Raw genomic sequence first — 288,358 nt, 5'->3', positions numbered from 1 at the left:
GATCGCAGAGATTGGCTCTTGCAATTCGGGTACGTAGACGCGCGGGCATTTTTCAGAGTGTGTATCGTTCCGATACTTTCGACAACAGTACCCCATTCTGCGCCGACGCCCTTGCGCGTGCATTATTTCGTTATCGCGTATCGTTATCGGAGGTATCGAATGGATCTACTAAAACTTTTTATAGGACAGATTTTCCACCGGTTGCCGTGTGTTTTTTGTGTACATATACTCTGCGGGACTGTTAGCGCAAACAAGCCATCGCCAGTTTTCACTCTCTTTATCTTTTCCTTCTCAATAATGAAGGACTTTCATCGAAACTACTATAGGGAGTATTCACTGGACGCCATAATTAAGGGAGATGGTCAGAGCGCATGCTCAGAACGAGCTCACATGAATAGGCCGCTAAGATCTTCAATCTCGATGGTGTAGAATGCACGTTGCAAAAGAACTGCCGAAGCTCGCCGTCACCACACGCTCAGCAGCCACGCACACAGCTATGGCCGCCAGTGAATACTTCCTCTATACAGGGTGTTTCGCGAAAGGTGGACAAATTCGATATTACGAGAACTACGCATCGTACCAAAACGAAGACTTGTGTCATTTTGGTCCTAGGCCAGGGGAGTGTATTTACGAAAATATTTGAAGTTCGGGATCTTTAGGTTGTTAATTATTTTCGCCTAACTAATTTTTTTTAATATTGAGATTAAGGGCATGGTTTCAATTAGAATCTTGCAGAACATCATCGAACCACACTCAACCAACAAATTCCAGAACGATGGAAGACACACGCGCTATTTTACGGCTTTCTGTAAATCAGCACAGTTTCGACGGGTTTTTAAGTTTCGGTTCGCTATCGGAGCGCATCTCGGCCCCGACGGCACCTCGCCCCGTGGAGAAATAGTGCAACTAACCTCTGCTTCGCTGTCCTCGCTCAATGCAGCAGCAGAGGCTGTGTGCACTATTTCTCCACGGGGCGCGGTGCCGTCAGGAAGCCGTAAAATACCGCGCGTGCCTTCTATCGTTCTGTAATTTGCTGATTGAGTGTTTTTCGATGATGCTCAGCAAAATTCTAATTGAACCCAAGCCCTTAAACTCAATATTGAAAAAAATAATTACGCGAAAGTAATTAACAACTTAATTATCCCGAACTTTAAAATTTTCGTGAATAGGCCCCTGGCCTAGGACCAAAATGACACAAGCTTCTTTTTGCTGCGATGCGTAGTTTTTGTAATATCGAATTTGTCCACCTTTCGTGCAACACCCTGGGTGGAAAGTGGTCAGTTGGGGTATTAATCTAATCGGTAAACGACTGTGCCTGCCAGCATACACTTTCGAAGTAAACTGCGAAAAAGCGCCGAAGTCGTAGTGGCGCTAACACCGGGGACTTTTAGCAAACCGTTATCGTGTTCCGCGTACCGCACTACCGGAGCCTTCGAAGTCATGCTTTTAAGGAAGCGCCTGGTTGATACCGTGACCGTGGGGCGCGCGTTTAAAAGCGTGCCTCATGGGCTCCGGTAGTGCGGTACGCGGAACAGGGTAACGGTTTGCTAAAAGTACCTACTATCGCGCAGTGTTACGTCATTATTTACTTCAAATCTTTCAAGCCTATAAAACGAGCACGTGCACCACCGCGCGTACCTATGTTTCCGGTGCTTTCCTCCGTGCTCGAGCTATTCAGACGAAAGGTCAGAGAAGCCAGGCTATCGACCGTGCTCGTCTCAGACGCTGAGGAACTCGCGTCGTTAGCACGAGCGAACGCGTGTCGCGAAGACTAGTCATTTGCAATTAACGCGTATCGCCGGTCGCAGACGACAAAGATGAGTTCTTCCCAGACCAAGGGATGAGTGTCTCTGAGGCGGCTCGTTTCGCTCGCCTTACTACACCTAACTACTTCAGCGGGACGGTCGTGGCGCAAAAACACGCAAAAGTCAACGTCGTTATCTCGGGCCGGTTCTCTAGCTCGCTACTCCGCTGTTGTTTCTTTTGGTCTCACGGTGATCTCAATAGTATTCATAGCCCCTTACGCCTAAATTGAGGTGGTTACCACGCTTGTTTTTTTTTCAGTTCCGATACATTTGTTTTTGCGCGTAGACGTATGCATTTTGACAAAGTCAGATCGTGAGAATTGCAGAGTCATCCGGAATACGAAGGACTCATTTGCCTGGAGGAGCGCAGGTTTGTCTTCTTCTCTTGGTAGAGTTGCGCTGACATCAGAACGCCGAGCTTTGATTGGCTCTGATTGGCTCTGATTGAAGGATAGTGGGTAGACCTCAAGGCAGCTTGCTTAGAGGTCTACCCACTATCCTTCAATCGGAGCCAAAAATAACCTATGCTCTCCACATAGGTTATTTTTGCGGGTGATGCTATAAGCCAACACCACCTATTAAGACGAGGCTTGTGCATGACTTCATCGTGAATGGATTCCCCAGGCCATCCACGGCGGTAAACACGCCGAAGCTCGGCCAGAGTCGCCGCAAGGCGGCAGACGCGTGCGGCTTGGCGTCGCCGCGCGCGCTAGCGTCCCGCTGATTGGGAGACGCTGCAAGCGGCGCGGCGTCGACGGTGACGCTATAGCTATAGGGGCTCTGCATACATCCACCTGTGATGACGTTTGTGGGAAAGATGTAAGACTCGTCTTCTAGGGTGTAAAGGCTGAGCACGTCTTGGGGCGGAGGCACTTTATTTCAAAGAGTATACAACTAAAGGTTAACGTATTTCCTCACCCCCAATCAACGTGGACCTGCAGCCGAGGCGAAATCAGCACAGCCACTTGAACATGATGGGTTTTTCATATTGTTGGAGAGTGTACTTGGTACTCGATCTTTGACTAAATAATGCAGAAGGCATGTACCGTAATTGCCATACTTAAATGGGGTGCGGGGAGAACGTCTCGGACGGTGTTTTTCCTGCGTCCTCAAAATGGTATCTCGATTTCCGCCTCATGACGTCATAAAAGTGGCATGCTCTTGCCCGCCGCGTTCCATGGCGCTGGCACAGCTGCGGAGGGGCGAGCGGTAGACGCCTGTTCTGCTGTCGCTTGTCAATCAATAGACAGTCAGTAAAACCATAGTCAGGAACGCTTTGGGACGCCGCGACGACAGCGACCTTTGCCTCCACTCGCCTTTTTCGCCAGCATTTCTATTCGCCTCGAGATCGAACCGTGTCGCCACCGTGCGGCCAAAATTGGAAACGCGCGAAAGCGGGGATACCGCCGTGCGTCGTCCGCTACGGGCGCACGCTCAGAAGCATGGATCTCGACGACGCAAGCCCGTTTCAGGCTGAGCTTGACATCCCTTATTAAATGTTTTATGTTTTTGTTGCCGTTTCTTCTTACTAAAGGTTCTGTTGTATCGTTTCCCATGCGTAGAAATTCAGCAAAGCGGTTATTATTAAGTCGGAAGCTTTCATAATCTTAGTGTGTTGGTTTGTATACAATCGTCGGTCCCTCGTATTTTTGTTATCTCGCACAAACCATAGCTTTCATAAAGCATTGAATGTTGAGTGGGTCTGTGGTTTTATTAGAAAATTAACCCGACTTATCGCTATCCTTTAATAAACTAATCAATCAATAAATCCGTATGTTGATTATTCGCCGGTCATATAGCGTGAAAGACGTTAAAACTACACATTTTTTACTGGTTTTGCTATGTCATAAATGGTACATTGCATTCCCATTTTAAACTTCACGTTGTGAGTCCTACATAAATATGAACACGGGAAGCCTTTTAAATGAAGTATTTTGAGTTATTATTTAAACAGCATAATCACCCTCGGTGAAAAGACAAGCACGCTGAAGTGGTTTACCGTGCAAGCCAGTGTCACAAGAGAAATAAAGACGTAAAAAATATATTAAAGCAGGCATTTTTTACTGCTTGTTGACTTTCTCCTGCACAAGACTCCAATTCACCGGCAAAAAAAATTGCAATTAAAGCATTACTTGAATAATCTGAAAGTTAATCGATGAAGTGCCCAGTCCCGATATACGTTAGGGGAGGGCGGAGGGTGATCGAAAAGTCTCGTGAAAGACACTAGCCCTCATCAGTAAAAGAGTATCACTGCGGCCGATGCTGTCGGTGTCGTGGTGCGCGTCGTTTGTTGGAGTTGCAGAGTCTACTGTGCTTCAATACAAGATTATTTAGCCAGAAATGTATAGTATTAGCCTCTTGACATCCGCGGCCCTCACCAAGAAAATTAAAGCGGGTGAACCCACACTACCGAAAAAAGCTTTTAATAACAGGAACAATGCTCCATTGCGCGGTTACACCCGTTTATTACAGTCACGGCAGGTATAATAGGATAGTTTGTTTCGCTTGTTTCAGTTGTTCTGCCAACCGTTCAGTTTGCAGATCTTAAGTAGACACCCTGTCCTCATCGCAGCGCGGTAGATTTGTTCAGACTCCAATAAACTTACCCACACTATGGCACAGTAAAAGGGCAGAGGAACTCAATAGCATGATAATTTCCAATACAGCGCTAACTTATCTTCATTCTAAATATTTATAATACTGCAAAAGCTAGAAGTTAAAAAAGCACAGAAGCGGCGATTTCACAGCCCACAGTACCAGTATTATGTTATCTAGGATAGAATTTATTTTGTTTTTTTAATTGCACGTTGAGGAACCGATACATTCATTTTAAAAGAAAAAAATATTTAACATAAATATTCCAGTTCAGCCGGAGACAGGCATCAGTCGTGGTGATCCATCCTGTCCAACGTCTCCCTAGAGCAGACGACGCACCCACAGAAGCGATTATATAAATTTAGGCCGCACGCTGGCAACATGAATCGGTCTTCACTGAAGCACCGAACAGTACCGCATCCTTTTCCGCAAGAATTGTTTTCTCACCGATTGTATGCGACAAAATAAACGGAAGATTATACGCCGTCTCGCGAGCGAACGTGGAGAGCCTATGGGGCGGCCGTTCTCCTATCCCCGCTTTGATGATGATGATAGCGCGACTGTAGCGCCACCTCTAGGTCGATCTCGAGGCCAATACCAACTGCCAGGATCACGACATCGGAGAGCACGTCACGTTGGCTGCCCTGACGCATTCGTGACCATTACGGGACACTTTCGATGATAGGTGAGACGGGCAGGATAGGCGGAAGATGCAGCATATATGGCAAGATAGGCAGGACGGCCGGAACAGGCGGGACCACTTTCGTTGATGCGTGGATAGGCGGGACTACCCACTTTCGATCATGGGCAGGATAGGCGGGACAACTTTCGATAACAGGCGGTATAGGCAGGCCATGCAGGGTAGGCGGGATTGACGGGACCGTATTCGATGATATAGGTCGGCAAAATAGTGCGGGATAGGACGATAAACACACCGGTTGAAGACGCGTTGCAGACACCGTAACTCCAGCAAATGCTGAGTCTACACTTGGCATTTTACGTATTTATGCATGTTATATGCTGCACGCTTTTTCGATTGTGCCGACTTAAGTTATTTGTGTCTTTATCTCGAATTTTTCCGATGCTATATCTCTGGTTCGCTCTAGCACTCCTTACTGCTGTAATGCGTTAGTTACATTTTTGCTGTATTATGATTCACTCTTCCGTTCTAGATCATTATGGTTGTGACAGTACACATAGAAGACTAACCTTGATTTGTTTCTTTATATTTGAAAGTGCGCGTGCTGAGTGTACAGGTCCCCGGTCGCTTGTTTGTTTGATTGGCTAGGCGTTCGTTTGTGAGTACGTATGTTAACTCGGCTGTTTGCGTTCTTAAGCGTATTTATATAGACATACGAGCGTACAGCGGTCTGTACGCGTGTGTCCGTGCTTGCGTTCGTGTTCCTGCTCCTGCGTGATGCGTATGTGCATGTATGTGTCTCGGCACTCTTCGCCTTTCGAAGTGGATACACTACTCAACAGTTTGCAGTTTGGCATTTTACATCGATAGGATAACGGCGGGGTACCGGCACCAATTTTTTTTGCATCGATTAGGTATCCCGGATTAGAAGTTGCCACGTCACCGTGGTCGCTGACATGATGAGAACGACGCGTACCTGTCCGATGACTAGCCTCCGGCTCGCGCTCTTTGCCTTCCTCCGTGCTTTAGCATCGCTCGCACGCACGCGGCTCGCGGGACGCCGAAGCATGGTCGAAGGTAGAAATCTCGAGATGGAGGGGAGACAACAGACGGACCCCCTTCCGTTCTAATTCTATCATTGGCTATAGAGTACTTCTAATGGTAAATTTTTTTTTAATTCTAAAAAAAAAAGCGATCGCTCTTTGGCGCTAGAACTGCGAAGTTTGGTGTGGAGGTGAACCGTTGATTGGTCGACAACAGGCTCGCATACCTTCAAACTTGACCGAAGCTCAGAGGAAAGCTGCATACATGGAGTCATTTCCTTCACTTTAACTATCATTCTGCATCATCAATCATCTTTGTGCTGGACCGCTATTGTTAATCACAATCAAGTTGTGAGGACGCTCGCTGACTCAGGATCCGCATCGTCGTTTCTGCATAATGTTACGTTGCTAATCCATCTGTGTCTCTGCATTCACTACAGTATCGCCGTGCTTCGACCTCCGGGTGGGGCATAGTGTTCGCTGAGGAGGAACACGCGGTGATTGGAATGTTAATTTTAGTTTGGTCGCGTTGCGTTCTTGTACGTTTATAATAAACCCCTTTGAAAAGTGCGCCTCCCCCCCCCCCCCCCCCCCTCCCCATAGTAGCTTCTGCGTCAATTATTGAAGTCCGCCATTGTTTGGGAGCGGGCTCTGAGCGTGTATCTGACACGAGTGTGGCGCCAGCGTTCGGCGTCCAACCGGTTCGGCTCGTGTTGAAAACGAGTGTTGCGTCAGTGTGCGGCGACGGCTCGGATCCAATCACGGGCCTAGGGCCTAAAAAATGGCGATCACCAGTGTTTCATTATGGGGTTTTCAAAAAGGGTCCATTAACGCGCTGGTTGGTTGCACCGGTTCTTTCTGTCGTGTTAGTTTTTTGTCGAGGGTTGAGAAATGACTACCACCTTTTGTCCAGGCTCCTCTGACTAGAAATGCATCTGCGGTGTTTTTAAGAAGTTCGTTGTCGTTGTTGGGGTGCGGAGGTAGATTACGGTCTTTCCATCTAACGACCTTCAACCGATGAGAACTTTGACCCCTGCCGATCACATCACGGAAATTTTCGGTATGGTTTGAGAGCGTCGGTTCAGCCCTCGCGGGAATCCCTGCGAAAGCTCACCGGAGATAAGCTCACTGGGAAAAAAGTTCGCCAGAGAGAAGCTCACCCACTGTTTGGCGGGTACGGAGAAAAGATCACCCGTCTTTTGATAGTCCCGGAGAAAAGCCCCCCTTGAACTCAATTTCTATGCGTGGTGGTCGTTGAACTTTAGATAACTAGCGCAACCGAACCTGCAGGAGGTACACATCTCAAAGCAGGGCGCTCAACTGCAGGCCTTGTTCCGCTTTCACGCCGACCTTTCCCGCGCGACTGTCGCATATCTAATTCTGACGTAGTCGCAATGAAGGCAACATCAACTTTCCTTATTTTCCAATTATAAATATTCAAAATTGAAAGTATACCTTCTTTGAAAACAAAAAAGGAATTCTGCTTTGGAATTGGAGAAAGACAGCATGCACATATATGGCATCCAAAGATACTTCAGATGAGTGAACATTTTCAGCGGAGCAAACGCTCGATTGGTGAATTGGTCGGGTGAACTTTCCTCCCCACCCGCCGAAAAAGATCTGTGAGCTTTTCTCCGCATTGGATGGTTTTATGGCGAGCTTTTCTCCGGTAAGCTATTCTCGGTGAGCTTCTCTCCGGTGAGCTTTCCTATGTCACCCCCTCCCGGTGCACGAAACTGGAGTCGGGGGTCAATGTCATTGGCCCGCTCTTGTATCCGCCGACCACCTTAGAAACGCGGAGCTTGGCCAAGTGCAGAGCATCTTATCACCGGTCCACCGCCAACGGGATTACAACATTAGCGGATATGAACGTCGAACAACGAATCGTGGAACAAAAACCGTGAACATAATCAGCAGGGGTTCGTGTTTTCGAGTTGTAATTTTCCTAAAAAGTAAGGTTGTATTTTTTTTTTTTTCGGAACATTCGGTATTTTTTGGTGTCAATTTCTCGGTATAGAACAAAAAATCAGGGTCTATTGGGACTGATATTGAAGTAAGTAGGACACGGGGATCGGATTTCTTGACCTCCAAGAAAAAAAGTGCACACGATTACTTGGAAAATGTCCCAATTCCGAGAAGATAAAAGAAAGGAGATGAGATGTGTGAATTTCAGTCTCGTATACATTACTCAAAAAAGAAAAATGCAATTGATTACAATTACAATCACTCTCAGTTAAAAGAATATTAATACAAATTGCGGTGCTTGTATGTTTGGACAGCCTTGAAACGCCTACGTTTCAAAACGACCCGCTTTTCTACCGGTCTGAAAAGTGGCCTTTTGTGCAGTACATTATTGTACTAGAATCAGCAAAATACAAGCTTATTGGCTTCTTAATATACCGATTTTGGTGAAACCTTGTTGCCAACAGAAAGGGGAAGAGAAAATAGTAACTGTTACAACTAATCTTAGTACTTCCAAAAAGTAATAAAATGCACTTGCGAGTACGTTTTTAAAACTCTATTCGAATGATTACGAAATTAATTCTAAAATGTAGTCGATTACAAGTATTTTGATAACTTGTAATGAGTATACCGCATAAGTCTGGGGATTTGAAGCCGAAGAAGTTTCGCACACAGCGCATTGGGGATGTTTTTCGGGTCAACACCAAATAATGCTGTAGACGAAGGTTTTCCTTCCGTTAAGCTTGGGTTTTATTATTCCAGGACAGGTCAAATTCGAGTGCTTTATGTGTTTTCTTTCTTCAGATCTTGTCGGTCTTGATCAAACCGGCTCGAGAGGTAATTTTGGGGCTTATTGGTATTTAGCGAAATTACAGAATCGTAATAATGAGCCGCATCCCGCATTTACTACGACTCCGGTGATAATTGTGGTGATTAGATCAAAAAGAAGAGCGAATAGTGTTTCCGAGGTGATTTGTGAACCGGCCGGTGATCCTTTTCCGGTGACGATCGTAAGGGGTCACTTTGCCAGAGCCCGCGCGTGTTCTGGCAGTTTTAATTACCACGTAACAAACGTACGGAGATCAGAAGTTGCAACAGTCCGTCCTCGTAATGGCAGACACACACACACACACACTCCCAAGCTGCAGGAAGTAAAATAAAGACCAAAATAACGAGCAGGCGAGCGCCGAAAGAGGAAGAGGGGAGGAACAAACGTGACGTCCTGGAAACCGAGTCTGGCTGTGTGTAATGAAAACATCATCAGCAGGACGCCCAGCGGAAGGCTGCGTTCATTAATCAAGCGGGCCAACACAACTCGTTACGCAAGACCCTAACGAACTTGGGACGACGCCGACAAGACGACGACCATGACGATTCTCTGTTCACCCCCCTAAGCTGAGAGTGCGGTGGAAGGTACTACGGACTCGCCGGACCAGTTATACGCCTGTTTTTTTGTCACGTGACCCCGAACCCGGCCGTACTTACGCACAGAGAAAATGCCGGCTCAGGTGATGAAAGAGAAAATGCTCATTTGTCCAGAGGAGGTGAAGCACCCAGCTCGCTGTCAGCTTAGGGGCGAATGAAGCATGTACACCCCGTCAAATCCTCAGCTGACAGTGGGGCGGAAATCATACGCGTTCGCCGGACCAATCAACCGCTTCCTTTTCATCACACTTTTGCATGGGGGTATGGACGGGAGCGTGGTCACGTGGGGAAAGACGGACCGCACGACTGGGTCCGAGGAGGACGTAGCTTTCGCCGCGCTGTTATCTTGGGAGTGTGAGCGTCGTGAAGCGAGGGCACGAATGTGCAAACAAAATACGAGCGCGACAAAAAAGAAAATAATTCTGGACGGTGGAACAAGTAAAAAGAAAGGTCGTGCAAATGGGCCACACATCCTTAATTTTTGTTTCCCTCGACCACGAGATTTCATTATCTTTGAGGAAGTCTTTGGCACCCCTGAAGATAGGTTCTACAAGCGACTGCTAAGTGTTTCGCGGCTGCGGATTTCATTTAGCTCTTCAACGCTCTAGCAATTTTTCTTTTTTTGCATCTCTTACTTCCTACAATCATTTACAACGCCCGAGAAGTCGTCTTTTTTCGAAGTGACGTCCTTTTAAATAATTGACGTGGAAACAGCTTTGTTTGCGGTCAGCCGTTTCGCTCGTTGCCGTGAAATGTTTTCAATTATACCCGAGCAGATGTGGAAAAAGCAGGGGACGGTTGGGAAGGGTATTCGAGTTGAAGCTGGAAGCTGGCTGGTCGAGGCATTTAATATGCCCGATAGCCACGAGTCATTTCGCTCCATGGCGTTTTCCTTCGGTGGTAGGGCAAGTCATTTCTTTATTATTATTAAGGGCAGTTTTAACAGTGGTTGTCGGAGCACCTGTTTATGTTCATTAGGGCAGATGTGTCAGGCATACACGTTCCCATTTGTAACTTTGAGACTGGACGGAAGCTGCGTAAAACCCGAAATTGCTGCATCTACAGTAACGACTCTGCATTTCCGGTCTTTTCGTTCACAACGATCGCTACGTAAGTGAAGACTCTTTACGACAGGCCAATCAGAATGCAAGGTCTGTAATTGATGGAGCTATGATAGAGACACTCGATACCACAGGCCGTCAAAAGGCGCTCCAGGAGTTCAAATACGCCAGCAGTTCCAGTAACCGGGCTAGCGGCGAGACCGGAAACCCCGTGACCGGAAGAAGCAAAACGAAACTTTGTCGCGCATTGGCCAACACGTATCGGGAGGGTCACTAAGAGACGAAACATTTGACCACACCTGTTAACACTAGCACCCACGAGTTTTGCGTGAGTTGCGCACGTCGTGATTTTTGCTGCTCGTAGTACGAACGACAACTCAATTCTAGTAGAAGATTACCGTCAACCTCCACACATCCTCCGCACTCTCATTTGCTTTCGCCTCTTTATCTGAGTCTCTGTGTTCTTACACGAACGAAGTCACAGACGCAACACTTTTCTTCCAGCGGAACCACGACCGAAGCACGCCCCAACTTGGCGGCAATTAACGTTCCCAGTATACCCTCCACTCCCCACCCCAGCCTCTTTGTGTCTTTGTCTGTCTTCATCCGCGGCTCTATATCTCCCTCGCTTTTTTTATACTACATATAACGTGGCGCGAGCGGAGTTTTCGCGGCGCTTTTTTGTACGCACACCGGCGTTGACTGTTTGCAGCAGCGCCGGATTCTTTTGTGCGTGTGTTGCGATGCACCACGTCTCTCTTTTTTTTTCTGCCTTGTTTTGTTTTAGCAGCGTCCACGCCGTTCTCCTGCACAGACGCACAAACTCACACACACACTCACTATAGAGTCGCCGTTGCTAATCTCCGCACGGCCCACGGAGCGAAGACTGCCGCAGCAATTACAAGCAGTTCTGTAGGACCGGCCGCCGTTTGCCCGCGGTGTATACTTGGTCTGACTGCGAGTGTTTGTGCGTACTCTGTGGCCGCAGCGCCGTATCGTGTACGAGTGTGTGTGTGTGTGTGTATAGTAAGAGGTCGGACTTACCGACATTCGTATTTCATTTTTGATTGCACACGAGCGACACGTTTATCGGTGGGCGTTCCGCTCGAGATGGTTTTCGTGGGGGTCGTTGTTGGATTCAGAGCTGCTGCCACCGCTGCCGGCGGGCGCGTAGTGAGATAGTGTGCGTGGTATAGCCTTCTGGGGTTTGTTGCACGCCGTAGAGACTACAATTTTTCTTCGGTGCACGCTTCCGCGGGACTCGAGATGCGTTTTGTTGTATCTTGGTCAACTTAGAAATGGGCTGTTGAGAGGACTTCCCGGATGGATGAGTTGTGTACGCGTACGCTATTACACCAACCCATTGTTGATAAACAGGTTCGTGCCGCTGCACGTTGACTATCTCTGTTTCCTTGTAGGTGTGAGCGAAGAGAAAACTCAAAAAGCGCGAGCACTCTGCCTCGAATTGCTCTCGCGCTGCACGAGCGCTCGTGTTCTCGGCAGGCCTGTTACACAAGTTATACGAAAACGCTCTCTTAGCTTCTGCTATACGCTCAAACGCAACGTTTGCTGCTCTCCGTTAGAACGAAGAGGTCGGAATTCCGGACAGCTGTGTAAATATGAAGAACGGGCGTCTGTTGAATTCGCAGGATAATCGCGGAGCGTCGGTCTCATCCCCCCTATTTTGAGGTAATTATCTCTTTCACACGTTTCTGTCTGGCAGTAGCTTCCTCTCGCGTTGCCCCGAGGAAATGCATCGCTTGAACGCCCCATAATTAGAGCCCGCCGTTGTCCCAAACCGAGAGACATACCCTGAGGCATGCCGAATGGGCCCGGTCGTTTTCGTCCAGCTAGACACCAGACACTCCTAAGATGACAGCACTGTGGAAACTGCCTTTTCGCTGGACCAATCAGACGTCTTTCTTTTACCACGTGATCACGCTTTCGCCATTAAACCGCACCCTCACCGCTCAATCGCCGTACATAAGGCGAGGTGTTTGCTGCGAGCATGATGACATAATTATCTGCGAACACGCCTCATGCTTTTCCTAAGCATGCACGTCTATTTCATACATACATGCACGTACGCTTCGAATATGCCTGCAGTTACTGTTTTATTGATCAATGTTTACAAGGAAGAAACGGACCTCATGCAGGGTGTGCAGACTGTCTTCTGCATGGCGTATTAGCAGTGCAACCGAGGCTTTACTTACGAGCCGAGAGCAGGAATCACGTGATGAAAAGGAGGCTGTTGATTGGTCCGGCGAGTGCGTAGCTCTCAACACACTGTCAATTCACGGGGTGAATGGGGTCTCCAGTTTCCTTGCATGGACTCAATTTCTTTCTGATGTTCCTTTTCTAAGTGCGGCTTTGTCGGGATGGGGGGGTTTTGCGTCGCGCTCGCAGACATTTGAGTCTATCTCACAATTGCTGAGGTCAGGGCGTTAACGACGCCTTCCGCTGACAGTGCTTCGTTCAAAAGGGCCGTGCAAAGTGGTCCTATAAATTTGCGGCGTGTGTGCGCTCGCGGGCAAGAATGAGCTGGGACCCCACAGCTAGAGAGCGCTGGTGCGTGTGTTATGGGGCGTTTAGGGCATAGTGCCCAGCGTATTGGTTCTTCCGCGAAGTGTTAAGGTCGCTTCGATTACGCTCGATTGGTACTTTGTGTACGCACTAAGGTCAATTGTACTGTTTCGGTACTACCCTTACAAAAATGGCATATCTGGACTTATATAAAAAAACACAAATATGGATATATAAAAAATTGGGCAGATCTGGCCATATCAAGCACATCAGTTTATATAAGCCTTATATAGCCAGATCTGCCCAATTTTTTATATATCCATATCTGGGTCTGCTAAATAGGGGTATATCTGCCTCCCATATCAGGGTGTTTTTTTTTTGTTTTTTTTTTATTCTTGCAGAATTGTTTTTAAAAGAAAAGTCATGAAAGCTACACTTATGCGGCTTCTGCGAGTGAGTTATATGCCCAGGGGAACATTACCTGGGCGCTAAGCTTTGCGATTACTCGGCTAATTAATTAAAATTCACTAATGAACTTCTCAATTAGTGAAAATAGACTTGCGGTTCCAATAAGCAGCTAGCGGGGCGTCGTCCAAAATCCCTAAATCAGTCAATTTCAGTATTTCAGCGCGTGAGAAGCGCACTAAAGTTACCAATCGTGGAACAGGTACAAGGCTAGCGGCTTCGGTAAGGCGCCCGCGCAATTTTTCTATTTGTTATCTAGCCCCAGCCTTGTACCTGGTCCACGAGTGGTAACTTTAGCGCACTACTGCGCTTCACACGCGCTCAGTCTTTCTAAAAATTACTGGTTTAGGGGTCTTGGACGACGCTCAGCAAGTTTCTAACTGAAACCATATGTCTATTTTCACTAATTAAAAAGTTAATTAATGAATTTTAATTAATTTGCCGACTAATCACAAAGATTAGCAAACTACATAACGTCCCCCTGGGCGTATCACTCTCGCACAAACGGCATAAGTGTAGCGGTCACGGCTTCTTTTAAAACAAATCGGCAAGAATACAAAAAAAAACGGTATCCACCGTGCTGGTAGTTGACTCTTCGACCCTCCACAGCGGGAGCAATGGTAAGCTGTGCCGCGCTCGGCTGTAGCGATTACCCGGTATCCCGACGATCGTTTCTTCGGCATGAACCGCGAGACATCCGTCAAGTTAGAGAAAGTACGAGCGGGAGGAGAGGGATACGCCCGCGGATGACCGAGTTTGCGGCACGCATCTCATAGTGGCGAGCAACGCCACTTTTCGACCGTTGTTTACATTCGTGCACTCCTTTTCATCGGCTTTTGCCCATTCGTGGAGTAGATGTCCTGTGCCTATCATTACATAACGCCGATAACGGCGATCGGTCGGCGGCGGCTCCGTGTGCGAGCTCGCCGAGACGCCGCCGTCAGGGGATCGGTTTGTGCCATCCGCGAGACGGTAGCCCTTGCAAGGAGCGAAAGTATGTTGGCATGCCGGTTAGGAAACATCATAATATTAAGCTTAGTCAATGAGAGTTTTCCGTTATTTGATTTATCCTCATCTCACGGTTTAGATTATGACGGTAACCTAGCATTGTTTTCCAGTATTTCGGAAAATCATAACAATCTTTCTACAAGCGACTCGTAAAGCCGCTCGTCAAATTTTGGAACACGTAATTAAGAGTCTGTGCTGCTGTTGTTTTTTGGCGACACGTCAAAACTTTGTCGGCAGCATATCGAAACTTTCTGCTTGTAGCGCAATCGCACCAATGCCGAAACATTCTGCACAATGATTCTCCCGCCTGCCAGGAGAGAGACACGGCCTAAATCTAGAGGTAATCTGGAAGAATACATTTAGGAAAAACGATCAATTGTCACGAAATAAGTTGCAGCGCACTTACGTTGACGAGACGCGACTTGAAAGGTGGTATTTGAGGGAGATGTCGACACGGCCACGGCAAAACCACCACTCGAACACAGAAACGCGAAGGTGCCCGTGAAGATTCAACACGATGTAGCACAAGCTGTCGTTTGTAGAACCGAACACTAAACGCATCACAAAACATTCTTGGGCTTCTTTGAAGAAATCGCTTGCAAAAGCGGACATACGCAGCGGCCACAGAGGGAAAATTCACAGGCCAAACTAGGTCCGGCTAAACGCATTTCGAGATCGGCAACGGCTAGTGCGTCATCCGTCAAACCACGTGACCACTTACCCTTTACAACGCTTTCAGCTTAGGGAGAGAGAGAAAAGGATCGAAGGAGAGGCCAAAACGGGGTTTCACGAACAAAAGGCTTATCTTTTGGGGCCACAACAAGGGGCTGTGTCACTTGTAACGAGGGTTGACAGTGCTGTGAATGCTAAGTGTGGCCTTGGGTACCAGGCAGGTGCGATTTCCTGCTTTGTCACCAGATTCTAGACTGTAGTCACGTGACCCTAACCGGAGACACGATTTGCCTAAAACACGCGTAGCATCTACCCTGCTGTCAATACCGAGTGAACATACAGCTCTATTAAGCCCAGCTTTTGAACTCAAAACGATGCCAGTTTCAAGAGACTATGTTTTACGCTGTATAACCGACATTATAATTTGAAATGAAAAAAATAAACCCGACTATCTTTGTGTATGATGTTGACAAATAAATAGATAAATATATATGTATATACATATTTTTACCAATAAATTTAAAATCATGTGTACACTGTTTCCAATTTTTTTTACGAACGAGCTACACATTAAAGACACCACGGACAGCACATCTTCCGACTTTCAACACACGATGAATCGCCGACGCTCGCAAACGAACGGATGCGATGCTGCGCGAACGGTTTTGAAAGAGCTACGTATTGTACTCCGGGCGCAACGGCTTCCGTTCGAAGGGAAAAGGATTCGGGACGGCGAAGTAGCGTCTTGCATCTTCAGTGAGCTAACGGTTCGTGTTTGCCCGCTCAATTTAGCGGGGCAACATAAAAAAATTAGTTTCACTGCCAGATTTCGCGGGAAAATTGACGTCACGTGACATACGTACAAATTCAATTTCTCGCTAAATTTAGCGGGGCGGTTACACCGATGGCGACGCCAACACCGCTTAACTCGGAAACGGGTGCCTTAGAGCTGCGACTAAAATTCATTATTTGATGTAACTCGCGTTCCGATCGCACTTCGTCATATTGTCACACATCAGACATACAACCAAATTTCATTTGTCTTTCAGTCTTCAAATTGCGCAATTGATTAATTGGTCCAAATTCCTGGAATAACTTCACTTTAAGGATGTTGACAATAGTTAACCAATTACATGAGACTCATGCAATATAGATCAATCAACTGGTGTCTTAGCGAGTACATATAACTTGTTGCTTGCACGACTGAAACGGGCCCATATATCATTATCAGGTGTTATATTTGCACGCGTATATGGCGATATATGAACGTATTTACGCACTTATACGGCCAGATCTGGCAGTATTTGCCCACCTATTTGGCGAAATACGGCCGTATTAGCTCCCAGATCTGGCAAAATACAGCCCTATTTGACTGCTTATATTATCATATCTGCCCGTATATAAAATATATCAGGCCCATATCTGACATTTTCGTACGGGTACGGTCAGTAACTGTACCACAGACATTTCGTACTATAATCAATGTACAATACGCTCTCAGAAGTAGGGGGTGTTGTACCTACGCCACTTGTCCCATATGTGACGCCCCCAAAAATGCGATTCGACGCTCAGTCCCCTGACGAAGAACCGATGACTCAAACTTTCACGAGCTGCTTGATAGTGGAGTCATAAACTCATTAAAATATCGAATGTACGCATTAGAGACTACAGGAAAACACTTAAACTTTTGTTGGCCCTGCTACAAAGCCTAGTTCTATTAGGTTGTAGTCGTTGATGCGCATATTAGCTATTGAGTAAGTTATGTCACGCAGCTACCAAGCCGCTCGGAAATGTTGGTATCGTTAGTTTGACGCCAGTGGACTGAGCCTCGAAATGTAGTTTTGGAGTGTTATATGTGGGACAATGGGTGTAAGAACCCCACTTCTTATTCCTAAAAGCTTAATAAACTCATACTATTGGGAATATGTATTGTAGTAGATGTATTATATTCAAATGTACTATAGTCCTTATTGTTACCATGATTGGGAGAAGAGACTATAGACGTCTGCTCAATGGCGGGATTTGAATTCGAACTGGTCACCGCAGGATATGATTAAATTGCAATTAAATGCAAAGGTGCAAGCGAGCTGGACAAGAATGACAAAATATTCCATGGAGAAGGGGAACTTCGGGGACAAAGGACAAACACAAATCTTTAAACACAGCTAGGTGACTGGTGCGCGACCGAAAAAATCCGCCTGTTCTTGGTGTCGAACCAGGGACCTTTCCATTTCCAGTGGAGCGCTCTACCAAGTGAGCTAACCAGGAGATAGACGTCAGTAGAGCAAACGGGTTTTATCAGCTGCCACCAGTCTAACACCAACAAAGGTAAACGGCTTGAATTTTAAGGTTATGATACCAGGAGCAGGGCGAATTTTTGCAGTCGCGCACCAGTCACCTAGCTGTGTTTGGAGATTTGTGTTTGTTCTTTCTTCCCCATGTTCCTCTTCTGCGGGGATTATTTTCGTCGTCGCCGCAGGCACTTGACCGATGGCGTGGCAACGGCACCTGCTACAGCCCTTCATTTTCTTTCTCGTGGCTGGAGGAAGTGCAGGTCATCTCGGCCAACGTGTTTGGTTGCTGGAGAGGAATGAACGATAGTGCCATGGTGTGAAGGGTGGGTGCTATGGCTCCGCGCGAGTGACGTGAAAAATGTACATTGACGTTTCGGTGGAGGTCAAACACGGGCTCCAGAAGTTCGACTTTGTATGGTGGCGCCGGAGATTCGGGAGACGGTAGGGGCACACATAGCGATGAAGCTGCTTGGTTGCATGGCTTTGTTGTCTAGCTGGGACGCCAATCCAAACCAAATCACCAGCTCAATAAGTGGTAGTTTGATGAGTCGCGTTGCATGTTAGGGATTGTCTTCCTTGCGGCGCACGAGTACGCCACCGAGTGAGTTGGCGCGCTTCCAGCGCTCGACACACCATTTCGGTGACACAGGGCGAAATGTGGACGTCGTTTTGTGGGTCAGGAGAGAGTGCGCTCATAGGTGATGTGGGCGAACGGTTATATAGAAGAAAATCGGTGAGTAGTCATGTGTGCCATGAACTGCACTATTGTACACGTATGTGACAAATACGAGTACCGCGTCCTAGCGGCGTCGACCTGCCTCTAAATACACGGAGATTATATCAGCAATCATGCGGTTAGATCTTTCCACAATTTGATTTGTTTGGGGATGGTACGCGGTCGTGGGTGTGTGTACAGTGCCAGAAATAGTCGAAAGGTCCTGGGGAACTCGCGAAAGGAAAGCACGACCACGATCACTGATCAGGTGTCGAGGTGCGCCACGTCGTAAAATGGCATCTGAAGGAAGAAACGTGGCAATCTCAGTCCTTGTTCCTTGAGGCAAGGCACACGTTTCAACGTACCGCGAGAAATGATCGACCGCAATTATCCCCCAATGGTTGCCCGAAAGCGTTAAAGGAAAAGTGTACAAGGAGGTCGATGTCTACTCTCTCAAAGATGAAATGGGGTGGAGGCTGGGCTTGGAGGTGACAAGCCGGCGTTTGGATAGGCTTTTTGCGTCGCTGGCACATTTCGCAGAATGTGACATATTTGAAGACATTACTATACGTAGCTTGCCAGTAAAACAAGTTGCGGACGCGCATGTATGTTTTGAAAACGCCCACGCGGCCAGCCGTGGGGTCGTCACGCAAGGTCAAGAGAATATGCTTCCGGAATTGTTTGGGGACAACGAACAAGAGGTCAGCTCCGCGTGGCTGATATTCACGACGATATAAGATAGTATTTTCGAACGCATACATTTGGATTCCTCGCTTTCCTTTCGGAGATAGGGATGTTTTTGAAGAGTAGTAATGGTATGCTGTAGTTTGGGGTCCTTGAATTGTTCAGCGCTAAAATCCAGGTTGGACGTGAGCGACACGGTGGCAGTGAGAGCCCGGTCGTGTTCGGGGAGGGTATCCACTAAATTTCTGGACAGACAGTCGGGGGCTTCCTGCTTCTTGCCGAAATTGTAGCAGATAGTGACGTTATATTCTTGCATCTTCTGCGCCGAGGGACCTAGTGGTCCGCTGGGATCTTCGAGATTAGCCAACCAACACAAGGCGTGATGGTCGGTAATTGCTCTAAACCGGCGTCTAAATATATAAGGCCAACACTTTGTGATTGCCCAAATTACAGCTAGACATTCTTTTTCTGAGATAGCATAGTTTTGTTCAGCCTTTCATAATGAGCGGCTAGCATAAGCGAGTACGTGCTCTCGACCATGACGTGTTTGAACTAAAATAGCCCGAAACCGCTTGCGTTTAAATGTACCTCGGTATCAGCTGCTGGATCAAAATGCACTAGTACAGTTCTAGTCATTAAAGCTGATTGTAAGGAGACAAAGGCCTTCTCTTGACTTTCACGCCATACAAACGCTACGTCCTTTCTAAGAAGATAGTTGACGGATAATGCGACGGAAATATGAGCATGAGCCAAGAAGGGAGCGCAATGTTTTCGTGTTGGTCGGACGCGAAAAAATTGGAGACGCAACTAGTTTATCGGGGTTTGGCATAATTTCATGCCTATTGACAACCGAGAGTTTGGAGCGCTTGAGTGGCAGACCTGCATTCCTTGGAATTTAACTGCAGCGAAACATTTCGGAAACAGATAAGAGCTGCGCGTAATCGAGATAAATGTTCATCTAAGGAGGCTGAATAAACAACCACGTCGTCCAAATATAGCCTAAACATGTTGTCCATCCGAAGCCGCGCAATAAGGTACCCATCATCCTTTCGAATGTCACGTGTTCGTTGCAAAGCCCGAAGGGCATTACGCAGAATTGGTACAAGCCATCAAGTGTTACGAAGGCTGTTTTTTCCCGATTTTTTTTCTTGTCTACACTTACTTGTCAATATCTTGACCGCATTGACCGATGCTGCTTAGCTGCCAGTATTAAGGGTCTGTGGACTCGTCAAGCTGCAATGCTGTAGCTTTTTTACACAGCTCCTTCATCTTCTTTGTACAAGGGGAAAATAAACTGATTTGACTTGATTTGATGTCGATTAATCAAAAGTATCTGGCGCCGTGTAATGTATCAAAATCATCATCTATACGCGGCAAATGCTTTTTCTTGGGGGGATTCTGTTTAAACATCTGTAGTTAACACAAAATCTCCAGCTACCGTCTTTATTTTTAACTAGTACAACCGGCGAAGACCAAGGACTGGATGACTCCTTGGTTATGTTTAGGTGCAGCTTGTCGTTAACCTGCTTTGGAGTAAAATGTCGTTCAGTTTGGGAAACGCGATAGAAACGACTCAGTACTGGGCGGCGGCCCCCTGTATGGATAGTAAGTAGGCTGCACAGAGTGTGTACCACCTAAAAATTTTGAATTGATGTCAAATATATCCTTAAAGTCAATCCGGAGGTTTAATAAGGAATACGCTTCGAAACTGATAAACGAGAATCATTCATCGCAAGGAGAGCATCGTTTCTGAGCTTGTGTGGTTTTGTATGTGATGAACATGATTAAGATGACGTGTGGCTAATGGTATTTATGTGTTGAATTCTCCGAATATTGACTGTAGCAACACAGGTACCAGCGGGCAGAACTTGGCCGATATTGATAGTGTTGGTTATCTATACGGGAGTTCGTTGGGCATGCGAGGTGGTGAGTGCGACAGGCAAGGCAATGCCTTTTCGAAAAAGAGGTTCCCTGTTAGGCTAAAGTAAGTAGTCCGAGTTGGTTGCGTCTGCATTCGGTTGGATCTGCACGGTGGACAAAGGTGATATGCGATAGTCAATGACTGATCAATAAACGACGGTTTCGCCGAGAACAGAATCAGAAGTGTTTTCATCGTCACCTAAATATGTTTCGTTCATCCCGCAATCAATAAGTGCATGACGTGTAGCTAAAACAACCCATCCGGGAATAACGTCGTGCGTGCAGTTAGGTAATACGACAAAACAGTGCCTATGAGAATCCGTTTACTGGTGATGAATACGGAAACTACGCCAACTGGGTGTATCTGAGATGCGTTAGCAGCACGTAGACAACCTCCTTTCCAAGGTGGCTCGACAAGTTGTAATATCCTTCTAACACTTTTCCTAATAATATATATAGGTACGCCAGTGTCGATTAATAACGTGAATTTCACCTTCTTCGTGATAATATCTAACGAGCTTGATGATGAAATGGACGGTGGGGGATGTTCGTGAGGCGCAGAAGCAGCTGTACCACCTTGAGTTACTGCATTTTGTTTTTTTCCCGTAAATGAAGGATTTGGGAAAGATCTGGTCCGTTCGAAGTGGTGAAGACGACCGATAGTCAGGTGAAGGACTCCTGCTGCGGCGACCACCGTTGGCGGGGGGTGCTGAACGTCGCGGCGAGTTGAATATGGTGGGGTAGCTTGTATCGCGATCGCCGCGATACGATTGTCGTAGCGGTCCTGGTCGAGGTGGTCCAAACCAGTTGGCCGAAAAGCGTATATGGTTCGTGAAGTATCCCACTGGCGATGATGACACTACCATGCAACATGTCTTTGTGTGCCGTAATAAATACACAACTCGGGCGCCAAGCTAGTTGTCGATACTGGTTGTCCCAGCGGCGTTCTCCGTTTTTATTTTGCTGATAAAAAAGGTCAGACTGGATCCCAAGGTTGATGCGAAAAACGGTGATAATTTCGTTCGAGTAAGGTGGCGCAGACAGTTTCTGTATTGGGGAGGAGGTTGATGAATCTTCACAAGTGAGCAGCCGCAAGTTGTCTTTGGTGACGGCTTACTTGTCAGCAGCGACGGGGGAAGGAGGCGATGGCAATAGTAGTGCGAGTTCCTCTTTAATCAGGTCTCTGATGAGGGTCTTGAGCTCGGTCCGGGCAGCAGTAGCCGAGGCGAAGTAGTTTTGTAGCCTGGAGACGGAGGCTTGACCTGCGCTGCGTCGGTCCCCATGTGCTTCCCATCGTCGACACTCCTCTTTTAATTGAGCCACCGTAGTCGAGTTCCGCCCACTGTTTCTGCCCGAGAAGGGAGCGTGTGTTTAGCGTTTTCCTTGCGACTGACTGGACAACCAAACACGTCGGTCAGCTTGGTCTTAAAAGTGTCCCAAGAGCTGATTTGATCTTCGTGGCTGTCAAACCAGACCTTAGCGGTGTGTTTAAAAGAAAAATACGACGTTGGTTTATTTAAACGTGTCGTCGCATATGTTATGGAGGCTCGCCCGTTCGTATGTGCGGAGCCAATCTTCGACGTCGTCTGTTCCGAAGCCGGGAAAGGTGGTGGGGATTCTTGTGGCGGTATAGGATGGACCCTGTGCAAATTTGATGGGCGTCCTGCTCAACTCCTGACATCTAGACCTGTGTTCGTGATAGTTGGCGGCTGCTGCGGAGCAACGTCTTGGCTGCAGAGGGTCGGGAAAAAACCGCACGTCCACCAATATATGTATTATAGTAGATGTATTATAGTCCTTTGTACTATTGTCAGTTTCTACCACGTATACTGAATGTACTAGAGTTAACTCGTACCATAGTAACTATAACTACAAGAGGGCACCACCAAATTATCTTGGCGCTAATAGTCGATGGCAACTTAAGAAAGCAGCGCGTGACGAGTCATAGACATTTAATCATCGTTCAGCAACCAACAAGATAGCTGGATTTGTTGATAAGAGCGTCGAAGAGTCAATCACGAAGCAAGACTCATGAAGATCTCGGAGAGACACCGAAGGGGTATTTATGCTCTCCAAGGCTTTTATTTATGCATAACATAGGAGAGCCCAACTACCCAGAAAGCGATTCGCGGCTCGAAATCTGTTTTCTTTCCGCCCGAAAACCGCCGATCGAGAACTGGCCGGTTGGAGTCGCGTTCACTCTCTTCGCCGTGGTCACGTGCTGTTTTCTACGGTTTAGACAGAACCATCAAATGTAATCAAAGTCCTGGCTCATCGAGGGCATGCACTTAATATTAAAAATAGAAAAGAAATGCGACACCCATTTTTTGTGGCTTCTAAAAAACTGCAAATACGGCGATTGAAAAAACAACAACAACAACAACAACACGAAAACAGTTGCACAGCTATGTGACTTTCGCCAACTCTGTCCTCCTCTATTTTTCATCTTCCTCCCCAGTCCAGTTCCGGTTTATTTTTCCACTATTTGCAATTTTTACTTTATTAAAAAATATACGCGACGCCGTAGCAAAATGCTGATTGTGTAATCTTTGCACACCATATTAAATCATCTAAAAAAAATTAAGGAGGGGGGAGGGGGTGTCAGTGACCCTTTAAGCCACGCCTTTCGATTCTTAAGCTCACAGAAACTATACGGCTCGCAGGGTCGACCGCTCTTTGCACACATCCTGCGTTTGTTTCCCCCAAAACGCACCTGCGTGCTCTTGTTTTCTCTCCCCTGGACCTGAACCAATTTCGGCGGGCGCGCAGAAAAAAAAGCACGAGAGCCCGGAGCACTCACTGTATACGTGATTTGTTTATTCGGGGCTAGCCAATGCAAGCGTTCAATGAGCGCCGTCACACAATACATGTTTGGTGGTGTTTGACCCACTTCATCCGATCGTACTGCTCAGACTTGGTGCGAAACGGAGGTAAGAGATCCGCTAAGAGCAGGCGTAAATTCTCACAATTTTTCTTTTTTTTATCGCCGAGAGCAAGCGCCGTTGCGATGTTACCGTCAGCAGCGGCACACCAAAAACCACGGCATGCTACGTGACCGGTCGATATCGGTTTTCGCTTCGCGGGCGCGGACTCGTTGAAGCGACCGAACTACTCTATCCATTTGTGCGATTAGAAAGCGTCCGTCGTCGCTGCACCGCGCGTTCGTGCACGGCTTCCCGCGCAGCCTTCTGGCCACGCGTTCCTTCTCTCCGCTCTCCAAATAACAATTATACGGAAGCGCACGTTTCCGATGGCCAGATTCGGACTGCGCCGAGTCGTGCGCCGCACGCTTGACTCGCTTATCGGGACAGTTTTACGGACGTGACGATGACTTTGGGGGGGCAGATCCCAACAACTCGCGTGCGAGGCGTGACTCTGTACTCCGTTTTACCTTACGATATGACCCCGACGGACGCTACCAGCCATCCCAGCTAATCCACAGCCGTGAACGTGTCACGTGATTTACCCGACCCGCGCTTTGCCGTGCCTTTTCCGGGGAACACGTGACATTCACGCAGCTTTTGAGTGACTTCGATGGCCCCTGGCGTCCTCTGTGGTCCATGGTAAGGTGTAAAACGAAGGGTAGAGTCTTCTCACCCCTAAGTTGACGGTGAGGTGGAAGCTACGGTCTTCGTTGTACCAATCGTACGTCTATCTTTGACCACGTGATCACGCTCCCTACCCATGGCGACGCGCCGAAAGTAGGGTGAGTTGTAGAGAGGGAAGCGGTTAATTGTTCCGAGGAGCTCGTGGTCCCCAACGCACTGTCAGCTTAGGGACGAACTGGGCGAGCATACTGCAGAATCCGTTCGCCCGTCAGCTGACAGTGTGATGGAAGCTAAGGCACTCGTTGGGCCAATCGTGCGTCTATCTTTAATCACGTGATTACGCTCCCGCCCCGTGTACCCTTGCGCGGAGTGTGGGATCAGGTGATGAAAGGGAAGCGGTTCATTGATCCGGCGAGCGCGTGTAGCTTTTCACCGCACTGCCCGCTTGCGGGTAAACAGAGGAGGATCATTTGTTTCCGCGAGCGTTGTTTGCTCGCTCGTTTTTGGACCCTTCCGTGTTTCACTATCGCTACCCACATCCTTTCCATTTCTGGCTCGGCTGGTTTTCGCTCTTAGTCGTCCGAGGCGTACGCTGCTTTTGGATAACTAATATTTCCTTTTTACTTTACACTCTGTCGCGCAGTAAACGTACACTGTGCGGCACAGTTCGCGCAAACCCGATAACAGAATTTGTTTTCCGGCTTTTTCGCGCAAAAGAGAGTAACGAACGCTGAATGTTATCTCCTGAATTGTTGCCATGCAATCTGGATGAACGTGCTTTGCCGAAGTAGTGCTTTTGATAACTGTTTTTTTTTTTTTTTTTCAGTTATGAGAGTTTAATTCGGTCATGCACTATACTTTTGTCTTTGTTGTTGAACAGTTTTACAAAAATGCGCAACGCTGCTTGCCAGATAATAATTGTACTCTACTGCGAATTCTTAAACTCTGCAACAATTTCACTGCTTTGCTTAACTAATTTGGAAGTTGGTGTCTTGACCTTACTGAAGTAAAGAACAAAAAACCGCTTTTGCCTCCATGTCCTAATTTTTATTTTAAAAAATTGACAAAAATTGAGGTTTTCGGCACCTCTCAGCTCCCTCACTGTCTTCCGAGTCGCGTGCACTGTGACTTGAATGGGGCACGGGCTGGGTTCCGGTGCTTAAAAGCGTAAAACTAATTTCTAAAATTATCAGTTTCCTCTTTCCAGGATAGGTGTGGTCGACTACTTTGAAACTTCCACAAGCAGCTTTATCAAGATGCTACAGCCCATATCACGAATGGATCAGATGCTCTTATGTGTTCTTTTTTTATAATCATACTATAGTTATTCTTCGTATCGGTGCTTCTGTGCGTAATGTGGCGCCTTCTATAGATAACGTTGCGTATTAACAGGTTACGATAAATTCCTCTCTAAATGCCGCCTTCTCTGTATCCCGTTTGAAGCTGTTTGTCAGTATTAGCAAAAATCTATATTTGCTATTAGTAGATATCTATATTTGCTTTAAGTACAAGAAATAATTACGCTTTAGATATAAGTCGAGGTTAGTTAGTCTTTCAATGTACTCACTACAAGTAATCAAACATCTTGATATATTACTTTTTAAGTAATTGCATTTATTAGGAATTAATTGCAAGACTAATCTGATTTCTTTTGAAGTAATAGAATTATCCGTAACTGTTACTATTTTCCTTTGTCCTTTTTAATGGCGCCCTTTTGTTCGTACAAGTTTCCTACAAAGATATCCTTCAACCGAGCCTTTGACAGGAGGATCGTTTACCAAAATGGGTGGATTAAGAAGCAGTTCATAATTCGATGATTCTATTTTCTAATCCAATAATGGGCAGTATACAAAAGACCCGTTTTCAAACCGACCAAACCTCCGTCCTCTTTAAAATCTAAAATAACCGTAGAAGTAACGGTTACTTCTCAATTGACAGCAAATTACTTTTTCATCTCAAGTAATTAAGTAATCTAATTGAATACTTTTCAACCGAAAGTAATTTAATCGATTAGTTTCTGTGTAACATGTACCCTACTGCGTTGTATATTCCGCGACACTGTTATCCCAAACAAGAAATCGCAGGCTTTTTTTTTCCTTACAATTGAAAGGCCATCATCTGCTCTGGCAGAAGGTGCCCTCTGTGGGTCATGAACTTAATCGGCAATGGTTGGTGCCCGCTAATCAATTTTCGAAGTAAAGTGCGAAAAGGCGCCGATGTCACGTCCCCGCCAAAAGTGTCACCCACTGTTAGCTGAAAGTTTTACGATATGCCCCCCCCCCCCCCCCCCACACACACACGCACACACACACATTCTTTGAGTCCCTAAAACAGGTTGGAGTGTCGCAGCGCGCAGGCGCAGCATGATGCCCCAAGCGGCTTGGGGAACCCAAAGAATGGGGGCCCTTATTTTAAAATTCTCTGTTGTCCACCAGTCATTTCACTCTACAGTGAAAACGCGAAGGGAGATTTTTAACCCGATGTAATTAACGTACACCCTTTCCGAAAGTAATACCCGTGCCACTCGGACAACTCAAATGTCATTTACAACGAGTGACGTTCGTGTGATCGACGAATCGGCTCGCGATCTGTCGCGCGTGGAACGCCCCAAGCTCGCAGATTCGACGCACTGATTGGCCGATTGTTCGATTGTCATTCGTTGTAAATGGCATCCGAGTTGCCCGTGTGGCACGGGTATAAGTCTACCAGCCCTGTCCAGAGCCAAACGGACGCTCTATGGCGGCACTACGCAGTTTCTCCACAAAAAAAGAAGAAGAAAAAAAACTCGGAAAACGAACGTTTTTTGAAACCCTAAAGCAGAAAGCGTTATTTTAACGCCACGAAGCCCAGGTTGCTTGATTTAGGTGAGCACAATTTCCTATGACTGCCATTAGCGTGTTAATATACAGAGTACTGAATAGCGGAAATAGCTGTCTGCACAACTGCTGAGCCGTTGCTGACGGCGAGCTTTCATAGAGTTATATAGACCTTCCACGGTCCTTTTGTTACGTGGATTCCACACCATCGACATTGCTGGTCTTAGCAACCTAATCATGTGACCTCGTTCTGAGCACGCGCTGTAAGCAGCGCCCTCAAACATGGCGTCCAGAGAAGGCCCCCTACTTGAGCTTCTGGGGTCTGCCACAAGATGACTATGACTTTTGAAAACGGTCTCTTGCATCATCAGCATAATGGACTCCAATCCAACGTGGTTTCGGAATGGCCAAACAGCCAGCATGTAACGAATAGAGGCCAGAAAGCGAACCGACACGAACGACGCCCGAGCAACAGCAGCAGCGACGGCGCGCTTTGCGCGTGCACGTTCTTTCCAAGGAACCCCTTTGGCGCCAGAAGCAGCGCATAAAGCCCAAATTGCTCGAAAAAACCAGACCGTGCCGAAACGACGGGCCGCAATAAAGGCTCCGACTACAACCCCCAAGAAAGAGACTGCAACTCAAAACACAGACACCCTGGGCACGACCGTACATCTGCTCGAATAAACCCGGCTCAAGCATACCAGCCGCCCCACTCCTTTTTTTATTATTATGTTTAATAATACAAAAAAGGCTTTTATTTCTGAGTTTTTTTTTTCGTTTTTACTTTAAAGTAGCGGTGTTGGAATGGTGGAGCGACGGGGCTTCTGCGAGAGATCACATGTCTGACTTACCGGTTTCCCGGCGCGTGCACGCTTTATGTTTTCATTATTTCTTACCATACGTTATTTGAACTTCCTCTCCCCGCGAGCGCGCGAGTTTCTTTTCGAATTTATGGAGCGTGGGAGGAGGGACTAATTTGTGAGAAGTGATTCTCCGGAAAAGAACATTTTTTCTCTTTCACTTTATTTATTGTTTTTGAAGTGTTTCCAGAACCTCTTTTTTCCCGCAATTTGTTCCTTCACAGGGCTGTGCATGCGTGGATATAAATGTGTGAGCGTGTGCAGTCGCTCATATACACCCGTACTTCACATGCGCGAGATACCCGAAATTGTGCAGGACCTTGTACGCGAGTGTCGTGGGTACGGGAGCGAGCCGTATTTTTCTTGCGTTTAAACCCTCCCATAATCTCGTATGATCCATAGGCCTTTTAATTGTTTCTTTTTCAGGCTCGAGAAATATTATGTATTGTCCGGAGTTCTTACAAATTCTGCTAGAATTTGTTTCGTTTTCTTTGTTTGGAATGCGCATATGGTGGTCATTTGGGCTTGAACACGCCCTATACGAACGTTGGCTCACGTGTGAGCCCTTATTGTTGTTATTATAGACTTTATTAGAAAAAATACAAAGATATCAACGGGTTGGTGTGCTGGTTTGCTTCCCTTGGAAGCCCGTGGTACAACAGAGGATTTCACCTAATTCTAGAGTGCCATATGTTATTCGCGGCCTTTTTTCTTTTTCGTTTTTTTATTGACAATATTGATTTGAATTCAATTTAATTAAATATACTTTATTGAGACAAACATCTCGGACAATAGGGAAAAAGGCGACTAGAGCTGCCTGACAAGGGCCCGTCCACCTGTACAGTCCGGAAGCAAAATATACAGTCGAAACACGAATAAAAAACAATTACACCATTATTCAAACAAACAGTGGCATATACAAAATGTTACCTAATAAAACAAAATCACACCAAACACCAACATAGATTATGTTAGACCTCGAAGAAAACTTCTCAAAGTGGTTTTAAATGTGTACATTGTATTAGAACTTTTAATCAAGGACAGCATTTCATTAAAGGGAGGGAGAACCAAAATATGAATTTAAAAAAAGAAAAACAAAAAAAAACAATGTTAGAGATGTAGGCAGGGCGCTACATTCCCTACAACACTACCAGTAAGGCGGTATCTCAAATGGACGGCTGTATTTTTGAAAAAAGAAGTCGAGATTGAACCAGGCCGACGAGGCGCGTGACGTGAAGATACCTAGTTTCCTCCTCTCTGTGCTTCGCTCCCTCAAGGCCGCGAGGTGGAGAAGACGCGAGGCCGTTCCCTCTCCTCGTAGAAAAATGACGTCAGCATTCCTGCCAAATGCGCCTCTTTTTTTTTTTTTTTTTTAGATACGGTTATTTGTTCGAGATATCGCTGTATGAGTGATGTTTTTGGTGTTTGTAGCATCCCGCTGCACGCTTTTGCTGCGTGTTTTGGGTAATCCAGATTTCGGTTCAGCACCCCTTTAAGGTTATTTAATAATTGTGCGATCTGATGAAGCATCTTTTGTCTACCATAGTTGGTGCGTATTCTCGACTGTAGGTAGTGCGTATGACGGAAAGTGTACGTGGATGCCTTATTGATGTAATTTTCTTGCACGAACTTAGGGTGTAGTTTAATTTAGAGGAACATATGTAAATTGACAATTTCTAAGCGAGGGATTGTTCTACTCTAAGACTCTTATAGTGCCGAAAAGATGTTCCAAGCGCCGGTAGAAGTAGTCAATAATAGGGTTACTCAAGCCATACATAATCCAACGAAAATGCAGACGTTTCTCAACCTACTCAGGCGAGATCCTTAATTCTGGCTACTCCAGCGAAATCAACGCCGCGCTGCGGCAACGTCGAGAAGCACCCCTTCGTCGTCTGCTTTCGCTGCTTGGTTCTCGTAGGCAGCATAGCTGTACGCGCTTGTTTAGTAGTATCAATTCAATAATCGTAGTTCATTCCTGCCCCAACAAAGGTGGGATGAGTGAGAATAATGCTCTAAAATTTACTCTATCCACGATATCAAAAACAACGCCATTACCCATTACCTAAATCATGTTCATGTGTGAAACTTGTAGTAAAACTCACGGACTAACGTAAATTAACAAAAAAAAGTTGCCAAAGCTATTTTCGCAAAACAAAAGCACGAATGAATGCTCCAAGATCGTCTGTTTATATTCGAATTCGAATGTCATAGTACACGATATCAAATTTCGTTACGATGGCGTCTTGATGGATAAAACCCCATTATCCCGCCTGCCAGATACTAACTTGTCCGAAGACGTCATTATTGCGACTCACGTACAGCTCAAAGACTTTTGGTCGAGCTCACAAACCGGGCAAAACATCAATCAGTATTGCACAAACAATATCAAAGATTAGTTCACCATCAGTGCTGAAAGTTTCTCACACTACCCACGTAAGGAGTCTCTTTCACTATTGCGGCGGTTGGGGACGGCCACTACGTAATTCCGCTATCAATGTCCAACGCTCCAAAATGCGTGAAAAAAAAAAAAAAAAAAAAAAAACTGAAAAACAAAATGGGCAGGAAGTCGAGGAGCGTTTGTTGACGCTGCCCGCCGCGCCATCTGGACGGCGCAAAGCACATCCGTTTCGAGAGAAATCGAGACGACATATCGCAGTCACGGAGTCGGACTCGAACGATGCAGCGAATAGATAGGACGAGCCAGGACGAGGTGCAGCGACGACAACGACCATACCAAATCAGTGTAGGGGCGAGCGAAAGGCACACTGTCTTTCACCTTACAGTGAACCGAAGTGGACGCTACGAGCCTCTCGGAGGCAAATCCAGTGCCATGGGACAGTCACGTGATCCTTCGGGTCGCGCGCGTTGACTCGAAGGACGCGTAAGTAACGCGACACATTATCGTGAATTGTCTGGAGTGACTCGTAGCGTCGTGCCCGGTCCATCGTAAGGTGAAAACAGAGCATAAGTAGGGAGTGGAAACGCGTGCAACATATGTGCCCCCCCTTTCCTTATTCCTACAAAAAAAGCGCCAAGCGCGGTTTCGCTATCTCCGCCGAGCGCAAATTAAAAACCGGTCAAGCGCGAAGATGCGACGCAGGCGCCGCCGCGTGGCGGCCGTTATTAAAAGTGGAGCGTTTCGTTGCCGGCTACCCGGCGCGTTCCCTTTGACCGTACGCTGCTTTTCACGGTGAACCGCAGAGAACTCTGCTAAGCGTCGAAGACAATCGGACGCCTTGTGAGAGTGTCACGTGACCGTCGCTAGGGAGCGCAGTAACGCGTGGGTGAGCGGTGGACACGTGACACGTTCGCAAGGAGGGATTGGCTGACACCGCTCGTAACGTTTGCTTCAGTAAGCTGAAACACACGAAATGATAGAGAGAGGAGAACCTTTCTACTTCCCTCTCGCCCTCACGTTGTTTTGAAAAGGGAAAGAGGGGTCAGCGGAAATATGCGGCGTGTGAGATCTGTGGAGGGGGGTTCTCTCGGTGACTCCGTGTGGGCGGAAATAAGGAGTTCGTAGTATTCTGACCCTTGTACGTGGGACCCAGTCCTGTGCATATTACTAAAAAAAAGGGCTTTAATTATAATAACTCTTACTTTTGCTTAAAATGTGTTCATTTAGATTACTGGAATACTAAGTAGGAGAAGTAATTGCCGTTACTTTAAAGGGATACTTCAACGAAATTTGAAATATTCCCGTCGTGTTCAAAAATAGGTTGAATATGATGCGCAATATCCGTAAATGATAATCGCACGTTTTATTTTGAGCCTGGTGGCAGTATTTTTCGCTATAAACGGCCCACTCTGGCAAGCGCTCGGAGAAGGCCCAGTGGAGACCACGTGACATCCAACGCAATTGTAACGTAGGTCATCTCGGGACGAGCAAAGCTACGGCGAGGCTGACGTCGAGAGGATGGCCTAGTCGTTCCAGCCACCGAAGCGGCTGTTTTTGTACAAATTTTGAGTGACGGGTTAATCCTCTATAATCTTGTAGGGGGACAATAAAATAGCGACTTCTGCGACACACAAAAGGCATTCTCGGGAAGAGGGGAGTTCCTCCTTCCCATCTTCTCTCGTCGTGGCCGAAGGCGAGACACTCACCGTCACTAGCTGTCAAGGTTCCTAGACGGGCATCACAAGCGAGGCGTTAGCGACATCCACCAGGTGCTCTTTGCTAATTGTTTCATTAGTTTTAAAATTCCTTTTCGAGACTTTTTTAACAAGATATTGGTATGTTCGATGTGATACTGCTCCTTTGAACACATATAGACCAAAAAATGACCGCCGAGATTTTGTTGTAGTATCCTTTTAAGAAGTAGCCATTACTTTCCCGATTACATTTCTGCCTGTTTGAAAACGGGACTTTGGTACTCTCCGTTTTTTCGATTGGAATCACCGGATTGCAATCAACTCATCTTGTAAATCCACTTATTTTGGTAGGCCACTTCCTGTTTGGAGACTTCGATCGAGGATTCCCTGCCAGGAAGAATATGGAAATGAAGGGCACCACTAGGAAGGGGGGTAGAAGAGTGGGAGGGGAGCTGTAGAAGGGTTTAGACGTAATTTTGTTACTTCCAATGTTAATCAGACTACTGTTGTGATTACTATACCTGATAAAGGTAATCGAATTAAAACAATATTACCCCGAAAAGTACTCCATTACAAGTAATGTGATTGCTTGTAATGGCTACCGTACAAGTCTCGTATGGAGTGAGTAGGGTTAAGTCGTAGTCACGCTGCTCATACATTATACAGAAGACATTCTGTAAACACGAGTCACCGGAATATCCGCACTTCGAACGCCGCGTGCAAAGTTTCCTCCTTGAACTCATTGCCATGCGGGTGACTCGCGTTGGAATCTGTATGCAGATCAGGGTGTAAGATAGACAGGTGGGGAAACGAGAGCCAAATGAGCGACCGGATTGTGTCCCCCTCGGTTCTCTCTTTTTCTGTGGCGCCATCTGTGTAGAGCACCGCGAACTCTCACACGGGGTGGGCAACCTTTGGCGACCGGCTAAACTGACGGAGATGGTTTCTCGTGGATTTTCAATGGAGGACTGTCAAGCTCTCGGTTTATTTTGCGCACTCTCCCACAGAGTTCCAGGCAAATCCGATTCCAATTTTTTTCCTCTCGCCGCAGCGCCATCTGTCGCAAATCGGGGGTACCCGCAAGCAGACGAGTACACAATCCGGTCACGGCGCTACGGTAGGCTTCTATAGGCCGTTTTCCCACCTGTCTATCTTACACCCTGATGCAGACTGTCCTTTGCATGATGTAAAAGCTGTGTGACCCCGGCTTCATGATCCTTGGGTCAGGTGTGTGTGTGTGTGGAGTGTGGACGAAATGACGATTCGCTCACACTGGTGCACGCAATTATACGCGCAAATAAAATACGTCGCATTCGCTATTCCGAATATGCCGGCCGTGTATTCTCGAAAACTCCTGAAGTCGCAATACTCCGTTCAAGGTTAAGAATAGCGAGACAAGCTACTCCAGGTTCTGTCACAAAGCCCTATACTTTTTTCCACTTGAGCATAACTAACACTGCAGAGAGATGGCGGATGGAGGGGAGGAAACTATCAGGAGGGCGAGCAGAGAGCTCTGTGGTTGTTGTTATTTTTAGAACATTCTTTATTGCCCTGTTATCTATCTATCTATCTATCTATCTATCTATCTATCTATCTATCTATCTATCTATCTATCTATCTATCTATCTATCTATCTATCTATATATATATATATATATATATCTATCTATATATATATATATATATATATATATATATATATATATATAGAACCATACACTCATATAATGCACCACTGTCGTCTGCATCGATGCGGGCCTAAGGATCCGCCATTGCCGTCGCGGCGGTCTTGGTGGGTGTTTGTCCCAGCACCTTCGGCTGCTGCAAAGTCGTCCGCCGGGGCCGTCGTCGTCGTAGACAAACTCCGCCAGCTTTGTCCACAGCACGGAGAATATCGTCTTGTCACGACTGGTGGGCAGAATCCAATCGACATACGTCGCCGGATGGATCTCGTAGGGGGTCCCGCTATTCGAAACCTGCAACGTGCCACAAGCGCAGACCGCAGTTACTCGCTACTCGTTCATATAAAAGTTGAGTAAGCTTGCCGGGTTCCCAAAGGAACATTTCACCGCAGCTCACAATCAAAGTGTTACATTTATGATCGACGTTAAACTAGAAAATACAAACGCGTATTTTTTTTTTTCTGTTTTATCGCCGTATGTAGGCTAGATACCGTGGAGGGAATGGGCGGCGAAAAAACAAACTTGACTCGACGGCACGTGCTCGGTGCTACGGCCGATAGTGGTAATCCGTCTCTTGTTCGCGGCCTGTCTGCTCCACGGTTTCTTGCCTTCTGTGTTTCCAGTGTTGACAGTAACCCCGTACTAGTAATGGCGTTACCGATAACGCATTACTTTTTTTTGCTCGCGTCGTGTTACATTTTCTATACATTAGCTGATAACATGCTTACGTTACTTATTTCGAATAACAGGTAAAATAGTTACGTCACTATTGACGTCTCTTTCTCGAGAGCTAAAAAAAAAGCTTATACTTTCTTTTTTTTTACCTGTGTCAGGCGCTAAGTTATATGAATGTTGGCACTCATCACCCATCCCTTTAAAACCATGCTTCTCTTTTGTCCCCGTAAGCGCACCGACTTTATACTCCATCTCAAAAGTTGTGTGCAGCAGAGGCAAAAGCACAGGCGCGAGAGCGTGGCTTTCAGATTTGCTTTCCTTTCACGAGCACTCGCAAAAGAAAGGCAAATCTGAAAGCCACGTGCCCGCGCCCATGCCTTTCCCTTTGCTGCACACAACTCCTGAGATAGAGTATAGATAATCCCTAATGTGTTTACCAAGAAACGAGGTGTATATGTCAGATGCCAACTTCAAAATTCTGCTGTTACTGAAAAATATTGGTATACATTATGATTCGAGTAAAGCGGCTACGTGTTAATGGCAATGATGTTTAATTCTGTATGTTGCGAATACAATGAGATCCAACTCAGGTGGTCATACATTGTGTAGGATTGCGGGAAGCCTGTTCTCCTATTAACTTCCGAGTGAGCCGGTCGTAAATCATCTTTATGTACAGGTACGTTCGCGTTTTTACTCGTAAGGATTTGGGTGGAAGGCTAAAACAAACAAACGAGCTAATTATGTTATAATGTAACGCAAAACTAATCTGCGTTTTTGGTGTTTCTTTATCGATAACGTAACGCTAACGCGTTCCTTTTATTTTGGAGTAACGTAGGTCGGTAAAGCGTTCCTTTTATTTGTATGCAAGGAGTAACGTAGTTCGTTTCTTTTTCCGGTAACACCCACACTACTCCAGTGCGTACGGATTATGATGTCTTCAATTCACGTCAAGTTCAAACATGCTTATCAGAGAGTCGCACGTCACGTTGTGTGCTCTATGATGAATGAAGTTGGCTGTCTACTTTAAATGTCAGGAAGTCGTGTATAAGTTCCGTGTCACTCTCAACCTCCGACTCTTCAATGCCTCCATACATTTGGAATAGTGAAAAAAGTAAAGACAAAAATAAAAAAAAATAAAAAAATAAAACTAAACGTGAAAAATCGTCGCAGGGAGTTTGATAGTATTTTGCGTGCTATCTCCTACTTTTCCGCTCTCATTTTCCTTTTAAACTCTTTTCCTTTTACAATCGCGCTAATATGTTTTCCAAGCTGGGAAACGACCCTTGAGTCGTGATTGATGATCAGTTTCTATACCGGCTGTTCTGCTCTTATGCAGTAAAATTAAAGCTTCATATTGCGGAAAGACGATTGAAACGTACACACATACATTCCCACGCACGCACGCGAACAGGCACAAGCGCTCACGCGCACATGCGCGTGCAAACACAAACACACACACCTAGCTTCTTTTTCATCTCAAAGTGAGGGAATGGGGTGGGACTAACACCTACATGCTACCTGTCAAATAAAAAGTAAATAAAGTTTTGCGCAATATTCGTCCGTGGCGCGACGTAGTTCTTACGCAATTTGGTTATTGAAAGAATAAACGATGCTTTTAGCGGCGGAAAACTACGTCTCGATAAAATAACCTAAAGCTAGTCTAAGTTTAATTCAACGCACGAAGAGGGGAGATTTGTAACGTCCCGCAAAGAGCCGGGCTTTTTCTACTGCTGTTCTTGAGATTAATACGAGTATAGGTAGCACAAAATCACTTTTCCACTTTGTTCCTTTAAGTAATTTGTGTATCGTCGCGGTGTTGAGAAAAAGAATGGCTTTCGGCGAGTACCATAGGGGGGTTTGGTATACGACGATGAGACTTGCTCTGATCAAGATAGAAGAAATGAGGAGGAAAGGATCTCTTGTCTCTGGCCGCATATCCATTCGGACGTGGTGTATTCGCAACTTTCAGCAATGGCGATACCGCGGTGTGAGGGTCACACCTCCAAGCTCTTGACGGTCGGCTTCAGAATGAAGGTGCTAGGGCACACCTTCCTGACGTAGAAGTAGGAGGTAAGGCTCTTATATCGCTTATATTTGACAATATTATATTTAGTTACGCCTCGTAGTTCCAACCTTGTTGTGCTGTTCTACGGCGATCATTCAGATGAACAGTCACTTTGATAGGAAATAGAGCGCCTCTTATAGGCCGTGAAAAGTTTAGAATTATATAGGAAACTCACATTTCCATACAATCGTCGCATACACAGACAAGCGTGACGTAACTAATCAAAACGTAGTGCTTAATTAAAGCGGTGTTTTTATTTCATTAATACAATTACGCCTCATTTAAATAAAATTGGGTAGAGAGAAAGGATCGACAAACTATTCGTACTCTGGCGATTTCAGACGACGGAACTCCTGGCCCTTCTTGCTCATCGATCGAGGTTCTTCGTATGGTTCTCGTGCTTTTTTTATTAACATCCGGTTAGGAATTGTACTTCTGGACATTCGCGAAGAGAAAAACAATATAATAAAGAAAAAAAGGAACAGATTGCTCGCGTGGCGCTACTTCGCATAGCGAAGTATTTTGTCTATGAATCCGTTATGAGAAAAATACACCCAGTGTCGAACTCCCACATAGACATAGACGTATAGCACGTTTCACCACATATAGATCTAAGTTCGACACTCGGCGAGAAAGTTCGCCAGATCACCGACTGCCGCCTTTGGCCATCACCATGGTTGACCTTGGTGCTAGCAAATCGGAGATGTTGGAGGTGGCGCCAACTTTCTCTCCGAGTGTTCAACTTGGAACCCCAGCTGGGGCTGATGAACGAGACAAATTTCACTGACAGTATAATTTACTTTTGCATTTATTAATAAGTATAGATTATGCGAATGTGGATGTCGATATAACTGAGCAAGCACCTGTGGCTGTCAAAAGCCTACAATAACGGAGTTCTATGATGATCAGCGCGGTAACTGATATGACTAACGACGCAAACGTGAAATCATTGAAAATATCAGACCTTTAATCTTTTTTTACTTTTGAACATGTGAAAAAAAAAAAACAGTCGATAAAGGTGCAACAGTTTATGCACTTTTACAATGGAGTTGCACCCCGATTGTTCAAAAATGATCCAGGCGTGGTGATTTCTCAAGCAGACATCACAAACAAGCATCTAATGATATCACGCCTCCAATTTCAGCGCATTTTCCTGCTTCTTCTTTTTGTTTTTTTCTCCACATAATTAAAATCCAGTAGCATATGAATTCTTAGCCTTTAAGGCTGGAACATAAGTGCAAATAACTAACCGAAACTCGGCCTGAAAAGAAACCATGCGAACATAGTTCTACGCTCGTTTCCAAATAAAAAACGCACGTCGGGCACGCAAGTAAAAAAAATCGTGTTTCGTGGTAAAAACTGTTTGCAACTTAAGCGGTTCTGAAGTCGCCAAGAGCAAAGTTGAAGGCGAAAGTTGGCGGAACACGGTGATTAAATTGGAAAACCTTTATTGTTGGCTAGAGTCACAGGGTGGTATGCTGATCTTGCTATTTGGCAAGCGCAATGTCATTGTAGCAATCCTTTAATCGGCGCGCTCCCTAAACACAGGCTCCAACTTAGCGTTCGACGAGTCAACGGCTCCTTCAAATACCCGTGCGCGGGCTTGTGAAATTTTTATTAATCGTTCCTTTTTTTGTGTGTAATTTCTTTACCTTTTTTTTTCTTTTCTTGTACATCGGTTTTAGTTTGTAGAAATTGTGGCATTGGGGGGGGGGGGGGGGGGAGGGGCCCGTTTTTCTTTTCGTACATCTGTTTTAGTTTGTATGGATAGTGGAATGGTCTGTTGCTGCGAGTGGTTTGACAGACACCGCAGCTCGACGCTACGTTTTATAAAAAACAACAAAAAAATCGCACTATATGGCCACATGAACGGTACGACTCTCCACTGCTCTCCCCGAGCTCCATTTATTGAAAGGAGTGGCTCGCGTCTGGTTCCAAGACGCGAACGGTGTTAGACAAAGGGCACGGCTCGAGCGAGCGATCCAAGGCTGCATGCACGTGGTCGTGGCGGCGTCGGCCCCCACCGAATTTCACTCCCAGAAGGGGGCGTGGCCGTTCCGTCTCGAGAGAAGCAGACAGCCCACAGTCAGATCGCGGAACCCCGAAAACCAAAGCCCAAGCCCGAATAGGCGGGCCGACCGCGTATCACTCCGACGACTTGTGCCGCGGCAGTCTTCGCTGGAAACAAAAGGTACGGGAAATGAGTTGAGGTTCTTTCTTCGTTTGTGATTGCTTACTCACTCACCTGTAAAGTGTTCGTGTTGTTCTTTATTTGGGGCGGTGGGGGGGTCAACGTTTTGTTTTCCGAGTTTTGCTGTTGTCTCAAGTCCGGATCCGACTGTGTTTCACGTCCGCCTCGGTCTGTTCAACTCGCAGTGCCCTGATCCGGGTACTGCCCAGACGGCGCATACACCGCAACCATTGCTGCACCTTCTCTTTGAATGACGCGGGAGTGTTCGTGATGTTTGTGTGTTGTTGTTTTTGTCGGCTTTCGTGAGGTTCTTTGAAGAACGAGATCGGTTTTGTTTTGGGCCAGAGTGGTGCCAGCAGGAAGAGAATATCGTGTCGATCATGAAGCAAGCTTACTCCAGGGTCGTGCCACTTGCGTTAATCGAATAGCTTTTTTTTTTTTTTTTTTTTTTTTTTTTACGCGAAACATTTTTTGTTTAGTTTTTCCGGATTTTTTGAAGCCGCATTTCGTAATTTCGTATAGCCGTGTCATGTGCCGTCGCATGGCGTCACAATGACGTTAACGGCATGACGTAACGTGACCTATACATAAAAATAAGATTCCCCGCTATATTTAGCGGAAAATTGACGTCTAATGACGTACACATTAATTCAATGTCACTCGCTATATTTTGAGGGGAAATTGACGTCATATAACGTGATATCACGTGACCGTAAACCAATCTAGTTTCTCCGCTAGATTTAGCGGGAAAATTGACGTCACGTGACCTAGTAACACGTGACCTATACAATAGTTCAGTTTCTCTAATTTTACCGCGAAAAGTAACGTCACGTGACCTAAAGACCCATTCTAGTTGATCTGATAAATCTAGCGGGGAAATTAAGTTGACGTGATCCGATGTTCCGTGATTTACACACCGATTCAACTTCCCCGCTAAATTTATCGGGAAAATTAACGTTAAGCGAACTACAGTCCAATTCAGTTTCCCAGCTATATTTAGCGGGTAAACTGACGTCACGTGACCTGATCCCTTGATGCTAGACCGTTTAACGTATGCAACACAACTGCTTAGCAATTCGGCATACTTTTCTTTTCCTTCTAAACATGCAAAATAAGCCCTCTTCAAAAATGCTCGCCGCGCAAAAAAAAAAGAAAAAAAAAGCGTTGCAAATAACGAGGTCGAGAACACAATTCTCGGTAAAATGCAATCGCAGCATGCAGATAGCACTTCGCGTGAAGACGTTATTTCTTTTCCGTAAGTCGCTGCCGTTTTTCTGCCGATCACGGTGATTCTCTCTCCCCGTGCTCTGCGCGAAAGGACACCCATCGGGCTTTCTTCATAAACAGCGCACCTCTATTACTCGAGCAAATACGGTAGGAAGAAATATACTTTGCTCGTTAGGGATTTCGTAACTAACGAGTACGGTAGTACGTTTCTGAAAACAACTTACCGCGTCACCAGTAAACCCGTTACTTGTAAGGCGTTACTTTTAACACTGCTTTTTTGCTCATGACCTTCAGGATGGGGCACCCGAAATTCGTAGGGGATACTGTAAGTTTTATTGGTTTTCCATTCACCCCTACCTGCTAGCGTGTTAAAACATTTGATCTCTTTAACGCTGCACTTGGGACGACTCCAATGAAATAATATAAAGAACAGCCAAATGTTTTGACCGCGTATAAATGCTATTTAAGATAGCACTTGATTATGTTTACTACGTCAAAGGGACTTACGTCGAGATCTGTCTCCAAGATAACATGGCAAGCGACGTAAGCGGCGATTGCTTTGTGAGGTAAGTCGCAGCCATATACCTTCACGCTAGCGCTCACAACGTAGTCAGACATGAAACATTGCGGTAGGATTTGGTTGTCGAAGGGTCGCGTCCAGCGGGAAGTTACTGCATCGTTATAAAAGGGACCCTATACACTCGTTTTCTAGTTAGGAACCGCCGTAAATGAAAACATGACTATTTTCCCACTCTATGTAGCGAAGTACAATATACGTAGGTGCATTTTAGATTAGATATACTTATCTTATCAAGACATGACAGGTTTCAAACGCCAAAAAACATCGCTTTTTCCTCCGGCAACCAAATCTTGTAGGAACTACATTTCGTGGCGTATAAACAATGCGCATTAAACAAAAATGGTATAGAGGTTGATTATAGCGTAGTTTCATTCCGTATATCTGAATATCAAGTTCACTTTCCCAACAAGATGTAACTAAACGCTAGAAAACACGATACATCTCCGACCGGTCGTTACGCCATAAAAGGATCTTTTGGCCACTACGCGCGTGTCGGCCGAGCGCCGCGCATGCAATCGGAAGCTTGCCAAATATCATCCCTTCCCCAGCACTGGCGCCCATCGTGACATATTTTGCTGTCCTCTTTAAAAATAGTAAGAGTGCGCGTGCACAGCTTTGATAGGCGCTGAAGATGCGTGAGAGCGGAAATTCCTTAAACTCATTTTGTGACGTCACACTCCAGGAATCAAGGAGGGCCTTTAGCGGTACTTTGGAAATTATTTCCTGCATCCTCCACGCACCAAATTAAAAAAAAAAAAAAAAAATTCGATGTTTGAGATCTTTGAGGGTAAATGAGGACGATTTAAGTGTGTTTCCTCAAATATATGACCGATTCAGCTTCCCTTTAAGAAACGCAGAACGTAACCAGCATCTCATTATCGCTCCTCGGCCATTGAGATGGCGGCATTGGTCGCTAAGAACATCGAAGAATCTATCACGAAAAGGAGAAGCATAATTATCGTCGCTCCGCGTTTTTTAGGCCGTCACTGACGACTGTACCATCAGTTACGGAGAGTATTAGAACGGCGGGGGAGTTCTTCCCGTTGTACCTCCTCCAGTGAGAGCTTCCTATAGCCACGAGAAACACTTGGGCGTCGCGTAAACTTCAGGCATGCGCGCGCAGTCAAAGCACGACGGAAGACAAGGAGCGTGTGCTGGAGGCAACCGGGAAAAAGGACAAGCGCTTCTTGTCCTTCACCATAGCCTCCTATATACTCAATTGAATTGTATTTAATTGAAATTATTTCCACCACATTGTGCCGAGGACACCGGACAAAAAGCCTCCATGAGGAGACTGACAAAGCCTGGCAGATCGCCAAGAAAAATGAACGGCAAAATGAAAAAAAAAAAAAAAATGGAGCGGCAGACAACAGATGAGAGGAGAGCCACATGACTGGCGCCCCGCTGCGGCGAGACGCCGAAACACACTTCTCCCGAGCGAGCAAGTGGGTTTCGGGTCCTCGCCGCTGCAAAAGCTGCGCGCTGACGTCCAGGCTCCCCGAGAAATGGCTCTTTGATGCTCTTTGCTCTCAGATCCTAGCGCTCCAAATCTGCGACTGGGCACACTATGGCTCCACCGTCGAACTGCCAGACTTTGTGAGTATAGAGGAGGCTATGCCTTCCTTCACACATATAAAGCACAGCGCCGAACACGGCTCTCGTACAGCTCTGCACCCGACTTACCGTCCATGTGGCGTCGATTGCATCGCTGCATCGGCGCTGCTTCAGTGAGCTTTGTGTCACCACCGCCATACAGCAGCGTAAAGTGGAAAAAGTTCACTTTTTGAAGTATCTGATGCTTCGATGCTAAAAGAAAGAGAAGGTGGCTGAAACATCGCAACCCCGCCCCCCCCCCCCCCCCCCCCTCTAAAAAAAATGAAAGGGTATATTCTCAACCCGTTGTTGCATATACGACACCCAAAAATCCAGTTGGATGTACAGCGAACTGACGTCGAACCGACGCTACCAAATTTCAGGAGCAACTTGATAGACGAGTGGTAAAACTTATTAAAATAGCTAACGTAAGTGTGACTGATTGCGAAAAAAGTTATCTGGGTTTTCTTGACTCAACCGCAAAACCTCTGTGTTTTCTTCTGTAGACTTTTATACGTACTTTAGCTGTTTAATATGTTATATCGCACCATCATCAACCCTCTCCCAAAAGTTGGGGCAGTCAGTTCGACTTTAGCGCGCTGTACGTCGATCTGAAGGTTTGGGGTGTCGTTTACATGTGACAAGGGGTGTACAGTAAGAATATACCCTTTCTTTAGAGTGCACATTATCTTTCACACCCGGCCCAACAGGACAACCAACAACCATTGAACCAGAGGCATAAATAATATTAAAACGGACGTTTTCACCGTCACACATAATCTTTTACGCGCCACCAGTGGTGAGCAGCGACAGAGCGCCGATGCGACGCAGGCTAAACCGACAACTTGGCATGGCATGAGCGCCGCATCGACGTCCATTTCAGAGCCGATTCGGCGCTGAGCTGTATGTGTGAACAGGAACTGACAAACCACGGCTCATCTATCGCAAAAACTGAGCACGAACTTTTTCAGGTGCAAACTTTTTGTTTGCTGTTGGCACTTTCGGCCATTTCTCGTTCACTTTTTCCACTTTACTTTTTTTTTCCCCTCTTCTACCATTTGTAAGGTGGCAAAGCTCGTTCTCGAGGGTTCACGCGGGTTCTCGCAGGTGCGCGTTTGCGTTACCGTCCGGGTTCGGCCGCCCCCTTTCGAGTCTGCCCCCGTGACAACTCTCAATTAGCCTAATGCTAGTGATCGGAGCCACGCACCCCAAAGACAGGCGGGGCTCGAGACTGTACGCGAGATAATCGCAACTCGGAGCCCCTTCGAGACGTCCCACCGATTGTTGGTTCTTCGAGAGCCACGTTGATTGTTTTACGCCGGAGTGTTTGGCACGCGTGCAACGAGCGCGTCGTAAGGTTGCTGCATTTTTTCTGTATATATTATAATGCACTGTTAACGCGGAATTTCCTCGAACCTGTCAAACTGCTTCATGAAATTTCCAATTTTCACTGAAAAGGAAAATTAACACGTTCCGATTGAGAAAATGGAATCCTGTTTTTTGACCCACATAAACTTAGACAAAATATCCCAAAGCTTAAACTCTACATGGATGTGGCCATGCTTGTGGCGATAAAATGCCAACTTTTCTAAACATAAAATATAAAGCAGAAAAAAAAATTATGAGTCGACGTCTACCTAGGTTGAAAAACTGCATTCTAGGCAGATTTGGCATCGATTTCAGTAAAACAAATTGTCAGCAAAAAACTTTATTATTGTTTCTCTTCCAGCTGGAATGTATTTCTTTTTTTTTTTCCCCTTGGAATATAGTATTACAGAGGCCGAGAATGCCATTCTTCGGTTAGATAAATACTAGACCTAGGTGGACGTCGGTTTATCAGGAAAATTTGCTTTTCTGTTTTTATCCAGGTAACACTTCATGTTCTTAAACTCTTTCCTTCTGTTGCCGCCGCTCAATCAATCATGCAGAGTTTAATCGTGCTGCAATGCGGAGTTCATTTTCTCTCGGGTCCCCTGTCTCCTCTGAAGAAACGGATGACTAAAGATATGTACAGACGTATAATTTGGATTAGTTAGTATAGCCAAGTGTCTATGGTTATTTCATCACATTACGAGAACTATGGCGTCGATGGCACAATAGCCATCGGGCACGATTGTTCTCCAGAACACCGCGATGAAAAATGGCTCTCTGTTAATGAAGGAGACCTCCGGCAAAATATTTATGGTAGTGTATTTTGTTTGCAAAGTTCGTTCGACATATTAATAAAGAAAATAGGGCTGAAGTAGTTACTCAAATAATAGATTGAAATAATATTTTGTTGGTTATGCTATGAAATTCTAAAACTTGGTCCTCACCATCTAGTCCTTTTGTTGTTTTTTCAAGCCTAAAGGTTTCATTGGCAACATTGCAAAAATCGCGACAAATATGTAATTGGGAAATATAACTTGTTCGCAACGTAATAAAAAAAGTTTGATGGCATGAAATAAACGCTGTGGAAGCTCTCTTCAGCAGAAAAAAAACGCAAAATGCGGGAGATGTTGTGTTCCTTAAGCCTGACTCACACTGCTCATACATCATACAAAAAAAAAAAAAAAAAAAACAGTCTTCATACTAATTCGGGAGCGAGTCACTCTCGACATCCTTGCCTCGAATACCGCATGGCGTTTCGTGCTTGCAGACTGGCTTTTGTATGATGTGTGATCATCGTGATCCCGGCTTTAGTCTACCTTCTCGACCTGCATGTTTTACAACATGCGGCGCGTGTACGCAACTGAAAAGTGCGGAGAAATTAGTTTGTTTGCTCTATTGCTACCGTCATTTTTGCCATTTTCTCGGTAGTTATTTTGAATTTAGAGACAATAAATAGGCCGTCGAAGAGAGCCTGGGTATTCCAGAAAATGTAGATAGTTTTGCTATGCTGCCTGGAACACGTTTCCGACTGGTGTGTTAACGGCGCCCTCAAACGCTTCCGATTTCCGTGTGATGCTGCTGACTTCTGTAATTCGGGCTAAGGCATGCCTTGGAGTCATGGAGTGGAGGTGTGTGCAACAGACGCATGTTCTGCCGGAGGTCGCTGACCAGCTTCAACAACCCGAGAGCTGAAGCGCCTCGTCGAAAGCGACACACGCGTTCGCTCGGATTTTTCGCCGTGACGTTATTTGTTGTCACTTGGGGTCTATTTTTGACTCGTGGCCGCTAAAGACCGACGATTAATTCGCGCTTTCCACTTTTCCGCCGCTTCCCCCTCTCCTCCTTCTACCCTGTCCACCGTTGTTTGTTTCCTTCTCGCCCATAGTGAGGAGGATCTTCTGCCTTGCAGAACCTCTAGTCTGGTCGTCGACTCTTAAGCTAGGGCCACACTGCTTCTATACCATATAAAAAACAGTCTGCAAACAAATTTGAACGCAAGTCGATCGGCTCGAGAACCGTTCTTCGAATGCAGCATGGCAACGAGTTCAAGGAGAAACAACCGGCATGCGGTATTTGAACCAAGCATATCTCGGTGACTGATATTTGCAGACTGTATTTTGTGTGCTGTAGCAGCAGTGTGACCCCGGCTTTATAGACCAACGAGATGTTTACCAACAAGCCCGAGTTTGCCCACACCAGATGTGTTCACTGCGAGTGCGCACAAATCATATTCGCGTGGAGTGAAGCGTTTGCACACGCGTCGTGCCAACAACAGCACCACCGCAGCAGCGTGACCTCAGAGAGTGAAACTGAGGGAGAGAAGGACATTCGATCGCGCGGGAACGTCAGGACTCTGAGCTCTCATTGGGAGGGTTAGAGGGTAGACGTAAAGGCTAGCTGCCTCCATGCATCGTCTCCCTCATGTCAGAGCGAAGAGCATTGTCTCACCTTCGTGTTGTGTCTCGCGTTCAATCAATCAATCAATCGATACTTTATCTGAACACCGGACGAGGCATTCGGTGTTCAAACGGGTTTGATCACTTCCAATCAGAGCTCGGCGCACTGAAGTCCCTCACGCGGTGTTTTCTCCCCATTTCCCTCGGCGCCTCTCCGGTCGCTATACACAGCAGTCAAATACAATGTGTTCGAGCCCAGTAAGTTCAATGGCTAAAAAAAAAAAACTGCCCAAGCTTTTTTTTTTATCCCCGGAAGACGGCCGATTTGAGGTGGTCAGTTGACCGATCATTCGGGCTGTCAAGTCCGCAACAAGCCGCCGTCCTAGTCGGTCACGCTCGCACGCGCGCGACAGTCCCCGACCAACTCGACTAGAGTCCGGGCCGTCTGTTTGCGTAACGTCACCTGGCCGCTGCCGTTGCCCGTCTTGCGCCGGGGGCAAACACAGCTGTCCGACGAGAACGACCCTCCAGCCCGCGCCGCACTCTCCGCTCCGGTTTTCCGCTGCAGCTGCCGTGCTCCGATAAGAGACTGCGTTGCGCCTCGGAATACAAACTCGGCTTCTTTCCCAAAGTAGGAGATACGAGCCTACAAACACAACATGTTCCGTCGCCCCCCTCCCCTTTCTCCGACCTGCGTCAAAAATATACTCCGTTCACCCTGTAAGCTGACAGTGCTGGGGAAGCTACGTTATCGTTAGACAAGTCAAGCGTCCACCTTTCTCCACGTGATCGCGCTCTCGCCCATAACCACACGCACAGAACGGAGTCACGTGATAAATGGGAGGCTGCTCATTGGTCCGGAAAGTGTGCAGGTCCTACCGCGCTGTTGCTTAGGAGCAAACTGAAGAAAAGTGTCTACGGCGCTCGACAACGCGCAATACGACTTTGTCGTGTCTTTAGGTTTGCGTTCGCACGTCGTCCAAACTCTTGCGTGGGGCTTTTTCTTTTTATTATTTTTTCGTTTCCGTGGAGAGATTGTTTTGAGTCGGTCTTTGGGACTTGCTTGGCAGATGCTACGCTGGTGTTGTTTGATCTTGTTTTCGATTTCGCTCTTCTTCTTTTATTGCAACGCAAGATTTGTTTCTTTGTTGTTTGTGTCTGCGTTCGGCGGATGGAAGGCGTCTTTATTGGTGCAGCTTGTTGGTTTTGGGGATTTGCTGGGTGAGTCGACGCGAGTGCTGTTTGCATTGGTGGAACATGAATGTGTGATCCCGCCTATGGCTGCGAATCAGTTTCGAATAGGCAAAAGAAAATGGGCGAGAAACAATGAGAATTTGGAGAAATGTGGGTTTTTATTAATTTAATATCTTGCTGCACGATGTGGCGCGCGAGATGTGCAGTTCTGAATTGTTATTCCTCTTTTTTAGGTTCGACGTCTCCTCTACTAAGCACTCTCAATGATTTGTGGCATGTTAAACGAGTGTCTACGGTTAAATGTGTACAAAAAGAACAACTTAAGAGTAAACGCCCAGACTGAGTAAGACAATATTTATTGTGAGGCGTATTGGAAGAAAAGAAAAGAATGTTATTTCATACATCCTATGTTTAAATAGATTCCCTCCAGCTACGCAGAAAACTGCTTAGATAGCACACTTAACAGCGAGGAAATTTCAGATTGCGGAAAACTTATACTCAGCATCGTGCGAAATAATCGCGTTCGTCCAAGCACCCCCTGATGAAAAATCCAGTATAACTTTTCCCTATCTGGATTACGGAACTGGAAATCAAACTGGCGTTGTTTCTGGATACCTGAAATATATAGATTGCAGACAAAGAAATCATTTCTGAAAACTTAGAATTCAGATGAAGTCCAGATAGATTTCAAGTTCCATAATCCAGATAGCGTAAAGGTACCCTGGGTTTTTCGGTAGAATCAGTGCCATTCAACGGACCTTTTTAATGTGCCAGCCGCATCATCGCCTTGAAGCTTGCGCGAATCACGCGTGTTGGATCCTGATAAGAAACGAATTTGGATGTCACCATTCATCCCAAGCTAACAAGCATCTGGGGAAGAATTAAACTCGGGAGCAAAAAAACAAAAGTCCAAAAACGACGATACAAGAAAGCACAACGCATAAAGATGAACGTACGGTTGGATCAAAATGACCGGCTCGAGATGACTTCCGCAATTTGCGAACCGGTTGAGTGGACGTTCATGAAGTTCACGGTTTCGTCCATGGTGTGTGATGTCTGTGGCACCCATTACTGTTGCGGAAGGCTAATTCACCCCGTCCGCACTTATTTTCATTTAGCTGGAAGCAGTTAAGCGCTCCGCAGCGACACTCCTGAAAAGGCCTCTTGAGGGCCATACGTATGCCTCTTATCTTTAGTGTGCCTAGATTTCAGAGTTTTTCTAACTCCTCAATCGGGTCACGAGGTATATGGGCCTCGTTTTGCAATACGAGGTGCGAGGATCGGACGAAAAGATCGGTTGTCTGCGAGCGTTTCGGCCTCTTTGCCCGCTTTTCTCCTCTCCAGACGACAACGGAGCGCATGCCTGCTAGCGGCCAGTCCGCCCAGGGAGGCGTCCGCCATTAAGTTGCGAACTCTTTCCCGTGATTTGAGTTGCTCCCTGTCTTACGTCTAGGCTTTCTACTTTTCTCGCTCTTCCCGAAGCCGTATATACAGCCGCAGCTGTAGTCGTAACCATAGCCGGCGGCTCGGTCCGTTTAATACTCGACATACGACGGGTCAGATTGCGAAGGAAGGGGGGGGGGAGGAGGAGGCTCAATTGGATTGTTGGTTGGCCGCGACCGGAGCTTGCGTACGCTTTGTTTGGTGTTCCTTTTTCGTCCCAATTGCACGGGAGTGGAAATTGGTCAAATGTTCGATCTCTTTCTTTTTTGTTGTTGTTGTTGTTCGGTCTGCGGTTGACCCAATAGATAATATTGGTTCCAAGAATAAAATCAATAAGAACAGGGATGAATATCCACAGTTACTCGCTTCAAGCACGCAGTCGATTCAATTCACCCCGTCAACCAGATTTGCAGCAGATTATCTACGAACGCTGTTCTTTCGTCATATTTTGGGCTATCTGTTTGAATTGAATTTACTTTCATCTCGTGTTCTTATAGTTGAATCTTAACTTAAAGGGGCCCTGCAAGCACTTTTTTACTGGTTTTTAATTTGCACCGAACCTAAGCGCACTGAACGTAGTAACTTAGTGAAACTTTTCTTTTCTCGAAATTCGCTTTAATTTAAAAGTTATAGGCAAATTAAAGTTACAAAAACAAGCAAAAAATAACCTCCCTCATGACGTCCTTGGTTGCTTGAGAGGCCGTGAACTAGAGGAGGGGTAGTGCGCTCATCGCGAGCGCTCACGGCTGCCGCACTCCGTGTCGACGGCGCGAGAGGGCGCCACTATAACATGTTCTGGATAGGCTGCATGCAGCAGGCAGCCGGAGTGGCTCTCATTGCATTTGGTGCGCGATTGAACACTAATTCGGCGTGACTCTTCATTGGTCACAAACGAAAGCAAACACGGGGTAAAGATCAGTTCAAAATGGGAGCCACTTCGCGCTGCCATACCGCGAAACCGCCAAACCGCAAGTCCAAGCTTCCCGCCGGAGGTACCGAAGGCCTTCAGAACGCTCGGAGCCGGTCGGATCCTCCTGCTGATACGACCGCAGCGCCGCCGCGTACATACGGGATTTTTCCGTGTCGGCGCCTGATCCCACTACTCTTTTCTAGTATGCACAGCCTTTTCCACCGCTTGGCGGGGGGTATGTCGACTGGTCATTTCTTGTTTCCGTACTTTATAAACTGCATTCGTTTCTTGTCTGATCTAAAAAACTGAACAAAAACTACTTTTATAAGTAATTGAAACGGTTCGCGCCACTTATATTTTGTATTTCGACTAAAAAGAAGCTTTTAGCGGCTCTGACCAGTAGTAAGCCCAGGACCAAAGACGTCACATTTTGCGCGCTTTCGGCAACGCGGGTCGCCCTCGTCGGTGGAAGAGGTTTCCGCGTCGTCCGGTTAAAATATGACGCACTGATAATTAGTTACTTTCTCCGTGCCCGCTCGCTTGCCCGAACCCCAAGAGACGTGGAAACCCCAAAAAAGGTAGACGCTTAAATATGATTGCAGGGCCCCTTTAAGTGCAAATCTTTATTTTTTTAAGATCTACACGGGGATTTACTAGATATTTAAAATTAATATTGCATGTACACGTCACTGCCGGTTGCATTCGTGCATGTCATTCTTAAAGCGGCAATGCAATGATTTTTGTACTTTGCGCAAATATCGCTTAGGACGAGCCCCTGACGTTAATGACCTGTAAAACACGCGTTCGTTTCTCACCACACGCAATCGAAGTCTAAAAAACAATATTAAAGAAAAACGGGCAGCATTGTCCCCCTCAACTCGCAGTCAGAACACGCGACAATGTGACCTGGAGCCGATTATGTGCCGCCAATGTTTATCATAGCCACGCGCTGGAGTTTTCTATAAGCACAGGACACGCGCTGAGTTTCAGACATATCTATGGTTCGGCTATTGTCGTTATTCCAGTGACCGAACACGGGTACTAAATTCGAGTGATCACGAAATGCACGGGTCCAATCTATGAATCGCATTCAAATACCTTCGCGGGAAGGGGGGGGGGGGGGGGGAGGTACTGCGACCCCCCCCCCCCTCCCATATACGTCATTCAGTTTTGTGAGAGAGACTAAAAGAAGACGCTCGCTTTTTTCCTTGAAATTGCACCGCAACAAAGGAGTTTCTTAGTCAGTTTCGTTGCGTGCGGGTACATTTTGGTGCCACTATAGTGCCAATAAGCTCGTGTAAAGTAAAAAAAAAAAAACATTGACGCAAATATTGTTGCATGACCCTTTTTAAATGGAGTGTACATTTCAGTGCAGAGTTTATTGCCCTTTAAGTTCGTACCTTCCACATCTCGCTACCCTTTTCCTCCCATCCACCTCCCTATCGACAGTGAAATGTGCGCCTTGAGCGTAACCAACTTCGACGTCAATTTCTTTCTCATAGTCTAAATAAGTAATATATTGCGTATTATGATTACGCTTCATTGACTCTTTCATGTCTTTAGTGGCATGGAAGTGCATCCCGAGATAGTCTTCTGCCATAAAGGCAGAAGACTCTCTCGGGATGTCCGATCACTGAAATCAGTGGGGAAGAAACTGTTAGTGTAACCTAAGTTTGACATAATTAGCACCTTTTTTATTGATGCAAACCCTGTCACACTAAAACAAAAAAGGCTTGATTTCTTAGCTAGTTGAAAAGCTTTATTTTATTTTTATTTTGCGTTCTGGATTGCTTGCAATAGGATGTTACGTAGCTGACGAAAAAAGTGTATGGAAGAAAGACAGCTAAGCACTCCGATTGGCCCAATAGAGCAAATCGGACTTGTTCGTGTACAACTTGATGTAAATATTTCTAACGTGATTCTTTTTTTTTTATTTGAGTACACACCAAATTTATATAGAAAACATAAAATGATAAACAAACAGCAGAAAAAAAAATATATATATATTCTTTTTTTTTTAATTTTGAGGACATGTGATTCATTGTGGCATGATATTCCGATGGCGCGTACAAGCAGCTTCGCTTCTATATTTTGATATAGTTTATGAAACAAATAGTTTGTTTCACAAGCTCATCTTTAAAAACAAGAGAATGATGTATCGGTGTGTATATAAAGATAAGCTGCGAAGGAAATTATTTACTGAGCTGGTGGTGGTGTGTATCTCCGTTGTTATTATTATTATTTTTTTTTTGTATTGTCTCGGGTTGAAGTAGACGCCATTCACCTACTTTCAGGCGTTTTGACTCTTTCTTTATGTGGAATCCGGACCAACACTGCCCAAAAGTCGAACTTCGTCCAAGTTTTCTAAACATTCGAAGATTCGCCGAGCCAGTCGAAACTCGAGATGTGACGTACGTGTTTCGTTCACTAGGCTCATGAGTAGAAATGTCACGGCGAACGGTTGTCGAACCCTATGTTATGTTTGAAGCCACTCGACCATCAGGTGCGACAAAACATTCACCACGGCATCTTTCTTTCAGAACGAACGGCAAATCTTTTAGCTTTTTTTTTCTTCTTTTTTTTGCAAAGCTCGCCCCGGCCGAACCTTAGGTTCGACTAAAGTTATTCAAGGTTCGAAACAAGTTCGCCGCGGCATCTCCACTCTTGAGCCTAGTGAACGATACACGTTTAGATGGGTGTTTAAATAAAAAAAAAAAGAAAGCACCCGTCGGTTGAGTAGATTTCGAACGCGGCATGAACTCCGAGCGGCACCCCCTCCTACCCTTGTCTCTTTTTGGTTTTCTTTTTTCCTCTCGAGCCGTCGTTGTAATTACAGTGTTTACAGTCGGAGGGGGGTCTCTGGGGCGGTGCCCGCTGATCGTTCTGTTACTTCGGGCGTGTCACGTGTTTAGCCCCAGGGGAGGTTGTGACCCCCCTTCTTCTCGAGGGGGAGGTAACTATACGCGAACGCACCTCGCTGATCCACATTTTTCCGCCGTATGGCTTTTCGCCGAGTTTTTCAGAACGGGCAAGAAAGAATTGTGCCGTAAACTTGAGCACGAAGACACGTTGTTTCTTAATGTTGTGATCAAGTTCTTAATTTAGCGTGGGACATCTACGTCACGTGCTCTATGCACTAATTCAGTTACCCGCTAAATGTAGAGGGAAAATTCACGTCTTGTTACCTAGACACCGATCCAGTTTCCCCAGTGAATTTAGCGGGAGAGATCGACGTCACATGACCTATTCAACCCTTCAGGTTCCCCGCCAAATTTAGCGGGAAGATATACGTCATGTTACGCAGCAATCCCCCCACCTCTTCCGTATCATGCAATTCATGCATTAAAGGACTTTGAAGGTAAAGGTCGCTGCCAATTTTTAAGTTATTGTTATTCCGCAGCCAGCGAGAGTAAGGAATGGGCCTTTACGAACGCCAAATAAAGACGCACGCAGCAAGAGGCCTAACGATAGTAAGCCCCGGGTTTCTTAAGGGCCGATGTACAATTTCGGTTTTCTGCAGGGCAGATAATCCTCTTGGAGCTCCCCTCTCCTAAGCTGCGAGGGGAGTCAAGTTGGGGTCAGGCAAAACGTGGAGAGGATATAAGAAAGGAGGATGCGGTCAAAAGTGGAAAGCGTGAAGTGTAGATCGGCCTTTAAGCTGATGTAAAATTCATCTCATTTTTGCACTGAGAGGAGACGCCGGATATCTATGGTTTCACCTTGTTTTGTGAACTCAAGACTTCGCGAATGCAGCCTACTTTACAAAGTTTAAAATCGTCAGTAGTTGGACGAGTCTGTATGTGCTTTGCAGATTTAATTTATACTTTTTAATCAGAGACATGCGGTTTAGAGAAGCTCGTTTTAGCGAACGCCGTTTTACCGACTCCAGTTTATCGAATCCGATTATAGACAGACCCAGTTTTAGGTACCGTATTTTCAGAACTGTAGTCCGCTGACTATACGTGGTTAAATTGTGAAATTTTACCTAGACTATCTGCTTTGTTTTTTCTTCTAAATCGTTTATTGTCATAAGACGTGAAGGACTTGACGAATAACAGTTTATATTAATGTTGATTTACGTACGATGCAAGCTCCTTCGTGACCTAATACAGCAGGGGTTATGCAAAGTGTGCTTTGTATAATAATTGTTTAGGGGCGAAGCTCCTTAGGGTCCAGCCTTGTCCGTCCGTCCGTGCTCACATAAAAAGAAAAAAAATGTTTGCGCAGTCGATAGGATTCGAACCTGTGGGGGGAGACCCCAATGGATTTCTAGCCCATCGGCCACTCGGCCACGACTGTGGAACGAGTAGGGGGCTCTGAGATGTGGTAGTAACTCAAGAGCTGGGGATGCCATGGATGAAACGTTGCATGTAGCCGCTCAACGTCTATACAGGAGAGGGCGCTGCGGTCAAATGTGTATATAATCGCGTTAAACTTTGCATGCATTGGCTCAACGTTTATAGACGAGAGGGCGCTGCGGTCAACGGCTCAAATGCGTATATAACCACGTTTCATACCACACATTCTCTTTCTGACATGGACCGCTGACCTAAGCGGTGGAGATGCGTTCCCACGGCTTCTAGCGGATCCAAGCTGATCCGCTAGAAGAACCACTGGCTCTGCATTTCACCGACCATAAAGCAGTAATAATGAAGTCGAAACGCAACCCGGAACTCAACACTACCTATGAGCAATAAAAAAAATCAGCACCATCAGCACTACCTATGAACAATAAAATCAGTATCATCAGCACCACCAGAGCTTCGCCCCAATCATCATCATTCACCACGTGGAGATACGGTCATTTTTTACGCTCTTATTAGGCACTGTTCGCCGACAATGCGCTGGGTGCGAAATAGAATCCGGAAAATTCGGTGTACACCGATAAACCCCGAAAACTGACCGCCAAGCCAGTTTTATGAAAATTCGTTAAAAAGGTTAGAGCTTTTCTTGAATAAGAAAATTCTGGCTTTATTTTGTGTCTGCGGCTTTATTTTGCGCTTACCCTGAACCATGGTGTAAGATATAATATATAGCCATGGACACCGCGCGAGTCGCAGCTGCCAGAAAAGGTCCTCTCCTCGCCTTGGTTGCAAGCGGCGCCGCCAATGACTCTTCGATATGCGGCTGACTGCAGCCTATCGCGGGTCCTGTTTCCTATGCTTCTCTATGAGAAAACGCACATTATTTTTTTTTAAGTCGTTTGTGGATGTGTCACGTCATGTGCAACTTGGCACTTCCACTTCGCGTATTTCTTAGACACTTCTTCGTCAGTAACACCATTCCAATCTTTAGAAGTCATCAGCCCAGCGCGCGATCTCCTCCCTCCAGCACGCACATGTTCGTCGCTTAGGAAAGCCAACAAATCACGCGCTGTACGTACGAACACTGAAAATGGAACCGGTCAAAAGCCCCCCCCCCCCCCCCCCCACTTTTTTTTTGTTTTGTTTGAAAGGTCTATGGTTTCGTGCCTCAACGGCGGCAGTAACAATTTTATGAGGGCGTTGAAGCGGAGATCTTTGCTACGCTGTTCAAGCCAGCGTCCGTCAAGGCATCGAGGTCAGGGCACACGCTGTGAGGGACAGCAGAGCGCGCGCCCGAGCGAACACTTTTTATTTTGTTTGTTTGTTTTTTACTCAGTTGCGCTGCACGGGCGACTGAAACGCTGTTGGCTGAGGCTACTCGAGCGCGTACCATGAGGACATTATCTGGTCGATCGCGCCGCAGTGTTCGCCGCGCTGCATGTCCTTCCTCACCTACCTTGCACCATGCCCTGAACACAGCCCGCACTGAACCGTCCGCGAGACTGCTTCTTAGCCTGAAACTACAGCCCTTGTCGCGTTTTATTATTTCATCGGTACCGGGACGGTTTCCCGTAGGGTCCGGTGCATGTTTCCAGGTAGAAGAATCCCTTATACCCATGTCCAGTTTTCTTCGATATAAGCCCCGATAAACACCGACATTTTGCACACCAGTGCAGATTGACATTAAAAGCCACCCAATCTGAGATTAAATAAACCCCAAAACGGAAAACAATGTTTATAATCCATGCGCCGAGAAACTGAGAGAGAGAGAAGGAGAAGAAAGTGCGCGGGGGCGTCCGGACGCCAAGCTCAAATTCGAGCGATTAGTGGGTAGGCCTAAAGATAATGCTGCTCTTGACTCCACTTCACACGTCGAACGCGTTAGAATCCGAGAGCAACTCCGGACGCCCGCGTTCCGCGTTTTAAAGCCTTCAGGGAGTGCAGCGGAGTCAAAAGCTGCTAACTTTACGTCTACCCACTAATCATTCGAACCATGAGCTCGGCGTTCTGACGTCCCTAAGCACTCCATTCTCCTTCTCTCCCTCACTTTCTCGGCGCATAACAAGAAAACGATCCCACAAATGTGTTCAAGAGGGACCGAGCCAAGTCGAGGATGGGTCGACTAGAATCGTATTCCCCTCCGTGGCTGTCCATCTCGGAACTGACGGACGCGAAAGAGACGCGATCTTGGAGGGACACGACCCAGCTCCGACGGTTCGGAACCCGAAGGGGGGTTCCGCATGTCAAGCACGGATCGCTGCGGATCCGGGACTCGATCCGTCGAGGCTCGCGACTCTAACGCCGAGCTCCGAACCCGCGAGACAAATGGGAATATGATTGCGTCCAGAAGAGATCGGAAACGGGCAAGGGAAAGAGCGGGAGAGCGACGTTAAAGAGAGGCGCCATTGTGGAAAGGATGAGAGGGGCAAGGGTAGAGCACATAGAGTGAAGAAAGAAATGAGGGAACTGAGGAAGAGAAAGCGTAACACTTCCTACAGGCCAAGGCTAAGAAGGTTTGATTTTCTACGTCACCGAAAGAAGGCCAACGCGGTGCACGGATTGTTTATTTATGAAACGCCCTGCCGTTTCTTGAGCTGTCCGAGACTATATGGAGTGAAAGTTCGTCTGCTTTTTTCGCAGGGGTTGTGTTGACGTCAGAACGCCGAGCTGTGATCGGCCCTGATTGAAGGATAGTGGGTAGACCTCAAGGTAGCTTGCTTCGAGGTCTACCCACTACCCTTCAGTCAGAGCCAAACAGAGCGCGGCATTCTTACGTCACCAGATCCCCTGCAAAGGAAGCAGACGTACTTGCGATCTGCATAAGGACAACACAGAAAACCTGGCTCTGTGTTGGATAGGCGGATAGGCGGCCTAGGCTGCTCATCCGTCGTCGCGATTGGCCCAGCGCCGGCCCTCGCGCCTTCCGCGAGGAAGTGGAGGGGCGCCTCAATGGAAGTGGGGTTTATGAATTCGGCGGTTAGTGTTGCCTATAGGAGCAAACGCAGGCGATATGCGTTTGGGCTAGCGTAGCGTGCTCCGCGCTGCTCCTTCGCTTCGTCGCCATGCGCCAATCCAAGACACCAGTTTTGGCTCCGCGCATGCGCGACACGCAACGCTAGCGCAAACGCACAGGCCTCGTGTTCGCTCGCATACGCAATACTAAAGCTCAGATTTATCTTCTACGTCCATCTTTCGTTTTTGTACGATAGCGAGTGCTGCGACAGCGTTTGGTTAAAACTCGCCTTTTCATTGATTGAAGCCGAGTCTTAGCCGAACGGGGAAGCACCATACGTGCAGGGTGTGGCCTGCCTCAGGTCGGCCGTCTTTAGCTGACGTTGCAACCTCGACACTACAGCCTCGTAATTTATGTGTTGGAAAGAGACAGTGCGTCAAAGAAAAAGGATATCAAAGAAAGGACAAAAAAAATTGTTGTAAAAAAGTCTGGTTAAAAATTATTCGTTGTTTCTATTTATACCCCGTTTCACGTTAAGACGGATCGATAGCGATGGCTCGTAGCATCCGCTGCTATCCGTCCAAAGGTCAACCGGGGTCTACAAGCCCCGGAAAAGAGAGAATAGAATGCGTTGGAAAGGGGACAAAAACAAATGTAGGGGAGAATAAAAGAGAGTGAGAGAGACTGGTTGGAAGACAGAACGGGAAAAGAACGGGCCGTGATGTCCGAGAGGTGGAATTCGGACGAACGCCACGCAATACGGGCCGATGGTTTTCTGTTCATCGAGAGGCTGGCCAATACGTCAAGCTGGACACGGAGGGGGGAGTGGGGTAGATTGAAAACGCGCACGGAGGCCGACGGGGTTGCGGTGAAGTCGATCGTGGCGAAGATGGAGTCGATTCGTTTTGATTCGCTCGTCTGCTCCCGTCCGATCTGCCTTCCGAGTGTCTTCGTGAGACGTTTCGTGGATCGAGCTTCGTTGGCTTCCTGGGTCGCTTTTTCGCGTCTTTTCTCTTGTGTGTGCGTGGGTGTGTGTGTGTGTGCGAGTGCGCGTGCCTGTGCGTGTGTGCATGTGTGTGTCTGGGGGGGAGGGGGGAAGCCATTTCTGTTCATGTGGCTCTCGTTGTAGGTAGCTTTTTATCTGCACTCATGTTCCCGGAACTCAGAAGGTGTCTCAAATATCCTTCTTCATTTTTTGCGAATGGGGGGCACTCTCAGAGCGAGTTAGCGGCGCCATGGAAGCTTCCTTTGCGCTATGAAAGCTAGAAAATGACGCGAAATTTTGTTTTAAATATTTCCAAGGTTGTTATTTTATTTGAATTTTTTCATTAAACTGCGGAAATCACGTTTTTAGTGCCAATACGATCGTAAGACAAAGTGCCATACAATTGACCCCGTAAGTGACTACGTCACAACATGGCGTCTGGGTTCAAACAAACCGTTGCTAGGGACGTTGCTATGGACTTATGCGTGGAGACTCCACATGAAGCTAGATTTTTGCTTACAATTGAATGCATTTTTTTTTCGTAAGCAACCTAACTTCTTGATATCTAATTATGAAGATGTTCTTGCCGTCACAGTGGGGAATTGCAATGATGAAAGCCATTTCTGAAGTATTACAATCCGTTTTGTTTTGGCAGCAGACGACTCGATAGATTTGCTGGCCTCTGTTGCAGCGGGCGTCATCATTGAATTGCGTCGGTAAACGAGCGACAAAAACAAGTGCATCGGCATGGCCGTAGAGGCCTCCGCAATAAGCGGTCTTTTTCTGTGAAGAACCCAGCGTAGTTCAGAGTAATGAAAATGCCGTAAAATCAAACCACGTCATGCAGATCAGTTATGACGACGACCTGAGGTGCTTTACCGGCGTAGTGCAGGCCAGCATGAGAAACAAATCGTACGCCGTCGAAGTAAGTCGTTTAATATTATTATTATTGAGGCTTGTACTAAATACTAAATTAAAATCTAGTCCGAACAGGAGAACACATGAAGAGCACAATGAAAAATATCATTAAACGTGATGAACATATGAGCATAAACAAAATAACCGGATAACGCATGGACACAGGCATACTTCTCAACGCTGTTTTACCATAGCCGTGTAAGACTACTGGAAGTTTGAGCTGGATTTCACTCTCACTACAACTTGCATGCAACTACTTTATCAATATTATAGTAATAATATATTAATATAGGGAGTATTCACTGGACTCCATATTTGTGGGTGCTGTTTAGAGCGCATGCTCAGAACGAGTTCACTCAATAGGCTGCTAAGACCGGCACTTTTGATGGTGCGGAATGCACGTGGCGAAACAACTGTGGAAGCTCGCCATCAGCGCGCGCTCAGCATTCGCGCACACAGCTATGGCCGCCAGTGAATACTCCCTATTAGCAAAGTGGAAAGTTGAGCCAGTTGGTTCATGGTTCTTTCAATAATTAAAAGCGCCGAAAAAGACAAGGACAAAGAAGTGGAACGACACAAGGCGCACTCGCAACTGTTGTTTATTTCGAAAAGTACATGCATTTATAGGCCCCAGAACCCTGTCAGTCATCAGCGTGTCTTTCGCAACGCTTCTTTTAAATAATTAAACTCACTCTTTGAGTGAGTGAGTTTGATTATTTGAAAGAAGCGTTGCGAGGGACACGCTGATGACTGACAGGGTTCTGGGGCCTGTAAATGCATGTACTTTTCGAAATAAACAACAGTTGCGAGTGCGCCTTGTGTCGTTCCACTTCTTTGTCCTTGTCTTTTTCGGCGCTTTTAATTATATAAAATCCCTATTAGCGCCGAGATGTTTCGGTGGCGCCCTCTTATGGTTTTCCTCCGTGACGTTGCGACTAAAATTTACCTCGCCGTGACGTTACCAGTTGTTATTCTGGCTACTTACTATCGGGTGCGACGACGAGTTCGATGGTGTGTTCAAAAAGCGCAGTAGAAGCTAGGAGCCATCGCAATCCGAAACTAACACCGTCAAAGTTGACAATCTGACAGTGCTCATATGCCCATGATTTGGCCAATCGTGGAAAGCTGACCGCAGCGACGCTTTTGACCGCGCACATAGCGCCGTATTTTAAGACGTTTTTACCGAACATAATGTGGGTTTTACGTGCTCTCGGTTGGTTTTGCCCTTTTTTATATCAATGCAACTGCCCGCCAGTGCTACATGTACTCACCTTATGTTTTCTATGCAGTTCTTTCGCGCTTTGGGGTCTTGCGGAAATCTTTCTTCACGCGATGGTAATGACCAAGTACGAAGCAACCTCCCCTAGCGCGACTCCGCAAACAAAATTTGAGATCTCAACCGATCGTCTGAAGTGCTTTTCTCACGAGTGCAATGGAATATTTTAGCAGACGATCACCTCGATCGACGCCCGGACTTTCGATAAACCATATTTTGCATCGCACCCCACTACGAATACTTTTAGGTGTCTGAAACTCATTATATTTCCATCGAATTCAATATCAAAATATTGTCTTGATTCACACGATTCAAACGACGGCGCCGGCTTCGCCGCCGGCGTGTTGCAGATGGCATACTTCTTGCATTCATCGTCTGCTGCAGGCACCTTGAGGGCAGGAAGTTGCAGTCGTAAATATTTGAGAAACAAGCGATTACCGGCACACTTCTGTCGAAACATATATGACATTCGAGCTTTCTATATATGTCATATTTTAAAGTTTAAATTCTACTCATGGTCTTTGAACGGTCAGGTTTTAGTAGCGAAACCTAGCCACATGTATTTGTCCATAACAGCCACCGTAGCAACGGTTTGTTTGGACCCGTGACGTTACACTTACGCAGTCAATAACGCTTTTAATAGGCGAGCGGCTTTTGCCAACTTCCGGTCCGTTAGACATTTTGGCTTTGGGGATAGTAGATGACGGTGATGAGATGGATGTGCGAGCATGGCACAAGTTTGATAATTCTCCGATCCTACTTTGCTCAAAAGCATGCCCAGCAAAAAGAAAATCCGGAAGTTCGAAAAGACACCGGATTGGCCACAGGCCGCTCACTCATTGACGAATCACGTAAATTTTGTCTCCTGGAGATAGATTCCACGCAAAGTTTGTGTACGCTGCGCACCGTCTTCAATTAGGCACAGCCTTTGAACCACTCGAAAGATAATGTTTTACAAACGTATAGGGGTTCTTTGATTTCCGCACAGTCATACTCGTTCTAAAGCTTGAGTTATCATCAGGCACGTAGCCAGGATTTTGTTTCGGGGGGGGGGGGGGGGGGGGGGGCGATATGGAATGATAACCAGGCGCGTAGCCGGGGGAGGGGGGGGCGCCCATAACAAAATGCTGTATGAGGAGGAGGGGGGAGGTCCCAGCAAAACGGAGATTTCGGGGGGAGGGACCCGGGCCCCATAAGCGCCCCCCCCCCCCCCCCCCCCCGGCTACTTGCCTGGTTATCATTCCATACTTCGTTTCGCCCTAAGCTCATAAGCACCCGACGTAGAAGCTGATGGGACATATCAGGCAGCGTTAAAAGCACACCGTAATGGTATTCATCCTGTTTTTGTGCGCGTTCTTTCATCCCTGAACCAATCATAAACAGGAAAGGCCCAGTAACTAACTCTTATGAAGCTGGTTGAATGATCGAATCAGCTCGTAGCGCCTGCTGCCTCTGGACCTAAGCTGAAACGAAGTGCAGTCCTAGTCGCTCAAGATCGCAGCTACAAATGAAATCGAAGGTGGGAGCTACAAATCTATAGGCATGTTTGTCTCGGATAGGGGGCGCTCGCCCATAACACTAAAGTTCCTGGATAAGAGCCTCCTACAAGTAGCGACATTCTTTGAAGCGCCAATTGCTATATGGTGCATGTTTTAGGAAGTGAATGGGCGGCGCGCAATGGGAGACTGAACTGAATGACGCCTTTTTTGTGCTAACATAATGTGTTTGCCATGAGAATCGGTTGTCGTTACAGGTAAAATGAAGTATCGAGGGGCTTCGCACGGTACAATCCAAGCTTGGGCAGAGTTAGTTTCGGTGTCATCACAGTGAGACCGAGCGCAGAAACAGACTGTAGGCAAGTACTGCGAGAGCGTTCGACTGTTCAGTCCTTTTCAGTTATTGCGTTCAAGGACGCTCGGCAGCGAACCCCAATGTAGAGTTGTCGTCATCCGAGTCCCGAGACCGTGACCACGGGGCGCGCGCTTCAAGGCACGCTTCAAAGGCTCCGGTAGTGCGGTATACGCGGAACCCGGTAACGGTTTGCTAAAGGTCCCTACTGAGCGTGTGGCTACCGGTTCGAGGACAAAGCCCGGCACACGACATTGGAGACACGGATGTTGAGGTGACTCGCGCGTAACGGTGCTGCGTGCGAACCAGCCTTTAGTTTGAAACGTACAGTATAGGCGGTGTTAACTTTGGTGAAAGCTGTAGTGACGCCATCCTTTATGCTCTTGCAGATCTGCCAGCCGCCTGTGGAACGCGGCGTCCCTCATGGGTTCCGGCTCTAGTCCTGCCAACGCCAGGTGAGTCCGACGCTTCCCTCGTTTCTCATTGATTCCCGACTGTTCACAGAGTGTGACGTCACGCGCTCTTTATTTTGAACTGCTTGCACGGGAGTGCGCACCCACTTTCCCAGTACCTATTCACCCTGGCGAGACATGCTGAGTCACTGGCCTGTGAAATCACGCGCGGGGTCTCATTTGGTGCAGAAGAGAGATAACGGTTGCTCCCAAAGTAGAGTAGTAAACTAATAGAGTAGTAAGTACACCAGCAGCAATGTACTCGAAGCATTGTCGAAGGTAGGAAGCTCGTGCTGGAAGTGGCACAACTGATGCCGCTCTTACATTGTCCGCCGTTTCGCCGTTCTTACCTTGTCAGTTACTGTGTAGTAGACATTCGGGGTAGCTTAAAAACAAAAGTACGGTAGTTTTATTTCATCTTGTGACTTGCAAAGAGAAAGCAAAGAGCCATCAACTGACATCAAAACGTATATCTCGCGTCGCTTTGCAACGAGGCGTTCATCCGCGACGTTGGCTTGGTCGTGGCGCAAAAGCGCCTTACTAAAAACAGGTATAACGAGCCAAGCCAAGCCGTGCGGTGGATTTAATTAAAAGAAACCCGTACGAGAGACAGCGGTTTTATGCAGCTGTATGAGCCAAGCATCAAAACGCGGCACGCACACACGAAGACGAATACACGCGCTGAATGAACAGTTATACGAGATAGAAAATAAAACTATATATATATGAGATAGGGACGATTTCCCGCGACTACGCCCTTCGAGGATCGCATGGCGGGACGCCCCGACCGACGCCAGCCAGCAAGCCACCACCAGAACCGACATGTATCCCCCCGGATCACGTGATCCGGGACAGTTGGGGCAGATGCTCTCTCGCCAGCAGACACGGGACACCATCACCGGGCGTATAAACGGCCTCTTTGGTTGTCCGCGCCCGATCGCCGACGCCGTCGCCGACATCGTCGTACATTACGCATTATGCAATATGCACCACCCATCCCCCTCCCCCCTCCTCCTTCCTCCCGACGTGTCCCCATAACCGCAAACTCCGTAACCGACCCCCCCGTCCTCCCTCAGGCCAAGAAGACGATCCGGCGTTGTATCGTCGGGATGAAACTGGGTACGGCAACATGGATTCTATACCGCGGGATTCGGCCGCCATATTTTTTCCCCTTTTGATGCCTCTCTTTCTATTCATGTATATAGATACGTTTGCTATGTGCTTTGTATGTGCGTGCTCCAAGCGTCTACCGTACTATAGCTTGCTTTTCCTTTTCTTTTTTATCGGTCTGCCGCGTTATTATTATCATTCTGATGAGGTGGGTTCACGCAACCCGTGATTCAGAGCTCTGCGCTCTGTCGATTATGGAAAAGTCCAGGTGCATTTGGAGTTGCCCCTCTTGGATTGGTCTGTTGGAGGGGACCAATCGGGATCCGCGCGCGCCGTGTGGTTTGTTTGAGACCGAGGTTTTTGCTTGCGATCGTCCCGTCTACTGATGTGTGTGAAGTTTTGAATGTGTGCGTATGTTTGTATACGTCAGTGTGAGTGCAAGTAGCTGTGTGCGCGCATGTATGCATCTGTGCATGTTTGTGTCTGTTGTGTGGGCAGGCTTGCATGGGGATTTGTACCCTCCCCTCCAAGTGCATGTTTGCATGAGCTTTCGCGTAATTATATAAAGATAGTGATATCTTAGTTCTCTTCTTGCACTGATGTATTCGTGGCTTAATAGACAATACACCCGGGCCTTCGGGTCTGTTTTATGATCTCTCAACCACGTTGGTTCCTTCCCCTGTTCGTTTAATTTGAGAAACAGATTCTCTTTTCTCATTCGTAGAATACTTTTATATCAGAATGCAGGAGGCGAAGTGCGGTAGAATCTAGCCGCACTTTTTCCTACGCTCACCTGGGTAAGCTGCTAGTGGTCCGAGCTCAGACCAAGCATTAAATGAACATTTTCTTTTTCTGGTTTTAGTCTTGCATGCTGGCATTTGTGCTGGTTTCAAGCACCCAGCGAGACGCTATGACTTTGAGAAAAAACATTAAGATTTTAGGGGGCTGTGACGTTTCGCTGTTGACCTCCCTTCTTTGAAATTCATTTCCTCTTCCTCTCTGTTCACAGACAGTCAATTTCCGTTCTTGAAGAAGACCTGCTATTCTTTCCAAAACACTTTTGCCCTTTCCCGCTGTTTCTCTCTATCGCTTCCACTACTGCTCAGGAAAAAGGGTATAATACTTCTAAAGTAACTGGCAGTTAGTTAAAAAATTGGAAGGGGTGCCGATCCCGTGTATCTCATTATCGCCCACAAGCCAATGAGGTTCCGGCATTCTCCGATAAGAACGTCGAAAAACAAACCCCACTGGAACTATTGAACAAAGGTTGTTGCCCTTATTATAAAGATATCTTTAAGAACGCATAAAAATGGGATATATTTGCAGCTAATTCCTTTCGATCGATCTATATGACGCACGAACCACACGAACCACACGAACTTCGAGAGTTCCGCATTTTTCCGGTGCAGCCAAAGCAATATGTTAGCCTCGCTCCACGATAGTGTATGCAGATTACAGTACTCGGGTTTACACATGTTACGTCACAAGCGTCCGGAGTGTGCCTCTTTAATAGTCACAGACCGAAAGACGCAGTCTTGAAACGGGTGAGAAAGTTTACGCACGTAGTTGTCCCTACAACAGAGAGCCTTTTTTTCTCTTTCCGCCCCCGCAACTTTCTGCGCCTCCACTTAACACTGCTTTCTTTTTCTGTGTGTCTCATCTTCGCAACCTCTGCAGCCCATGAGACGTATCCGAGACGCGAGAAATTCTCACGAAGCGCACAGATGGAGGCAACATTGAGCCGGCCGAATAGCCTGCCTGCTCTTGCAGTCGCTCAAAGCGCTTTTAATTGTTTGCGCGCTTTTTGGTTTCCTCACCCGTGAACCGCTCCGTTTTCTCGAGAAGGAACGTGCACATCCGTACGGATACAACGGCCCGGCTAGCCGCCATGTCTGATTTACACCGATGAGCTCGAGTGCGGCTGTTACGCAGAACTCGAAGAGAAGGTGGGGGCCGACGCTGAGAACTTGTGTCGGTTTTGTATTTTGCTTAGTTTCTCTCACGTTTTGTTCTTTCGTCCGCCGTGTTTATTGCGTTAATCTGTCCGCGCCGCTCGAGGCTCTTCTCTTTTGTTTCAAACGCCGCTGAGAGAGGGGAAGGAAAGAGGTAAGAGGGGAAGGTTTCTGTAAATGGGAGAGGAGGCGCTAAAAAGGGCAAGCGGGAAGGGGTTCTCCGGTGTGTAGCGTGATGCAAAGCGTGAGCATGCGCATGACGGAGCATGACTTTCTCCACGCATGCCCGCGCAGATGCGCATGCGACTGACACCACGTGGCCGTAAATCAGGCCGCTTAGCCCCCCCTGATCTGATTCATGCGCGGTTTAGAGGAAGCGTTATTCAGAAATTGCGTTTTTCTTGTCTCGCCGTTTTTGTTCATTCTTTCTTCTTCGTACATTCCTTTCGTTTATCTCAAAACTTTCTTTGAATTCGCACTTATTTTTTTCGCACTCCGAATTGCGTGCGGATGATGCCCGTAACTCTGGTCGCCTTTTAATTGTTTTAGAGTAGAAACGATTCGGTGGAAAGAACCATTTCCGTCAGGGGACTACGGGCCTCTCGCTCGCCGCACCTGTCGCGACCACCTATGCTGCGTCTAGCGAAGTTGTGTGCGAGGCTAACCGAATCACGGCCCCGACAGCGTAGCTCTAAAGGAGCGTTTTTTTTTCGCAGGAGCACTCGCGCATGAAAGGCACTTGGAGTATGGAAAGCTATACGCGTTCGGGCCCCCTGCCTTTTCCAGTGCCGTACAAAACTCGTGAAATAAATTATGCAGCTATAGCAAACTGTTCGCTTACTTCGGTATGCGTTGCAATTCTTCCTGCTTATGCTGCCGTCAGAGTCCTTAGCCGCTCAGATGGCGGTATTCGCTGTTCATCCATTCGTTCGTCGTCATTCGTCGTTCATCGTCATTTTTATTGGCTAATCTCGCAGGCTCATTGGTCGCGGGCGATAATAATATACTCGGCATTCCCCACACCCTATGCGTTGCTGAAGTTGACACTGACCGTAGCTGCTTTCTAAGCCAATCTGCAGACAAAGAACATACGCCGACCCGGAGGGCTGGGTGATATCCTCTTGTTTCTGCTCCTTTCTCACTCTCTCTCTTTTCCCATTTCTCGGTCGTTGATTTCTTACGCTCTCATATATTTCATCGTGAGGTCGTAGTCTCCGCGCAACCATCTGCCGGTGAAACCTTTAAAGCTTCCTGTAACCTTGCCGCGCCATGGATCACGTTGAATTTATACGCCTGCCATGTTCTCGGCGTTCCGGTTGTTCTTCCCTTAATTTATGTTTCTATAATCATTCGCTCGAGCGCCTTGAATGCATGGTTTCGTTAGAAGAGATATACTGCTCATTGGAGTACTTCCATTTTGCTTAACAAAAACTGTAGATGTTCGCGCAGCCGTGGACGCGGAGACACATACACGCGCACGCACACACTTCGACACACTCCCTCAACAAAGATAAACCGAATCGCCCGAAATACACAAATAGACGCGATATTCGTTAGAAATATTTCTACGTATAAAAATACTGATCTACAAATGCGGAACCCTAATTCGTCAAGAACCTGGGGTTGTCCCTGATTTGTCACCGTTCACAACAATAATAATTGGGGTTGTGGCGAAATTTAGACAGCGTGTAGTTGGTCAGCCATTTCGAAGTTGCGTCGAGTCACTCGCTGTAAATGATAAATTTAGCCAGTGCAGTACAACCGCTAACCTAGGGTCTTTAACGTGCACCACGCAGTAGTGATACACAACCGCACGCCGGTACGATGGTCATCCAGATGGGGATTGAACCCAGGATCCCTGGGTTCTGCTGCGAGAGCTTTCGCTCCACGTGCTCCGAGCTGGTGTGTCGCCGTTCACACCGCGGTGGATGTCGTGCTGTTGGAGATGGTTGAGCGAGAGATCGCGCTGCAGAAGCCGTAGATCCCAGGTTTCAATTCCACCCCCTGCCCGTTCCGATCTGGATGAGAATCGTACTGGCGTGCGGTCGTGCTTTACTTTTGCGTTATGCCATAGGTGACGCACGTTAAAGACCTCACAAAAGCAGTCCTACGGCACTGGCTACGCTTCTCTTCGACAGCGGAGACTTCGGGCACCCCTTCGGATCGACAAACTTACCGTTGCTGAACATACGCAGAATTACTTTTTGTTTGGCAGCGTCTACGTTACTAAAATGCTACGTTATCGAGGAAATCCCTGAACATTTTACGCACTGTAAGGGCGTCTACTATGCCGACAAAACGCGGGAGACAGCAAACAAGTACACGGTGTTTCAATAAAACAAAACTGTGCACATAACAAAGGCGATCAAAGCTCGTAAGCAGCACTCGAAAAATAACCGTCCGCTAGCGAATTCTAGGCCGACGTTTCTCCGAGCGCCTTCGCCAGCGCAATACCGCGAGCAGACTGAATCCATCTTGCGATGGACCGCAGCGGACGCTACGATCTATCGAAGCCAATCGGGTGACGTGTGAGGGTCACGTGACATTCGAGAGGAGCGCAGTGAGACGCGGCCAGGGCCTATGGTCACGTGACACGTTCACAGCGCTGGATTGGCTTTCGATGGCTCGTAGCATCCGTTGCGCTCCATTGTAAGGCGGATCGGAGTACAGTCATAGACTCGGAAGTTCACAATGGCTGATAATAAAAATGATTTTGCCCCTAGCTTCGTTTTCTTCTTTAATATTGGTGGTGTCATTTAAAAAAAAGACAAAATAATATATATATATATATTTTTTTTTAGTTTTTAGTCGCATTGTGGACGCTTCGCGACTCCCCTAAACGACATACGGGCCCATTGTTGACCTCACGCAACTGTCACGATTGGCGACAGTTTCGTACAGGCGCGACGTGGTCTGCGTTGGCCCCCTTTCGGGCGGGGAGTAGAGGGAGAGAGAGAATGACTGAGGAGGAGGCACTGGTGGTACGTGTTTGTGTCCCTCAATTTTCCCCAGTCCCCCCCACCTATATTTCCCCCCTTTGAGTTGCTCCCCTCACCGCCGAGAGAGGGCGCCACCTCGCACGGAGGTCCCTCCTTTGTATCGTGGCCCCGTGACGCGACCCAAAGAAGGACTGTCGTCACCTCGTATTTTGGACGCTCCACCGGTTTCCTGACGTCGCCGATTGTTGAGCCCAGTGCGTCCGAGTCTGTCACTTCCCGTTTCTTTTTATTTTATTTAGGAAGCTTTGTCACATTTATTGCGACTGTTGCTGTCGAGGGTTTGCAATTGCGAGTATCAGTTCCCCTCTACTTCGTAAACCATTTTATCTCTTTTATTTATTTTTTTTAGTTTTCGTTTTCAGTGCACCGGTGGTTCGTAATGTTCTCGCTAATAATACCGACCTCGCGATAAAGGTACTACTGGGAGTTGAAGACGCCTTCAAGATGGCGTCTATGGATCTGGGGGGTCTTTTCTGCGTTTGACAGGCTGGTCTCGATTGAATAAACTGAACCAATGAGAGACCGAGATGACTACATAAAAAACACACACACATCAAATATTTAAAAAAAAGAAAACGAAAAGAAGAGGTTAGGAAATGTTTCTCTCTCGCATTGACGTCGAGTTTGACGAAAGAGGCTCGTTGGTTACCCACCCATCTTGGCGAACGAGCTGAAGCGTGTGCGTGCTTTCCTCCGAGTCTTTTGAGGACAGCGTGCCATTGTTCGTAGTCTGGAGTGACTTAACAATCGGGGCGCTGTTCTTGTAAGGGGTATTTAGAGACTGCTTCGCAAGTGTATCATGTGTGCGTCAAGAAAAAAAAAAGAAGTTTTTTGTTGCTTTTTTGTTTGGGAGTTCTGCTAGATTCTGTTCACCCGTAAGCTGAGACTGCAGCCAGAGCTACACGCGCGCGCTTGCCCGCGCTCCTGGCATTGAGACCTGCATTTCTAGGGCGAGCGCTCGTTCTGCGGAAGAACGCTTCAAAGCAGCGACCTCGAGCCCTCCTGCATTTTGCATTCGGTGCAAATAAACGCTTTAAACACGCGCCAGATTAAGCCACCATGCCGATCTTCTCTTGTCTTACCGAGATGCCAGGCCACTGAGGCGGGCGTTGAGGAGCCTTCACAGAGGCATTCGCTGGGGAGAAGGACACAGTAGGACCTAAAGTGGCAATAACCTGTCCTGCTGCGGCAATGATGAAGTGAAGCGAACTGAAAAAGAGGAAACGAAAACTGAAAGTCGGTATATGACGGCGCCCATGGACAGCTGCAGCCTGAAAGCATCCATACGCCTTTTTCCACAAAGGCGGAGCCATCTCGAATGACGTCATCTCTAGTTCGCGGTAAAACATCGTTTTGTCAAATCAACGTCAAAGTCAAATTAGTCTTTAGTTGATTTATACAGCAGGAGGTTAGTCTGCCAGAACATGGCGACGTTGCTACCCACTGTAGATGAGCAACGTATGCCCAGTGCAGTACAACCGCTAGCCTGGGGTCTTTAACGTGCACCACGCAGCAGTGATACACAACCGCACGCCGGTACGATGCTCATCCAAATTGAAACGGGCAGGGGCGGAGATTGAACCCAACATCGTTTTCATCTCATCATAGGAAACAGCGCGAAAAATAGACGAAAACAAAGAAGAACAAACACGGGACGAGCGCTGCGCTCGTCCCCTGTGTTTCCTCTTCGCCTTCATCGGTTTTTCGCGCCGTTTCCTACGATGAATTCCCGCCAACTCGCCCAACTATCCATTCTTCTAAGTTCTGATCTCTCCACGCTGCATTGTTTACGAAAAATGCGCGATTGTCACACATTCTTGTTCTGCCTCACCTAGATTTTCTCGCACATTCCAGGTTGAAATATTTTTTGTTTCTTTTTCGTCCCACGTACCAGATACGAAACCCACGTGACTCCCAACGACAGGAAACAGGGCGTCTTAGAGCATTTAGGTGTATGCGCGGGCCCGCTATGTTTTTTTGTTTTTTTCTTCTTTTTCGATTATGTTTATAAGGCGTCAATATAGGCCGTTTTGAGAGGCGATGCATATTTAGATTGTTTGTTTCGCAGAGCGTGGGAAAAACCGTATCCAGCCTCGAGCTTTTAGCTATGACCGGTGCATTGCGGCCGCAATAGAATCATTTTGAAAGCCCATCGAGCAACACTGTGAGCCGCCATATTTTGGGCATGTCTTCCTGCGCGAAGCGTTTGATTGGGTCCGAGTTTGCGCCGAGCGGTGATGCGTCGCTCGTGTCAAATAGAAATGCACGCGAATACGGCTACCGGGTGGCGCACATAAAAAAAAAAATAAAGAATGGCCCATTCTGGTTCGGTTACATTCTATCTGTGACGCGAGATACCCACCGAATTAAAGCAGAACTGGGTTCCAAGTCGAGACGAGGCCTAACTGCGTTCGGAACATTTTTTTTCGCGTGCTTATCTTTTTAGTTTACGAAGCCGCGGTCACACAGCTAATGGACCTTTTCCGAGAAGCGTTCTGCGCACGCGCGAGCACCCGATGCCAAGCGGTGGAAGTTGGCACGAAAAATCGAGGAAATTCGGAATGAGGCTGTAGATCGACGAGTAGAACACGTGATTGCCGCATATATATAATTGTTTTACACAGAAAAAGAAAGTGGACGGAAAGAAAAACACGACGTTTGGGTGAACGCTACGGATTTCCCTCTTTAAAGTCGCGTTGGGCACGCGACGCAGCTGAGAGAGCGAAGCAACTGGTAGCGTAGCTCCCAGTTTCGATTCGTGGTAGCGCAGGAAGGTCACTTCCTCGATTTTTACTTCTTGCAGCCACCGCCTGGTGCCGTCGGTATGTGGAAAAGGTCCATTCTTCATACAAGCTATACCATGTGCAAACCCTATCTGTGGCGTCAATTAATTGTATGGCAGTTCCGTCACACTGGACACACAAAAAATGTCTGCAAACATGTTTGAACCAGACATATCCGTGAAGCAAACACGCTTGGAATATGCGTGAGGCCTGTCCGCAGATACTCCTGTCGTAATCTCGGCAGCAAACAACGCGAATTTTGCGCGATGTATAATTAGCAGCGTGATTGTGGCTTATGTCGCATCGCTGTATAAGTGTCACCCTTTTGAGGCCACCCGAACCTGAACTGAATCAAATGACCGCGCGAAGAACCGAGCGTCGACGTGTGCCGTTTCTCCTTCCTATGGACATTCATAAATGTCCATACGAGGCCTATACCTTCACATTCGCAGCCGTTTACGGAAGTTTGAAAAATAAGCGCGACCTTTAGACAGCAAAATACTGTATGTAATTAATGGAAATAAAAAAGCAAATCCGCCAAACAGCGGATTATGGTTGCCTGGTGGATTTGTCGTCTGCTGCGTAGAATAACGAATACAGAAGTAATCTCCCGCGCGGATCGAAACAGGAGCAGAGGTTCGCGTTTCTGCGTATATCTCGTAAGTTTCGGTGGTCGGATCAGGGCGGGCGGTAGGGCAGAAGTTCGCCTTTCTGCGTATCCTCGTTACTTTCGGTGGTCGGAGAAGGGCACGCGGTATATAGGCCCCTCGGGGAGGAAAAGTGGCAGAAGTTGGGGACGTACTCGGTGTTTGGGGCCAAAGATAACCATCGAACATTTTTCAGCCGCGAGGCCCACGTCTGCTGCGAGGCGCGGGAATGATATCGGGGACGCTCATTGTAGTCGAAGCTTTTTCCCCGGAGCTGCGGTCTGTCAGTCGTGGTCGCTTCAGGTTACCCGCTTTGAGAGTCACTCCGGATGCGACAGATGCCGCACTCAAGTCGCGTAATGTCCGAGCGTATACGCAGAGGAAATATGCACGCCGCGTGACGCAGCTCTTCCCTCCTTTTTTTTTTTCGCAAAAAAAGACGTTGGCTTTTTTTTTTTTTTTCTTGCACTAATTATGTGGGCGTTTTCGCGAAGGCAACGGCAACACTCAACCACGTTTCTTTTTCTTTTTTCTTTTTCTTTTATTTATTCGCGCTGAACTATAGCTTTAGAGGCCCGTTCACACTCTTGCAACCGAGTACGACCGAGAGAGACCAGACCGGTTTTTAAGCCTTTTGCGACTTCTTAGGACCGGATGCGTTGCAGCGGAGCTGGTCCTAAGACGTCGCAAGAGGCTTAAAAACCGGTCTGGTCTCTCTCGGTCTAACTCAATTGCATATGTGTGAACGGCGCTTTAAGCGCTTGTGTGTTCGACGGTCAAGAAATCGCATCGCTACAAGACGACATTTGCCAGTGCCAGTATTTGACAGAATACACGTGAGAATTCGTTTTCGACTCTCTTGTCCGACTGCTCTGCGCTCGCTGGCGGATCTAGTATAGATAGACTGGGGTTGAGATGATGGCGGCTGTTTTCACTAGCGCAAGGAAGAGATCTGTCATCTCAAGTCCCTAGTCTCACGTACACTTTTGTCTTGCGTTTTTTGTGGTTTCGTTTTTCTCGTTCGTTCTTTACTTTTGGCTGAAATGAATGCTGCAGGCGCCCCACAATGTCAGTTTTTGTTTCGACGATAATAGACTTATGTAAACGTCGATTTATAAAAAAAAAAAACCAAGAAAATCGTATTTTTCTTTGCTATTTTGATCCAGGTAGCTTCATGTTCCCGAACGTTCCTGTCATATCCCAACCGCTATCGTCACGTTCTAACGGAGTTGGCGCTTCCTGGAAAGCTTAGTATATTTTCTCGAGCCGAGAAACAATGCCGTCTTTTCTCACAAACAGCCGGTGTCTGTACAGCGAGATGAAGCCGCGAGCAGAGAAAACTGCGCCGTACCTCGGCCTTTTCCCAACGCTCGATTGCTCCACCTAGACAAGAAGAAAACAAAAACGCAGAGACGCTGCACGTTCGCGGCGCCCGATCATTGGCCAGAAACGTGACCCCAGACCACATTGACACAGCGAGTTCGCGACTTGCGATTGGACAACGAGGCGGACCGTAGCCCCTATTGCTCGTTTCACCACAGCGTTTATCGGCTCCCATACGTACATAGCACCCCCAAAACACAGTGCGGACTCCGCAATCACATCCACGACTTCAACTTATGTATTTATTTTTTTTCTTCTAGAGGCATTGCCCGAAAGCGCATCTCCCGCCCCGAGCGGCTTTTCAAATGACGCTATCACGACTTAACCCGGGACTTACACGGCAGCGCACCATTGGCTCACGGAACTCGAAACGCAGGGGAGGAAGAACGCAGAAATCTAAAGCGTGCGTCTGCTTAATAGCCATGCAGCAGCCATTCGCTTTCTGTTTTAAAGGCTCACGCAGCAGCGGAACGAAGGCCACAGGCACCACAAGGACAGAAACAGGAACAGAGAGGAGCGGGCGGCGGCGAAGAAAACAGGGCCCCGCGAGAGGGGCGCACGATCGGAAACGTGCTCTGGGGGAGGCAACAATCGGCGAAACAATCACACGCGCGTACATGTATGCTGTATTCCGCTTCGTCTCTAAGCTGACAGCGCACTGGAAGCTACGCGCTCGCCAGACTACCAATCGGCCGCCTCCCTTTCGTCACGTGACTCCAGTCTGCGCGTGGGTATGGACGGGAGCCTGATCACGTGACCGAGGATGGTTTGGTCCGCCGAGCTCGTAGCGTCCAGGGGTCAGCTCGCGGGTGAACGGTGTCCACACTCGGTTCTGTTGTAGCGTTGCAAGCAGCGAAGGTTCTGACCCCAACCAGCGAATAAAAGCGTGGGAATAAGACACGTGACTACGTGTCGTTCGGGAGTGCACTCCTTCCGCGAAGAGTGACGTCCTCTCCGATTGGGACAACGGAGCCCCTAGCATTTCTCTATTTGCCGAGTTACGGCGAAGCGGAGGATAGACACCCGCACACGCCCATGAGAAATGGTTGAAGTGAGAGGGGGAGTGAGGGGGAGGAAAAGAGGGGAGGGAGGGGCAATGTGCATGCACATGTCGACCCGAGAAACGTGATGTGTAAGCGGTCGCGTACCCCGTAATTTTCGCCTTCTCTTATACGGAACCATTATGGTAGTACCTCTCGTTTCTCTCTATCTCTCTCCCTCTATCCTTCCCCGTCTCTTTTCGGAGTAGGAATAAAACAACGAGATGTGTGTGTGTGTGTGTGTGACTATTGGGAAACTGGCGAGAGTCATTCCGAAGCTGTCTCGTTTTTATTCGTTTGTGCTTTTACTTTGTATCTTTTTTTTACGTCTTTACTCAGTTTCTATTCCTGTGTTAGTCCCGGGTTTTCGCTCTGTGATTCTCGTTTTTTCTTCGATTTACGCATTTATTTTTCTTATCTGCTTTTTTATGTTTGTATCTCGAAATGTACTTATTGCTCGTGCCGCTGTACATGCGTGCAGCGCCTGCCCTTCGTGCCTGTGTTTTCAACCTTGCATGCTCTGTCCACCTCTAAGCTGACAGTGCGGTGGGAGTTACGTCCTCGCAGGACCAATCACACGCCTCCCTTTCATCACCTGGCCCCATTCCCTGCTCGTGAGTGGTTGGCGGCGGCGTGATCACGTGGCTACAGGAAATCGAATGACTTGTGCAGCGAGCCCTACAGCTTCCACCGCACTGACACTTCAGGGGCGAACAGAGCATAATGCTACCTGCCTCCCTCCTTGCCTCTCTCTTTCTCCCTCTCTGCCCATCGACAAACACAATGCACCTATTTGTCCGAGACGATATGAACGCGATATACTAAATCATCGCTGTCCGTGGAACAATTACGTACCCCACGCAGCGCATACCGCGGAACTGGCCGCGCGCGGTTAGTGAACCTATTGAACTTCCGTGCGTTATCTCGCCGCAATTTGCCTTGATACGTCACGATCGCGAAATCGGCCATCTGCGGTGGACGTCGGCACGGCACAACCCGACAGAACTCGTTGAGACCACGAGTATGCTTTCCGCGTCTAAGTATCCCGCGTCGTATTCAACGATTCGAAATCGCCTGTTGAGCAACTACAAGATCTACGACGTCCAACGGAAGTGTGTTGTTGGTCTGTTTAGCCAGAGGGGTCTGCCTCGAGGGAAGTGTTTTCTTGTCTCCGCTGTAGACGAACAATTTGGCCGGTGCTATGTGGTCCCGGTCAGCTTAAGAAACACAGTTCACACTTCTTGCTTCTTCAGTCAACGTTCTTATCGTCTGATACCGCAATTTCGTTGAGTAAAAAGATGCGGAGACAACTTAAGGAACGCCTTGCGTATCTTAACTTGTCGCTGGTTATAACCTGACGAAACAATTGCTACGCGATTGTGTTGCATATGTGAAACGTCCTAGTATTGAAAACGTTTAGCGATATTCTGAGTTTCCAGACGCTTACATTCACGGTGTTCTTCATCCGATAGTTTAACGCGTACCACGTGTACACTCGGTAGCTGTTCCTAGAATGGAGCGATACTACCGCTAAGCGGGCTGATAAACCTGGCGATCTTCCAGAGCCTTCCATACTCGCGAACTCCCCTCCCTCAGTACGCCCAGGTGGTCAAGCTACTCCTCACCCCGTTAACCAATCAGCGTGAAGCACCTCACTCCTCCTCTCCCACCCGTCAACCAATCAGTGTCATGTCTCGCGTCCACGCTTTTATCCGGACTTCACGAAATGCCGAACACGTAGCCAAAGAACGCTTCACGTTCAAAACAGCGAGAGATACTCTGGCACCACGCGGCAACTGTCCATGTTTTACTATGTGTTCTCGGGACCGGCAGGATAGCGTAGAAAAAGAAATTAAGGTCACGAAGGCTATTCTGCGTTTTCTGAAGTTTGCGTTTTCCATCACACAAAAAAAACAAAAAACACAAAAAACATGATGTTCGCTGCAGGCATGAAAACAGAAGTGTCTGCGCCTCAGGCATTTTCAAATCATGCTTGTTTCAAACATGCTGGGAAGATAACTCCAGACAGTTTTTGTATGACCAACGAGACCGTCGTACAAGGAAAAAGCACGCCTCTGGCGGTGTCGGAAGAGTGTCTTCGCTGATTAAGGATTTACCCACGAACTTGTTCCTCTTAAGTAACAACTTAATTAGTCTCTCCAGCAATCTGTCTGCGAGTTTTCTTTCGTTTATTCTACTTGCAAGGTGTTATGTCTTCTCAGTCTATTTTTCAATTCCCACTGCCTACCTACTCTTCCACCCCGAGTAATGAAAAGAGCAATTACCCCAGACTGGACCTCTCTGTTGTTCCTTTTCCGATGTCTTCTTTCTCTTTCTTTCTTTCTCCCTCTGACAAGCATGCGCCCCTGTGTGTGTTTCTTAGAGCAGCAACAACTTCGCCATCCACCGAGGCATGTGACGGTGCGAGTCCAGGGAAGATGATGACGGTGTGAGTGTATAACAAGAAGTACGAAGTTGGGTCCCAAACTTTTGCCGATGTGCATTGATTGGTCGACGTCTCCATTCGCAACCCACAATTTTTGCGCATCTCTACCTCGAAAGAGGTTTGCTTGGTGAATGTTTGAATGTGTGATGCTTACGTGGATAACGACAACTTTGGTTGTCCCAAACGGAGTGCCTGTACAAATCTATCAAAACTAAATTGCGTATTAGAAAGAAGGAAATGTGAAAGGCGACGCCGTATACTCTATCCCGAAACGTGATTTGTCATACCTGGTGAACGCCGATACTTGTAAAGCGTGGTGCCAGGGCTGGGCAGAGATACTCCAAGAAGTATTCGAGAATGCAGACTGAGATAGATGTATGTATTTTAAGTACCAAAATACAGATACTAAGACACCTTTGTCTTTCATGCTACGGGCTATCCCTAAGATACTTCTAAAAAAACAAAGAAAACAGAAACGTCGAAAATGTGTTTTGGAATACAGGTAGACACTTATAGGAATTCATTTGTTCCCAAACGGTGCTTCGTGGGGAAGGCGCAGTTGCTGAGTTGCTGAACGGTACAGACTATCGGCCATGCTTAACAAAAGACGTTTTCCCAAAATGAGCCCTGTTTTGCCGTGAGGGCGCGTGTCAAACTGTCGTCTTGTATGCTTCTGAGCCACGCAGTGTGTGAGGAGATTTGACAACAAAGCCGTTTACCTTTTCTTCACTCTTATCCTTTACACCGTTCGCTATGCTAAAGTGGAGCTTATTTTGTTATTCTTGCAACGAACGTTTTTTAAACCACGGGCTTTTCTTTATGTTGGTGATTGTGATGGATTATGATATATACGCGGGTTCATGTTATAAATTCTGAAGAAACTTACACTAAACACATGGCTTTATCTTCTAAATTTATCGGAGAAACGGCGACAAATGTATCAAGATACCTAAGTCTGGCAAAGTATTGCGATACAAGCGATACATCTGTCAAATGTATCTCGTTACAGAGACAGATGTACTTTAAAGTATCTCCCAGATACTATCGCAATACATCTATCGCGATACTGCCCAGCCCTGCGTGGTGCACACCAGCAGTGCGCATTAAGCTTCGTTGGAATCAATGATTTAGTCTTTTATTTTCTGTTTGCGAAATTATTATCATCAGCTCAAGAAACGCAGAACGTGGCGTTTTATGTTCACACCACTTCATGATTTTTTTTTTTTTTTTTTGCGTTCCTTTCAGTCATGGTGCAAAATGTACGTATATATAGGCGTGGACACCGCGCACGTCGCAGCTGCCAGATAACGTCCTCTCCTCGCTTTGGTTGCAAGCTGCGTCACCAGATGGCTCTTCGATATGCGGCTAAGCGCAGCCTGTCGCGGGCCCGGTTTTCTATGGGAGACAGGCTAGTTTTAAAAGCACTTTCCTGGGTGCGCCACGTTATGTCATTGGCGATACGGGTGTTGATTAGACACTGCTTTGTTATGAATCCTAGTTGTGTGCCTCAACGGCAGCAATGCCAGTTTTATGAACGTGTTGAAGTGGAGAGATCTCTGGCTCGGTGTTGACGCCAGCGTCCAGCAATGTTAGAGCAGACGCTCCGAGCGGAAAGAGCGCGTACCCTGGTGCCATGGGAACAAGCAGAGGCTATGAATCGAGACACTCTTAACGTTAAACGTTCTTTGACTAGTTTCTCCAGATTTTGTGAAGCCGCTAATCGTGAAGCTGCCTTTCATGAAGCCGTGGCGTGTGGCGTCTCATAATTCAACACGCGCAGGGTTGCATTATGGGACGTCACACACCGACACACCAATTCAGTTTATCCGCTAAATTTAGCGGGGAAGTTGGATTGATGTGTAGGTCTCGTGACATCAGGTCATGGGACGTTAATTTCTCCCCCAAATTTAGCGAGAAAATTAACGTCCCGTGACGTGCACACCGATTCAGTCTCCCTGCTAAATTTAGAAGGGAAATTTACATCCTTTGACCTAACTTCACGCGACCTATAGGGCAATTTAGTTTCTCCTCTTAATTTAGCGGGAAACTTGAACGTCACGTGACCTACAGACCAATTCAGTTTTCACGCTAAATTTAGCCAGGAAATTGAGGTCACGTGACCTGACGTCAAGTGCTGCTAGAACGTTTCACGTCTGCAACACAATTTTTGCAATTTTCGTTTCGTTTTGTTTGTTTCTTTTTTTTTCCTCAGTTGCGCCGTCTGGGTGGGGGGACGCTACCCTGGCGCGCGCCAATAGGACTTTATCTGGTCGATCCGCCTCGCAGCGTTCGCCGTGTGGTGTGTCCTCACCTATATACACATCTTACACCGCTATCGGCTAATACTGCAATTTCATTAGCCGCCGAACGATAATGAGGTGCTCGGAACTCACCATACCCTGCGCTTCTGAAGCTGTATAGCGACTCTACGAGGCTTAGCTGGATATTTGTATGCCGTCTTCAAGAAGACATCGCACACAATTTGGTTGTGTGTGCTGAGGTCACGTGACGAGAGCGCATGGGCGCTGAGGGCCAGGAAACAATCGCGTTTATTACTAGAAATCAGTTTGCGGACGCTGTGGAACTTTTTATGACCTCTTTCTTTTGCTGTTTCGCAGTTTTTCCGTGCGGGAGCCCAAACCGTGAATATGTGTCCTCCAAACAAGCTAAAATAAGAAATAAATTATGCTAAACAAAAAGAGAAAGCGGAAAGAGGATAAGTGTAAGCACAGAAACCACTTTTATGGTGTACTCTTTCGTCGAAATAATATTTTTTTACGACTGCGGTTGTCATCGTCGTCACTGCGCGGTCCCGGTTTTGTCGATTTGGGTTGCGTTTCTAAGGAACGCTTTTTCATTCTCCGTAACGTTTTCAATAGTGTCAAAACGCACGTATGCAGTTTGGTTACGGGGATACTCTGGCGTCATCTTCACAGTCCTCTATTTGCCTGAAAACTTGCCAAACACACAAACAAACATCGCTGAAATGCAAACTCAAATATTAAGCCAATGTTTTTTTGTTTTTTTTCTCACCAAGTTATTGAATTTACATTTTTGTCCTTACCGTGTTTCTCAAAGTGAAAGCCTCTCCTGGCAACAATGAAAAAGCGACGTCAGCGGAGGGCCGAGGTTCCCTCTTTCGACTGTAGACTTTGTTCCCCGACTCATTACAAACAGTTTCATGATATCAAATGAATGCTTTGGAAGCTCGCTTCAGCACCTGCGCAGGAGCACGAAACGGATGCTGGCCATTGCCCATTTTTAGAGAGCCCGCTCGACCTGCAAGCCTGCCTTCCCCTGACCCCGCGGCGCTGAAAAGCGCGAGTATATTTGAATTTTGGCTTCGGTATCATTTTCACTCGCTGATTTCACAACACCTATTTGTTTGAATCTCGCAATACTATAAATAGTATTTGTGATTCCGAAAACATATATAGAGTTCGTTGGGGTAGCTTTAACGAATGACATGTCTGCGTGTGCGCTCTTACGTATACATTAGGGTCAACGACAACTTAGGTAACGTAGGGTGCGGCCCAATATAATCACGCTTCTTGCTTCCCGATTGGTTCTTACGGCGTTCTTATGTGCTGATGCCGGAACCTCATTGGCTGTAGGGGGATAATGAAATGCATGATACTCGCCACACTACGCGTTATTTAAGTTGGCAGTGACCATAGTAGTATGCGAACAGTGGTTCAATACGCCGCTAAGAGAACCGGTTGTTATGACCTTTCCCCTGCACAATGAAGGCCATGGATGATGCGGCACTATTCGATTCGAACCACTATCGGTATATCCCTATGAGGGCAGAAACTGAAGGAGAGGAGCAGAAGAGAGGGGACGTCAGAGCGCCGCGAACTCTGGTTGGAGTGATTAGTGGGTAGAGCTAAAGCTAGCTGCCTTTGTCTTCACCGCACTAGTCGGATGCGCCCGAATGCAAAAGCCGAACGCCCGACGCCGGCGTTCCGCGTTATAACGTGCTTGACGAGCGCAGAGGAGACAAAGGAAGCCAGCTTTAGCTCTACCCACTAATCCCTCCAATCAGAGCTCGCGGCGTTTTGAGGCCCCCCCCCCCCCCCCCCCCCCCCCCAGCTCTCTCGTCTCCTCCTCTCCCTCAATTTCCGCCCGTATACGGGGCTGTGGAACGCGTTCTTGTCTGCCGAATAGGTGCGCGCATTGTCGACAGAAGAGTGACTCTACTCTTCTTGCTTTGGAGATACGCGCTGGACAAAGCCGCGCGCGCATGCGTACTCAAGTGGCCGTCTGCTTCGTGCAAACCGCGTTTCCGAACGCGTTTTTTTACGCTCGCGTTTGTGGGTGCGCACATTGCGCTGCGCTCCCCTCTTTATGCTTGCGAAGCAGGCATTCCAAGAGCAGCCAGCGAAGACGGTTTCGCTTTTTTTCGTGTGTCTGGATTGCGTTCCGTTTGATTTTTATGCGGTTTCTGAGGAGTGTTAATAGTTCCGCTGCGTATATTGCCGAGTTTTATTTGACAAATCGCATATATACGCGTGCGTCTTTCTTGGTCATAAAAACGCGGTTCGTTCGGATCGTCAACTTGGCATGCACGCGGCTCGTCTAGACTTTGTTCGAAGATTTAATGTACCCTGGGTTTATGATCACGCACTCCCGCCGGGCTCTTCTTAAAAAATAAGCGAACGAACAAAGCAGGAAAGAATAAAACACGAGACAATGGGGAGTTTTAAAATAAGGGGCCCCAACGCCTACGGGGCCCCCAGCAACTACACTATAGCTTTCTGATAGAGAGTTTTAGAATAGGAGGCACCAAAAAGATTTAGAAAAGGGGACCCCGAAGCTTTAGAATAGAAGGCCTCCGACGTTTTGCGGCCCTCTATGTTCTAAATCTCTAGAATAGAAATCTTTAAAATAGGGGGCCCCAAACCTTTGGGTCCGCAGAGCAGTTTAGAACATCGCTCAGGGGAGGCGCATTTTTTTTTTGTCTATTTGCTATACATACGTTATTTTTGCGAAATTTAGATAGAAACCAGAAACTACGACTTTTTTGTGTTTTTTTCCGGGTAATAAAACGACTAAAAAACGGTGAGCTTCTTTTTTTTATTTTTGTCATAATTTTTGGGGGAATTTTCGTATTCACCACCATGCCGTTTGTCCACCGCTTCCCATTGCGGCTTTTGAACAAAGGCGTTCTCCACCGCGGCGTCGGCTGTTTTTGGTCTGAGACTCGGTGGTTCTTCAGCTCGCATTGGACCGTATTAGCGGGAACCAGGTGCTCGGTCGTAATGGGCAATAAAAGGCCTGCCGCTCCGACGATATGTACGCGCCATTTAAGCTCGGCAATTAAAAGAGGGAGGGACGGGGACGTACGTATACACCTCGAAGAGATGCGCTTCGGCCAACACGGCGCAGTCGTTAGGCGGTTGCCATTACTTTGTCGTCACGTGCGTCGGCATTCTCAAACTCTCGCCGCTTTTAGGAACGCGCACTGCGATTCAAATATCGATGGTGCAGACTGCGTGGCAGTTAGGAATGATGTGACTTTAGTGCGCCGTTTCTCTCCCGAGTTGAAACGTGGCGCCGCCAGTGTGCAAATGGCCCTTAAACATATCCGGTTCTCAATTGGACGGCGGATTATCTAGCAAATGCGGGATCAAATTTACGTGGCGCTGTCTTCGAGGAATGGACGCTTATAGCGCTGTAAGGCGTAATTCACTCTTACGGTGAAAGAGTTGAGCGTGCAAAGTTATGGGATGTATACGCAAACCGGAAGTGGTGCCCGGGTTGGTCGACAGATGGTGCCACTGAGTTTGGGGCGAAACAAAACAAAGAGGCGAATATTGCGCAGTGTTTCCAACCGCTTGATCTGGGGTCACCTGGTTCATGGGCCGAGTTTGCAATACGAACATGCGACGAGCGGATCGAAAGCATTCGAAAGTTATAAGCGTTACAAGCTCTAGTGGTTCACAAGGAAAGCGTTCCCGTTACATTTCAAAAGCTCGGAACGTGGCGTTATTTTACCATTATAATGCAATTAAATGCGAAGGTGTAAGGGAGCCGGAGAAGAATGGCGAAAATTATCCCTGGAGAAGGGGAACAAGATGGACAAAGGGCAAAGACAAATGTCCAAACACAGCTAAGTGAACCGTTATTCTTGCCTATCTTTATGAAATATGGCACTGGAGAATCCGCGGATCAAAAAAATCAAAACAAAACGAGTAAGTAAAAATATCCACATCGAACTAAGTGTCCTGTAGACACGATCACATATGTTCTAGGTCTTTGTTTATGATTATCTCAAGGACGGTACCCCTTGAAGCCGGAAATTAAAATAGTCAATAATAATTTTAAAAAAACACTAAATATCTTCTGAATTGGGCAAAAATGAATATATATACACACACATACACAAAAAAGAGGAGGGCCGTTCCTCCTGCCGTTCCCCCCAAAACGTAACAAGTTCCCCTTACAGTTCAATCGATGCAAGATGGAACGTACCACACTGATCATCAGTTGCGAAGTTCGCTGCTGGGGTCATTCCATTCGAAGTTGATAGTGGGACATTATTTTTTGTTTCCGTGGATGCAACCAAAATGGATTCGTTTTAAGACTTCAAGTGAGTCAGTGTTTGACCAATTCGTGGGAAGCCGACCAGAGCGACGATTTTGGTTGCGCTCGCCACCAATAGTCTGTTTTACAATAGGGACTTTTAGCGAAGCGTTACTGTGTTCCGCGTACCGGAACCTTTGAAGCATATGCTTTTAAGCGCGCGCCCGGGCGATACCGTGACCACGGGGCGCGCGCTTAAAAGCATGCTTCAAAGGGATCCGCTGGTGCGGTACGCGGAACACGGTAACGGTTCGCTAAAAGTTCCCACTGTGGCGAGCCGCAGCGAACGTATACAAGATATCCCAGCCGATTCAGCACCGTGAAGCTGTAATTTGGCTACCCTACCTGTACGCTACGGCGTACAGGTAGGGTAGCCTAATACCGTGTACCAGGTACGGTACACGGTATTAGATTTGTTTTGGAGACTCGTGGCCCCCTCCGCCATTCATCGTCAGGTCAAAGGAAGTGTACACTCTAAAAAATGCCTGCGCGTCTACTTCTCCGCAAAACGCTCAAAGAGCCAATCTCTACGATCTGCAAAATCAGCTCAGCGAATGATGAGCCGGAACATCCGTTAAACTTAAAAATTAAGTCTGCGCTGCTGCATTACGCAATGCAAGCATGACGCTTTGCATTGCGCAATGACATGAACAGCGCAGACTTCATTTTTAGCTTTAACGGATGTTCCGGCTCATCATTCGCTGAGCTGATTTCGTAGATCGCAGAGATTGGCTCTTTGACTGTTTTGCGGGGAAGTAGACGCGCTGGCATTTTTCAGAGTATATAGATGGAGTGCGCATTTCAGCTGCAGCCTCTCCTCAAATACTAACCAAGATATATTGGCGCATATCTGGCTCGAAATGGTGATAGGTCGGAAGGCGTACTAATTACAAGCGAACATATAACAACACGTCTATTGTTTTCCGTTATTTTTTTGTTCTTTCTACCTGATGCACAATTTTTTTCTTTGTTTTTTTTCGTTTCCGCCTTATTTTAGTGTATAGTCCCCAAATTACAGTTTCGTTAACCATAAAAATCAACTATGCATCGCCGAATGTTCCCCATTCTCCGTCCAAACACAGCGGTATAGTAGCAGTTAAAACTAGATGCCGAAAGTTTCGAAAGTAAACGTCGTCTCGATCGAAAGTGATAACTCCTTTCGTGAAAATTCGAATAAAAAAATTGGACTCGTTTTTCACCATTTTTCCGTAACTGGCACTATTTCGCTCCATGCATACTCGAGAGCTCTCTCAGTCGTCATTTTCCCATTGTAAAAAGATTCAGAAAATCACTTTAAACTTTTTAATAAGTTAATGTTTGGTTCCGAAAGGTTCTCATCTGGTTCGGACCGCTATGGGCGGAGAATGAGCGTTGTGGGACGCGCAGTTTATTTTTTATATAAATACAAATTATGTAAATTTTTGGGGAAACACTTTGTGCGTCTCGTTATAGTCACTGACAAATTTAGGAAACGCAGTGCGTGGACAGCCACGAGTAACTCATTGTCGCGTTACAGCCAATGCATGACTTTGCGGCGTTCGTTAGGCGATCTATCTCAGAGCAAGAGGCGCACGACCAGAATTCGCGAAGCGCTCATCACGACGTCTTGCAACTAAGACTGCTCGATAAAACGTCTTTATTTTTACCATCTCCTGTACGATGAATTCTATAGGGTCCAATCGAGAAAGGTAAACCCGGCTTTTTAGCTCGCATAAATGATCTACGCTTCCCAGAAAGCTGAAACTCCCGTGAGAAAGTTACCCTAGCGGTGGTGATGGAATTCGAAAATTCGAGCGCATTAGATTCTCGGGATCAAGAAATACAAAATAAAAAAATAAAACTCTCCATAAGCCGACGCCCAACTAAGCCTAATTTTTATCGTACGGATATTTGGGCATATCTGCGCCGGTAGCATTTATTTCAATCGAAGAACGTGTCAGTAAAAAAGAAAAGGATATTGTCTTTCTAACTGGAAAAGTTATCTGATCCTCGAAGTAAAGGCTACATGCGTTCGCAAGCTCAAATATCGCTATGATGAAAATTAGGCTGAGGTGGACGTCGGCTCGTAAAGAATTTTTGTTGTTCTTCTGTATTTTTTTGATCCACGGGACGTAACGTGCTCCAAATTTCGCATTTTATTACCACCGCTAGGGTAACTTTCTCGCGGGAGTTTCAGCTTTATGCGAAATGTAGTTTATTTATGTAGGCTGAAAAGCCGGTTTTACATTTTTCGGTCGGACACTTGGCAAGTAGAGGAATGTCAGACATTCGATGTCTACGGTGTTGGTTTAAGGTGGCGATGTCTGCGAGCTTCTACCGTGTATATATATATATATATATATATATATATATATATATATATATATATATATATATATATAACTGAGAAGAAAAAAACCCTTAGTGAAAAACAGCAACAACGGACGATTTCATCTTCGACGTTTCGGCCGGAGTCCGGCCTTCGTCAGGAAGTCTTCCTGACGAAGGCCGGACTCCGGCCGAAACGTCGAAGATTAAATCGTCCGTTGTTGCTGTTTTTCACTAAGGGTTTTTTTCTTCTCAGTTTTATACCCACGCCTTCGGCCTCCCGCCACCATGCCCGTTATATATATATATATATATATATATATATATATATATATATATATATATATATATATATATATATATATTATATATATATATATATTTTTTTTTTAACACACAGATTGTCGAAATTGTTTTTGCCGATCGGTAACCCTGGTCGTAACGACCCGAGATAGGAACCAGAAGAGGGGAGCCATCTTTAAGAGAATCCTCCCTTTTCGAAAAAAAGTTCGCGACATCCCTGTCATCTAGCCTGAATCATGTAATCGCGACAATTCGTTCATGCTCATTGGCGTAAGCTGCGACACAAAGCTCCCCCCCCCCCCCCCACCGCCTCCCCTCTCCCCCCCTCTTTCTCTCCTCCCTCTTTCTCCGACTGTACCCGTCATGTCGATGGAGAGCGTATTATTCGACGCGCGGTTCGAACATGTCGCATCACTGCGCACTCCACCAAATCCGGTCTCCCTTACGGAACGTTTTCCCTCCTCTATTGTTTACTTTATTTATTTTATTTAAACACTGCTTCTTTGAGGGCCTTTTTTTTCCTTCTAAATATCGTTTCCTCTTCATTTCTTTTATAATCTCGATCCCATACAACACATGTTGCGGTTGCGTGTGTGCAACATTGTGCTCTATGATGCCTACTTCAATGAATAGACTGACGTGAAGGAACGGACAAAAAAAAAAAAAACTAGTAATGAGAGGGACGAAAAAAAAAATGATACGTGTGCCCACTCATGCGAAATTGCCAAACACGAATCTTGGTGAATATTTCGAAAGAAAGAGAAACTAAAAGAAAGAATAAGGGTCAAATATATACATATATAAAGAGAGAGAGAGAGGGCTGGAAGGCGGCCATTTTGACGGTTGATCGCATTTTAGGTTTCAGGACTCTGAAGAGAGCAAGTTGTGAGTCTGTTCGTTTCAACGTTTCAACCTTGTCTCATTTTATGTTTGGAGGACTAGGGAAAGGAAATGGTTGGTGGGGGGGGGGGGGGGGGGGGGGTGAACAGAATAAAACATGAACGAAATAAAAGGTAGGCGAAGACGAAAAAAAAAAAGGCTGCAATGGGATTTCGGAAATCGAATAAAACGCTTCGTGAAACGCGATAGATATTTCTGTTTCTTTTTTTGTTTTTTGAGAGTTGAGGTCGGCGATGCACGAGGTGCTTCCAAATCTGATGCCGGTGGTTTTTCCCTCTTGGACACAAAACGAGTCTCCTTCTGGGCTTTTGAGTTTGATGTTTGCGGACGACTGGTTTGAGACGGGGTGCTGTAGGCCAGACGCGTTCCTTCTCTCTCTCTCTTTTTTTTTTTAAGTGCGCCTGTTTTTGCTGCTTGGCGTGGGAGTTTAGACCGCTCTCGTTTTCGACCTTCGTAAAAATCCGGTGTTCCTTGACCCGTGATCGTCACACATAGGGTTTATTTTTTAGTCGTTCCAGATATTTTGTGTTTTAATCCAACTTGCGTTAAGTCGCATTCAGACTGCTAATGCATCATACAAAAGACCATCTGCAGGCCCAGTCTGAGGCGTTCCTTGTATGACGGTCCTCTAACGTTGGTCGCACGAACAATGTCTTGAGACATGAACGAAGCATTCATATTGTCACAAATGAAGCCGAGGAGACGATAAACAGTAAACTAAAAACAAAGGTTAATAGGCGAACTTGTGTCGCCAAACGAAATAAAAGCCGAGCGTCGAGACAGTAGAAAAGCGTGCGGCGATTTGGCGGCGTAACAGCGAGCGAGAGCGAGACTCACTCGACAAGGTCGCGGGCCGCTCCTTTTCAGTTTTGCGTCGGCATCATCAAAATTCGGCAAAGAAGGTTCGAGCATCGAGCGTTCGGGGTAAGAATGAACAGGCACTTTTGAGAACAAGAAAATAGGACGAAACGATAAGGGTTACTCCCCGAAAAAGAAGAAACGCGAGTCTTCTAGAACTCCGTGACCAAGCGTTGCTTGTTCGGCCCTGCACGTGGCAAAATGTAGGAAGAAAACGGCGATTCGAAGATGGGCTTCCACCCTGTCCGCAGATACTTCTGTCATCATGTCTGGAGATCAACTCCGTGTATTTTGTGCGATGGAAGAGAGCAGTGGGACTGTGGCTGTTCGATTCTTTTAGCTTTGCTGTCAAGTTGCTGGCCGTGGCAGACACTAGAAACAAGGCACAATTACTTAATGAGGTTGTTACCTAAACAGTTTTCATCAACTTTTTACATTCTTATTTTTGGGGGTATACGAAGAATGGACGATCGACCCTGATGCGGTCGGTCGTGCCGTGAAAGTTTCAATGAAAACATTGCGGGAGTCTATACGATTCAGCCAATTGTGGCCGATTCAACCTCGTACACGGCTGCGAATCGAAACTATAAGCGGGCAAGGAACGACTCTATCGCGGGCGGCTTTACTTGCGGAGCGGTGGGAGGAGGCGGAGGGATTGACATCTCCGGCGCTCTTTGCCGCTTGGTTGTCCACCGCCGGAAGCCAGTTTTTTGAGCGAAAGTATCGGTTGGTCAACGCAAAGCTTTCGGTAGATATTCTGCGAAGACAGACTTTGCTATCTAGATTTTTTTCGAACGCAGCTTGGACTGCAATAATTCTAATGATGCTTCAAGCACAAAAAAAGAATTCCATTGTGCTTTTCGGTACCGTGTCCCCTTCTCCAAGTTTCTTTTCTTCCCAGCCTATTTTGCAGTAAACGTTCCCTCTTCAGGAAGGTGCAAAACGAAGTTGGATACAAGTGTCGCTTTGGCAGTGACAAACAACCGCGCGCCCTTTTTACGAAGACCCACCCCGCACACGCACATGAAAGTAGAAGAAATCGACTCGAATCGTGTTCTTTCTTAGTCGAAGTTAGTAGGAACCATCCCCCAAAATTTCTCGAAGTTTCGAGTCGTGTCTGCGGTCTCGCCGTACTTTTATACTTTTCTTATATCCCGGCTCTATTGATCTCGATACATTTCTCAAGAGTGCGTCACAGCCCGTGCACGGCGTTGAAACCGCATTCACGCTCCGCTGATTCGTTTTCCTGCACAATAGTTTTGTACCCCAGTATTTTATTACTGGGGTACAATTATTATTTTCGTTTCCTCCGTCTCCTTCGCGACATCGCAGCACGGCTTTTGTCAGAGAGCGCGCGCACGTTGCCAGACCACGCAGGACTCACAAAGCCGACAAGCTCGACTGGCAACCTTGACTCGCGCTTGCGCGCTCACACACACACACATACAGACTTACACGTTTCCTCCCTCGGTGGTCCAATGGCGGCTCCCTACGCGGTCCCATTGGGACTCAAGATGGCGTGAAATCGCTTGTGAACCGCAGCCCCCGATGCACGCATACAACGTGAACCCTACTTTTTCGATCTGAAAGCCCACATTTTTTTTTATTTCTGTTGTACGCGTTCTTACACGCTGCTCATGTGACGAGAGGGGACACGCAGAACGTAGCCGCTGCTGCTTTGGCGACAGTTTCGATTCGTTGCGCAAGCGCAGTGAGGTCAGGTTGGCGATCTCCAATCAACAATGCGCAGGCGAGAACAATCCACAGCAGGGCCGGGGAACTCGATGTCGCTCCATGGAATGAGGACAAGGGCTCTGCGACGTTTGTTGCGGCCGCGCTCGACTGGACGTCAAAGATACGTCGGAGTGGGGACGAAGGGACGACGTTCGCCAAGATGAAGTTTCACGGGGGATGGGGAGAGGAGAGGGCAGAAGAGGATAAAGGGAGAGCCGTAGGGAAGGCTCTCACTTGCCTAATCCCTAATCCCATAGCCCTTGGATTAGAGGGATGTTGGAGCGCTGTGGCCGGTGGGTTTTATAGATCGCCGCCTTTGAATGACCGGCTGCGTGTTGTTGTGCTGGATGTAATGAAGTGCTTGCCTCGTGGCAATAAAGCGCCCACTCTTTTTTTTTTCTTTTTTTTTTTGTGCCCTCGTTGTGAGGTGTCGATTCAATTAAACGCGTATGGTGTACAATCGGTGAGGGGAGGAAGCATTGGTTGCATTTTCTGGGGAGAGCTGTTAACGTTTAGCGACTGAGTTCATATAGTCAAAGCAACGACACACTGACCTTTTTTTTTTTTTTTTTGGTGGGGGGGCACAAGTTTGCTTGCTGTTTTTCTTCTTTTTTATGCATAAAAACAGTCCTGTAGTACGTGAAACTTTTTATGTCTGGTCGTTTAACATAAGCGCGGGCCTTTTCTACGCTGAATGGATAAAACTGCATTACTTACGCTTAAGCATTCCCATAAGAAATTGTTGGAACAAAGGGACACGTTTAACAGACAGCCTCGCGCGCGATGAATGGTGTGGGGTGTAGTTTACAGATTGGGCTGCTGGGCACAACTAGACCTTGAATGGCCATTTTTTGGCCGTGTTTGATATCGGGCTTTGTTATGAATAGCTATAGGCTTCTCTCGGTTGCTCTGAAACGTTGGTACGTGTCTCATGTTTCTAGGGGATACAATACGTTTGCTTAGGTTGACTGCGCTGTCTCACTAGACGCAAATGACCCTCGTTTTCCCTTTGAAAAGTGGATAACAATATGAACAACCATAGCCTCATTTATACTAACAAAACCTGGCAGATCGCCACGAGACACGGCCGCCGAAAGTGAAAGGGTACAGCGGCAGACAACGGATGGGAGGAGGGTCATGTAACGGGCGCCCCGTTGCGGCGAGACGCCGAACACACACTTCTCCCGAGCGATGGATTGGCCGCTCATGCTCCTCGCGTTCCTCGCGCTACCGCTTCTTTTCTCGTCGGGTTCAAAAACCATGTTTCGGGTCCTCGCCGCTGCAAAAGCTGTGCGCTGAATACAAGGTTAACCGAGAAATGCTCGCTGGTACCAGACCCTCGCGCTCTAAATCTGCGACCGGACACCCTATGGCTTCGTCGTCGAACTGCCAGGCTTTGTGAGCATGGAGGAGGCAATGGAGCAACCTAATGATAAAGAATTGGGCAAGTTAGCTATTCAGACTCATCTCAGCTAATAATTCATACGCATCTCAGCCACAAATTATTGAGGCTGATAACATTGTGAAGCTAGACGAAAAATGTGTTAGCAACCCTTTACACTTTACAGCCTTCTCCGAGAAAGTGTAGTTTTACCAAGCAACAAAAAGAAGTATGGTAGACCAACAAACTGCGCGAAAAATATAAGACCGAATAGGACGCTGAGTTGATAGTTCGCGCCGAATGAGTGGCCCCTTTTTACTGGTGTGCGCGTTTCAGTGTGAATTGTTTTTGATCGCTATAAATTATATATATGAACAAAAACATATGAACAAAGTAGCTCTTGAATCGGCCACTGCCCTCCCGATCGCTGTCTCCCTTACTGTTTCTCCTCCTTCCGTTTACCCTACTTTTAGGGGGTATATATAATAATTATACAAAAGAGTTTCGTGCAGTTCTTATAAAACACTGAAGGAAAAATATATTGTGTATGTAGCGCATCCATAGACGCTTTTGCTGTTTACAAACATGAACCGCTGCTTGCGTCCTAAGCGACTTGCGGTCGCTCCGTCTTTGGAAGTCTATCGAACTTGCTTACGTCACGAGTGCTAGAAAGCATAAATGCTACACGTTGATCGCTAAACTTGCTGATTTAACGAGGGTCTTCGGCTGTACAATTTAACGTCTTGAAGGAGGCAAGTTGGTATACAAGAATATTCGAAAACATTTAACAGATTTCGAGCTTCTTCATTTTTTTTTTTTTGGCATTCACCTGGAGAATTGGTGGTTAAACGTTTCATCGACAATTCAAGCAGCGGTGTTAAGGAGCGCTTTGTTCATTCTTTTTATGAACCGGAAGTTATCTGGGACGTCCAAGACTGGAGCACCACCTGGTGGCGTTTGCCATGAATGTCAGCGAGATGTTTTGGTGTCGCCCTCCTATAGGGGGTATTCACTGGACGCCATATTTGAGGGCGATGTTTAGAGCGCATGCTCAGAATGAGCTCACATTAATAGCCTGCTAAGACCGGCAATCTTGATGGTGCGAAATGCACGTTGTAAAAGAACTGTGGAAGCTCGCCGGCAGCACGTGCTCAGCAGTCGCACACGCAGCTATGGCCGCCAGCGAATACTGCCTATGGTTCCCTCTGGTGACCTTGCGAATATTAAGTTCGATGGTGTCCGTAATGAGCATGGTGGAAGCTTGAAATCATTGCGCTTTGATACCAACAATGCGAACACCGTAAAAGTTGAAATTTTTACATTCCTCTCATTTCCGTCGATGAGAGATCCTTTGCTGAGGTCATAGTCAGCATTTGGCCCATCGCAAAAGGCCGACCAAAGCCACGCTTTCGATCGCTCATGTTGGCAATGAAGAGACGCATTTCGAAAGTGTGCCGTCTGCTGGAAGAGATGGAATCCCTGTAGATTAGTTGGTAGACACAAACAACATTACTAATGTTGTTTTGTTTTGCTTTTATTTTGAGTGACTCACCAACAGCTGAACGCCTCTTGAGTGGTGCACTTATCAATGAGTCAATTAGTAGTAAAATATTAAACAGGATAAAAACGAAATGCTAGGACAAAAAACAATAGTCTCAACACACTTTCGAAATTTACGCTCTTCATAAAAAATATCAAGACTAACATTCCCATAAATCCGTTCTGAATGGTTATACGTCCGTTGTAGGCGTGTCATGGGTGCAGCATGGTAAAAATCGGTAGGATAAAACAAAGTATAAAGTCTACTAGACCTACGAGGAACGTGCAAGTAAATGTGACTAAGTAGCTCTGGTGAATCAAATATACCATATACGATCTTATACAGATATGTCAGCCCACGAATTGCTCTCCTGTTGTGCAGCGACTCTAATTACACGAGTTCACAAATCCTCTTATAACTATAAAAATAATTCGGTTGAAAATAACGATCAAACAATACATGAACCAAGTGGAATTGAAGCCCTAAACCTCTATTATTGCCACCTAATTCTTGAAGCTTATGTTTAGAATATCACGTTATATAGTGTTGCGCGCTCAGCAATTGTGCACTGCTTTAGAAATTTTAACACTACGCACGGGACTTTTCAAAGCGTAGATAGTACCTACTTGAGAGTAGATAGTATCTACTTGAGAGTAGATAGTGAGATATTGAGCTCTCCAGCGCATGCAGAGATGCTCGTGGACAAGAAGTCGTAATGAAGGAAAAAGTTTGAGCGTTTTATTTTTGATTGATTGCTTAGAGCCATTAAATAATGTAAGCTTAGAGTACTGGCACCCCAATCGCCGATTGCCTTGTTGGCGCCACCATTTTGGTGCTTAGTAAAGAGCGTGGGGAAATGGTGATTGTTCTGATTAAAAATGTGACTTGATAAGCTCTATGGATAAGAGCTCTGCACGAAGCCGGGCCAACCCGAAAGCCCGGGCCAGGGCCGGGTAGTACGGATTGTTTCCGCTCTCGGACCGGACCCGGCTTGGGTGGCACGGGCTATTTCTGGGTCCGGGCCATGTTTGGTCAATGGCGTAGCAAGCGTTTCCTCTAATTTCAGATAAAGCTGAGATAACTAGCAACAAAGATCTTGAGCACCGAGGTGGCTGCAGTGTCATTTTCTGAAGTGTGGGTTAGAAACTCGAGTTTGATACTCTGACCGAGAGATAGATGCGATAGGGGTTGAGATTGGACAAGTATAATTCGGCTCGGATCCGACAAACATGCAGCGTGTCAGCTGTTTGACATGCCAACTTACACGAAGCTTCTTCTCGCGTCTCACTCGAGAATTATAATCAACGACAGCTTACGAAACACAAGGCGTAGCCTCTTAATGCCGCATTTTCATTAACTGTCGAGAGATAATAAAATATTCGGGACTCGTCACGTCCTGAGTTTGCCGTATTTGCTCGAGTAATAGCCGCTCTCTTAATAAACAACGCCTGCGGGTTTGCTTTCCCGCGGAGCATGGGAACAGCGAATCACCGTGATCGAAAAATGGCAGTGATTTACGGGACAGAGATAACATCTTCACGCGAAAGAGTTACCTGCTCAGATCGCACTTTTAGGGAGAATTGTGTTCTCGACCTCCTTATTTATGGCGTTTTTTGTGCAGAACGCGATGATTGGCTGTATTGTGTTCCGCAGGAAAGTAGATGCAAGGGCCTTGTTCACAAACAAGAAGTGCGTCTATTACTCGAGCGAATACTGTATTTTGCTGTAAGCATGCATGGAGGTAGGAATCTTCTGCAGGCGACATGAGGGCCACCAGAGGTGAAGCCAGAAGTGTGGAAGGTGACCAAAACCACAGCCGTTTGGTCACCCTCGGGTGCCCGAACAACGAAGCGACAAGCAATGAAACAATAAGCACCACCCTGCTTACGTTGTCAGTGTCACAATAATCATTCGTCGGCGTGAAAAAGAAAAAGAAAAGAGAAAAGTTGTCAATGATTGTTAGAAAGTTCGGGACTATTTAAAGTAAAAAAAGTTCGACAAAAATGTGGAGACAAAGATAGGGGCAGTCTGAAGCGTTTCACTTGCAGAGTCAGATCCGGGTCATAAAGCCGGTCGGTTTTTTGGGGGGTTTATCATGAAGAGTTTTATAGCGTTTGCGAAAACGTAAAAGGAAGAAAAAGAAACAGCCGAAAAGAAATCCGCGAATCCAACAGCAACAGGACGTTTGGAAGCCGTCATAACTCAGTTAAGAACCGAGAGTCGAGAAGAAGCTTTAAACGAGTAATGTTTACGAACTTAGAGGGCGCGCTCGATCGTGCCTGCTCTAGTAAGAAAATAATAATAATAAAAATATATTGGCTGGTATGTAGACTACGACGAACTTCCATTTTCTGCTGCTTTATTTTACCCTCGGACGAATAACAAGTCGGTTTAATAGACGGCGCCTTTTGTTTGTTCGTATTTCTGAGCAAACTAAATGTAAGACTCGCTGTAAACGCGACAGGGAGACGGAAGAAAATAATATTTCGGCTAAGCACGAAGACGAAGATGTGCAAAGAGGGAAAGAAACTATGCGTGTGTGTGTGTGTGTGTGTGCGCGCGCGCGCCTGTGCGTGTGTGTGTTTGCGTGTGTGTGTGTTTGTGTCTGCCTGTGTATGTGCGTGTGAGAGAGAGGAAGAGAGAGAGGGAGGTTGGGGTTGAGAAAGAGACGGTTGTATCCGGGTCGGCCATTTACAACGGTTGTGTGCGCGACCCAGGCGACCGTACAGAGAGAGGCTTTAAGAGCAAACAACGCACCGGGAAAAAAAACCCTATAAAACAGAAAGCTTCATTTTACGACTTCAGTCATGCAACGCGCAGAAGACGAAGCACATCTCGTGTCTGTACATCCGTCGGTTTTCACGAAGGGCTTAGTTGAGACGGGATCGTGCGATACTTTACGAATGAAGGCCGCTCAATCTAAGGGTGTAAGAAAATAAAGCGAGACCCGGTCCACTGACTTGAGAGTCTAATCTAAAGCTCGGTCTCAAGTGAAAACCTCAACCTTTAACGACGCCGGTACGAAATGAAAGAGCGGTATTACCCTTTTACTATGCGGTGGGTGAATGTCCGGCGTTTGGAGGGACGATCGATACCTGGTTTGATAACGGCCTGGACAAAGTTTTCAAGCACGCGTAGGCCGGTGTCAGTGTACAGCTACTGAATGACGCCCAGATTGGTGAATGAACGCGGTCACCCTAAGACCCTTGAATGAGAAATGAGCAACATTCGCTTCTCCTCCGGCGCGCACGCTCTTCTCTAATTTTTTTTGTTCTCTTTCTTGTTTTCTCGCAGTCGCCGTCATCGTGGTTGTCCCAGGATAGTAGGGGGGAATTATATAGACTCGGTTTAATCGCAAGTCAGAGCGCAGTGGTCATCAGATCGCAGCCCACGCTACGATCGGGTGCAAACAATCCAACAGCGCCAAGAGCGTGTATCATCAGCGTGGCACTCGTCGGCTTCCTTCGCTAGCCATCACTCCCGAAAACAATTGCCCACAGTGAATAAGCCGTGATCCAGCGCTTTTAACACAAACCGTGTATTATCAGCCGATTTTCGTAATTTTTTGTGACGTTTGATTGCAACATTCGGCTAAAACGGCCGGCTGTAACGAAAAACCGACACCGAAAAGCTTTACGCCCATTAGAAGCCATACATATATACATATATATATATATATATATATATATATATATATAAAATCTTTTTGGGTGTTTTGGCTGCATTCGAACTCACCACCTTAAAAATGTCGGTGCTTGGTAGTCCGCAAAAACAAACCCATTGGCGCGGCGCGCGAACTCGCTGTCGAGCGCTTCGCGGCCTTTCATGTTACGCTGCGCCATCTCACGGCGTGGGTCGGAAACGGGAGTGAATCTTCGGTGGGCGGTGCCGTTCGGACGCCCTTTTCGTCTACCCTGGAAGGCCCCTCACGCATTATGCGCTTACCAGTCTTTGTCCGCATGGTCAAGCTTGTATGTTTTTTTTAGTGATCGGTATAATCTGTGACGAAATATAAATAAAAAACGCTCAGAAGTCCGTGTCAAACGTTGACGCAGCACTTGTTCTCGGTATACGGTCGAAGCCAAGTTCACGCCGGACACTGACGCACCTTTCCTGCCCAATTCGTGCCCAGAGGGCGTGCGCACCCGAACAATGGTGGATTCGAATATTCGGCGGAGCAGCTACTTGATAGCACGCACTTTTAAAAACGTATCTATTAGCATTCATTCACTCGAGAGTTTACAGTTGTTACCGAAACAAGCAGCGTAGACTGATCGCCCTGGAACACATTCAAAAATGTAAAATTGCGCTATTTACATTAGAATGCAATAACTCGTTATATTTTTTTTATACGTACAATAATTTAGTTGTTTGTTTTTCTTCCGGTTTAAGCTCGTTGTAAAATTACGTGCACTGCAGCTGCCATAGCTTCTTTTATAATCCGTATTTCTTTTGTGTTTTCGCAACTTAGAAAAAACTGTACAGTTGTAATTGAATCGAGGTACAACATAAAATCTCTCGATCCGTTCCCCGCTCGCGCAGGCTGCTAGTTGTCGCAGCAACCCGCACAATACTTACTACCTTCGGAATGGACGCGGCACTGTTGAACTGAACGGAGATAGAATGGGACATTAAGCATCCCCCGGTCCGCTTACCGTCGTTAACCCTAGTCTTCTCCCCTCGGCGTATATACGAGAGGGGCTCGTAGCTCTCTCGCGTCGACGTACCCGAGTTTACAACGCCATTCCCAAGGTTTAAGGACGAGGGTCCGACAGCGGGGGGAGCATGCGTCTTCGTTTCCATTGGTCCGTAATCAACATTCGGTCGCCAATTAAACGTGTCGCTGGGGCGAGGCTCTTTTATGGCGTCGCCACGGGACGTACGGACCGGCAATTAGCGGTGACGCTAACGCTAATATTTAGGTTCTAGCACAAGCATTACCGTGAAGGCTGTTTCACGAATGTGCGTTTGAATGTGGCCGAGTGCGTGTTAAAGCAAAACGCTTTTTATCGGAACCCCTCCAATGCCAAAGTTTTGTCTGTCCATTCGTCCGTCCGTCCACGCATTTCCATCTACATTTAGGTCCCATGATTTCAATTGACGTGAAGGGACGTGACGTCACCTGACCTGACATGACGTTACCTGATGACGCATGACCTATACGCGAATTCGATTTCCCCGCTAAAGTTAGCGGAACAATTGACGGAACGAGACTTGACGTCGTGACCTCTACCGATTCCGCATTTGGCGGGGACATTGATGTCACGTGACCTGGACACCTTCCGTTTCCCCGCATAATTTAGCGGCGAAAGTGACGTCACGCGACCTGACGACTGTGACACATCAATACAGTTTCCCCATTAAATGTAGCAAGAACATTGACGTCACATGATCTATACACCAATATAGTTTCGCCGCTAAATATAGCGGGAACATTGATGCCACTTGTCCTGTGCGTCCAGTGTCTCCCTCAATGCACCGGCGTAATTAATAAAAAAAAAAATGAAGGCTTTGCTCGCTCTCCTAAAGGACGATTTATTGTCTTCTAAATAATTTGAGGCGATCGCACCTTAAGTGCTGCATTTCAAGCATTATAGGAATTCGGAGATAAAGGTCACTGCCACTTTTTCAACTGCCCCGCATCGCTTGCGGCAAAAGAACTCTCTGAAACACAGGCTCCATCAAAAGAGCTGTTCAATCAGGACACAGCAGATGTCGGGCACGCAAAGAAAAACCCGTGCGCTTCTCGAAGTGTGAAATTTGCGTCGCGCGCTTACATTTCTAGCTTTCACAGAAAGTCGCGCAAACAACACGGCTTTCCTTCTTGCCTCTTCCCCCACCCCCTTTTTTCTTTGTTTTTGTTTTTGTTTTCGGGAGACTGTGGATCTAAATGTGAATCGACAACAAGCAGCGGTGGCCTTCACGACAGCCAGCCATCAGAGCGCGTGAGTGGCTGTCCGGACCCAAGTGACGAGCACGCTCCAAGATTCTTGCCAAAGGGGACCGAAACCAGAGAACGAAACCTCCGCTTTCGGTACAGCAAATGCTGCGACTGCAGAAATAACATCGTGTTTTGGATAGCCCTTAACAGGTAGCCCCGGTACACTCGATCATCGTCATCGTCATCATCTATTTATTTCTGTTCCCATAGACAACAACTGTCTGTAATGGTGCACAACGTAACAGAATGTAGAACGTGCTGAAAGAAAGAAAATGTACATCCGATCTGGGTATCATGACTGAAGGTTTTGAGCTAAATGGTCGCGCATGGCATTGTCAAAACCATTTCAAAGCCGCGATAATAAAATGACGAGTAAGAAAAAAAATAAAAAAGAAAGAAAAATACGCAGAAGGAGAGTGTTTTAGAGCACTCGATAAATGGCGCCAGTGTGCTCTTTCGTCGTGAGGTTGCAACACACAGGCTGACACTCAAACGCAAATGTGTCGAACCAGCCTCGGAGGCGTAGTCAGAAAGACGCTTTACACACGCGGCAGACTAAAGGCCTGTTCACACATGTAGCGGAGCGCTACAAGTGTAGCGCTGACCTCGCGCTAAGCGCGTGCTGACGGGAGCGTTCACCAGCTTTGTGTCGCACCGTCAATTCTGTTGTTCATGGCAGACAATAAGTAGCAGACGACACGTGAGAAGCGCTACATTAGCGCTTCGCTGCATGCGTGAACCGGCCTTAAAGCTGCCATTGCCGACCTTCTCTTGTCTTGCCAAGATACAGAGCCACTGAAGCGGGCGTTAACGAGCCTCCACAAAGGCCAATGCTGAGGAGAAGGACGCAATAAAATAAAAAAAAATGGCAATCACCTGACCTGCAATGGTAATGACGAAGTTTAATAAACGCAATAAGAGGAAACAAAAACTGAAAGTCGGTTATGGCGACACCCATGCACAGCTGATGCAAAGCGTCCCTAGTCCGTTTTACCTTATGCTGTTCCGCAGCGAAAGCTAGAAGCTCGAGTTTTTCTGCCGCGGAGATGTGCCCTGGAGCAAACTGTCTCAGCCCTGGTTTTTTTCCCTTTGACAATCCTCTCATATGAATAATTTAAGAAAGAAGAAAGGCTGTCTGTAGGCATCATTGAAATATGTATGAAGCTAGCGTGCTTCGAGCATGCTGAGGCGGGTCCGCAGGTAATTCTCACCCCGTCTGCAGCGAGCACTATCTCTTTTGCATGATCTATAGGAGTAGTGTTCCTGTTAATACCGTTCACGCCATATCGGAATCCGTTCTTGAATGTATCTCAAACGCAACGCGGTTAATGACCATCAGAATCACCTTCACTATCTTTTTTTTGTAATGCTAAATCATTAATTGGTGTTTTGTGGAGCGAAGCCAGCCGTGTCTGTAACCGTCTGTAGCAGCGAAACGGCAGTTAAATTCACATTCGACAGAAGCACAGCAACGCAGATGCTTCGCCACGCAAGCCGGTGGTGCGCTCGAGGTGAAAGCGAACGCGCCTCAGAAATAAAACACAAAGCAAAGCAGAGCAACGCAGATACATCGCCGCGAATGCCGTGGAGCCGGCGGGGTTCGCCGCGCCTGCGCAGTGGGGGGAGCGTGATGTCACCACCGGTGCGCCGTGGGCGTCAGAAAGACGTGGCGCTCTGCTTGTAGGAAAGCGCTGCGTGTAGGAATGCTTTCGCATTCCTACACGTAAGCAGTCTTAAGTGTCCTGCTGTATTTTTGTTTTCTTCCAGCGCAATGTGAGATCGCAGTTGGCTGAAACATTTCGTTCTCGGTGTACTCCTGATCCGATTCCAGCTTGCCACTGGCGGTAACAAAATGCAGCTTTAGGCCGCACTCACACTTCTTGTGCATTTTACGAAAGGCACGCTGTCAACGACGGAATGACCCATTTAAAACTTCTGCGCCATCCGGTGACTCAAAAATCAGTTTCGCTTTCAACAAACTAATGGTGTTCATGGAACCTTTCACAAGGTACCGTCACTTTTGCGCGTCAGTGGTAGATGAGAATTCACTAAAAAAAGGGCGTATTGTTACACCCTTTGTCCCAGATAATACGCCCCAAAACTTCAGTTCGACGCACAGCGGACTGACGTCGATCTGACGGTACTAACTTTTACGAGGGGCTCGATAGCTGTGTGGTACAACAGATTAAAACAGTTAATGTACGTGTTACTTACTAAAAAAAAAATAATAATAATTGTGGTTTTCTTGGCTCTAGAGCCAAACCTCAGTCTTTTGTTTCTGTGTTCTTGATACATACTTTAGCTATCTAGTAAATTATATCGCACCGTCATCAAGGCCCTCGTAATATTTGGGGCCGTCTGTTCGACTATAGGGCGCTGTACATCGAAATGAAGTTTTGGGGTGTATTATATGGGACAAAAGGGTGTAAGCTGATACCCTTCTTTTTAGAGTGTTGGTTCTTCGATCCTCCTTATAATAAGCCGATCTGAATAATCGTTCGACGCCAGTCTGACGGTGCCATAACGCTCACATAACTATAGTTCTGCGAGAGATAGCTCGTTGTCTACAGGCTCAAATCTGCAGCTTTAGGTTGTTGCACGCGCGGAAAGACTGAAGTTACCTCGACGCATTGCGGAAAGGACGGTGTAGCCGAACTGGCTGGTGAGATCAGACTTCGTTGACGCGAACGTAAGAACTGACCAGTACGGAGCTGTGGGCCGTAATAAATTATTGACGCAAATAGAAAGTTGGGCTAGTTGCTGATCCATATTCAAAAAGCGCAATGAGACACGGACAAGGAGGACAGAAAGAGACACAGCGTTATGTCTGTGAGACATAGCGCTGTGCCTCTTTCTATCTGTGACAAGATCGTGTGACAAGACCATCGTACTAGAGAGAAAACACACCTCAGGCCGTGTCTGCATATACAGTATTTCGTACGATGCATTCGCGGTGTGAATGCGGCCTTAGTGAATCGTTCCGACATCCCCGTCAATCATACCTGATAACGAAATAATGCACGCGTAAAGGCGTCGGCGGAGAATCGGGTATCGTCATCGGAGTAGTCATCGCAACGATCTACTAAAACTCCCATGAGGAAGTTTTTGTTTTTGGGCGCGCGTTGTTAGCCCTTGCTACCTGTAGTTCTATACTGTTAATCAGGTACGAGTTACACTTCTAAGCAAATAACTTTGATAGGCGTATAGTTGCACGTGCTTGCTCGCGCGAGTAATGCAGTACTCGAGCTTGAATAAATAAACGCGATCTTAACTTCAAACCCGTTTTTTATTCGTTTCTTTTTCTTTTTATTCCCGCGCATTCGCTAAGCGCGACGGACGAAAACCAACTACCAAAAAACACGGAAGACTGGCTCCCATACTCGCCTCGATATTAATTAACAAAAAAAGAAAAAGAAAGGCGAAAGACCCGTCGGACACATCAGTCGTCATTGAGAAGCGCCGTCGCGGTTAACGTTCGTCGGGCCCCGCGTAGCCGCGCCCACGGGCCACAATCTCGAGAGTGTCGAAATGTCCCGCCTCCGGCCGGGCCTGACAGCTGCGACGGCTCCTCGACATTTGACGCGCTCGTTTGAACGTAATGAGAAACCGCATTTACGGCGAGAGAGAGGGAGAGAGCCGAGCAATCGACGCCGCCAAACCACGCCATCGCCACAAGATGTATTCCGTTTTACCTAACGATGGACCAGAGAGGACACTACGAGTCATCCATCTATTACCGAGTGACCTCCGGCGTGGAACGCAGCGACATGCGTGTGCGTATTCACGTCATACGTATACGGAATTGCACTGGCTAGAGGATGACCGGTAGCCTCTGCTGCGCTCCATCGGAGGGTGCAGCGGGGTGTAGCAAACATCAAACCGACAACAACAGCAACACAAAAAAAGAACGTAAGAAGTAAATGCCGATGTTAACAGAAAGGAGCCCATCCTACCGGCGTCCGACAACGAGTGTTCGCCAGCCAAAAAGCTAACGGCGACAGAAGCGCGCGCGCGCCAACGCACTTCTTTTAAACGTCAGGGCGGGGAACAGATCCAAAACCCCAATTTAGAAGCGTGTCATCTTTGTGCGCTGCGGTTAGAAAACAACCTGTCTGTCTGACGAGCAACAGCCAACAGAGCCGAAATCAAAAGAAGGAAAAAGAAAGATACCGAGAAACCGACGTCTTTTTCTTTTCTTTTTTTTCTTCCGTTCGATTCCGAAAACCTTTTTTTACTCCTGGAACTGAGCGAGAAAAATGGGAGATGGGGCGGGCAGGCACTCGGCCGAAATGCGGAGTCAATTTCATGCCGGTGGTCTTTGCGGCCCACCGCTGTCGGTCTAGTTCGCAGGGCGAACGCGAGATGGCGCCACACCCTGCTCAGTTCTATAGGGGCCTTATCCAGTTCGCTCCAGGATTGCTTTGAATACGATATGGACGCTTTTGAAGCGATGGCTGTGCATGGGAACCTGGCACGTACCTTGTTTGCTCGTGTTGATGTTGACCGCACCGTTGTAGCGAAGAACCGCGGCTCTCGGTTTGACGTCATAGCTCGTCTGACCAATGGCGTTGCGCCGCGCGGAGGTTGGGGAGGGGCTCGGTCGGACTCACGCAAGCCTGTGAATCGCCTTAAAAGTTCGTTCACACTTTTACGTTAGTCTGACTGAGTGCGACTGCAACGGCTTGCGACGTTAATCCTTTTACGGGTTGCTACGGTAACAGCTGCGTCGGCTCCAACAAAACTGGGTAAAAACCGGAGCACTTTACGCCACACTAGGATTTACACTAGGAGTTCTGATGGCAGTTTCCTTTGCTTATCTAACAGTGAATGAGAAAAAAAAATTGCGGTGGCCTATTCGTATTAACAGCCTCGAGCGGTGTGCGTCTGACGAGGGCCTAGGCACGTGAGATCAATTTTATTCTTTTTATTTCTGATAAAATTCGACACTTCCTGTCTACCTCGTTTTCTTTTTTTCTTTTTTTTTTTTTTTTTGATGCGCCATATTTTCGAATGTTCTAAAGACTGGATTAGACAGATGCGTTTGACTGCGTTTGACTGCGTTTCGCCTTCGAGAAACCATGACATATCTGCTGCTTATATCGCGTGCCAAGAGGATTCCTTGAACTGGGTTCCACGCTTCATACGAAGCACAGATATGCCGGTGACGTGCTTTCGGTTCTCGACGCAACGCAGTCAAACGCACTCAAACGCAAGTGTCTAAATCGACATTAACGGCTGTCCTTGCGTATGTCGTTTGACTATCCCTTTAGTTTCTCCGTGTTTTTAGTGAACACGTTTTGCTCAAAGTGTCGCTGTCTTTCGTCAAGTCTTGGAGGCTGCTGGTGCGACCTGACCTCGCTTGTCGACGACCAATTTTTTTTCGACCTTCCACTTTTCATTTTGTCGCCATCAATTCAGCGGTCAAAACAGAAAGGTGTCAGGTAAACTTCTGGGGATGCGACCTTCAGTACTACAGATATTGGAATAAGGAAATAAAAAACACAAAAAAAATATTTATGTCCAGTCGATATGCTTCGCGTCAAAACGTTTGCGCAGCGCCGTGAGAGGTACGAGTGTGATGCGCGTGACCTTGAAAGCCGGTTCACGCATCAAGCGTAGCACTAAATCAATGCCAAAAGCAGCGCTGGCACCGCGCTGCTCCTGACATATACCTTGCCTTTCAACGCTGCCTTGAACGTAACTTAGCACTAGCGCTGTTGCAGCGCTCTATCACTAATATAGCTCTGTTATATATCCGTGTTATATCCAGCGCTGATTAATAGTGCTAAGGTAGCGCTGTGGAGCATGTGTGAACCGGCATTTACAACTGCACCCACCTTCTGCGAGAGCTCGGGAGAACAAAGCATTGGTTCTCACGCGCACTCCAGAGGGAGGCAGACAGAAATCGGTGCCCTTACTGATACGACGCGAGTGTGTTTCCACGTGATGTGTTTCCGCAAAGTGTAATAAACTCTAATGGAAGGGAAGGCGACGGGGAAACAAGTTCTCAACGGAAGATCAGAGCCTGAATCTTTTGCAATGCAGAACATCTTCGCCTCTTAATTATAGACTTGAGCGTGTTGGTAATCTACATTGAACTAAAACGAAAGAAACACACAAGAGGACGAAACAGACGTCTGTTTCGTCCTCTTGTGTGTTTCTTTCGTTTTAATTCAATCTTCGCCTCGTTTCCTCCTCTCTAGCAGTGCGAGTACGGTGCTGGAACTCGAGTTCGACTGGTGTAATTAGCGTCCTATGCCACCTATTCATCGGAAATGGTCCCAAAATGGCAAACAATGACGTCACAGAAGCCTGAGTGCCATGCTCTCGGATGGCGCGATCCTGGCGGTTGGGTGCGGAAGTTTTGTGAAAAAAGCGCGAGAGAACGCGCGTGTCGCTGTTGTCGCGGCGTCCCAACCCCTAGCTGCCGAAGCGTCCGCATCCTATCGAGCTGTTGAGCTTCCTGCAGCAGAACAGACGTCTGCCACGTACGCCACAGCCACTGTGATGCCGGGAAGATCGTGGCCGGCGACGACATGAAACTTTTATGACGTTATGAGGCGGAAATGGAGGGACCACTTTTGATGACGCTGTTTGACACACCGGTCGGAGACGTATTCCATGCACCGTATGGTGCAAGCATAGCGAAGGAGAAGAAGGAGGTATACATAGAGAAGGTCCGCTAGAATCTCCTTAAATAACGAGGCCTCAGTGCAGATCGTCTGACGTCACCAATAGAAGGCCAAACAGGGAGCATGCGGGACACGAGTGCAACGTCAGCTCTCGGCTTAGACTCGTGTTCAATCAGCGAGGACACGAATCTCAGCCGAACGATGACGCACTGTTCGTGTCCAATCAGTGTCTATGCTCGACGTCACTGCAATGGCGTACGAGTGCTAGTGCACGCGCTCGGATTACACTAGGTGACACTCGTCTAACATGTGCTTCGCGTTGGCATTCTGTAAAGGCGACATCCAAAAAGCAGCACTACGGCTAATGATGATGATGAGAATGAGGGTGTATCAGCAGGTACACTGCTCGTTCGTATAAAAGACAACATGTTGGCAGCAGACAGTCTTTTGTATAACCAATGTGACTGTCGTACAAGGCAAGTACATTCCGCTAGTAGTGTGTGCCGACAGTCTTGGGATGATGCGGTAGTAGTGCGACCACAGCTAGGTCAGGGCTTACTTATTCCCACGCTGTCATTCGGAGAAGAGGAAAGATTTGTGAGGAGAGCGAGAAAGAGGAACGCTCAGTTGGGAAAACATTTTAGGGAAGCCGAGAAATTGGCAGTGGAAACCGAAAAGTATACGTTGAGCTTCGAGACACGCGCAAGAAAGTTGGGGGTCTACGTCGGAAACAAGCATAAATATCGAACATTTCTTGTTGAACCAAACCGGACCATTCGCCCCAAAAGAGGCAAATTATCCGCGCTCTTTTTTTTTAATGTATTTTAACAGCGTGTCAGTTCGAAGAAACGGAAAAGCAAAAAGAAGCCCGAATCCCATTTGCGGTTGTTGGCCCCAGGCACTGCCTTCTCTGTGATTGACACCTCTTTCCTGTAGAGCCTCTTCTCCTCAAGTCGGTCCGTCCCCTTCCAAACTTCCACCACCTAACATTCGAAGCTGCCCGTTTAAAATATTTCGAGACAAAGAAACAAAACAAAAAAATTACTCTGTCCGGTCTACGGTAGCCGCCAGAGCAACGGGAGCAAGTTCCTGATTGCCAGTTGATCGACATCTGGTCGAACCATCGCCATAATTTTGGAGGATGCGGTCTTCTGCTACCGATGCGGTCGGGAGCTCATGTCTTTCAGCGTCGGTGTTTCGGGTCGGCCCCCCGCGTTTAATTGGGGGATCTGTTTTCCCGTCGATGAGTGGCATCTCTCGAAACCACCGCTGTCAGAAGTCGATCTCGGTGCGGCGAGGTACCTGTTCTAATTTTGTTACACGACAGGCATTGCCCGTCAAACTGGTGCCGTGCATTTTCAGTTTGTGAACAACAACAAACACAACAAAATCTCTTGCTTTCTTTCTCTCTTTTTCTTCGTGTATATATTTAATTGGACTGCAGAATGTTCCGAATCTATGGAAGATGAAAAAATTAAGACTATATATAAATCATCGCCAGAATAGGCTTCTTGTCGGTTCCATTTTCAGCGTTCTCGGGTATGGCGTGTTTTTGCTCGCTTTCCGAATCGACCAACATGCGCGTTCTAGGCTTTGAATATTGCGCGCTTGACTGCGATATTTAAAACATGGAAAGGGTGTATACGTCTAGCGTCGTTATTTTGTCACATTTTGAAAGAGGAACACCTCGTGTCGTCCGGAACTGTCAACCGGTGAGACGAACAACTTGTTCAACTTACTCGTTAACACGTGAAAGCGCACTTGGTACCGGGATCCCACGTGCGAGTATACGCATGGCTTGCAGGTAATGTTATCGCGTCATACTGTTTGTTATTGCAACTTGTTGTTTCCGAGAGAAAACACACTCAATGGTGCGAAACGTGTGCTGCTGAAGGCGATTAGCAGCGACCATTAAGCGCCGCTTACACTTTTGCGGCCGAGTAAGACCGAGAGAGACCGGACCGGTTTTTAAGCCTTTTGCGAGTTCTTAGGACCGGATGCAATGCAGCGGAGCTGGTTCTAAGAGGTCGCAAGAGGCTTAAAAAACAGTCTGGTTTTTCTCGGTCTTACTCGGTCGCAAGAGTGTGAACGGGCCTTTACAATGGCCGCCGATGCGACGTCAATCCAAGTGTCATGTATGCGCCAAAACACTACACTCTCTACGTTGATTATGTTGCAAGGCGTCGTGCGCGATGCCTTTATCGGCTTTGCTGAAAGTTTTTGGCACAGCTGTAAAGTATTACGACGTTTACATTGGTTACAATGGCACACAAATAGAAAGGAACAGAGGAGAGAGAAGAGGCAAGCGCAATTTTAACCATCGTCCTCTCTCCTTTGTTCCTTTCTATTTGTGCACAATTTTCACCAGAATCAATCGTTACAAACTCGTCCAAATAACCGCCTTATGACGTTTGTACACAAGACTATTACAAAGAGAGCCCCAAAAGCCTTGATCTCTTTTGGAGCTCTCTTCGTACATATAAACCTAAGAAGTTTAAAGTCCTCGTGCCCGAACTAACTCAACCGCAGTTGTGGAGATATGACACTTAACAGTGCCTTCGAGTGGGAGTTTGAATTTCACATATTTCTTAAATATATTTGTCTTACCAATGGGCCCTCCACCCTAACGTATCCTCTGTCTTTCGCGCTGCTGTTTCGTACAAGGCACTAGTCTCTAGTTAATTACAAAGCAAACACTGACTTTAATTGATTAAACATAACTCCAAAGGCACGCATCCCAATGAAGCGAATCTTGGATAGCGTATATCCCGAGGGTCGATGTGGGTCATGTCGAATCTTTATCGTGCAACCCAAAATCTAAGGCAATGACTCTTAATCCGCAATCTTATCTGTTCCGTTAGAAGTGAACAATCAAAAATGTATCATATAAATTAAAAAAAGAAAAAAAAAAAAAACACACCCACACACTTATCGATTGATACCAGAGCTTACGATGTACTGCATGCAAATCGCATAACACATTATTGCACCCTAATGTAAATTGTGTAATTGTATACCTTGGATTATGTTGTGAGGTGTCGTGCGCGGTGTTCGGTTTCGGTAACAATTGGGTACTGTCGAGTGAATGACCATTAGAGCCGCTGCCACGCTGATCATGCATATCACACGGCGTTCGCTGAAGATATGATGGCATAATTATTTGCTGATTCACCTCTGGCATGTTCCACGCATGTTTGCTTCATACTTTTGTATTCTTCGAACATCTCTGCAGGCAGTCGGTTTTTACGATGCATGTGACAGCAATGTCGTGCAAAGAAGCAAACAAGCTTCAGACAGTCACCCTCAGACAGTTCTTTGTGCCATGTATTATCAGTGTGAGCGTGGCTTAATGGTTCCCATGTGCAAAGGAATCAACGCACCACTAACGCGGCAGCCAATGTCTCCCTATATCTTCTCAGGTATTAAAGCAAAAGAAAAAGAAGAGATCTCGCCATCTTACAAGTTTGCCCTATTGCTTACAGTATAGTCAAACAGGTTCGTCAAAATCGGTAGACGCTCAGAAAAAGCGGGTGAACGAAGCAAAAACCGCTCCCCATTCTTGATTGATTTCATCGCTTTCCATTTTTTTTTTTTATTTCCCACCTCTTTCACTGTCATGTTTAGTGAGCCTTATTTTTTCTTTTTTTTTTCTTACTCTTCTCTTTTTTACGGTGGCCACTTTACGGCGCCGTATCATTCCGAACCGAAAGCCTGGCAAATCCAGCTGTGTCGACGACGGCTTGTGTGGCTTTTTTGTGTTGCTCTATTACGCAGTGAGCCGTGCCCTTCTCTCCCCCCTCCTCCATTTACCTCGTATTCTTCCGCCCTCTTTTCCCGTTCATTGTTTTCCTCCCCCCAAAGTACAACTCGCTGGCTCCGTTTATTTGCGCGGCTCTAGGTACTCGCCATCTCTTGCTCGTTCGGAGACGTTACGTGTATAAGTCGTAGCGCTTATTTTACGAGGGACTTTGACGGGGCGGAGGCCGTTCTACCGAGCTGCTTCACTCGACAGCGAGAGAGAACAGCGCCCTTTTAGCGCGTACTCTCTGTGGAATTCTACTACTCCGCCAAGCTGCTGCTTTTATGGCGCTCTTTTTTACTTTTTCTTGGCGGCCCGCTCTTTTGGCTGCTAATGGCGTGTTCGATTCCCCGCGCGCACCTCCGGGTTCTTGCGCTGCGGCCGGCGACACTGGGTATCTCTTAAAGCTGCAGTCGCACTGTTCATACGACCTCCAGAAGACGCGGTGTTTTACTGCAAACGTGATGACAGAACGATTAGCAGACTCTCCTCATCAATGTATAGGGAGTATTCAGTGGCGGCCATAGCTGTGTGCGCGAATGCTGAGCGCGTACTGATGGCGAGCTTCCACAGTTCTTTTGCAACGTGCATTCCGCACCATCAAGAGTGCCGGTCTTAGCTGCCTATTAATGTGAGCTTGTTCTGAGCGTGCGCTCTAAACAGCACCCACAAATATGGCGTCCAGTGAATACTCCCTATAGCTAAGCATGTTACTTCTTACATATATATGCTTAGAACATGTATAAAGACATTTGTTTTGTGTGACCAATGTCACCGTCATAAACCGAAGGAACACGCGTGGCAGTGCCTGTAGACTGTTTTTTGTATGATATGTATTAAGCCGACGTCAGACTGCTGACACTATAACATACAACCGACGGTCAGCAGACATTGCTTGAGGCGTCAAAAAAAAAAAACTGTCTACAGACATAATTGAAGCATACCTATGTATGGAGCGAACTATAGGGTGCCTTGAGCGAACATACTCGAACTTGCTTCAGGCATGTCCGGAAATAGTTCTCTCATCGTGTCTACACCGTGTCTTCTTTATAATGTATGGAGTTGCTTTACGGCGACTTCAAGGCGCACTGCACACTTGCGTCTCGGAACAGTCGCGCAACCGTCTGGCGGCTAGGGGACTCTGCCAAGCAGTTTCTTGTACTGGTTTTTCTCCTCTCCCATCTCTTTTTATACCAAAAGGAACGAATAAAATAAAAAATAATTGAATTGAGTTGAATTGAATTGAATTGAATTGAGCTGACTAGCGACCACCCAAGTTCCCACCGCGCGATCGACAAGTGGCGGCAGCCGTGTCACGAATCGGAAGCTCTCGGGAACCGCCGTCGATTCCGTGCTTCCCACGGCAGTACGGGCTTGCGTTTTGCTGGTTGACCATCATTGTTGTCACACCACTGCACACTCTCAGCTGTCGCTGTAAGAAAAAAACACTGGTGTTGTCGCCTGGGTCGTTTGGAACCGTAGAAGAAAAGCACAATCTCTGCGCCAACGTTACGGCACGCAGTTATTCGAGCTTGCTTAGAAGAGCAAGTACCTGTCGAGCTAAACGGGGCGCTGATTGAATGCCAGGCAATGTCCTCGTTATGGACAGATGGGTACCCTTTTGTAGCTTAATAACGTTAATGAGAGTCACTGGCGTCGACTCCTGGACCCACCGATCACCCATGGGACACCAAATGGAATCACATTCCCTTGCCAGTGGGAATTATATTAGCACTTCTAAGCCCTAGCTTCACGCATGAAATCTAGAAGCGTCCATAGAGTTATTTGCTTTGCCTAAGATTAGAGACTCGTCCCTCCTTCAAAGACCCCATTATTGAGGGAGTTATTTCGTCTTGCCTCGAGACGATTTCAGCCCCATAGCAACTGCAGTATTTAGAACCTAACCTCTGGCGATGTGCACGACCATGCATGTTGAACTCAAGGGGCAGTTGGGACGCAGCTCGGGCCAACCGAAGCGATTTCTCGTGCTGCCGATCTCGGAAATCCTAGGTTCAATTCCCACTCGTGACCGTTCCAATGTGAATGAACATCGTACCTTCATGTGGTTGTGTAATCACGACTTCGTGATGCACGTTAAAACTCCAGGGCTAGTGGTCGCACGGCGCTGGTTAAATTTCTCATCTACAGTGGAGACACCAGACGCCCATTGGTGCTGACTAATTGCTTACGTCCGCATGTAACCAACGCTACAAGGTGATAAGACTAATCAGACAGCGTCAAAAGCGTGCATCTCTGGGCCTTCCCTGAATATGATTGGCTTAGCGGTGATAGGTCACGTACAGAAGCATGACGAACACTATGTTGGTGTGTTTCGATGATCTTTGATTGGTTCCATCGGATAGCATCAAACAGGAAAGGTGCATATCGGGCAAACGGGGAGATGCCCGAACATTCGCCTGCGGGAGCGCCGTAATTCGATAACAGGAACCGCGTGCTCGCATTTTGCGTATTGCTGTCGTGACCGCGCGTGTATACCTTTACTAGAAGGTACTGCCATGTTGTATACACAGACCAAAAAGCTCGTGAGATTGTAAAGGCTCACAGAATAAAAAAAATGGTTCAACCTGGGTGAGTCAGGCAATTCTCCCTTACTGTCTTTGGCAGAGAGTAAGGGAGAATTCACCACTTTCATGGTCTATGGGGGGCGCACTGGTGCCTATAAAAATGGCTGTCATCTGGATGATCGTCGCAGAACAGCTGTACAAGTCTGGGTCTGCGACGCGTAAGTAATTCTAGTTTTGCTATATGCGAGCAGAATTAGAGCTTTACGTTATTTTTTTCACGTCAGGAAGGTGTAGGTAAGGCCGTTTATTATGACGCCGATCATCCACGAACTATAGGGAGCGCGATTCTCACACCGCGGTACCACCATCGATTACAGTTGCGAATTGTTAGATCCGGGAATAGTGCCATGGAATTGCATAACTGATAACACTTCATTCTGCGATGTCCAAGCGCCATTTCATCATGATTAAAAAGTCGTGTGTTTTTTTAATGTTTTTTTCGCTGTTTATCAAGAATAAACCCTCAGTTGTTAGTCAGCGCTTGGACCGTCACTTCTTTCCTCCGCCCATACGCGCTGTTTCAAGATGAACCCATACCAACTGCATGCCAGTTATCCTGTTTCTCATCTATGAACATGCGCACAACAGAATTGCGTTAATTCACGTCTACTGCACATTCGTTATGCACTAGACGTGACGCCCACTGCACAGCTCGCTCCGCTCTCGAAAACGCGTGGGTTCCCAGATCGAAACGCCAGTCACTCTTCTTCACTGCAACTCTGCAGTCACACCATAGGGAAGTACTGTGCCAACGTTCTCCCGCGGATGGTTTAAGAGCGATCGTTTAGAGCTAGTCTGGGTACACCCACCTCTGCTCGTAGCGAGAGTATTTTTTGTTGTTTTTTTCCTCCGAGCTTCCCCCTCCCGTCTAGATCCCTGCGGAAATCCGCATTAGCCGGGGATAAATCAAACATCGGCGCGGCTGTTCGCCGGCGTCTCTCTCGTCTTTTCTCTGTGTGTGAGTTTTGCTAGGAAACGAAAAAGACGGCGTTCCCGCTGTCGGGACACATACACCGGTTGTGTGTGGTGCGAGCTTTCCTCGGGAGCGTTTTTTATCGGCCATTCGGCGCGGGCAGCGCACACGTCGGATCCGTCCTTTGTTGCAGTCGGCTGCTTCGCTTTTACGAGCTCATCGAAAGATTGTGTGGACCTGCAGCGTGCCAGCGGTCTTCGGCGTTAAAGTGCCCGTTTTCGATTTGCCCTTCGGTTTCTCCCTCTTCCTTGCGTCCTCTCGCATCTTTGTAGCACACTGCACCCCGCGCCATCTTCTCCTGTGTCCCTTCTCTCTTTTCCGCCTACCTTCCCACTGTGTGTGTGTGTTCTTTTAATACTTTCGCCAACCTTCGCCGGTTTTACAGTCGCATCGCGGAGCTGGCAAGGTTGTAAAAAAGCTTTTGGGACCATTCTACCCGGACAATGGTTTTCTAATGTCTTTTTTATTTCTGCACAATTGAAACCTTTTTGTTTTGAGGAGGAGTTTTAGTGTAACGCTGCGCCTGTGGGGACTTCCAACGGACCGGTAATATTAGAATTGTGTGCGCGGGTCTTTAAACACGGAAGATTCTTCCAAGACAGATACTTTCGGAAAGGGGTCTCCAAACAAACACGCGTCAAGCATCTGCTACGCAAGCACCTGTTCTTTTGAACGACTTAGATGAATGACTATTTTTGGGCCATAGTTAGTTGTTCCCAAACGCTTTATGGTATCTAAGACTTCTGAAAAATTGGCACTTGCTCCTTGAAGCTTCTCCAAGAATTTCCGTGTTTTCTAGCTTCATTTCCTTTTTATGCGTTCGCATTAGTACCCACGTGACAGGGAAAAGCCGACGGCGTCCGTCTGTGGACAAAACAGTGGAAAGGAAAGCGCGCCGCGTAGAGAAGAGGAGAGTAGTGACGTCACAGGGCGGAAACCAATGGGCGCGCGGCGCAGCGAGGCGAGAGGGAGGTGACGTCACGGGGCCGAAACCAATCCGCTCCCGGATACTGGGGCGAGTCTAAACTTGCAAGTGTGGGGAAGGCTTGTGCCTTGGGTTTTGCTACAAAGTAGACGGTGAACAAAGATATTAGCGCTGGGTCAAGTAGGCGGCATAAGAAGACAGATTGCGAACGAAGGAGACGGGATACACAAGATGTAATATGTCCTCCAAAAAAGATACACAGCGTACGTCACCAAACACCCTTCCAAAAGAGGTTTCCAAAAGGAACCCCCAAAGCCGGACAAACTGAAAGATCCATTGGTCAATCCTCAGAGAAGGCGTTAGTGTGACCTTTGGGAAAGGCCGCACACGTCTCTTTTAGGTAAACGCTAACACTGACGCCGTAACGAAGCCAAAAAGAGGAAGCAAAAGACAAAGCTAAAGCAAAAATGTAGAGGGATTGGCATTAGCGTTTCTCACCTGTGAGGCGTTTCCCAAAGGGTCATGATAACGCATTCCCTAAGGATCCACCAATGAATCCTTTTTTCATTTTCTTTTCAAATTTGGATTGTATTTTTCCGAGATTTCTATTTTCCACAGTTTGGTGTTTCTTGATGTCTATTTTTGATAGCGACAGGAACTCGGCGTTTATCGCGGCTTATGATGTAGGGGCAAATGCATACGTGGATAATATTTCTAGAAAACGTCAGCCCGATACCGATAAATAGAGGAAAGAAGAAACGAGCTTATTGACAAGGAAGTCTCGCGGTCAGTTCTGTGTGGACCTTATTCTGTGTCAGCACAAGGTAATGCCGTAGATACCGCATTCTTCGCGCGAAGTTCGAGTTTTAGATGCGGAGCATCTCTTGCTCGGGTCTATGTCCCGCGGCGTCGTAGTCCGCACTCACACTACGCATGCGCAACTCTCCTCGCTGCGCGTGCGTTCTCTCTCTCTCCAACAGCTGCGCGAAGTGCACGCAGCTACCAGCTGCGTCCCTCTCTCCGACAGCTGCGCGTGCGTTCTCTCTCTCTCCAACAGCTGCGCGAAGAGCACGCAGCTACCAGCTGCGTGCACTTCGCGTGCGTTCGCTTCTGCTCACACCGCGCGCGCATGCGCAACTCTCTTCCTCTAGTCTCCTCTCCTTCAAGTGTGAATATAAGCAGCGGTAGCGCGCTGCGCGCGTTCAGTTCACCGCTGTTGACTCACTCCGTTCTTCCGATGAAGTCTGACGGAAGCGTCCACTGCAGACAAAGCTGCGCAGCGAAGAGCACGCGACGCTGAGCGCAAACGCTTGAAGCGAGCGGCAGACCCTGAACTAGTCCCCGCCGCCCCCGCCCGTTTCGATCTGGATGAGTTTCGTGCCGGCACGCGTTCGTGTGATCACTACTGCGTGATGCACGTTAAGAATCCCATGTTAGCGGTAGTACTGCACTGGCTAAATTTCTCATGTACAGCTAAGAGACCGATTACCCGTTGAGGCGCATCTCCATCAAGGCTGTATAAACACAAAGAGCAAACCAATTTCTGCGCGCGTTCAGTTCACCGCTGTTGACTCCACTCCGTTCTTCCGATGAAGTGTGATGGAACGATGCTCCGCATCACCCCATGGTTCCCCTCGGGAAGATGGTGTAATTTTTATATGAAATTGCAATTACAGTATTCCCATAGCTGTGTGACCTTGCGTGTGGTATCGAGCAAGTGGCTCGATAACGTGCCCACTCATTGGGTGAAACTTGGGGGAGGACGAGGTCACAAGTGGCGAGACAAAGGGCGCCGTGATTGGTGGAACATGTTGTAACAGGCCCGTTAACGTCAGAGCGAACCAGCTGCGCGCACAGAAAGCAGGCGCTGTGGCGTGATCTGGAGTATAGGAGACTATAAGCACGCTGCGTGTAGGAGGAGCGTGAAGTAGCCTATAATGCTGACCATCTATGAAAACATTACACTCGATGAATCTCCATCATTTGATTTAGTAAGCAATCGACTTATCGGTTGAGATACAATTTTAACTAATATTTAAAAAAATGGTAAAACTGAACTTTTTTTTCCCTTCACTATTTCTTGCTATGTCATCAACGGCGGGCTGTAGTGCCTCGTTTAAAACAGTACTGTGGCGTGTGCAAACAAAAAAAAAAAAAGGAAACACGCGCAAACAATTTTGAGAATGATTCTTTTTTTTTTTATCAGTTCCATGTGCGCCGCCATGTTTGTTTGGGCTGACGACGTGACACTGTTGAGGGCAGGAGGAAGGGTGCGCTTTTGCAAGACTGTTTTTTTAGATACCTTCGCACATATCCAACTGCAAGATCGTCAGAAGGGCATAGTCACGCAGAACAAAGAACAACCCCGATGCCAAGAGCGCTGTAAAAAGCAAAAATCATGTTATTAATATTATTTCCTCTTTTTACCGCTGTGTGCTAGGATTTCAGACTCGTGTCTATATTTACCCTGGATGACAGTCGTAGGAATATGCTAAAGAGCTTTAACATGAAATTCAACAGTACTGCCAGCTAGAATAGATGAATGCGCCCCAACTATACTTCGTTTCTGCTTAGTTCAGACGCAGCCCACGGTGCGAGGTAAAGAAACAAATCACTCAGCGGCAAAAGCGCAAGTCACTACGCTTATTTTCTTTATGATTGGTTCAGCGATCATATAACACGCACAAAATCAGACATCGCTTTCGACGCTGTCTGATTGGCCCCATCAGCCATACAGCGTCGGCACCCGGACGGCAAGTTCGTCTGCTTTTTGCACATGGCGTTGCGATGACTTCAGAACGCTGAGCCCTAATTGGCTAATTGAAAAAAAAATAGTAGGTAGACCCCGAGGCACCTAAAGATCGAGGCACCTAGCATTCTTTCAACCAAAGCCAATCAGAGATCTTCGTCATTTTGACGTCACCGTAACCCCCGCGCATGAAGCAGACGGCTGGCTTGCTCTCCGCGTATAGCTTTCATTCGGTGCTTAACGTCCGTTAACGTCAGCTTACTACCATAACAGAAACACATACAGCGCTTTTGGTACGGGAAAACTCTCGACGTCATTTTTGACCACCCAGGTAAACTCGCTGACCCATTTTCCAATGAAAAGGCGCCTCCATTCAAGTCGGAGTATTCAAAAGAAGAATTACGACTTGCGGTGGCCGTGTGTACACACACGGGGCGAAACGTAATTGCTGCCTCTCGCCTTTCAGTTCGTCTCTTAAAGCTTCTCTTTTGTACTATCGAGCCTTTGACGTCTTTTTTTTAAAATTCGTTTTATTACTTTTTTTTGTTGTTATCTTTGACACTATCTTTTGTGGGCATAAACGTATGCGTATTCTTCAGAGGCGTCCCCATAACTCGGACGATATCGCATTCGCCGCGTGTACGGCTCGTAATCCAAGGCACACAAAGCTGAGATTAAATATATGTGGGTTTGCGTCTCCGACGCTCGACACCAAAAGACGAAACGCAGACCGAGAGAATCGCACAATATGCAGTACGGAATATAACAATAAACACACACAAAAAAGAATAAACAGAAACACCCACTATCTTAAACGGCCTTCTTATTTATATATATACTCTTTGGACCGCAGCTGGAAATGGACGCGCTCCGGCACTGCGGTCTTTTGTGTAATCTCAAAAAGTCGGGAACTCCCGCGATAAATACTCGCATCCTTCTGTCAAAATGCCTGGCGAAGTATTTACGTGTACGTTTGTGTGGTTCTTTTTTGCTTGAACGGTTGACATTCGTAAATCAAGCGAACCCCTGGTTCGCACACCCAATATATACAAGCTCGGAGGACAAGAAAAAAAAAAACAAAAAAAAAAACAGAACCCAAGCCGAAAGTGTCCCTGTCTTTTCTTAAAGCAGAGTACCCTCCCTCGAACGGACGCCGCCCCAGCCGACGGCTCCCCGCAAAATATTACCTTTATCTCAAACCGCTTCCTCTTTTGCCAAGAAAGAAACCGCAATGTTCTTTTTCTTTTTGTATACTCTTTTTTTAGTAGAGACAGCCTTTGGCTTCACCTTTAAATCAGTCTCTTTCAATCCCTCCTTTTTGTTATTAATAATATCGCGGTTGGAATAAGTGCGTCTCACCTCGAACCTCAACTGCCGTCTTCTCCGCTTAAAGTCGACGCACTTATTCGAAGCCAGTGTTCGGAATAATGGCGAGTTTTAGAATAGCGCACCGTACAACTTTTGCGAACGCCAAGAAATAGAGTCGTTGCGACGCCACTATTTCTTGGAGCACGCAAAGCGTTTAGGTACGGCATTATAAAACCCGCTAATGGCTATGCTGCTCTTGATATACTTAATTTCGGCGCTACTAATTAATCGAACGGCGGAAGTTACTGCGTCAGCGAGCCAGTAACAGTGTGGAAGTGAGGCACGTGATTACCTATACCACACACGCAATCCTGTCGAGCGTTTGCGTGCTCGTCCTTGCGATTGTATTGGTTCACTGGGGCTTGTGACATTAAGCGAGGTGTTAATACGGGGTGTGTTACTATAACTGAGGTTACACTAACCGACCTCTACCGCGTGCTTTTCCGGAAACAAGATGAATTGAAAACGACGCTTTGGAGCATATCTATCTGCTACGGGCCTTGAAATAGATAGCGGAAGGCGGCGGCGGCACATGTCCCCTGCTTTTGTTAATGTTATTCGCATTACTCTTAGTCCTGGGGAGTTTAAGGTTTGGAAACATACTTGGCGGTGGAAACGTCCAATACTCTCTTTCTTTTTTGTTTAATCTTTTTACTTTCTTCTATATCTTCGATACTTTGCAGATCGTTTCGGAACGCCTTTGCGGGTGCAATATTTACGTAGAGGCCCTCTGCTTCTCTATTTTACTCTTTGTGTGCGTTTGTGTGGGTTTGTCTGCATGTGTGTGCGCTTCGTGAATTTCCGAAGCTTTTAAGTTTGTCCCGAGGCATGAGGAATGGGGACGGGAAACAGATAGAATACAGCGGACAAAGTTGCCCGGAGCAAAAAAAAGAAAAGAAGGAACAGGAAAGTATACGGTTGAGGCAAGTCTGCGAAGTCTCCGGCGGATCTTAGCGATGTCGCGTCTCTCTCTAAAGGGACGGAACCCACACCGCTGCCACACCTTATTGATCGAAGGATGAACCTGGTTTTGTTGGTGTCCATTGGCGACATGTCGTGAATTCTTACTCATCAATCCGGGGCATTTTTTCTTAATTTAGATTTTGTTACAGAGAGAGGAGAGGATAACACTGGGAGTAAGAAGACACTGTTAGATGAGAACAAAAAAAAAAAAACGGGGGGGGGGGGGGGGGGGGAGGTTTGCGGAGGTGAAGCGACAAAACATACAAAAGCGAGATGAACGGCCGCCAAGCTCATAGGCACAATAAACACAATAAAACGCTCGCACACGAGCGCAAAATCAAGACACGTACACCGACATCGCGGTAATCTGAAATTATCCAAATCGGGAGTGCCAACTCGCAGCCCAATCAATACCATATAGAAGACATCATAGACGTATCCGGTATGAGCGGCGAAGAAATAATAAAACATTTCAACCTGCAAATACTAAAAAAATTAAAAAAATGAAGGAGTGACAATTGTGACGGTTACGCTCACATTCTAAATGTATTATTTTGGCGAGGCGACTGCAAAACATTGCTTTCGCCCATACTGGAAGCGACAGTGTTTCAAGATAGCGACTCCCTTGTGAAAGGGGCCTAAAGTTGATCCACCCGGGGCTTCCTATCTTACTTCAGCGTATAGCCTCCTCCATACTCACAAAGCCTGCCAGTTCGACGACGGAGCCATAGAGGGCCCAGTCGCAGATTTGGAGCGCGAGGATCTGGTAGGACAGACCATCAAAGAGCCATTTCTCGGAGAACCTGGACGTCAGCGCACAGTTTTTGCAGCGACCAGGACTCGAAACACACTTTTTCGCTCGGGAGAAGTGTGTTTCGGTGTGTCGCCGCACCGGGGCGCCAGTCACGTGGCTCTCATCTTTTCCGTTGTCTGGCGCTCCAACTTTTCCGTTTCGGCGGCCGCTTCCCGTGGTGATCTGCCAGGCTATGGTCAGCGTTGACGTCAGCGCGCCTTGCAGCGTGTCACGACGAACGCGACGCTAGCAGGCGGCGCTGCCAAAACCGACGCGTCTGCCGAGTCGCGGCGTCTTTCGCTGAGCTTCAGCGTTTTGTCGCTTGGGGCGCGTCAGGGAATCCACTAACGATATCTTAATATTCGAACCTTCCCTTCTAGGTCATTTAAACGTGTCTTGACTCTTGACATCACCTATACGTTTGGGTGTTTTATTGAAATATCTCGCCGGATCATCCGTAGATAACATAAAGCGAGCGACGGAAAATGTCCGCTTCGAAATATCTGTCGTGTCTCCACCATCGCATTTGTTCCACTTCTTTGTTTTCAAGTATCTCTCGGCCGCTTCTACAACCCTCGAAGTGAGAAGTTGAAATAGTCGATAATAAAGACAGCCTAAATGCTTTCGGCTGAAAGAGCTAACATATAGACAACAAGAAAAGAAAAAAAGAAAAAGTAAAAAGAAACGCCGTTTGTTGTGCCGTTTCCTCGAAAATGTAAAATGTAACGAATTCCCCTTCCGGTTCCTGAAATGCAAAATGGAATGACAGCGCTTCGTCGTTCCTCCCGAAACGAACGCGTTCCAGGAACGTCACTCCTTGTTACGCCGTTCCGTAAACAACACTGCTGAATAGTGTGCTGAGAAACGTCGTCTGGTATAGACCGTTCAGTTAATCTCCTTCCGCGTGCCGCCACCACCTTTTCTTTAGTGGCCTGTGGAACGCGTTCCGATGCGCAGTAACTCTGTTAGCTGAATGGATGTATGCCTGCACATGGTTGAAATTTTTGAATCGGGCTGCATCTAGCGCCACCTAGCCAGTGTATCTTCGTGTGGGAACAAATGTTCTTAGGACTGTTCATTCCCTGCTCCTGTGGCAGCTTTGTGTCTCCTTCGGAATATTTGGCGTCGCGCATGTGTCCTCAGCCCAGTAACTCGACTTTTCTCACCCGGGTCACACGCGCTGGAAACGTGTATAGAACATAAAAAAATGTACCGCATTTTTCGGTCTAGGCGGAGCGCAAGTTCGTCCGCTTCTTGCGCAGGGTGCGTTGTGATGTTAGAACGCCGAGCTGTGATTGGCTCTGATTGGAAGGATAATGGGTAGACCTCGAGGCAGCCAGCCATGCCGCCAGCATCGATGCCTACCCACTATACTTCCAACCAGAGCCAATCAGAATCCGGCGTTCTGACGTCACCGCAACACCTTGCAAGAAGCGGACGAACTTGCCTTCCGCATAGGCATGTTTCTCTCGGCCAGGGGGGGGGGCACTAAAGCGTCCGCAAGACGCAACCACGGAAGAGGCGCTGTGGCCTCGGCTAGCTTTGCCCGCTTGACGCGACCATTTAATTCTGTCGCACAAGCGACATCCTGGCGTCTCATCATCCATGCCTGTCAGCGTCTCGCCGCATCCGATCCCGCGCGCTAACCTGAGCACGTAAAATAACAAAAAAAATCTTTGACGACCAAAAAAGAGTGCAACTTGTGCCTCCAGCGTCCTACCCAAACTTTATATCGGATTTTTTTTGCCTTTTAGATTTATTTTACACATTTATATTAACGCCGGCTACCGTTGGGAAATAGGCTAAACTTTTATCGCGACCTAAATATACTCGACTTTCTTGCCAGGAGACGAGAGCGGGCGGTGACGTTAGAATGCCGAGCTCTGATTGGACCGATTAGTGGGTAGACCCAAAGCTAGCAGCCTTTCTCTCCCCCACACTCGTCGAACGCGTTCGAATGCGGAACGCCGGCGTCCGGCGTTTGGCTCTCGCATTCGGAAACGTCATTAAACAGAAATATCCGTCAGGCCTTGCGATTCAGGTTCAAGGTCAAGTTCGTTGCTCCCAAGAGCATTCATAGGAATGTATTATATGAGGGGGAGTGCGAAAACACAGAAAGTCTGAAAAACGTTTTGGAGTATACTAAGAAAGTTCAAATATATATATCAACAAAATTTAGGCATTCGGAACAAAGTTAGACAGAGGCATTGGTTGGTCAACTAAGAACAAAGAAACAAGCCAAACAGTGAATGGAAGGAAATCCCGGAAGCAGAGTTGAGCATTTTTCTCAAAATACAGATTCCTGGAAGTCAATTTTAACATTTAGAGCAATGTTCGTACTATATTGTTGAACTATGCTGTTGAGCAATGTTAAACTATATTAAACAGGCAAAAAAAAAAAAACACAAAAAAACCTGACATTGACATTGGTAGCCATTAATAAAGACTAATAGAACAAAGTAGACAGAGAATAAAAAACAATCACAAAAGCAGAGTTAAGCTAGCCATTAATAAAGACAAATAGAACAAAGTAGACAGAGAATAAAAAAAATCACAAAAGCAGAGTTAAGCATTTCTCGCGAAATACAGAAAGATCGCATACGGGAGCAACTTCGTCACTAAGAGAATTCCAGTCATTCATAAAGACTGCGTGAAAACTTGAATTCATTAGCGCGTCCTAATATTGGTTCGGCCTTACTAATGGACCATAATGAAGAATCTTAAAAAACAAATCTTTGTATAATCCGCGCAGCCTCAAATGTCAGCTTTTAGACATGTATTGTCAGCGGAGTATACACCAATCCGCGTTTAAACAAGTTGTGGGCATTGAGCATGCGCTGAAACAAGATTCGCGTGAGGCAAAGTGTTTTGCGCATGCCCAATGCGGATTGTATCGCCACCGCATCGGCGGGATATCACAGTTAAGTTGGTGTGTAGTCCGGAAAGTGCGATGGTTTAAATCTAGGACCGAGCCAAATGATGCGGAAATAAAACAGGCTGAACAAAACGCCCAAACGTTTCCTTTTTCTTTTTTTTTTTTTTCTTCAGTTATAAATGTGGATTTGTATCCAGCTCGCCCTGGCCTCAATGTTTGTCAGAGGGCGCGACGTCATCGGATACGAGCTTAACCGGACAAAAGAAGCTATTGCACAAAACAGGCGCGTGGGGGTACCGGGGCTTGGCGCCCGTTCAGGGAGAATCGCGCTGACACCGCGCCCTTTTGTGCGAATCCGCGCAAGGCGAGCAAATATTTTCCCAATCTGTTTCAGTCTCGGAGGCGTATAAAACTTCGCGCAAACTTTAAAAAAGAACGAAACGAACACATACACGCGCAAGAAAGAAAAAAAAGAGAACACCTCCTTTCCGGCAAACAAGCGCGCGGAAGAATACAACGGAAGAGGGATTCCAAATACAACACCGAACGGCTCGACGTGAGAATTCGCCTAAAGCCGATATATGACCCGCGCGTGTATTGCTCCCCGCCGCCATAAGCGCCTTACCGTCGTCGCTGAACGCTGTACGAAACAGAACCGAACGCGAGAAACCAGATGAATATAATCTTTTCTTTTTTTTTTTGTTCCCCATCGGATGTATGCTGTTTGTGATCATTTGTCGACTGTCCCCGCGTATCCTGACACCTCTGGGTTTCCATAGACGTTCGACGAGCACAAAAAGTCTGTCAGTCAAGTCGGCGCAGCCACCTTTTTCTTTCTACTCTCCCCGCTTTCGGTTCGTGTCCGCGTTAGGGTATGTGTGCTGTGTGTGTCTGTGTTGCATGTGCGATGAGTTCATGTAGGCGTGTGCGGATACGTACGTGCGTGCGCGCAGCCGATCGCCCGTGTGCCCGTCTCTGCATGTGCGAGTGTACGCGCGCACGCGTTTTGGCGTTCATGCTCGTGGTGACCTCTCGCAGTCGTGTTTTAGTGGCGCCGCGGTCCTGAATCTGCCCATGTGTGTTTGCCTGGAATCGATTTGGTTTGCGTCCTTATGTGCGCCAACACGCGCGTGTGCGAGTGTGCTCACGCACACGTGCCTATGTTTCCATGTTTTTAAATGGGTAACGTTCACACTCTGGCACTTTATAGCGCAAGCAAGCAATTGCCGTTCTTTTTCTATCTTGTAATTGGAGGGATGTCACCAAGATTACTAACGGGGTGTAAAGTGACCCTTCACTTTGTAACCCAAATTAAGGGCAGGTTTAAGCCTGTAAAGGGAAACTAACGCGGTTCTGCAATTTAGGGAAAACATTTAAATCGTCTTCACTTGGCCTTCAGGAACACGAATATCGAGATCTTTTTTTTTTTTTTTTTAATTTTATGCACGCATCTTACAGGAAATCGCTTTCAAAGTACCGCCAAAGCAGGTCCTTCTCGGAGCATGATGTCACATCAGTTTCCTGAATCTCCGCTCTCGCGCATCTTCAGCACCTATGACAGCTATGGACGCGCACTTTCGCTATTTTCAAAAAGGTCAGAAACAGACGCCACGACTGGTGTCAGTGCCAAGCTTGCAATTGCACGCGCTGCCCACACTAGTGACACGCGCCTGGCGGCTGAAACATTTCGGTATGACGCTACGACTGGTCGGTAGTTTTTCGTGTTTTTTCTCGTTTAGTTAAGTCTTCGGGGAAAACGAACATGATGTTCAAATTCACGGGAAGAAACTACTCGAGAATCTAGCTCTAACTCATTTTTCTCAAGAACCTCCTCATCTTCCCTTTAAACCCTTATTCTCTTTGCAATAAAGAAAAAAAAAAAAAGATTGAGGGGCAGTTTTTTTTTTTTCATGTTCATACTGTATGTATAAGCGTGAGCGTGTGTATGTGCTAACAACCTAAACTAATATTAACAAACATAGATGCACGTTAACGGGCGCGAGTCCTTGAGACACAGTTATGGGCCGCATATCCCACAACATATTAACGGTCCGAAGAAAAGCGCGTTCTTCGTAATTCGGTACGGTATTAAACAGTATATAATGCACCATAATGCCCATATGCAGGGTAGTGCGCACATGCGCAACAGTGCAAGTGTGCACTAGCTCGCCCGCGCACTCACCGTCTTTTTACGGTAGTCTTTGCACCAGCTTGCCTGCGCACTCAGTCTTTTCAGGGTAGTGCAGGCAGGATATTAGAGAGTTTGGGGGAACCGTGTTTGCACATCCGATGCGGTACGACGGGCCCTCCGGTACGTGTAGGAGCGCATGGCAGCGCACGTGCAGTTCGTATCGTAGGGCTCACCGTACCGTATGAGACGTGCAAAAACGGTTCCCTAAAACTCTCTATTAAGCTGTTACACAGCTCATTGTAGTCAATATCAACGTCAGCGAACGTCCACGCTCTCTCAACTTCGTGGCCTGATACACTAGCGCGAAATTATAGTCTGAAACTATGAGGTCCCCGGTAGAAGGTCAGCCCACAAATTCCCACAGAAAGACGGCCTACTCAAACGGACTATTTTCCCGGTGTCACGCAGTGGGACACCGCGAAAGACCAGGGGCTACAACCATAATGATTTGACTGGAAAGTAACGTGATATATTCTAGAGCATTGTCCCATTGATGATGTCTTCCACGTTGCCACCTGGCAGTCATTTCAGAAGACTGCAACAGGCAGATCACCCTATTTTCGTGTAGGAGGGTTCCTTTGTGTTTAGCTCTTCTCTGGGTCTTATGAAACAAAATACTACCTATAGAAAGTGGCCTACCGTCGCTCCGCACCGTTCGTGGTCCATGGACAATCGAGGAAAATATGACGTTGTCGGAGAAAATAATAGAGGAGCGAGCAGAGTCAAGCTAATAGCGAGCAAAACTGCGTAACGTTTACCAACGACAGTCTTGTTTTTCACGTGGGTATTTAAGGAAGTGAAGTTAAAAAAGAACCCGTAGAACATCATTGGCGTTAATTACATTGAACTTCAAACAACCCTTTAGATAAAAGTGTGAACGCGGCAGCAAATAATGAAAGAAATCAACCTTGTAGCCTATAGTATTTACCTGTGCGTTCATAATCCCTTGACGGCAACAAATAAGCTAAACAGAGGAGGAAAAAAAGGGCGGGGGGGGGGGGGGTGTGATGCATCTGGCGTACGGCAGTTCTTTATAGAATTTTTCAATGGGTAAGCGAACAATGAGCTTACACGATTTGTAGGCTCTTAAGTCCCTAATTCCGGTGCCACCTCTTTTCTTCGAGAATGCACAAACACACACATGCATACAGACAGGCCACAGGCCTCTAGGAGTACTTCCTTCTAGCTTTGGGCCCCCAAAAAATAAAAATAAAGGAATAAAAACCATCAAATATAAACCCGCAAAAACACACAAAATCTCACGAAGTCGTAGCAGAGAACGCAACACGTCACGGCGTAAATGCTCTCACTCCAAAACGTTAAGTCGTATAAATGCTTCTCCGCGCAGGGTCTGGACTCGGCATTGAAAAATCCTGGCGTTTTGCCGAAAAAATACATCGGTGGGTTGGGGGATCCCCGATCTCGCACCCTGCTCCTCCGTTCAACTGTCTTCTTCTTTTCTGCTCGTTGAAGCATGGCCTCCCTTCCCCCTCTCTCATCCTCCCTCCGATTCAGAAACTGGCCCTTAAGCGCTTTATAACAACACAACGTACCGCCCCAAATGCCTTCTCTTTTTGTCATCCATTTCTCTTCTTTTTTTTTTTCTACCCCGGTGGTTTTCGGCACCGTCACTGAAATCTCGACGTTAAAATATATTCCCTCTTTTCCTAGGTGCGCTTATTTCAGTTTCGGGAGGGTTCAGGGAGAGGTTATGCCGTCTGTTTGGTTATGCCAGCCATATTTCTTTTTTTGTGTTTTCAAGCGCCCCCCCCCCCCTTCCCCCCGCCGCCTTTCCCACCAACCTCCTAAAAAAAGTGCATAAAGATCGGAAATGTCATCCTGACAATGGTTTCAAAGTGAGACATGGGAAACCGGAGGCGGTGGGCAGATCCAAGACATAAATGCGTTTTGGGGAAGACACGTCCGACGCGTGTGTGGAATATTTATTTTCAAATATTTCTGATACAGATATATATATGCTTTTTGCAGGTGTTACTGTATATAATGTGTACACCCGTATTTTTACTTTAAGAATTTGTTCCTTCTTTGCATTGTGTAATCTTCAAATGCCCACGGCAGCTTTGAGGGAAGATGATATGCATCTTTCTCTAGTGTTCTGGCCATTTATTTTCGACAAAACTCTGCGATTACGTTCTATGCATGTTTAGACAGCTCCAAATTCGTCGTTTAGTCCCAATGGGCGCCTGGCTTCTTCACCGCAGTTGGGGAATTCAGCCAGTGTAGTACCTCCGCTAGCCCGGGGTATTTAACGTGTACCACGCTGTGGTGATTACACGACCGCACGCCGCACAGATCCAGATCCAAACGCGCGGAGATTGAACACAGAGTCTCTCTACGGGCTGGAGCGGGAGCTTTATCTCCACGTGCTCCGGGCTGCGCTGCGTTAACACCAGAGGTCGGCAGTTTAGGTCGCTTTCACTCACCCTCACCCTCACAGCCACACTCACCTAAGCCCCTCACTCACCCTCACCCTCACAGCTACACTCACCTTCAGCACCTCACTCATCCTCACCCTCACAGTCACACTCACCTTCAGCCCTTCACTCACCCTCACTGAACCTCACGGCCCTCACGCACTCACCGCCCTCACGGCCCTCACCGCCCTCACGGCCCTCACGCCCCTCACTCACTCATGGCCCTCACGCCACTCACCGCCCTCACGCCACTCACCGCCCTCACGGCCTTCAAGCACTCATAGCCCTCACGCCACTCACCGCCCTCACGGCCCTCACCACCCTCACGGCCCTCACGCACTCATAGCCCTCACGCCACTCACCGCCCTCACGGCCCTCACCACCCTCACGGCCCTCACGCACTCATAGCCCTCACGCCACTCACCGCCCTCACCGCCCTCACGGCCCTCACGGCCCTCACGCCACTCACCGCCCTCACGCCACTCACCGCCCTCACCGCCCTCACGTCCCTCACGTCCCTCACGGCCCTCATGGCCCTCACGGCCCTCACGGCCCTCACCGCCCTCACAGCCCTCACGGCCCTCACCGCCCTCATGGGGCGATTTCGCCCAGAAACTTTACGTCGCAACACCAACAACACGGGCCGCCCGCAATCACACGCAGCAACCAATTGCTGCAATTTGCCATCGTCATCATAAAATTTTATTTTTCTTGCACTATTTCGACAAAATTACGCGTTATAAACGTGTTTTTATGCATTTAAATCTCGTTAAGAATACTAATGCACCTTTCTGAAACAGTTTATTTCCAAAAAACGATCGATTTCAAACCAGAACGAAGTCTGTGGGTGTCATCATCACCGGCACGAGGTATCACGTGAAAATTTTGCGTCCCTGATTGGATGCAGCCGCTTCAAACGTATTCGAATTGCTCCGAGTTGCTTGCTTATTTCGAGCCGGACCCGATCTCAGCAATTCGTGTCGATCTAGGGAAAGCTAAAGAACAACCCGCCATTAACACCGAAATTGCTGAGAAAGGTGCTCGATCTGAAGGGCGCCTCACGCACTCACCGCCCTCACGCACTCACCGCCCTCACGCACTCACCGCCCTCACGCACTCACCGCCCTCACGCACTCATGGCCCTCACGGCCCTCACGGCCCTCACCGCCCTCACGGCCCTCACCGCCCTCACAGCCCTCTCCGCCCTCACCGCCCTCACGGCCCTCACGGCCCTCACGGCCCTCACCGCCCTCACCGCCCTCACGGCCCTCACCGCCCTCACGTCCCTCACGCCCTCACGTCCCTCATGGCCCTCACCGCCCTCACCGCCCTCACGGCCCTCACGGCCCTCACAGCCCTCACGGCCCTCACCGCCCTCACCGCCCTCACGGCCCTCACCGCCCTCACGGCCCTCACGGCCCTCACGGCCCTCACCGCCTTCACAGCCCTCAGGGCCCTCACTCACCCTCACTCACCCTCACTCACCCTCACACTCATGAATTTTCCTGGTTCAGAAACTCACTCACCCTCACCTCACCTGTGAAGATGAGGGTGAGTGAGGGTGAGTGAGGGCCCTCATGAGTGAGGTTTGCCGAGGTATGGTTAACACACGTGGCCACTGAACTCCCTTCGACGAACGTCGAAATTCATTAACTTCGTCGGTATTGATTATGCATTTCCCCTTTAATTTTCTAACACCGTGTTGTGAAACCTACTACTGCGATGCCTCGTTAATATGGACACCTCCGTCCTCTCCCAAATGCGTACATAATGTGAGAATTGTCCATATGAACGAGACAAAAAATGCACGTACTTACCCAGTTCGTACCCCGGTAAGTGTTGTCTATACAGCGGAGTGTCAATTTTAACGGGGTCCGTACTAACAAAACAACATGAATGTAGAGCGTGTCCCCAAACAAATTTACACGGTTTTTCTTTTTTTTTTCTTTTTTTTCTTGCAAAAATAAATTACGGGTCGCACAATGCTCATTTTCTTCTCAAATGTAGCTTTAGCCGTTCGAACCAAATGCCACATTTTCAGACCTAACCAAGACCCTGTTTAAAATTTCTGTGATTTTATTAAAAGAATCAATGGGAAAATGGGGTCCATTTTCGCCCGGTTTTGGTAACTGGGGAAATACAGCTCCGTGTATGAGAGAGCTCTTCGGCCGTCATTTCTCCACTGATAATTTCAGAAAATTATTTATAACTTTTAAATAAAAAATATGGTTAGTGCTGAAACTTTTTTTAGTTTTGGGTCGCCCTACAGTAATCACGGCCCGATCGGCATGTGCTTCACTCGTCTCCCAGCGAGTGACAGAACACGACGACAAGACAGCGAATGGGTTTACTCAGATATGTACACGTTACCCCAAAAAAAAGTAACTAAAAACCGTTACTCGTTACCGATTCTCAAAAGGAACGCGTGAGTTACCTCAAAAGTAACGAGTTACTTTTTACGTTACCTTGACGAGTGAATACAAAACCGTTTTTGATTCGCGGATTAGTGTTTTCTTCTTAGTAGTCGTTGCACTTAAGCAGTAGCTGCATCTCGAAGTTTTTACCAGTTATGTTTCCCCGCTTTCTTGCTATTACATCCCTGGCGACGCTGAAGAGTCGTTCTACCGACGCGCTCGAAGGAGCGGCAGTGTTGTGCTTGAGCAAGAGCTGGTGAATCTTATACTGCGCCTTCATGGAGGACAGCGGGTAATGGGTTCTGCGCCTTCCCTAGTTCGCAACCTCCGGGTTTACATTCGGTCCGTACCCGGTTCTGGAAGGTTCAACCAACGAACCTTATTGTGTTCGCTGGGTGGAGGACATTCCCAGCTGTGGAGTTGAGTACAGCAACGTTTATCGCTGGACACGTCTGTCGAACTGTCCGACTGACGTGTTCAGCCATACACGTTGCTGTACTGTCATACTGTTTAGTTGTTTTTCGGGTTACCCACCTACCGTTCTCGCAATAGACGCATACTCAGGTGCGAATAAAAACAAGGCCGTTTAAGCGGTGTTGTACACGATACTCCTGTAAAGTAACGAGATACCGTTACTCGTTTCTTTCATAAAAAGTAACTAAAAGCGTTACTCGTTACCAAAAATAGCAACTAGGTAGAAGTAACCCGTTACTTGTAACGCGTTACGTAAATGTCTGGGTTTAGTGTACTTCCCGGTTGCCCGTCGTTGAGAGCCGGCAGTCCGGGCCCGCCAACCCTGGTTGTCGCCCGTCGTTCAGAACTCGCAGTCGGAGTCCGTGTCCAGGCCTGCGGATCGTCCTTCCCACGCCAGCTCTGCGTAGGCTAGCTGTTCCGGGCTATCATAGCCAATATTTGCAGGCATATGTTTTTTCTTTTATTCGGCAGTGCAGGAAAGTAAGCTTGCGTTGTGCTCGCTCTAGACTGCCTCCTGGTAGAGAGTTTTTTCGTGCCGATTGCTTAGGTTTACTATTTTCCATTTCCTTACCTTTTCCCACAAAAGAGGCTCCAAAAAGGGAGTGTAAATTTCCCTTTACTACGAAAAACATAAAAGAACGCTGAAAAAATGGTACCAAAAATGAAAGTGGAGAAGAAAAAAACCTGCCCGGGCATCAAACATAAAAATCACAACTTACGTTTTCATGTTTTTGTGGCTTTTTATTGTGGGAGGGGGCCGGGCTCGTTGGCAGGTTTTGTGCAAATTTTCTCACTGTTTCTTTTTTTTTTTTTTTATTATATGATAACGTAAACGGAAGTCTACGTGCGGTGTTTTTTTTTTTTGTTTGAATTATTTTTGCGCAGGGCTAAACGCTTCCTTTTTTTAGCGTTCGGGTATTAAGCGCGGTATTTATTCGAAAACGCTGGCGGTTCGAAATAAAAAAACAAGAACTACAAATCGGGAGTAGGGAGTCGGAGGCGTTTTTCTGTCACTGCGCCCAGTCCCATTGTAGTGCCGCGCGACGTGTCGAATGTTATTGCGGACCCGCGATTTTTGTGCTCCCGAAGAAAAGCTACTCGGGGACATTAAACAAACATTAAGGCTCGCGCACGTCATTGAAAAGCAGACCGCCGCCGCCGTCTGTCGCTCCGAGACGCTTTTTTTCTTTTCTTTTTGTTCCCCTCCTAAAAAGGTGCGGCGTGTTTACAGAGATCAGGGATTGCGCGTTGTTATGCTAATATCTGGTCACCGGCCCTGTTTGTTCCTCTGTTGTCAGAATCCGATTTCTTCGTTTATTTCTCTGTGTAGGTATTTGAAGGAGAATGAAATCGGAGCCGAAACCGCGTCGCTATAAAGGTGCGTTTAAGAGGGAAAAGTCTCCGTGCGATTACGAAATCGGAAGCGACTGTCGAACGTCTTTGTTTTTTTTTTTTTTGTTTTTTTTTTGTTATTGTTATGATCTTTGGAAGTTCTGTATTTTGTCTTTGGCTTATAGGTATTTAAAGCATAAACCTGCGGTCACGGTGCTTATAGATCGCACGAAATACTGTCCGCAGACACTGTCTTACGCGTGTTTCTTCCTTGTATGATTGTCCTAACACTGGTCATACAAGAACTCTCTACACAGGTGTTAATAAATGATTATATGTCGTGTATGCTTATACAGCCTTGAAGTAATACCCGTGCCACACGGGCAACTCGAATTCCATTTACAACGAATGACATATTTGTGTGATCGGCGAATCAGCTCGCAATCTGTCGCGCGTGAAATGCGCTCCCGGAGTGTCGCGCGCTGATTGGCCGTCCGCTCAAATGTCATTCGTTGTAGATGGTATTCGAGTTGCCCGTGTGGCACGGGTATTAGTTTGTCTTCTACGAGGGACAGGTCTCTGAGCTGTAGACGAGTAATTTAGCCAGTGCAGTACAAACCGCGCGAGCCTGGGGTCTTTAACGCGCATCACGCGGTATAGTGATACACGACCTCACGCCGCTGTACGGTGCTCGTCCAGACTGAAGCGGGAAGGGGTGGGGATTGAAACCCGGGATCCCTGGGTTCTGCAGCGCGAACTTCTGCTCCTCGCGCTTCAAGCTGTGTTGCGCTGGCACACTCGTCCGCCGTTGGAAGCACACGTACACCCCCTGCAATATGAAAGACCCACTGGAGAATGCATTTTAAGGTGGATCTTCCGAATTCGTTTTGACAATGACCCCCATCTCTAGTACGAAATAATAAATTAACCGTGGCTCTTTCCCTCCCTCAAAAATATATATGTCTGGCATGTCTGGGGGGGGGGGGGGGGGGGGGGGGTTCACACCAACGCATAAATCTGAGTAGGCGAATGGGTCCTTTATATTGCAGGGGACTCTAAGTATAAAACAAAGCTTGTCTCGGACATGTGGGATTCGTGTTCGCTGATAACTCTGTCGTGCGGCGTCTTAAGAAAAAAAAAAAAAAAAAAAAAGGAAGGGGGGAGGGGGGGGGGGGCGTGTCATATCCCTGTAGTTTTACCGTAGGTTGTCCATGTCCGTGGCGTGACGGGAAAATTCGATTGGGTCATACGTCACAGTCACGGGAATTCGAAACAACCCACAACCTACAACGCGCGGAATGAAAATGATGAAAAACAAATCATGACATGTAACGCGAATTTACTCAAAGAAAAATTGAAAAAATTTGAGAAGGGATTCGAGCCGCGACCCTTCGTCAGCGAGCCGGACATGCTACTGACAAGGCCACGTTCGTCGTACTTCCGGCTCACTGGCAGTAAGAGCATGAGAAGTTAATGAGAAGGCGATACGAACGGGGCCCGATTACGCTATCGCTTTCCACCCTTGAAGGCGAAGCTTAAGTGCCCTTCCAAGTTTTATTTGACGATATGGCCATCCCAGTGAATGCACTGTGATAATATGGAGTTTTAGTGGATCGTTCTGATACCACCGATAACGATATCCCACACTCCACCGACGCCGTTGCGTACGCATCGTATCGTTATCGGGTGTCGGGTATCGTGTATCTGGCATTAAAGAGTTTTAGTGCACCGAAATAATGTGCTGAAACTATCTAATAAGATCCTCGGGACTCACCAAACCCCGCGTTTCTTAAATTGTCGTTGACTGTAGTCGTAATTAACGTAGTGAAGCAAGCCCATTTGAACTCAAAGCTGAAAATCGCCCTCTACGTATGACTCAGATTCCAGTATTATCATTTCTCCGCTTTCAATTCAATGTCCTTGTCTGGAGCGAATGTCACCTCTGCTCTATTTATCACAGTTCTAAGTTCATTTCTTCTTTCAGTACCGTTTCAAAAAGTTTAGAACTAATATGTGACTTTGACAATGTTTCAAAATCGAAGTTAGTTCCTAACCATTAAGTCTGCCCACGATTGATGGCCTAAAATATAAAAATAATAAACAAATGACGCGCATATGTCGACTATAGCGAGGTTCGGCTCAATTGGCGTATATAACATTCATGAACTCATCTTGGAATGGGATTGCTATGGGCTTTCATTTTTCTGCCAGAACGATTACACGGGGCTTTTCTGGCCGGTGCCGTACTAATGGCTCGGACGTGAACGGCATATCTTCGCAGGTCGGTTGTAACGCGCTTGCGAGACGAGATCGGATTAACTTCGTAAAAAGTGGAAAGAAAGAAAGACGAAAAAAAAAAAGTTCGGCTCTCAGGAATTCAAGCCGTGCAGCTTCAGCGATTTCTCGGCGACACGGGATTACTCGCCCAAATTGAATCATTTTTCACGCCCTAATGAAGAAAGAATATCGACGGAAACCGCACTTCTTTTTGCTCCTTGTCTCTCTCTCTCTCTCTCTTTAGTTCTCTTAGTGTGGGGTATTTTTCTCGTAGCTTAATTTTTCGAGTATTATCATTAAAAAAACAAAACATGCGCAGCTTTGCAATCAAATTATTGTCGATGAAATCGAAAAGTACAAACAAACGAAAGGAAAATGAAAAGTGATTAGGAGAGGGTAGCAAGGAGTGTTTTTTTTTTTTTTACAGCGAGATTCACGGATACTTCGACATTCTTGTAGTTACCGTACTACACTCCGTTTAACTTTAGGGAGTTTTAGGGAAGCGTTTCCGCACATCCGATACGGAACGATACGCCCTCTGGTACGAAATGCGCATGTGTTACCGCACATGACTCGCACATGCGCAGTTCATACCGTAGGCCCACCGGACGTACTGAATCGGATGTGCAAACACGGTTCCCTAAAACTCCCTTTAAAGTCTGACCGTAACCGACATCCCGATCCGACGGAGCCGATCAGGCAGCGCCAAAAGTGCAGATAGCCGGGACCGCGGTTGTAACGAAGCCAACGGGAATCGGAAATCACTTCGCTGTAGCCGCTATTTCATTATAACCGACTTCGTTATAACCGGTTTCGACAGTAGAAGATTTTATGAGTAAAGTCACATAATACATAGAATGTGGTAATTAAGGAGGGATCGTTTAAGTTTGTTTAGACGACGTCAGATTCACGTAGCGTTAAGTTGTCTGTACTCTGCTGCAGGTGAAGAAGAGCACAACCAGCTTGTCTCACGAAACCTCCACTATTTCTACTTTGGCGAGCGGATGCAGGAGAGGACACCAGTGAGGATGCGAGTCCACTTGTTTCCCTTCCAGCGTAGCTCTGCTTCAGATGAAAAAGTGAAGAGTTTTGCCGGAGGAACTTGTTCCGATTTTCTTCACCTCGAGAGAATATAGTCGTAGTACCACCGTGACGTCACGTGACCCGCCGCCACGTGACGTGCCTTACTCATTGACAAAGTCTCGCGTGACTGACTTGCTGACGCCATTTGACGTGACATCACGTGCTACGGAGGAATCCCTGAAAGCACGGCCGCGCAAGGACGGACAAATCTCTGGGAGTAGAGGCTTCCGGTATAAAGTATTTCATGTCTTAAAAACCAACGTAAAAGAAAACAACAGTCAGGAACTCGACCAGATGCGCATTTGAACGTCACTCTGCGATATTATATACGTTTCTCTAAAAAATACGGAGCCCGTTTCTCCGGTCTCCGACATCTTGCCTCGGAATCGGCTTTCGACGCTCGGTTTTCACCCCCTCCTTCGTATCCCCGTCCATTTTTTTTTTCTCCTTCTTCATCCGCAATTATCGTATCGGTTACCCAACGGAGCGCGAAACGTCGTCGTCGAGGATTTCGGAAGAGGCCCGCTGTCGTGACAAATGTTCCGCGACAAGTTATCCAATTCCCAACATTCGTTTTCGCGCCTCGGGGGACCCTCTGCTTGCCGCGGCCACCGCACGCGCTACAACTCCGTCTCAGGATGAACCGCGTGGGACGCTACTCGTCATCCGAACCAATGAAATGTCGCGTGAGTGTCACGTGGTGTTCGGCAGGGCTTCAGCGACGCGAGGGACGGGTAATCACGCGATACGTTCGGAGTACTGGATTGGCTGAAATGGCACTTAGCGACCGTTGCGGTCCATCGTGTGATGACACGGAGTCTGTCTTCAAGCGACCGCCGCCGCCGCCCCTTCGCGCGTTTCGGCTTCTGAAATCCGGGGAATTAGCGACGACGACGAGGACGACGCGACACGGAGGAAGTCGGGAATGTACGTGTGCGGAGACCTGAGAGAAATGAAGACGCCTACTAAGATAGAGCCAGAGACAGAAGCTACAAATATAGAGAATGATTTGGAGCTCGCTTTTGAGGGAATTATGAAGTACGAGAGAAAGTGACAAACAGAAAGAGACTGAGAGACAGTGGGAAGGGGGGGGGGCTTAAAAAACCGCGATGAATGTGTGCCCGGTTTCGAAAGATTGGCGTTCGTTATCGTTTTTATTTGGGGAAGGAAGGAAGGGAAAAGGGGGGGGGGGGGGGAGAAGAAGTAAGGATTCGCGACAGGACAGGCGTACTGTGGGTGATATAGATGGACTTTGGCGAAAGCTCCAAAGAATTAGAGTGGTTTCTGCACCACTTTCTCGAATCGTTCATCGTCGAGTCCTGCTTTCTCAAGCATATTGCTTCTGTCATTTTTCTTTTCTTTGGTTCTGAATATTATTTTGGCTCGGTTCATTGGGTTTTATATCGCACTGTGTAGTGTGTTCTATATCCGACGTACTACATATATTTTTGTGAGCTCTTTCTTTCTGACTTTCACTGTGTGTGTGTGCGTGTGCGCGTGCGTGTGTGTAAGAAAAAAATAATGAGAAAAATAATGACCTGTTATGGCCATAGTAGGTAGTACTCAAGAAAGCAAAATTTTTCCGCAAAGCTTTTATTGAAATTAAAAAAGTGTACTTTATAAGTTATATATATATATATATATCACGTAGTCATTTTTATAGTCGGTTTCGTATGACTTTATATGACAGGAGCCTACGCCGTCTTTTACAAAGAAAGCGCCACTCGTTGCTAAAAATGCAAAAATATTATTAAATGTGAACGGATCCGTGATCTTTCACCACAGTGTGTGGGTCGCAAATATGTCCAAAAAGGCGCATCTTTTTTTTTTCTACTTCTTTTTTTTTGTGGATTTTATGCAAGGTTAACGTGAGCTCCTGCTAGCGAATTGTACTCGCAATTACACCTCTGTTTTCAAGGTAAAAAAAAAAAAAAACTGAATGCAGCTTTTTTTACTTTGTTAAGGGTAACGCCCGAGTGATGGCCGCTACGTACTGAGTGGTAGCTCCCCCTAGCATGCAGCAAATACAATACTGCGGATGTCCGGTGATGCGGAAGGCACCCTGTCCCTCGCCACGTTAGGTGCTTCCGGAGGTGCTCGATATGTGGCTCTGCCTGTGTCCCGTAGCGACTACACTTCCCGTGTTGCAGCTAAAGGAGTCCTTTATAGTCGCACGCTTTTTATTTGCCTTGCTTCGGAGAGCCGAGTGAAAGCAAACCCGTCTTTTCTGCAGTGGGGTGGATCGACAGCTACCTGACAACTGCAGCTTCGGAGAAGCTACAAGGGTCTACCTCAGTTTCCAGACCCGGTGTGTATTCGAACGTCCAACTCCCGCAGCGCCTCTCTTATTGTATACGCGGACGATGAGCGAACGCTACACACGCACGCTTACCTCATCTGTTTCGCAGGAGATCCCTTAGTGGGCGTCATGTGACATCACGTGGCACTGACGCCCCACCCCGACGTCACATCACGTTAGGACGTGCAATCGTGATGTCGTTGCACATGATAACATTACGTTACCGGGTGCCATGACGTCACGTGACAGCATTATGTCACATGAAACCATGACGTGACATTGTGATATCATGATGCACTACTCCACGTGAAACCATAAAGTCCCGGGGCTTTGTGACGTCACGTTAGAAACCTACAGAACGCTACGTGACACTTTGACGTTATGGAGGCGTCACGGTGCCTCCGTAACGTGACAGTGACGCCAAGTGATACCATGATGTTAGGTGACATCGTGAAGAGATAACCCAACAGCACGGATTTTGGCCAAGCATTGGCCAATGGCCGGTGATGGTCTTTTGGCCAATGGCCAAAGAGTGGCCATTCACTGGCGAATGCTAGGCCGATGGCTGATGGCTAGTGGCCATTGGCCAGTGGCCAAAGAACGGCCAGTCATCGGCCAGTGGCTGGCCACTGTCCTAAAAAAAGGACCATTTTCAGCCATTGGCCAATAATTGGCCAAATCGGTGCTGCGTCGGAATCTAATGTCATGGCAACACTCTGTCATTATGGCGAGTGGTGCCATGAAGTCGCGTGCCATAATGACGTGTGACGTCACGTGATACCGTATCACGTGAGGTCATGGTTACTGGGAAGATAGATTGTGTGCGATCTGCATGCAGCACGGCTTGCAGCGCCTCAGTTCTCGCCGCAGTTCATTTGCATCTCATGGCTAGGAAGCGTGATTTTTTTTTACAGGGATAGCTGTTACGGGTTCTTCCCACCACTCGAAAGGACGTCCATTGTTGATGCAGTAGTAGTAGTTGTTGTTCTAGCAGTTGTCGTTGTTGATGTTGTAGTTGACGATGTAGGACACCCGTCATCGACTTTGCCAAATCCTCGAAACAAATCGCCCGTAGCCCTCTGGAATCGAACCCGGGGCCGCTGCGCGTGAGGCCGGCGCGTTACCACTGAGCCACGCCACAGATTTTTGTTTTCTTCTTTAGTGTGAGCCATGCCAGAGCGCTAATAACCCACTCTATACCTAGGGTTTTTGTAGTACCAGAGCCTCCTCAGTACTCACAAAGCCTGGCAGTTCGACGACGGAGCCATAGAGTGCCCGGTCGCAGATTTGGAGCGCGAGGATCTGGTGGCAGAGAGGATTTCCCGAGGGCCTGTAGTCAGCGCGCAGCTTTTGCAGCGGAGTGTACCCCAAACTTGATTTTTAAAACTGACGAGAAAAGAAGCGGTAGCGCCAGGAACGTAAGGAGCACGGGCGGACATTCCATCGCTCGGGACAAGTGTGTTTCGGCGTCTCGCCGCAGCGGGGCGCCCGTTACATGCCTGTCCTCTCATCCGTTGTCTTCCACTCTACCTTCTCACTTTCAGCTGCCGCGTCTCGTGGCGATCTGCCAGGCTTTGTCAGTATAGACGCTTTGGAGCAGCTGTGCATGGACGCCGCCATAACTGACCTTCAGTTTTTGTTTCCTCTTATTTCGTTTATTTCACTTCATTATTACCATAGCATGCCAGGTTATTACCGCATTAGATTCAACTGGATCCTTTTCTAAAGCATCGGCCTTTGTAGAGGATCGTCAACTACCGTTTCAGTTTCTCGGCATCTCTGTAAGACAAGAGAAGGTCAGCAATGGCGGCTGTAATTTGGCGCGTGAGTAAAGCGTCTATAGAGGAGGCTACGGTTACAGTGTTCTAGAGGGGGTTGTAGTGGCAAGAGCGGCGGCCGCTTTGTGAAGATTTTGCGCGTAGACGACACCATGTCGCTGCTGTTCTGTGCCCTAGGAGCACGCCCCCGTCAGCCCCATCATTAGCGCTGTTCGGCGCTTACTACTGTGGTTTGACTGGAGCTTTTCGCGGTGCGAAACAACTGCTAATGTTGTTCTGTATACTCTGTTTCACCTTATGATGTACCGCAGGAAAGGCTACAAGCGCGAGCTCTTTGCTCTGTGGCACATCTCGGCGGCACACGCTCTCGTGAATTAAGAGCAGCTGCCAACGCTATGAGCTCGCGCTTCTAGCCCTCGCTGTGGTACAACGTAAGGTGAAACGAAGTATAGTCAATTTTAGTTCTGCCTTTGGACTAATGCCTCTAGAGTGTGTGCTACCCTCTACTTGAAATATTCCCGTGTTTTGAGGGAGATTATTTAATTAGTATCGACTCCTCCCCAGTACTGACACATCGTTCAGCAACGCTATCACTTGGGCTGCAGGCTTAATAGCTGCGAAAGAAGTTCTACGGTGCTACATTTCGGAGAAGCGTACCGCGTCACCCTCGTCGTCTTCTTCGTTCATCGCACACGTTTCATTAATTCTCCTAGGGCACAGAACTCCAGCGCCACTCGCGGTATCTACATCGACCGTCTTCACGCGCTTTATTGTAAGCGGGCGCCGCTCTTGCCACTACACCCTCTAGAACACTGTACTACGGTACTACCCAATGCCTACTGCACGCGCTCTCTGAAAAACAAAGAGAAAGAAAAAAGTTGCGAATAAAAATTGTCGTTGCAGCACTGTCAATGGCAAGAGCTCGTGCCCAAGACGCGTTTTCACGCGCTCCGAATAAAAAAGGAAACATAAACAGAATGAAACGAAACAAAAGCGTTCGGAACGATGTTTATTTTGTTCCGAGCGCTTTTTGTCATGCACCCCACGGTCCGTGAACTCGACGCAGAGCGACTTTGCCCTGTCTTGTCACAGGTCCGACTATACTCCGCATAAACACAAAACTGCTAATAAACAACAACAAAAAAAAAAGTTTAGCTATATTTTGTTTTAGCTTAGTTCTGAGCGCGGCCTATGTTATGAGCCGAAAGGCCAATCATACAGTGCGAAAATCGCAGCGTCATGGCGTGCTCTCTGCGCTTCATAGAACTAGCCGGCAGAGGAGCACGCACAGAGAAAACGGCGAATATCGACTGGTCCTATGAACTGCAGAAAGCACGCCATTACGTTGTGCCTCTTTCGCTGTTTGATGGCCCCTTCGGCTCATAACATCGGCCGCGCTCGGACCGAAGCTGAAACGAAGTATCTAGTTAAAAGTTAGCGTGCCTGTTATCCCGCGGTACTGATAATGGTTGCTTCAAACCACAAAAAGACAACTTAGTTTTTGTGTTCTTTTTCTCTTTGTTTCGGCGGACAGACATAAGTGTTTGTCGCTTTAGTGAGACAACAACGACAGGCAGATAAATGAGCACGCGTTCGAAGGCTGACTCGTCGATTCGTGCGAAAACACCGTGGAAACTATATGCCCATCCCAGCACGGACCTCTCGTTCGGATTCCGCGTTGCGCCGAGCGTCTGAACTACACAAACATCGTTTCACTTTAGGTTCGACCGCGAACGCACACTGCGATCCAAAGCAGCAAATCAAAGAAGCATCAAACCTGCATCACCCCGGCGTTCGTCGTTTTTGAGCGCTTGGTATCCCCCGGGCGAAAACAGTCGAGCACAGTGAAGGCGGCCCGAACCTGCGCCGTCTCTTCGCGTATATATGTAATACGCAGCGCAAGTTCGTCCGCTCCTTGCGCAGGAAGGGAAAGGGGAGGGGGAAGGGGGGGTGTTCCGGTGATGTCGGAACGCCGAGCTCCAATCGGCTCTGATTGGAACGATAGTGGGTAGACCTCAAAGCCAGCTGTCTCGAGGTCTACCCAATTATTCTTTAACCAGAGCCAATCGGAGCTCGGCGTTCTAACATAGACGCTGCGATAGCAAACCCAGAAAGACAGAGAGTGGTGTCGTAACGATGCACTTTGTGTGTCGCTCGACTGTCTCCACGTAATCGTTATGCCCGAGTCCCACTAGAGCGGCAAACAGAAACAAACAACAGCGACAAGCCTGAAATCATAGTTTCCTAAATACTGGCAAGGTCTGGTAGATCGCCACGAGAAGCGGCCGCCAAAATGGAAAAGGTGGAGGGGCAGACAACGGATGAGAGGAGAAACACGTGACTTGCGCCCCGCTGCGGCGAGACGACGAAACACACTTCTCCCGAGCGAAAGAGTGTGTTTCGGGTCCTCGCCGCTGCAAAAGCTCTGGGCTGACGTCCAGGTTCCCCGAGGAAGGGCTCTTTGATGCTCTGTGCTATAAAGATCGTCACGCTCCAAATCTGCGACCGGGCACTCTATGGCTCCGTCGTCGAACTCCCAGGCTTTGTGAATACAGAGGAGGCTGTGCTCAAACACATGCATCATGCTCGCGATGGTACCTTTGGCAAGCGTTTATACTTCGTTTGAGCTTCGGTCCAGACGCAGCCAAAGCTACAAGCGCGAGCTCCGGGCTTTCAGCATCCCTGCCAAGCACGCGTGCTCGTGCAGTGCAAGCACTGTTCTGGGCCACATGCTCGCGCTTGTAGCATCGGCTGCGTCTGGACCGAAGCTGAAACGAAGTATAGTCGTTTGGTGCTCGTGAAGTAAGCACGAGAGACTGCGAGCCTGCTAAAGATGCCCTCGCGTGCGTGATGCTCCTGTTTGAGCATAGCCTCCTTAATCTTACAAAGTCTCTCAAATCGCAAAAGATTGGTTTGAGGCTCGTCGCTGTCGTTTGTTCCCGTTCGTCGCTCCATGGGACTCGGGCATAACGTCGCCTGCGATCTACATTAAAGTGAAACGTAGATTTATAGACTCTGACGACAGACTCTAGTGGGATACGCTTAAAAGGCGTGCCAAATTATTTTATCGGCCATAGCGGCGAGCTGCGCTCCTCTAAATGCTGTACGCAACGCAAGGCGCGCTCCAGCCACAGGGAGTGGTCCCTTGCACTTCACTCGAACGTGCCAGCGCACCAGAACTTTTCTTACTGTGCCACGAAGCTGGTTCGAAATCTTAGTGACAGAGGTGCATTGTTCGGTACTTTACTAAAAACTCTAGAATTTTTAAATATTAATACTAAATATAAAGAAAACCCTGTTTTAGCTGGGCATACTTCAAATTCCATGCAGCATTCCTAGAGTATAGGGCTAGTAAGACACAACTAAGCAAACCGCGCTTTTTTGTTTTAACAAAACTTTTTTTTTTTTTTAAGGATGGGCTAGAAGAGGCGAAGATGTATAATTAGTTACCGGCTGCAATTAAAACCGAACGCGAGTGCTCTGTCACTCCCTCGGGTAGGCCTCATGCCCCTTTTTTTTTTTTTTTTTTTTTTTTCACTCTTTGCCACATTTTCTTTTTCTTCCAATGAAAAATTACCGCGTAGATGGTCAGTACCTCGTCGACCAAGAACCAGAACACAAACTTAACACAAAGCCGAGACGTAGAGAAAAAGAAAACAAACAGACAATGAAAACACTACACTACACACTGGACGAGAGTTCGTTTTGGAAGCTAGCGACTCCTAGTGGCTTCACTCTGAAACAATGAACGACGAAGTAAATCACCCGTATTGGAGAAAGGGGCGGGCGCGAAGGGCCATGCATCATGGCGGCGTTCGATCCCACTTCTCCCAAGTTGGGGTGTCCACCCGTGCCCGGCAGAGGTACGGCACGGCGTTCCTTTTGTTGTTTCGAAGAGGTGGCCGATCGTCTGTGGCTCCGCCTACTTGGAAAATGTTTCTCCTAACTCTCGTAATCAAGGAGTGGCTCGGCACAGACGCATCTGCCTGGTAAGGTACGTTTCAGTCGCGGACAAAATGAACTTTGGGAGGAACCTATGGTAAAGATATTTAGGCGGTGGAATTGACCGCGTTGCCATATTGAAAACAGCGAACAATTAGCTGACATAACGTAACCTAAGACACGGGAGGCAGAAACAGGGTGCGGCGTCTGCTCCCTGTGTCTTTTGGGAAAATGGCGCCTCAAGTTGGCATTCATCGGTAACTGGGTCGTCTGCGAACACGCTCGCCATTGAGTTTGGCAGGTTTTTCAATCTCATATATACAAAAAAAAAACACTACGGGTTGAAGTTTTATAAGTCAAAAGCCACCTCCTCAACGCACATTTAGTGAAAATTCCAGGCTTCTACGTGCAGGCATCAACTATTCAGACTCATTTTACAGCGTAACTAACATTGTGGCCTCTCTATACACTAACAGAGTGTTTTTTGCCCACACCAGGTATGGGCACTGCGCGTGCGCAGAAACCAAATTAGGGAGGAGTCTAGCGTTGGCGCACGCGCAGTACCGACAGCAGCGCCACCGCAGTGGTGTGACGCCAGTGAAATAAGTTGGTCTGTAGAAGCACGAAATAGGAGCAGGTGGCGAAACTCAGTGCCTCTCGCAGCATAATTTTAGCACTGTTTATTTTCTGGGGAAGTTTATTTTGACACACGTGTCAATTTCGGCGGGTTGAAAAATAGAAAAGTGGAAGGGGGGGGGGGGGGGGGGGGATTCAGTAGGTATGCATTTTATTACGGGCTTAAGCTGAGCTAGTTGGGGCATTGCTTGTGAATAGGGCCGGCTGAACATGAAAAACACATACAGTAGGAATTATAACATCCGTGAAGAATGAAACAAATCTGATTTAGTGGAAAGAAGAAAAAAAAAAGGAATCAAGTATTTGCAAAAAAAAAAAAAAAAAGGAAAAAGAGGCATTATTAAAAGCTGCTAGTCCAGTGCTGCGAATGTTATTTCTTCTCTTTGCCTTTTTTATCTTCAGCTGTCCCCATTCAAAAGCAATGCATTTTATTTCGATTCGGTCCCCCTTCAGTGATTCATTCTGAACAACTGAGTTCAAGCGACTGAATTCAAGTTGAAAAAGAGAGCAAAGGGAAAACGAAAAATGACAAAAAAAGGAGATAAAAAAGAAAAACTGTTTTTTGAAAAATGCACACACACACACACACAAATTTCTTCAAGCAGCGTCCAGGGTTGTTCTGGGCGATTGGCGTTACAGTGGCCGACAACTCAGTGCCGCGGTCGCGGCTTCGCCTCTTGGCGTCTCCAGATTTTGCCACCGCGGAACCATTGTCGACATTGGTTTTTACTTAGATGTTTATGTTTCATTCTTCCTTCCTTAAGAAATATTGATTACCCACAACAAAACACGCACACACCACGCACACACACACAGACATAAAATAATAGCTTTTTAGCCTCTTGCCATACTCAGGTATACCCATTTTACCTTACGATGTACCGCAATCGATACTACGAGCTACCAGCCCCAATACATAGCTTGTGGCTTGTCACGTGACTTCGCGCTTTCTGCGCTGCACCACCCAACCGGAAGGATACGTAGCACCGTCCAAGGTATCAATTGGTTTCGGTCGCTAGTAGTATGCGTTGAGGTCAATTGCACGGTGAAACGGGATATAGCTAGGAGTGCAGGCTTCCATGTCGACTCGTCGACGCCAAGCCGTGCTGCACATAGACGTGAAATATATTTATTTGTTTCATTATTATTAATCTGTCTCTAAGTCGCTGACGTTTGTTTAGTCAAAACTGCGCTGTTGACGTTACCGTAGCGAATATTAAGTGACTTCACGCCGCCATCCGCGAGAAGGCGCGGCTCACATTTTATTACGCCGATCCACTTTTCTTTTTTAATGAACCAGTAGGTGCCACATGAAAACACGGTTCCGTTTCTTTTCGGGTTCAAAATAAATTGCATGATTTCGGTCACGGCTGCGTTCCGGTTCGGTAAAAAATAACTGTTTTGCTCTGGTTTTCAATTCAGGTTCGGTTCGATACCCCGGTTATATCCTATATCGCATAAATGCATTTGAGCTGCATGTTCAAGGTACTTGAAGCATTTTATATTTCGTACTTAAGGAACATGAAATAATCTATTTTTAGATTGCATTTAAATGCTAAACATTTGGTAGTTTCAGTACTTCAGTGCATAATCATACAATGTGGACATTCTTCTTTGAGACTTGAATCATACGCCAAGAGCATGAACCTTGCCGAGGAGAGAGCGCAATAAATAGAAAGAAAAAAGAATACATGAACAAAATAGATACAGGGTAAGGGTAGAAATATTTTCTTTCTATTGCAATATATCACGTTTTTGTGTCCAACGAGACGTCGCATGTGGTCGCAGTTAAGCTCGAGCTGACCATACATGCCGAAAATGAATTCAAAACACTTTGCGTTGAAAGGTGTAATTGCATTTGTAAATAAATACATGTTGCCTATTTAGTATATGTATTTTCATACATTTCTGCAAGTAATTTTCCCACCTTGGTCGGAGAGTATAGAGCACGCTGCTCGTTACCTTGGAATCTACCAACGTGCCTACACCCTGTTGTCCCACGACAGCCAACGCTGCAATTCCATGGATGAAATGAGGCAACGCTAAAGGTTTTGGAGCAAACATTTGAGACAAACTTTTCTGGGGGGGGGGGGGGGGGGGGGGGGGGAAGGATAAATAAAGAACGACAACGCACCAAAGTCTAAAAATATAGGGATCCTACTCTTCGACGTTGGCTCGGCTCTTCCTCAGGGGTGACAATGGCGATTGTCGTTGAGGCAATAGTCAGAGTTTCCTGGCGTCTTTTGAATCTGCCAGCATTCAATGAAAACTAAATGCCAGGTATTAGTCTCTACGTCAATAATGCCGGCGTTGTTAAAAGCGGTCCGGTGTTCTCTAACGTCGTAGTGCTCAGCGACTGCGCTGCACCTGTGCTCGAATTTGCGGACGTCGTTTTTGTGCTGGCGTATTCTTTCATTGAAGTTCTTTGTTTCGTCAATGTAGGTGGCTGGGCGACCCGCGCGACAAATCCAATAAAACACGGCTTGCGTTTTTTTTTGTTTTTTTTTTCTTCCGCAGGCGATTTTTTGGACGGGGTATGAGCCGTCTAAGCGTAGACATCAACTTGTGGGTCACGTTGATGTCTTATTTGGCTAGCACGCGTGCCAGCGCCTTGCTTGTTCATTTGATGAATGGTACACAGAAGCGGTTGAAGGGTACACAGAAGCGAGGTTGAGCGGGGCTGCTTACATATCTGTAGGTGCTGGTGTCGGAAATCTTGAGCTCGACGACCGGCAACGCGGTGGATGAAGGTGCTCATGGGCCCGTTCTTTTCGAGATCACCACATACGGTCTGTTATTTCGTTCTTCTGTCCATTTCACCCGAGCATATAGTCCTCGTTCTAGACAACAGTGTCCCGACCACCGATACTTAGGGACAGGCCGGAGGATTAGGGTCAAACTGGAGATATCGTCCGGTATACGTTAGTGTCCTATACACAGAAAACTGTAACTCTTCCTGTTCCCTTCTCACGCGCACGCGGAGAAAAAGTAAGGTATCGTCCTTTTTACGTTCCACCTTGAATAAGACGCCGGTTCGATGCAGTTGGGGTGCGAGAGAGCTAGTCCCTTGCGGACTTTCGAAGGATGCCCAGAGGCAGTTATCTCCATATTGCGAAAAGTACCTTGGGTGTTGTGACGAATGACTGCAGGGCCTCTCTCTCAATGGCTTCCATGCACCATGCCCGGGTTGGCCGTGGTGATGGAGATGGATGCGGACATTGCGCTTCCACTGGCTCATTTAAAGTACTTCCCCGTGACGCTAAAATAGGTGCTTCTGGGGCAGAGCTTAAGAAAGCGGCACTTCATTTCCACCCTTGGATCGGCCCTGTCGTTCGGTTCTTTGTCTTTTTTCGGGGGCCTTTCCGGCTGTGGCGACTGCCAGGGAAACTGTCACACTCGCAAAAAAGTGACATGACGTCGAATGACACTTTACTTTCCCCACTGCTCACCTTCAATTTCGATATATCGCTCTTCTCAAAGTCGCTAGACTTGCTCATTTAAGTCCAAGAAGCCCCAGAGGTCGAAAGATACTGCTCCTCAACGGCAATCGCCATCGTCACCCCTAAAGAACAAGCGAGGGGGGGGGGGGGGGGGGGGGGCATCTAGGTTGAACATTTACGGGTTTGTTTTGAAAGATCACAAAAGTGACCTATTGGCGTCTGATTGGTTGGGGACGATTGCCTCCAGCAATCAGACGCCGATACGCCCCTTCCGTGACCTTTTAAAACGTACATTGTAATGTAAATTTTAGCCCTTTAGGGCTCGAGAAGTTTACGGTCCCAATACTTTTAGGACTTGGTTGGTCCTCGTCCTTTCTTTACCGCGAAAGGTACGTCGTCAGTGCACTCGTCGTCTTTGTGGGTTTGGTATCACCGGCTAAACAAATGATGCATAGTGAACACTCCGAGATCCTCCTTCCTCTTTTTTTTTTTTCTTTTTGTCTGTGATTGGTTTAGCTGCTGATAGCAAACGCACAAAAGCGAGAGCTCCGCGACGATGCTCTTATAGCGCTGTTCGATCAGCTTCATCGCATCGTAGCGTCGGCTACAGTCGGATTTAATGGGAAACGAAGTGTAGTCACCGAACTCGACGACCTTGGCCGTTAGGAAGTCGTTATATATAAACGTGCCGACGATGGAAACGTCGAAGTTCCGAGATCCCCGCACGCCCAGTTTAATTAGCGAAAACAAGCAAATACACGATAAAATCAAATTAGCACTCCAGTCATCGCACCTTGTTCCTGACCACTTTCGGCACCGCGGGAAAATCCCCCCCCCCCCTCCCCCCCTTCCTCGAACGTTGTTTCAGAACCATTCGGAGCCAGTTCTCTTCGCTGCATTTCACGATTTCGAGAAAACGCAAGCCGCGTGCGCGCTCTTTTAGGAGAGAGCACATCCTACCCGTTTCGTTGCTCGGAGACGCAAAGTCGTCGGTCCTTCTTTGCAGCACCGGAAACGACGCACAAAACAAAACTTCAACAGCGTAAACGAGAACTACGAGTAAGACCGAGGCAGCGTGCTCTGATCGGAGAAGTAAGGTGTGCCACTCCCGGGGTGTAACCCCACCCCCTTTTCAATTTCAACTCTGCCGCAGTCCGGACGCGCGTTTCTCGCTTTGAGTCGGTCTGACCGCATGCCTCCTTTTGATTGACTCACTGCTCCCTCACGTTTCTTCGGAAGGTTTGGGCTAGTCTCGCTTTCTGTTTTCAGCTGTCGCTGTTTCGTTTCCTAATCTCTTTGCTTTTTTTTCTGTTTAGGGTGAGGCGGGTGTTGGTGTGTGATTTCGGATATTTTACCTCTCTGTCCTGTACTCGCCTGTATTTCCCGCTTGTATATGGCATGTTACGTTTAAAAGCTTTCTAATTTTAACTATTATGGGGTATCGCGATCCAGGAAGGGATGGTAGAAATACTGGTATCGTTAGTCGATATCGTACGAAGTTGCATCAAACAGTTTCAAAACTGATTTTGTAGCATAAGAATAGAGCGGTGCGCACGCAGCAGTTGAAGGGAGGGACCTTCGCGTCCCATTATGCCCAAAGAGCGTCCTTCTTCGAACAGTTAAAGCTGAATTACACGAATTTCTCTCTTTTTTTTTTTACCACATGCACGAGAACAATCACGTTATCATCTTAGACTGCAAGCTAGAGCGAGAGTGATCATCAAATTTGTGTCAAGCTCGGCAAATCTAAAACCCGGACTTTTAAAATGATTCTCCAAAGAGTTCTCCAAAAACTTTGAGAACTCTTAAGCTTCGTCTTTAAGAATAAAACGCGATAGCGTTATCGGGCCCCGTTCCCAAGCCGTGCAATCGTGCGTGCGTGGCCTAGCCAGTAGCGTTACCTGTCACGTGACGTCACATGTCTCGTGACGTCACGTGCCACGTGTGACGTAACACCTGCGATGTCACACGTGAGCTTTCTGGGCTGTTTGAAAATCCCGCTCGACGTCATGTGGTGTGACTTTACACGGGGCTGTGACCTCATGATCCTATCGACCAATCAGGACTTTCCGGTTTCACCGACACGGACGCCGACGTCTTTTTAACGCTTTTGCGCTAAAAGCTGTGAATTGTGCGAAGTTGTTCGAGTGGACCTCGAGCCTCAAAAATGGCAGAATCACCGTGCTGCCCTATTTTTTTACGCTATAAAAAATCAGTCTCGAAACTTCTTGACCGCGCCTCGTATATACAGGTATTGACTACTAATTAAATAAAGAAAAATAACTTCAACAAAAACGTTGCACGCGGTCTCAGAATGATAGCTGACATTGCTCTTGGAGAATCATGACTGACATTTCTCATTGTATGTTCATGTCCATTTCTAGGTTTTCATAAAGCTTGTTTTTTGGTTAATTCGAACAGCGTTTGGGGAACTTTGGGCCAAGTGCACCGCAAGTGAGATAAGATGCCCTAAGGCCCGTTCACACATTTCCGACTCCATAGGACCGTGTGTTTTTAAAAAAAACCTCATAAAATCTATTACGACGAGAGAACACGCTGCCACGCTGGCGCCATTTATGCGGTGACCCTAGAACTGCATTTCAGTAAAGCGAACTTTTCGCGGTATTTGCGAGGTCAAATGTACGTACTACCTATGAAAAATAGTCGTTTATCAAATTAACAGAAGTTTTTCGAGCAAAAAATACAAAGAATGTTGCGCGACGAAAAAAAAATATACTGGACTGCCAAGTTTTCTACGGCTACCCGATAGGTGACGTCAGTGTTTTCTCTTGTCGTAGGAGATTTTAAGAAGTTTCGAGGCACACGGTCCTACGCAGTCGCAGGTGTGTGAATGGGCCTTTATTTGTGTGGTAGCAAAATATACATCTGTGGGAGCTCGCGTATCCGGATTAATTAATACGTGCGTCCCAACCTTACTTGAAGGTAACATCGTTACTGCATTATTAGCATCTGTTGTTCGCTCGCCACTTTTAACTTTTTTTTTTGTACTTTCAGATTTAGGGTTATATCTGGATTGCAACAGTATTTCGCGATGACTCGTTCTAAAAATGACGAAACATAAAGCTGGAATTTTGTGGTCTTCCAACGAGAGCTTTCATCTCGTCATACCGAAGCAGTTTAACTCGAGTAGAAATCGCTTCAGGCTATACCCTACTCGTTCACGAAAGCGCGGAATGCCAAGTGTCCGGGTCCCTTTGGCTCTCCGGAAACTCATCTACACTCTGGTCGCCCGCCCTTCGCGTGCAAGCGGCCATCTGCACTTCGTACACTCTTAAGCTGACAATTCGGTGAAAGCGACATGCTCGTCTGACCAATAATACGTACATTCTTTGTCACGTGATCAAGCTCCTGCCCATACCCACACTCAGAGAGCGGGGAGGTACATAGAAAGACGCAGTTGATTGTCCCGGCAAGCGCGTAGCTCCCACCACACTGCCAGCTCGTCCGCCCCCCCCTTCGGTCTAAGTTTGCTTCCGTTTCTATTAACTAATCTTCTACCTGTGTTCTCCTTTCAAACCGCATTAGTGTGCTCCCGTACCCTTTTACGCAGAAAGAGATCCCCTCTTGTCCACGTTAGGTATTATCAGGTCGCAGGGTGGTTGAACTTGAATCTTGCTCTCGCAGAAGTCAGTCCTCTGTTTCTGTTTGTTATTCGCGACTCCAGCAAAACGGACGCCGCTAAGCGGGAAAACCGGGAACCAGCCGGTCCAGGTCGCTCCGCGCCCCTCCGCGTCTCTGGTGGCTTTCGCGGAGACGTGTTGTCGGCGCGGTGGCGAACAATGTAATTTGACGAAGGTCCGAATATTTCTTAAGTTTGTTTGAGTGATCATTAGTGTAGTGAAGCCTCAGTAGATTGTTTTCTTCTATTACGTGTTTGAAAGCCCGTTTACTCCACAGCACACGGTCGCGTGCTTTCGATTTCTTGAATGGGGAGGAATCACGGAAAAACTTTTTGATTTCTTGTCTGTCTTGAATCACATTCAAAGTGACGACTGCTTGGTAACTGATACTGGAGGGAACATCAATGTTGCAGTCAAGTGAATGGGAAGGTTCGATAGCTGCTTTTCTTGAGTTTGGTTGTGTTCGGTTAGCTTCAAGTTTGAGCAACCCACGCCGGTCGGTGCGTTGGCTATTCATCTTGGCTGCCTTTCACCGAAAAAGCCTCTGGACCACACTGAAGGAGTTGGGCTGATTTCGCAATTACTTGATTCAGGAAAACTTGCTCGCTGCAAATGATGAATGAGGGAAATGATCTGTTTTCAAAGGTGGGAGACAAGTCTCGCAACGTTAGATGCTGTCACGGCATTTTGACCTATCGCGCCTCCAATATTTATATTACGAGGATGTCGAAGCCAGCAGCAATATACGTCTACATTGGTCAGGTTGACCGGCCACAAAAAATACTAATTTTCTCCGTTCAGGATTTGAAGCAAAGTTCAATGCAGAGAGGTTCTGCGTGGATCTTCAGTACACACTCTCTTCAGTTTGTCTCCGTGCTGCCGGCTATAGAACCATTTGTCTAAGTTTAAGTAATATGTCTCCGTCTGTCAAATATACTTTTATTCAGCTGCTCACCTAATAGCTAGTCAACTAAGCTCATATTTCAACCCGAAGGATGTACTAATATCGCTTTAGTGGGACCCCCATAGTACGTAATATAATACATAACCCGCTCGTCAAAATGACGTCTCGATTGCTACTGAAACCTGAATCGAAATACGAGTATCAGCTGCTTAGTGGGGCGCCGGCGGGTTAACACGGTCCTTGGCTCAAGAAGCGGTTGCTTAATTTTCGTAATTTTCCTGCAGCCTGTGTTGTTGGCCGAACAGACGACTGGAGCTGTTTTGTAAACTCGGATACCCACAAAAGCTCGATTTCGCGGACAGATAAGTCGCATGGTCGAGGCATGCGAGTTAGCTGAAAAGTTACTCTCTGTGGAACAATTCTATTGTCATCTCCGCTTTCCTTAGATGATCAAAACTGATTAGGATATTACCGTCTCTCCGGAGCCCATAGTTTCGGTTTTGAACGAAATCTTCGAAACGAAAGTTTGACACGAAAAGAACAAAAAAACACCGGCAAAACAAAACTATGCTTTGCAAGTTTATCTGCACCGGCTACACTTAACCGCCTCAGTTCAAATACCTACAAAATTGGGCATTAAACAAAAGAAAATCAGTTAAATTGAACGCGCCACCTGTTCAGGGGGCCCGGCCGAGCCGCCGCAACCTGGACTCAGCCGCCATGTTTGTTTGGTGGTGGCGCCCCCTATAGGTCGCTGGAGTCGCGAATACGTTTTCAACTGTCTTCCAAAGGGCTACCTCTTTTCCCTGGGCCTGTTTCCCTTCGTTCAGTTTGTGATCTCTGGCCGCGAAGCTTCGCCGTTGGGTTTTTTTGACGAGTAAGATTACAACATTCTCTGTCAGGGATGTCTACAATTCAGCGTCTGTTCTTTTCCTTCATGCTGCGCCATCTTGCCAGAACCGTCAAGAACAAAAAAAGCAAGGATACAACGACTTTCCACGTCTTACATTATTTTACCAGATGTCGTGGCCATGCGGCTGGCATCAATGTTCTATCCCCCCCTCCACCCTTAACCCCACCTTCAAGGCACAATACCAAAAAGGATCGAGCCATAACAGACCTTGAATCCGTATTCGAATGAAGCGCCAGTGCATCCCAAAGTTGGGCAGCAATGGGCGCGACTTCTCAAAGTAAAGTGGAAAAAAAAAAAAAAAAAAAGCTCCTGCTTCTAATCGTTATGCCTAATCGACTCATTGTTGCACCATTCGCCTCGTATAAATGTTGTTGTTAAGGCGTACGTCGCAGTGCAAAGAAGAAAAAGCCGAGCCATTGTTTGGTCGACCACAGCCGCGCCGACTTTTTTCTTGGGTCGGACTCGTGCAGACGGCTGCAGCATGAGTGACTTTGACCCCCCGAGAAGCGTCTTGATTCGCACACGCGCACAATGAGCGCGCCTTTAAGGAGGCGGTGGATTCGTGCAGCTCGTGATGTGATTTTAAGAAGTTGCACAACGTGAACGCCGAGTTTCTGCAGTTTGGTTCCGCTCATGTAAGCACACGCGCCGAGGCGGTTTGCGCTGGGTTTTGGAGAAGAACAATAGAAAATGGTGGATACGTGTCAGATTGTTTTTTTTTCTTCCTTTTCGGCGCGCGCGACGTGCAGTTGTGGGTAAAGGGGGCCAGGTTATTGTTTCGCCTACGTTTATTAGACGTTTTATCTCCTCAAACGCACCGCGCGCGGTTTCTAGGTTGTTACTGGCAGCTGTTTTCTTCTCTTCATTACGTTTACGCTGTCGTTCTCCTCGCTGTGTTATCTATAATCATCGGCTAAGATTTGGCGTGTCTGTCAGTTTACCTTATATTGCGTCATGCTCCTACGTAACGACCAATTTTACGCAGCAAAACCTCGTTTTATTCTTCAGGGATCAAACAACACCTTCGGGAATTAGAAAAAAAAAAAAAAAAAAGAGCATTTTTGCGCTTGGGAAAGTGAGTGTGAGATCTTGGAATTGGCTTAACGATTCACCGAGCCTAAATAAGGAGGGACGGAGTTGCCAGTCAAACTACATACCAGGTTGGAATGATAGGGAAATAAAAGCACGCGGAGAGCGTTTAACATTTGAACACAGGCACAAGGTATGCGAATAGCCAGACTCACCGGCGCATGCCGTTCCTCCCGTCTCCATTGTATAAATACTGCGAGGCTTACGTGTGTCCCCCAGACCGGAATGTATATCCGCCGTCATTCGAGGTTTCTAGCCTTATCTGCGATAGAATGGGGTGCGATAAATCGGCGTTTTTTTTTTTACTAAAACAATACAATGAAAACAATAAAACAATTAAAACAACGTGATCTTCAGCCAACACCACCCAGGTTGAAAGCCTCCTGACTTTTGTATTTCACCTACTGATGACAATTATTGAGCAGGAGTGCCGCGTAAACGTTCGGCAGGGACTGGCTTGTTCTCACTGATGGCACCAGGTTCAGTCGAACGTTGACGTGGAACTCCTGTCCAGTTGGAAGTGCGCGACAAGACAGTGGCGCCACGGTGCGGCTCCTGGCATAAGCATTTCACATAGGCCACGGCCGGACGGACAGAGCCGTATATCGAGAGAGTTTGGCCATTCATTGGGAGATATACGAGGCAAATAAGCAGGCGCCATTGGCCGAGAGCGGGCTGGGCCTGTTCCAGGGCGTCTTCAGAGATTCGAATGTGGCCAGCCAGAAGCCGCGAATATTGCCCTGGCGGTGGTCGCGAGAAACAGATTTAACTGGTACGTCAGAGTAACCCTCGGTGTCTGAAAATGTGCTGCACGAGATTTTTTGATCACGGTCACGCAAAATCAAATTCTAAGAGAACGATCGTCGTGGTTCGTACTCCTGGCGCCGAGGGCCGGAAAAATGCTGTCCGAGCGGTCTAACTCCGACCGAGAAAAAGAGAGTTATGTGGCACATTTGATTCTTACATCTATTTGCAGAGTCGATATATCACGTGCACTATATTTTGAACCATGAAGAGTTACTACATTTAAACCTTACGCTCTTATTAAAATTGCTTCTCGCTGCCACGGCTAGGGGATTATTTTCGGCTTTTGAGTGTCCAAAAGAGGACGTCACGCCTTTTATCTGCATCTCGTCGTGCGCGTCCTGGCTCTGCCCGCTCTCTCTCTCTCTCTTTACAGCTCTGACCAAACTCTCTCTCTGTACGGCTCTGCGGACTGGCACAGCCATCCCGTATAGCAGCCAACCTTTCTAATAAATGTCAGCTTACCCGAGCACAGCGCTTACACAAGACCCGGTAAAAGAGTCCTTTCGAAGATCACGTGACGATTATTAGAAGTTCAGAACTACCGTACAATGGCGAAAAACTGATATCGTGGAACGTGCGAGTCGTTCCTTAAGACATCAAACTTTGGAGAGCGGGAAACTCCGGGAGCCGACGAGTCAATCAAACAGCGTCGAAAGTGCAATGTCACTGGGCTCATCGCCTTTTCCTGTGGGTTTGTTTTGGCCTTCTAATCCAACAAACGTACAAAGTGTGCCGTGAGGTTGAGGTTTCAGTTCGCCATTGTGCAGGGATTTCAGAACTGCCAACAGAGGGCAGTCTTTCAAAAGGGGGATATATGTGCTGTCGAGGAGCACCGTGAGTCATCACAATCCCGGTACGACGACTCGATCTCCCAGCGAGCCAAGAGCAATAACAAGAGGAACGAGAAATACTTGTCACGTAGATTTGATCAATTACCGGCACTGGTAGATGTCGTCCCGTAGTAATTTCCGAAACTGTCGAACACACACATACACACACACGTGCACGCACACGCACAAACAAAGAAACAAAAATAACGCTTCGTGTACGAATCTTCTAGCGCATATAAGCGAAAGACATGTTAATATATGCTGCCGCCGTTGCCGTTCACAACTGCAGGATAAACGATTGAATCCTAGCTCCGATGAACTCCTACGGGTCGATTCGAATGACGCAAAACGCATCCGGGGAAACGCTGGACGCGGGTAGGTTTCGAAAGGTCAAGGTGCCGAAGCTTCACTCCGGAGCACGACGGAGAAACATGGTCCCAGGAAGGCGCAGACGCAAGAGAACACGACAGAGCGGGCGGTGCCTCACTACGCGGAATAACACGGGCTATGTCACTGGTGGCGATGCCAACCAGCCATTAGTAGGAGACGGATACCATCCAGCACTACGACTTTCTACCTATGGTGTTGCTCGAACCAACATCTCTCAGATGGCAAGGCCATATAGTGCCAAGCGTTCTGTGTCATTCACAAGAGGAGAAGGCCGGCGCAGGGCCCCTGCCCACTTTGTAATTCGCGACGGTCCTCAGGAGGTGGCATATACGATCCAGCATTGCCGTCATGCCACATCTAAACGGTGTTACTTTAGCTCGCAAAAGCGGTGTCGACTCTCCGCGAGCCGACCTGAACGCAAACTCGAGCAGATGAAGACGGCGACGAAGACGGAGCGAAGTCTTTCCTTCCGAAGAAGCAAGGAACTCTTACACAGAGACGCCAACGAGAACTTACAAAAAAAGAGAGAGAAGGCGAAAGTTAAGGAGAGGGGGTGCCTGCTGTAAACCTAAGAGGGAAAGAGGAGGGCGGCCTCAACGTGATCCGTCTTGACCGCGCGGGTCTCCAGCTGCGCTATTCACAGGGATCTTGGGGTGGGGGGCTTCCCCACTGCGAACAGATTCCTCGCCGACCACCGCGCCCCGCCGTGGGTAGTCGGGCGTAAGTAGTCGTCGATTCTGCCAGCCGCCGCTGTTTGCAGTCTTCTCCAGGCAGAGCGCCGGAAGCGGGTTTCGTTTTCTGGTGTGGTCGGTCGTCGACGACGACTGGCTGACAGCCGCTGTTTGTTTGAGGGGGCCGAGAAGAACTACGCCGACTTCCGACTTCTTGGAGAGAGCGATCGGGGGGTTCACCTTGAGTCTCGGCGCAGTTGTCCCGTAGACTCGTTATAGAACCTCTCTAACTGTGGCGTGCTCGAACGGGTGAGCCGTGTTGCTCGAAATTTGTCTGATATATATATATATATACTTTAAAGTTAAGTGATGAGGGCACAACTTTTCTTGTGTTTCATGGGTAGCAATGTGCGAGTATTCCTTCATTGCATGCATGCACTACGACTCGAAATTCCAGCTAGTCTAGACTCACTGGCATTGTAGTTTGTGAGTATATTTATGATGTGCTGGTTTTACCGGTGTTGTAGTTTATGAGAATATTACGAAAACACTTAGCCCTATAACATGTAGTAGATAATGCGCCATACCTGTATGAGCGCTCTCCACTGTGATGTGGAGTTGGAGTTAAGGACTTCATTATTTAGATTGTGAACTATCAGAAGTTTAAAAAATATATATATACAAGAATGCGCGATATGCCTTAACAATTTTTCTCTGAGCTTATCTTGAGTCTAGGTCATTTGAACTATGCACTCGTAATTAATACTGAGAGATTTGCTTGATGGGATAAAAACCTTTTGACAAAACAAAACAAAACAAAAAAAAAAAAAAACGCCACAAGACAATGACATAATTTAAGAGACACAGCACAAGCCCTAATTTCAACTGACTTTCAACTGGCAATAGTTTGTGTTATTTCAATTATCAGTCAGTTCAAGAAACGCTCGTGTTGTGTCTCTTACTTTATATCCCTGTCTTGTGGCACTTTTGTCAAAAGGAATTCGTAATTAAAACACTTAATTCATGACTTGCCCGAATGGGTGAGCGATGCTTTTTAACATTTCTGAGGTTTTATCTTCTTTATTTTTTAATGAATGGAGACATCTTTTCGACGTGTTCCATGCGTAGCAATAACCGGGTATTCTCTCCCTCTAGCCTTGTAGTTCGACTCAAAATTCCACTTAGCATACTCACAGGTGTTGTAGTTTATGATAATCTTAAAGTAAAATATTCCAGGCTAGTTATACATACGGTACGTAATACGTCATACCTGTGCGAATGCTTGCACTTTGAGGTGCTCTTTTAACCTACACAACCAAGAAACAAAATTAAGAAGTGCCTATACTTGGAGTTTTGGATTCTATTAGTAACAGGACTAGATTTTATTTCATTTTCTTTATTTGTCTTTCAGGTCCCGAGCATATTAGATAGAGGAGTGGGCTATATAATACACATAAAGGTAACACCAGCGCAGAGGCATAAATGAAAAATAACAACCAAATATTAATAAAAATATTAGTCATTGCATTTTTTTTTTCAGCTAGCAGTGTCAGTAGTTGCGACAATGGCAATGGAAAGGCATTCCGATCAATGGAGTTTTGGGCAAGAAAGAGCCATTATGAGGCGGACGTGCTGCAACGGGGAATCTTAACTATATTCAGTTGTAGGTTAAAAATAGTAGGACAAGCTCCGCCCCAAAAAGCTCTCCACTCTTTCCACTTAAGCACTCCGAATGCTGGAAAGGGGACAAGTCAACTCATTTCCACTCTATTCCAATCAGTACGAATGTTTTGAATGGGAAGGAGTCCTGCTCAGGTTTAAATCACTGCGAATTAGTTGAATCTAAACGTATAATACTTTACAAGAAATAAACGTCGTAATATCAATTTTGGAATCTTGTTTTCCGTGTTACAATATACAATAGCGCACTCAGTGAAGTTTTCAAGATAATTCTCGTTATGCAACTATAATTCAATAACCCTCCCAACAAGAAACCCACGACATGCTGTAAAGCTTTTCTCGCGCATAACGTTGCATTACCATCTTCAAAAAACAATATTTTTATATTGTTTTATTTCATTTATCTTTTTTCCCGCGTTGGGTATTCTTTTTTACAACTCTCTATTTCACCTCACAAAAACAAAGAGTCAGCATATTTCTAAGTACCAGCGAGCACGGAGTGCATTTTTCTAGAAGACTAGCCTAGAACATTCTCCAAAGAGCTTTAGAACCTTGTTTTTAGAACACCTTTTTGGGGGGAACGCCAATTTCGTAAACAACGTCGTTCTCCGCCGTGCTATCTCAAATAGAAATTTGAAGTTTGAAACCACCGCCTCCTGTTTCAACCCACACCACTGTGCAATATGCGCTCTAGCGGATTCATTTTTTTTTTTTTTTTTTGTAAATTTAAGTTTGTGTTTTTGTTTTTATACCTCTATTCTCGACCTCGGCCTACCGTGCATATTATGCATCGCCCCTACGTTAAATGAGATCGGCTGCCTACACAGACACGGTTGTCCTGCGGAGAAGCATCCGCCAAAAAACGAAGGGGGAGAGCGAAGCACAGCGGGAAAGCCCAACTCGGCGGGCTGTCAAATTGAAACAGCCACACCCCGGAGCCTACATTGAAGACCGGAGAACGGAGAGGGGGGATGGGGGGGGGGGGGGGGGGGGGGAAGGTTGCGTGGCGCCGGTGGACACGACGTATCAGAGCGGATACGGACTCGCGGGGGCCCATCTGTTTGGACGGCACAAATTGGATGGAAGACGCCGCCGGTTTAGTGTACCCGCGTGCTCGTCGCCAAAGTGGATTTTTGAGGCTTGATTGCATCGCGGGAGAAAGGGGACCACGAAAACCTGGTTTTGCGGTTGGTTTGCCACGTGCACTTCCCGCGTTCTCTTTTTTTTTTCTATGACGTCGTTTTTTGGGACGTGCTTTCGGGTGGTATGGGGCATGCGGTTGAAGGTGTTGGTGTGTCGCGCCGCTCTATAAAGGCGACGCTGTTGTTTGGCAGGGTAAGACGAGGGGGGGGGGGGGGGTGCTAACAAAAATGCGATGGTGGTGGTTCCGTGTTTGGTTGAGTTCACTTTGGAGAGTGGTATCTTCCCCTTTTTTTCTATTCTTCTAGCACGTAACGCGATCTTTGTGTTCTTGAGTGTCTTTTTTTTATCGCGTTGTCCCGATTTTGGCGCCCAACGTGGGGCAACTTGAAAAGTGGTTTGTGTTTCAGGCGTTGGCGGGGTAAACAACCTTATTCCTGGGTTTATCTCTGGTGGCGATCGTAAAACCTGGGGTTTCTTTCTAGATTCGTGGTTTTATTGTTTTTGTTTTTGTTTGTTTTCTGCCTGACATCTGACGTATGGCGGACGAACGCCCTCTCTTTCCTTAGCTGCATCAATTCAAAATACTCTTAAAAACAAAAAGAGTATAAGAAGCGCGTGGTTTCACTTTTCGGCAGACCAGGCAGGCGGCCAATCACTACGAACCGCAGAAAGCTTCCAGAAAATCACGAAGCTCGGCATTAGATTACAATAGAAAGATGCAATCTACGAATAATAAGAGTGACGTTGCACTCCGTTATTGTCGCGGCGCACAACGAATTTTTCAGTAATTCTGATTGTATTTTGTATTTCGTCAGTTCAAATTGTTACTATTTTTTTAGGAGTGATTTTCGGCCTTTGTGTTAAATCGAAAGCTAAACGCGCAGGCCTTTTATTCTGCATTGTAAGTGAGAGCCTTCTTTTTTTGGTATTGTACAGGGTGATTCAAGGAGAGACCAGGCTCTTGAAATCGACTGCAAAATTCGGTTCCTTAACCTATCGCGCTACGAGTTTGTGCAGCGTTTCCCACAGATGGTGCATTTTTTTTGTTTGGAAAATTTGCAAAGACCGAACTTACCCGTGGAATAAGTACAAAAATAAAAAGACTTAGCTCCTATGGAAACGCAGCGACGCCACCGGTCTTCAAATAACAGGGCGCCGTTTTTCATGGGAGACAAGAGATGGCGCAACGAACACCGCCAACGAACGAGCATACGGCGCCGAGAGCCGGCGTCTTTAGCATGACAACCTTTTTGACTCAAAAGCGGCGCGCGTTCCGCAGGCGGCGACAATCGCAGAAACAAAAACAGGCGCGGTAACAACAAGGAACTGCAGTTCCTTGTCTGCTAAAGACGCCGGCTCTCGGTGTCGTACGCTCGTTCGTTGGCGGCAGTTGGCGCCGCGACCGCTTGCGCCATCTCTTGTCTCCCGTGCGAAACGGCGTCGTGTTGTTTGAAGACCGCAGGTTTCGCTGCGTTTCCATAGAAGCAAAGCCCTTTTCTTTCTTTACTCTTTCCTCAGATAAGTTCGATCTTAAAATATTTTACAAAAAAAAAAAAAACGCCATCTGTGGGCAACGCCGCACAAAGTCGTAGCGCGATAGGCTAAGAAACCGAACTTTGCGGTCGATTTAAAGAGCCTGGCCACTCCTTGAATCACCCTGTAGAACCCACAAATAATACATTTTTTTAAAGACTTAGTTAATTTGTTTCACTGAGGTGTAACGTTTCTTATTTCCTGGGCTCAGTACGTCAAAGGGAATTATGCGATGGAATAAATATAGGAGTTGGCTGTAAAACAAGTCCTAGAAATCGTGCGGTTGCATTTAGAAAGATCCCATTTTCACCAAAGATGTATTTAAGCGGTGCGTGATACGTAATAAAATTTCACGGTTGGTTCATTCCCGTCACAAATGACACCACGACGGGCCCTACCCAGGCAGCACAAAACGTCGTGGAAACGTCGAGAAAAAGTTCCGGACGTCGGTGACGTCCCGCATGACTTTGATCACGTTTTTTCGATGTTGAGGTGACGTCCTTATATAACGTTCTATTAGAGTCCAATCAGTGACGTTGTGACGACGTTGTATTTCAACTCAAACGTCGTCAACGTTCCCACGACGTCGATGCACGACGTTCTCACAACGTCCAACGCTCACGTTTCTTTGACGTTGAACTGAAGTTCATAAATGACGTCCCATTATCGTCCTGTCCGTGACGTGCTGGCGACGTCGCGTTTCAACTTTAACGTCCTCATCGTCGCCACGACGTCAAGACAAGACGTTTTAGCAACGTCGCACACTCACGTGTCTTCAAAGTTAAAATAAGGTCCAGGGTGACGTTACATTATTTCCCCGTCAGTGACGTTTCTGCGACGTCGCGTTCACACCTAAATGTCGTAAACGTCATACAAGACGTGCTGGCAACGTTGACCACTCACGTTTTGTTTGTCGATTTTAGATTTTCCAGCTCAATCTCCAGTCGCAGAATCACTGTGGTCAAGGTGACAGTGCTCAAGAGCCGCAAACAAAACTTCATTTTTGAGAGCTTGAGAAGTTTAATTATTTATACATTAATTTGCGTATTTCAAAAAGCTATTAATTGCACATCGATGACGCTAAAGAGGGTATTTACAAAACTCAATGTACACGGAAAGAAAAAAATAATATGAAAGCATGTTGGGAATATCATTCCTTTTAGATGTGCTTGTTATAATTTTGGTTTGTTTAAAATATTGTTACGGGTTTAATTTGCGAAGCCCATGGCGTCTAGAACGGATCGAATTGTACCATTCTTGCATTTTGCACGCGCGTTGTCGTCTTCAATGGGTCCTGGGCCCTGGCACGCGCCTCAGGGGCGCCGCTCCACTATCCCCTCTCCAGGTGATTTCAGGCCAGCATCCTTTCCTAGGAGCATCCATACTGCTCCGCGACCACCCGAGATTGTTTTAAGGTTCGTCAATTTCTCTTCGTATTTTGTAACCCATGCTCACCTGCGCACAACCAAAAAATTCGCATCAACATCACAGTTCAGTCATAACACCAACTTCCAGCGCCTTAGCGCTTTCGGTAGATCGGGGCGCAAAGTCTTGTCACGTGACTGTCAGTACAGATCTGGCTTTCGTTGCCACTGGTGACGTACCCAAACACAGAGCACAACTTCACTGAACACTTGCGCACTTTTGAAGTTGACTGAAAAAAAGAAAATAAATAAATAAAATGCCCGGCAATGACGAAATCCGGTAGATACTGTCAACGGTTTGTGGAAATTGACATTCATGATGCCAACCCCTGAATGGCCCAGATGACGGTCCAAAAAGCGTTCAAGCCCAGTCCGCACTTACGTGCCGAAAAAAAAAAAAAAAGAAAGAAAAAAAGAAAGAAAAAAAAAAAAAAAAACCAGCCGGCACGGCGCGAGAGGGAGGGGGAAAGGTAGGCAGTGGAGATGGCATCTCCATAGAGCCCCATGCGATGCGTCGGGAAACTCGGCAAGAAGAGGGCGAGAGTGAAAAGTGGGGGAAGATAGCGACGACGAACAATTGACAAGCCTAAGTTCCGGGGGCACGTATTATTTTCCCAGTCGTTCCCAAAATATTTCACTGAATGTTCTGTTCTTCGAATTGGCCCAGAGAGAACAGCTCTGGGACCCGGTCCAGCTTTTTCCGAAAGCCAGTCACTAGCACCGGCCGTCACGTCTACGGGTCCACGAGGCAGGCTGCTATCTCGCCGTGATTTTTTTTGTTCGAGTCTGCATACAGTATAAGTGCTGCGATTGGATGAGTCGTTCAAGTCGCCCCCATGAAGAAGTCGGTGATCGCCAAAAACGCTGTCGTATTCAGTCACGGCTCGAGGACCTTTTTCAAGGCCATAACGCTTCACACGTTGAATCGTACTACTGCTCGGATCAAGGTGCCTGTGAGGATATGAATGACGCCCCCCAGAAAACAAGTGGCAGTGCGCATAACTGCGCGTCAAGTCCAGTCTCCGATCAAGACCCTTCAGACGCCTCCGACGATCCCAATCAAGAACGCCCAGCGGACGGGATCCCCCTTCTGAAACCATTCCCGTGCACGCAGCGAGAGTACCAGCTACGCGCAATGGGACGGCTAAAGCACGCGCGTCAGCGCATTAATCAGAAGCAGAACGAGGTAAGCGTTGGAACATTCCGCGCCCCGTGACATCGTCTCTGGTTAATTTATTTACGTGAATTTGTTTGTTCTTTTATATCTTTGAGGCTGGCACATCCAGGGACGTCTTTTGGAGGCGCTCCGTATTGTATCTCGTGTCTGAACATGTTCAAATAAACAGTTCGTACCAAACCTGTGTTTTAGTTACTTCCTTCGTACTTGCATGATAGCAACTTGCCTTCGGAATAATACTAAAAAAATACTTTTTATATGGAGGGGGGGGGGGGGGGGGGGGGACACCGTTTTCCCACGACGGCTAGAGAACGTAATTTGGAAAGGTTCCTCGACGTCCTGTGAACGTCGTTGGTAGTCCGGATGTCGTATACACACGTATCATAAACGTCGAGGTAGGACGCAACGGCCCACTGAGACGTGCATGTGACGTGCAACAAACGTCATTTGGAACGTCCCCTCGACCTTCTGTGCACCTTTTCTCGCGGACATTTAAAGGTTTCATCGACGTCGAAAGAAGGTAACGTCCGGACCTTCGACGTTTTACGACGTCACGTAACAGACGTCTTCGACGTTCTTTCGACGTTTTCTTCACGTTTATGTGCTGCTTGGGTAATGCAGGCAACCTAGAGACCTTTTTCGCTTACTGTCGTCCCCAACCACTAGGTAGGCATAGCCTGTATTGGCGACGAAAAGTAATAAAACATGTAAACCTGCAAAAAGTAAACAAATGGAGGTGAGACAAAATAAGAATGGGTGATGGTTACGCTTATACCCTATATGTATTCTATTGGAGTGGCGACGGCAAAACAATGTTTTCGCCCATACTGGAAGTGGCGATATTTGAAGATGGCGGCGCCCATGTGAAAAAGGTCTATTTACTATGAGAATCGAGATCGGTGGAGTTTGCTAACAAAAGGTCTCGCGGCCTGATATGAATCAGATTGAAAATGATATTTCAGTAACCTAACTTTTGTGTCAGATTAATAATTTATGAGTATTTTTTATGAGGATCGAAACAAAAATACGTACGTGGCAAACGCGATTGAGCAAACCTGTCACAGACGCTTCGTTAACGCGTGGCGCCACCCCTCGAGAGGAGTTCCAAACACGATTCTTAGCGGTGAACGGCCGTCCGTGTTGGAGTCGGTCGTTGAAGCTGCCGATAATATTAGTACTATTTTCCGCAGAAACGAGTTTTTATTAAAAAAAGTATCACGCGCCGCTAAATTTCACCACTGATGAAAATGCAAGCTCCCTATCCGCCGGTGCTGATTTTTTTGCTCGCTTCGCAGCCATTCGTTCTATTTGTGCCAGATAAATTATAACTCGTAAGAAACTATAAATAGTACTGCTAATCTTCTTAGTCTATTTTCTGGTGCAGTACCCGCGCGTGGTTATGTGCTCGTGTGCTATTTTTAACTAATAAACCAAGGACTCCATGTAAGTCCAAAAATGACGCAACTAATTCATAGTTCAAATTTGTGAACGGCTTTAACGCCGTAAGTTTGTGAAGTAATTTTTGGTACATTTGTGTTTTTCGACCACGGTTAATGTTAACCATAAACCCGACTTCGGTTATACGTTTTTTTTTTTTCTAGGGTTTTTTAAGAACGTCATGGCTGAATTCTATGATGTGCGAGAGTCCACGACACCGGGAAATTTTCATATTTGGTTAGCATTAAACAAACGTACCTAATCTGACAGCTCATTACAGAATGCCATCACCGTTGTGGGCTAATTCATTGAGGTTTTAAAATGTAGATAGTCGATTACTAAGCTAGAACACGAATGGATGAGGTGGTGGACACGACTGGACCCTTCCAATAGGGCGGTGGCTTGCTCCACTTAGCTAGACGTTTATTAATTTAAAATGCTAATAGCTAACTACATGTACATATAATATAATAAACGACTCTGTCGGCGATTTCGCGGGAACCGCCGGCAGGGGTGCCGCATAAACGGCATTAGACAAGTTGTACGACTAATACTGACTCATTGGACTTTGTGTTGTTGTTGTATTTCAGCCAAGCCCGTCCCCCGAAGCGGTCGTCGCTGATGTCCCTGAGTCCCAGCAACGGCAGCCCTCTCGGAATGATGAGCAAGAAGGGGCGCATCGACGACTACCCCGGTTACGAGAACGGTCACCTGGCCGGTACGTCGCCCTCTCTTTGTTGTCACTCAGAAAGCTGGATGACAGACTTGCGTTTGAGTAGAGAGTTTATGCGTTTACGACGAGTAGAGAGTTTAGGTTTAGGAGAGGGAGCCGCTCAAACCACGGCGAGCGTTCGCAATTTAATGGCGAACATTTCCTGCGCAAACTGTTCACTCGTGGGCACGAGCGCACGAGGAACGTTCGTGCACAAAACAACCAGGAAACAACGTTTCCTAGTTGTTTCGCTCAACATTATTTCACGAAGGGTTAGAAATAATTTGGAAAATGTTGTAAGCAACCATTCCTGACAAATAGTGCATAGATTATATGTCGAAACTACTAAAAACAAAAATACTTACGGTCTGGTTATAGAGTTGGGAGCGTGCGACATCTAAAGGAAGCACGCCGCTCTGCCTGTAGGAAGCTGGTCTGCTGCGCCACCAACGACACCGTCCGCGTTGTGTGTCATTAGGGAGTTTTAGCAGGTCGTTCCCACACGAACGGTTCGCCCTCGAACGCATCCGCGACGCCACTGCGCATGCGCGCGCGAGTCGTTCAGGGAGTCGGGAGGCTCTTCTCGTTCGTTTCTCCCATTCTGGCCGCTGGAGTCGTCACCGCAACGCAGCCAGCACCGTTCACGACTCGGGTAAAAAAAAGATGGCGGTCGGTTTGGCGACCGCCTTCGCCGACCCAGGCGAGCGTTAGGCTTAGGACAGCGGGAGGAAATTTGCCGTCCTGTTAGCCTGCTTCATCTGAGAGGTTGAACCAAATCTTTTCGAGGACTGCTCACAATGGTAAGCGATCGTGAATGCTGTAAACGGCGCATGCTAGTAAATTTTTGCGATCAGCGGGTTGACTAGCTGCCGTGGCGACCGCGAGCAGACGAAATGATTTGGTTCGACGGCGCACAACGTGAACGATCGTTCAAGTTCAAGATGACGGAGACACACCACATACCTTTACAGTCGTTCGGACACTTTTTACTCGATCTAGCTTTGCAGTTCTTAAAATTCCGACCGGCAAATGTTACGCTGGTCGTCTTGTTTACATCAGTCGTACGCCGGAAACACGAGCCGCCACGGATTTGCACGTTGCAGAATGTTTCACACGTGTGCTAGAAGATGGCGCCACCGTTAAGCATGATCATCATCATCGTTTACACGGTCGCGGCCCTTTCACGATTCGCTAAAGTATGTCGAATTTGACGTACGGTGTCACAGAACGGACCAGCTGTACCGTTCGTGATTTCGGAACCGTGTGCTTGAAAAACGACTCGCTAAAACTCCCTAATGTGAAGCGCTACCCACTCGGACCTCTACTAATGCACCCGCAGCGTCTTGGCAGCGTCTGAGCCTTCCAGCGGCCAGGTATCTCGATTTCGCTCCGGAGTAAAGGTTTGGCACTTGACGTTCGAAAATCTACCCGAATCCAACGTTTCTCCCCGGATGTGTCTTCCGTCGTTCGACCCGTGGCAGTTTCTCGGAGTTCGGGCTCGATCGTGTGTAGAGGAGGGGTAAGCGGGAAGAACTCTAACACACCGACATGGGTTTTGTTTATCTGCGCTGGAATGTGCCTCTACAAAGCGTGTGTCTGTCTCACGGTGTGGAAATCATTACGGTATAACTTTCGTCAGAGCCAGTTATTTATAAAATACACGTGGGAAGTCTGCTTAGCTTCTCTTAGTATCAGATTGCTCTTCGCTCGCCGGCAGATGGAGTTAGCGTACTGGGGTTTATATCTTCGCAGCGGTTTTCGCCGGCGGCATGGAAGTGGTCTGTGTTCTCAATTTCCTCGTCTCGTGTAAAAAAACGTTAGCTTCGAGTGTGGTCCAAAATGCTTTGGTATAGCGCTGTGCTCGGGGAAGTTGACGTTGAATAAAAACGGATGTTCGGTTCATAGGGTTATTGTAATGAACGCTAGTGGTTTAAGTGGCGCTAGTGTGCCATCACAAATTTAAGCAGACAGACCCCAGTCGAAAGTTGACTTCCGATAATGCACTTCTATTGGAAAAAGCGAGTCAATCTTCTCCCTGCGCTCGATTATAAGCGCGCATATCTCGAATAATTCGTACGTACTAGTCGTAGATTTCTCAGTCAGGCAGACAAAATAATTGGTCAATTACGGCGTTTTTTTTTAATTAATTGCACTCAAAGCGGTGGTATAACGACTTCGTACATGCGTTTATGTGCACTGTCGGACGATGTGAGAACGAACACGATGTCGGTGTTTCTCAGCGTGACGGGCATAGGTGCCAAACGAAAGAAGGACGTCTGGAAAACCAAGAGATAGGGCGAGAACCACGCAGTAACACTGGATCAGTAACTCCCTGTTCATTTACTATCAAACTAAATAAAAGGCCATGTAATATAGTCAGATTTTCAATAAGTAAGTACTGTTTTATTCTTTCTGCTTTGTGCGAAGATGCCTGTTTTACGTTGAAAACATCACCCGCAGGCTCAGACTGTTTGAGAACAAGGGTCTGATAAAAGTTGCCCGTCATAATAAATAACAAAAAGAGGCACCCTTCATATCCCACGTACTTTGTCCTTTATATTTTGAATGTTTTAACCGACCGTAAAGATACAAAGTGTTGGTAGTTATAGTTTGTTTTCGCTTCATTTTACAAACATTTGAATGCCAAACCTTTTTTGATATAGTGACAGGACTGGCATATTAGCAAAATATAAGCGTCACCAGATTTCTGGCGAACCTTGAACGTACTCTATATTCCTTTCGATGGTTATTTTGCTTAGGATCGTCGCTTGTTTTTACACACCAGCTATGGAAAACAGGTTTTGGCCTAAAATATAGCAAATTTAAACATCCTTCACTGATGGAAAAAATCCGCTAACTAAAGCAATTGCACTTTTACCATGTTAATAATGGTGCATGCTATTCGGTGCGACTAAAATAACAAAAGCGCTCCATGTTATTTTCTGGCGAAGCGACAAAATACGCGCGCTTTTTTTCCCTTAGGAATGCACAGGAGCACCGCAGAAGTAGACTGGTTGTTGTCTGCTTCAATTTGCGTCACGGTAGTCGCACAGACACCAGCGCCAGTTGAACCTCTAGCGTACATTGTATTAACTCTATGGTTCGGTCTCCACAGGATATCTATGCCAGTCTGGCCGTGATCAATGCGAAATGCTTCTGCTAGGAGCCGCACCGTGGCGCCACTGTCTTGCCGCACGCTTCCAATAAACAGATCAAAAGGATTTTAGGGCTACCCGATAGATGGCGCCAGTCTGCCAGTGCGTCATCTCCTGGTAAGCGGTCCCAACGCAGTTGACTACACTCAAACGTAAAATGTGGCCTTAACCGTTTACCCTTCTAAGCTTATATAGCCTAGCTCATCTCCAACATTTATCTTACCTTGTGTAACCTGCGTCTCCGCTTGCCTATTGTCTGGTAAGCTTATCTCAGCTGGTATCCATTGCGTCTCGCCGTCTCAAATAAAAACACGTGTCCCAACCAATGTACCAAAATTTTTTTGCCCTATGAAGATATGCACCTTGCTTCACCTTATGCACCTTACTAGACCGGTATATGCACCTTATTTCAGAGCTTCCGAGCATTTCTTTTTTTTCCATTTCTCTTACCGAAAAAGCTAAGTTCCAACATTGTTTGTTTGTTATATATTTAGTGGCGCGATTCAATGTGAGGCCCTCGGTAGAAACTCTAACTTAAAATTCCTTCTTTTTGTTTTTACAAATACAAAATGAAACAGTGGCTTCCCATCCTTAAGTTACAGCGAATGTTATTACCTATGACATTATAATACAATAAAAATGAAACCTTATTTCTCTGGAGTCTTGCGGCCACGCTCGTAATACTTTCCGGATAACTAAAAAAAGTAAATAAAAAAGCCTTAATTTTGGACGGTGTTTGAGCAGGGGCGTCTCTGCTTCAAAGAAATCCGTGCCCACCCGCACCCAGAGAAGAAAAAAAAAACAACAATACTTCTATTTCTCGCTCGGGATAGACATTAAAAAAGATTAACGACCTAAAACGTATCTTTTTTTTTAAATCAAAGCTGTATATTTCACTCATGCACCCGTGGACGTTGCGTCCAAGACAGATTCGCTCCCCCAGAGCTACGTGAGACTAACACCCGCAATCTAAAAGCCGCAAAAAAATTAATAAAAAGAAGCCATATTGCAACAAAACACCGACGAGGACACGCTGCAGAAAAACAAAGCGAATTGCATCAAAGGCTCAAAGCGAATCGTGAAATCAGATCACTCCGCGCCGCTTGAGCAAACTCGGTGGGTGTCGAGCATGTCTCGAAGCCTGCTTTAAAACACAGTCGGCAGAACGCCTCGCAAACACCCATCTCAAGCTCTTATCTACAGTCCGCTTCAACCCTGGGACGGGGTGCAGTGGACGCAACGAGTTCATCCCAGCCAATCCAGTGTCGCAAAATCCTCACGTGACCACACGCCCCACGTTTCATTGCGCCCGAGGTCACCTGACGCCCACGCGCGATATTGGGTAGACTTGGCACTGGACGGCTTGTAGTGCCCAGAGCGGTCCATCGCAACGTGAAAACGAATAGTCTGTTTTCGCCCCACTATATACGCGTCACATAAATATCCCTAGTTCCCAGTTGGTACCTCCCTCTCAAGGAGGACAAAACGAAAAAATGCGCATGCACGTTGGTGGTGTTGCACTTGAAATTCAAATCGAGAAGTTTTGCATTTCTAGCACTTTATCCTCGACAGCCTGTGATGCCTCGACGAAACAACGAGCCCCGAGGAGGATGGCTGGACAGGACGGAAGAATAAACTTGCAAAGAAAACTGCACGCACTTATACTTACGATGGACTGCAGCGGATGCCACGCGCTACATGGGAGCCAACCCTATCGGTTATAACGAAGTCGACGGGAATCGGAAATCGCTTCGCTATATCCGATTGTTCGTTATAACCGACTTCGGTTATAACGAAGTGCAAAAGGAAATAGGAGATCGCTTCGCTGTAGCCGCTATTTTGTTATAACCGACTTCGTTATAACCGGTCTCGAGAGTATGCCGCATGAGTGTGCTCTGAGTGCCCCGCGACGTGCGCAGGGCACTCAGTCACGAGACAGACGCCCGCTGAGCTGGATTGGCTGGGATTGACTGGTAGCGTCCACTGAAGGTGCGTCGTAAGGCGCAAACGAAGTACTACATATATGTTCGCGGGAACGGACGAATATGGAAGGAGGGAGAAAACGACTGTCTTTTATTGTTATTCGCTCGTCAAACTGTGTAAGTTGTTCGCCGTTCGGAGTACTTTCGCGGCGTTTTCCGCCGCGATTTTTATAGGTTCGAAGGGGGTGGTTGGACCGATACCGGAGACTATATAGTTTTACGATTATTCCGCCCTTTTATTAACCGTAGCTGGGACAGTAAACGCGGGCAGCAGAAGAACAGACATCGATGATAAAACGCTCGCGGGCGCTCGTCGGATGAAACAACATCGGGAAAGTGAAAACAGTGTTTTCCTTCTGACGGCGCGCAGTCGTGGGGAAATCGAGAAATTTGAATTCTTTGGAAGAAAAAAAAAGTCGATGTATTCAACGCAACTATAACAAACGAACGAAAAACGCGCGAACAAGTGGAAGACTTGTATGTTTTGCCCTCGTCAAATCTTGTACATTGGTTCCTCAGATTTGTTTTAATTCTTTGCGTGTTCTCTCTAGCTCTCTGTCTCCCTCTTTCATCTTTCCTGTTTTGCGCTTTGCGCATCGGCGCCTATAGTTTGCGCCCCTAAAGGGGCTCTCACTTGGACATGCCTCTTGAAGGCTCAGTTTCAGTTTGACGCGCGTAGAGCCGTTTTATTGACTACAGCGAAGATTTTACCACGCTCCTGGCTGTCCTGTGTTATCTCTCTGTGTTTTTATATTTTATTTCAGTAGTAGACTTAACGGGTAAAAAAAAAAATCCAAATGACAAAAACGGAAGTGGCTTATCTGAGCTACGCGTCACAGTAGTACTAATTCGTTCAGAAAAAAAAAAGAAAAGTGAGGCCATTAAACGGCTGGGTAGCGAAGAGCTCGGTCTCCTTTCAGGGAATCACGACAGCAATTCACATTATAGATGAGTAAATTAGCCAGTGCAACGACGCTGCTTGCTATCTTGGGGTATTTAACTTTCATTATTCGGGGGTGATTACACGATAGCACGTTGATACAGTACATATTTCCAGATTGAAACGGGTAGGAGCGGGAACGATGCAATTGTGTCACGTAATAATGGAAATTGGACCGCGATGCTGGGTGTGCTGGCACACGTGAAGCTTGATGCGCCACATGTTTTTGAGTGCACCTTTGTCTGTGCGTGCGTGCTTGCTTGTTTGTTTGTATGTTTGCATCTGTGTATATATGTGTGTGGGCATACCTGCGCACCTGCTTATGCACCCTTGCATGATGTAAGCAAGCGTTTGAATAATTTGGATGCGCGTGTTTGAACGCCTCCATTTCTTAAGGTCGCAGCCGTTTTCCGCTAATTTGAATGCAGAAATTTCTCTGCTAAACCTTACGCGACGTCATGTTCACGCGCCACGTGACACGCGATGTCATGTGACACTGCGAGGTCACCCCACACTGTGACGTCGCGTGGAACTCTTACTTCAATTCATACAATGACGTCACTTTGTGATATCACAGTACGTGGTACCCTTCGGTCACGTGACAATGCGAATCCAAATGACGTCGTGGTTATTGTGCAGTGTAATTCTCTGCAGCGGAGTGCGCAGCACCTAGGCTGTCGCCAAAGTTCGTTTCCAGCACTCGTCAGGAAACCGAGATTTTTTGTTACTAAACACGAGACAAATTTACGTCCTCTCAACATGGAGAGGACGCACTGAGTAGGGAAAAACCGTGAACTTGCTTGGCCATTTAGGTGCCTGTCCACTTCAGCGAACGCAGATCGATTCCCCAAACGGGAAACACATTCCAACCGAGTTGCGAAGTGAGTACGAAGCACAGCGAGAGAGAGCGAGAGCGGGAAAGAGAGGGCACGAGCACTCTACTCCGTCGACGCATGCAATATTTATGCCTCCGGACCCAGTCTTAAGATAAAGGGAAGCCGGCATACGGAAGGGTATTTTGAGTTAGGGAAACTGGAGGAGAAAAAAAAAAAGGGGGAGCGAGCCAAAGAAGGCACTAGGAATGACAACAAGAGTAAGAAGAAGGAAAAAAAAAAACAAAGCATGGACTGTGGGATGAACAAAAGGAATGATGGAGGGTGGCTGATGGGACGAGAGTGTGGAAGTAGGGAAGTTTTTTGGGGGAGGAAGCTTTCCCTTTTCGTAGGCACGAAGAGACTACGAATGAACTGCAAAAAAACAAACACCCCGAGTGATAATACGGTTGGGGACTCGCTTCCCCAAGTGCGTGCGGGGAGAGTAGAAAACGTACGGAAAAGTAGGGAAAGGGGGACTATGCGGTGGCAGGGGAGAGAAATGGGGGAATAACGGTGCCTGCTCTCTTTCCCTATCTTCTTCCTCCTTCCTTCTTTCTTCATCCTCGTGCCGATATTCAGTTTCTGCGAAATTTACTCGCGAAGCGGGCCCGGGATTCAGAAGAAGGCTTTCTGACAGAGACTGACGACGATCGGAAACCGGAACGCAACGGACGCCACTTTCTTCCTTTATATGTTCTTCTTTTTTCTTTCTGTTTATCTAGGTATATGCCTGTTTTAATGTTAGTGCCTATTTGTGTTTCTAGCACGCCAAAGTTGCTAGCGTGTGTGGGGATGGCTGGGTGGATATGTGGTTTCGGTCGGCGACCCTGCGTCGATTCCACGCTTTGGGGAAGAGAGTTGGAGATATGCATGCATGCGTACCGGCATCATCTGAGGTCCCAAACGTGTCCGCAACTATTTTTTAGTTATTACTTTTTATGTTCATATTGAATGTATGTTTTATGTATGCCTGTACGAAAACATATTTGGTGAAGCAGCGTAAAGAATTGAGATATTGTGTATAAAAACTTGGCTGCATGTTTGGTCATTCTGCCAAACGCGTTTAGATTAGGTAGCTTTATAAGGTGGGTGGTGCCTAGAGCAGGATGACCATCAATCCTCCAGTGCCGTGGGTGGGTTGTACTCTTAGTTCAGGTTGTGCTTAGGGCAGGGTCTTGTATGGCAACAGAGCACGTCACACCACTGTCACTTTGTGACGCTTCGCGGCTTCTCTGGAGTACCACCCGGATACAAAACACCGTGCCGAATTTCCCGCGTCACAAAGAGAGGTAAAGCGCGCTTTCCTCTCTCGTCCACTCCTCCTTGTTCCGCACACTCTTTCTACACCACCTGTTTCTGCTCCTCTCTTTCTTGACCTTTCCACTCCTCTCCGCTCCGTGCGCTTTCTCACGCTACCTGCTTTCGCTCCAAACGTAGCTCAATCAACAGCGCAGTTGGCTACCATGCCGTTGGCTGGGGTTCGATCCCTGGCACCAGTAGCTGTTTTGTGGTTTCTTTTTTTTTTTTTCAATATAGTTTAAAGGTTACTGAATGACCAACCTTCACATTTTGGGCTTACCCGGCTCTTGAGTTGGTTGGCCATATAAAGATACCACTTTAAAAAATAATATTTGTCTCGACCGCTATTCTTGGTTTTGATATGGGGATAAAAGACCTCTTATAAGCTCACTGCTTATAAAATATAAATTTGAAGCTTAGCTCAATCCCATTGCATTTTGAAACGGGTTGAGTTTTCTTTTAGTGACACGTTTAAACGATTTGATTTAGCGGTTTCTCAGCTTGTTTCTCAGATTGCTTAGCTTGCATGGCAAGAACGCAGTATATGAGGCAGGCAGCAGAATACATCTTCACGTGAAATCTTTCTGGCTGCGCTAACAATACACAAAGAAAGACTCCTGACCAAGCCCTGACTCTCAGAGACCCAACTTTTCGAGGCCCACTCGGCCTGAAAAAGTCGGGTTCCGGACAAGTTTTAATTTTTGTTTAATTATAGGAACTGTAATTAGGTCGCAGTCTCAAGTTCCGTAGTACGTTGAAGACGCTGGGTAAACTTGCACACTGAATATAGCGGGCAAGGTCAAACATGAAGCGTAACGTTAGTTTATTTGTGACACGTTCACGGAAAATAAAAGGAAAAGGGGAGGGGGGGGGGGGGAGGCGCAACTCAAGCATGTATTCTACATTAAGCGTACACTGAATTACAGAAACACGCTTCGAGCTCGACGTATATTTTTGTATAACTAAAGAACGATAAGGAGTGTCCAAGTGTATTGTAAGCGAAGAAACATTAGTGTTTAGCGCTGCTTTCCTCACAATTGGACCGATAGACCGATCTCACCAAGCGGTCGACGCATGCGTGAAGCGGTCATAACGTTAGTTCACAGGAGGCAGGCGGAAAATCTCGAGACGTCCATTGCTCTGCAAGCGCAGAGCTCCAGCTAGGTTGTGGCACGTGCATAGATACTGCCCTCGGCGCATTGCGATAGCGGTGGCGTCCCCACCGGCTGGTGAAATCGGTCTACTCACTTCAGGTATTCTCACGCAACACCCAACGTCCACCAGTCACGCAAATGTTAAACCTTGCCTAAGAGCGATTCGATGGAACAAGTTGCTAATGCCACCAACGTATACCGGCGCGATGTTCTGACCCAAATGCGCGGCGTAGGGGAGCGCACGACATTTACGCTACACGTTTCCCCATCTCGCGCTTTTGCGCCGTCCATCGGAAAGATGGCGTAAAAAAAAAAAAGGAGATTCGCGTTTCAACGAGGACGAGAAAGAGGAACCGCCATAAACGAACAAGCGAGGAAGCTATCATTCCGCAAAGTCCGCATGCGCCAGCGCCCACGGTGCAAACCCCCCGTCTCGCCGCTTTGCCCTCTTCGCTTTCTCCGTCGGCGGCTGCATTTTGATCGAGTTCGAACCCAACAAAGTCTGCCACCGAGAGCGCCTGGCTTCCCTCTTCACCCGAACGCGTAGCGAGCAACCCTCTCTTTCGAGTTGAAAAGATAAGCCGCGACAGAATCCCCCTTCTCGGAGTAAAAGGGGGGCAAAAAAACGCTCGCTTTAAGTTCACCTTCTACGCTCCTTTTCACCTTACGATAGAGCACAGGGGAAGCTACGAGCCATCCCAACCAATCAAGCGCTGCGGAACGCATCACGTGACTTCGCGGTTGCCACGTCGCTGCACCGCTCCCCAAGGTCACGTGACACATTCACACAGTATTAGGTTGGCTCCGATGGCTCGTAGCGTTCCCTACGGCTCGTCATAAGATGAAACGGAGTAGCTAGAACCCCGGACGGGAGCGAGACTGAGCAGGACTCTTGGGTTCGGGCCACGCGGATCCTTTCCCTACCACCCTTTCTTCCCCTTCCCAACCCACGGCTTTTCGCGAAAAGGGGAGCCGGCGAGCAATCCGTCAAAACCGTCCCGCCGGTTCTTGTTTACCCTGGATCCCTTTAACTGCTCGTGTCTTTTTGGTGGGTGTGCGTTGTTATTGCTGCGTTTTTGGCTTTCTGCTCTCCCCTTCTCAAGCTCGCCTTTTTTTTTTCTCTCTCGTTCTTTTATTTCTTATTTTTTATTTTTCTTAAGTCGAGGGATGAAGGAGGGTGGGGATGAGGGGCGCCCCTTCATGCGCAATATGGAAATGGCGTCTTTGTCTCTCTGGTGTAGGTTGTAGAAACACGGATTTGGAGAGCGCGACGACAGTGACGGCCGTCGGTGGCGGCGGCCAGACACGCGACTATAGTCACGGACCCAGCACGCAGGAATGGGAGGAGCAGAAGCGGGTGGTGGAAGAAAACGCTCGGAGCGGAGAAGGGTGGAAAGGGCAAGAAGGAGAGGAGTAGGAGCAGTTGGTGATGGAAGAAATCTGCATCAAATGAGATTCCGGCATTGTCGATAAGAACGCCGAAGAAACCTAATCATAAAGCAAGAAACGCGATCGCTGGCAACTAGCTGGCAACTAACTAAATAAATGTTTTACATTTTTTTAGCATTTAAAGGCTTCAGCAGTTCCCACTATCTAAACATACCCACAAATGTGCTCCTATGATCAGGGTAGTGTGCAGAACATTCGTTCAAGCGAGAATGATGGCCGTTCGGTTACAATCAAACAGCGTAAGGCTGCAATAATATTATAAATTTAATCCTCTGTAGCTGCGCCCTCGAAGCCTGGATTTTGGCGCGCAACAATATTTAGAGTAAAACGAAAACTTAGAACACCAAGAAAACTGGCTAATGCAATAAGGTAAACCGTCGAGCGTCAGTTCGAATTTCGCTCGACTCTTTCAAAGTTCGTGACTCGCGAGCGCCGACCGCGGAAACGCGAACGATCGCGACAGGACGATCTCCAGAGAACAAAAACAATAAAACGCACACACACACATACATACACGCATGCAGCCGCGCACGCACAAGCTCCCCCCCACACGTACACACGCACGCACACAACATCTACACAGACACGCGCACTCATACACACAGACATGCACGCACAGACAGACACACGTACGCCCAAAACACCGAGTCCGAGCCTTTGCTAGAAACGCGCTCAGAAACACAATTACTAAAAAAAAAATCGGAGCTACATATTAGAAAAAAAGATATCCCGAACGTCAGATCCCACACCAAGTAAAAGCGGTAGTGGATGCGAGCGACTCCGACAAATAAACGTATATATATATACTACCGGTAGCAGCACCGCGACCATAACGTGAGTGCTTTGCCAGCCCCGTCGGCGCATGCGCGGAGGAGCTGACCCTTTCCTTCGCCTTTTCGATCAGTATTAGAGGAGAATTTTGCTCCGGGAGAGGCTCTATAACTTTGGGAGGAAAAGAAAGGAACTCGGGAAGAAACCTAATTTGCCTGGGCGGCAGGAAAGTAGCGTAGGCGACCTGGCTTCTGGTCTCTTCTGATCGCGTATGCGCGCGTGGCAGCCCCGCCACGCTAATTCCATCTGCCGGTCCAGTTTCTTTCCTCGGCGGGAGGAAGGGTTTCTGACTTTGGGTCATCTTTTGTTACTTTTCAACTCTCGGCTAAGTCCCCCGACAATATTGCGTTAGCGCACTCCTCATTCAGGCAGCTTGTTGTTTTTTTGTTTTTGTATTTTTTCCCCTTCTTGACTTTTTCTGCATTACCTCGATTTTACTTTTCGTACTCAACGTTATTTGTAAATTGTATTTTTTTTTTTTTACAAAGCGAGGACAGCGGAGATGCGTTTCTAAGAAACGCGTTGTGCGGCATTGTTTTTTTTTTTTTTTGCCTGACGGGCATTGTGCAGTTTCTCCTTTTCGACCTTTTCTCGCTCGAATAAGTTTCGTTTCATATTTGTTTTTTGCTCGGAGAGCGTTCTTCTTTCTCTCCTAGCTTTGTTCGGATTTAGAGACGATTATTAGCTCGAGATCGAGGGGATTGAGAAAGGATTGCTCTCTTGCGCTTTCTCCGTGCCCTGCCTAATCCGTTTTAGGCATCTTGATGCGTGTTTTCATTTCATTTTTTACTGAGCGCGAAGTGAGCGCGTTAAGGCAAAAGTGGCCACCTTTCTTTTATCTGTATGTTTTTTTTAAAGGGAAATACTGAAATTAAAGAAACGAAATGTAAAGTTTAAAAAAGCAGGATTTTTTATTTTTTTTATTTTTTTAGAGAGACCGAAGATTTTAAAGTGGTCCCAGTAATGCATTTTCATCTCGTGCATATGCGAGAAAACCGTTCAAGATAAAAAAAAAAAGTTGAAGGAACGACAGAAATAATATAAGGACAATCTAAGCAACAGCCGGAAGTAGTGCACGCTAAAACAAGAGCCGGAGCTTCAGGGTATCTGAAGAGCTCGTGCGCTCGAAAAGGAAAAAAAAAAATGACAACAGGTCGGACAGCATGCTGATAAGGCAAACTTAAAGCGAGAGATCACGTCAGCTTCTACGTTTCGCCAGGGGATTGACAAATACCTTTTTTTCCTTCTGGGATCACGCCTGACGTGAACGTTTGTATGGCTTTTCAAGGTAGCAGTTGGCGATCAACATATTTTGTGCTGCCCGGTAGTAAACAGCATGAGTAACCTTTTATAGTTTTTAATAAATACTAATACTAATTTCAACCGCCTGCCCTTTTTTTTTTTTTTTTGGGGGGGGGGGGGGGGGTGACGTGTACAAAATTAACAACTCGTGTTCCTTTTTTCATCGGAGTGAGCCTCGAACGATACTAAGGGCCGGTACCCGCTTGAACGGGTACCCAGGTGATTTCTTCATGGTCACCGATTTGCCTGAAAATTTGCTAAGCACGTCAACAAACATCGCTGAAATAGTATCCCAAATATTAGGTAACAGTTTGTTCTTTGTGAAGTTATTGAATTTGCAATGGCTGTCGGTCCTCACCGTGGTTTTCCAACTGAAAGTCTCTATTGGCAACAACAAAAAAGTGGGTTCACTTTTTGTTGTTGCCAATAACCCACGCCTTTGTTGCACCCATGCCTTTGTTGGCAACAATAAAGGCATGGGTTCACGTTTAGAGCGCAGCTCATAGGCGCCTGTTTCTGGTTTGAGCGGCGTCGGCGTAACCGCGCGCGTTGAATTATGGGACGCCACAGATTCCCCGCTAAATTTAGCGGGGACACTGAATTGGTGTTGAGGTAACGTGACGTCAATTTACCCGTTAAATTTAACGGTTTAAGTTTTCCCGCTAAATTTACTGGGGAAATTGACGTAAGGTGACCTCAACACCAATTCAGTTTCCCCGCTAAATTTAGCGGGAAATTTAGCAAAAATTTCCCCTTAAATGGGAGGGGTGCAGGAGAGGAGGAAGGGGAAGGGTTGCGGAGGGGGAGGAGAGGCACACCCTCTCCTCCTCTTCCGCAAGAACTGCGCTCTGATTCGGCATTAGAGAGAATTGTAAACGTCTTTCATTTTTGGACTAGATTTTCTTCCCAGCTGATTACAAACAGTTCCATGGTGTCAAACAAACGCCTCGGAAGCTCGCTCCAGTGCGCGCACCATCACAGAACACATGTATGGCATTGACCATTTTTTAGACTGCTTGCTCGACTGGCAAGCCTGCCTTCCACTGACGTCACGGCACTAAAAAAAGCGGGTATATTTGAATGTTGATTTTCGCGATATTTTCATTTGGCGATCTTACAATAACTATTATGAATTTCCTGAAACTAAATAGCATACCGGAAATGGTAAACGCCGAGAATGAAGAAACTATTGTTAGCTGGGGTACCTAAAAAAAATTGCCGTAGGGCAACTCCGCTTCATTATTGTTTTTGAAAAAAACAATGCAGTCCTCTTCAGTGTCATCTAAAAAGACCACACGTCGAATATCACGATGTGGTTCTGTCTAAAATTTTTTATAAGGTCCGGCATGCTTTGCAACTCGCCAAGTTGCCGAAATCGGCTGACTCGAGTGGACGAATTGAGGCGCAACCAACAGCGCAGTTGAGACTACGGCGTGGGCGTAGCCAGCATTGAGCTAAACGTCATCTCCATTGCCTTCATTTTCTTGTTTTTACTTCTCCGGGCAAGCGTATCGTGTGACGTCACCTTCTTCTTCTAAGCGTTGTGAAAGATGGTGGGGGGGGGAGGACCAACGTTTCCTCTCGGCGCTCTACGGTGTTTACGTGATTGGAGTAACACGCCTGCTCAACGCACTTCTTGGGAGCCGTCCGGCCGCTTGCCGTGGAACCGCCGTTACCGCCGTCTTCCGCGTCACAACCACCGTCGTCGTCTTACCGTTTGTGATTATTGTCTCTCGGAGTTTCGTCCACACTACGGGCGCAGACTTATGCCGCATTTGTGCAGACGTCATCGAATGTCGTAGACACCAAAACGTGGTGAAGAGTGCGCTGCAGACGACACTGGCGCCTGGCACACGCCCACCCCAATCCCGCCCGCGTATTTGAATAGTAGATCACGTGACATCTCGTACTACCTGACAGCCATGTTCTTGGCGGCCGGAGGCCAGTGTCGCCAGACGGAGCCGAAGTTTCGGTTTCGGTTTCTGCCCGTGTTTAAAATTAGATTTAAGAACAGATATCCCATCTTTCGCGAAGAAAATGACGTAGATTCTTTTACTAGGGATTTGTAATGCAAAATCATTCATTATCCCGAAATCTTCGGAATAGAGCGGAGTTACCTTTTAACGCTTAAACTGACACAACGGCAGAACGGCGTGTCTAAGCCACTCCTGGACGGCTGTCTTCTCCCCGATGCAGCGGAGCATGCGGACAAGCCCCACGGCAGCGCTCTCCTGCCCAACGGCTTCAGTCCCCAGCAGGCGGCGGCCGCGGCGGCGGCGCACCTCAACGCCACGCTCCCGTTCCTGGCCCTCGGGGCCCACCACCCGGGCGCACATCCGGGCAGTCTCCTGGGCGCCGCCATGGGACTTCCGCTTCCGGGCACCACGCCGCACCATGCCCTGTCGTCGCCGGCGTCCAGGGGAGCCGGAGAACTCGGCAAGGCCACCGCCGCACCGCAGATGGACCCACAGACGGCTCTCAGGTGGGTGGGCAGGTGAATAGGTGGACGGACCTTGCAAATAGGGTGATAGCTAGTGTCATCTAGCGTGTGTTTTGAGAACACAAACAGCGTCACGGACAAGTAGGAGTAGGACAAGCGCGATCCTGTCTTGCTCACTTTATCTACGGCAGTCACTGAGAGCTTAGAAAACGTGGGCGTGGTTTAGTTTACGATAAGGAAAGTAAGTCATTGAAGACAAACAGACAGGACAGGCTTCACATGGTTGCAAAAAACCCGAGACTGCGGGTAAACGACACAACACTAAAAAGTCTCTAACACAGCTGAAATTTTTACTTTCCAAACCTGGTTATATAGGCACTTCGATACAAAAGAAAAAAAGGGGAGAGGGTGAGAACCCCAAAGAATGCCACTTTCCACCAACGTAACCTCTGACTAAACAACAAGGACAACAGACCCTGCGTCACGCACTTCTCTTATCTTTGACCCCTCGCTTCCCGAACGCCAAACACACTGGTAACCCCAAGCCCAGTAACACATGTAAAAAAAAGAAGAAAAAAAAAGAACGACCCATCGTCCCTTCTACCCGAAAACCGACAGACATAAACCTTAAAGGTCAGAACTTTTCACAGCCTAAGAAAACGCCGCAGTTCATTGTCCAACCCAAACGACGGCTTATTAACTGCATTCCCGTGACCTAATATCGTTAATGACTCTTTTATCAACCGCTTATGATCATCTTTTTCCCGCAACTCTACTGAAGTTAGATGCCACAACGGTACACAGTTTCTACATTCGATAACATGTTTTGACACTTCGGAGTACGGGTCTTTTTTCATTATACAACGTTTGTGTTCCATCACGCGCTCATTTATACAACGTTTAGTCTGTCCAATATAACAGAAGCCACAATCAAAGGGTATCTTGTAAACGACACCAGACGAACATTCTACATCCTTTTCTCTGTGTTTTATCGTGCAACCTGAAACAGTTGAGGCAAAAGGGGTCAAACGGCTCAATCTATAATCTGTAGAAAAGGCAGTGCCAATATTAAACCTGCTGGCTAACGCTTTGATGTTGTGCGAAATTTTATGAAAATATAGAAGGACTACTCGCTTTGAAGGTCTAGGATTTTTCCGAATGGACTTCTTTGGACATATCATATACATCAACTGCCTTAAAATATGTTTCTGTGGATATCCAGCAACCTCGAAACGTTCTGTCAGTCGACGAAGAGAAGAGCCAATAAAATGTGAGCATGACTTCTGTACTGTTGAATTGACGAGATTCCGAATTATTCCCAGTTTGACATGTTTAGAATGGCAGCTATTGAAAGGAAGAAGAGGTTTTGCTGCGAACTTTCCGCACTCCCAACAAAGGCCTTAACTATTCCTAAGTTGAATATCGAGATACTGTAAACGGTCATCATTCGGTCTCTCTAGCGAAAACTTTAATTCGGGGGCTGCTTCGAACACTACTTTCTCCAAAGAATCCGCCAAGGAGCCATCTGTCGAACAAACCAAGATATCGTCTACGTACCTCCTCACCAGAATTTCCTTAGAGGATCTATGTCTAAAAGACTCTAGAAGACGCAGATCTAGGTCTCCTAGATAAATATCCGAGAAAGTTGGGGCTACCGCCGAACAAATACACACACCCTGTTGCTGAATGTAACTTTGACCATTATGTAGCACAACCGTAGAAGCTAGATACACTTCTAAAATCCTGAGGACATCCTAAACAGATACCTCCGACTGCGACTGGAAACTGACCAAATGTTCTTCCAAAAAGCTGCTGACGCTAGCCAATAACGTCTTAGGTTCTAAAGAATGGTACAGATCTTTTATGTCAAGTGAAAAGATCGTGCAACCTTTCCACGGAAAGAGGTGCACGATCTTTTCACTTGACATAAAAGATCTGTGAAACTTTTCTTTTCGCGAAATTCGCTTTATTTTAAAAGTTATAGGCAATTTAGAATTACAAAAACAAGCAAAAAATAACCTCCTTCATGACGTCGTAGGTCCTGGCTTGAGTGGTCGTGAACTAGAGGAGGAATAGTGAGCTTATCGAGCGCTCACGGCCGCCGCACTCCGTGTCGACGGCGCCAGAGGGCGCCACTAAAGCATGTTCTGGATAAGCTGTATGCAGCGGGTAGCCAAAGCGGCTTTCATTGCGTTTGTTGCGCGATTGAACACTAATTCGGCATGGCACTTCATTGGCCACAAACGACAGCAAACACGGGGTAAAGATCAATTCAGAATGGGAGCCCACTTCGCGCTGCCATACCGCGAAACGGCCAAACCGCAAGACAAAGCCTCTCGTCGAAGGCCTTCGGAACGCTGGGAGCCGGTCGGATCCCCCGGTCCATACGACTGCAGCGCCACCGCGCACATCCGGGATGTTTCCGTGTCGGCGCCTTATCCCACTATTCCTTTCTAGTATGCGCCGCCTTTTCCACCGCTTGGCGGAGGGTATGTTGACGGGTCATTTCTTGTTTCCATACTTTATAAACTGCATTTCTTTCTTTTTTTCATCTATAATAGTGAACAAAAACTACTTTTATAAATAATTGAAACGGTTCGCGCCACTTATATTTTGTATTTCAACCAAAAAGAAGTTTTTAGTGGCTCTGGCCAGTAGTAAGCCCAGGACCAAAGACGTCACATTATGCGCGCTTTCGGTACAGCAGGTCGCCCTCGTCGTTGGAGGAGGTTTCCGTGTCGTCCGGTTAAAATATGGCGCACTGATATTTAGCTACTCTTTCCGTGCCCTCTGGCTTGCCCGAACCCCAAGAGACGTGGAAACCGCATAAAAGGCAGCCGCTTAAATATGATTGCAGGGCTTCTTTAATTTGCCAGTCTACGATAAAAAGAAAAATATTTGATATATGAATAAATACCCCGATGCGTATTCGCACGTGCATTTGTAATTAAATTTTGTCGTATTTGCATTTGTAATTAAATATTTTTTGTTGAAATATATTTTATCTTTTTATTTAAAAACATTGTTGCAAGTTTTTGTTCATCCTTGATTGGAGTCATTATAATGACAATAATAATAATAATAATACTTTTTTTTTCGGTGCCCCAAAACCAACCTTGAGGTCCTCACTTTAGCATACAAAGGGTGGATTAAAAAGGGAAATAGGACACGGGTTTCGTATTGCTCAAGCTCCAGTGAACCCGTGCGTGTGACCCCGCAACCCATGAGAGAAGGGTACCAGAGGAAGGGCCAGGTACCCAAAGAAGGACATAGCCCCGAGGATACTTCCGAGCGGACTGTGTTCCGAGTCAACAAAAACACAAAGTCGTAGACGAAGAGGTTTTTTTGTGAGTGTGTGTGAATATTGGGTTTCGCTTATTAGGTGCGCCGCACTATGCAAGTCGAAGTTTTTTTTTAGTTTTCCCGATTGGGATAAAACCGGCTTTGGAAAAGTAGAAGGCGGGGGGTGCATTTTTGGGGGTTTATTGGTAAAGACCGAAACGACGGAACCCTTGCTATTACCGACGTACAACTCACAGCCTCGGTTTTCCACGACGCAAATAATATTATTAGTTCCCTCCCCAATATCCAGGATTGTGAAGCAGCTATGGAAGAAGAGACGCGCGCTCTCCATACAAAGAAAAGCACTTGAGCTGCCTGAGCTCTCGAACTTTTAGAAGGTGTAGTGTAGAAAACGGAGAAAGAAATGGGAAAGTTGGGAGCGGACAAATGTGAAAATCAGGCAGCCTACGGACTGTGTTAAGACCTTTTTGATAGAGAGCCGCGGTGCTGAATTATGTGCGCTACCTATTAAGAGCCGAAGCAGATGGACACGGCTGCCATACCGGTGGCCAGAGTGGAAAATAAAAATCTAGATAATATAATCGTGGTTTAGATCATGATTTCAATCGTGGTTTAAGTCGCACCAGTTTTACTGCGATGATTTAAATCAAACCTTTCCGTCATAAATAATTGCCGAAATATATTTTACTTACACTCCGTTTCACTGAAAACCATACAGTACAGCCAACGCTACAGGGGAGAGAGTGTATCCCTTCCTGTTGAAGAGGACGAACAGGGGAGAAAAGTTGGGAATCCCAACCTCTCTCTCATGTTCCTCCTTTCCCTCCTCTTGAACAGGTTGGTATACGCTCTCTCCCCTGTAGCTTTGGCCTTTACTGCACGGTTTTAGTGAGACGGAGAATAGTTTGTCTCTCATTTGATGCTTTCTATTTGCATTTGTTCTGCATCTGGATCAAATAATGATCAAGCAAGAAAGGTTGTAGCGGATTGAACATGAGCAGAAATGAGTGCTCTTCTGAGCGAATTGCAACGTTGAGCTTTCTTTCCACCTTCCCCTTCGTTCTTCAGTTACGTGGCGGTGGCGAGTCATTACAAGAAGATCATTACTCGAAAGAAATAGAAACAAGAAAAATAATGTTTGCGAGCAAATAGAAACGTAAAAAAGGCTATTAAATATTTTTTACTAAGTAGAAAATACCAAGTTGTGTTTGTTCGTATGTGCCAGGATTTATATAAGTAAAAATGTTAATTAAAGTGTACATGAACTGTACATTAATTAATTCGTTCGCATTGTTTTTGATAATCTGTTGAATTGGTCAATTAATCTGCTACGTTCAACAGGCACGTAGCCAGGATTTTGTTTCGGGGGGGGGGGGGGGGGGGGGGCCGCCCTTGACCAAATGCTGTATGAGGGGGAGGGGGTAGAGGAGGCCCCAGCAAAATGGAAGATTTCGGGAGGGGGGGGGGGGGCGGGCCCCATGGGCCACCCCCCTGGCTACGTGCCTGACGTTCAAAAATGTACATCTAGTGATAAATAATTACCTTTTTAGCTGAATAAATTTAAATAAATAAACCCGACTAAAATCAATTAAATGTGATTAATTTGATTTCTAATATCATGATTTTGTGTTTACTGTGCCGGTGGTGCAAGTGCACTCGGGTTCGGAAAGGTCTGTCCGGAGGGTGGACATATTTACCGACCTCTGGGTGGCCGGCATCACCATCGAAATCATAAATTGTCAGTTAACATGGCACGCCTCATGTTCATATCTTGATATCTCCTTTTCACAACCTTCTGAATTGCATTGTTGAGATCATTTCTGAGTTTTGTTCTAATTTGGGTATTCAGGTATTAATTCGTCTCAACAAAGGGCAATGATATCAGCGCTAAATCATGTGAGGAAGGTCAATCCTGATCTTTTTACCTCCGATTGATAAAAAAAAAATATGAAGGAAAACACTAACGCCAGTAAGGAGCTTGTTAAGGCTTAAAAACAGAAGCACGTGATTTCTGGATCCCTGGACTCATTCAGGCTCGCGATGCATTTATGCGGCAAATGAAAATAAAAGTCTAGCCGGGTAGTATTGCAGCATCCGTTTTTTTTATCTTAATGAGCTTTCGTTGGTGAACGATAGAGTTGCTCAAACTTTGCAGGCACTTCTGATAGTTCGTCGAAGAGATACAACGCAGTCAATCGCAACACCACTTAGGAACACGCGCGCTCCAAGCGGCGGCCCAATCCCAAATTGAATCTAGAACAAACAGCCGACATCTGCGCCAGATACGGACGTCGAAGACGACTTCATCTGTCAACCCTGAGATAGAGAAACAAAAACTGGCAGAGAAGGTGCACTTTCGCACAGTCCGTTTCATTTAACGATGGACCGCAGCGGAGGCTACGAGCCGTCCTAGCCAATCCAATGCCACGTTCGTCAGGTGACCTGTCACGGGACTACACTGGGTCCGTAGCCCCGTGACGAGGGCTCACACCGTTGCGATTGGCTGCGGATGGTTCGTAAAGTCCGCTAGATTCCAGTGTATGGCGAAACGTATAGTACCTACATCTGCGTAACTTACCTGCGCGTTGCGCGGGGTTCCGAGAGAGAGACGAGACATTTCCATTAGGAGCTTTTCCCGCTTGGCGTAAGCGGCGCTGCGGACGCCGTCGCTTCTTCGTCGATGCATCTATAACGGAAATAGAATAGAGCGCAACGCGGCCTAGAAAACTCCGCTCACTCCTATAAGCTGACAGTGCGCTGGAAGCTGCGAGCTCGGGGGGACCAATCAACAGCCCTCCTCTCGTCACCTGACCACGCTCTCTGCGCACGGGTGCGAGCGGGAGCGTGATGACGCCATGAAAGACGGGCGTACGATTGGTTCAAGGAGCACGGTAGGTTCAATCGCACTGTCAGCTTCGGGGTGATCGGCGGAGGCGCGCGCGAGCCACGTTGTGTGGCCCCGGAAATCCGAACGGATCATCAATCAGAAGGGAAAAAAGCTCGAGCGCGAGGCGAAGCAAGCGGTGCCGGAATTGGCCTGTCCCTTGCATCTGTTATCTCTCGACTAACTTTTCCATTTCGTGCCGCTCGTTTTCCGTCGAAGCCTGCATGCATGCGTTCGTCCTGCCCTTTTCGGTATTTTTTTTTTATTTTTTGCTTAGTACGTTTCGGTATTTATTTTAGGCGGCTTCTATGCGGATTTTGTTGATGATCCCGTGATCTATTTGGGTTATTTACATCAGGCGCCGAACGAGCGCGCTGTCGGTCGAAACGCGAGATTGTCATTACAGCAGATCACCGAGTAGGCTTCGTTTTCTTTTTCTTTACTTTTTTTCTTATTCCCGTTTTCGAAGTATCTTTTGGTAAACACGCAACGAACATGGTCTCCTTTTTTTTGTTAGTCGCCTTCGCCATGAAATACTTTGTTTTCTGCAGCTATATTTGTGCTCCGTTTAAACTCTCCATTTTTATTGTTTCTTCTCGCACAACAGTACCGGTCATTACTTTAAATAAAGATACAAACATGAACGAATGGCAAAGAATACATCCAAGAAAAAGATGTAGAAACCCTCGCAAAAATAAAGCATGAATGGGCGCGGCGTCTACGGCAAATCTAGGCAACTCCACCATTTATTACACTTTTCTTTGTTGTTCGTGGATGATTCCATAAAGCTTCTATGTCGGTGAATTGTTTTGATGAAACGACATATTGCAACACGATCATAGATTGGACATCTTGGGTACTGGCGTCTAGAGAACACCGATGAGCTTGTGTAGCGTCATCGCTTGTTTATGTAGGTATTTGTTCTTCTATTAATAGCTTTATAAGAAAAAAGAATCGAGACACTAATTCGATCCGTCGACAGAAACACGACACATGGACATACTTAATATCTATATATACACTTTTGCAGCTTAGATTTCAGAGCCGCAACTCTCTTCCTTCATGACAAACGCACTCGTCTCTGATACCATTTCTCTGTGTTTTTTTTTTTTCTTAATTAACTTTTGCCGGTGATTTTGTGGCTTCGATGTTTACAGGCATGTTCCTCTTGGGTTGATATGATTTTTCGAGTGTTCACTTCGTCCAGACGGTACATCCACCGCTAATGAATTTGCCGAGACAAACGTGGATCATGTAAGGATATTGATGATGCCTCGACCGCGACTCACAATAAACTCAAAGTTATTTTAACGTAGCGCACGACACGCCACATATATGTTCATATCATTCTAGATATGTTGTTTACTCAGTATAATTACACAATATTTTTAGTTTGCTTGTCTTTGAGACACAGTGCTATCTATTTGAAGCATTTACTCAATATAATTACATCTTTTTAAGTTTACTTGTTTTTGGAGACACAGTGTTGTCTATTTGCGTCTATTTGAAGCATTATTGTGAACTTCTTTATTGACTAATAAAGCATTGATCTCGTGTTGTGGTAGCGAACTGTTGGCGTGCGGAATTTAATAATCACCAAACATCACCCGCGTGTCTTAGGATAATAATCTACGATTTAGATGGAATTATACTCGTTCTGAAGTCGATTTCTGTAACTCAGTATGATCGAATTCCAATTGTTATGCAGCAACGTGAATTTTCCCTGCCCCGGGTGGTCCTAAGGTCCTAATAACACACCACCTCGCTTGTGCTTGTACTAATACAAGGGTGGCCTAAACCACTAATTCAAATGAATACAAAAATCATCACTATTCTGGGTTCGTCTTAATGATGAAACAAATAAACTGCCCGAGAGGTTCCGCATATTCTTTCTTGAAAAAACTGCTTCCCATCAGGTATGCTCGGCATTACTACGGCATATGCAAGTGTTTTAGTGCTATACCGCGAGGCGGCCACCAGTTTGATAAAGGTAACAGTATTAAGGTATGCCATAATCACTGAAAGATAAACATTAAATTGTGCAAACATACTATCCGGAAATGCCAAAGAAAAGGCGGAAATACCGTTATAGAGTGTGCTTGAGAACAGAAGCATGAATACGCTCGACAGATTAACAGCGTCACAAAAACGCAAGAGACAAGTATAAGCTTCACAAAGACAGAGAGCTCTGACTGCCCGCACTCCCCACCAATATGAAAAACCCGTTTGACGAGGCTGTTTTACGCAGCTGTTTAGAATTTTCATACGCACGCGTTGAAAATGAAATTCCATTTCATTTTCGACGCGTGCGTAGCGCCGCCGCATAAACTGCCTGATCAAATGGGTTCTTTCATATAGTGGTAGACTGTAACGGCCCGTTCACACTCTTGCGACCGAGTACGACCGAGAGAGACCAGACCGGTTTTTAAGCCTCTTGCGATCTCTTAGGGCCAGCTCCGCTGCTGCGCATCCGGTCCTAAGAAGTCGCAAAAGGCTTAAAAACAGGTCTGGCCTCTCTCGGTCGTGTTCGGTCGCAAGAGTGTGAACGGCGCTTAAGTCTTGCTCTTGTTGCTTGTGCACATGTGCCTGCGTATGTGCGTATGCGTGCGTGCGTGCGCGTGTGTGTGTGTTTGTGTATAAGTGTGTGCGTGTGAGTGTGATTTTGTATGTGTGATATATGTGTGGGTCCGTGACTGCGTGCGTGTGCGTGCGTGCTCGTGTGTATGTACATCTGTGTACTTGCGTACCTGCGTGGGTGTGCTTGTGTGTGTTATTGCGTATATGTATTTGTGTGTGAGTGTGTCCGTGCGCGTGTGTGGGGATGTGTATTTGTGTGTGCGTATACCTGTCTGCGCGTTTGCGTTCAGGCGAGTGTGCGTGTGTATCCCTGTATGTAAAAAAGTGCGTGCGTGTGCTTGTGTAAGCATGTACGTGTTTGGGACTGTGTATGTGCATTTGTGTTTACGTATGTGTGTGTACCGTATTTACTCGAGTAATAGCCGCACTATTTATGAACAAGGCCCTTGCGTCTGCTTTCCAACAGAACACAATTAGAACCAATCATCGCGTTGCGCCTAAATAACATAGCCAATAACCAGATAGAGAACACGATTCTCCATTCAAATGCAATCTTCACAGATGGTATCGTCGCACGAAGTCGTTATCTCGGTCCTGTATACAGCTGGAATCAGGCTGTCGATCGCGGTGATTGGCAATCTACGTGCTCCGCGGAAAAGCGAACCCTCAGGTTTTCTTCATAAAGAGTGCGGCTATTACTCGAGTAAATACGGTATATGCGCGTTTATATTTTTGCACTTTTATATAGCCTAACGTTGTACCAATTGCAGCCAAGGTATTTACAGCGCGACTAATACGCGGCTTCTGAAACCTCCCAACGAACGGAAGCCAATTTCAAGGCCCCATCGAATCCGGTTTCTTACGTCAGGGTTAATTAAGACCGACTCGCAGAGCCACCCCACGATGCTTTTACGCAACACCCGATACCCTCTGCCTCCGCATTAAATTCTCCGGGACCCGAGTGCTCACTGTCGATGAACGTGTGCGCAAAACAGAACCGTGTGCAAGTTGTAAAGGCGGAATGAAAACGAAGGGAAACGAAGTCTGAGAGTGGACGAAGTCGTGAGATGGCAGAGAGGTTCATTGTCTAGGCGGCGACACAAAGAGGGTTACAGGGAGGGAGAGCTCACCCCGTGGACACAAACGGAAATAGTGCAACGAGAAACCCGAAAGGGTGAGTGCAGTCGGTGGAGACCTGTTGTAGAGTGTGGGGAAAGTGAGGGCATTGCGCTACCCTTTCGAAGAACATTGAAAGTAACGCATAAGTTAATGCGACCGCAGACTGAAATTCGTTTGTTTCATAATCCCGAGAATAAAATCGATAAAGAAAAACAAAAACAAAAAAAAACAGACAAGTTAAAGAAACCAACAACACAGAGCGGTCTGTGTTGTTCGTTTCTTTCACTTGTCCAGTGTTTTTTAGTGTTTTTCCCTCAGAACTATGAACCACTAACTAGCCCAAGTACAACCCCTTCTACAGTTCGTTTGTTTCTTTACGTTCCTTAAATTGACAATATCTATATCCATCTCTTTGGTTCACTGACCAGCCCTTCCCCACTCTCTCTTTCACACTCTCGCCTTCGTAATTTGAACCAAATACGTCTCACTCCACGAAAATTCAATGACTTTGGCGTCGACAGCTTTTGCGTAGTTGGAACGAATGGACGAATGGACGCGCGCTTCTTCGGGGTTTTCTCTTTTCAACTTGGAGGGTTGGCTGCCGCCATCTATCGTCGTGGATAGCCTTCAGAGACAGCGGAGACAGCCGTTTCTGCTGTCTTGTCAAGTCCGGTATCTCGGCGCGTCTGCTACAGTCCTCTCCTTCGGCGCAAGAATGGATCGGTGGATGCTGATGGTTGTACCCTTTATAATGGACGGTAGCTTGCGTCACCTAGTCTAGATATTAAAAACCAAAAGTAAGACATCTTTTCTTCGAAAATTTTCTTCGCCAATTTGCTTCCCCTCCGAAATTTTGTAACTATCCCCAGGCCGTGTGGGATATCTCCAGGCAGCGTGAAAGCACTACAGCGTGGACAGCGCGATGCGCACGCGTTCTTTCATACGCGGGATATGGCCACCGCTACACTGTTTCAGATAGGTTTCAGTTAAATTGACATTCCGCATTTCCGGAGCAAGTGAAATTGGCATGTGCAACGGGGATTGTATGTAAAACGTCGGTTCTCTTCGCTTCTTGTTTGCTTTTTTCGTCTGGATACAATAGGGGCTACGTGCATTGTTGTTACACCTGCATCCCATCCCAGTTAACATGTTTCTCTTAAGCCCCAAATCGCTCCAGTTAAAACGTACAGAAAGGAATTTTGGTCTATATTCATCGTTTGCAATAATCACTTATATGTTACACTGATTATAACCTACGAATTATTTACAATATTTTAAATACCACACCGGATAAACTACGAATTATGTGGAACACGGTTCCTTCTGGTTAAACATATTCTTTCTGAAACAAGTCACATTTTCATGTGTATAGGGGCATTTTATGAAGCTTTAGTTCTTTTTGCTTCATTTTCGCTTTTTTTCGTCTGGAACCAGTCGGTACCACGTGGATTACCGTTACACCTGCATGCCGTTCGACTAACCCTGTTTCACTTAAGCAGCAATCTGCTCCAGTTAAAACGTATAGTAAGTGATTTTGCTTATATTTTTTTTTTACAATTATCAATTATCGGTAACACCGCTCTCTATAGCCTACGAAGTATTCACAAGTATTTGAAGCGCTGCTCTGGATAAACTATGAAGTATTTGAAATACGCTTCTTTCTATAGTTGAGCGGAATATTTTTCGCAAAAAAGTTCCGCTTATAACTGGAACCTAAGTGGAACGAGATTGAGAATGTAGTGGAGGTTTTGGTGCTGCAGACTCACTGTCCAAGGCAAATTAGCGGAGTAGAATGTACTTTCCATGTGAAGTATTTGTTTGAACTCTCTCGGGCATCTTTCTTTACCTAGGACGCCCTTACGAAGAGTTTACCCCTGTTTCCGTAAAGCCATTTTTCGTCAGATTTTCGGACGCGCGCAATTACCGGATTGTGCTCGCCGCAAAGTCTTCAAACGGGCAATTAAGGTAGCCACCAGCCGCTTGCAACTTCCGCATTGAAAATACCAATCAAGTGACCACGACAGTTTGCCGGAAGCTCGGCATTAAATGTAAGGCGCGCGCTTTCATTAAGCTCGAGTATCTCGCCCATTCTCCTTATATGCCGGACAGGAGCACAAGCTACGAGCGCGAGTTGGTAGGGTTGAAGCCTGCGTGGTCACAATCGAGGGACATTCAGCCAACAATGTCCGTCGACATTCAGTCCCTAGAAATAACTGCGTTCTGTGTATGCTTAGAAAGGGGGAAATTAGTCGGCCCCCATTGGGCAGTGTCTTTGCTGTAGATGAGAAAGTTAGCCAGTGCCGTACCACCGCTAGCCCGGGGCATTTAACGCGTACCACGCAATAGTGATACACGACAACTCGCCCGTACGGTGCTCATCCAGATTGAAAAGGTCCACGGTGGGGATTGAACCAGGTATCTCCGGGGGTCTGCATAGTGAACTTTCGTTACTGGAGTCTGGACAAACATTAAATAGGGCCCTTTGCTGGCAATCACGTTGTGTTGAAGCCAGTCGGTGACGCGCACGCAAACAAAATGTTTCTAACAATGCGTAGTTGACATACCCGCGAATATTGCTCGGTGTTTGGCCCCTCTAGTGAGAACGAGGTTGTTCCCGTTCCTGTAACGGCCCCCAACATGGAACCAATCATACTCTATATATTCTCGATTTTCCTACGAAGCTCGTTGAGGTACGCTGGATGTTAGAACATTAGCCATACAAATAGCTACTTCCGGTAACGTACTCAAGACACGAGACTAAGACTGAGCCCGCGAGACCTTGGCCTAATTCTAAGACGACGCCATTTTAAGACGTTCGCAACTGCAGTCTCACGCCAGGCCGTATCGCATTTTCGGTCCTCTCGCCGATATGTTCCCATTATGTGAACTCTTTGAAGTTTCCATTCAAACGTAAACAATAAAAATAAATGATTTCGGTGCATTGTAAGAAACACCTCGCGCTCGGGAGGCATCTACATTTGCGCAAAATGTTATGTCAAAGTTCTGTTGTTGATCTTTCGTACTGAGAATTTGATAGGGTCAGCGTGTCCGACAGATTTCTCAATGATCGAGAGTGAATGCTTTGAGCCGTAGTCCCTATGCTCGTACACATCTTCGAAAAGACACGGTGTCCACTGCGGACATGACGACAGAATAGTCTGCGGATACACGTCGTGGATATTTGAGGCATCTTTTTAACATCCGTGAGGTGTGGCATACAGATATATGAACATGTATGCAGGCAGTGTTTGTATGACCGATGTGACCGTCCGTACAAGGAAAAAACACGCCTCAGACGGTGTCTGCAGAGTAGTGTGAGCACGGCTTTGGGCTTGAGAGGCGTCGGCATGGAAAAACCCTCTCGCCAACTTACATTTCTCGTTTTCTTAGCGCAAACGTTCGGAAAGGCCCGCTGCCGGACCGATTTGGAACCGATCACGACTGGACTCGGAGGGCTAGATCATCGAGGACCGCATTGCCGCTATTTTATCGTCCGTTCTTTTCCGTCCGCGTCTGCATCTTGGAATCAATAGTATACGTGTGCGCGAGCTCCTAGAAAGAAAGAAATAAAGAAGGAGAGAATTGGCAACCGCGGGCCGGGCCTGGAGCCATTTTCCAGTTGACGGCGCCGACGCGGTCATCCATCACCTAGGGAGGAAAAAAAAAAGGGGGGAAGGGGGAGGGGTGAAAACAACTGGGTGATTCGACGCTCTTTTTTATTCTCGGATTACGGTCTTTGGCGGGCTCACACGCCATCGACCCAACTACAGCAGAGGCGTTTGTTGTACTCCTCGCGAAAACCTTAGACAGCCTTGATTTAAGAGGGAGAGCAACTTGCGAGCCATAGGGAGCGTTCCCAATCTAATGGCAGGCACACGTCCTGCGCACATTGCTTGCTTATGTACATTGGGTGCGCACATTGGTTGCTTAGGAGCAGAGGGAACGAAGAGGCTGAGAAACAGACATATACTCTGCCATAGCCTCCTATATACTGACAAAGCCTGGCAGATCGCCACAAGAAGCGGCCGCCGAAATGGAAAAGGTGGAGCGGCAGACAACGGATGAGAGGCAAGTCACGTGACTGGCGCCCCGCTGAGGCGAGTCGCCGAATCACACTTCTCCTGAGCGAACAAGTGTGTTTCGAATACTCGCCGCTGCAAAGCTGTGCGCTGACGTCCAGGTTCCCCGAGAAATGGCTCTTTGATGCTCTATGCTACCAGATCCTGGCGCTCCAAATCTACTTCCGGGGACTCCATGGCTCCGTCGTCGCACTGCCAGGCTTTGCTTCACTTTAAGCCCGACCACAGCCCACGCCACGATAAGATGAAGGCAGTCCGACAGCAACAGAAAGTGTCTCGTCACGGCGGTCGTCCTCATTGTGGGTACGCTATCACTGACGAAACTAATCGTGCGTAGAAACGAGTATGGAGACGCTCGCAGACGATCGAGGCGTTCATCTTCACACCTTGTGCCGAAAACACGGCCCATAGGCCACGTGACCCCGATGGACCGGTTGGGGACACCCTAAAATCTAGGCTCACTGGGGCTACCTTAGCGCGCGCGCGCCTTTTTCGGCTGATTCGTTCGCTTCTTTGCCACCTTTTTGTTCCGAGGAATCAGGCAGCGAGTGAATGCCACGTAAAAGGAAAACAGGGACAGGCAGCGCAAAAACCTGATCGATATGCTTCTTGGGCCACGACTTACGGCGGAAACGGGCTTTCTTTGCGGAGGCAGACTTTTGAGGTAGAGGGGGGTTTCAAATGTGAGCCTCTTTTTGGAAGTAGATGCGTGACGGAAAGCCGAATATGGGGATCATTGAAACGAGATCGAGACATGGTGGTTGTAACCAGTCCAACGAAAAGGCTCGTTGAATCAGGGTTTAACGTTTTCAATATGTTTCTTTTTTTTTCTCTCTCTTTTTTTTTTCCGATCAATTGTGCTCTCTGCCTAATCCGTTCTTCCTTTATTCTTATTTTTTTCCTACCATTTTCGATGCCTTTGTTGTTTAACTCTGCCATCGTATGGCGCATACGATGGAAGAGTTAAACAACAAAAACAGACCGCTTTTTTTTACATTATTTTCATAAACGGTGAGGGGCAAGCTCATCGCGAGATTAAAGTAATTTTCCTCGCGCTTCATCACGACTCTGCCGGTGATCGGGCAGGAACGCGTGTGTCGAGTGCTTTCCGTGTTGCACTCCGTGCAAAACAAATCAAAAGTCGTCGGTTCTTTTTTTTAAATATTTTTAGCGTATTTGTTTTATAAGGTTTAGTCTTTAACAGTGTTCGCCACAAGAAGCCCGCTAGCGAAGCATCGTCGATCCTCACGGTGGCTAGTATATCAACTCGCGGCTTTTACGTCACACCACAGCGGTGCCACTGCTGTCGAAATGGCGGATGCGCAGACGGTTGACTTCACGCAAATCTGGTGTCTGAGCGCGCGCAGCGCCTACATCTCGCGTGAGGGAACGCGTGCTTGTTAGTAGACAGCGCGTCGGCCTATAGTGCTCGTGGTAAACAGTTTTCGTAGAAGTGAAATACATGGCATGGCACACGTCTCTTGCTTGCTTGTAAGGATCGAAGAAACCCCGCATTCAGTTGCAGAAAGAAAGAAGAGATCCACCAAGGGGCGACTCCAAACTTTCTTGCAGCCGTTACATTCTTTTGTAACGTCTAAAATCGTTATATCCTTAAAATTCGTAAGTTAGCGCCCGTTTTTGAAGACTGGTTCCAAAAATGTCGCTCAATGTTCAATTAAGTTGGCACTGAGGGGAGCATTGCTGCGAATCAAGCTTCTCCTTCAGTATGTTCCAGTAAGGTAGCGTAGTATACACATGGCATGTAGGTCAACACCCGTTCTTCAGGATGGATAGTGTCTCAATGGGCGCATTTTGAGAAGACAAATCGGAAGATAGGTAGAGATATACAGGGATATTAAAAAAAATATTAAGAATATTTTATATATTTTTTGTTTTGTTTTAAACACATTCTAAAAGTCAGTAACGCAATCCGCAAAGCAATGGATAGAGGACGATAGGAAGTTAAGCACACCCACGGATGGAGTGCTAATTTAAGACCTTAAACATCGAATTGCTGAAACTGTGAATTGAATAAATAGGAACCAATTGATTCATACCTGAAAAAAATTAATGAACTGCGGCTTTCATACCTGTCGCAGAACATATGGTCTTTGAGTTGAGTTTAAAAAGCCTAAAGGACCACAGGACTTAGTAATTTGAACCTTGCTCTATTCAGTGAAGCCGAAATGTATTGTTGTCTTTTACAGTTTGTTAAAAATAACACCATTTGGAATCAGCTCCTTCTTTCTGAATAGCTTTATATATTGCGACTAGGATGCGCGCACGAAAAAAGCTGAAAACGGCGCCTTCAACGTTAAGGATTCGAAAACGACGCCAAGCATGCAGGGCGCGAGGGACGCTGGGTCTAACGCCAGGAGACAAGTCTCCAAATTTTCGTCCAGCGAAGGCTATCAAAAAGTTTTGTTACGCGCTAAGCGATTTTGGATCCTTCCTGCTGACATCAGCGCCGCCCGAGGCGCGCGCCGGATTTCAATCCAACCCCCCGTTCCCGGTGTTCGAACCCCCCTCTCCCTGACCCCCGTGGAGCTGCGCTGCTGGCAGCCGGCTCGTACTGTTCTCCGGTGGCGGGTCGGACGTCAGCCCCTGAGGTCCTGACTCCGAGTTCATTTGTCAGTGTTGGACGTGTGACTGGCCCCGGGTCACAGCATCCGCCACCATCAATCTCTCGTGGTCCTCGGGGGTGGAAGAGGAGGTTGCGAGGTTCCTCCCGTGGAAGAGGCGAAGCGCATTGACGCAAGAACGCTTAAGGTGTGGAGATCCGCATTTGCAGACGAAAAATCACGCCGCCGGCAGCACATTTTCCAAGAACCGATTTTGTGTTTTCGTTTTGTTACATCTTTGAGCGCCCAATCTTTGAGGACGGTTCACTGAAACTTAAAAAGATATTGTGGAATGCAAAAAAAGAAAACGTTTTCTTTTCTGTTTTGTTGGATAGAGAGTTTTTCACGTTCAGCTTGTGTTGATTTGAACCACATTCCAGCATTGATGGCGCTGTCAAAAGTTATGTTCTTTTTTTTATAATAAGAAATTATTTGGAACCATTTGGGTTGAATTATAACTCAAAGCCTTCATTGTTTTGATTGTATGTTGTTGGTGCCAGCTCAGTTGAGACCGATTAAAGGATCTAAAGGCGACCAAAATGTTCAGAAAGAAAGGGAAATGAATATGTGGAATAAGTAAGATTAAAAAAAAAGAATAGCGAGCGAAATATATTGTCGTATGAAGATTCACCGCGTCATACGCACGCTGACACTTTGTAGTTTGGTGGTTCCTATAAATTATTGAATGTAGACTAATGTACACTATATCAGAGGCTTCCGATCATAAATTTAACTCTTTTGATTCTACGCTTCGAAACGTTTGTGAAAACTGTAAAACAATATCTTGAGTGTTATAACATGGCGCCGTTCTTTTACATAAGCGAACAAAAACAATTATAAAAAGAAAATCGAACTAGGAGGTCATACACGCTCTTCAAATAAGCCGCGCACAGAATCTTGCTAAGTAGAAATGCCGTTCACACTTGCGTCTCGTTCCTCAAATTTAGTCGGGGTCGGACGCCATTCCAGGGTGAGAGCCAAGTCATTAGCAGCAGCTTTGATTCGCTTGGCCCGAGCTTTTGAGTCGGTCGAAGCAGCCGACCGGACGCGAACACAAACAAAAATTATCGCGCGCTCACTTTTAGGAACGTGCGGAAGAGCCGTACGGCCTCCCTTAATTCCGCTCGGTGGCGCTGAAGACGGCCCGCGAAATGTAAATAAAAGCGCGCACACACGCACATAAACAAACACACACAGACACACACACGCACACACTCACGTGTACACAAATAGAAACGCACACAGATACACATTCACAGACACGCACGCACACACATACACACACGCACGCACACACGGACATGCTCGCACACCTACACAGACACACGTGCATGAACGCACACGCACGCACACACGCACACATGAACGCACACATACGCACAGATGCTAGAGAAGGCCAGAGAGCCCGGATTATGCTAACGCGAGAGAAAGTCATTTCATTTCCGTCATTTGTATGTATCGAGCTGCTGGTTGGATGTTTTTGCGTTGCGCCCGAATGCAGTCCGCTCGATTTGATGCGCAACCCCTTACCCGGATGGGGTGTGTTTAGTTATCATTTTGAGTTAGCTCTGTATATTTGTTTAACGCATTATTCTGACTACGCGTTTGTATACCGTTTTGTATCGGGTCTTAAGAGGGGGCGGGGTTGTTTGTCACTCGCGCGGGAAAAGTGCTTTATTAATGTCTCCTTTTTTCGGAAGGTTATTATCGCGTTTCGAGAGAACGAGCTCTTTGGTTTTGTTTTCGAAACGTTCGAGGTGGTCTCTGACTGTGAAAGGGAGCGAGAAGAAAAATGTGCCCACGTCTGGTCGGGTTGTATGTTTGTTCGCGTTTGGAAAGGAAAGCGCCTTATTGTGTTTTTGGATTTGTTTTGGGATTTTTGTTTATATGTAGTTGCGCTTTTCTTGTTTTTAGGTTACTTGTATCGCACGAACAGTCCATTGGGCGTCAGCTCTATTCAACGGACGTATACAATCCTCAAATTTGAACTGCGCGATAATAAAAGAAAGATAAATCGAAAGAAAAAGAGAGAATAAAGGAGAGAAAGAAAAACTCGTGTGTGACATCCGGTTTGGCTTTGAGTGAATAAGCTCCGAAAATTTTCCACGCAATGCCAAGTCCCAAACAGGGCAGTAAATTTGGAAGGCATATTACCTTTTAGTGTCTTTCTGGAAACGTGTTTTGCGGGTTGTTGCCTCTGTACGACGTACAATTCGTTTGTACTTCCCCTATTAGTCAAATGGGAGACCGGCAAGGCCGGGAAGACTAGGCACGAAATTCGGTGCATTTTCAAGCAGCAGTTCTTAAACCTTTCGTACGTCTCTTTGGCAGAGACATGCGCTCTCACGTTGTTATTAATGTGGCACTACGAAGGAGTTGTGGCGTGTTTTTTGTATTACGGCAACACCCGAAATCTTACAGTACTGACTTAGATTAACATTTCTTTTTTTCTTTTTGCGCCTCGTACTCCCCGTTTACCTTTAAAGATAGTTGTTTTAGTCACCGACAGTATAAGAAACGTGAGGTGTGGCGTGTCTCCAGCCGCTCATTATGTCTTGCGTCCATAGCCAACGCGGAGAGCAAGTGCCTCTTGCGCGGGAGTTGTGGTGACTGTGCTGTATAATAGTTCCATTATTTTGAAGAGCTATGCGCTAAATTGAATGTACAAAAGTAAGTAAAAGGACCCTTTGTGCGTCATGCATTTTCTGTGGCCCTCGGCGTCTCCAAAGTCGAAAATGCATCGTCGGCTCGTTGTTTCCACAGTGATCAAACATTAGTTGCTGCCTTTTTTCACACGCACAAATAACTAAATATAAATTTTATTATAGAATTAGGACGATACACACAATCACACCTTTTATTTACTTCGAGAAAAATAAATCTGAATGGCTTATAAAATTTAATTGTGATATACTAACGTTCTGGGGCTTATTGTTTGTTCCTTGTGGCTCCCGAGACCACGCGGAGAGAAAGTCGTCTGCTTCTTGCGAAGGGGTTGCGTTGACGTCAGAAAGACGTCGAGCTCTGATTGGCTTTGAATGAAAGGATAGTGGGTAGACCTCAAAGCAAGCTGCCTTGAGGTCTACCCACTATCCTTCAGTCAGAATCAATCAGAGCTCGACGTTCTGACGTCAGCACAACCCTTGAAAACGAAGCAGACGAACTTGCGCTCCGCATAAGAATGCCAAACAACGGATCACAGAGCAAAACGCATGAACATAATAAGCGCCCCGCCTTGTGTTTCTGAAACTGTTGGAGAGTGCAGCTTCGAAGTCAGTCCAATTGCACTGGACGTTAATCTCTGCCGTAGTAGAGCTCGTCTTCGCCATATTAGTAAGTGCATGTTATTTGTGAATTACGCCGCCTGCTACAGCCAAGCAAAAAAAAAAAAACAAAAAAAAAGACAAACGCGTTTTCGTTTGTTTGAGAGTTTTAGTACTGCGTATAGAAGCAAACGCAAGTGCCGTGCGTTTGCGTTAGCCTTGCGTGATCCACTCTGCGCATGCGCGTCGTCGCCATGCGCCAATCCAAGGCCGATGCTCGGGCTCCGCGCGCGCGTGGTTTGGAATACGCAGCGCACGCGCAGATGCACAGGTGCTGGCGTTCGCTCGTATACGCAATAGTTAAACTCACTTTTAACTACCGTCTCCCTTCTTTATGACAGGCCTACAATGGCCATAGGCCTTCCCCCCACAGATTAAACGAGTTACTATTTTTTTTTCGCATACACTTAATCGGATTAAAATCGGTCAAACAACGCAAGCCTCTTCTGGCGAAAAAAAGAAAAACCTGCCTGCGTTGGTGACGGCTGGCACTTTTGCGTCACACTCAAAAGTGACTACGATTTCTCTTACAAAACAACCGAGTTATTTGGAGAGGAACGTCCGCAATGTTGAAAATGAGACATAAATAATCGCAAAAATGAGTGTGTCAGTTGGGACTCGGGTCGCGTTATTAGGCCTCATCGTCGACATCTCGAAGCTGTAGCACAACTGCTCGTTTTAGCCGAATCGAACACATCGAGCGCAGGTCTGACGTAATACGCACAGGCTTTATCGCTGAAAGTAAGAAATATAAAAAAAAAAATTCTCCACCTTTTATTGTCGTTTGTTATTCGAACCGACAATCACCACTTCACAACGCACTATTTACTTACGAGATAAAAAAGAAATATGTATAAAGAAAGGAACAAAATTCACTCGCTCTGCGCATCACTTTGCAATCCCAATTAGGCGCGCACAAAAGATGTGCACGGTCTCTCACACAAAAGGCGCATTCGTAACGGCAAGAACAACAACAACACGCAACAACAACAAAAAACAACAAACACAAACGACGGACACGAGACGCGACGAAAGATAAAAGAGGGAGGCGCTCTTTCGAACACCTCGAACAAAAAACAATGGCATTAGGGACCGGGAACAAGCACGGACCTGTCATAGCTGTCGTCGCTGCCACCAAATCCTGCTCAGTCTAGAAAAAAAATTGAAACAAACAAAAAAAAAAAAAAATAAAGCCACACCAACAGACAAAAGACTAGGCTGCAGGACTGAATTGAGGATCTGTCCTGTCTGTCCATTCGAGTCGACATAAAGTCCCGAGACTTTTGAGTGGCTGCGTTATTTTTTGTTTTGTCATTCTTTGTTCTTGCCGTTTCATTTGATCCTCGTTGAGACAGGAACAATAAACAAAACTAAAGTTCAGCTATTAGCGCCGTCCGAAACAGGCTTGCGCTACCATGCAGTTGAGAACCTAAAAAATAAATAAGTGACCGTGTTATGCAAATTGAGTGCGTGATCGGACCCGAATGCAAGCGACGTGGGAGTGTTTGTGTGCCTGTCGTCTCAATGCCCAGCGTTTTCTCAAGAAAAAAAAAAAAAAGATATATATATATACATATATATATATCGTACGGGGTTCTTCTTTTTAGTCGTCTTCGCGAGATTTCGCTTGGCGCGTTGGGCTTCTCCTGCAAAGAAAGGAGGATTGCGGGTGAAGCTCATCGTCAGGGAGGATCGAGAACTCGCTCACCAGCGGGTCATATGTATTTAATTCGTGTTTGTAATGTACTGAATTTGATCGTGTTATTTTTATATTGCTTTTTTTAGTGAACTGTGTTTCAGAGGCGCGTGTGTTTGCTGTCGTGGACTTGTAAAAAAAGCGTTACAACCTTGGTGCTGGTGTTGATTATGTTTTAATTTATTTTGTCACGTGTGGTGATATCGATTGAGTTTTTTAACACGCTGTAATAGAATTGAATGCTATGCATGTTTTGGACATGATTTCAAAGGCGTTTTTTGCGAGATCACGCATAAATATTAAAGAATTTGAGACATCTCCGCGTTTCCAGCTTTTTGATTGCCCGAGCCTCGATTAACACAGAAGTTTCAAGTTGGTTACTGCTTTAACCTTAGTGTTTATTTATTCCAAAAAAAACATAGTAGCTGCTTGGTGGCTGACATAGGCATGTCGGCCTCCAAGCCAACATGCCTATATACATATATATATATATAGATATAGCAAGCGGGCCGTGGCCGAACAATAAAGAAGAAAACAAGCGACCGTGTCCAAATGGTTGTGGTGCTTGACTCCCACGCAGAAGGGCCGATGTTCGATGCCTGAGAGCGAACGCACCTTTTTGTTATTTGTGTAAATGTCGCGTTCTGTTAAATTCGAGAACCCTGCTGCTTGTTCAAGGACGGAACGTTCTACGCACCGAACCTTTTATGCCGATTGTTCCAGAAGCCCACGCGTGTACATAAGAAACTCCACGTGTCGAGCGGGAGTCGGTCTTTCGCCAGCGCTCGAGACAGCATCCTCGTCCATGCCCTAACCCGCGATGCCTTGTTATTCTTCTCAATTATTCCTCTTTTGTCTGTAGTGGAACAAGTTCGCCCTTAAACTTTAGTTGCTTTAGTTCTTCGCCACCCTATCATCTGTCATTGGTGACAATATTTACGTCGCGAGACACATTTTGGACGAGTAGCGATTCCAAAATTAACTTCTATTTCGAAGTGGACGTCTCAAAATAGAAGTCGGTGTGGGAATCGCGCGAAATCGAAATTGGTCTCACATCTTAAATACTTCGCGAATTTGTTTTTGTGTCTTTCGGACCACGGGGAGAGGGGGGGGGGAGGAGGGAGGGAGGGGGGGGAGGTGTTAGGTGGAAGTGGATTGGACTTTGTGACATAGTGTGTCGTATTCTCATTCAGTTGGACAATCTTTCAGGAAAGATGCTGGAGACTCCGGTAGCTTCAACACAAGATTCGCTCGCTCGATGCCGTAGCCTTAGAGACTGCTTTATTGCTCCGAGCGCTCGCCTGCTATCTGTGAAAGTTGAATTTATGAATGCGTTTGGGACTTCTTATATTGTAATGTCGTCTTTTAAAATACATTTTAAATTTATATTTTTCTGACGCCCCCAGTTCTTTTTTGGGGTTTGTTTTTGCGCAGTTTGTGCGCACACATTAAGGCCTCCGAACTATAAATGAAGGATAATATACCACATTAAACAAATAAAACAAATATTAAATTTTATTTTCTCCCCCGAACTCACAAGTTTTATTGTGCGGAAAGTTCAATAATGAGACGCGTAAAAGAAAAAAAGCAAAAAAAAAAAAAAAACGCTGCTTAAAGATGGATAAATGCTCCAACTCGAAACGGCTTCGTGATCGGAAAACAAAAAAATAAAAATAAATAGGAAAATGCGCGAGCAACCGAAATTACGAACAAATGAAGCAGGAGTGAGCACAAACAAAGAAAGAGTCAATTCGGTCGGTTTATGCAAATAGGGTCATCGAGAGACGGGGCACAAAAAATCCCTCTAAAACTAAAGTTTTTTTTTTCTTTTTTATATATATGTATATATATACTAGCATATAGTCACGCACATATATATAGTCATATATATATACACTTTTTTTTTTGTCTTCAGTGCGGGGCACAACGGGTGGCGGTGGTCCAACTTTCGATTATCTCGCCTCTGTCGTGTTCTTTAATTAAATCTCGGTTTTGCTCGCTTGTTCCGTGAACAATGGCAACCCTCGGTCCCGTGTCCGAGGGGCTTTTGTGTCACCTTCATTTCGTCCCAAATTAAAATGGAAATGACTCCCGGCCACCAACGCGCGAGCTTCCCAGCACTCCGTGATTGTCGGCTCTCGCGCGACACAGTCTCTCCCAAAAAGTTTGCCTTCGCATTCACAGCCTCCTCGGATAGGTTTATATTCAGCCTTCGGAGAGCGGCTTGAGCTGTTTCACTCAAAACCTCATTAAGAACAAATCTCCGGACCTGTGTGTGGAAAGTTTTGGGATGAAGCGAATTTCCAAAGCGAGCTTCTGGAAGTGCTATGGCCAGTGCGATTTTTTGTATGGGGCGTTGCGCCATCTGGCGCCGAGTTCGTTCCAAACTTGATAAGTCGGCTCTGCTGTTTCCACATCGTGTCAGGCAAGTTTGTCGTGCTAGGCAGCTTAACCTAACTTTAAATAAACATGACCTTACCTGACCGGACTTAACCTAACCTATCTTAACCAACCTTAACCTAACGTAAGCTAATGAACATAACCTAGAATAATTAAAGCCGGTGCGCTAGAATCTGGATGTCTTTGCAGTGAGATCGAGTGCAGACTCAGATTGAGTAAGAACGCTGAGTCAGCCTTCGACTGTACTCAATTAGTCTGTCGAAGGACGCTTGGTGTCAGGCTCAGGCCCAACAGATGGCAACAGCCATTGCTCTTTGGACTGGGAACTTGATCGAGTGACTTACCGTTTAATCGATTAATGCTTTAATCGCTATTAATTTTTAACCGGCTATTTAATGAAATTTTGATAAACCAAGAAGCAAGTAAAACTTTAGAGCTTTTACTACGCCGACGTGCACGAGTACACCTGTATGAAGGCAAACTTCAGGTGAACCTTTGACTTAAAATAACAGTAGGGGTCAGGTTTGTAACTCGAAACCAGTGGAGAAGGTTATACGCGTCCAAGGCACCTCAAAACCTTGCGAGAGTCCATTTAACGCAGCAGAGACTATATTGTGAACAATCAAAGGGGTTCGCTATTGCCGGAGAATGTCAACGAACCTCCCTGTCTTCTCTGCGGCTGAAGTTATCACTTGTGAGTGTGGGTATCTTTAGACTGTTCTCAACTGCACATTGATTAAAAATTCGAAATAGTACATTGCCCCGTTTATCCCATATTCAGCAAAGGCAAAAAAAAAAATGTAATTTTGACATGTTTGGAGTAGCTATTATGTATAAAATGAACAAAAGTAATTGATCGATTGAAGGGTGGTGATAAATCGTGTTAAAGATTTTAATCGACGCCCAGTCCTAACTGTATTTTGTTTCTTTTTCTAGGTTGCGGGACGACGGCGGCAGTGTTAGGGACCGGATGTTCTCGTCCTACGATGGAAGCCGACTCAAAGACTCGGCTGCCTTCATCAATGGTAAGACGAGTGACCCTTAAGCCAGTGTCACATTGATCATACTTCATAATAACGATAGTGTGCGAACCCGAATCACCACAATTTCCCGACTTCGAATGCCGCGTGCACAGTTTCCTCCTTCAGCTCATCGCCACGCGGCATTCAAAGCACAGATCTCGCGGCGACTCGCGCTCGAATCTGTATGCAGACTGTCTTTTGTGTGATGTATAAGCAGTGTGACCCCGACTTTAGCCTCACCCAAATATCATTGACACCCTATAAGAAGGCTGCAAAACACTAAAAAGTTTAAGGGATCCGTTTTCGCTAATCCGATATGGTACGGTAGGATCTCCGGTACGAACTGCGCATGCCCCACCGCAGAAGATTCGCATATGCATTGTTCGTATAGCGGATGTCCCATCGTACCGTATCGGATCTGCAAAAACGGTTCCCTAGAACTCTTGATTACCTCCCTGTCGCTTGTCTGTTGAGAGATCGGGAATTTTTGTGACATGTCGGTATTCCGTGTCCATATACGTTTGCCCGCAACCCAGATAGACCCTATTCACCTGCTGCCGTAACCCAAGTGCCGGCTTGCTAGAAACAGTCCTGGCTAAGGTATTAAGACGGACTAGTTGGTTAAGCATTATGAACAGTAATAGCTCGAAAAAAGTGAAAGCCGTTTACAACTCCCTGTAACGCCGAATTGGAGCGCAGCGCTTGAGGAGGAGTAAAGAAGGGTACTGAGGGGAGGGTAGACCCCTCCGCCTTCTCCTCCTCCTCCCCTCATTCTTTAATATGCTCCGGGGGGGGTCACGTGACCTTGAGATGACCTTGGGAGGGGTCCCGTGACCTTGGGGGTCACGTGACCTTGGAATGACCTTGGTTACGCCGACGCCGACGCCGCTCAAGCCGGGAACGGGCCCCTAAGAGCTGCGCTCTAAAACGAAGAAGGAGAACAAACGATGACGGAAATAGCGCTAGTCTCGTTGATCATGATGTAGAAAACTCGAAACTGAGGTAAAAGCAGGGAAACTTGGTCGAACAAAGAAGACAGCTAGGGAAAAGAACGTCTTTCTTTTTCGACCAAGTTTCCCTGCTTTTACCACAGTCTCGGTTTTTCTACGTCATGATCAATATCCACCAGCTCGCCTGCGCACTCACCGTTTTTTCATTGCTAGTCTCGTCTTGGTGTTCTTACTCTGGTATATCCTCCGTGCTATTTATTGTACAGAATTCTTGGCTAAGGCTGTGTGAAAGTATGATTTCCAAGCCTTGGGCGAGTGAGCTTCTGAAACTCGATCTCACTTGCCGCTCCACTCGTGCTCTAGCTTGGCAGGCTTTCTGCCACACATTCTTAGCTAAGACCGTGTTCCTAGCAAGCCCGCTCAGAAACGAGATGAGACGGATCAACACAGTTCTGTACCTATCCGCTCGGTTTTGCTTCCAACGAGTTCATGGCGCAAAGTCACACATAAGCATTTGCATTTGCAACCGCCTGGATAGCCATTCAAAGGGACCTTCAACCAAAGTGACGAGTTGCCGCGCCGGCATACAACTTATACAGTGCCCGACAGGATTAGACCGGCAGGGAGTCCCTTGAGGTGTCCCGCCTCCAGCACGAGCTTAGCACCTTCGATGACGCGTTGTTGTCTGGTGAGGTTCGAGCATGCACGCCCAGTCAAAGCACAATGGAAAGCTACGAGCAAGTGCTGGAGGCGGGGCACCGAAAAGAGACGCCCTGCCATTCTCATCTTGTGAGTGATTGTATACGTACCGGCATTGATTCCCTTTGGGCTCTTGCAAGTTGAAATGGGTTCATGGTTCGCGTAGGTCACTGACACGAAAACTGTCGCTTTAGTTAGCCGAAGAGATGTTTTCTTCGTTTAGAAAACCACGTCATTGTCTAGCTACAGTCGGTTGCAAGAATGAGCCTCCCTAAAGTAGGTCACATCTGCTGCTCACTACATGGCTGAACCTTATCGTTAAATCTTGTTGCGGAAGGCTGTACTGACGCGAGTCTTTGACGACTGTTGTTTTCCTGCGCCAGGTGGTCTGTCTTCGTCGGCATCCAATGGACATGGTCCTCCGGTGCTGAACCTGTCGCAACACGCTCACCGCACGGAAGAGCCTAGGGAATACCAAGATGGCGCCGCCCAGGACGCGGACGACGACACCGAAGACGACACCGACGACAGAGACCAAGGTAAGCGCGCCATTTTGTTCACCAGACCGAGCCACTTTTCGCTGCACACATACGTAGAGAGCCTAAATTCGAGAGAGGGAGCAACTCGAAACGTGGAGGGCGTTTGCAATTTCATGGTGGACACCTCCCGAGCAGATTGGTCTCAAGCACATATCTGTTGCGCTGTCACGTGACGAGAGGGAAAGGGGGCGCAGAGACAGAGACGCTTGCAAATGCTCCACGCTTTCGTCACACTCCCATTATTTTAGTATGTTTAGTTCAATGACTCCAAAAAAAACTAAACAAAAAAGTAAAAGCCGCTTACAACTCCCTGTAACGCCGAATTAGAGCGCAGCTCTTGAGGAGGAGGAGGGAAGGGCGCTGGGGGGGGGGGTTAGACTAACCAGGGGGGGGGGGGGTCACGTGACCTTTGGGGGTCACGTGACCTTGGGGGTCACGTGACCCCCAATGCCGATGATGTCATCACTGGCGTCACTGATGATGTCATCAGTGACGATGACGATACGGGTACCGATGACGTCATTAGTGACGTCACTGATGACTTCACCAGTGATGATGACGATGACGATGCGAATGTCGGTGACGTCATCACTGACGTCGCTGACGACGTCATTAGTGATGATGACGATGACGATGCGGATGCCGGTGACGACATCAGTGACGTCACTGATGACGTCAACAGTGATGATGACAATGACGATGCGGATGTCGGTAACGTCACCGGCATCCACATCGTCATCGTCATCATCACTGATGACGTCACCGGCATCCACATCGTCATCGTCATCATCACTGATGACGTCACCGGCATCCACATCGTCATCGTCATCATCACTGATGACGTCACCGGCATCCACATCGTCATCGTCATCATCACTGATGACGTCACCGGCATCCACATCGTCATCGTCATCATCACTGATGACGTCACCGGCATCCACATCGTCATCGTCACTGATGACGTCATCATCATTGATGACGTCATCATCACAGATGACGTCACCGGCATCCACATCGTCATCGTCATCATCACTGATGACGTCACCGGCATCCACATCGTCATCGTCATCATCACTGATGACGTCACCGGCATCCGCATCGTCATCGTCATCATCACTGATGATGACGTCATCAGTGATGATGACGATGACGATGTGGATGCCGGTGACGTCATCAGTGTCGATGACGTCATCGGGGGGTCACGCGACATCGGCGGGGGTCACGTGACCTCTAGGAGGGGGTCACGTGACCTCAGGGGAGTCACGTGACTTCGGGGGGTCACGTGACCTCGGGGGGGGGGGGGTCACGTGCCCCCCCACGAAGTCACGTGACCCCGGTGGGGGGCTCGCGCGGTGCATTATGGGACATTTCCCATGATGCACCGCGCGGTTACGCCGACGCCGACGCCGACGCCGACGCCAACGCCGACGCCGACGGCGACGCCGACGCCGCTCAAGCCGGAAACGAGCCCCCAAGAGCTGCGCTCTAAAAACATGCACGCGTACAACTTTATGCAATATAAGAACCGTATGATATTTATTGTATGCATTCTTCTTCATGAAGAAAGCGTAGGTTAGTTTGAATTTTGACCATGGTCCCCTATCGTACTTATTTGTTTCAGATTTGACGCATAAATGACATTGTTTTCTTCCGTCTGTCTTTCAAAACTTTCGAATGAGCGATACAGGATTCAAATTGACGTGGTGCACAAAAGCGCATCAATTTCTCTTAAAGTGTTCATTTCATTTATGAAATATATAATTTAAGTGCATCGCATTTTATAAGTAAAATACGTGCGCGCGATTAGGAAGATTATCTTTAAGAATATATAAAATCGCAAAATTCGTCGATGAAACAGCTTTTTTTTTTCTTCTTCGCATAAGTCTTTCATATGTTATTATAGGATAGGGATCGTATAGGTCCATATATATAAAAATATTGTTTAGTATCAGCATAGGCGCACATCTAGACACCAATGCAAAGTTTGAATCCGCGGTCACACTACTCATACACCATGAAAAGACACCGTGTTTGCTGCAGACACGATGACATTAATTCTGCGGACGCACCTCGAGCATTCTCGAAGCCTATTCGCTCCATACGTGTGTATAATACGAACGTGTCTAAAGATAGTTTTCGTTAAAGAAAAATCGCGATACAAGGAAGAAACATGCCTCAAACAGTGTCCACAGACTGTGTTTTGCAGGATGCCTGATGTATTTTGCATTTTGTTTTTGTACCTTTATCGTATGGTGTCTTTCCGTGTGACAGCGCTACTCATCAAAGATGTCGTATGAAATAGAGAAAAAAACCACACAAATGACACTATGCAGGCACGGTCTCAGGCGTGTTGGTTTTTGTCACATTGGTCATAAAAACAAACTGTCCGCAGCCATCTATGGAGCAGATGAGAAGCAAACATATTCTTCGAACATTATCGTGGCGTGTTGGCAGATAGTTCTATCATCATGTCCGCGTCCAACGCCCTGTCTTTTCAACGATGCATGAGCCGTGTGACTCTGCTTTATGCCTGCCACTTCACGATAGAACCTCACACTGTCCTGCCCGCTGGGCGGTTCCGCTTGCCCTCACAGAAATGAGTGGCGGCGAAGAAAGCAGCAGCCCGGGCCCCCACGGCGTCCATGGCGGGGCCATGGGTTCGGCGGACGAACGCTACGCGGACGCGGCCCTGGGTCTGGGCGCCGTTTCTTCGATCGAGACCCTTCTTCGAAACATCCAGGGACTCCTCAAAGTGGCCGCCGACAACGCCAGGCACCAAGACCGACAGATCAGCATCGAAAAGGGTCAGTGGACTTTGAAATCGTCGTTAACGAACTCGACCACGGGGATTTCGGTGCAGCAGTGTCCGTATACGGTACCTGAGGTCCGGGTTTGACCACCGCAAGAGAGAGAGTGGGGTATAGTCTGCCTCTGTCGGAGCGAGTGCGAAAATAGCTTTCGTAGAAGGTTCGCATGCTGATTCGAGCGAGGAACACGGTTCGTATGCTATGAAGCGTCATTCGCAGACCAAAAAGAAATCGAGAAAACGGTGCCTGGAACCCGTCTTCAACTGGTGTTCGTACCGCGACCAAAAAAGTGGCCCTTCGATTTCCGCCTGATGACGTCATACCAGTGTCAAGCTGTTGCCGGTCGCGATCCCAGCGGTGTCTCCGTAGCTGTGGTGGATGTAGCATACGCCTGTTCTGCTGTAGGTCGCTCTTTAGTGTGACAGTACACGGAAGCTTTGGTAGCCAGAAGTTGGGGAACCGCAATGCGAGCGACACTCGTGTTCGCTCGTGATTCTCATGTGCATTTACACCACCAACCGCCAAGATCGCGGCATCCTACAGCATGATACTATCCTGATCTTGTGACGTCATTTGTTGCCGGCTCAGGGCCACTTTTTTATGTATGGGCTGAATAACACGCGAAACACACAGGTCGGAGACGCACTCCAGGCATCATAACCGCACTTCGTCGGCTAACAAATTTTAAAAAAAATAAAAAATGGCCGTCTTTTACGAACCGAACGCCGCGGCGAAACCAGATCGGACGCAGGCTCAAATTTTTAACGTCGGTAATATTTTGCGCTGAGGGCAATTGACAATCCGGGTTTCTTTGCACAATTTCAAGCTTTTCTGGCGTCGTACGCAAGCTGACATTGACTGGTGGATGAAGGAGTATACTAAGGAAAAGCGCATCAGAGGCTATAAAACCTTTCTCGCTATCTGTATGTTCGAGAGCCGTTCTCACCGAATCATTGCCCGATCGTGAACTCGCGAAAGAGTAAAAAATGAGAATTGATAGATTGGGTGTAAGCTGTTTCTCCACGTACAATCAGCAACCGAGAATCGTCTCACCTTTTTCGAACTCGAACCCTTGGCGCGTGTGCAATCGAGAGCGTTGGTTCTCTTGTTACTGATCAAGCTATCAGCTGATGCATAAATTTCGATGAGAGTTGGTAAGGTAAACCGGAGGACGGCTTCAGTTAATTTGTTTTTATCTTTCGTGACCTCGTTTCTTCGGTCCTCCTGAACCTCGAAGAAAGGACTCAATTATTCGGTGTGAAGACAAGGTTTATATCGCGCATGTTTCTATTAAAAAAATATCAATATACAAATTAAGATATCGTTACTTCGTCCAAACTTAACGCAGGTACGCTACTAGTTTTAGTACAGCTCCTAAAATGGTAGGAGTTTTATAACTCGCGCTTTAGTTGCAACGCATTACGCACGCTTCTGGCGCGCCGCGTGCCAAATGCAGAGAGCGGAATGCTGAACCCGCAGAGAAATATCGACCTCGTCCTTTGTTTCACACAGCGATACACATCTCACTGGAGCTCGCTGTGCAGGTGAAATCTGCTATAGTACGGCCCTATAACTTGCGATGCTCAGTTTGAAGTGAGAAGCTAACCAGCGTGTGTGTGTGTGAACCCCAACGAAATACAAAGCTCCTGAGCTGGTTGCAAACACTAATTGAAGTTTTTTTTTTTCTTTTTTTTTCTCGCTTTTAGTTGTGTTTTTTTTAAAGTGATTTCATATTCAGGAGAGTTCGTATTTAACCGCACATAAGAAAAACTCCCTGAGGCCACCTCCTCCGACTTTTAACTTCCGTCAACGTCAATATTACGTCAACGTCAAAAAAAAAAAAAAAAAAAAAAACAGCGGCCACACAAAACGCTGTTTTCTTAGCTCCAATTTTCGCACGAGATACCGTCGCGCTGCCTCCAATATAAAACCCCTAATTTGCATATCGAATAAATACGGTCGGCGCACTTCGCTCACAGGAGAAGCGGAGTCTCCCTAATGACCGCGCACTCCGACCGAACATCAGGCAGCCACGTCGTCGTCGTGGCGACCGGGCTCTTAATTTTTTCGCACTTCCCACCTAGAGCCCAAAAGTCGAAAGATTTTGCCTTTACTCCAACTTTCCGTTCAGCCTCCCAAATGAACCTTAGCGCCCACAGCTCCTCCACGTATGCTTGTACGTTCAGCAGGTTGTGACGTAGAGCCAACTCGGCAGCTCATTGGTCAATCCGTTCGAAGAGCGGGGTTACGCGTCGTAGTCCGTGGCACCTCTATGGTTCGCGCTGGCTCCTAGCCTTTCCTCTGCTTCATCGTATAAGTTTGAAACGGGGCGCTTCACGCTTTGAAATTCGGTGGGAACTAAGTAAAAGCAAACAAATACATGCATACAGCAAAGAGGATCGTTTGCAGCTCGGTATATGGCTTGGCTTGGCTTGACATCTATACGAGCCGAGTTGGGATCAGGACCGAAAAGTGTCCCGGAAGTGACGCCGCCGAGCGCGAGTGGAGGGAGGGGGAATTTATGGACCCCGACGACGGCGGCTCCCTTTCCCGATGGAAACCGCCGCTGTCCTCGCGGTCTTCCGGAAATGAAATAGGCTTAGGTGGTCTTGGGCGTCCCGGACATGGCATCGCGGGACTGCTATTTGTCGCGACGTTTCCGGCGTCAATCTCCATTTTCCTCTTGAACGCTGGCGTTTCAAACTTTAACGTTATAACGTTTTTTTTGCTCTCTTTTTTTTTTTTTTTTTTTGTTTAGGACGGGGAAGCTGGACTGGTTTGTCTCTTATTATAGATATTGGGGGTGGACGAACGTCACAAAACTTACGACTTGATTTGTCTATGTCTAATGGCGAAAGTTCAACGTGTTTTGCTTTGCGATGGACAAACGGGGTCGTATAAATTCAGTTCTGCAGTTAAAGCGTAGAATAGTTTCATTTCTTGAAGCAAGGGGTTTCGTTAATCGAAACACAAGAAAGTAAGAAAAATAAAGCGAGAAACAAAGAAACAGAGAGAGAGAGAGAGGAATTACAAGACGCAAGTTTTCCAGGAACCCTAAAAACGACGCTGGACATTTCCTAACGTTAGGGTATCTGTACTATTTATTTGATTTATTTATTGATTTGTACATAATGCGACTCAATTGAGGCCATTGAAAGAGTGGACAACAGTAGTTTAATCAATCAATATTGAACAAAAAACAAAAGAATAAAAGACGTTTATGATTCTTTGTAATGCGAAATTAGAGCGCAGCTCTTGAGGATGAGGAGGGGAGGGTATGCCCCTTCTCCTCCTCCTCTTCCTTTCCTCCTCTCGCCTCCCATTGAGCGGAAAATTTTCGCTAAATTTCCCGGTTAATTTTTTGAAAAATTTTCCCACTAAATTTTATGGAGAAACCGTGACATTCCATTTTACAAAGCGCGCGGTTATGCCGACGCCGACACCGCTTAACCCTGGAACGGGCGCCTAAGAGCTGCGCTCTCAACGAAACTCTTGAATTATCGATTTAACAATCACACATCGTGGCAGTACCATTTTCCCTATTTCTTAAATAAAGTAATCGGGAAGAATGCGCGTAGATTCATCAACATTGTACCATAACGTTATAATGCGAGGAATAAAATAAGTTAAAAAACGATGGACATCAAATTGAAGTGGAAGAATGTTAAAAGATAAGACCGTCTGGTGCGAGTCAAATCTGTGAAATTAATGTAGTTCATGCACTGGATTCCACAATCTCTATTAACAGTTTTATGAAACATTTTCAGCCACCGCTCGACAGTCCGCCTTGAAGCCAAAGATTAAATTCTCAACACTAATACCGGACGAAGGTGAGACGTTTCGATCGTACCTATTGTAAAGAAACCTAAAGGCCTTTGCCTGGAATGAACCGAGAAGATTATTGCCTTTTTGAGATGTATTATTTCATTTTATTTCATTTTATTCACCTAAAAGGCGTTCGAAGAATGCGTTACATGAGGGGGGATCAAAAAACGGTAGGTAATAATTCTATCACGATTATTGAAACAGAAAATACTAATTAAACAGATATAGCAACTCGACCTATTTACATTCGCTGTTAGCAATATAATTCTCTGCACTTTTCTTTAAATGAAAGGGAATGGCTCCCAGACACCGTATTTAAATATTCCAAAATCGGCTGAATGAGAGTTTTAAAACCGGTCAATTTTTCCTGTTTAGGAGTATATTTCAATATACGTTTTATGTACCCTAGCTTCCTAAGGGCGCGAAAACAAATGAAGTTAACGTGCCTGTCCAATGTAAGGTTAGTCGTAAAAAAAAAACCTACGTAAGTATTTTAATTAAAACACTATATCATCAATGCCATAGTCAAACACCAAAGGCGATTATTTTTTTACTCGTAAACCTAATTAACACTTACGTATCCAAGTGTATCTCCATCATCCATTTTTTCCCTCCAGTTAAAGAGGCTCTCGAATCATTTATTAAGTAAGAGTTAATAAAAAAGAAAAAAGACATCCATGTACAGAACGCAATTGTCGACATAAAAACGAATTTTTAACGGGCACGTTTTCTACGCTGCCATTAACATAAAGAAGAAACGAGAGTGGTCCTATCACAGACCCCTGCAGTACACCAGATCCAACCGAAGACTCCGAAGAAGAAGCATTCCCAAACAAAATGAACCGTGACCTGTATTTGATATAATCTGTAAAACAGTCCATTAAAAACGCCTTTTTCAGTGTAACTATCAGTTACAAAAGTAGTTTAGAATGCGATATTTTATCGAATGTCTTCTATACTTCGTTTCAGCTTCGGTCCGAGCGCGGCCGATGTTATGAGCCGAAGGGCCAATCAAACACCGAAAGAGGCACAAAGTCATGACGTGCTCTTTACAGTTGATAGAACTAGCCGGTATTCGCCGTATCTCTGTGGGTGCGCCTCCGCCGGCTAGTCCTATCATGCGCAGAGAGCACGCCATGACGTTGCGCTGTTTGTGCTGTTTTATAGGACTTCGGCTCATAACGTCGTCCGCGCTCGGATCTAAGGTGAAACGAAGTATAGAAATCTGTGATTGTAGCCATCAACCTGACCACTTTCATTCAACGATCAAGCAATGTCATGGGTGAATTCCGGGTGTTGTTTGGCCAGTATAGCGGCCGGAACAGTAACGGCCAGTATAGCGAGAATTGAAGATATAGCGCGGTCACCATAAAAAGCGGGAGACGCAAGCGGTGACGAAGCTGCATCACGCAGCATTTATTAAGCACTGACTACAGCATGATCTGAAGAGAAAAGAAGACGGATTTCAGCGGCGCGTTCATTGCGCTGCCACCTAACCACTCGAACTAAAGCCCCCCCCCCCCCCCCCCCCCCCCCCCACCACGACTTCTTTTACAAGAAACGACAATCGATACAAGTGACGAAGCACATTCCGCCGGAAGAAAATGGCGGCATTCAGTTCAAACCACTGCCGTGGGCCGCCATTTGCCTCCTAAAACCTGCACTGTCACGTAGTCGGCGCTTCAAAGACCGTCACTACTTGTAGGAAAATCTTTTCTAGGGATGATGAGATGAGATAAGATAAGACATGAGATTAGACAGTTGTTGGCGCTTCTTTGGCCTATCCTGCCAGATTTCGAGGGAGCTCAGGTTCGAACTGGCAATAGTATGCAAAGTTGAAGTCCCTTACTTCGGACTGTTTGACTAACGAAGAGATAATAGAGCTTGTGCCCAGGTTAGAACGCCGGAAAAAAGCGTAAGTTGGCATAAGTTAGGCAGTCCTAGGTGCTATACTTGGCCTTAATACGGTTTCCCACCAAGGCGTTAGTTGGTGTCGGAGTTATTTCCTTTGGCGTTTCTACGGCTCAACTCTGGCTCGCCCCATAACTGCCAGAGTGCCAGACTTGAGCCACAGATGACACGCATGAGACGAAGAACCGGCGGTGAAGTCCTCAACCTGACACTTGTTTGACACCTTTGGCCCAAAGCTGCCACATGAAAACCGAAATACCAAACATAAAGCGTAACCTTGGCACACTTTCGGTGATTTAGGTCTTAAGATGATTGATTAGACGGTCGCCACTACTCAGCAGTGCAGCCTAACTTTGGCAATTGTTTAGAAAATTAGGGCAACGATACCCAGATTTTGACCAAAAGATGTCAAGTTTCACTCTCCCTTGTCTTTTTCGGCCTGTGCTACGCGGTTTGGGGCAAGAACACCTACAGCGTTTAAGTACACACGTTTCGAACCCAATTTAGACGGTCTGCAAAAATCGCTTTCTTAACGTATCGCGCTGCGATTTATCACAGAGGTGCGGCTAGGTTCGGGAAGCGTGGAGTAAAAATAACAAGTAATAAACTTACATTATTCGAAAAAAAAAATAATAACCCGTTTTAGGCAATCTAATGCATTCGCAGACAATTGACTGTGCTCACTTAGTTGAATCTGCCGCCGACAGATGTCGGAAGCGTCCAGGGCGCGCTAGGATACATTCATGCCTGCGCCGGCGCCGAACTTAGCAGACGATCTTCCGAAACGTTCCACTATGACGGCGCACGTACCTCGCATGGACAATTTTAAAAGAGGAATAATTTTTTCATCAAAGGGTAAACAGAATAGAAAAAACAGCGACTGAGGCAAATCCTTCGCAGTTCCCCACTTTTGATACGTAGATGATTGGTTGAGGCGCCGCATACTCCCGTGTCTCATGGTGCGCTATCTGTCGAATGAACCTGCAACTAGACGAGCACGGTTATTTTATCGTCGGCGAATACTGCAATAGATGGCCCGATGCGCGTTCTTTTTTTTTTTTCTTTTTTTCTTTTAACGAGGTAAGCCCATCCGTTGTTATTTTCACTCCAAGCTTCCAGCACCTGGCCGCACCTTCTGCAGCAACTCGCGGCGCGACACGTCGAGAGACTGAGTTTTGCGGGCCGTCTGAATTGGGTTCGAAGCGGTAGTCTAAATGCTGTAGAATAGTGAAGGCATCCGAAAGCCCCACTGTTCCTCCAGGGAACATCATCACAGTATAAGGTGCCGCCATCTCAGCAAATGGACCCGAACCCGATGCCGAGTGTCATTCAACGCGTTCATTGGACACGAGGCTCAGCCGAGCACTGACGCAGCACTCGTATCCAATCGATGTCTTCGCTCGATCTCACCCTGATGACGTCAACATTCTTGTTTACATGCTTCGATAATTCTAAGGGGCTTCTCTGCTTAATGTCTTTTAGGGAAATCTAAATGATCGCTTCTTAAATAGTCTTTTTAATGCACTATACGTATAGGACTCTGAAGAGAAAGGTCGCCGGTAATATTTTACAGCAACTTAGAGTGGTTCTCCGCTGTGTTCCATGATGAGTGATGCCTTGTGACGGTTTGAAGCTGAACTAGTCGGTTATATATTATATTATATACAAATTATATACATTATATTATACGAGTGATGCCACACGCATTATTTAAAATTCAAGAAACGCAACCCCCGAATTTAATTTCTCTATTCTTTCAGGTCAGAAAATTGCTCGCTCATCTGCTTTAAAATTTAAATACTTTTCGTCCAGTGCATGGGAAAATAGACAGTACCCAAAGACGAAAAAAAAAAAAAAAAAAAAACTCTAAGTAGAGAGGGAAGCGACCATCTTTTTTTTTTTCTCTCAATCCTCCTCCGACCGAGAAAAATGTATATAAAAAAAAGAGTGACGTGAAACGAGTGATGAGCAAAGGAAAGGGAGGGGGACCGGGGGGCGCCTGTCTTCAATCAAGCGGAACAAACATGACGCTTTAAAAGTACACCCCGTGTTTGCACACGGCCTACACGACGGTCGCACAAGCGCACCAACATTATCTTTCCCGCTCGCCCTCTTCTTTCAAAAGCAGTCCTTCTTCCCCCTTTCCCAAAAAGCACGGAATAGACGAGCGCAAACCACTCTGGGATCTAGGGTACAACAGCCGCGGATCCCCAATCCTCGTTTCTCAGCACCCTCACCGGCGTCGCTTCGTGTAGAATTTTTTTTTTCGCATACATAAATCTATATATAATATACATAAATATATAAAACGCGTGGAGTCGCCCAAATATTTACGATATGCGATATGACCAATCGAGTTCTGGGTCTCATGCTATTTCCTTCTTTATTGTATGCTCTCTGGCTTCATTTCGGGACTCGTTTTTGTATATATATTATATATTGCGGTGTGCTTGACTTTTTTGTAATTTTTTTTTAAGTTTTAATTTGAGTTCGTGTCTGTATATAATCGGGAGTTTTCTATATGGCTGCTCCTCTTTCTGTACGCTATTTTGTTTTATCGACTTCTCGGTACTAGATATTTGGACAAGCCGTTTTTTTCTCTGTTTTCATTCGGCTGTTTATAATAATTTTATGTATATATATATATATATATATATATATATATATATATATATATATATATATATATATATATATATATATATATATATATATATATATATATGTAGACATCTACCGGAAGTGACGTACGGGTATAAGTTTCGAGAATGCCTTCCAACACACGCGACGCGATGTTTGTAAAGTCCTCTATCCATCTTGAAGGAGCGAAGACTTGGGTGTGTGTAGGTCCAAGAATCTATCTCCCATCAAATTAAGAAAAAAATCAAATATGTGGACATCGAAAATAGAAGCGAACAATAAACAAAATGAATCCCCCAATAGGGTTGTTCGGAGAAACCAGTAATTCATATTCGTTGTTACCACGCATCATACGTATCGTGCTGCCTTCTGAAAATAGAACTTAGAAATTACTAGAGCAAGGATTTTTTAGTTATATTTTTTTCAGGTTATTTATTTCGATGTCATATTCAGTACCTGTGCGTAATTAATCAGCTTTGACAGAAAATTGTTGAAACACGTGAACCTTCGTACCTGTATAGTTCGTTATTTTATAGCATGCCACTTTTTGTGTCCTGGGCTAAAATATAAATGAAACAGCTTATCGTAAAACTGTTGTTGCCGTGAGTCCACCCGTAACGCGGGACAACCTGGTACTCTAATGTTTGGCTCAAAAGAGGGTAATGCCCGTGCACTCGTTGCAATGACATACCGAACGCAGTCTCAGATTCTTTGTGTTGACCATTTAGGACTGCAGATTTCAATTTTGTGCCAGGGCCATTTCGACAACAGGGAAACCGAACAATATTCGAGAACACTCATTTGGCTACGTTCCAGACGATTCGAGTGAAGTAGGAATAAAAAGGAGCTTAGCTCACGCATTCCGCCACGTTGGGCGCCACTTTCAGTGTGAAACGCAGCGCGGTACCCCCTTTCTCCGCTCGAATCGTCAAATGGGACTGGGAAGCACGAGCTTCAAAATTAAACTTCACGCGCAACGGACAAAACCGCGCGTCTGAGTTTTCCCCCGTAATTATACGACGTTCCAAGCTCACCTAAATCCTGACTGATCATCGCAAAAGAGAAGCGCGACTCGACGGAAAAGACACTCTACACGACGCGCGCTTCAAACCCCCCCCCCCTCCCCCTTTTTGCGAGACGGAATTACGTGGGAGGGCGCTGCGATCACTAGCGTTCGCTAATGTGCCCGGATTGTAGAGTGTTTCCAACTGCTGTATCGGGGTCACGTGGTTTGTGGGCCGCGTCTGCAGTACGAGCGTCATCTAGGTGAAAAAAAAAGCTATGATCGTCTGCAAGTGTCTCCGCCCCCCAACTCGCCTCCCTCCTTACCACGTGACAACTCGGCGCATGCGCAAAGAATCTGCCCAAGAGGTGTACGCCATTAAATCGAGAACGCTCTCCATGGCTTGAGTTGACCCCTCTCTTAAATCTAGGCTCTCTAGCATTCTCGCATTCCCGCGCATTTATTTCTCTCGTCGCCGAGGTTTTGCGACAGTACGGTCTGTCGTCCTGCGTAGTTAGCACCGCACGTTGAGTGGTTTCGCGCAAAACAAAGGAAAAAGATGGAGGCTCTAGCAGAGGGCGCATCGAGAGTTCTAGGGATACCGGGTTGGGGGGACGCGGGGAGGCTCGGCGAAAGAGGAAAAGAGAGGCGCTCGCAATAACCTCGTGGTTTATGACTTTTAATAAAGGGGTCCGAGGTTTTCCCTTCTCGTATTTTAACGCGGGATAACGATAGCCAGCCGCCGTGGCCGTTGCCAACATGGCCGCCATATTGGAAGGGCGCAAGAGGGCAAGACTATCTTTTCTGCCTTATGATGCGCTTCGGGGCCTTTTGTTTGTGACACCGGGTATGCACTTTCTGGCGGTGATTTCGCTCGTAGTGCGGCGGCAAAGGACGCAGGGAACTTGAGATTCTCTCTCTGGCTTCGGCTCCTGGCGGTTTCGAATATTCGAGGCCTGTTATTTATTTGTTTTATTTTTCTGCCCTCTTCGTTAGTTTGTCTTGCATATCGCTTTCCGACGAAAAGCCATTAGCGGAGCGCATTCGGCGTGGCATAGATGCTCGTGATTGTGGTTCATTACGTAGGGCTAACCGACGTAACGCGCTGAGGCTTCCTGACGTTTTATAATTGGAGGAAAATGAATATGAATACCTTTTGTTTTTGTGTACACAGCGTTTGGTGCTTCCATAAAAGCCTGAAATAAGATCGCAGCTTTGTGGTACTATAGGCATCCTCAAGTTATCAATTCTACTGCACTGACCGAGTTGTGCCCGTAGAGCAAAGGTATTTTATTTTATTTCGCTGTTTATTTTGACTGACCCACCAACAGCTTAAAGCCTTCTTAGTGTTGCGCTTACAAATGAGTCAATTAGTAGTAAAAATTTAAACAGGATAAAAACGAAATGTTACGATAAAAAAATAGTCTCAACACACTTTCCAAATTTACGCTTTTCATCAAAAATGTAAAGTCTAACATTCCCACAAATCGGTTCTAAATGGTTATACGTCAGTTGTAGGCGTGTCATGTGTGCAGCATGGTAAAAATCGGTAGGGTAAAACAAACAATAAAGTTTACAAGACCTACGAGGAACATGCAAGTAAATGTGACCGAGTAGCTCTAGGGAATCAATTATCCCATTTACAATCTTATACAGATATGTCAGCCCACGAATTGTACTCCTGTTGTGCAACGAGTCTAACTTCATGAGTTCACAAATCCTCTCATAGCTATAGAAATAATTTGGTTCAAAATGACGATCAAACAATACACGAACGAATCTACGTTGAACACACTTAGTTAAACCTGAATTTGTCACTCCAATACAGTTCCAGACAACTGAGGCATATTTGACCCGAATACGCACCAGTGAAGAAAACAAACGTAGAATAAATCCAAAGTGGCTTATGGTGAATTCCGCTCGCAGATCTCGAACGCTCCAAAAGCGCTCCATTTGGAGCGCGCATATTCCGCTCGCAGATCTGGCTCAAGTTGGTCATCTTCCGCTCGTAGATCTCTGGCAGCGCCCGCTCCACGGAGCGCCCCAAACTCCGCCGAACTTGCTCTGCGGTATTTCACGGATCTCTCCGGAAGCTGACAGAGCGGCCCACGTGACTTCCGTCTAAATCGGCGGTGCGCGTGCGCGGCGAGGTTGGAGAGATCGGCGGGCCGGTCGGGTCGTGGAGTTGGATCTATGAAGGCTCCCTAGTTGGATCTGTTCGGGTGCGTCGGTTGTTTACTCTGGATTGTGACGGCTCGAACGCTTCTACCTCGCGTAGATCAGGGATAAAAAGCCGGGAATGTGGAGCGTGGCAAATCGTAAGCGCTGACGTCTGTGATCGTGAGAGGAAGAACGAGAAAAAGAACGACGGAAAAGCCGGAGGCAGACGCAAGATTAGGCCTATTCATTCTGCAGCCAGTGATTGTTTACCTTTTTACACTGCATTCCGTCGGAGTTTTCCCGTGAAATAAAGCAAGAAGTGGTTAGGCAACGACCGCGCAAGTGATGGTTTGTTACCTCTGTGTTTATTAAAGTCGTACTACAAATCTGAACTCCACGCTGGCAATCGCTGTCCGTGCCCCGCCGCTTCGAGGCGGTCGAAAGGTATGTGACGGTGCCGAACGCGGACGTCTTCGTTATTTGTGACATGGGCCCCGCGGTACGTATAATTTCGCCCGGCCTGTGTCGCGTGTTACTTCTGCAGCTAAGCAGTGACAGTCGTCACTGGTCGTTGGAAAGATTAGCCGGCTGAGGCGTTGGTGGGACTGGTCAAGTTCGAGCAGCGGCCATTTTGTACGGCGGAGGGAGAAGGGGTGGGAAGGGGTGTGAGGGAGGTCGCTCCAAAAATGCAAGTTTATCTTCCCCTCGTCGATTCGGAGCGGGTCCCACGGAGCGGAATTTTGCCTCCCTCGCGGATTTTGGAAAGCGCTCCAGATCTACGAGTGGAATTCACCATTAGAAAAACCGCGTTTCTTTCGCGTAACGGTTCCCAGCACTCTAAAGGAAGCATTCGCAGCTGTACTCACGCTATGATTGGAATTAATTGCAGGATCTATAAAAACGCCTAGATCACGGATTACCTCAACGCGAGTAATACATGTGAAATCTAATACATAGTTCGCAGGTTTGTGGATGAATTTCACGATGGATGAAACGCATCCATACAAGGTTTAGGCGAAACTTGTTTTCCACAGTTGATGCGATCATAATGTGTATAAAGTCCTTACTTAAAGACCATCATGTTGACTTGCTACTAAAAATAGTAGCTCATGAGCATAACCATCAGCAAAAAGTCGTGCCGGGCTTTGTTCAGAGCAGTTCAAAGGGCCTCAATTTTTCAAAGCCCCCCTAAAATTGAGGACTCCAGACCAACTGAAGGCTGATAATTCATTTTATTCTCGCCGAGTCGCTTCCAGCCACGTGATTACAAACACGGTGCGCCAACGTCATAATCCAATCGCTTGTTATATCCTACGAAACCCTCCTATAGTCTCAGGATTTAGACTCGGATTTTTCTTAAACAGCTCGCCTGCGCACTTTCGCTTCTTCCAATGCGCCATCGCGCGTGTATTACATCTTGTCATTACGGTCGTACTGCACTCACCCCGCGCGCATGCGCAAAAGCTCCACTTATCGCGAACGTCGTTTCCACGTAGTGACTACCGGCACCTTGTGTGAGCAAACGCAACCTCCATTATAAACTGACTTGTACGCGTTAGTAAAATTAAGTAAGTGAATACCGTTACTCAGTACTCACTCAAAAAGTAACTATGTACTGCTATGCAAAAGTAACGCTTTACCTCAACTTGAAAGTAACGCGTTCTGTTCTCGTTGCACCGAATGAGTCGCTTTTACAAAGCAGCAGCGACTTCCAATACTTGTCATTAATAATTCTTTGCTTATTAGCGCGTTCATGCGGAGACAACTGCGGCTATGGTGACACATCTTGTTCACATCCCCACGTGGTCTATCTAGCGTTTCCTCGCCGTGCAGTTTACAGGCGCCAGCTGGGGTGAGAACTAGATTGGGTACCTGCGTTGTACACGTTCCTCTTCCTAAATACCCTTACTCGTTACTTCGTCAAAAAGTAACAAAAGTACGTCTTCGTTCCCTATACTAAGAAGTAACCAGGTCGTTACTTGTCACGTACAAGTCTGTGTTGGCTTTTGTCCACGACGAGCGGCTCCGCGTCACGTAAAGTGGTTTTCTCCGCGACATTAACCGAACTCGAGTCTTCACGCTTATAAGAACCGCACGCTCTCGAAACCCGTAAGTCTGCGCTAATGGGAAACGAAGTTGGGGGAGGACCCAACGTGGGGTTGGGATCTAGAAAGAAAAAGAAAGGCAAAGGCGGCACGCGGGGGACACCACGATATGAGTGCGCATATTTTGAGGGAAGGCAACACGATTACCGGGTTTAAGTTTTCAAGTCGGTCGGTCGGTCCGTCGTCGTCGTCGTCGTCGTCTTTAGTACCCCCCCCCCCCCCCCCCCTTCCCCCCCTTGATTTCAAGGCATGCTGTTTCTGCCGCTGCTGTTGCTGCTGCTGCTGCTGCCGCTGCTGCTAACGCGGCTGAGTCAAGTTCCCGTATTTTAGCGGGAAGGAACGGTCACGTGACGTAACCCTTTTTTATTTTGTTTGTTTTTGTTTTGTTCTTTTCTTTCGTTGCGCGTTCGAGAGAATGGGGAATTTGGAAGAGGATCTGGTAGCGACTCGAAATTATCGCGGTGCGGGTGTTGTCGGGGTGAGCTGCAATAATTTTCGTTAATGAGTTTGCCTTCTTTTCCCTGCATTGTTGTGTATGCTCTTTTCCGTCGCCGCGGCATTGACTTTTTTTGTTGTTTTGTGGAACACATTAACGGCAACCTGCGGCACGAATGAATGGTGGGTTATTACTAGGCTAAACTTCCGGTTTTAACCGTAAAACAACGACAAGCGTCCTTTGGTGTAAAAAACAAACAAAAAAAAACGCGTAATCAGTTAAAACCGAAAAACACCGATCACTTGTCAAAAATACAAAATCTGCCAAAACCGCAGAAAAAGAAAACTGAGGTATAAGGTCTTGGTTCTTCATTAACCAATAATTACCTTTTATTAAAGTCCGTCTGAGACAAATATCCGAAATACACCGATGTTCTAAAAATAAATAAACACGGAAAAAGACCCGTCTATTTTTCTTTATAAATAAACGCCGAAAAAATTTACCGCCAAGTTATAATATCATTAATCCTTTATTTGCTCCGTGCTCCCAAACAACCCTACAGCTTTGATGTGGTGACACATATGTACATTGAAAAGAAAAAAGTGTGCATCGTGACAATGTATACAGCATGTGGTCCAGTCCATGCTTGAAAATATCTAAATTTGGTAACGCTAACGAGCGAAATAATATTTCCACGTGAATTAGGTCATGATATGTTTTTTTGAAGATAATGATAAAATGAAAATGAGCTTCTATACAACCGAGCAGGTACGTGGAAATTAAAACAGTGAAAAAGTTAGAATTAAAGTTTATGTGTATTATTTTGTATAGAAACAACAAGTCACGAAAGAGTCTGCGAGTTGATAAGCAGTGTAGGCGCAGACGTTTTAGTGTGTATTCATAGTCATAACAACATCTATTAAAATACCTATCATAAAGAATTCGAATAAAACTTTTTCGCACTGAACAATACGCGTGATAATTGAAAACCTGAGACTGTGGTTTGAAAAACGGAAAATTGTGGAGTAGAAGGAAAAAGGGACAGACAACGTCTCTGAGACGTTGTCTGTCCCTTTTTTTCTTTCTACTTGACGATTTTCTGTTTTTCAAACCACAGTCTCAGGTTTTTAATCATCATGTATAACTTACACCAGCTCGCCTGCACTTTAACCGTTTTTACAATATGCGTCGCATCAGTCGCCGATGAAGAACTCCATAGTACACTGTCAAGCTCAAGTTTTGTATGTACCGGACATGAAAATGAACGAACAATGCATAAGAGATTATTGAAGTGATAAGACGAGCGTGATAACAAGCCTAGCATCCGGACTGAAGGGGTGACTATCTGAGTGACATGATAGCAAAAAGAAAGTCCGGAGTCAAAATAAATCCCAAGGTCGCGAAGAACAGTGACTCGTGAAATAGTTCCTGACTGAACTACATACGGGAAATTTAAATTTCGCGTTTTCGCGACATTGTCAGTATATTTTTGTTTTTTCTAGATTAGGTGACAAAAAATTTCTGAATGCTGTTCGGAACAACCTGAAATATCATCCTGCAAAAAAAACAAAACAAAAAAAAAAACGCAGTTATTGGATGGTTGTATATTCGTAAATATCATGATCTTATCAGCGAAAATTAAGAACTGTGAATTTTTTTATTCACAATTCGGGTTTGTTTATAAACATAGAGAACGAGAGGGGCCCGAGGTTGGATCCTCGTCGTAGCCCAGATGGGGTATGCTGAGGATTTTGATTGAGAGATGGAGGGTATACTACAAGAGCAAGTTTATTTGCAGCAGATTAGCACGCTAAGAACAAAATAGCTTATAGATGTCTCGTTAAAAAAAAAAAAGAAGCTTACGCATATTTTAGGGTTTTGGCAGAATAAAATAAACTTTTACACGCCCTTTCTTTAGCTTTTTTTTTTTTTTTTTTCCTGTATTGGGAGCAGTATGTTATCTTTTCAGCAGCTTGTAGTTCTGGTTGCACTTGTCGCGTGACATGTCTTTATTTTACCTTGATGTAAAGAAAGCTTGAAATATTTAATCCTTTATCCGCAGTAATTACGTATATTTTTCTATGATAATGAAAAATACAACAGTCTTTGTGTTTGCACAAAAAAAATATCTCCGACCTTTCCTACGGAACAAAAGCCTTTTAACTTTCATTTTCCGCTCTAGTAACCGTCTCCGTGAAGTGCGCTACCATTTCTTGTTTTTTTTTTTTTTTCTATATCTAATGCCTTTTAATCTCCTCAATCTTGATATTCCCTTCCGTGCTCAGACCATCCTCGCACTTAACCTCGGTCAGGCAGCTCCTTCACCCAAAATAATTTCCTACCCACATGTATCGCACACATCTGCACACATCGCCGGCTGAGTACGGCATATTAAAAGCACAGCTCCGCAAAAGTGCAAACTCGACCCCCCCCCCCCCCCCGCCCCCACCACCATTCTCTTTACCTTTTTCTTTTTTGCTTCTTAAATCTCTCAACCCGTGTTCATCTTCGATTTCCAAACCCCCCTTTGCCCACACCGAATCATGAAGCTCGTTGTACGCGTAATTTCGTTAAAAGCGATCTCGAAATGAGGAGCGAGCCCTGCGTCCGTTTTGCCTTCTTGCCCCCCCCCCCCCCCCTTCCCCCTCCTTTCCTTCTCGTTCATACGTCGTTATACTAAAATCAAAACACGAGTGCCAGAATCATCTTAGCTTAACCAAATTTCTGACCCCCCACCCTTGCCGCCCTTCTCTTGGCCGCGAGATCAAATCCAAACACATCTAGCTCTCTCTCTCTCTCTATTTTTCTCCCTAACCTCCCCTTTCCCCCTCCCCGCTCAGCGGACCTGGCAAATTACGCTCATTACGTTAATAACGCTCAAAACGAACCCAGTCAGTCAGTCAGGCAGACCTTTTATATTCCATCACATTTGAAATGCTCTCCTAAGCTCGCTGCTCCTTGCTCATTTGCAATGCTTTATACGTTTCGTTTTCTTTTCTATCTAGGCTTCGCACGCGTATATACATGTATGTACGCTATTTACCTTTGCGGGGGCAGGCTTAATGCGCTCCCGTGCTGCGTAGGCGCGAGCCGAATTCGGCGGGGGTGGGGTGCGTATGCGTTTTTTCGCCCGATGGTCGCTCTCGTCCGAACGAACGTGGCAGCTAAATCATCCGAGGTAGGAGAGGCGTTCGCGTACGCGGAAACCGAACCGCAGTAACGCTCGATTCGGGAGATAGGGAGAGTGAGCAAGCAGCAGCGGTCTGCATGCGGAGTGCGCTCATGAGCGCCGTCCCTGTGCCTCAATGTTGTTAAGCCTAATGGCCGACCGATTTAAGTCGTCTGCTCGGCCAGACGTCTGCTCTGGTCGTCCAGTTACTTCTCTTTTTTGAATAGTTTTGTACCACTTTCACCTTTGATTGCCTCTTGCATTTCGCTACACTTCGTTCTTTTTAATTTATGATCATTGTATCGTTGATGTGATCCGGTAAGATCTGAATCCTCCCCCCCCCCCCCCCCCCCTTTTTGTGCGAGTTTTGGAGTTGTTTGTTTTATATAGAGGTATGAGTTTGTGTGTGTGAATTCTTTTTTTGTAGTTTTCGGTGAGGACTTCGAATCCCGGTCATGATGCGACTATATGTTTTCGAACGTGCACGAGAACAATATTTGAGGCATATATCCACGCGAAACTCGAATTAGTAGATGCGATGGTATCCTTCATGGAAAATACGGTTGCTCTGCCGCGTACAACACTCCCCTATTTCTCCTTCGTTTAGATAATGTTCTACGAAAATGCGGCATTGTACAGGGTCTTGGGTGTACAATCAATGCTGTGTGTGTGTGTGCAACTCTTATATTGCAAGTTAGAAGCCCTACTTCCCTGATAGCATTGCTTTTCTACTGCATTTAACACTAGACAGCATTGAAAGGGAGGCGAGCTTCCCGCTGTCTAAACCATCATACTACACATTTCACATTAACATGCCCCATATTTAATACCGAACAATTCATGATCACAATTATTTTTTTTTATTTCTTTTTTTTTTTTATTTAAGTAAGCTAAGTACTGGTCGGGGGTGCGCATTTTGCTTCCTACAGCTTTTCCGACTTTGTCTACGACGCACCCATTTTTAACGAAAAAAAAGTAGAGACGCCAAAGTTTTTAAACGACTTTGGATGTTTATTAAGTTTCTTTTTCTGAGAGTTTTTGTACAAGTGTGAAAGAGGGGATTGAAATGTTAACGTGGCGTTCGTTGTAACGCTGCCTTTACGAGGACATCGAACCGAGCTGAATCATGCTGCTGCCCTATCGCTTTTTTTTTTTTTACGCATTTCAGTGCTTTGTGGCATCATTTTTTTTTGCGAAACTTTTGCTGAGCATTCATTTAATCAAGATAAACCCCGAATAACGACGATATGCTCAGTATACGTCTAGCAGCCGAACACCGTCATAGTTTGAAAAATTAATGTGCGTCGAATAAAGTCAAGTATTAACTACATAAAGGAAGGAAACTGCTCTGACGCGAATTCGATATACACGAATGCTTGTGGTGCCCTCATGATCCGAACAATGTCCTTGCAGCTTCGTGTCCGACATTACAGACGTTGAAAGTATATACCGACACGCTGTTTACAGACAAGGCCGCGTTTGCCGACACCATGCGTGGGCACTGCGCGTGAGCAGAAACCAAATTCGAGTGAAGTGAAGCGTCTGTGCATGTGCAGTGCCGTCGACAGCACCACCGCAGCTGCGTGACATCAGGGCCGCGTGTTGATCTATAGGACAAACCATTCTTGTTTCATTGAAGCCAAGAGACTAAAAACAATATAAAATACTCTGGTCGATAAATTTCGGCGCAATCGCTTCGTTACGCGCCGAGACTCACCCGGCGACTTTTGACGAGGACACCATTGGTGGTCGTTACGGTCACGTGATCGCTTAGGCTTGCCTATCAGAGCGAATTGCCATCCGCGAGAAAACCCTGCTGCGTCGGTGACGCCATTCCAATGGCCACCAAAGTTCGAGAAAATTGACCGTTTTTAGTGCATCGCGGCCGCTTGGCGACCATCACGCTGATGAAATCACGCGACCACCATCCGCTAAATAGGACGGGCAAGACATCGCCCTCCACATTTAGAATTTCTGTAACGCAATTCCGCACCACATTTTCGTGACACAAAAAGTGCCTACTTCTCCCTCATATATATTTTACGTTTAAAACAATTCTCCCATCTTAGAGATCTGCCATCGAACTGGAAATGTTTTCGAGATAGCGTAGAGCCGCTGGCTCATTCACTTCCGCCGCTTGGTCGCACCGCAACACGAACAGACGCGACAGACAGGCAGGAGGGCCCGTGGCACGCACAGTCCCACATAAGAGCGAGACAGTCCCCCATACTTGAAACATCACAGGTCCGTCAACAGACGCATCCCAGGGCTACTATTTATCCCCGCTATCTTTCCCATTCCGAATGCCGCCTCGAAGAGAGACCCCGATGAGCGCCGGGAGGGACAACACAAAGCGGAAAAGTGGAGAGGACCACTCCTAATCGAACCGAGTTGAGAAAATAGCTTTTATGGCTCTTCACTGGCAACCATAGCTGAGTCTGTTTTCGTTGCCCGCATGCAGAAGGCGAGCTCAGTCAGCGTCTTCGTAACTTACAATTCCCGTACCATAAAGCCGCCGTCACACTGCTTGAACATGGCACAAAAGGCAGGGTGTTCCTTACAGACGCCCTAACAAGCTTCCGCACCTCAAGCACCTTCGAAGGAGGTTTGCTTGTTACACACGTATTTAATTTTTATTTGTCAATAATGCAAGCCCCACGTATACGGCCCATGCTTCCAACATCTGCGCAGACAGTTGTTGCATGTCCAATATGACAAAATCGTAATACTACAAGAAAAAAAAAAAAAAAACTCACATCGGAAAGTGTCTGCCGGCGCACTCTCTTGTATGAGGTTTTAGCAGTTTGACCGAGGCTTTAGCGCTCCCGTTCTCAGCTGACGATAATTGGGGGTGCGATTCTTCGCATGCGCTGTGAACAACGCCGAGCGCGTTGCTTTTAATTGTGCTCACTGTGCGGACCTAGGCGCTCAAATGCTTACTTCTGTAAAGCATCCTCGATCGCAACAAATCAATACCTGACTCATCCATCGCTTAGCTCCATCGAGAGCAGCAGATGTTTCGAAATAAATAATATAAATATTTTTATATCTCACGGACGCCGCGTAATATAGTTTCGAGGATTTACTGCACATTGCGCGACATAGCATCGACGCGACATCATTTCGTGAAAACACTGCAGACTTCGGAGGGCGACGTCGAAGCTTAACTCGTAAAGCAGCTCACACAATTTGCATCTATAGTCGGTTGCAAGCTAAGAAAAAACCGGAAATGCCTCTCAGAGGAAAATGGAATCCTACGCCGAGAAACGCCAGCCAATCGTTTTCTTGACGTCACGATTCCGTGGACCAATCGCGATCCTTTTGAAAAAAAAAAAAAAAAGCTCAACATGGCTGCTGGCCTTAGCAACGCGACGCTAGTTTCTCGTGACAATTATTCTGCTTTTTTGCACCGCGTTTTACGTGCCCGAGGTTACGCCACGAAATTTTAACGGTATCGGCTTGCGTTTGCAGCAGTTTTTGCGCGACACCGTGAGAATCCAGCGACGCTATCGCCAACGAAAATTTCGAAGCGGGCGCGAGGCTTAGCACTGCTGAGAGGTGAGAAGCTACGCCGGACGTCGTCTGCTTCGTTGGATTGTGCTTCTTGAAGAACCGCTTTGGTGTCGCCGGTAAGGCTGCACCAGGCTGTTTCGTCCAAGAAGAATCAGGGGAATCGCTTTCCGATGTCACCTCAGTGGGATCCATGACGGAAGACAAAGAGAGCGGGGCGCGGTGGTGGTGTCGATGACTTGGGAGGGTGCCGATTTGTCAAAACCCGAAAAGTATAATTATTCTTGTTTTCTATTCATCCAATAAAATAAAGGCACACATTTTGTGCGCAAAGCCCACAAAACTAAGTAAATCACTAAATATTTATTATTTGCAGGAACTATAAGTGCTTCGTTTTTCCCAACGGCTTTCCCTCAATCGAAGGCGCTGGAAGACGGTATGTTAGACAGTATCTTGGACAGAAAATGAATTGGGAAGACGGTACATTGGACATAACTTTCTTTCTTTACTAAACAGCTATTTCGTTGACAAAAACGTATTCTAACTTATTTAAATGTCCTGAATGAATTAAATAAATAATGTAGTAGTTTAAGACACGTTTCCTGGAGGAAGAAAAAGCAACGTTGCTAGCGAACTACTTTCTCGACGGCGGAGGCATTTCAGATGGGCGCACTGCGCTTGTGGGTGGAGCTAAAAGATTGTTTTCAGGTTGCATCCGACTATAGAGGCAAAATAATGATCTTACTAACATGTCCGACGACTTTACGTTCCGTACCAGAAGGATGCAACGCTTTCCAGTGACCTCCAACAGGCCTCACACCACCAGTCCCCTTAACGAGCAACCATGCGGACGGGCATCGTTGAAGTCCCATACCATCGTAACCCTCTTCAGAAAATCGCCATCATTCATATCCAGCTATCTACAAACACACACACACAAAAACGGTCTATTTCTCCCAACTCATTGGAGCTATCTCGGGCGTGGTCGGCAGTCCGGGCGTACTTCCGCGGCGATTGCCGTTATTGGTCCGGCAGGGAGCGCCACCTATAAAGCAGGGAACGGTTCGGCGTTTTTTCGATTGAAAAGGGCAGGTCGGGAAAGAAAGGCCGCGCTCTCTCGCGTGAGGCAGTTGCATTTGGCTCGACGTTGGAAGCTGGACTCGGCACGCGATCGCTCTGCCTTTTTCCACCTAACTGATTTTTGGACAGGGGCGTTGCGCTTCTCCGCTCGCGGTCTGTCGGAGCGATTCTCCCTCCGCGGCGCCATATGCCCTTGCCGCTATCTCTGCGCCCCCTTTTATTTCTTTTAATCAGCGGGATGTGATATTCACGTGCGCACGAAAAGACCGCGGAAATATCTGGATTGCCGTTTCTGCATAAACGAAGACTATAGAGTTTAGTTCTTTTTTTTTCCATTGTGAATGGTTGCTGGTCGGGTAATTGGGAATGATATAGACGTAGATCAGAATGTGTTATTAATGATGCGATCGTCGTATAAAACGTTGCGTGAGCGGGGCCCCGGAGTTAATGAAAAGACGTGTGTGTGTGCAAAAGTGTGCGTGTCCGTGCGTGCGCGCGCGCACGCGTGTGTGTATGTGTGTTTGCATTTATTTATAGTTCTTTCTTTTCCCGCATAATGTTTAACTATATAGGCTTTCATACAATTGCGTGTGATCTAAATCGAAGGATGCCCTCACTTGTCCGTCTATTCTGCACGGACAGCGTTGACGCTACGCTATAATAGTTTATCCTATCGACTACGGTAACGAAAGTTACGGCTTCGTCGATTGAAGGATCAATGTTCCTTATCCTCTCTAAATGTTGTCCTTATAAAGGTAACGGCGCATCATACGCATCCCCGTGTTTGACCAACCTATACGTTCTGGAATTCTACGGCCTTATTCCGGCCGGACGTATACTCCGTAACTTTTGCGCATAACTGATTTGATCTCTGTAAATGGGACCTCACTATATCCCGCGAACGTATCACCATCTCTTGGATTAATAAGACCGTAACGCTGAACTTTCTACGTCGCCGCCCGCGGGTCAGCGCGTATTGGACAGGAAGTGGTACGTCAGTGTTCGGCTTGGACTCGTGTCCAATCAGTGAAAGCACCACTCCCAGCCGAACGGTGACGCGGCACTTCTGTTCCATCTGAGCCGACCCGCATTGGCCCAATGCCACCTAGAAGACAAGGCCGGTGCCTTTGCCCCCAAAGACGTCATCACTGGTGGCCCCACGCAGCGCAGCCAGCACTGCGTGCGTGGCGGCCCCACGCACGCAGTGCATCACCACCTGCGCGTCGTGCAGCGTCCCACAGCGCAACACGGACGCGTCTACCGCTTTGCGGCGTCCTCGTCCAGCTTCGGCGTGCCTGCCGCTCGGGGCTGGTCCGAGGTCCACCGCCGATGACGTCGCGCACGGGCCTTGTCTTCCAGGTGTTATCGGTAGGCCTTCGGTAGGTAACGTAGAAAAAATGAGCAATGCGGCCGTCAGCTAGGAGGTGTTGGAGAGATATGCAGTCTCCCGCGATATGCAAATCCCACCTGGGAGCGCGTGGACGGGATGGGGACTGACGGAGGCGCTGAGCGCGCTCCGGGCTCTATCCGGGCGATTCTATTCTAGCCCGAGGGGGAGGAATCGGAAGACTCAGTCGGGGCTCAGCTCGAGCGCAAAGTGCGCTTATCAATGTCTGGTTTCGGTTTCGCGGCGGTGAGTGGGGGCTCTAATTCAAACATTTGGCACAAAAAAAAAAAAAAAAGAAAACAATCGGTGGGAAATTTGATGGCCGTGATTGGACGGCGCCGCGCTTGATCTTGGCGCTGTCCAATCACGAAGGTCGAATCCCTCGTCGTCTTTTTCGCCACGTGTTCAGTTCGTCGGCGTCATACCATGCTATTTCCTACTAAGCGAGAGCGCGTAGACACGTCTGAACGCCGAACTCTAATGCGGAGTGCAAGTTCGTGTGTTTCTTGAACAGGGGTTGCGAGGATGTCAGAACGTCGAGCTGTTATTGGCTGATTGAAAAAAAGAATAGCGGGTAGACCTCAAGGCATCGAGCATTGAGGTCTACCCACTATCCTTTCAATCAAAGCCAATCAGAGCTTGGCCTTCGTTTTTACGTCACCTCAACTCCCGCGGAAGAGGCAACTTGCTTTCCGCATTGGAAATATTAGTGGGTAAACCTAAAGCTAGCTGTCTTTGTCTGCAGTGCACTTGTCGAACACGATAGAACGCGGAACGCCGACGTCCGGCGTCTGTCTTTCGCATTCGAACACGTTCGTCCACGAGTACTTTCTCTGCCCATTGCTGTCTGAGAGAGAGAGACTGGGCCGAGCCAAGGCGATTATTCCAAATCTGTTAAATTGTTAAAGCGCAAGATCCGTGCACCCTTCTAAAAGTATAAATGCGCTCTTCGACGCATTTTATCTTTCAAACCGAAACCAAAAACCGTTAAGCGCGTTCAGGCCCGGTGGAGCCTCGAGTGAGTGTCAGCTCCCCTCGAAGCATAAATGGGATCGCCCGGAGCGCGCGCAGCGCCCCCACTCGCCGCTATGTCGGCCACGCGCTCAATGTGGGTCTTCCATATTGCAAGGCACTGTACACTTTTGCATGGATTTTAGGTAAGACCGGCTGGGTTAAGTCAACCCTACTTACCGACAGCTTAAGAAACGGCGGGCGTAACGACTCCAGACCCTCTTATGAACGCTGCACAGCCAATCACATTGCGGCATCAGACGACAAGGATGACGGAGGACCAATCACGAGGCGGGAACGTTATAATTAAGCCACACCCGTAGTGTGTCTTCAACTGTCACGTGACTTTGTAAAATGAGCAGTCGCCGTGCTCGATATCAAACTGTCCGTCTTTTATCCGCTTTCAGCCGAGCTCAAGATGGAGGTCTTACGAGAACGAGGACTTCGGGAAAACCTGGAAAAGCAGCTAACGGAGGAGCAGCGGACCAGGGGTGAGTCTTTTCGACACAATTTTTATTTTATTTTATCGCAGCTCATAGGCTGTAATGCTGTAATAATGTAATACTAATCTAACTTGGTGTTGGCAGGATACGTGGAGTGATTATGGAATTAATAAAGATCGAATGTCTCTTAGCAAATCGATGACCACCATTCTTTTAAAGCAAAACCAATAATTTCCGTTTTAAGTTCTTATACGATCTTATGATAAAAACAAAAATATTGCTGATCCGGTGGTAGAACAAAAATAATTAAGACCTTTGTGTTTAGACAACGTAAGGTTGGTTTTCCTTTGCGGTATGGCGACACTGGTTTACGCTGTCACGCCATACAGTGACCGCACGGCCGCTCGCCGGTACGATGCTCATCAAGGCCCAAACGGGCAGAGGTGAGGATCGAATATTCCGACGACTGTATATGGACGATTGATAGCTCGTTCCATTCAATTCACGAGAGATTGGATAATAGAAATAATTTTTTTTTTTATCTTGAAAATCGTCATCCGACTTGGGGTGGAGGGATGCGTGGTGAAAATTCACGTTTCACCTATTTAACGACAGCAAGTTACTCGAAAAGGTCATTGCCACCTCTGAGGTCACGATTCAGTCAAATGCACGCAGACCTAAGCGCACAGCTCCAGACCGCCTGGCCCAATTTTACATCTGGCGCCCAAACCAGCACGGTAATGTGTAGACACACGAGGCGTCCCTGTTGGACTAGGCTGGCACGCAACCGCACTCATTAAGACAAACACCCGTACTCAACAACGTAAAAAAAATGAAACAAAGAAACGTCGTAAAGTGGTGTATTTCGTTTCTTCTCGACGCTCTTCCGGAAGTAGTCGGTACGACCCACGTATCCCACATTGTTTTCTCAGTATCTTTAAATGGAATACTTCCCGATCCCGTTACCGAGTCGCCCTTGCATGCGTCTCGTGTTAGTAGTCCCACCTTCCACCTCAGGTCTACCGGCTTCCTCGATATTTGTACACGACTTTACGCGTGTATGCTTTCGGAGGCGTTCCACGTTTCGTTCGTATAACTGCCGTAAAACTATACCCCGCGAAAGAAACATGGCGCTTCCCGTTCTTGCACTCCCTCCCATCTTAAGCGAATTCCAAGCTTTAAAACGCAACTCACCTGCGCCAATACTCGAGCAGCAGAAGCAACTGCCGAAGGAATGACCGCAGTTAAAACCAAGAGGTTAAAACGGTGTAGTGAACGCATATCTATGTCCTAATTCTCCTCGCTGTTTCTGTTCTGTCAATTTTAGCTGTCAATTTTAGCACCGGCTTGCTTCCTGTAGTAAGTTAACGCATTGTTTAAAACCAAGCGGGCCTTGTATCGGCACTGTGCGCGTGCACATACCACATTTGAGTGAGCTGAAGCTTTTGCAGATGTGGCCTGCCAACAGCAGTGTCACTACAGCTGCATAGTGTTGTCAGAGACGCGCCTTCGGGCTGTGAGACTAAATAAATAGCCTCCTATATACTGTCAAAACCGGGCAGATCGCCACGAGAAGTGGCCGCCGAAATGGAAAAGTTGGAGCGGCAGACAACGAATGAGGGGAGAGCCACTCGACTGGCGCCCCGCTGCGGCGAGACGCCGAAACACACTTCTCCCGAGCGAACAAGCGTGTTTCGGGTCCTCGCCGCTGCAAAAGCTGTGCGCTGGCGTCCAGGTTCCCCGAGAAAGGGCTCTTTGATGCTCTGTGCTACCAGATGCTCGCGCTCCCAATCTGCGACCGGGCACTCTATGGCTCCGTCGTCGAACTGCCAGGCTTTGTGAGCATAGAGGAGGCTAAGGTAAATCAACTTAAATGAAAGGAACACCCGCAGGCTCTTTTAGCCCGTGGCGCAGTCAGTGTACATATAAGACAAAAGATGAGTGTGAGCCGGCCATTTCTTGTCCTTTTTGAACGAGGTGCTGGGACGCCTGCATTTTAAATTCCATATTGGATTGATTTCGCTGTATATGAATGCACTCCAGATATTAACCATTTGTACACCCAGCAGAGAAATGTTCTGTTATCGCCTCAAAGGTTTAGAATACTGCTCGGGACACGCATCCACGCCGGTATGCGTAGAAGGCGTTTCACCGAAGTAAGGCACACGTGAATTAGGTGCTTTCAGTGAAATATTTTGGAGCTCCGATAATGATGCCCAGTCACAATACAGTGCATGCTCAAAGGCGCCCTTGAAGGTAAAAACACTCGCTCACACCAACCAGTATGTGGTCCACGAACCAGAAATGTGGCAGATGTGTACTAAGACGCCAACAGTCCCATTATTCTAAGGGAATACGGCCAATCATAAAAGTACGATTAAGGTATATAAGGTCGCTGCGTCATTTTAAGACTCTCATTGCATGTACAGACTTTGCTACATCTGTAACAATTATTCGGACTTTGTCGTATTTTTCATCACGTCAGTGTACATCGTTCAGTCGCGAGCTTTAGACCCGCCCGGTCTCGGAAGTCGAACGATTTTGCGGCCGCACTTTGTTCAAAGTGCACTTCGCTCGGAGCGGAAAGCCGTAACTTGAAAAATGGTTTTCCGAGCGAATACGACACCGCTTCGACTGGGTCTTCAAAAAAATAAAACAAAAAAGCATGTCATTCTTTTTTTTTTTTTTTTTATTTGTTTGCTTTCTGAGAGTGTAAATTCAAGATTTTCCTTCTCCCGTACAAAGAAGAGTTTTGGCATATCGTTCCTCGCTGGTTCCTTTTTACATATATATTCTGCATCAGACATGAAAAAGCATTCGAAAGATTTGACATCTTGGTTTGGAGCTCTATTTTGAGTAGCGCTTGCGTATACGCTCTCTTCGCTTTCAAAAAAAACTGGCAAGTGCATTTTTGAAGGGCGTCGACGAGGGATGATTTGATTTGAAAGTAGGGACTCCGCGTTGAGGTTTCGGCGTGGTTGGGGGCGGAGGCTGTCAGGCGCGTGCACGCTTTGTCATTTCGAGCCGACGGAGACCACTGTAGCTGTTCTGTTTGTTCGGGACGCAGCGAAACGTTTATGAAGATTTCTTGTTTGAAATATGTAGCGTTTTCGCTCTTTCTTGTTACACAGACCGAACGCTTAGAAACCCCTATTTAAGTTTAAACAAAAAAAAAAAAACAGCAAGATGGTGTTATGTCACACGATGGTGTGCTTGAGGATGACTTTACGTTTCAAGATCGATCATTTATGCGTTGGAACCGTTTAAACATTCTGACCTTTTACAGGCTTCGTGCTTTTAGTCTGCCTCTTTCGGTTTATTCTGAAAGCAAAAGTATTCATTTCAAGTTAGATACTGCCTATATAAAACGCATTTAAATAGGCGTAGATAGAGCGTTAGCAAGCGTTCATTTGTGACGGCACATATGTGTTTCAGGCAAGATAGAGATGATCTCAACGTCTATACGAGTAAATTTTAAATAATAAATTGAAGTGTATCTGGTCGTTTATTGACAGTTTCGTTATATACCTGTCATCAATTGAGTTGGCTGGAGATATTTATGTCCAACAGGAACTGAACGAATCGCACCAACTTTATAAATTCCAAAAATCTACCTCCCAATGTTTAAGCCGTCCAACATCCGACGGGATCGTAAACTCATTATAAATATAACCGTATTCCACCAAGTGATGGCCATTCACTGCGTGTATTGCCCGACCTGGACGCCAGTGACTACTGCCTGTCGGGAATCATAAAAAAAGAAAAAAAAAAAACCTTTAAGGGCGCCATTTAGTAGTCACTCACAAGCTGGAAGCATCTGTCCAGGCGCGGTTCTGACGCACTACAAAGATGTGGTTCGGCTAGGGCATGAAAAAAGTGCCACTCCGGTTGCGCAAGAGCACTCGGCTGTAGGAAAATATCTGAAGAATGAGAAAGATTTTCTACAGCTCTCTCTAGTTGACCGGCACTCGCACTGAAAATAAAGTGCAAATCATTAATCCTCGTAAACGTTGTACTAAATTAAGCGACGTGCTGAGCCCCAATGGCGTCGAAAACCACACTTCTCTAAAATGCATATTAAAATCCTCTCTATAATTAAAAAAAAATGTTTTTGTTTGTTTCTTAAGTTGCAATTAGTATATGAAGCATTGAATATCTAACACTGCGCTTATTTTTTTTTTTTTGGCGCTAACGAGCTAATAAGAATTCGCAAGCGCGCACTGGATGACAAGCTACGCTCAAGAACTTACTAAGGAGGGTTCGTCCCACAAGCAATCGGAGGCGCTCAGCCACATTTGATCCCCAGCAAGCACTCACGCTCTCTAGCACAAACACGAAACACACACACACACGCACGAACGTATTCGTACCCACGCGCATAGGCAGGGAAAGGAAAGAAGATAAATGGTCCCCCGAAAGCTAGAAAAACCACGGTGGTAAAAAAAAAAAAAAAGGCCAGCCTAGGGCAAGAGCTTTAAGCACCCCTGCCACCGAAAGATTAGCCAGAGATAGAGATTGCGGTTGGACCCGATTGAACGGGGAAAAAGGGGAAGCGGACGATGGCAACAGGGAGCAAAAATAAGGAAAACAGTCACCACTTTTGGGTAGGTATGCTCCATTCGCCCCTAAGCTGACAGTGAGCTGGACGCTACGCCCTCGCTGGACCTACCAACCGCTAGCGTTTCATCAACTCCCGAACTCTCTCTCTCTCTGCGCGTCTGTGCGGGGCGGGAATGCGATCACGTGACCAAATACGACTGATTCAACTAGCACGCAGCTTTCGCCCTACTGTCACCGTGGGGATGAGCGGAGTGTAGCCGTTTTCCCGGAGAGGGAAGTTCGGGAAGGAAGGAGAGACAATTGACTCTGTTCTTTTGTTTTGACGCGTTGAGAGGGCGTGAAGAAGTGGATGGGGGATTTTGGGGAGAAACGGAGCAGAGATGGGAAACTGGCCACTTGTTGGCTGGTCTTTTTCCGGGGTTACGGCGGGAAATGAAAGGAAAGAAGAAAAAAAAGAAACGAGGCCTGTTGATTCGGGGTTCCCAATTCCTTTTCTTATCCGAAACCAGAACGGTGCTCATTTCAAGTAAGAAATTTTTTTCAATGGATGACTTCCCAGGGTAATTTTATGAGTATCTGATAACATTTATTAAGAACGAAGCCCAAGAGTAATCTTTTCGAAGTATTAAAATTACTTGTAACCGTTAATATTTTTGTCACTTTTTTTACTCGTGAGCTTTGTTTGTAAGAGATTCCTAAAAGGAATCCTCAAACCGAGTCTCCGACAAAAAGTACGTTGATTAAAATTGCTGGATCCAGACGATTAGCAGCGTATAATTTGGTTATTCTAATTTAAAAAAAAAATATACGGTACAATAAATATTAGTTTTCGAACTGGGCAGAAGAATCTGTCGGTCTGAAAATAATCTGAAGTATTCATAAAAGTTAGGTTACTTCTGAAATAACGGTCAATTACTTTTCTCCTTAATTAATCAAGTAATTAAATAGAGTTTTTTTTTAACCAAGAGTAAGTGTATTTGTAGTCAATTTCTTTTTCAAGTAACGTATACAAGTCGAAACGAATTTTTCTGTATTTTTTTTACCGTGATTTTATACCAGGTGTCAGGATGATGTTATAAAGCAGGGGTGGCCAGGCTGACACGGCCTAAGAGCTGCAAACAAAACCACGCAACTTCCAAGAGCCGCGGGGGGGGGGGGGGGGGAGGGGGGGGCACAAACTTTTGTCCAGTGCAATAATTGAAACTCGAACTGCTTTCAATCTACCCGAGTCAAAACCAAACCGTAACCTGTCTTTCGATTTAAAACGTTCCGAGGGGGGAGGGGGGGGGGGGGGGGGGGTTAGGCATGGGAGGCATGTGAGCCGCACTTTAACACGCGAAGAGCCGCATGCGACTCGCGAGCCACGGCTTGGCCACCGGTTGGCAAAAGAAACCTTTATAATATGAAGGTTTCTTTTGCCAACCGCCCGGCGTAGAATACGTTTCCTGTACAAAAACTATGAATAGACCTATTGCTATATCACCCAAGCATCAAGGAGATTGCCGGGATTGGTGTTCCACGCGCCGCACGTGCTGGCCTCTGCTGTAGTAACTTTTCCAAAGCAAATGCCTAACACAAATTGCATCGTGCACGCGCGTTCATCAACACTTTATTTTAGGTGTTTACTTCGAATCTTTAATACGGGGATGGTGTGAGCGTGTGGCGCGTGGAACACCAACCCTTGCATTTTCGTTGATGCTTGGGTAATTTAGCAATAGGTCTACTAGAGCATGGATGGAAGATTTTCTTGCGACTTCCGGGAAATTAAATTGTCTTCGCAAGGCCCTGTTTGCTGTTTAGAGCACGTGAAAAATTAGGCAGAATATTTGTTTCACAGTCAGAGCTTTTAGAAATGGTTCCGGTTGAAGTAAAAGCCACCTTGAGGTAATATCTGATTTAAAAATAAAAGAACTGTGGAATTAGAGTTTCGAAATATATCGCTTCGCTAATTAAATAAATGGCTTTGGCTTTTTTTTTCTTTTCATGTGGTAGCTTTGTGCGAAACCGCTATCATAATCAAGAGCTTTATCCGTTAACGAAAATAGAGTATGCTACTGTTTTGGGGCTTATAGCTCCACGCGAGAACGTTCAGTTCTTCTCTTGTCGTCATTGTGAGCATGCTGGAAAAAAGACCCCGACGGTTCATCGTGAATGTAACCAAAAATATCTCCTGAACACGCTACCATTTCTGCTGCTCATTTTTACGTGGTTGGGGTTTGTTATCGATAAGAGAGCATCAAAAGAAGAAATTCGAAGCGATGTTTTTGTTCCGGCGAACCTTCTGACAGTTCGCGCTTCGCAGCGCTTTCTAACCTATGATTCCCTCTTCTTTTGGGATGTAAATCCGCGTAACCTCCCCTCGTGTGGTTAGTCTTCCTCTGGCGTTTCTTATTTTCTTTTTTTAATGATCTATCATAGGACCTTGCCAGTACGAACCCCGTCTCAACTAAACCATTCTACATCCATTTTTCATGTTTCGGTATATAGTAGGAATAATACAAAAAGCAACATCTCGGATTTTACACGCAGGGCATCCGTTTTCATTGGCATTTTTCGATTATGGCCGGCGTTTGCGGATCTCTGATAGGATCTAGCCTTGCTTGTCCCCACTTTTTTTTCTTTCTTCATTCTTTTTTCTCTTTTTCTATATATATATATATTTCTTTTGTTAATATTGATGCGTTTTCGCGTTTTAGCTTTCACGCAGTTCATCCATATGCGGCGGTTCGGATCGACGGTAGTTCCAGTGGGCCATCTGTCGCTGAGGGTGGGCCCGTTATCTTTAGCTTCCGGTGACGTCAACGTGCCCCGGACGCGACGTCCCTTCCGGTGGTTCGTTTTGTGTTACCTTGATGATTAAAGTGTGTTATCTGAGATGCAGTCCTGGTTTTTATACATCTACCTTTATCGGATCTTACAGGATGCAGGGTAAGAGTGGCCAACAGATTGAGTGAGGTGAAATAATAATAATATTAATAATATTTAATAATAATAATAATAATAACCAAGACAATGGCGACCATCAATGTTGCTGGACGGGCTTTTGAAAAGGGTCTATATTGGCGAGGATATCAAAATACAAAAGGCGGTTTTTGTCCAGCCTTCTTTCCACGCGGAGCCCGGTGTTTTTCTAAAACAAGTCCCACAGGGGCTGGATTCTTTTCGTCATTTTTTTTCGACTGAGCGCCGGGGCGCACAGAGTCGACCCGAGTGCTCCTTCCGAGTTCGATTATCACACTCGCGTTGAATCAGTGATTCACTGATTGAACACGAGACCCATATCCGAGCGCTGCGTCAGAAAAACAAACTTCGCACGTTGCTGTCCGCATCAGTCTAGTTGTCAACTTAGCCACTAAGGGCCCGGCGGTTGGATCTCCTCCCCCAATGGCCGGGAAGAGGAGGAGATCATAAGGAAGATGACGCAATTAATCTCGTTGACAGGCCTTGTGTTGAGTAGGGGACATTGCTGGCCGAGTGTGTTGGCATCAGGGTGAAAAACAAAAGTATGGCTTCTTTGAAAACAATGTAAGTAATGCAGACCTATTTTATATAAATCACTAAATAAAATGATTAAAAAAAACGAATGGGGAAATCATTTTGGGGATTGTTTGGGGGTGGGGTGTCTGATCCAACTACTCATAGTCCACTCGGTACTATATGAATCGCGATTTTAGGCATTCTTTAAATCACGGTTTAAATAACCTGATTGTTATTCTCCACCCTGTTTGGGGCACCACAGCTGGGAGCACGTGGAGCGAAAGCTCGCGCTCGAGAAATTAGGGGTCCTGGGTTCAATCACCACCCACGCCTGTTTCAATCTGGATGAGCATCGCAGAGGCGTGGGGTCGAGTGTAACCACTACGTGAAGCACGTTAAAGACCCCAGGCTATCAGTGGTACTGGAATGGCGAAATTTCTCATTCGCAGCAGTGTTACTGCAGCTCAAATGCAGACTGACCAATTACGCCGTCTAAACACGAACGTCATTTTTTTCAGAAATAAACGTTAATTTATGTATAAAAAAATCCGCACAAACCTCCCCCTATGCGGGCAGAAGCTGAGGGAGAGGAGGAGGCGAGCGGGAGCGGGGTCGCCACAACGACGAGGTCTGGTTCGAATGATCAGTGGCTAGACGGAAAGCTAGTTGCCTTTATCTCCCCTGGACTCATCGAACGCGTTCGAGTGCGTAAGCCTTAAAGGCCCGTTCACACTCTTGCAACCGAGTACGACCGACAGAGACGAGACTTGTTGTTAAAACCACTTAAAATTTATTAGGACGAGAAAGCACACCGGCACTCTGGCGCCATCTATGCGGTGACCCTGGAACTGCATTTCACGGGAGCGAAGGTTTTGCGGGATTTCCGAGGTCAATTGTGCATAACACCTGTAAGAAAGGCTCGTTTATAACGTTGGCAAAAGTTTTTCGAGCCAAGGAAGAAAGGATAATGCGCGAGAGAAATAGAAAATTGCCCGACCGCCAAGTTTACGCTGCTACCCAATAGATGGCGCCAGTGTGTCCTCGCGTTGTAAGAAGTTTCAAGGAACCCAGTTTTAAGAGGTCGCGAGAGTGTAAACGGGCCTTAACGCCAGACTCCTGCGTTCCGCGTTCTAAATTCTCGTTCGCACACTCGCGCGAGTTCGACCAGGCGGCTAAAAACCCCGTCGCCATAGCAACCCGTCAAATGATTAACGTCGCCGACCCGTTGCAGCCGCATTCGGTCGGGCTCACGCGAGTGTGTGAATCGCACTTAAAGGCTCGTTCACACGGCTGGGTCGACTACGTCGCTCTGCGTCGCGTCGTGCAGCTCAGCGCCTCCCCATTGTCTCGTCGTAAGGGTCGCCATAGCAACAGCTGGACGCAAGCAGTTTTAACGCAGTCAAAGGCACCAGTCCAGTGAAGGCAAAGACGATAGCCTTAAGGCTGCTTACAAATCACTCCAGCCAGAGCTCGGCATTCTATTCGGTAGGTGCCGAGAAAGCACCTCTCGTATCCATCTATCGTGCATCACCGCAAAACGGCGCTGGCCAGATGCCCTTTCGCGGGGCGGTCTCATATCTAACTCCCGGGTTGTCGGTGGAACAATCGCGACCACTTAGCCGTCCCCCATGGAGAGTCGACAAACCCCCCGACTTAGTGGAGACCGCGGAAACGCGGCTCGGCCGAACGAGTGGCGCCATCTGTCGGCGGTTGAGGGAGGTAGACAGGCAGAAATCGGGTCGTAGCTTTCGAATGCTTTTAGCAATCGCATGTGCTTCGCGTTGTGATACGGAACGGCGTTCCATAGTACGCTGTTCGTCGAACGCGTTACTCTTTAGGGTAGAAAGTTACTACAACGAACTGGTAAAAGTGGAGCGGAAAATGATTTGGCGAGAATGCATTTGTTCTCCAAACAATAGGTAATCGTTTTCCAGTGCGTTTTAAAGGAGGACATTTCTCAGGAAGGCGAACTTCTTAACCGTTAGTCTTATTTATGTGCAATTTTCAGGGCATATCCATATACAGAAATGAGGTTGGCATGCAAAGTTATTTATTCGTTAATCTTTATTCGAAAATCACCCCGCATTGCCCCAAAACGTTATTACAAGCGAGGAAAAAAAAAATTTTTGGTTTTAGAGCCTACTTGTCCCTCCAATAGCTTGTTCCATTCTTCAATAGTCTTGACAAAAGAAGAAAAAAATATGTGTAAATGCTTGTTCTGGCATGGTATTATCTTATATTAAAACAGTAGTCGGTTCGACTGGAAATATAGTGCGGTTCATTTAGGTAAGGATCTTTGTTAATCCGCATCCTGCCATTAGATATGTGGAACATACTTTTCTTGTCTTAGTTTTCTTCGTCGAGCTGGGACAAACTCTCAATTTAATTCCCTTTTCATATCAGTACAACTATCTTAGGTCCCGTACCGTCCCAGAACAAGCCTAGCCGCCCTATTCTTAATTTTCGGATACGGCGCAAGTATAGGATTTATCATCATCTACAACACCAGTCTTCAATACGTACCAGGTCACTTTGTATCGGGCTGCATTTTGTTCACTCAAAATATACCTATACAACACAATCAACCCAATACAAGACGATATTTCACTAGAAATGTCATTAATACAAAGTAAAAACAAAAGTGGTCCCAAGACCCAGCTCTGGGGGACTCCAGGTGTCACATCAACGTTCAAGATTGCAAGACGCCGTTGAGACAAGTACCTTTCAATCCATCTTACAACAGATGGATCTAAATTAAATATCTTAAGTGCGTGAAGAACAAGCGAGTGTGAGACCGGATCGAATTCTTTACGAAAATTCCTCCAAAACACAGTCCGAGTGTCTACCTTCGTCACTACCAGAAACCAATTCGTGAAAATATTCAACAAGCTGTGTTGTACAAGATAATCCCTGCAGAAGCCGTGTTGTTAACTTATATTCTAATTATTTGCGTTTATGTGTCACAAAATGTTAAAAAAAAAAGACGTTCAATCACCTTCCATGTAATGGACGTTAATGAAATGGGTCTGTAGTTCGAGACGTCCATCTTTGACTCGTCTTTGCGAAGTGGCACAACGTGAGCTACCTTCCAGTCATCTGACAGGGCTCCTGTAGACAAGGACTTGGTATAGATTAAATAGAGATAGGACAAGACCGACTGAGCGCACCGCTTTAGAACGCATGGTGAGATGCCATCAGGGCCACTAGCTTTGGTTCTATTGGTGTTTTTTAGTAACGCCTTAATGGCCTCGTACACCAAAATTCTATTGGTTGCATTTCGGGAACAGCGCCAAGGTACAAGACGCCATTATAGTTGCATTTGGGCGAGAAAACGGACTGAAAGTACTTCGGTTTATTCTTCGAAGTTTATTCTTTAATGGGTTATGTAAAAGTACATGAAACCAACACTGCGCCCCCAGAGGAAAACTGTTTTTAGAAAAAAAATAATAATAATGACCAGTTTTTTTTTTGTGAAACATACGACATTTGTGTTGCGCGACTATAAAAAAAAAAGAGTTGCAGAAATAATACTATCTTCAATATAAAAAAATAAGAAAAATATTCTCGTTGTTGTTGTGGCGTGCATTGAGTTGAAGATACTGCAGCTTTTCACATGAAACGACAATGAAATTGAGCAAGTAAACTCACAGCCAACATGGTGAACATGGCTAACTTCTTTTTTTGTTTTTCGTGGAATTACCTAATCTGACTTAATGCAGCCTTGAATCTATTATATGTTCGTAATCTAACATTCTGTTATCAAACCGAAGGGAAGACGTAATACCGCCATTCGCGTAGTTCCTTCTATCTTCCTGACTTTCGTGATTAACGACCAGTGCCTGTTTTCTGCTTATTGGTATCTCTCTTGGCGGCTAAAATAGCCGCGAGAGAGATTTTGAGGACACGGCGTGACTGTCCATGTGGGAAGGAGGCACTTTTGCGGCCAACATGAGCTGAAACACCTCTCCGCGTGGCGCGCGGAACTATCAGAGCCGCCTGTCGGACTTTCCTGCAAACCGTGAAGCACGCTCAGGCCAATACAGTACAACTCCCCTTCGGCACTCGTGGTGCCACACTGCACTTTCGTGTCGTCTGCTAGTGAGAAAGTGGAGTTGACGTCCCTTCGTTTAACAAAATCGTAAAACCTGTGCGTGACCCAGCCTAAACTTGTCGCGAACTTTCTTGAACCAATTTATTTCTAGATATTTTTGAGCCCACGCAATGATAAGTCCATATTTTCCTTCTTTTCTTTTTTTAAATTTGTTCTCGCGGATTCACCGCGTAGGGAGCAGAGACGAAAGCGTGGTGCCTGACGAAGCCTCTTCCCCCTAAGTTTTAGCAGCTCCAAGCGATAGTTATACAATAACCACAACTCCTCAAAATATTACACGACAATTCTACAAAACAATTAATTTATCTGCAGAAACACGTGTGCATCTCTCTATTCGCCAGGGACATATTCGAATAATTTGAGATTGCGGACAGAAGTGCGTCAGACATCTGAACATTAAAATGTATTGTCACAGGGCACTGGTATAGTGAGGGTCGTTGGCGTCTTCGGATGGCTTCGTTCATGCCTTCAGGGATTAAGATCGACCTGGGAATAATGCACTGCACGAAAGGCGTTCTCGATCTACGAGGGACAAGGAGAACCGTTAGCTGGTCGCAGCGGTATCGGTGAAGAACCCTTTCCAATTAGAGCGGGAACTCTGAGAAAACACGGCGATCCAGGCGTCTATCTGGACAGCCAGTCCTGTCACAGTTGAAAACTGCCGTCTCGCTAGCAGACGACAAGGAAGTGCAGAGTGGCCAAGCGAGCGCCGAAGGGGAGTTGTTCAAGTTGGCCTCAGCGACATCAGTCTGCATCGGATTTAGCAGAAAGAATGGTGACAGGCGGCTCTGATAATACCGCGCGTCACGCAGAGCGGCGTTTCAGCTCCTATGGGCCGCTATAGTACATTGAGTTCCAGCCCATTCAGCTCTGTAGACGTAAGCATTGGCTCTTTCATGTTTCCTCATTCTCGCTTAGTGGAAACTTCCTCAGACAAAACTTTACAAGCCGCTCCTAGCGTAACTGAGGGCGATCTATTTCACTTACCTTTGAAGCCCCCTCAATATCTTTCTGAGCGAAAAATCGGACTGGAATAATTGAAGCGAAACGGATTACGTCAACCATTAGTCTGGAACGCTAGGTGCAGTTTTGTCTATTGTCCTCACGGAGCCGGTTACGTGAACTGAAAGTACATTTTACGGCTATTTTAACCGCTGGGCGAGATATTCGCATTCACCGGCAAACCGACCCAAGCGAAAACGGTCAAACAAAACGACCTGATGAGGAACTCATCGGGTCATTCTGGTATAGGCCTGCTTGCACGCGGGCGTGCCCCGATTCTTTAACGATTGGACAAACATCGCTGGGATTGATGTTGAGTTTACGCGAGAGTTCAGTCTCACGGTTCAGGGACAGACATTGCGAGTTTAGATTCTCATTCCTGGCTGCTGCGGTGTGACGTTCTACATCCGCGATCTCTACTGCGTTGTACAAGTTAAGGGAAACCCAATTTCACCGTCGTACTGCATCGGCTAAATATCCCCTTTACGGAAGAGACATCAAATGCCATTTTAATAATAGGTTGACCTCCACTCAGTAAAAACATTCCTAAAACAGAGGTTGAATGTTTTTTTAATTGTTTCTTTCTTATGTGTTCTCGTAGTGCCACGAAAAAGAAAAACATGCACAGACGCGGGCGGTATAGATGAAACTTCTTCGTTTTGTGTTCACACGTAGTTCGCATTGTTTATATGTATATGTATATATATATATTTTTTTTTTGTTTCTTTTTTTGGAGCCAGCCAGCAGAGGAGGCAGGAAGTCGGTCGTAAAGGGAGTCCATAAATTTCCGACCCTCGAAGCGCGTGTTTTTTGACGGGAGGCCTCGTCGAGACGGGACCTCGGAACTGAAATCCGACTCCGTCCATGTCAACAGAATCGACGGGCTCTAGTAAATACTTGCCGACGAAAAAAACAACAAAAATATATTTCCCGCGTCAACGGCGAATGCAAGCCAAGACGAATTTGAAGCTGTACCCTACGCGTCTGCGCGGTGTTTACACTGAGCAGGACCGCCAGTCTGGTCGCTGCTGTCTCCCCGCGAATGACAAACGGCAAATCACTCGATCGCACGTAACTCAAGCAGGCCCGTGGTCGCGGAATCGTGCCCCTCGAGACTGTAAATCAGTCGCGGAGGCAAACGACGTGACAGGCAGGGCGGCAGCTATAGCCTACGCGAGCTGTCCGATCGTCTTTCGTCATCGCCGACTCGTATACCTACGCTCTATGTCATTCTTTACATGGTCCGTAGTTCTCAAGTTTTGGCAGCGCCTCTGACTAACAAAAGTAAATACATATTGGGCCTTTGACGAACCATTGATGACTGATCCGGTAGTAAAATATGAACCATTTTTATTTTTGTCTTTTATGATAGATTGGAATCAATCCGACAATACAAGAAATTCGCCCACCTAAACAAAACAAAAAAAATGTAACTACGTAAAACACGTTCTTGTTAAGCTTTCCTGCCAAATATATCGGGTAAGAATGAGAAAAAAAAGGGAAAGGTTAGCGCATTGGGGGCAACCCAATAATGGATTTTGCAACAAAAAGCTTTCAAAGTGTTAAAAATTTAAAGTTTTGTGCAGCACTTCACGTTTTTCTTTTTCCAATGCATTGCCAAAAGTGAATACTTAATCGCTACCGCGGTTATAGCACACGTTTCGCCTCCCTACCAATCCCGCTTATTACAGAGAACATATTGCAGCGTGCATGGCTGAAAAGGAATACTCCCCCTACTTTTAAAAGGTTCGTGTTTATCCTTACCCCGAGTGTAATAGATAAGGAGACCAACGTAAGCTTGCCGAGACAGTCTCCCGAGATCATAGAACATTCTAGACGGAATGTTCGAGATACCGAGTGTAGTCGATAAGGATCCCAGCGTGGCCTTGCCGATTCGCTGTCCCAACGACGAGGTACTCTCGCGCTAGCCAGCTGTAACGCCGACACTTGGACGCTCGCTGCTACTTTCTCTACGGCCGTGTTTTTTTGTTTGTTTTTTCTGGCACAAGTTTGCCAATTAGACCTTTTTTCAGTTTTACGCCTGTTGATCTGTTTCGCTTCGCGACAATATGACGTTATTATAATGACTGATTTATAGAGTCTAGCAAGCATAACTAGAAAGTGTGGCAAGAGTGCGATGAAGCGGCGTGCAAGGCATCTTTCAGTTACATAGAGTTAATGATGTAGAGGCCTAGGTGGCAAGCATTCTGGCCGCTTCGGATAGGGGGAGGGGGGGGGGCATATACGCGGACATCCGCAGTCCCATTGGCTGACCCGAATGGCCTATATTGCTGGCCCCTTACAACATTATGTATCTACTTCCTACGGATTGTTTATAGAAAATTGTGCTATATATATTCTAAAAAAAGTATATACTTTCTATCCACGGTCTATATCGTTTCGGCGCGTTTTTTTTTTTTTTCTAGTTTTTTTGTAGACTTGCTATACAACTTAGTGCATAAAGGTTTGGATCGAAATTCCATAAAAAATGTATAGAAAACAGATACAGATTTCAAAAAACGTTTCTACAGGGCGATTCCCACAGTGTCGTTGAGTCTGACCGAGTGGGAGGGTTGCTATGGAAACAGCGACGTCGGCTCCAACGAAACCGGTTTTGACGCCGTTTTGTTTGAACCGACGCAGCTGTTGTCATAGCAACCCTCCCACTCGATCGGACTCAACGCGACTGCGTGAATCGCCCTTAACCCTTTTCTAGCGACAATAAGCCTGTTTTTTTCGCGATAAAAGAATTATGAACAGTAATTTTAGGTTTATCACGATATAGACATGGAAACATGAGCTGGCCACTTGCTGCGTGCACATACGTAGACATCGCAAAGGCATGCACATTTTTTTCCTCTAATGATCGCAAATACACACCCCACAGACCACTCGTGACACTAGTAACAAAGTATTGAGGGATGGGCATAGTTGATTCATTGTTCCTTTTGACAGAAGCGCCACAAGACAAGGAAAGAAAGTAAGGGATGCAAAACAAGTGTTTGTGTTGTGTCTCTTACTTTCCTCGAGATAGAGACAGAAAGTAAGAGACAACACAAACGCTTGTTTTGCATCCCTTACTTTGTCTCGATCTTGTGGCACTTTTGTAAAAAGAAACTGGTAACTTAGTTGTGTTGACTGCTCTACCGCAAAACATATCCTATATTTAAAACGCAATCCCTTCTACGAGGACCATGGACGATAATATGATTACACGTACGTTGCTTCTTTTTTTGCACATAATTTAAATGAAATGTGGTTAATAAGGATATCAAACATCTGTACATTATTGACTCAGATTGAAAGAAAGTCTATAGAAATTCTATTGAATATTTTCCATACGACGTTTAGAAAGTTGAAAGAGTCGTTAAATTGTGGATGGGATTTCTAAGACTCCCTGAAATAATTTTGCCAAGAGACGACTCCTAAATATGCACAAAGCAGCAGTAAAACATTACCTGTAAGGTATGTACCTTGTTCTTTTGGGTTCTCTTGGGTTCTCTTGAGAGCAGACGCTACTTCGGCAGCAGCTATCTGCTGCTGCCAAAGTATAGCGTCTGCTCTCAAGACAGTGCGACGCCGTGTCGAATAACGTCTCGCTTTCCGTAGCGTGATGAGTCGTGACAAATGCCTGCGCACCTCTTTCAACCGCAAAAGCCAAGCATTCCTGCTGCCCGTCAGATTGATGTTGACGTCAAGTTTGACAGGCGAGGTCGGAAGTAACCCAACATGGCGGCTGCTGAAGCGGAGGTGCGACCTCCTCGTGCGAATGCTGCGGCTGTGCAGCCCGAAATAAATTCGCGGTTTTCTTTTTTTCTAAGAAGGCGCCGGTGGATTATTGCCCTCTCCGAGTCCTAGCCTCGGCGTCGGTTGTTGGTTCTGTGTGCACTTTTCGCACCCCGATGCTGATAGTTCGCGCCGCTTTCGTGACGCTTTCGTTTGTTTTGAGGCCAGCTGTGCTTCGGGGGATAAGTTGGGTGATGATCCGCACATGGCTCGCTGTTCGTGTATCTGGAATATGGCTTGTACGTTGTACGTTCTTGGTCTCTTTATTTTTAATTTTTTTTACTTTTCCGGTTGCGTTTTACTAAAAAAACGTGTTTTTTTTTCGTTTCTTTTTTTATAACACGCGACATACTTCTTGTTATGAGATACGTCAGGAACGTTGGAGTGCCTGGAGTTGTTTGCCAGATTTTACTTTTTGTCTATTTTCATAAAGTTATATAAAAATGGCGCCCTTTGTAATGTTAAGATTGTTGTTAGCTCCGTTCAAGAATACCACAAGGATGGGAAGTATCTCACCTTAAAGCATCTATATACCGGGTGATTCAAGGAGACGGCAGGCTCTTTAAATCGACCGGAAAATTCGGTTTCTGAACCTATCGCGCTACGACTTTGTGCAGCGTTGCCCACAAATGGTGCATTTTCTTTTTTTTGTAAAATTGGCAAAGAGCGAACTTACCTGAGGAAAAAGTAAAGAAAGAAAAAGTTTTAGCTCCTATGGAAACGCAGCGACGCCACCGGTCTGCAAACAACACGGCGCCGTTTCGTACGAGAGACAAGAGATGGCGCAAGTGGTCGCGACGCCAACTGCCGCCAACGAACGAGCAGACGACGCCGAGAGCCGGCGTATTTAGCAGACAAGGAACTGCAGTTCCTTGTTGTTACCGCGCCTGTTTTTGTTTCTGCCATTGTCGCCGCCCGCGGAACGCGCTCCGCTTTTTAGTCGAAAAGATTGTCTGCTAAAAAGGCCTGCTCTCGGCGCCGCATGCTCGTTTGTTGGCGGCTTTCGTTGCGCCATCTCTTGTGTCCCATGCGAAACGGCGCCGTGTTGTTTGAAGACCGGTGGCGTCGCTGCGTTTCCATAGGAGCTAAGCCTTTTCCTTTCTTCACTTTTTCCTCAGGTAAGTTCGCTCTTTGCAAATTTTACAAAAAAAAAATGCACCATATGTGGGCAACGCTGCACAAAGTCGTAGCGCGGTAGGTTAGGAAACCGAATTTTCCGGTCTGTTTAAAGAGCCTGCCGTCTCCTTGAATCACCCGGTAGATCGGATCTCAAACTCCGTCAAAGCATCGCTAAGTGTGAAAGAAGGTCAGATACCTCGTTTCAACGTTAAAACTGAAAGCGCTTTTTTTTTTTTTTTTAGTACGTGGTTCGAATATTTAGCTTCCTCATTTTCTACTTGACTTTGAGTTTATATAGCAGCTTAACTGGTTTGTTACGTTTCCATATCTATCACAAACGAGTCCATTTTCATTAATATAAAACTCAAACGTAAAAGATTAATTAAAAAAAAAAAAACTCCCGTGTGGTTTTTGGACGATTCTAGACGGCCTCACTTCCCATAAAAAAAAAAGGCTATCTCTTTTCCAAATTAACCCGTAAAGTTAAGCGACATTACCGCTCGCCATATTTAGGTCCCCGCTTCAATCACAAAGTTTGTGACTGGATCCGAGTTAACACCAAACGCAGACGCAACAGTCATGCTCAGTACATGCTCATAGTACCTAAAAAAATGTACTCTAAAGACAAGTGCAAAAAAAAAAATAAACATCGAGTTTGCAAAGGCGCTGGATTTTTAAGCCGCAGCCAGGCTACTCCTACATTATACAAAACAGACGCACTTTCTGCGCAGACAGGATGACATAATTATCTGCGGACTCGCCTCATGTCTGTTCAGAGCATGCTTGCCTCGTACATGCTTCGAAGATGTCTGCGGACAGTGTTTGTATGGCCAATGTGACCGCCGTACAAGGAACAAACACGCCCCACAGTATCTGCACACTGTCTTCTGTATGACGAATGAGCAGTATGGGCGCGGCCTCAATTTGCGCCGTTTCTGACGGACATCTCTTCCCGTCTCCAACGGAAAAACAAGTACGCGAGGCAGTCTCGCAGAAACTTGGCTCGCAATCTTGCCGCTCTCGCGGCAGACATCCCCGGAATGTTCGAGAGCCATTCTATGGAAGCAGTCTGTCTCCGCGAGGCCATCCACTATACTCCCCGCACCCCTCCACTGGGAGTGCCGTTACGCTTCAAATTGTACGTTTTTCCGGCGTGTCGGCCCTTCAATTTCCTGCGGGACTCTTACGCTTGTCGTCAGTTTGTTTTTGTGTGTGTGCGTTTTCATTCCTTTTATTATGTCCAACGAGGTTCTACGCATTCTTTAGACTCAGTGGTGTCTTGGGTCTGAGAAATAACGCCACGTTTCGTAAATGTTTTCGCTTCAAATAAGCGGTTCCTTTGTTATATCTCAGAGAGGAAAATCATTCCCCGATTGCAATAAAATGATACTGCGCAGAGTGAAGCGAACAAAGTAAGGTAAAACTGAATAGACTTTGCTTACTTACAGGAAATAAGAAACTGAGTTTAAGTGCGTCTGACGATGGGAATCGTGTCCCTCATAGAACGGCGGCCTGATTCTGACCCGGGGGGAGGTGCTTGTGACGGCGGTCACAAGTGGTTCGTAGAGTACAATCCCTTGCACTTGGCTGCCAAAGTTTGCCAGCCAATCGCAGCAGGTTATTCGTCGTTTTCTTCGGACGTTATCTCCAGGACCACGTCGGGCGCCTATCAGAAAATTTGAATGTAAACCCTTATCTGCACTTCGACGAAATTCCAAACGGCGAAACGTAGCTGCATTACAATAGATTGTTAGACTACGGAGGGGCTTAAAAATCCACCCCCCCCCCCCCAAAAAAAAAAAGGAACCCCCCGCCCCCCCCCCCCCCCCCCCTAAAATCTAGGTACGGCCAAATGGGCAATTTGAGCTGACGTTAGAATAAGTATAAGCATCGGTTACAGGATTTCTTTTTTAAATGCAAAAGCAAATATTTTGCACAGTCAGGTTGGCCTGCCATTGGAATATGGCTGCACCAGTTCACGTGTTAAGTGAGGAATTTAGCCAGTGAAGTATAATGCCTCGCCCTTACTAACACGGCAACACGGCAAAGTACGTTTATAAATGCTTAGCCCAGCGGTGCAATACCCACAGCCTCGAATGCCAGTGTTAAAAGCTTTTGAAAACAAACAAAAACGCACCATATGAGCAAACGCCGAGAATATGATACAGAGCAGAAAGGGTAACTCTCTGGGACAACGAATCCCACTATTGGCGGCGATGCGAACAACACGTTGGATGGTGTTTGTAATGAGCATGGTGGAAGCTTGAAATCATTGTGCTTTGGAACAAGCGCTGCCAACACTCTCGAAATTGAAGTTCGTACATTACTTTTATATCCGTTGGTGAGAAATGAAAAAAAAAAAAAACAGTGAGTGCGCAGGCGAGCTGGTGGATGTTGACCATGATGTAGAAAACCCGAGACTGTGGTGAAAGCAGGGAAACTTGGTCGAAGAAGAAAGACAGGAGAGAAGAACGTCTCAATGAGTTGAGACGTTTTTTTCTCCTGTCTTTGTTCTTCGACCAAGTTTCCCTGCTTTTACCACAGTCTCGGGTTTTCTACATCATGAGGTAGAAATGCTTTGTTGACGTCGTAGTCAGCATTCGGCCAGTCGTGGAAGGCCGGCCACAGCGACTCTTTCGAACGGTCCCGTTGCCTATTGCCTCCGAGTGCACGTCCACTTCGAGCGCCGATCAATGCCACTTCAAGCGCCGATCAATGCCTTCCCTTGTGAATTCCCACTCAAACTTATCTTCCAGCATAATGGGGCCAACACACCGTAAAAAGAGAACACCAAGAGGAAGTTGAATATACCTTTCCAGAAATATGTTGCGTCCCAACCCTCTGCTTGACGCATTGTGGCGTTCCGATGTACGACACGTGAGGTTATCCGTGAATCGAGGACGAAGTTGCCGCGTGTTTCACATTTTGTAATTTCAGAAAGCAGCAAAGGCAGAAAGAAACTAAAACGGAGTGGGTATTATTCTAATTTCACCACAGCTTTTTCTTTTTTTTGATTCTTAGCTTTTAATGATACGAGAGAATGAATAGTGGGGCTTCCAGATTAAACAAAGCGTTCGATTCGGCACGAGCGTACACCTGGACAACCCCATAACTACTTTCGCTGCGAGGATCTCCTGGGATTTTCTCGAAAGGTCTATAGGCCCGTAGCTCTCAAGTATTGCGCCTACATGTCTGTCTGTCTCAGGGTGAAGACATCCATTGTTGCCCTGAATGTGCCAGCGCGTGACGCTTTTGCACACACGGTGCGTGACTTGGGCGGTAAAATGGCGTCTATGCATTAGCCAAAGCTACACGCTGGAGCGGAGTGACGCCGGATTGCGCGCGCTTCAAAATGCATAAAGAAACGATTGGGCGGAAAAATGGCTGAGATGTCACCACTCAAGCTAAAGCGCGCGTGTGTATGAAGGCACTCTACTCTCAAGTTTTGAGCAGCGCTCCAGGCGAGCAAAATGGAATATTTGGCTCCACTTTCGAACGTGCGTCATTACGCTTCCCCACTAGTTTTTTTTTAATATTCTAAGTGCCAGCGTAGCAGAGGCTACAAGAGCGAGCTCCGAGCTTTTAGTGTTCCTGTCAATCACGTGCGCTCGTGCAGCGCGAGCCTCGTTCAGGGGAGCATGCTTTGCAAGTAGCTTCGGCTTTGCTATCAGGTAAAGTGAAGGATAAGGGCTAGCGAAAGCTATAAAAGAAAGCAATAAAATAATAAAGCTCGAAGGAATGTTTAATAGGACGCTGAAACCGCGAGCTGCATACGTTTTGGTTTTGAGCATTTACAGATGCAGACAGATGCTTGCATTAGAACGTGGCACTTGCAAAATCGAACGTTACAGTGTTGCCTGGATGGTCCTGCTAGCATAACATGGTCGCGTCCTGCGGACGAGCTTGCGTCTAATGCCCGAGAGCAACGGGTTCATACAGAGGAGGTGTCGGCGAAATGGAAAAAAAGGCATATCGAATTGCATTGAACTTCAAAGCGTCTTTTTGTCGAGCCAGGGCGGCGGCGCCATCTAGATTTGTAAATATCTTGACTCAGAGAGCGTCAAAAGCGTACCATCGTGGTGTTCGTCATGTTTCTTTACATGTGTACATATGTACGTGTTCTATTATCGCTGCACCAATCATAAACAAAAAGGCCTAGTAACTCGTGCTTTTGAGGCTGCTTGATCGGTCCCATTACCTCGTGGCGTTTGCTGCATCTGGAACGAAGTATAGGGAGTATTCACTGGCGGCCATAGCTGTGTGCGCGAATGCTGAGCGCGTGCTGATGGCGAGCTTCCACAGTTCTTTTGCAACGTGCATTCCGTACCATCAAGATTGCTGGTCTTAGCAGCTTATCGGTGTAAGCTCGTTCTGAGCATGCGCTCTAAACAGTACCCACAAATATGGCGTCCAGTGAATACTCCCTATAGATGCGACTATACTCCTTGTCACCTAAATAAAAAAAAAAAAGCTCTTTCATACACCGCGCGAAATAGTTCCGACGAAATTTGGTTGTCGAACGAAGATGCGATGCTTTTGGCGTTTAAAGCGTGTACCTTTGATAAGCTAACGTACACCTAGTCTAAAATGCACCTACATGTATCTTAATCCTCCAAATAGACGGTAATTTAGTGTTGCTCCGCGAGTAAGCGGACTATTTTACTACTGCTATCGAGGTGAAAACGAGTGTACGGTAAACGAACAAAAAGCTAGGGCGCAGAGAAGCTGGTAAAGGTCTAACATTTTAGACAAAACCCCGAGACTGGGGGGAAGAAGGACAACGCAACACGAAGTCTCAGAAGTATAGGGTGTTCTCACTAACGTAATTTCGTCCACCATTTTTTTTTTTTTTTTTGTTATGAACTGTCTGGCGCGTGCTGAAAGTGAATATTCCGAAAATTTGCACGACACACTCAAATTACAAGTTCAATGAAGCTTGGAAGTTTCACCGCGTTTTTTTTTCTTCTTTCTGATGCAGAAAACATTGTTTCCACTGCCTCACTCTAACAATAAAATGGCGGATTAACGTCACGTGAAAACACCCTATAGAGTCGCTGAGTATTATCGGCATTTTATTCCTCGTTTTTCTTGCGCTCCGCCATTTTGTTGTTTAATGCGGAGCATGGTGCTAGTGGCGATCGTGACAATCGGAAAATGCGACTTCCCGAGCTCTAAACACGGCGTCAGCACGCTAAGGCGATATTGTTCTGCTTGGTCGCGGTGGGCTGTAAAAACATTTCTGAACCAGAGAAAACCGTTTCATGCTAGATCAGACAAAGCTCCAGAGAAGTAACTACCGGGAATTAAAGCAAGCAGACAGCTATTGAGTGTCGTGACCCTGAGGTTTTCTCTGGTGTCTCTTTAAGTGTATTTTAGCTCTTTTAGTGTTTCTATACACCGCGGATCATAATCTAAAACGCTGATGATACTCTAATCATCCGCGTTTTGCCACTGCTAGCCTTGTATCTGCAGCACGAGTGGTAAATTTGGTGCTCTTCGAGTTTCCCACGAGCTTCAAGTCGTTATAAAAAGAGTTGATTTAGTGGTTTTTGATGACGCTCAGTAAGTTTGGAGTTGAGAGCATACGTCTATTTCCACCAGTTAAAAAGCGGATTAATCAATTTCAATTAATTAGCCGACTTATCACAAAGATTAGCCATCCACATAATGTCCGCCTGGCCGTATAACCCAAATGCACAATCCGTATTAGTGCATCTTTTACGGATTGTTTGTAATAAATCTGCTCGAATTAAAATGGAACAGCCGGTATATGCACCTATATATGAAAACAAAAAAGAAAAAGGGACGGGTAACGTCACAAAGCTTAGAAGTGTTTCTTAACCGCTCGGAGAAAGACTCCAAGCCCGAGGAGTTCGTTGAAACTTTAAAAAGGCGTCGCCGACGCCAAGTCGGCGCTTTCCCATGGGGACAACCGTCGCGAAACGAGCCTTCGCATTAAGCAAAGAAAGCTCAGTCGGAAAAGCCAGCTAACGCACACACGCACACAGAAAGAGAGAGAGAGAGAGCTCAGCGTAATCACAATAAGAATAACGAAGCGTCGCGCAAAAGAAGGCAACTTTGCGCACAGCGGCCCCGAAAGAGACGGATCGGCCCAGTTCGCTCCCCGAAGCATTCAGGGAGACAGGCCTGGAAGGTGTTCCATCAAACCCCATAATAAAACAGGGTTCCCTCTAATCAGACTCAGTCCCTTTGAAATTCATAATACGAGTTAATCATATCAGTCAGGCCCCAGCGTTTTTTTTTACCATCATTATTATTACTTTTCCCTCTCTTCGCTATGTCCTCGAACTTGCACATCCAGTTTTCGTTTTGCGAGCACACCAAGTTCCATTCTGGAAGAAGAAAGTGTGCGGATCGTCGGTGCGCACAATGTTTGGGAGCCGATCCGCACAGTGCACCAATCTTTTTTGTTTTTTTGCTGTTGCTTTTTAATTTCTTTTTTTTTTTCCTGCGAGATGTCGACTGGGTAGAGAGTCGGGAAAGTAGAAAGGGCGAGTCAGCATCGATCCGTCATTGGTCTCTCGCGACGGATCAAGCTTTTCCGGGCCTAAAGCGTGATGACGTCATTGGAGGGGGGAAAGGGGGGAGCGGTGCGATATGGGCCGATCAGTCAAAGTCAGTAACCACCACCGTCGCGTTCCGATTCCGACTCGGAGCTCTCTGGCCGCGCTCTTTTTAATCTGAATTGCGAGGAGATCGGCGTGGCTCGTCGCACGTTCCGCATTGTTCGGAGCCCGGGTGTATTTGCTATTTTTTGTGCGCGTTCTGCTTCGTTTTTGCTTCTTGGAGAGTCTCGTCTAATTCTGGGTTCTCTGCGCTTCGTGTATGCGTGCATGAGAGAAAAAGGAGTTTCTAGATTGTGATTCACCCCCTCCCACTTCGCCCCCCCCCCCCTCCCCCCCCGCTTTCTCAAACTCGACCCACTGTCGATTTTGCGCAGTCGCAGTCTGTAAAAGATGGTGGGACTGTTGGTTCATATAGTTGTGCTCAAATAATCAAATAACGTTCTGGTGTTTCATACGAGTTGTATGCTGTCTATACAAGGCGTGGCATTTTCCTATTTTTTTTTTTTGCGTGTTCTCCAAAGACGAAATAAACGAAAACATGCGAATGTATGAAGCGTATTGATCAAATTACATAATTGTTACGAAGCCGCCTAAGGTCAAAAATTTTGGTAGCGCCGAGATTCGATCTCCGATGTCCGACCGGCAATTGGGAGTCCCGGAGTTGGAATCCTTGCTTTGCCAAAGATTGTCTTTCGGCAGCTTAGTAACAGTCGTTCCATTTCCTTCATTACGGTTCACACATCTGCTTATTTTAAACTGTATAGAGACAAACGTTTTGGCCGTTTCGCTCTATATGCATTTATCTACTTCATACGCATTTATCTTTTCAAGCGCAACATCAACCCCTCGTCCTCGTTCACAAGCTCCATTTAAACCATCATGACCATTTTTATTTTTAATCATTCGTACAATACAATCTTATCATCGCTAGACGCGCCATCGCAGGCCTTCATAATATAGGCGACTTGCCTTCCTGTGGTGCCGCGTCTCTCCTGAATCGAACTAAATATATCACTTTACCACTATATCTCCAACTGCGTGCTTGATTTTGTTCAACCTTTGTCCCTTTTTTCACTATAATTTCAATCTTTCCGCCGTCATGAGTGATATTCTGTTTCAACTACAAAATGCCGCCTTGCCAAAGAGAACCTTTCTTAAAACACTCATGTCTGCATTCCGCAAAGTATAGTCTCCTAACGACCAGAGAAGTCATTTGCGGGACGCACACAAGTATGCGCGACCTTCAAGTTAAGACACGTACTACTTTTCAATCCCAACGCCTGGGAGAACAGCACGATATTCCCCGTTTAGGAAGGTCGGCGATAGTCTGAATGCGTGAAGGCTAATTTTACGGTAATTGCTTAACAAAGAAGATGGAGAGTATGGGTAGTGCTTCGTAAACAACCTTGACGCTAATAAAAGCAACATCGAGACCATGGCTTCAGGTACTGCTGAAAAGCAGACAAGGAGAAAAAAGAAAAAAATCAAAAGAGACTGAATCCGGAGTGTGGGGCCCCCGATGTATGTGACGGGCAGAAAGAAGTCCTCCATTTCCACTCCTTCAAACCGATCCGAAACTTCGCAGTCTCCTTTCGGACAACCGGAGTGCCACTTGACCGACCTTCTCCCTCTCGACCCCCAACAACAACAACAACACCAACACTGAAAACTGCGGGAAAAGAAACAGAGGACAGAGAGGCGACAAAGAAGTGGAGCGACGCAGCACTCCGTTGGCACTTTTGGAGACACGGGCACATAGTATAGTAGCGAATTCACACCGTCTCCGAGCGGGCCGTCTTGATGCGCGCGGTAGCAGCAGCAGCCGGCGTCGGGGCGCAAAAAAGGGCCGAACAGATGGGCCCGACAAGTCGCCGGCGGCCAAGTGGCTGACGTTGATGGAGCAGAGGCGCGAGGTCTTTCAATGGGGACGTATTGGAAACGCGCGTCCCTTCTTCCGTCGCGAGGTTTCGGGAAGAAGGAGGAAGTCGCCGCGCCGCTCGAAGAGGATGCAGCGCTGCCTTTTCTCTCCCATTGCGTCGCGCTACACGTCCGCCCCGTTTGTGGAAGTCGCGACTCTACTCTGACAATCAGGTGGACGCTACGTTTTCTTTGGAGCAGTCATACGTCTATCTTTCGCCACGCGGTCGCGCTCCCGTTCCATATACTCACGTGCAGAAACCGGGTTCAGGCGACGACAGGGAGGCGGCTGATTGGTCCATCGAAACCCGTAGTTCCCCCCCGCACTGTCAGCTAGGGGGTGCAAACGGAGGGTAGGATTCTTTCTCCTAGAGCCCTCGTATGTTAATACGGCGTATTCTTTCTATACTGGTTTCGTTTCGGAGGTTCGCTCGAAGTCGGGCGGTCGGTCGGGTCGGTCGGTCGCTACGGAGAGCCTTTTCATCCTTCTGTTACGGATCGAGGACTGTTTAGGGACACTCGTCCGTTTCTTCTTTTCTTGCTGTCTCTGTACCGAACGACGAACGAAACGATTCCTTTGGTCCGCGAGCACGAGTGAGGGTTGTGTGTGTGTGTGTGATGCGGGATGGGGGAAATGATAGAGTGGGTTTGGCGGGTCCTTCTTTTGGGTCCTTGCCGAGAAGGATTCGGAGTGTGAGCGACCCTGAGTGGTAACCGTGACGTTCTTAAGATCATTCTTGCTGTTGTTTTATTTTTGCTCTTTTCTTTTTTTGGTAGGGTTGTATACGTATTTAAATCGGATAGGGTTGGATTCGCCGTGTCGTAAAGCCTTGCGATGCATTTGCTCCTTCTGGTAGCTTGTGGGGCTGAATTGAGATTTTGGAGGCGAGTCGCGGCAAAGAAAATATATATAATTTATAGCGCGCAAGGACAATTCACACTGAAACACGCGCCATGGCAAAAAGGGGTGGACCACGCATTCAGCGCTAGCAACTCAGTGTTGCATTCGGTCATCGTCTTCTACGCAGTTTGCACATCTCCCACACTTCGTTATTTTTCTTTGTTGCTAGGTAAAACAAATCTTTCTCGGGTAAGGTTACAGACGGGATGCTAACGCCTTTTCTGTCCACCTTCATAATGTTCTGAGCGTCAATAATTTTTCGCGTTAGCGTTGCAAGTTCTTGCTTATTACAGTGCAGTTTTGTTTAAGTCTCCCGAGCATTCGCAGTCCCGACAATGGCTCACATTTTGTCTCACGCGCGAAATTACGGCACTTCGGTAGAAGAAAATACGGGACAGAAAGACAAGGTGCCCTGTCTCCTTCCGAGAAAGTTTCGACTATCGAAGCGTTCGGTTTCGACCAGCTCGCCTCGCTTGCATAGGCGAGCGACTGACTACTCCAGCTTTAAAATGGCTTGTCCGACTTCTCGGCCCCTTTTAAACCTACGCTCTCGCAGGTTGTTAAGCACTATAGTCGGTGACAGGTCAAGAACAAAGTGGAAGATTTTCCCACCTCTTTCCACTTTAGTGGTGCGAACGGTGGAGAGGAGGCGGCCTCCTCTGCACCGTTCGCTCCGCTGAAGTGGAAAGGGATGAAAGGAGCCACCACTCCGTTCTTGACCTGTCGCTGACTATAGATCTATTCAATGGCTCATTCATGTGCCTGTCATACATAGCAGTGGTCCAGGTTATGAAGCCTTCACGAGTTAAGATAGAGTCCGAGAAAAATTCAAAATCGATATGGAGTTATTAACTCCTTTTCTGAATGTACATTTAATAGAATCTTCTAAATCTTATGCGTCACAAGCCTGAACAACCTGTGAAATGTGGTAACAAAACCACGTAAAAGAGGAAAGAGAGAAAAAAGAGAGTAAAAGTATAGATGAGAAAGAAAGGAAACTTAAAGGCAACGGGAAGTTCCGAAGGGGTCGCTGACAACCACGCGATTAGAACGAACGCAATAATTTACACATTTATTGAACTAACTAGCTCCTACAAAAATATAGAAATATATAAAAAAGACGTAAATCATTGAAAATATAACCGGGCCTTAACCGGTTCCTGGGAGGTCCCCTATGCACGTTTTATCTCGTAACGAGCAGCGTCGAGCTTGACCGAGCGCTTCCTCGCAAGACACGAGGGCCTTGCGGAGAAGCCCCATCATTACAAGACAGCGGTCGGAGGATGGAGAGCGATAAAGGCGATGAAACACTGCAGAGGTGGACGTCAGCCGAGGCCGATATAACGACGTGCCTCCTTCGAGCGCGGCCCTCGGCGTCCCCTAATGAAGGCAGCGGCGGCGATCCCTGCGGTGCTTTTGCCCCGACTTTGTCGGGACCTTATTATTATCGACACTTCTCGCACGTGAAGACGTTCGAGGCCACTCTTTGGCGGTTTTCAGGGGGGGAGTCGGAAGAGGAAGAGAAGCAGGCTTGGCGTACTCCACGAACGCGAGATCCTCGTTGGATTGGATGGGGCGGAACACCGTTTTAACGTTGTCTCGTTTTTTCCCCCTTGTTTTTGTGTTTAATTTTCGATATAATGACTCGTTTTGAGCCGCCATCCTGAGGTGACTTGAGGGACGCTCTGGTTCGATGGCTCCTTGGTGCTTGGGGTTTGAAGCTGGATTTTGGTTATTGAAGGTGTCGCGTGGGACGGTTCGTTAGATGGGGCTGATGAGTCAGCGGGAAAATGCTGTCTATGCTGTCTTAGTCGATGCGGTGTTCGGTTGGTCGTCTGGTTGGTCTCTGGAGTCTTTGAAACGTGAGCATATTCAAGTTGTTTTTCAAATAAAACCCTCCTGATGCGTTTCTTTTTCTTCTTTCCTTTGTGTTTCTTCGTGATTGGCAAAGATGAGAAAATGCGATGGTGTCCCGAACCTGGGTAAAACTTTAAACTGACTGCAGAAATCGGCCCGGTAATGTATCGCGCTACAATTTTCCAGAGGTGCCGGAAGGTGGTAGAAGCATCGCATCAAATTTTCAAATAACAAACTTACCTCTACAAAAAAGAAGAAAAAAATATAACAGTTTTTTTGCAACCTACAGTGCACGTCTGCTAGCCGCGCGCCCTCTGAGTGGCGGAACAACCGACAGATGGCGGCTGCGGTCCCGGCGGCTCACGACAGCTCAGCAGGCGCCCAGTCGCGCCAAAAGCAGACTCCATGTAGCTCAAATTACTCGATGAAGCATCGGTTTAATTTGTTTTATGTCCATTTAATGCGTTTTACTGGGAACGAAAAAGAAATCACGCGCTGACCATTATGGCACCGAAAAGCGTGCGTCGTTTATGATTAGAAAATGTCTGCATTAGGTGTGACCGGGCGGCTGCTGAGCTGCCGTAGCCGCCTCTGTCGCCACCTGCCGGTTGTTGCGCCAGTCAGAGGCCACGTGGTTAGGCGACGGGGGACCTAGATAGACAAAACCAGTAACCATTTTTGTTTTTATTTTGGTAAGTTTGTTTCTTGAAATTTTGATGCGATACTTGCACCACCTTTAGGCACCTCTGTGGTGAATGGTAGCGTGATACGCTACCAAGCCGATTTATCCGGTCGCTTGAGGGGTTTTTCCCGGGTTCGGGACCACGCGGTAGATTCTGGCTTTCGTATGGTCGTGGATTGAATTGCGAGTGAGTGCGATGGCGGATATCGCCACGATCTAAAAAATGTCAGAGACATATAGGACGCGATCAAATCATTGCTCACCGAGGCGCGTGATTCCGATGAAGATCTACTCCGCGAACTCACGTCGGCACACGTCCGCACTTGCCATGGTTACGAGCAGAGCCGTTTATACTGAGAGTGTTTAACCTTCTTAAGAAGGTTGTAACAGCCTGGCAACCACAGCAGCGGAGTCTCACAACCGGGGAGCACTACTTCCGTCCGCCATTTTGTGGCTCTGATTCATAGGAACTCTATGCGATTTCTCAGGAATAAACAAGACAAAGAAGTAACGCCATTTTGTGTTATCGCGCAGTCCGCTAGTTCTAGCGGGCAACAAGCTCCTCCCATTGGTCAAACTCTCTCTGTATAAACGGCTCTGGTTACGAGCTGAGAAGGCTAACGGTGTGGTGCCTGGAAGGCTTCTTCGACTGCTGTCTTCAGCGCGCCCTCAAAAGTGATCAGTCGTTTTCTGTTGTCTCCGCTATCTTTGCCGCGACACAGTAGGGAGTTGTAGTAGATCGTTTTTCTCTTCCGCTATGGTATCCCCGAAGAAAACGTCGCAGCTGCTTGTCTGCATAGTTCAAGGTCTTGTGGCGGATTACGGAGCGCTATCTGGGTGCTTAGCGGGCTGCGGGAACGGTCTACTACAATTCCCTAGTGATAGAAGCCGGCGCGTAGCCAGGGGGAGGGGGGGGGGGGGGTTATGGGACTCGTGGGGCTCGGTCTTCCTTCGAAATCTTCCGTTTTGCTGGGGCCTCCTCTCCCCCCTCCCCCTCATACAGCATTTTGTCATGGGCAGCCCCCCCCCCCCCCCCCCCCCCCCAAACCAAATCCTGGCTACGTGCCTGGATAGAAGTGAAGGCGGAAGACCACTGTCCCGATCTTCCTGGTCGCTGTCTAGCTTGGCAGTCCACGAAAGCTTCAAATGTTGGAACATAACGTGCCTCGATTGCAGGGTATTTGCAACTGCTCTATCGAGGTCGCGTGGTTTGTGGGTCGCGTTTGCAATGAAAGCTTTCAGGAAACGTCGCAAGCGTGGAACATCTGTAAGCGTCTAAACTGCGCACGCTCTCCACGATTTGATTGGCTTCCTCCTGGCTCGCTGTTGGGAATCTGCGACGTCAGCGACGCTCCCGTTCGCTGATATGTTTTTCCAGAACTTAACACGACCAATCGCCAGTTGCCAACAATAAAACAAGCCAGCTCCTGTGGCGTCATTTGTTACCGATTCGGCAGCCCTTTGAATGCACGAGTGCAAGCCAAAGAGAACAGTCGCTGATGCGTTCCGCTTATGGTGCTGGAATTTTTGCATGTCGTTCGTTTCAAGCCGTTAGCGCGTCAGAAGTAGAAAAGCGGCAGAGATCAGATAGAACCATGCCCTTAAACTAAGTTTCATTTAGTGCGGGCCAGAAAATTGTGGCATGGTTTCTATATTTATATTTTCTGCCTTTCCGTTCGCAGTGCTCTACCAAAAGAGGCTCAAGAAAGAACGCCGCTGTCGGCGCCGTATCCAGGACCAGCTGGAACTCGAGCAGAAGAAACGGTCTCAGTACGAAGAGGTGCTGCGAACCACGGCCACACTCCCGCCGCCCGAACACAGATCGCCGCCAGCTCAACAATCGCAGCAGCAGCAGCAATCGCAACAGCAGCCTCTACAACGTCCAGGTACGTGACCCCTATCCAAACGAATAAACAATTCATAACAGTGGTGTTTAGCATAAAAAGGGATTACTGAACGGCTAATGGTTCATCCGAAAAAATGGTTAATAAACTGGCGGTCTTTATAGGCGCTACGCTGCATTAAGCCGGATGCAGTACTGAGCTAAACGCATTATCAAGCTGACTCTATGCTGCATTAGGCTGAATGCTGCATCAGGCTGAATTCTGCATCAAGCTGAATTCTTAATCAAGCTGGGTGCTGTGTTAAGCTGGATGCTTTATCAAGCTAGGTGCTGTGTCAAGGTCGATGGTGCACCTAGCTGAATGCAGTATGAAGTTAGATGCAGTATCAAGCTGGATGTTGCTTCAAGCTATGTCTAAAAGGTTGGATTGCTGGGCTAGTTAATTGTGGAACGACATTATTAAAAACATTGCAAAATGACGGGACGAAAGTAGAGGGAGCACACAGGACAGACGCTGACTGACAACAAAATGTTTCTTAAAAATCCCACGCTCGCACAGTGTTTCGCATCTACACGCGTTCATCTAATCACTTATCTGTGTGGGGTCATACCGCAGAGTAAAATCGGCATAAAGCCAAACGTTGGAATTTCCAGTAAACGTGGAATTTCAATAAACATTTAGTTGTCAGTTAGCGTATGTCACCTGCGCTCTTTCTACACTTGTTCCGCCCTTTTGCACTGTTTATAATAATGTCGTTCAAGCTAGGTGCTGTGTCAAGCTGTATGCTGCATCAGGATAGATGCTGCATTAAGCCGACACAGTAACAAGCGGAATGCCCCATCAATATAGATTCTGTGTCAAGCTGAACGATCTGCTAAACTGGATACTGTATTAAGCTGGGTTCTTCATTAGGCTCACATTTTAAAAAGCGAAACCTCGCATTGAAAAATCCCTTATAAACTCATACAGCAAGGCTTACATGAAGGCATTTCCTGTGTGCTTGTTTGTAGGAAGGCCTACAGGAAGGCATTTTCTGTATACATTGTTGTGGGTGTCACGCTGGAAGGCGTTTCCAGTAATCGTTTATACAAAACGTTTTGCTAAAAAAATATATATATATATTTTTATAGCGATGCTGCATGTGACTCGCAGGTGAGATTTTCTCGTGTCCGTCGACAGAAAACTCACGCACGCGCCTTATCACCGTTCGCACACGCCTTATCGTTTATCATGTGGTTTTGACACTTGTTTCAACAAGAAAACCGCAAAACAAGTGTCAAAACAACGTGATAGATTATAAAGAGCACGCGAACGATAATAAGCGCGTCGCACCCCCGCATACGTTTCGCGGTAAAGGTTGCGGTTGCATAAGCTGCCGCGGCAACGGCAGAGTACGAAGTGTGGAGTGACGTTACTAGCCCCGCTAATAATGCGAAGCAGGTAGCATTCCCCGCATGCGTTTCTCGGTAAAGATTAGTTTTGCGTAAGCTGCCGCGGCAAGGGCAGCGTACGAAGTCTTTCATATATATAAAAAAAGTTTTTGTAAAGTGCATTTACTTTTCTTTCGTCAATCATTTGGTATAGACCTTCTTGCTGTTTAGAAACATGAGCTGCCGCTTGCTTCCGAAGCGACTTCTGGTCGCACCTTCTTTGCAAGTACAGTGCTAGAAAGCATAAATGCTACACGGACAACGAAGTTGAAGATTTAACGACGGCCTTCGGCAGTACTCTATTACATCTTGGAGGAGGCAAGTTGGTCTGCAAGAATACTTGAAACATTTTAACAGATTTCGCAATTGTTCGTTCTTTTGGCGTTCACCTGGAAAATTGGTGGTTAAACGTTTCTTCGACATTTCAAGCATCGGCGTTAAGGTGGCCTTTGTTCATTCAGTTTTATAAAACGGAAGTTTCATGGCACGTAGAAGACTGAAGCACTACCCGGTGACGTTTGCCATAGAAAAAAAAAAGAAGTTTATAGTGCAGTGGGCGATCGTTGGAGCTTATACCGCAGCTTCGCTGTTCAACCATCTTTACAGCGTAAATTGGAGCCTTATCTTCTTTTTTTTTTCCACAGGACGTTTTACAGGAAAGTATTTTGTATAGATGTGCATATAGAAATTCGAAAAAAACCTGGTCTCTACAAAGTCGCTCAAGTATATTTTCACATTTATGCATATAATTCTTCAATTCACTTGTTTTCAGTTGAGATCCGACACAAAAAAAAACAAAAATAAAAAAAAAAAACAAATTAAGTATAGAGCGGGTTATTAACGCTGTGGAGTAGCCAGTAACGCCTCCGCTTCGCACCCAGCGGACCCGGGTTCGATTCCCACGGGCGCCGGACTTTTTTTAATGATTGAGCAACATCGACGACGGCGGCCCTACATGGCCAACTACAACAACACCAGCAACTACTGTAACATAAACAAGGGGCATCATTTCCACTGGTGGAAGAAGCCCATCACAGATGTCGCTGTCAAATACGTTCGGTGTGCTCATACAGCCTTACTCATGATGTCATAAGCAGGTGGGGATGTCATTTGCAGGTCTGAATATCTATATACAAGATCCCATATGCAGGTATGGGCCCTGTATACCTATACATGATCCTGTATCCAATAAGACCACATAACATTTTTACAGGATCCCATAGCAGGGAAATATACAAGTGCTTTTACTAGTAACACGACTTTTCTTTGAGCTAGTTGGTTTTTACTAGACATGTTTAAAATAGCGCAAACTTGACAAGGACAACAAAGGCACACGTACAACAGGACTGGCGCTTACTTCCAACTAAGTTTATTTTATCATCCAACCAAGGAATATATACCATCGCCAGTGATATAAAAACACAACATCTTTTTTGTTTTTGTGTTTTTATGTTTGCTGGCGATGGTATATATTGCTTGGTTGGATGATGAAATAAACTTAGTTGGAAGTAAGCGCCTGTCCTGTGGTACGTGTGCCTTCTTTGTTGTCCTTGTCAAGTTTGCGCTATTTTAATCATGGCTTTTACTAGGGCTGTTTGCTAGAACAGTGTTCCACGTCTGTTACCTCTCAAAACACTCGTGATTTGGCTCACCCACCTAGTTCGGCGAGACGTTCCTTTTCGCGCCATCTCCTAGTCTCTCTACAAGCAGCTCACAACTGAACAGGAGGCGGCGCCACGCAGCGGAAAATGCGTGAAGGAGAGAAGTGGGAGCTACCGGTTATCCAAGTGCGCAGAGAAAACTGTAGCGGCCTGGCGGCAGACATGTGACCCAGAGAAAAGGGGATTAAAAGGATGCCTTCGGGATTTGCGGAAAACAGGAGCGAAAAGAGGGAAGAATTGTGTGGAGGGGAAAGTAAAGGATACTTTCGCTATTCCTCCGTGCTTCCAATTTCAGGTCCGTTCCCTCTTTTTCACTCCCCCCCCCCTCTCCAGATTCCTAGGGGTCGGCTAGCAGCCCGAGCATCTCCCTAGAAAGCCGCTCATCAAACTGTCATTTATAAACCAGACATACAGACGTGTTGGGTGTAGAAAGAAGGTACGATATAAATGGAATGAAAAGCGGAACAAGAAAAGGAGCGGTTCTGTACCGGATTGTTTCTTTTGTGCCCACTTTTATTCGCCTAACTGCCTCGCTGGCGCTATTACTCTTTTTTTTTTTCTTCCCTAAATCGAAAGGCGAATGAAAGTCCACTCCGCAAGTTCAGACCTAGGGGGAACAGTGACGGTGGAGTAGTGAAAGTTTACCCTTTGCTCACTTTTCTATTCACTGCTGGCTCATTTTGTATTGCGAGCAGTTTTTTTTTTATTTCAGGTTAGCTCCTCTCCGAATCTGGGTGTCAGTTCTTAGATTCAATCCGATGATTTGTCACAAGAAATGCTCGTAGTTTGCGAGTCACAAGCGGGATATCGTTTGTCAAGCTTTAGATCCTTAGTTGAGCGAACGTTAGTAACTTTACTTTAAGTGCGCAGATAATAACAAATTAAAGAGGTGACGTGCTCCATTACGCATCGAAACAGACTTGTCATCAAGAGTAACAGTTAAACGTACTCTAAAATTTTAATTTTTTCGACTTTATTCTGCACGTGGAGTCTAAAAGGGGAGCCTTAACAGGTACAGGAGATGGGTCTGAGCATCCATCTCTATGCAACTTGTGGTTAATGTGCCTTTTCCAACTCTTAACTCGGAAGGATAACCCAATAGTCAAGGTTTCCGAGAAAAAAAAATAATTTACGTGGACAGAAGATAAACACGCAAAGGCCGACTGTACGCAGGAACTCCTTGCAGCGGATGCATGGGAGGAGAACCGTTGGTTCTGATGGCTCCATTTTGTAGGAACGGGCGCGTTCTCCCGATGTCTACGACCGTACCTTGACGATCTCGTAATTTGAGCCCACACCTTTGGATCGCCGAGCTTGCACTTCACACAGGAAACGCTAATGGAGTATTCACAAACCGTTCTGTCACCTGTATACCAGAGAGTCGGGTCGTTCAGTCTTTCTTGTGGCTCAAACGAGGCCGTGGACTTCAAGAAATAGAAAAATATATACCTCAAGGGATACTTTTTTTCTACTATAATTTATTAGACGCGTTTCAACGAACAAGGAACGAACGGCCAAGATGTTGCTGCTCTGGACCGAGAAGAAACTGCATAGGTGGAGCTTCATCCTACACGTGATCACTCCCTCTCACCGCGCCGCTCCTTCTCCTCTCCTTTACTTGCGCTCCGTATCTCGGTTCAACTCTAAGCTGAGACTACAGTGGAAGCTACGTCCTCATTGGATCAGTCATACGTCTCTCTTTCGCCACGTCGTCAGGTGGTTGAGGTTCATGTTCAGGTGGTAAGTGGGAGGTGGCTGATTGGTCCAGTGGGCACGTAGCTCCCACCGTAGCCTCAGCTTAAGGGTGAACGGAGTATCATTTATTTGATTATTTGGCGCTTATATCGCCTGGTGGACATTGAAGTAGAGGGGACGGAAATAATTATACAAAAGTGGACATATAGTGCAACAAACGATAAAGAATAACAAATCAACACCGGAGAAACAGGCCGATATATACTACAATATTATGAGAACACGGTCAACAGCATGCACAGGCAGAAGAAAATAAACCGTCCAAACCGACTACAATAACATGATTTCATCAAAAAAGGATTGAACGTCAGGAAGCTCTACCAGTGATTCGGGCTGCACGTTCCAGTCACTAATTGTTTTGGGGGGAAAATGAATGTTTTAGAACGTCAGTACGTGCAAAAAAATGAATATTTTAGAACGTCTGTACGCGTATAGCTAACTCGTGAAGTTGGCCACACGCTTCAACTTTTGGTTATCTTGCGAAGACTGCACGAGTTAGGTGTGTCTGGAGCTGGGACTGGTGCAGTTGAAGTTCAAGTGGTATGGCGTGACCTTTTGTAACTATAGTCGAGCCCCTCCGCTGCGACGTTCTCCTCGTCAACTAAGGCTGCTTCTACTTGTTTGAGGTTTCTAACCACGCTGTGGACACTCATGGGAGCAACTGCAGGTGCAGACAAAAGTACAAAACCGCGCCACAAATGCAAGAACCAAATTTGAATGTGCGTAAAAGATGCCACTTCCGCAGTCGAAACAACTGCAAGCTCATGGCGAACAACGCAGACTAGGTACTGAAATGCACCACACCAAAGAATAGACAAGAGACTTGTTGCAAAACGTGCAGAGCCGAAAGGAATGCCGGGAATAGCCTGTACAAAACCGGTTGTTGCAAACAGCGGAGGCGACTGGAGAAACGCCGGCGAGCGGATGAGAACAAGCGAGCAATTGCTCCGCCCTCTCTTTCTCTCTCTATTTTTCTCTCTTTCTTTCTCGCTCCCTCGCACTCGCTTCTTGAAATGTCACGTGGTATATGTTTGGGGGAAAGAAGGGGGGGGGGGGGCCTGTGGGACTCAGCGCGCGATGTTTGGAGATAATTGCAAATGAATATCGCCTAAAAAAAAGTCCAACCTGCAACATTGTGGATCTCGACGGACGTCGGCGCATGATAGTTAGCAAACTAAAAGCTTAACTTTACTGAATAACTGTGCCAATATTCGTCTTAGTTGGTCCATTCTAAACAGATATTTGCATCCTTAGTCGACTAGTTCATCGAGCTCAAACGTGAATCGAGTGGCTTTCAGACTAAGCGATGGGCATTTATGACAAACTCTGCTACCTAAACCATTGTCCGAATCTTCTCGGTGCCGCAGCTAACTTCCCTCCGGGGGATCATCCCTGAAACAACACTGCGAAAGTTGCATTAACAAATTAATAAGATCGAGCAAAACGACCACTAAGTACGAAATTGTGAGCCCAAGCTATTAATGTTGAAAAGAAAACTAAACAAAAACACTATTCTCCTCCCCATAGGGAAATATGGGTGCCACATTTTCCCTTGAAGGGACGTCTACCGCAGCGAAAGTCAGTTCGAAGGCACAGACATTCGAGCGAAGAATAAATTTTGCGAGAATGCTAAAAACAGAGACCCCTTGTGTGTGTCTATGTGTGTATCTTTCTTTTTCTCTTTATTACTTTACACACATTTACCCCTCACGTTTGGCGAAAGGGGTCGGAAACGGCAGCAAAGAAAACAGCACGACGACGGAGGAGACACCGGGGGAGGGGAAGCAGACGGCGTAACAGCTGTCCGTTTCCGAAGATCCATTAGCGAGATGCTTAAAAGGATATTAAAATCCGCGCGGCAGCGCCCCCTCACCCCGTTTCTACCCTGATCCTTTCCAGGAGTGTTTGGGCGTTTCTTCGGTGTTTGGAGAAGCGTGGACCCCTCGCTTGCATCTCGTGCCGGCGCAGAGATTGATTTGAGTTCGCAGACGGGAGAAAATTGTACGCTGCTGCATGTTACTCGTTTTGCGTAGCATCGTCTCTGAACTTTTGGATTCTAAACTCGTTTCTAGAATTCGTATTTTTCTTTCGTATCGAGTGTAATTTCGCGAACTTTTCGCTAAGTGATGAACTATGTATACTATTCGCAGTTATATTAACATGCAGTTTTTGTTCTGCTGTTCGTATATAAATGTTTCGTTTTCTTAAGGTTTTTTGGGGGGACTTTGGGGTTGATATCTCTCTTTTTGTATGTACAGATAAAACAATGCCTACACGTTTGGTCGTTCTGGCAAACGGGTTTAAATGCGGTAGGTTTATAGAGAGAGTGGTGCTCTTAGTTCGGGTGGTGCCTAGGACACGATGACTTTTATTCTTTCAGTGGCCGGGGTGGGTGATGCTCTTAATCCAGGTGGTACCTAGGGCAGGATTTTGAATGGAAACAGCTTAAGACACGCACGAGGGTCTCTTAGTGACGCTGCGCGCGCTTCCTTTCAGCACCACCCGCATACAAAGCTTTCAAGCGAAATTGTCCTTTCCGCCCCTCTCCACTTCGCGCGCTTTCTCGCACTACCTGCTTCTGCGCCTCCCATTCCTGCGTGCTGGGTCCGCATCCCAGACCGCAGCGCGCTCGCTCGGCTTTCACGCCGTTGACCGGGGTTGACCCAATACCGTTTAGTGATTCCGGACTGACCGACCTACGCATTTCGTGATTACGCAACTTGTGAGTTTGGTTGGCCCTATAAAACTACCGTTTTAAAACAGCTTTAAAGGCCTATACGTCTTGAACGTACGCCAACATTGGGGTGAGACCCCAAAAGGTCATGCTTAAACTTGCGCTTGTAGACTATTCCAAGAATCGCCTTCTTTACCCTGCGTTCTGAGCATGCACTTAAGCTCTCTTTTGGAACATATCAGACGCCGCGCCTGCCTCCACGCCCAATGAATCGGAATTTTTGCCAAGGCTAAAAACGCTGGAAATGGGCTATTAAGTGGTGGCGCGAGATAACCGTTACCGAGACAAAAAAAAATATTTCGATATCATTTTTTTTTTCGAAATGGTTGATATTGTGGCGCGCCTTTAGGCGATGCCATATTGAGTGCAGGTAATTACAAAAATTAACAATTTTTTAATTAAACCTCATTTCCCGCAAAGGCAAAATCTTTCAAAGAAAAACCGCGCACACGTTTTCCGCCAGTTCAGAAGCAAAGTCTATATATTTTTTTAGATTAATAAAAAAAGACCGAATATTATATTTTTTATAAAAAAAAATATCTTGAACTTTTTCTCTCTTTCATGAATGATATTTGTTCTTGTTTTTATTTTGAAATTACGTGCTAACCTTAGGGCACCTTCACTGATTGACCTTTATGGGCGGTCAGGGCGAAAAGCAATTTTTTCTGAACGTAAGAAACAAAGATAAAAAACTAAACTTTTTATTTTTTTAGCTCCCTTTTGAAGACAGTTCTTCGTCAAAACTAAAGCTGTTCTGGTCCCGTTTTTTTTTTTTTCCTCCTTTTGTACCGTGAAACAAAAAAATACTACATTTTTTTTTTACAGACGACTGTAGCATCGATACTGAAGCTGTTCCGTTCGCGTTTGTTTTTCGTTTTTGTCAAATATATATTTTTTTCCACGCACACTAACTCTTCCCGTTTCCTTGTCTAGTGCTGTGTGTGGAACGGCTGCTCTCCCGACGGTTTGTTTCTGCATCTCGCTCAAAGCGCTTACGATCGGCATCGCGGGTTACATTTGCATGCGACCACGTGACGATGAGCTCGATTACCCCCCTCCACCTCCTTCCCGCCCCCTTTATCGTGTGCAGCCGTTGCTTCCAAAGTTGTCGTCGCTCTACCCCAACCCTGCCCGCTGCCTTCCACTTCCTTTCTGACTTTGCTGTTTTCTTTATTATTTTTTCTTCTCCTATCACATTCGTCCGAATTTGCGTTCTTTTCTGCATAGCCTCTGGGTTGCCGTTAGCTTCGCCCTCTGCTTTCACCTTACAACAATCCTCTCATCTTCTTAATGTCATCATCGGTGCCAGATTGTTGCCGTTTGGTGTGGCGTGCTGTATCCCGTAAGGTTGCCTCCCTTTTTGTTTAAAAGTATTTCTTGCTCTTTTTTTTTTTTCTTTTTTGTCTGCACTCCTTTCGTTTTGTATTGGGGGAAAGCTGTGTGGTTCTGATGTGTAGTTTTTGCTACTGATTCGTTCCTGTATATTTTATTGTTGTTCTATGCCTTCTTTAGACAGGACTTTTTTTTGAAGAGGGACTGAAAAGCTCGGAAAATTCAACTTACGAGAAAAGTGAATTGATACTTTGTTCCTGCGTTCTCAATTTCTTTTTTTCTTTCTTTTTTTCTTCAGGGAGGGATTAGGAGAAATGTCGGTATCGTTCACAAAACCGGTTTCGTGTATTCTCGGCGGTTTTGCAATTCACACATTCTGTTCCACTTTTTCTTTTTCTGTAGTGAATATTTGTTTTCTGGGTAACACTCTCCTATCCAATACACACAAAAAAGTCTCTATTTAGGATATTTGCAAAAGAAGATATATATATATATATATAAATATATATATATATATATATATATATATATATATATATATATATATATATATATATATATATTCATTTTTTTTGTAGGAAGAGGGTGAGAGGTAGAAGGCGTGAAGAGGAAGTTCGATTCCAAGCTGTGTATGCGTGTCTCCATCTGTTTGCACGCACATGTGCGCATTCCAAAGAATGTGGGCCGTCTCGCATTTGCCTAACTGCGGAGCATTTTATCTGCGGTTGCGCGTGCACTTTCTCTGTTTTTATTGTTATGTGTATGTGCATATTGAGATTCATCTGCACTCGGGACGTTGTGGGGAGGCAACCGATTTCGCTCTGAGAGCTCTAACTCGACTGACGCTGCTCTTCACGACCAAAAATAGGGTTGTAGCACGGAAATACCACGAAAGCTGTTCCACTGCACATTTGCATGTTTTGTGAGATGTGTTCTTCCTGATTCCAACCGTCGTCTGCGTCTCAACGTTTTGTAGCGCTTTTTTTCTGTTTTTGTATGTGAATCGTTTTTTGGTTAGTTGCTTCGGATTTTGTGAAGGCGTTGCTTGTGACGTCGCATGACTTCAATTTCCCCGCTAGATTTAGCCGGAAAATTGACGTCATGTAGCCTCAACACCAATTCAGCTTCCCCGCTAAATTTAGCGGGAAACATGACGTCACCTGACCGTATCACGTGACCTCAAGAGAAATTCAGTTTCTCCGCTAGATTTAGCGGAGAAATTGATGTCACGTGACCCCCACGCCAATTCAGTGTCCCCGCTAAATTTAGCGGGTAAAATGATGCCCCATTATTCAAGTCACGTGATTTATTCACAAATTCAATTCTCCCGCTAAATTTAGCGGGAAAAAATCATGAGCCATTCCACCCTGTGGAGGTGGATGACCAGCAACGCTGTTTGGCACACGACACAGACGTGACACAGAATTTCGAACAAAGGTAGAAACTACCGCTGCCCCGAGGAACTGGACGAAAGTAGACACGCGCGACGGGACTGCCACCACGGGAGAGCGGAAGGAAACGGGGCATGCAAGCGCTTGAAACAACAACAAAAAAGCCGCGAAAAAAAATTTTTTTTTTATTGGTGGGGGGGGGGGGGGGGCACATAAAACATTTACGGAACCCTAGCCATAAACAGCTTCGCTGTAGAATTCACGTAACGTGACATGATGTCGGGTGACCTATACTCAAATACAGTTTCCAACTAGATTTAGAAGTAAAATTGACACGCGACTGGCCGCTGCCCGTCTTTCCCCATACTCAGTGGACACAGGCTCAGAGTATCGCTAAATGTTGGTGATGCAAGTAGGTTTCACGTATCCAATTTTTTCTCTTCTTGGTCAATTTTTTTTTTTTATTTGTCGGAGCGTTTCATATATGCGTGCATGCACGCAAGGTTCGGGAAGTGATCGCGTTCAGTACACGTTATTGCTGCTTGAAGTTAGCCAATCCCAGTGGGCGTCTGGTGTTCCCACCGTAGATGAGAAATTTAGCTGGTGAGGTATACCTGCAATTCGGGGCCTTTGACGGCCATCCGTTTTGAGGAGAAAATGTGGTAAAGCTTCGTGGCTAAGACCATTGATGTGCGGAGGCAGCATTTGAACTACATTACTAATCTCACCCCTCCTACTTGCCCATCGGTGAAGGCCACTTTACGTTACTTGGTTGTTACACCTGTAGTAGTTATACTCGATATCAACACAAGTAATGTTTAGTTGTAAGTCACGCAGTTGTCTGTCAGTTCTCTTCTACTCTCTACGTGTCGTTTCGCTGTTTGAACCTTTAGGAATTAATTACCAACTAGCCGAGTCATTAATATTATCCATCAGGTTATTTTGATTCATGTCAACCCGTGGTTCGCACTACCTAGATTTTTTTTAATCATGTTTTTACACTTTAGATTTGATTACCTTATCGTACTAAACTACGTTCGATCGTCTGTCCTCTACAAAACAGCAATAACGTGTCCAAATAGGCCATAGTGCGGTCAGAGGTTCTCCATACTTCGTCACAACATCACCGAGGCTTTTCATTTGACAACTACTAGCATCCAGCATTGTCAAGGTATTGATATAGCTCTCTTGTTTCTAATTTCAGAGTCCGTGACGTCACCGGAAGTGGATTCAGATCGCCAAAGCAGACAGGAACCCGACAAAAAAGGTCAGTGCTTTATTATATTTTTTTTTGTAAGATAGAGTTTCCCTTGAATTTTTTTTCTTCTTTTCTTACGGTTGAAAACACGAAGATTTGATTACCTACTGGAAGCAGCTTAAAGAAATGCTGAACCGAAATCTGGATTCCCCAAAACACGCAGCAAAAGCGTGCAATGCGATGATACAAACACCAAAACATCACTCATACAGCGATATCTCGAACGGGTGACCATATTTTTCAACAAAAGAGGCGCATTTGGCAGGAATGTTGACGTGAAGTTTCTCCGAGGAGGAGAGGGAACGGCCTCGCGTCTTCTCCACCTCACGGCCTCGAGGGGGCGAAGCGAAACGAGGAAGAAACTAGGTATCTTGACGGTCACGCACCTCGTCGGCCTGGTTCAATCTCGACTTCTTTTTCCAAAAATACGACCGTCCATTTGAGATATCGCCTTACAACTAGTGTTGTAGGGATTGTAGCGTCCCGCCTACATCTCCCAGCATAGTTTTCTTTGAAATCCAAATTTCGGTTCATCATCCCTTTAAGCGTGCCTTTTACCTGGATTGCCCGAACGAGAACTGAACGCCCTCCTGCCCTGGAGCTTTTAACAACCTGTGGCGCCCTCATTTTGGGCAGTGCCCCCCTCTCTCACCGCGGCTCGCCTCTCGTCGTTCGTCGTTCGACGCGACGGACGGCTGCTATGGGAACTGCAGTGTATTTCATAAAATACGTACGTTTCGAAGCGCAGCGTCTGGGTGGCGTTCCACCGTACCGTATAAAACAAACAGTTTTGAAGTGAAGATCTAGATGGCGCTTCAAACGGCGGGTGGCGAACTGAAGTGAGTGAAGGGGGGTAGAGGGTACCCTCCTCCGCGGGCGTTAAACAACTAAGGTAATCTAGCAACGTTGGTACAAGCTCACCTGGTTGGGCCTGGCCCTACTTATAATACGCCAGCAAAGCTTCTTTCTTTTTGTGTGTGTGTGTGTGTGTTGTGTTGGAGAACGAAAACCTACCTTTGGGCATTTGAAATCGGCTAGATTCAACGCCGCATGATAATTGAGAGTGCCAAGTTCATGCCACCACCACTAGAGTACGCGTCTCTGATCTGTGGGTGGTGACGTCAAAACATCAGGCGTCCCGACGCTTTTTTTTAGATTTTGTTTTTAAAGTATTATTTTGGAACGCGTGAAGCGACCTTTCTTGGCCTACGCTCTTAGCGTCTTAAGGCTGAACTCCATGGAGCGAATTATATGACGAATAACAAACGAACTTCGACCGACGTCAGGCTCGCTTTGCGCGAGCCATAGCAGCCGCTGTGCGCAGAGCAAAAGCCGCCGGGCAACATTCGTCGATTTTTCGCAGCATATTCCCCACATGGAGTCCAGTCTGTCTATGCTGGAACGCCAACTACATGATAAAGAAAACTGCATTGGGCACCGATTGGCTATTCTCTGGGGTCACGTGACATGACGTTGAAATGTAGTTTTTCCCTATGCAGTTCGAGCTATGCTCGTAAAATGATGCACTTGGCGGTGACGTCAAAATGTCGTCACGATGCACTTAGACGATGCAGTTAACTGAGTGGTCGAGACGAAGCCAGGGGGGCTATGTTGCGCTTTTTGCACTCCCAGGAGACTTGGAAGAGGGAAGTGGCGTAAACGACTAGATCAAACGCAGATTGGATGTTGACAGAAGAAAACAAAGTCAACATCCAATCTGCATTTGCTGCGTTGTTGACGTCACTTCCTTCTCCCTAGTCTCCTGGGAGTGCAAAAAGCGCAACATAGCCCCCCTGCATCGTAAAAGATGGCGACCCTAACATATGCATCTCTACTGTTGGGTTCGCCAGCGGTTCGAGTTCTTAAAGATCACCGGGATGCTTTCGAGACGAGCGATGCGAGGTTTGTGGGCGAATACCGGCTGACCAAAGGGGTGACTCGCTGGCTGTGCAACCAGCTTCGCGGAAAGCTCCAGCGTCTGCCAGACTTTGTCAGTATATAGGATGCTATGGCACGCGTCTTGCGGCGTGATTCGGTCTTTGGCGTTCTGATCACCTAAAGGTCTCAATCATATTGGGTGCATAGTGATAATAAGATTTTCGGAGCTAGCGACCCCCTGTGGTCTTTAAAGCTGCGAGTGCCTCTACCTCAAAGAATGTTCAGAACGCCGCCAAGAAGGAGAGTTTGCCGCGCTTCAGAATCGTCTGCGGTCGTCGCCGTCCATTAGTTTCTTCTCATCGCGTCGCTGGAGCGACCTGAGAAACTATACCTAAAGAAGGCACGCCCGCGAGTGCGCGCGCCATCCCCTTAAAAATGGAGATAAGTTCCGGCCGCTCGGTCGTCATCAACCTGCTTTATGAATAAACATGCGAGTGCAACCTCCCCCGTTTTCCATCCACTGAAAGCGTCGTCACTAAGCTGTCTCTTGCGTTTCCCCCACGCCGACCGTATCGCTGCTCGACCGATGCTCGTCGCGAGGCGCGCAGACGTCAACAAAAACAAACGAGTGTCAACAAGTCTCCTCGGAGCGGCTTGTTTATCGAGCTGTTGGGGGAGGCCGTTTGTCGCCGGCCCTTTGTTTACCGCCCGTTTGGCCCCCAGAACGCTTTGTCACTGTCCCTTTCTCTCTCTCTCTCGCTCCGCGACGTCGGCGGACTTTTTCGCTAAACTCGTGGCTCGCGTTCCGCTTCGCACGTACTCGTGATGGATTTGGAGGCGAGCGCACAAGCGCGAGCGCGCTGATATGCAAATGCCGCAGTAGGTATGCTGTCTCCTCTCGTGCTTTCGCCCTCCTCCTTCCTTTTTTCGGGTTTGCTGCTCGCCTCTCTCTTTCTGTCGTCCGGCCCAATCTGCGGAAATAATTGGCTTCGTTCTTATCGCCACCGCTCCACGGCGCTCGCGGCGTTTTCGAAACTGGTTGTCGCGTCGATTGCAAACGCCACGCAGTCTTTTTTTTTTTTTTTTTAATGTAGCCGTTTATTGCAATTTGTTTAATCTAAGTTACGTCGTCCGTGCAGATCGCGCGCCTAAATGAACGGGTCGATACCGCTAAAATCTTATAAATCTGGCGGTGGCTTGCGCCACCTCGCGGATTGCAATAGAATCCCCGCAGAAGTGCTCGCACGAAGCGCGTCTATCAAACATCTCCGCAATATTTTTCAGGCCAACCTTCTGACTCCGTGACTTTATGGAGCAAATATGCGGCGAAGAACCCACGAACTTTGCCCAGTGACGCGTTAGCTTTGCGCGGGGCGCCACAGCCATCACCAGGGGCCCTATGTTGCGCTTTTTTGGATTCCCACGGCAACTAGAAAGAGGGAAGTGATGTCAACAAAGCAGCAAACGCATATTGAATGTTCTATGGTAAGGGTCGCTGATGACGAATTTTCGCAGAAGGAAACGATGCTCACTTTCTGCGTTTGCTGCGTTGTTGACGTCACTTCTCTCTCCCTTGTCGCCGTTGCAATCCAAAGAGCGCTACATAGGGCCCCAGCTTTTCTGGCACCACGCGCAGAGCAAACGCCGCCGGGCGAAATTCATCACTTTTTTTTCGCTCTCGTTCCACATAGGCTCCGGTTCAACCTGAACTTACATGAAAAAAATAAAGTTCCGCTTAGCAGGAGAAGCCGTATTCCACATTCTTCGTAATTCATACAGAACAGTCATTTAGATGATCTTAAATACTTCGTAGTTTGCACGGAGCAGTGTTGCGGATAATCAATATTACTAAACGATCAATGTAAAAAAAAACACATTCTGGAAGTTGTATTTGGAGCAGACTGGCACTTAAGTGGAACAACTATACACGTAGAACCTACGTTTTTCATATAAAAAAAAAAGTAAAAATGAAGCGAATCTGAGAACTGCCGTTCCACATATAATCCCCGGTCCACACGAAAATTTTACTTGTTCTCGAAAGATAAAGTTGAACCTTAATTTAACTGGAACCTAAGTGGAACCGGTTTAAAAGTCACCTATGAGAACGGCAGGGAGGTCCTTCGGTTGTCCCGCCTCCAGCGTGAGCTTCCTGCCTTCGATAATGCTCCAGCGTCTCGTGTGCCTCGAGCGTGCACTCGCAGCCAAAGCAAGGCGGAAGGCAACGCCCGCATGCTGGAAGCCGGGCATTCAAAACAGACACTCGGTCATTCTCATGCTCTCAATGGCCATATTGACTTCAATTATAAAAAATAGAGCTGCGCAGATTGAGCACAGTGATGCTATAAGAATGCCTAAGAACTCGAAAGGAGTCTAAAGCTGCAGAAGGTACGTACTGCGAAAGCCCGACATACCGTCGAACATGCAGTATTAATTTTCTTGCGCGGGAAAGGTTATCAAGCCTAGAACAACGACTGAAATTAGAGTGCTAATACCTTAATTGAGAGTAACATTTCCACGCACTGAATAGTCGGGTGTCGAAACTTCTTCCGTCTGCAGTTGTTGTGGTAAAGCTCTCTTCCGGGCAGGGAATACAAGTAGTGCGGCACAGACATGGTGCCGTGTCGTCCGACGAACTGCGACGACGAATACGCCACGATGGCCTGTCGCCACTACAAGAAAAATCGACCAATCCTAACAACCGAGCTTCGATTTCTGACGAGCATGTTCTACCATCGCCAGCATCTGACGCGAAGGTCTAAGTAATAAGGTGGCCAACGAGGCGTCATTAGGCACGGCAACTGTAGCAGCCAGCGTCAGGTCGCAGCAGTGGAATGAGAATAAGATGGAGAGACTGTATTACAGATTCTCTTTAAAGAGAGCCTGTATTACAGAGTGTTTCTAATTGCTCGATTCAGGTCACATGGTGTATGGGCCGCGATTGGAATGCGAGCTGCGAGGAGGTGGCAAAAGCTTTGATCTTCTGCAAACGTCTTCGCATTGTCGCCTGCTTTTTTCTCCTCACTACGTGATAACGCGGGGCATGCGCTCTTGCGATTAGTATCCCCAAGAAGCGTCCGATGCTCATACAGATCGAAAAGTCCAGAAGTGGCTATCGGTAGTATTGTATTACTGCGTGACGAAGAACGTCAATAGTCCTCTCAATAAATGTGAGGCTTGAAGAAAAACGCTACTGGACTTCTCTATAATTATCAAATAACAATCTAAGACATATAGAAAAGCGGTAGAAATTCTCCAAAGAAACTATTGACAATAAGCTTTCGAAACACTATCGATGTCATAATATCGAGAAAACTATGGCTAAAGGATATCGATAGTGAAATGTTAATGTTTTTATTGACATGTTGTCGAAAGTATTTTGATGATGTAGATTCCTTTCCGAGAGTCTGCATTTTTTTTTTGTTATTCTATAGGCAGAGTTTAATCCAGCAAAGGAAAGCCCTTTTGTTGCTCATGATAAGTCAACTACGCATCGCAGAAATCCGAAACCCTGCTTTATGATGCCAGCGATGGTGATGAAATGGGGAAGTATGAGGACACTACTTTACACAGAAAAAAATATAAGGGTAGTGTTTCTTTCAATCAAACAGTTTGCGAGAAAACAAGGAAACAACGTTGCCTTTCGGAAACACAAGCTGTTTTCACTAAAATAATGACCCAATGCCAATAATATTGTTATTAGATTATAGAAAGCTTTCGTTTTTATTTTTTTATTGTTGATCCAGTCAACATTATGTTCCAAAATGTATTCTATTTGTAGAATGGAAAAAAAAAAATCTGTCACAGAAAACTGACCGTGTTGGCTTAGTAGACAAAACTTTGTTTCTGGTGATATTCATATGAAGTGCAAACAACAAAGCCTCTGATACAATTATTGACTTCAGAACATTTATCTATGCATTATATCTTACAGCTCACCGTTTTAAAAATATGAGAAAATAAAACCCAACATAAAGTGGCAACATATATCGGCAAACAAACCTCCTTTGTCAACAACTAATTTCGATTTTCGAAAAGTCCCTAAAATATTCATCAGCAAAAAAAAAAAAAAAAATTATGATCTCCAGCAGAGTGCCAATTTTCACCTGCCAGTGGTCAGGAGTATGAATGTTAATCTGTGAGAATCGAACAATAAAAGGAACGCAAGCATGAAACAAAGTTGTGAAAACATGAGAAGTAGAGAAACGCCATTTCTGTTTTATCCTTAAATTATTTGTACAAGAACTCAACTTTATGTTTAGTTTACTTTCGATTTTATCTTTTTCCCAGATCCCCGCGTTGTCTGCCCGTACGTATCCGTCATAATTGTTTTTCTGTGTTGTGCTTTCATTTCCGTAACATTCGATAGTTTTCTGAAAGTTGACTTTCGATTATATCGATAATGAACCAAGAGCCAGCTATCGATAGTACATCCATAGTCGACCATCTCTAGTATCGGTAGTCAATCGAGAGCCAATCATCGATAGTATTATCAATATTACTCAAGAACGTACATCGATAGCCCACTATCAATGGTTTTCAACACCATCGATAATTTTTGTGAAAATAAAAAAACACTATTTATGTCGACTATCGATGGTCGAATTTTCGATAGGTCTGCATCACTACCTTGCAGCCAGCCGGCGTGAGTGTCGTCTGCTGAAGAAGAGAGAGAGAGAGAGAAAGATCGCCCATACTCGCAACGTAGAAAAAGTCTATAAACACCGCGAGGCTGAGAATCTGGCGTCTAAAAATAAAGATGCATGATACACGGCAATAAAAATAAAGCTCGCAATCTAAAAAAAAAAAAAAAAAAATGACTAATCTACGCGACTTTTCTCCACGCTCCCTCGTCCAAGAACAAACAGTGCACGTAATTAGATCCCCCTGCTTACACAAAACTGAAAATGACGCTCCCGAAGCATCCCCCACGCAGATTTTCCAAGTAGATAAGTCGGCTTTGTGCCCATCACTCTATTCTTTCTCGTGGGAGCATGTGCGCGCTTTCCTAAAAGCTAATCTCAGGTACGCTTAAAGCGTACGCTCACGGCAATGCTTTTTGTTTAACCGGGCCGCACAAAGTCCCTCCAACGCACTTCGTCATCGACAGGTAAACGTGCCAAGTCCCGCAACTTCCAGCTACGGTCATTAATATTTTCGTATAGCTCATGGTAGTGGTTTTGTCCTTCTCACTGCCGTTGTTGCGCTTTTCTGTATTGCGCTTACTGGTTCTGTACTCCGTTCCTTCCATGAGCTGACAGTGCAGTGGGAACTGCGTGCTTCCAGGACCAATCGGCCGCCTCCCTCTCGCCACACGTCCCACCATAAAGGAGCCAAAGCCTGCGTACTAAAATTTCGACGTCATCCCAGTGAGATCGAGCGAAGACACCAATTGGATACGAGTGCTGCGTTATTTCTCGGCAGGGATCGTGTCCAATCAACGTGTCGATGGACTCTCGGCATCGGGCTCGGCTCCCATGCGGAGAGCAAGTTCGTCTGCTTCTTTTGCAGATGTTGTGGCAACGTCATAAAGACGCCGAGCTCTGATTAGCTCTCATTGAAGGATGGTGGGTAGACCTCAAAGCAAGCTGCCTTGACTGCACTATCCTTCAATTGGAGCCAATCAGCGCTGGGTGTTCTGACGTCGATACAACCCCTGCAAAGGAAGCAGACGAACTTGCTCTCCGCATTGCTCGCGTTTGCTTCATATGCGACAGTGATGTCGTTTTATAGAAGAGGAAAGCGTCCGCGGGGCTCGATCATTTTATACTACGCTCACCACCTCAGCTGAGGCAGAGGTGGAAGCTTTACGTCCTCGTTGGACCAGTCGTACGCTTCTCTTTTGTGACGTTATCACGCTCCCGGCCATACCCGCGCGCGGAGTGCCGGGTCAGGTGATAGGAGGGAGGCGGCTGATTGTTACGGAAGGCACGCAGGAGCATAGGTGGTGTTGCCTGCCCTAGGGTGCCTCAATGACCTTCTGTTTAGAGTGATGCCACCCTTTGTAGTACCCGATGCCGACAGCTCGCGCTCACGGGGAAAATACAAAGAAATCAACGAAAACGAAATGACGGCATAGCACAGTCAGCGCCACAGACGCGTGCAGGGACACGCTCTTTCACGCGCTTCTGAACAAAAAAGAAATGTAAAAGTGGGAACAAAATGGCCAGATGTCTCCACCCTAAGCAAAGCGCACATGAAGGCACCCTAGCCTGTCCCAGCTCTCTGAGCGTGGGTATAGGCTGAAACGGGATCACGTGTTAAAAAAGAGCCGTATGATTGGTCTAAAGAGCACGTAGCTTCCTCGGCACTGTACGCTTCTGGGTAAGCGGTGGAAAGCGCGTGTAGTAGTTTGGACTTTAGAGGTTGCTTTCATTCAACGTAGACCTGAAATAATAAAAGACAGAGAGAGAGGGAGAGGGAGAGAGAGAGAGAAAAAGAAAGGTAGGCCATCTTTGTCCAAACAAAAGCTAGCGAAGAGAGGTTCCATCCAGAGTTCCTGGGAATCCGAAGGGCGCGGGTTGAGGCTGCTCCAAGCTTTCCCACTGTGGAAGAAATAGCTCGTAAGCAGAGCGTTACCAGGCTGTTTTGACAATGTTTGGTTTCGTGTAAAACAATGAGAAGCTATACGCGTGGAATTCGCAGAGGAGTAGCCCTTGTTGTCGTTTTGTATGGCTTACGTTATCGCTAATGTCAAGCATATTTAAAACCTGAAACAACAACCCCCCCAAACCCACAAAAAAAAAAAAAAAGAAGAGACAGTAGAGGAGATGCTTTAAGACTAAATAGCTTCTGCATACTATATAAAGTAACGCAATTCCTCGTTCAAAATCATCCTCGTCGCCGGCGGCTTCGCTCAAAATACGCGTCGTGCAACCAGGCGGAGAGAGCATGACAGAGGGAAAATTACGTTACTCTTGTCGTATGTTGTCCCTTTGTTTGTCCGTCGTCTTCGGTTTCAAATATGTGTCACTTAAACCAGCTTACCTGCTTGCTTTATCTTCAATCCTTGGTGTGACATCCCGTTTTCCAATGTTCCGTTTTCCGTAGTTGTGATTGTGTTGTGTGCGTTTTGGTCAACCCCAATGGGCGTCTGCTGTCTCCCCTGTAGATCAGTATTATGCGCCATTGCAGTGCTAGCCTGGGGTCTTTAACATGCATCGCGCAGTACTGATACACGACCGCGCGCTAGTTCGATGCTCATCCAGATCGAAACGAGCAGGGGTGGGGATTGAACTTCCTTGGTGACGATAATCAATGGACTCATTTTTTCACCGAGAAACTGTTTTATTAATCCGATATTTGACGCGCTCACCTCACGCTCCCTCTTCCGCAACACTGATCATTTTTGCTTTATTAAACTTGTTTTTCAGCCTCAACATTTTGCGAGCTTCTTATATAGGTCGCGAACTGTAGCGCGCAGCTATGTTTAGTGCAACCGTACGCTAATTGGTTGTTTGTTGGTGATGTCAGGACGACCTCATGTTGCACAGCAAGGTCTAATCTATGATCGACAGGTGGAGACGCGGTTTCATTTTCTGCTGCTGCTAGTGTCAAGACCCACTCAACCCCCCCCCCCCCCCCCCTCCCTCATCGAATCAAAGAAGCTCGCAAGAAAAAATAGTACCATCACTGAGCAAACGAAAATCGAAGAGCGTTTGCAATGCGGTAAGCCTGAGAAGGGAGGAGTAAAACGAGAGAGGGATCAATAAAACCGGTTTACGTAACGTCGAAAGTAGCTCCTCGTCTAGCGGGGCTGTTCTGAAGAGACAGTCCACTATTATAAGCAGATAGCGCCACCTAGTACACACAAACCCACACACACGCGCACACGTACACGCACACACGTACACACAGAAACACAGGCCGAAACAAGTAAGGAAACACTCGTGCGGGAATATGCATTCTATACAAATCATGCATTAAAAAAAAACACGTGTTCTCCCAGCATCACGTGTGCCTTGTTCAAACCTCCTTTCCCGTTGGGGTAGACCTTAGAAGACGTTGTGGACCGTCACAGCCAATCCAATATCGGGCGAGAGTGTCTTGTGAGCTACGGGAGGGAAGCGGCAACGCGCGGAAGCGTAGTCACGTGACATGTTTAGCAATGTCTTATTGGTTGTGGTGGCTCGTAGCATCCGCTACGGTCCGTCGTCAAGTTGAATTGCTTTATAGCGTGTATACGGCGTCGCGGTGAAGCGCCCTTCGCGTTTTAACGCGGGTTAATTCGGAACCGGGAAAACTCGGACGCTACGAGGAAAAGGAAGGGACGGCGCCATCTGGCGCCATTCGCACGCAATTACGCAAACATTTAACCTCTTTGCCTTTCGCTTTCCTTCTTCAATGCGGCTTTAGCACCATTCCTACTCCTCCTTGGTACTCTTCCATACATCCATATCTTCGCAGGAAAGAAAAAAAAAAACACCTCGTGAAACACATTCTCCCGATTCGAATCCATTAACTTCGGAAACCTAACCTCATCTTCCCCTCCCCCACAACTGACACACGCACACTCAGAGGCACAGGCACGCACGCACAC

At 46.7% G+C, this 288,358-nt stretch overlaps 2 protein-coding genes across 2 annotated transcripts in view; both read left to right on the top strand.

Annotated features, from left to right (window-relative positions):
- The window catches only part of LOC8031904 (dachshund homolog 1), a 101,264-nt gene extending 39,014 nt beyond the window's left edge, over positions 1–62,250 (top strand). Inside the window, exons 2-3 of the mRNA XM_040207285.2 lie at positions 62,129–62,194; positions 62,244–62,250. Of these exons, the coding sequence (XP_040063219.1) occupies positions 62,129–62,194; positions 62,244–62,250 (73 nt within the window). The remainder of the gene's footprint in view (positions 1–62,128; positions 62,195–62,243) is intronic.
- Positions 62,251–164,359: 102,109 nt separating this feature from the next.
- LOC8031921 lies at positions 164,360–266,564 on the top strand. Its single transcript, XM_042289598.1, has 8 exons — positions 164,360–164,420; positions 179,598–179,883; positions 204,780–204,868; positions 206,898–207,053; positions 209,648–209,857; positions 234,505–234,588; positions 266,222–266,425; positions 266,548–266,564. The coding sequence occupies exons 1-8, from the start codon at positions 164,360–164,362 to the stop codon at positions 266,562–266,564; spliced, it is 1,107 nt and encodes a 368-aa protein (XP_042145532.1).
- The last annotated feature ends 21,794 nt before the right edge of the window (positions 266,565–288,358 follow it).

Source organism: Ixodes scapularis, unplaced genomic scaffold (assembly GCF_016920785.2).
Source record: "Ixodes scapularis isolate PalLabHiFi unplaced genomic scaffold, ASM1692078v2 PGA_scaffold13__105_contigs__length_92229423, whole genome shotgun sequence".
Taxonomy (NCBI): Eukaryota; Metazoa; Arthropoda; class Arachnida; order Ixodida; family Ixodidae; genus Ixodes; species Ixodes scapularis.
Note: the sequence above shows the minus strand (reverse complement) of the source record. Positions and strands in the feature narration are given on the sequence as shown.

What these genes read in the sequence shown, in the direction of transcription:
- LOC8031921 (XM_042289598.1), top strand. Translation starts at nt 164,360, where the DNA reads ATGATGAGCAAGAAGGGGCGCATCGACGACTACCCCGGTTACGAGAAC. An exon ending in CACCGACGACAGAGACCAAG is followed by an intron (nt 207,054 to 209,647) that starts GTAAGCGCGCCA and finishes TTGCCCTCACAG; the next exon opens with AAATGAGTGGCGGCGAAGAA. An exon ending in GGAGGAGCAGCGGACCAGGG is followed by an intron (nt 234,589 to 266,221) that starts GTGAGTCTTTTC and finishes TTCCGTTCGCAG; the next exon opens with TGCTCTACCAAAAGAGGCTC.